The sequence below is a fragment of the Pseudophryne corroboree genome, chromosome 9 (genome assembly GCF_028390025.1).
Source record: "Pseudophryne corroboree isolate aPseCor3 chromosome 9, aPseCor3.hap2, whole genome shotgun sequence".
Classification (NCBI taxonomy): Eukaryota; Metazoa; Chordata; class Amphibia; order Anura; family Myobatrachidae; genus Pseudophryne; species Pseudophryne corroboree.
This window is the reverse complement of record NC_086452.1, coordinates 327,103,155-327,389,904: the sequence shown is the minus strand read 5'-3', so window position 1 is coordinate 327,389,904 and position 286,750 is coordinate 327,103,155. Positions and strand designations below refer to the sequence as shown.

At 46.8% G+C, this 286,750-nt stretch overlaps 3 protein-coding genes across 5 annotated transcripts; 2 read left to right on the top strand and 1 right to left on the bottom strand.

Annotated features, from left to right (window-relative positions):
- Window positions 1-59,303: 59,303 nt before the first annotated feature.
- On the bottom strand, window positions 59,304-147,860 carry NOL12 (nucleolar protein 12). The gene is made up of 7 exons (XM_063940520.1): window positions 147,726-147,860; window positions 140,905-141,027; window positions 133,852-133,957; window positions 133,542-133,590; window positions 78,136-78,278; window positions 64,222-64,310; window positions 59,304-61,095 (listed from the first exon to the last, which is right to left on the bottom strand). Exons 2-7 carry the CDS (start codon window positions 140,973-140,975, stop codon window positions 60,927-60,929), a joined length of 627 nt encoding a protein of 208 aa, XP_063796590.1. The 5' UTR covers window positions 140,976-141,027; window positions 147,726-147,860; the 3' UTR covers window positions 59,304-60,926.
- Window positions 147,835-267,941, top strand: LOC134958135 (arf-GAP with dual PH domain-containing protein 1-like). 3 transcript variants are annotated; one of them, XM_063940516.1, is made up of 12 exons: window positions 147,835-147,909; window positions 156,582-156,889; window positions 158,024-158,154; window positions 180,263-180,354; window positions 181,903-181,985; window positions 184,032-184,144; window positions 184,475-184,621; window positions 185,401-185,484; window positions 225,788-225,850; window positions 247,827-247,898; window positions 263,294-263,513; window positions 267,188-267,941. In XM_063940516.1, the coding sequence occupies exons 2-12, from the start codon at window positions 156,799-156,801 to the stop codon at window positions 267,214-267,216; spliced, it is 1,125 nt and encodes a 374-aa protein (XP_063796586.1). In that variant the 5' UTR covers window positions 147,835-147,909; window positions 156,582-156,798; the 3' UTR covers window positions 267,217-267,941. The 3 variants fall into 3 exon arrangements, with proteins under 3 accessions (XP_063796586.1, XP_063796588.1, XP_063796587.1); XM_063940518.1 differs by lacking the exons at window positions 147,835-147,909; window positions 156,582-156,889 and adding an exon at window positions 156,920-156,999 and having other exon boundaries at window positions 267,188-267,940; XM_063940517.1 differs by lacking the exons at window positions 147,835-147,909; window positions 156,582-156,889 and adding an exon at window positions 156,957-157,046 and having other exon boundaries at window positions 267,188-267,940.
- Window positions 267,942-268,036: 95 nt separating this feature from the next.
- LOC134958137 (urotensin-2 receptor-like) lies at window positions 268,037-271,141 on the top strand. Its single transcript, XM_063940519.1, has one exon. The coding sequence runs from the start codon at window positions 268,044-268,046 to the stop codon at window positions 269,025-269,027; it is 984 nt and encodes a 327-aa protein (XP_063796589.1). The 5' UTR covers window positions 268,037-268,043; the 3' UTR covers window positions 269,028-271,141.
- The last annotated feature ends 15,609 nt before the right edge of the window (window positions 271,142-286,750 follow it).

Below are 286,750 nucleotides of genomic sequence, written 5' to 3'. Positions count from 1 at the left end.
TTAAAAAAAAATTGTTTATGCTAAATACTTCATACATCAAACAACTTTATGATGATTATTTTTCCATTTGCACACCTGATTATGCAGCTTCTCGGGCCCTTCATCTATGTTCCCGAATTTTAATGACCCCTGCATCCTCTCCCTTTTAGCCCCCTCCCTAATCAGGATAGGCATTTTGTGCATTGAATAAAACCTCTACACAGGGTATATATAAATCATTGTCTTTCCTTCATATGTGTGCAAGGATTTCATAGTGTTCATGAAGGTGCTTTTTTAGAGAAACCACTTCATCTCGAACTCACCGTTCAAGCCATCTGGTTGTAACGTTTTTAATTCATAAATCCACCGCATCTCTGCTCTTGCCAGAGATGCGGCGACATCATTTTTTCTCCAGCTGCCCTTCACCTGTTCTATCGCTTTGAAATTAATTATACTGTTAAGAGAACACTTATGTTTCTCCTTACAATGTGCTGACAGACAGTGCTTATCAAATCCTTTTTTAATGTTGTTCATATGCTCTCTCATCCTAATTTTGAAGGCTCTACTCGTTCTTCCCACGTACTGTTTCATACAAACACACTGTATTAAATAGACTACATTATTTGTTTCACATGTCATGAATTGATTTATTTTATAATTTTTGTTGGTTACAGTTGATTTGAAGGTCTCTATTTTACTTCCCTCCGTCCCCTTAATGTTCTTACAGGCTCCACACATCCCGCATCTGAAAAAACCTTTAGATTTGGTTCTTGTCATCATTGTGGGAGCTGGGGCTATTGCACTATTCACTAATAACTTTTTTAGATTTGGGGCTCTCTTATATATTACCTTTGGCTTTCCTGGGAGTATTGGTCTTAAAATATCGTCACTCATCAATATTCCCCAATGCTTTTGAAGCACTCTTTCGATGCATTTATATTCTGAATTATATTTTGTTACAAAGGAAAGGGAAAAATCTTCCCCTCTCTCTTTCTTTCTAGGTTGCAGCAATTCTTCTCTGTCTGTCTCTTCTATACTTTCCAATGTATTTTGCAACATAGTTGCATCGTATCCCTTCTGTACAAATTGATCTTTCATTACTTCAGCTTGCTGTTTGTAAACTGTCCCTTCTGTACAGTTTCGTTTCAAACGCCGGAATTGACTGCCCGGCACCCTTTTCAACCAACTAGGATGGTGGTTGCTATCTTTTCTTATATAAGAATTACTATCAGTTGGTTTATTATAATTCTGGGTGCATATGGTCATATCTATGATATATACTGTTAAATCCAAGAAATTGATATCGGATTCACTTTGTACATATGTCAATACTACCCCATAGTCATTAGCATTTAATTTATCTTGAAACTTGCAAAGCAGGCTTCTCCACCCCTCCAAACAAAGACAATATCATCTATATATCTTTGGTACAGTACGAGACCCGCCCTCAGCTCGCTCCACACATATTGCTCCTCCCACGCATTCATTAATATATTGGCAAAACTGGGGGCGAATCTCGTACCCATCGCCGTCCCAAGGCGCTGTAGGTAGTGCATATCTTTAAAGAAAAAATTATTATTTTTCAAAATGAAATCTATACTTTCCAAAATAAAATCCTTTAAACGGTCATCTGTTTTCTCTTTGATAAGGGAATTTCTTACAGCTTGTATTCCCTTTTCATGCTCTATTATGGAATACAGAGACCCCACATCGGCCGTAACTAAAATATCCCTTGGTTGCCATTCCACTCCTTTTAATTTAATAATTATATCCGTTGTATCTTTAAGATATGCACCTCCCTTACACGCCAGGGGTTGCAAATGGGAATCTATGAGCTGGGAAAGATTAGCAGTTACTGATCCAACTCCTGCCACTATTGGCCGCAAAGGCGGGTCCTCTTTATTTTTATGAATTTTAGGCAATCCATAGATTACTGGCAGAGTTGGATCGTCACTCATTAAGAATTCTTTCTCCTGTTTAGTGATAGCCCCCATCCCATAATATTTGCTAACTAAGACACACAGATCATTTTTAATTCTCTCTATTGGATTCTTCTTAATCGACATATAGGTCTCTTTATCAGACAGCATAAGTTTCACTTTCTCCTCATACTTTTCTGTATCCATCACCACCACCCCGCCCCCCTTATTGGCGGGCTTGATGGTGATGGATTTATTTTCCTGGAGGCTCTTCATAGCCTCTCTTTCCCTCTTAGAGATTGTTAAATTAAAAGGAGTGGAATGGCAACCAGGGGATATTTTAGTTACGGCCGATGTGGGGTCTCTGTATTCCATAAAGATATTACTGTATTCTTTAAAGATATGCACTACCTACAGCGCCTTGGGATGGCGATGGGTACGAGATTCGCCCCCAGTTTTGCCAATATATTCATGGATGCGTGGGATGAGCAATGTGTGTGGAGCAAGCTGGGGGCGGGTCTCGTACTCTACCAAAGATATATAGATGATATTGTCTTTGTTTGGAGGGGTGGAGAAGACCTGCTTTCCAAGTTTCAAGATAAATTAGATGCTAATGACTATGGGGTAGTATTGACATATGTACAAAGTGAATCCGATATCAATTTCTTGGATTTAACAGTATATATCAAAGATCTGACCATATGCACCCAGAATTATAATAAACCAACTGATAGTAATTCTTATATAAGAAAAGATAGCAACCACCATCCTAGTTGGTTGAAAAGGGTGCCGGGTAGTCAATTCCGGCATTTGAAACAAAACTATACAGAAGGGACAGTTTACAAACAGCAAGCTGAAGTAATGAAAGATCAATTTGTACAGAAGGGATACGATGCAACTATGTTGCAAAATACATTGGAAAGTATAGAAGAGACAGACAGAGAAGAATTGCTGCAACCTAGAAAGAAAGAGAGAGGGGAAGATTTTTCCATTTCCTTTATAGCAAAATATAATTCAGAATATAAATGCATCGAAAGAGTGCTTCAAAAGCATTGGGGAATATTGATGAGTGACGATATTTTAAGACCAATACTCCCAGGAAAGCCAAAGGTAATATATAAGAGAGCCCCAAATCTAAAAAAGTTATTAGTGAATAGTGCAATAGCCCCAGCTCCCACAATGATGACAAGAAACAAATCTAAAGGTTTTTTCAGATGCGGGATGTGTGGAGCCTGTAAGGACATTAAGGGGACGGAGGGAAGTAAAATAGAGACCTTCAAATCAACTGTAACCAACAAAAATTATAAAATAAATCAATTCATGACATGTGAAACAAATAATGTAGTCTATTTAATACAGTGTGTTTGTATGAAACAGTACGTGGGAAGAACAAGTAGAGCCTTCAAAATTAGGATGAGAGAGCATATGAACAACATTAAAAAAGGATTTGATAAGCACTGTCTGTCAGCACATTGTAAGGAGAAACATAAGTGTTCTCTTAACAGTATAATTAATTTCAAAGCGATAGAACAGGTGAAGGGCAGCTGGAGAAAAAATGATGTCGCTGCATCTCTGGCAAGAGCAGAGATGCGGTGGATTTATGAATTAAAAACGTTACAACCAGATGGCTTGAACGGTGAGTTCGAGATGAAGTGGTTTCTCTAAAAAAGCACCTTCATGAACACTATGAAATCCTTGCACACATATGAAGGAAAGACAATGATTTATATATACCCTGTGTAGAGGTTTTATTCAATGCACAAAATGCCTATCCTGATTAGGGAGGGGGCTAAAAGGGAGAGGATGCAGGGGTCATTAAAATTCGGGAACATAGATGAAGGGCCCGAGAAGCTGCATAATCAGGTGTGCAAATGGAAAAATAATCATCATAAAGTTGTTTGATGTATGAAGTATTTAGCATAAACAATTTTTTTAAGGTGTGTGTTGTAGAAAGTAGATCTTTGGAGGATTTGTTTTAGTCCGTATATTTTATATTGGAATTCCCTCTGTAAAGGGAATGTCTTTAAAATGCCTAGGAACATGGATGAAATGCCCTGAATCTGTATGATCTTATGTGTAATTAGGCCACCGGATCTCCAGGATACTGCATAAATAGTGACCGGACCGAAATCACTTATGCCTTGAGAAAGACCCGTTTGGAGGGTAGAAACGCGTCGGTGGCTAATGAGTGATTTTGGTCATTGTTTTATGAGAGGAGTGAGCCGGGAGCAGGAGCTGCAGTGATACAAATAATTACAGCGGTTAATACTCTCACGTCAGGACGGAGCTCGGTGGGACGACAAGTAGGGAAGGTAACCCGTGATTGCAAAGAATGCCTGGTAGCTAAAGCCAGACAGAGGGGGAGTACCTACACGGCAAAACGCTGGTGTCCTGGAGGTCCGGTGAGATCTAAAGTTTATAACCGAACTGTAATTGCCTATTACTGCCTGCAAACCGGAGAGATTTTTAGATGTTCTTAATAGTGGATTATAAATAAACTTTTAACTTTCTTTGGATCTGGAGAGACCGGATTGTGCTTTTTTTGGAATTCAAACATAGAATGAATTGTGTTTAAAATTATGAGACTTTCCCTACGGGAGTTTCCTCTGGAGGACAGTGTGGAAATGTAAAATATTGTGTCTGGAAATTAAATATAAAATCAAGAAGTACCAGGCCAGATATAATAGAATCATTTTAATGAATCCGTTTCATGGAAAGTTTCCTGGTGTTATAATGTGGAGCTGATTTTAACGGCGCTGTGAAAATTTTCAAAGGTTGTTTCTGTGTGACATAGAATTGTGTTTGCAGTAATGGCAGAGGAGACTGGGCAGCCACAGTATGCTTTGTGGATACCTCAGAAAAGGTCAGCATGCGGCGTTCATCAATGGAGACCAATGATCGAATCAACGTTACTCCAGACTCCCCCAATGTAGTGAAGGGGTGAGCAGCCATGCTGTCCAAGAACTCAGGGTTTTGGGTTAAGGATATATGTAGAGAATGATATTGACACAACCCTGCATTGTGACGCAAGATATGCCACATTCTCCTCGTAGACCATAAAAGAGGATTCGATTTGGTATGGTCTGAGATTTCCTGATCATGTTGATGAAGAAAACACGTCAAGTCAATGTTTGTCAAAAAGTTCTGTTCCAAAGACGTATTCGTGTAAACAGCTTTTTTGCAGCCAATCCGTCAAATGTCTCAAAAGCGCAGCCTGATTGTAAACTACCACATCAGGGAAGTTAATCCCTCCATTAGATTTAGGCTGGGCGAGTTTGCGTAATGCTATACGGGCACGGCCCCCCTTCCATATAAAAGTTCTGATGAGCCTATTGATCATTTGTGCGTCCATTTTTGTCAGTAAAACAGGGAGTGTTTGTTAGGGGTATAATAGGTGCGGGATAGCCACCATTTTAAGTAAGTTGACCCTACCTAAGTATGACAAAGGCAAACGTTCCCATCCCTTAATATCGTCAGTCAAAGTACGTATGGCTTTGCCCACATTGAGTTTATATAATTCTGAAATGTGCCGTGGCACTATGATGCCTAGGTATGAGATATACCTTGATACCCAGCGTAACGGGAAATGTGTAGTCCAGTGTGGACATGTAGTATTGCCATATAGCAATAGTGCTTTAGATTTGTCCATGTTAATACTAAAACCCGAAATTAGGCCAAATAGTTGAATTTTTTCTAGAATAAGAGGAAGAGAGTGCTCAGGGTCAGATATATAAAGAAGAATATCGTCATCAAAGGCGATAGCTTAATCTCCTGCCTACCCACTCTTATTCCCCGAAAGGCCGACCAGTCCTGCAATGTCCGAAGTAGTGGATCAAGAGCTAGATTAAACAATAATGGTGATAGGGGGCATCCCTGACGGGTGCCCCTTTCCAAAAAGAATCGTTGACCCCTGATCCCATTTATCAAAAGAGAGGCAGATGGTTTGTTATAAATAAAATTTATATATTTAAGAAATCCGGGATCAAATCTCTTTTTACTAGCACTGTAAACAAATATGGCCACAGGACCATGTCAAAAGCCTTATTGGCGTCGAGACTAAGAAGCATGTTTGGATCTGTACATGGAGATTGGGACGCTGCCACTGCAGCTAGTGCCGTGCGAATTGCCTTGACTGCATGTCTACCAGTCACAAAGCCCATTTGTGTCGTGGTAAGAATATCTGGGAGAATAAGCTGAAGTCGTGTCGCCATTATCTTAGCTAATAATTTATAGTCGACATTCAATAAACTAATCGGCCTATAAGAGGAAAGGAGGTTCGTGTCCCTATCAGGTTTAGGTATGAGGGTGATAAATGCTTCATTGAATAAAGGAGAGGGACAGCTTTCTTGAATTGCCTGAAACAGCTCTAATAAAGCCGGTACAATGTGAGACTGTAATAAGCGATAGTATTCTCCTGACATACCATCAGGACCAGGAGATTTACCATGGTGCAGGTTTGAGATGGCAGAGTTGATTTATTCCTCTGTTACTCTACCTGTTAGGACCTCTATTTGATCCGTAGTCAACGGGGGTAGCACATTGTCAGTAAGCAATTGTGCTTGTACCTCGGCGTCCACCGGTGCAGAACTAAACAGGGATTGAAAATAAGTTTGGAACTGCTCTACTATTTCCTGAGATTTGGTGATAGTGTGACCCGATGTGGGATGATGGAGAGTGGTTATAGTATGTCTCTTTTTAGCAGGTCGAGAGATAACCGCCAGTAGCCTACCCGCCTTATTACCCCATCTATAAAATTTATTTTTGGTGTAATCTAAGGAGTGTTTCGCCTGGGTCGCTAAGTAGGTTTCAAGCAGACGTCTTGCCTGATTGTATTCAGTATGAGCGGCATCAGTGGGGGTAGAAGTGTAGATTTGGAAAGCAGTAGACATTGCTTCCTTTAATACAGAGTATTCCGTCTTGGCTTCTTTTTTCTTCCGGGAGACATAACTAATTATATGACCCCTCATTACTGCCTTAGAGGCATTCCAAAAAATTTCGGGCCTATCCCAGTATTCTATGTTGTCATCAACATAATTAGTCCAGTGGTAAGTAAGGTATCATTTAAAATCCTCTGAACTAACCAAATATTGCGGGAATCGCCATATACGATCCGATGGGTACATGTGAGGATGAGCTTAGGCCAGAGTTACAGGGGCGTGGTCAGAAATCAGTATGTCAAGTATATCCACCCCACTGATATCAGAGATTAATTCATCAGCCATAAGGAATTTATCTATACGAGACAGAGTTCCATGGGCCAACGATAGATGGGTGTGTGTTTTATCGCCTGGGTGTAGCAGTCTCCATGGATAGGAAAGATCAAAAGAGTCTTGAACAGCCATAAAGTGTCTACTATGGGGGTCAGTGGTTCTAGGTAGGGTCGGTGACCTATCGACCGTGGGATCAATCACCATATTATAATCTCCTCCCACTATCAAGGGGAAATTCATCCTACTTTGGAGAATATGACCAAGGTCCTGAATAAATATATGTGTATTAATATTCGGGGCATACAGATTGACTAGAGTAAATTTATTGTGGAAGAGCTCGATATCCAATATTATATATCTGCCTTCAGGATCAATGATTTCTTCCAAAACAATTACAGGAAGATTTTTTAGGAAAAGTATGGCTACTCCTCTAGCTTTCGTACGAAAAGGAGCAGATATACAGGGGCCAAGCCAAGGAGCCTTCAATATATTTTCTTCGCCCGTCTGCCAGTGGGTCTCCTGTAAAAAAATCACATCAGGGTGAAAAGGTTTGAGGTGTGTGGCCACACGGCGTCGTTTGACTGGGGAGTTCAAACCATCGACATTCCAGGAAATAAATTGTATGGGCTTTGGAGGCATAATCTCAGATGAGGAAGTATCAGTGGACGGCATGGCTACCCAACCCCAAAGGGGCAAAGAAATACCTGACAGAAAATCAACACTACTAGGTAGCCAAAGGCGGCATCCCCTTCAACCCAAGGCTTGCACTTCAAAGAAAATATTTTAAACATGAACAATACGGCGTCAAATGATACATAACATAACATCACTGTGTGAAACATTGACGATAATCCACGATGACTCATAACTTATTTTTCTAAACTTTTCCAATCAACCATAACTATGGTGGGCACCAACTAGGTCTAGCGGTGCGCACACTGAACACTGTTACAAATATCTATAACACTAATACTAATAAGGAGGGATGCTATACTTGCAGAAAGTAGTAATAAAAACAAATAACAAATAGGAAATCAGCACATCTCCGCCCGAGGTGAGAGTACACAAATTTCCGTGACCCTGACGGAGTCATGACCGGTAAACTAGCTATTTGACGACCTTGGGGGCGACATGTGTGTCAAGAAATGCGTCTTTGCCACCTCTGGGTCTGTATAGAAAACCTGATTCCCATTCTCTAAGACCCGTAGTTTAGCGGGGTACAATAAGGCAAAGCGAATATTCTTATCATGTAAGTAGGAGCAGACCTCAGAGAATTCTTTTCTCTTCTGAGCCACAGCAACTGAAAAATCTTGAAAAATCAAGATTTTATGGCCCTTGACAAGCAATTCCCTGTTTTTACGGTACGCTGCCAGAATTTGATCCTTGGCCCTATAGTCTAGGTATCGGGCAATAACTGTACGAGAGTGATTCCGTGTCCCATCTCGTGGTGCTCCCAACCTATGAGCTCTCTCAATATAGGGAATTTTATAGCAAATGATATGTTCCAGATGAACCAATAATATTTCTAGGTTACAGAAGAAACAGTCCTGATACATTGTGACTTGACATAAGCGCTGTTATTTATACAGAACTGTTCTCTCCGGTTTTTCTTCTTTTTTTCCTCCCAACAGGAAACAGACATACTATCTGCTTAATGCCCATATAATTATAATTATTGAACACTCTGGAGATTATGATGTGACTGATAATTTGTTACTTACTGTAACTGGCATACTTGGCTCTCCCACTATTTCAAATATTATAACCTTTCCAGCTGATACCCTGGGAAATATGTTGTAGGCAAACAGCTCCGTTTGGACTATTACAGTGCCATTGTGGTCATAAGATTATTTTGACCAATTTTTAAATATATTTAATTCTTTCTTTTTTTATTATTATTTTGCTGTGTATTATCTATTTGTTACACAGTTTACAATATTTTCACCCGTGGGTAAACCCGCATATAGAGGTCTGAATTATCTAAATAGAAAACCTCAACCATATAGGAATTAATATACTCACCTTTTTGCTTTTTGAATATTTATATATTTTTTCTTCATCATTTGTTTACAAATTTAAAAAAATACATAAAAATATCCAAAAAATTACATTAAAAACCCTGTTAAAGAAAAGACAAATATTATATCTTACTTGAAAACAAATAAAAGTTATGTTTTAACAATTATTATATTTACAACTATAAGAGTGCCCCCACAAAGAGGTTTACTTCTCTGTTCCCTGATCCCTTTCAAGGAACAACTTGTTTTTGTGATAAATTTAGAACACATGCTGCTGATCTTAAAATAAGGTTGCTATGTTCCAATTGGAATATGCTTATAACATGGATCACTATGAGTTAAAATGAATTATGCAAACAGGAGCCCCCTATGGGGATAAAAAGAAGCAATGCCAACTAGTGACCCACCCTCTGATGAAACCGCCGTTCTTGTGGGTGGAGAAACGCGTTCGTTGACCACACTACAGGTAGACCGCAGGTGGAATGCACAGACCGGAAGCACGAAACCGGAAGTCGTGATACGCGAGCCTAACAAGCGTCCCCTTGTGGTTGGTTCTATATCGGAGGGGCTGAAGGGACCTTGTGACGTATTGAGGGGAGGAGCTACGTCACCAGGGGGAGGAGCTACGGGCGAACAGGGTACCCGAAAAGTACCCTCGCGGGCTCGCTTCGCTCGCCACGCTTCGGGCACGGTGGCTCGCTCCGCTCACCACCTAATTACTAAAGGTAATAGTTGGTGGCGTGGATAGTAGAGGAACTATCCCGCTGGCCTAGCTCCTCCCCCTTGCGTCGTAACTCCTTCCCCTTACGGAAAAGGTCCCTTAGCCCACTTGATTCTAGCATCTACCGTCCCCTTGTCTCCAACAGCCGCTGCAAAGCGAGCATCCCGTGGCTACAGCTAGAATCCTCTATCTCCTGCACCCATTGCTGGGACTTTCAAGCTGCATAGAGAATCTATAGATGGACACACGGGACTGTGTATTTAAATAGGTGCGCTCCTTACAGGCACGCTTTAAATGGAAGGGTGAAGTATAACAACATCAAGTACCACACACTGCTGTGTTTGAGAACTGAACATTTTTCATCCCCATTCATTTTCGCTTGCATGTTCATATTAATTAGTTATAAGCTAAGAGAATTTAACTAACAAGCAACCTGCTAGCCTGCATGTGGAGCTATTAAGACTTATACTGTTCCCTGTTGTGCATGTGTTACATGTTTTTAATGTGGTTAATTAGCCACTTCAACTTGTTTTTTTTTTACATTTTTTTAATAAATTGCTAATTGTGCATTTGTATCAAATCAGCAGCTGACAATTTTTTCTTGAGCGCCTTTATTATATATACTTCAATGGATGGCTATTCCAACCTTTAGCGTATGGGTCAGCCAATTCTCGTTTGATGTGAGGACATCGTTTAGCAGAGAATTGCACTTCCTTGAAATTTTTATCTTATGGGAAATGTTTTAATGGAAGGTTTGAACCTGATTGAATCGCTCTTTTAAAGTACTTGTCTGTGGTGACCTGTTGCACACAGGTAGTTTCATAACTCAGTGTCTGTTCCCGATGCTGCTAGAGTCAAATACAAGTTGGTTTCAATTAAATTGCTTGTTGCACAGTATACACTATAATAGGCACCAAAGTAAACAAGCATCTGCAAAATACTGTATTCATGAGACATAAAAGACCGATAATGGCACAAGCTGCTTCAATGATTTTAAAGGAGAACCACATAAAATATTTTTTTTTAAACGCAGCTATTTGTGTAATATTAGAAACAGATTGCAAACAGTTATAAAACAAGTAGCTGGTGATACTAATATACGTATACAATATGATGGCTGCTACATGTACTGGATAAGACTATCCTGATGAAAAGGACAGTATGTATATATCTAGGTGTGATGCCCGGCACTACCAGTCCTTGTAGGTTAGACACCTGGGTGCCCTCCGCAATGGTGTAGATAATAGGATTTTGGTTACCTACCGGTAAATCCTTTTCTCGTAGTCTGTACAGGATGCTGGGGTCCACATTAGTACCATGGGGTATAGATTGGTCCACCAGGAGCCATTGGCACTTTAAGAGTTTGAGAGTGTGGGCTGGCTCCTCCCTCTATGCCCCTCCTACCAGACTCAGTCTAGAAAATGTGCCCGAGGAGACGGACATCTTCGAGAGAAGGATTATACACAGATAGTGGTGAGATTCATACTAGCTCACACATACAAGGCACGTCAAGCCAACAAAGCTTGAACACTCCGCAACAGCTGAAACATTACTTACCAAGTAACAATGCAGTACTCAACTAAAACGAAGTTGTACTGAACCAAATAACGTGTGAAGAAAAACTAAGCACTGGGCGCGCGCCCAGCATCCTCTACGGACTACGAGAAAAGGATTTACCGGTAGGTAACCAAAATCCTATTTTCTCTTACATCCTAGAGGATGCTGGGGTCCACATTAGTACCATGGGGATGTACCAAAGCTCCCAGAACGGGAGGGAGAGCGCGGAGGCTCCTGCAGAACTAATTGACTGAACTTCAGATCATCAGAGGCCAAAGTATCGAACTTGTAAAACTTTGCAAACGTGTTCGACCTAGACCAAGTTGCGGCTTGGCAAAGTTGCACTGCCGAGACACCACGGGCAGCCACCCAGGAAGACCCCACCTTACGAGTAGAGTGGGCCTTAACAGATTTTGGACACGGCAGTACTGCCAGAATAAGCGTGCTGGATAGTGAACCTAATCTAGCGATAAATAGTCTGTTTAGAAGCAGGACACCCAATTTTCTTGGGATCATATAGGACAAACAGAGAGTCCGACTTTCTGTGACGAGAAGTTCTCTTCACATATATCTTCAGAGCCCTTACAACATCCAAGGACTTTGATGTAATTGAGGAGTCAGTAGCCACTGGCACCACAATAGGTTTGTTTATATGAAATGCCGACACAACCTTTGGAAGAAACTGCTGACGTGTCCGGAGCTCAGCTCTATCTTCATGGAAGATCAAGTAAGGGCTTTTACGGGATAAAGCCCCCAGCTCAGACACGCGTCTAGCAGAAGCCAAGGCCAACAACGTGACTGCCTTCCATGTAAGAAATTTGACCACAACCTCCTGCAGAGGCTCAAACCAATCTGACTGGAGGAACTGCAACATCACGTTAAGGTCCCAAGGTGCCGGAGGTGGTACAAAGGGAGGTTGGATGTGCAGAACTCCCTTCAAAAAGGTCTGAACCTCAGGGAGGGCAGCCAATTGTTTCTGAAAGAAAATGGATAGGGCCGAAATCTGGACCGTCACAGATCCTAACCTGAGACCCATATCCACACCTGCTTGCAGGAAGAGGAGAAAACGTCCGAGTTGAAACTCCACCGGAGGAAACGTATTCTTCCAAATACGATGGTCATTTTTAGACATAACACCTTTCCTAAGCTGTATGAGGGTGGGAATGACCTTCGGAATGCCCTTCCAAGCAAGTATCATGCGCTCCACTTCCATGCCATCAAACGTAGCCGCGGTAAGTCTTCACAGGCGAACGGCCCCTGTTGCAGCAGGTCCTCCCGAAGAGGCCTTGGATCTTCTTGCAGTAGATTCAGAACGTCCGCGTACCAAGCCCTTCTTGGCCAGTCTGGGGCAATGAGGATCATTTGAACCCTTGTTCTCCTTATGAGCTTTAGGATTCTTGGGATGAGTGGGAGTGGTGTAAACACGTACACTGACCGGAACACCCACGGAGACACCAGGGTATCCACTGCCACTGCCTGTGGGTCCCTTGACCTGGAACAATAACGCCAAAGCTTCTTGTTGAGACGAGAGGCCATCATGTCTATTTGGGGTAATCCCCAAAGACGTGTTATTCCTTGAACACCTCCGGATGGAGACCCCACTCCCCTGTATGTAGATCGTGTCTGCTGAGGAAGTCTGCCTACCAGTTTTCTACTCTCGGAATGAAGATGACTGATAGCGCCAACGCGTGCTTCTCTGTCCAGAGGAGTATTCTTGTCATCTCTGACATTGCCGCTCTGCTCTTCGTTCTGCCTTGTCGGTTTATGTAAGTTACTGTTGTTACGTTGTCCGACTGCACTTGAATGGCCCGATTTCTTAGAAGAGGGGCTGCCTGAAGAAGACCGTTGTAGACGGCTCTTAATTCCAGGATGTTGATGGGCTTCCAGGCTTAACCACCGTCCTTGGAAGGTTACTCCTCGAGTGACTGCTCCCCAGCCCCGAAGGCTCGCATCCGTGGTTAGAAGGACCCAGTCCTGAATCCCGAACCTGCGGCCCTCCAGAAGGTGAGGCAATTGGAGCCACCAAAGGAGTGAAATCCTGGCCTTTGGCGACAGACAAATTCTCTGGTGCATGTGGAGATGAGATCCTGACCACTTGTCCAGGAGATCCAGTTGGAAGGTCCGAGCGTGGAACCTCCCATACTGGAGAGCCTCGCAAGAGGCCACCATCCTTCCCAATAGGCAAATGCAGTGATGAACCGACACCCGGGCTGGCTTCAGGACATCCCGGACCATAGCTTGTATCACCAACGCATTTTCCTGCGGAAGAAACACCTTCTGCACTTCCGTATCCAGGATCATTCCCAGAAAGGACAACCTCTGGGTTGCTTCCAAATGGGACTTTGGAAGGTTTAGAATCCAACCATGACTCCTGAGGAGGCGTGTTGCGAGAACAATGGACTGCAGCAGCTTCTCCTTGGACGATGCCTTTATCAGCAGATCGTCCAGATATGGAATGTTCACACCCTGTTTGCGGAGGAGAACCATCATTTCTGCCATCACCTTGGTAAACACCCTTGGTGCTGTGTAGAAGCCGAATGGCAGGGCGTGGAACTGGAAATGACAGTCCAGCAATGCGAAATGGAGATAAGCCTGATGCGGCCGCCAGATCGGAATGTGGAGGTACACATCCTTGCTATCCAGTGATACCAGGAATTCCCCCTCATCCAGACCTGATATCACCGCCCTGAGAGACTCCATCTTGAACTTGAACTCCTTTAGAAAGGGGTTCAATGATTTTAGGTTCAATGATTTTAGGTTCAGAATGGGCCTGACCGAACCATTTGATTTCAGTACCACGGAAAGGTTCGAATAGTAACCTTTGTTCTACATGTGAGGTGGTACTGGCACAATGACCTGTGCCTCCACCAGTTTTTGGACAGCGTATTGTAGTACAGTGCTGTCTGCCAACAGAGTTGGTTAGCCTGATTTGAAAAAATGAGGAGGGAGACTTTGAAATTCCAGCCTCTATCCCTGGGATACAATATCTATCAACCAGGGATCCAGGCCGGACGATACCCAGACCTGACTGAAGTGTCTGAGTCTCGCTCCCACTGGCCCCACCTCCAGGCCGCGCAGTCCACTGTCATGCGGAGGACTTCAGCGTACCCGAAGCAGGCTTTTTTTCCTGGGAATCTGCAGCTGTAGGTTTCTTGCACTTAACTCGACCTCCCCTAAAGAAGGAATTAGACATTCTGGCCTTTCTAGGCTTGTTAGGCCGTATTAAAATATCCAAAGGATTATCCCAATCCAGGCTTTTAAATTCTCTCAACACCTGGGCAGTGTAATGTTGGGCCTGTAAAAATGCTACTGGGTAGTATTGAAGTATGTCAAACCTAGCCACTGCTTCCGAAAAAGTGAGAGGCCTCTTGTCCTTGAAGTGGATTAAGTTCCCTATTGAAGAGACCCCCCCCCCACCCGCCACAAGGTGATGGGTTGAGCCGCCATGCCGCCCCGAAAGTCAGGATTTTTGCAAAAAGGGAGGTGAACGGATAAGTGACCATTAAACCCGCACTTATGTCTTAAAATATGCCAGACCTTCCTCGTGTTCCACAAAAGAAGATTATCTCGAAAAGCAATCAGCATATTCTGGTCCTGGATGTGAAGAAAACTAATTATATTTAAATCTCCCAGTAGTTGAGATTCTAGTGCCGTGTTTACATAAGTATTGGTTCCATGAATCCAATCAATTATATACCGTAGGTGAGCTGCATGACTATAACGCACCACGTCTGGGAAATTAATGCCTCCACGTTCCCTACTCTGGCATAACTTAAGAAAACTAATACGAGGACGTTTACCATGCCAAATAAAGGAGCGGAAGAGACTGTTAATGAGTTTTGCATCTCTTTGAGTAAGAAGCAGAGGGAGAACCTGTAACAAATAGAGCAGCATAGGGAAAGTAACCATTTTGATCAGATTCGCTCTTCCTAGATAGGAAAGAGTTACATTTTTCCAACTGGTCAATTCTGTAGAAATATTGGATATAGCTTTGCTAATGTTGTGTTTGTATAATTGAGAAGGATTTCTAGACAGAGTTATGCCTAAGTAGTTTATAGATGAGGAGGACCATTGGATGGGAACCCGGTTACTCCAATGCGGAATAGACCTACCAGGACCTAAAAGCATTCCCACTGACTTGTCTGCATTGATGACCAGTCCAGAGACCTCGCCATAAGAATTAATGTTATCCAAAAGAAGAGGGACTGTAATACTAGGATTATTAATATATAGCAAGAGATCGTCCGCGAAAGCCGAGATTTTTACCTCACTCGACCCAATACGTACTCCCTTAAATTGTGACCAGTGTTGAAGGATCCGTAAAACAGGGTCCAAGGATAAATTAAAGAGCAGGGGGGAAAGAGGACATCCCTGACGGGTGCCTCTCTGCAAGGCCAGCGTGCTACTTAAACCGTTAACCAAAATTGAGGTAGAGGGAGATTGATAAAAAAAAAAAAATAAGTTTTATAAAATTTTCATCAAAGTCCCTCCGTTCTAAAACAGAAAACATATGTTGCCAGAGCACTGTGTCAAACGCCTTATGAGTGTCTACACTTAGTACCATATTATCTGAGTTGGAAGACTGCATAGAGGAAATGGTCACTGCAATCGCAGATCTTATAGCCCGAACCGAATGCCTACCCGCTACAAAACCGAGTTGATGGTCAGTGAGTAAATTCGGTAATATTTGTTGCAGGCGGTTAGCCATAATTTTAGACAAAATTTTAAAATCAGTATTCAATAATGTAATGGGCCTATAAGAACCCAATAATTGGGGATCCTTATCTGGTTTCGGCAATAAAATAGTATGTGACTCATTAAACGATGGGTACAGTGGAGAATCTCTATATATAGTTTGATAAAGCTCATGCAAAGCTGGAATAATATTGTCATGAAGAATTTTGTAATAGTCTCCGGACAGGCCATCCGGTCCTGGGGCTTTTCGTGGTGGAAGCTTTTTGATAACTTGAGAGATTTCCTCTAAAGTGACCACCCCACTAAGTTGTTCGTTTTGGGCCTGTGATAATTTAGGGAGGCGGGCTTCCTGGAGAACTCTATTTTGTAATTCCGGATCTATTTCCTGATTAGCATAAAGGTTGCTGTAGTATTCATGAAACAGATGCAGAATTTGTTTTGAGTCTGTGACGACAGTACGGTTATGCGGGTTTTTAATAGCCCGAATATGAGTCTTAGTCCTCCAGGGGCGTGACATATTAGCAAGAAGTCTACCCGCCTTGTTTCCTCACCTATAATATTTGTGTTTGGAAATCTCCAATGAATGTTTAGCCTGAGTGAGAAGAAACGATTCCAACAGTTGCCTGGCTTTTCTATATGTGTCTAAATTGCTGTCAATCGGATTTAAAGAATATACGGCAAAACTGGCTGAAACTTCCTCCCTCAAGGCATTATACGTGATTGTGTATTCTCTCTTTTTTCTAGCTACATAACTTATTATGTGTCCCCGCAACACCACCTTTGAGGATTCCCAAAATAGAAGGGGAGAGTCCCAATGCTCAATATTATCGTCTGTAAATTCTGCCCATCGAGCATTAATATAAAGTTTGAAATCTTCAGAATCAATTAGGTGAGAAGGGAATCTCCACAATCTATCTGGAGACGGAGCAGACCCCACAGTAAATGCAACGGAAATCGGGGCATGGTCCGAGACCAGAATGTCATGTAGGTTTGTGTTGGAAAGATTCGTCATTAGAACGTCTGAGATCATAAGGTAATCTATTCTAGAAAAAGACCTATGTACTCCCGAATAAAACGTGAACGATCTATCCGAGGGATTGAGCAATCGCCACGGATCCGACAAGCCTAGAGATGTTGCAAATGTCGGGACAATTCCCCATTGAGAGGAATGTGGATTGGTAGCTGGCGGAGATTTGTCTAAAGTAGGATTTGCAACTGTGTTGAAATCTCCCCCAATTATTAAAGGGAAATTATCCCTCTGGTTAAGGATCTGCAACATATTATTAAAAAAAATGTGTGTATCTACATTCGGAGCGTAAATATTGACTAAAGTATAATTGTAGTTATAAATTTGAATGTCCATTATTATAAATCTTCCCTAAGGATCAGTAAGCTGGTTCAATATATTAAAAGGTAATGATCTGCGTAGCAATATGGCGACACCTCTGGACTTGGTACGATAAGGTGCATCGACACACAGACTTATCCAAGGGGCTCGAAGAGAAGAACCCTCCCCACTCTTCCAATGAGTCTCTTGAAGAAACATTACGTCAGCATTAAATTTACGTAGGTGATTAACAATGCGTTTGTGCTTCACTGGGCTATTAGCACCATTCACATTCCAGGATAAAATGTTTAGTCGGGAAGGGGCATTGGGACTAGTGCACTTTCCAGGCGGCATGACTAACCCACCCCCCCAGGGGCAAACGAGGACATGCAGACATTAGACTGTTTTGAAGAGATCGAGACAATATTTTGTAATGTGAAAAAAAAAAATTAGACTGGAGGGTGTACATCCCAGTTTTGTTACTATGAGAGTGACCGCCACACATCCTGTACAAAAAATTAACAACATAAAGAGACATCCATGCTTCAAATCAACACTTTTTCCAATTATCCTATAGCACTGGGTCCATTTTCTAAGGATCATTTTTTTTTTGCCACTGTTAATATTACCGTAAGGAGTGGAAACAGACTATGCCAGTGTGTTTATGAAAAGGGTGAAGCCAGAAGTCAAAATTACAGAATAACAGAGGACTTACAAGAAGAGGTAAGCGTAGTTTCATAATTGCAAAACAAATAATTCAAGAAATAAAGATTTTTCTTACACTTCCAAGAGCAGTGGTGAAAATTCGCCTCAGGTTGTGTACACTTTTGACAGTGGCCAGTCTCATCCGTATAAAGTGCCTCTGCTGTGAAGGAGTGATATTTGTCCTACTAATAAATTTATCAGACGTCTTGTAATGCAGAACAAAATAGTTACTTCAGAGTGTCGGAGTAATAGTAAAGAAGGAATTCAGGGAAGGGGTACCCAGAACATAAGACATCCCAAGTCTCATACATAGTGGTCCATGGGTCACTGCCAACAGCTGTGATTAAATGGAGTACAGGTATTTCAATTTTGTATGAGCTGGTTTTAAGAAAATAGAGCAAAAGCTCCAGTGTATCGGATGGAAGCAGCATGTGTGTCTGTGCAGTGAATGAAGATACGTAATGATGAAGCTGTAGCTACATGAAAAAGTGAGTTTGGGGTATCCCATTATCCTGTAATTTCTGGAAGGAGTATAAGGCACCACTGGGGTCTAAGACATCTGGTACCTTAGCTATCCTCGCTTCTCACCTTCTAAAAAACACAGCGTTATGGAAGCCTGGCATAACATTAATGTTACCCCAGATCGGAATATATTTCATAGTAAACCATGGGCGGCCTGGGTTCTTATTAATAGCGATCCAGACAAAAAGGGGGGGGGGGGGAGACCAAAAGTAGTTGCTTAGTTGGGCGCACAAATAAAATTCATGTTGATTTTAATTCCTTTAAAACTTAGCTTTGCTTATAAGCTTGTATAGCACCTGAGTGTCTCAAATATATTGAATGGCAAAGTCTCCTGATATAGTGCGATTTTAATCATGCAAGGGACAAATGATAGCAATTCAGGGAATAGTTCTCTGGATGCATGTGATGATATTACAATTAAAATTGTCCCTTGCATGATTAAAATCGCACTATATCAGGAGACTTTGCCATTCAATATATTTGAGACACTCAGGTACTATATAAGCAATTCTATCCCTACACCTTGCCAGAGTAATAGTGGAAGTACCGCCTTTTAAATCTTTTCACATTTATATTCTCTCTTTTCACGTCTATGTTTGTATGTATCAATTTTAACCTCTATGTTTTGCTGTGTAATCCCCATATAAAGGGGGCATTTTAGAAGGTGAAGCAATAAAAGCTAAGTTTTAAAGGAATTAAAATCAACATGAATTTCATTTGTGCGCCCAACTAAGCAACTACTTTTGGTCTCCCCCCCTTTTTGTTTGCAATAAATTGAGTTGCATATGGGCTGCACCCCCACATCATTATCTCTAGTATTAGAGTGAGATACTTCAATGGGGTTCATCTAGTCGACACAATGAATTGACCGTGCGTGTAGTGTGCAGATACATTCCTCCTCTCTCTTTTAATAGCGATCCAGGACTGATAAGTATAACAGAAAATAATATTTGAAACATATTCAGAGGGAGCTTAGATTTTAGTATTTGAAAAGGGTACATGGGGAAAATGAAGAGAAAAGTTAATTTTCCCATGTTGTTATAAAATCTGGGGTTGGGCAACAACCATCCGATATGTAGTGAAATAAGGTAACATGTTGGAAAGCCACTATGTGTGGGAACCAATACCACCAGGAGATTTACCGCAAATTAGTTTCCGGCTTCTACAAGGTTTTTTATATTGCAACAAAACACTATGGGATCTATTCAATTCAAGTCGGATTTTCCGACATGTCGGATAAACGTCAGTTTCCGACAATTTAAGGTCGAATCCAGATTCAACCTATTAAAAAAAGCCGGATTGGCATTTTCGGGAACGGCCAAAACCTGTCGGATTTGCACGCTAATTGAATACTGAAATGTCGGATCCTTTCTGTCAGAAAGGATCCGACATCAGTTGAATACACCCCCAAGCCAGGTACCACTATAAGCATTTACACATCAGATGCTGTCAATTTAAAGGGTGCATCTGCATAATATACATTAGTTTGGGGGCAAAGCACAGATTTGATAACGGTATTTCTGCCAAGTAGTGACAGGGTAGGTGCAGCCAAATCAGAATGAATTTTTCAGTTGAGTAAAGTTTTAAGTATAATTAGCTGTATGTATAGGTTCTGAAAGGAACTGGTAAAACAAATTCCAAAACACTTAAGCTTGTCACGGACAAATCTAAAAGTAGAAGAAATAGAAGTGCAAGAAGCCAGTTGCAGTGCTCCGCGTAGAGTTTCTTGTTCTTAGCTGTCAGGAAGGCACCAGATGTGGGATTCTGCGGCTGTACCTCATCCACATAAAGATTCACAGTGCTGTGTGTTCAGAGATGCTCTACTGCGTACAACTGTTGTAACACATGATTATTTAAGTTACTGTTGAACTCTGCTTGATCCAATCTGCCCATTCCCCCTGACCTCACTCAATAACAAGGATCACTTTTACCCTCATCCTAACCCGCTGCTATATGGCTCACTTCTACCTCACCCTAACCCTCTGCTACGTGCCCACTTCTACCTCAGCTGTGTTACCCCTGTTTCTCTGCCACTCCCCCACAGAATGTAAGCTCTCACGAGCAGGACCCTCTTCCCTCATGTGCTTTTCACTCTCTATTTTGTACTCCATACAATGGCACCTAGCCCTCAGTTTCTGCCACCCTGCTATTTCAGTGTCCTGTCCCCTGATGCAGTAATGTTAATATACAGTACATTGTCTTGTACTGTAAGTAGTTGTTTTCTTGTTTTGCTCATTTGTTTATGTACTTTGTTAGGAGCTGCAGAACCCTTGTGGCGCCATATAAATAATAATAATAATAATAATTGCACCATTCACAAGTTTAGGGAAAGAGTTCAAAGTTTCCAAAAAAGCAGCAATCATGGAATCTGTAGTCTGTCAAGCCCCTCCCCCTGCACTACAGGTCCCAGGAGAGGCTCTTGCATACAATATCAGGTATCTTAATGATATGTATGTTTATCTGTTCTAAATCATTAATGTCTACATTTCTTAATTACAAATGAAAATCTCTAGCCTATGAAGCACCACCATTTGACGTTTCTTATAAATTGACGGAACTTATGAGAATTACGGATGTTTATTAAAAAAGGCACAAACTTATAAAAGTTTCTTAGTGATGGAAGCAAGCCAAACTTTCTGTTAAACTGAATAAAAAGCCATGTAGCACCTTACAAAGTGAATCCTACTATTAATTTTATCTAAGAACTCCTCCCTTTATTAGGGATGTAGTTATGTGACAGGCGGGGTTACAATACCTCCCCCACATCCCGAAACCTCACAAACCAGTCATGCCGCCTAAAAGGGACGATTCCCACTCGTGGGTGTCCACGACACCCATAGAGTGGGAAAAAAACCACTGAGCCCACAAGGGGCTTTGTTGCACTCGCCCCTACCCCGCCGGCATGCTGCGGCCGGCATACCGGCCGCCGGTAAAACATACCTGGTAACCGGTTGTCGAAGTCGAAAAATATTGCAGTACATACATCACGTACAAACTACACACAGATGGCCTCCGTGCGCGTACTTGCTCTGCCGTGCGTGCACATATTCGCAATTTACGTATGGTCGCTCCCGCGGTCCTGCGTATTAGCGCGTGGTATGAGTAATTACGGTAGTGCTTGTAATCGCATGGAAAAGCCATAAAAACACATTACATATTTAATCCAAATAGTGCACAATGTACACATAATCTCCCTGCACCACACCAGCAAGTTACACTAGTTTAAATGGTATCAGAACAAAGGGATTCACCTTTACAGGATAGGAGGGGATAGAACTAGGTTATAAGGTGGTGTTTGGTATCCAGCTGTAGGGTATATTAAGGGCAATATTCCGGTGTTGGTTTGCAGAAGATCGCACTCTCCTGCGAATAGTTATGCGCAGGAGCAGAATATAAATATTAACTGTATTTACTGCACACTTGGTATGCGGCGGGAACCCAGAGGAGACCATCTGCAAGTGCACCTGGAACAGACATCGCCCACCTATTCAAACCGACCTATGACCTCTCTTGTACTGTAAATGACCATCCCTGTGTCCAATGGACAAAGAGATTACAGTTTCCATTGTGTTAGGTTTTGGACTATTGTAGAAAAAGCCAGCTGCATGCCTGGTCCCACACAGACTCTGAAGGTCATCTACCCTGATGACTGTGGACCGGGCTGGGAAGCGCAGGCGAAACCAAAACGTATGTACCATTGACTGTAGCCATTTTTCTATTGTATTGTATTGTTGTTATTGTAACCCCCTTTCAGCAATTATATGTTGGTGTGTCGGAACCCAGCATCTTAAATACAATCTGGTGTCGTGTCTCTTTTTCCTGCTAAGGTTATAAGTGTATTTCAGTCACACGTGTAGCTGCAGAATGCGCACTGCGTGTACTTTGTACGGCCAGCGCGGCATTTGTACGCAAAGTACGTACACGGTACGAGGCTTTGTACGCTAATGGTGTAAAAAGTACGTAGGCTAAGGTTGATCACAAACGTCCGCAGCGGCTCCATTTTAAAGTGTATTTAATGTGTTTCTAAAGTGTTGCTGTTAGTCCTGTATGTAAATCGACATTTACAATTGGGTGCTCATCCGGTTTTCACATGCTCACAGGCTAGCAGGTCATAGCAGATTTAATCTATCAGCAAAGGGTGGAAAGTTATCAACGTAACCTTTTCCTGGTTGGTGGATGTTCTAAAAAAAAACTATTTGTGTGCTGTTAGATTGCGTTTACTCTGTCTGGTCTGCAGAGGTGCTGATAGAACCCGTAGGTAAACAGGAAAAAAGCTATTTAAAAATCTCTGTGTAAATTTTCTTTGGCGCCAAAAGCGTACACAAAGGACACCGATACTTTGCATACCCTCTCACATATTGTTGCAAAACAAAGTTCAAATAAGTCATATTGTGTTTGATTCAGATTGGATTGTTTATCTGTTAAGTAGATTTAAAAGTACATTTAAAAGTTGCTGCATAGCCTTGATATAGTTTTTTATTTTTTTTTAAACTCAGGCCTAAAGTAAGTTCTGGTGCTTGTATAATTTGTGATTTGTTTGTGACAAAGGAGCCGCATGGTTTGTCCTCCATTTTGGCCTAACCACATGGCCTGTCCACCATCTTGTGTAAACCTCATGGATGTGAAAGGGGGAGGAGCAGTGGCCATTTTAGGAAGGTCACTTTTTAAATAGCTGATTTTCAGTGTGCTCAGAACAAACAGTTTCATTTGTCACATTCATAGCACCATTTATGAGTTACCAATTAATTTATTTAACCCAAGCCATAGTCAATTACAAATAGTTTCAATTGAGCCTAGTGAGAGTAAATGGTGAGATAAGTGTTTTTTTTGTTTGTTTTTTTCCTTCTTGTCTGTGCATAATTACTTTACATCAAGTGGGGGGTTGCACACAGATAGAAAAAGGAAAGAGAGGTTTTGGGTTTTTTTTCTCTTTTCTTCCAAGACTTGTAGAGTCTGCTTACTAGGAAGTATAGCCATTGAAATGCAAATTAACCTGTGTAACTACTTTTTTTAGCAGTGAAAAGCAAATATCTTTGATATGAAAATTAGAGGCAGTGAAGAGGTAAGGTGTCTCATAAAAGGCCAGTGAATGATACATATATATAATATTATTATGTGTATATTTCTATCAGTGTATGTTCTGCAAGATAGCTATCCAATCTGAATCATATCATTTAAATTACAGATTATTGCAGTCATTATAGATCTGTGTGAAATCGGATACATTTGTTTGCTATACAGATAAATTTGAAATAAAAGTATTTAAGGAAGTAAGTGTAAAGACACAAACGCAGGTCTGGCCCAGTCATAAAGGGTTACACAGAACAAATTGTGTCTAGTGGGCAATAGTAGTTTTTATAGCTCACGTTTATCAAAGTCGTGTGATTTGTTTTATTTTGGACGCACGTTTTGTACACGTGGCTCGGACAAAGTACAGGACCGCGCACGCAGCGTAAAAGGCACGCACGGTCGCATGTTTACGCAAAGTGCGTAAGAGTGCGGACACTAGGTACAAATTACACAATAGTTTTATTCAATTAAAGGTGGGATAGTAGCCATGCTACAATAGCACATAACTATCCGGTTTCAAAAGCAGATTAGTATAAGATTTTTGTTTAAACTATATTGCCTCCGGGGGAAAAGCTGCCGATCAGAAAGAGTGAAAAATTTTCTGTACAGAAAAGAAAAACAAGGTGTATTTGAGTGAGTGAAAGCGGAGTGAGTGAAGCTGAACCCGGGAATTCGGGATCCCATCGTGGAACACTGGGTTAGTAGAGGCCTGGTGGCGTAGGGTTCTCTACCTTGCGTGATCAGAACTAGGTGGTCTAGGTGATCTGGAGTGGTCTAGGTGTCCCATACAAGTAGGTGATCTAGAGTGGTCTAGGTGTTTCAGGTGGTCTACAGCAATCGTAGGGCATATAGATAACTAGTATCTATAGGCTGTGCGATTGCATCGCATGTCCGTATGTTCTACACAGCACAACATGATACCATTGTGTCATATGCGCTGTGGAAAAGCATACGCAGACTTGATTGTATAGACAAAGGGGTTTTTCTTTGATAACGTCGGGAAATCTCCCTGGTGGGCTTCCACTGGAAAGGGTGAACAATAGTTATCTAATTTCTCTGTTTTTCACCCTACAAAAAATTCCAGTGGAAAGATACCGAAAAGGAATTTTTCGCTGCCTCTCTCAGGAAAATATTCCAACAGAACCTCCACCGAGAGAAATCACGGTGCTGTAAGGTCTTATAGGAGCCCTAAGTTGGGTACATTGCCTTCCGTTATCAACAGCGTATCGTAGTACTGGCCAACGTGGGCGAGAGCGAGTGGAAGGCGCTCGGAGATACTTCCACCGTCTGCTTGCATTGAGTATTTTGGTGTTTGTGGGAATTTCTTTTAGTTATTAAAAAGACCCACAAACATAGGAGCCAGTTGCTCAAGCGAGAGACGTTTATGCAGGGTTCAGGCTGAAGAATTGAGGCCAAAAGGGTCAGCAAGGTTTATCATGTGTGGGAAATATGGTCCACACGCTGAACTTGGGCTCTGCAAATAATAGATAGATACGTTGGTGTATCGGATACAGGGAACGATGCAAATTACAGGGAGGTGGCTGTCTCTGTGCTAATGGATGGGCTCAATAAGACATTAAGGGACAGGGTGCAAACATCTTTGCCAAATTGGAGAGGAGTCACAGTAGTTTGTCTTAGAGAATACGCAATTGAACAGCACAAAAATATTGCTAGGCGCAGAGAACAACAGGAGGGGAAGCTGATGACAATAAGTCTACAGGCTCTGACAGGAAAGCCCCATCAGCCCAAACCCCAGACCCCTGCTGTTTGGAAAAGACCGAGAATATGTTACATTTGTAAAAAGGAAGGACATTTTGCAAGGGACTGTAGGAATAGTAGGACACATAGTCAATATAGACCCCTAGACAGAGAAAACAAGCCACATTATTAAACACATAGACGGGATCAAGGGCCATATAGTAAGGAATCACGAGCCATATAGAAAACACAGATTCGGTTAATGGGAAGAACGGAATAAATGCAACTTTACCCTTGTTGACAAAACTTGCTGGGGTTAAGAGACGGCCTCTAAACTTTTGCTTCTTTCTCTAGCAGAAATGGCCCCTGATTAACTTAACAGGAGTTTTGTTATATATGGTATACATATAGCGTGCTCCCGCCCAGGAAGTACAAAGTATGTTGGATACCCACGAAGACTAATATTGCATTTCACTGTTCTAGATTCATGTCCATCACAGGTAGAGGAAATTATCTCACAGATACCGGGTTCCCTATGAACTTAGGATGGACAGGACACTGGATTGATGGCTGGGATAGTCCCAGTAAAGATACGACACACAGATATTTTTTTAGGGGTATAGACCTAGAAGAAAAGTCATTCCCCATAGTGCCCTATCCAGTTGTCAAATTTTATAAAATCCTCTGTTACTAACCTCTATGTGATTTTTCTTCAAAGTTTCCTCCTCATCTCTTACGTTCACCGACAGGAGGGTACAATACATGGACCCGATTACAGTTCAAATGCCACATGCCTACTCGGTCCATCAGAGTTCTGCCCAAATCCAGTATATCTCACCAGAACAAGGACACCAGTATTAATGCAGTGTGCCTGGTCATGCACAAAGGGTGGAGAATGAGAATACTGGTGAAGGGAGACTGTGTACAGACACCGATATGCATGATGGTGTGACAGCCTGTTGGTGAAGGCTAAACCTGACATTTTCTTTTTTATTTACTATTATTCCTCTCTCTTCTCTCATCCAGAGACGGTTTACTTCACACAACTGATAACACACAACAATTTAAAAAAAAATAAAAAAATAAAAATGTAAAATTTGTGTTCCCTACAGGAAAAGGCGGTCTGGAGGTCAAAGGGGTATGGCCAGGAGTCCTCAGGACTTTGGACAGGTGGACACGGTAAGCTGGTGGCCCCCAGAGCATATCTTCCAAGTCTAGCTCAGGCGGCACACGGTCTGACTCATCTGGGCAAAGAGGGTATGTGCAAGCTTGTAAGAGCCTACTGGTGTGCGCCAGGATTCTCTTCTCATGCAGGTAAGAGAGCAATGACATGTTTTACTTGCTTGAGGAAGAATATTGGTAAGACAATACCAACAGAGCCATCCCATATCCCTGCGACAGACGGACCTTTTCAGGTAATACAAATCGACTTCATACAGTTACCACCCTGTAGGAATTTGAAATATGTTTTAGTATGTATTGATGTATTTTCCAACTGGGTAGAAGCGTTCCCTGCTGCCACAAATACTGCTACGTTCACTGCAAAAAATGTGCAGGAATTTGTGTGTAGATATGGTATCCCTAGAATGATTGAAAGTGATAGGGGTACCCATTTTACAGGTGAAGTCTTTCAGGTCATGTGCAAACTGATGGGAATTAATAGCAAGCTACATATTCCGTACCGGCCACAGGCGAGTGCAAAGGTAGAGAGAGTGAACAGCACTATTAAGAATAAGCTGAGCAAAGTGATGGCTGAAACTGGATTGCTGTGGCCAGAAGCTTTGCCACTAGTGTTGTACAGCATCAGAACCACTCCCAGGTCTCCACTTAACTTATCACCCGTTGAAATTCCTTTTGGTCGACAACCTCATGTAATGATAGACCCCCAGGATGATTTGAAATGCAATAATGAAGTGACTGTGAAATATTTGGTTGGGATGAGCCAGTGGCTGAGAAATCAACAAAGAAATCTAAAGCTGGTGATTCCTGACCTACCGAACAGTAATTGTCTTGACATTGAGCCTGGGGATTATGTGATGATTCAAAATTTCTTACGCTCAGGTTGCCTCATAGACAGGTGGGAAGGACCATATCAAGTCTTGTTAACCAGCACGACAGCATTAAAGGTCGCCGAAAGAGACACTTGGGTCCACTCGTCCCACTGCAAGAAGGTCGCTGACCTGGAGAGGACTCGTGACAAAGAGTAAGGTGAAGAGAACCTCGTATCACCAGAGTGTTTGTTTCGGGAAAGTTGAGAGGCAGGACTGTTGAAAGGCACCTGGACGCGGAGAGCAACAACACGGTTGTCGCACCATTTTCTTTTTTCACCCCCCCCCCCCTGCATTTTCCTTTCTTTTTCTCCGCCTTATTTTCCTTCTTTCCCCTAATGAAATGGATCTATCACAAGAGAATGCGTTTCAGGTTCTACTAGTAATTCTGTTTTTGATCAGGACAATTTGTTTTGGTGAGGGTCCCAGAGAGGTCGAGCAGGGATCTGGAATGGGTTCTGATAGAGAGTACGAATTTGTAGGATCTCAGAAGCAGTACATCACTCGAGTAAAGGCTGGTATCAGTAAGCGCTCTGGTAGTCATGGAGCTCGGAGGCAATGTGTAGGGTTATTGTCTGATGAATATTGTATTTGTAGGAATTGTGAGAATATAGTCGAGGATGGGTGCATCCAGAGATGTCAGTCCAACCTTAATATCGACATGGACCGCCATCCGTTGAGTGATTACCACTCACTAGTGGGTAAGGTCTTAAACCAGACAGAATGCTGGGTGTGCTCACAGGTACCTCAAGGTCAGAGTAAGTCAGGATTAGTACCATACCCTTTAGCAACAGATGAGGTACTCGAATTACGGGGTGGGAGACCGGTGGACAAGAAATTCAATATCTCCAGGCCCCCTAGTTTGAAGCTCCACCAGTATCATGTAGACAGGTCCTTATTGTGTTTTAATATTTCCAATTACCGAAAAGCAGGAAATTGGGAAGTGACGTGGAATAACCAATGACCTTTTCACACAGAGCTGATAAAATACCTATTGACTCTGAACTTGTACACCAGATAGCCAACAGTGGGAGGTATTTTCGGTATAGGTATACCCGTGGAAGCAAGACCATGTGGGTTGGAAAAGTATCGTCAGGGTATTGTGCCCATATCATCCAGCCCGATACTTGTACTGAGCAAATGAGAGAACTAGCGACTGGTTTCTTTACTTGGAAAGTTTGCAATATGGTGATTTTACATTTTGTCCCCTATGTTCACCCAGATGATGCCTATTTCATATGTGGGAGGAAAGCGTACAAGTGGCTTGCCCCGAGCTCTGAGGGATTGTGTTATATTGATAGAGTACTACCGGAGGTCATGACCATAACCCACGATAAAATGAAAGACGTTCACCGCAGTGCTCAGACTCCTTATACTCATACTCACTATGAACACATCATCAAGAGACACCTCATAGATAGGGCAGAGCACGCAGCCTCTCATTTGATCCACGAATCCACCGGGATTCAGTTCCTTCTCGCATTAGACATCACCCGTACTGCCAGAGGAACTAAAAACTATAGGTATATACATGCGCTAGCGAACTTGATAGATAATATCACTGAGATGTATAATGACACCTTCAGGTATACGGGGAGTTACAAGCCTACAAGAAGGAACTGATCCAGCACAGGATGGTCCTTAATTACGTCACAGCCGTGACAGGTGGGTACTGGGTTACTCTGTCAACTCAATATGGTGTGAAGTGCTGTACATATATTACGAACAGCACTGACGACCCCACAGAGATCATCGATCAGAAGATGGAGGAGATCTTGCAGTTGAAGTGGGAGTTCAGGAGGAAGCACAACCTTACCTTAGCGACTGTGGGTAATGAACGGATCGGCTGGGTCTCATGGTTGAACCCACGCAAATGGTTCTCAGGTTTAGGAGAGTGGGCTCAAAATGTCATTATGAGTGTGGGGAAGTTTCTCCTTTGTATCCTGGGAGTCATCATAATTATTGGTTTGATATTTAGGTGTGTTCAAATTCTAAGGCGGCGCAAGCGCAGCACAAATTTGATGAGTCTAAGGAGCGAGGGCGCTGTTATAACAGCAGATTTAATTTATGATCCCTCAATAGAGACAGCGTTATGATAAGGATTGCAAATGAATTTCATGGCCTGTTTCTTTCACCCGTTTTTCTTTGTCTCCCCCTCTGCCCAGATACCTCCAACCGGAAAACAAGAATTTACTCACCGATAATTCTATTTCTCGTAGTCCGTAGTGGATGCTGGGTACTCCATAAGGACCATGGGGAATAGACGGGCTCCGCAGGAGACTGGGCACTCTAAAAGAAAGATTAGGTACTATCTGGTGTGCACTGGCTCCTCCCTCTATGCCCCTCCTCCAGACCTCAGTTAGGGAAACTGTGCCCGGAAGAGCTGACACTACAAGGAAAGGATTTGGAATCCAGGGTAAGACTCATACCAGCCACACCAATCACACCGTACAACTTGTGATAACTATACCCAGTTAACAGTATGAACAACAAATAAGCCTCATTAACAGATGGCTCATAACAAAACCCTTTAGTTAAGCAATAACTATATACACGTATTGCAGAGAGTCCGCACTTGGGACGGGCTCCCAGCATCCACTACGGACTACGAGAAATAGAATTACCGGTGAGTAAATTCTTATTTTCTCTGACGTCCTAGTGGATGCTGGGTACTCCGTAAGGACCATGGGGATTATACCAAAGCTCCCAAACGAGCGGGAGAGTGCGGATGACTCTGCAGCACCGCATGAGCAAACTCAAGGTCCTCCTCAGCCAGGGTATCAAACTTGTAGAATTTTGCAAACGTGTTTGACCCCGACCAGGTAGCAGCTCGGCAAAGTTGTAATGCCGAGACCCCTTGGGCAGCCGCCCAAGAAGAGCCCCCTTCCTCGTGGAATGGGCTTTTACTGATTTAGGATGCGGCAGTCCAGCCGCAGAATGTGCAAGTTGAATCGTGCTACAGATCCAGCGAGCAATAGTCTGCTTAGAAGCAGGAGCACCCAGCTTGTTGGGTGCATGCAGGATAACAGCGAGTCAGTATTTCTGACTCTAGCCGTCCTGGAAACATAGATTTTCAGGGCCCGGACTACATCCAGCAACTTGGAGGCCTCCAAGTCCCGAGTAGCCGCAGGCACCACAATAGGTTGGTTCAAATGAAACGCTGATACCACCTTAGGGAGAAATTGGGGACGAATCCTCAATTCTGCCCTGTCCCTATGGAAGATCAGATAAGGGCTTTCACATGACAAAGCCGCCAATTCTGACACACGCCTAGCCGAAGCCAAGGCCAAATATATATATGACCACTTTCCACGTGAGATACTTCAACTCCACGTTCTGAAGTGGCTCAAAACAATGTGATTTTAGGAAATCCAACACTACGTTGAGATCCCAAGGTGCCACTGGAGGCACAAAAGGGGGCTGAATATGCAGCACTCCCTTAAGAACGTCTGAACTTCAGGCAGCGTCTTTCCTAGCCTTTAACAGCGTAGGAATCACTTCATCTGGAACGCCCTTTTCCGTTAGGATCCGGCGTTCAACCGCCAAGCCTTCAAACGCAGCCGCGGTAAGTCTTGGAACAGACAGGGCCCCTGCAGTAACAGGTCCTGTCTGAGAGACAGAGGCCATGGGTCCTCCGTGATCATGTCTTGTAGTTCTGGGTACCAAGTTCTTCTTGGCCAATCCGGAACTACGAGTATAGTTCTTACTCCTCTTTTACTTACTATCCTCAGTACCTTGGGTATGAGAGGAAGAGGAGGGAACACATCAACCGACTGGTACACCCACGGTGTCACTAGTGCGTCCACAGCTATCGCCTGAGGGTCTCTTGACCTGGCGCAATACTTTTTTAGCTTTTTGTTGAGGCGGGACGCCATCATGTCCACCTGTGGCCGTTCCCAACGGTTCACAATCTGCGTGAAGACTTCTGGATGAAGTCCCCACTCTCCCGGGTGGAGGTCGTGCCTGCTGAGGAAGTCTGCTTCCTAGTTTTCCACACCCGGAATGAACACTGCTGACAGTGTTAGTGTTAGGCGCCGGGGTCCGCTCGTCGGTGCGGCCCGGCGCCTAGCAACCAGGGACGCCGTACGCGTACAGCCGCCGGCTCCCTGGCAACGCTAGACGCCGGGCGCACTGAGCCGCACGGACCCTAGCAACGGGGACGCCACTGGCGGACCGCGTTCCCCGTTGCTGGGTCCAGTTAAAATGATTGTGCACCTGTTTCCTGGCCGTGCAGCAAGGCAGCTGCATGGCATTTATGTAATCAGCCCTGTCAGCAGCTGATTGGAGGACTCCTGTTTATATGCACTCTCAGGGCTTCTCACAGACGCCGGTAATAGCTTCCTGCATGCTGTCCTTGTTTGCTGAGAGTCTGTTTCCAGTCTTGCTGTATCCGGTCGTTCCAGTCTCCAGTAGTCCTGTACTCGGAAGTTGTCATCTTGTTCCTGGAGTCCTGACTGATCACCGTTTAACATCCAGTGGTGTTCGTGAGTCGCGGCTTTGCCGTGTGTTGCGGCTTGGCCGCTTTACCATTTATTATTTGTGTTTTGGAGCATTTTGCGGAGGGTTCCGCTTCCACAGGTCCACTCTGGTATCCGGCGGTGCTGGGTAGGAGTATTGGACAAGTGGATTTTTGGTTGTCCTTTTCCCTGGCGGTTTTTCCGCACATACTTCAGGTCTTTGCTAGTTAGCTTGTTGCCCCTGGCCTGTTGTCAGTCAGAGGTCCTCTTGTTATCATCCTGCCTCGGATTTCCCTTTGTCTCTCATTAAGACCGGGGGGCACCGGAGTTGGGCAGACATAATCCGCCCTTCAAACGTGGCTGCCAAGGGCTCAAGAAACCATAGTCTCGCAAGGGATTTCCGATAGCACGGGTGAGACAATAGAGTTAGGGCGCCAGGGGTTAACTAGTCTTTCCTGCTCCCGTTACCAGCATTCCATTCCAGCGCTCTGGTCATTGTCATAAAATCTCCTCTGGTCAGGAGTGCTGGAATCATAACATTATTACCGGCCACACCAAAACTTAAAATTAAACGGGGTTTAATTTTTTTCTCATTCAGTTTTGTAAGAGTTTATCGGCCTCATGAATCCAACAGGTTTAGGGCCAAATCCTGGTCAGCTCTTAGTCAGCCAGATTCAAGAACTTACTCAGATGGTTCAGGATCTTTCCCTTCGGGTGAAGTCGCAGGAAGATCTTTTGCGAACTTCCCCGAGGGTAGTCCCTGAACCAAAGATGCATTTGCCTGACCGTTTTTCTGGTGATAGGAAAGAGTTTTTTAATTTTAAAGAATCCTGTAAACTTTATTTTCGTTTAAGACCGATCTCCTCGGGTACTGAATCTCAGCGGGTTGGGATTATTATTTCTTTGCTCCAGGGGGATCCTCAGACCTGGGCATTTGGTTTAAAAGCAGAGGATCCGGCCTTGTTGTCAGTAGACGCCTTTTTTGGGTCTTTAGGGCTATTGTATGATGACCCTGATAGAGAGGCATCCGCTGAAGGTCAGTTGCGCGCTCTCAGACACGGTAGGAATCCTGCAGAGGTTTATTGTACGGAGTTTCGCCGTTGGTCGAACGACTGTGGCTGGAATGACCCAGCCCTGCGCAGTCAGTTTCGCCTCGGCTTATCAGAGTCTATAAAAGACAGTCTCCTTCAGTATCCCGCTCCTGAGACTCTCGATAAACTCATGGAGCTTTCTATTAAGATTGATCGTCGTCTCAGAGAGCGGAGGGCTGAAAAAGGAGCACCTGTCAGGTCAACTCCATGTGTATATTCCATTCCTGAGGACGTAGAGGAGCCCATGCAGATGGGTCTCTCCCGGCTGTCTCCTGAAGAAAGAGCCAGAAGGCAAAACTCTGGTCTTTGTTTGTACTGTGGGGGTAAGGGACATTTTGCTCGTAATTGTCCGAACAAGTCGGGAAACGCCTCGACCAGGTGAATTGTGAGGGGGTTCACCTAGGTCTGCAGCTTATCTCCTCAAATAACTCCCTTTTAGTCCCAGCTAAAGTTTCCTTTGGCAGCCTCAGTTCTTCGGTGTCGGCTTTTGTTGACAGTGGAGCTGCAGGAAACTTTATGGATTTAACTTGGGCTAAGGCCTTAGGCATTCCTCAGTTATCTTTGGGTAGGTGTGTCACCATGCATGGCTTAGATGGGAGTCCACTGTCCAATGGGGTTATTTCCCTCTGTACACCCCCTGTACTACTTACGGTAGGAGCTCTTCATTCTGAAAAGATCGAGTTATTCCTTACCCATTGCCCAGCAGTTCCAGTGGTTCTGGGTCACCCTTGGCTGGCCTTTCATAATCCCACCATTGATTGGCGGTCGGGGGAGATTTCACAATGGGGTACCTTCTGTGATAAGGAATGTATTACGTTTCCAGTCAGAATAGCAGCTGCCATTCCTGAACTCATTCCCGTGGAATACCAAGAGTTTGCTGATGTGTTCTCCAAGGGCAATGCAGACATTCTGCCTCCACATCGGCCTTATGATTGTGCTATTGAGCTAATTCCTGGTGCCGCATTGCCAAAGGGAAGGTTATATGCTTTATCCGGGCCAGAAACTGCGGCCATGAATGATTATGTTAAGGAGAGCCTAGGGAAAGGATTTATTAGGCCATCAAAATCTCCTTTAAGTGCAGGCTTCTTCTTTGTGGAGAAAAAGGATGGCTCGCTTAGACCTTGCATTGACTTTAGAGCCCTGAATAAAATCTCAGTAAAAAATACTTATCCTCTGCCGCTGATTTCTGTCCTCTTTGATCAGCTGCGTTCGGCTGTGATTTTTTCTAAAATTGACCTAAGAGGAGCGTATAACCTCATCCGAATCAAGTCTGGAGATGAGTGGAAGACGGCCTTCAGTACTCAGTCGGGTCACTACGAGTACCTGGTGATGCCGTTCGGCTTGTCTAACGCTCCAGCAGTTTTCCAGGACCTCATTAACGATGTGCTCCGTGACTTCCTAGGGAAATTCGTGGTCGTTTACTTAGACGACATCCTGATTTATTCTGACTCAATTGAACAACATGTTACCCAGGTGCGTCAGGTTCTTCAAAAGTTACGTGAGAATCATCTATATGCCAAGCTGGAGAAATGTGAGTTTCATGTCACGGAGGTATCTTTTTTAGGGTACATTATTTCCCCTCGGGGATTTTTCATGGAACCTAAGAAGCTCCAGGCCATCCTTAGTTGGGCGCAACCCACCAATTTAAAAGCAATTCAGCGCTTTTTAGGGTTTGCGAATTATTATAGGAGGTTCATTCATTCTTTTTCCGACCTGGTTGCTCCCATTGTGGCTCTGACAAAGAAAGGAGCGGATCCTACCAACTGGTCGCGTGAAGCTGAGTTGTCCTTTCGGGCCCTGAAACAAGCTTTTGTCTCGGCTCCAGTCCTCAGACATCCCAATCCAGAATTGCCCTTCGTTGTGGAGGTTGATGCCTCGGAGGTTGGAGTGGGGGCTATCCTATCTCAAAAGGATCCGGAGTCTCTGGAACTACATCCTTGTGCCTTTATGTCCAGGAAATTCTCCTCCGCTGAATCCAACTATGACGTTGGTAACCGGGAGTTACTGGCAATAAAATGGGCTTTCGAGGAGTGGAGGCATTGGCTGGAGGGAGCAACACATACTATTTCAGTATTGACTGACCATAAAAACCTGCAATACATCGAATCAGCTAAGCGGCTGAATGCCCGGCAGGCTCGTTGGGCTTTATTCTTTACTCGTTTCAAATTTATTATCACTTTCAGGCCAGGTTCCAAGAATACCAAGGCGGATGCCCTGTCACGCAGTTTTCTTCCGGTTCACAATAACAGTCCTGTTACTCCCATACTTCCATCTTCAGTCATTTGGGCAGGCCTCACACAAGATTTATTTACCCAGTTAAAACAGCTTCAACACCAAGCTCCTGGAAATACTCCTGCTGGTCGTCTTTACGTCCCTGAGTTTTTGAGAGCTACTGTTTTGACTGAGTTCCATGATAACAAAGTTTCCGGGCATCCGGGGATCTCTAAGACTTTGGAGTTAGTCTCCCGCTCAGTATGGTGGCCTGGTCTTTCTAAAGACGTTAAGGAGTTTGTTTTTTCATGTCAGGTTTGTGCACAGCATAAGGTTCCCCGTTCCTTGCCTATCGGGCAACTTATGCCCTTAAATGTACCCCTCAGGCCATGGTCTCATATTTCCATGGTTTTTGTGGTAGACCTTCCCCTTTCAGCCGGATTCCGAGTCATATGGGTGGTAGTGGACCGTTTTAGCAAGATGGCTCATTTCATTGCTCTTCCCCGACTGCCATCTGCCCAAGGATTGGCAGTTTTGTTTCTCCGCCATGTTTTCAGACTTCATGGGTTGCCCACTGATATTGTTTCTGATCGGGGTCCACAATTCATTGCACAATTCTGGAAGTGTTTTTGTGCTTCATTAAAGATGAAATTGTCATTAACATCCGGTTACCACCCCCAATCCAACGGGCAAACCGAGCGAGTTAACCAATCATTGAAACAGTATTTGCGTTTGTACTCAGCCAAACTCCAGAATGATTGGTCCGAGTTTCTTCCATTGGCGGAGTTTGCTTACAATAATTCTTGTCATTCCTCCACTAATGTGTCTCCATTCTTTTCAGTTTTTGGTTTTCACCCCAGAGCTAATTCTTTTTTTCAACATTCCTCAGTTTCCTCGCTAACCTTAACCTCCCATCTCAGAGCCATTTGGAAAAAAGTGCACCTTGCTCTCAGAAAAGCGGCCTTTCAAGAGAAAAAAATTTCTGACAGGCTCCGACGTCCTTGCACTTTTAAGGTGGGAGATAGGGTATGGTTGTCGACTCGTAACATTAGACTTCGACAATCCTCGGCTAGATTGGGACCCAAATTTATTGGACCATTTCATATTATTAAAAAAGTCAACCCAGTTGCTTTCCGGTTACGTTTACCAAGATCTCTCCGGATTGGAAATACGTTTCATTGCTCCCTGTTGAAACCATACGTTTCTTCCAGTAGATTTCCTCGGAAGATCTCTCAGGGAAGATCTCCAGTGGATGTACAGGGACAACAGGAGTTCCTGCTGGAGAAGGTTCTCGATTCCAAATTGTCCCGGGGCAGGCTTTATTTTCTGGTTCACTGGAGAGGCTATGGTCCAGAGGAAAGGTCTTGGGTCCTGGATAAGGATCTTCATGCCCCGAGGCTCAAGAGGGCATTTTTTCGGGAATTTCCTCGGAAGCCTGGCTTTAGGGGGTCCTTGACCCCTCCTCAAGGGGGGGGTACTGTTAGGCGCCGGGGTCCGCTCGTCGGTGCGGCCCGGCGCCTAGCAACCAGGGACGCCGTACGCGTACAGCCGCCGGCTCCCTGGCAACGCTAGACGCCGGGCGCACTGAGCCGCACGGACCCTAGCAACGGGGACGCCACTGGCGGACCGCGTTCCCCGTTGCTGGGTCCAGTTAAAATGATTGTGCACCTGTTTCCTGGCCGTGCAGCAAGGCAGCTGCACGGCATTTATGTAATCAGCCCTGTCAGCAGCTGATTGGAGGACTCCTGTTTATATGCACTCTCAGGGCTTCTCACAGACGCAGGTAATAGCTTCCTGCATGCTGTCCTTGTTTGCTGAGAGTCTGTTTCCAGTCTTGCTGTATCCGGTCATTCCAGTCTCCAGTAGTACTGTACTCGGAAGTTGTCATCTTGTTCCTGGAGTCCTGACTGATCACCGTTTAACATCCAGTGGTGTTCGTGAGTCGCGGCTTTGCCGTGTGTTGCGGCTTGGCCGCTTTACCATTTATTATTTGTGTTTTGGAGCATTTTGCGGAGGGTTCCGCTTCCACAGGTCCACTCTGGTATCCGGCGGTGCTGGGTAGGAGTATTGGACAAGTGGATTTTTGGTTGTCCTTTTCCCTGGCGGTTTTTCCGCACATACTTCAGGTCTTTGCTAGTTAGCTTGTTGCCCCTGGCCTGTTGTCAGTCAGAGGTCCTCTTGTTATCATCCTGCCTCGGATTTCCCTTTGTCTCTCATTAAGACCGGGGGGCACCGGAGTTGGGCAGACATAATCCGCCCTTCAAACGTGGCTGCCAAGGGCTCAAGAAACCATAGTCTCGCAAGGGATTTCCGATAGCACTTGTGAGACAATAGAGTTAGGGCGCCAGGGGCAACTAGTCTTTCCTGCTCCCGTTACCAGCATTCCATTCCAGCGCTCTGGTCATTGTCATAAAATCTCCTCTGGTCAGGAGTGCTGGAATCATAACAGTTAGCACGTGATACTCTGCCCATCGGAGAATCCTTGTGGCTTCTGCCAACGCCATCCTGCTTCTTGTGCCGCCTTGTCGGTTTACATGGGCGACAGCCGTGATGTTGTCTGACTGAATCAGCACCGGCTGGTTTTGAAGCAGGGGTTCTGCTTGCCTTAGGGCATTGTAAATGGCCCTTAGGTCCAGAATATTTATGTGTAGGGAAGTCTCCTGACTCGACCATTGTCCTTGGAAATTTCTTCCCTGAGAGACTGCTCCCCAACCTTGGAGGCTTGCATCCGTGGTCACCAGGACCCAGTCCTGAATGCCGAATCTGCGGCCCTCGAGAAGATGAGCACTCTGCAGCCACCACAGCAGAGACACCCTGGCCCTCGGGGACAGGGCGATCAGCCGATGCATCTGAAGATGCGATCCTCACTTGTCTAACAGGTCCCACTGAAAGTTCCTTGCATGGAACCTGCCGAAGGGAATTGCTTCGTAAGAAGCTACCATCTTTTCCAGGACTCGCGTGCAATGATGCACCGACACCTGTTTTGGTTTCAGGAGGTCTCTGACCAGAGATGATAACTCCTTGGCCTTCTCCTCCGGGAGAAACACCTTCTTCTGTTCTGTGTCCAGAAACATGCCCAATATCAGCAGACGCGTCGTAGGAACCAGCTGCGACTTTGGGATATTCAGAATCCAGCCGTGCTGTTGTAGCACTTCCTGAGATAGTGCTACTCCGATCAACGACTGCTCCTTGGACCTCGCCTTTATAAGGAGATCGTCCAAGTACGGGATAATTATAACTCCCTTCTTTCGAAGGAGTATCATCATTTTGGCCATTACCTTGGAACACACCCTCGGTGCCGTGGACAGACCAAACGGCAACGTCTGGAATTGGTAATGGCAGTTCTGTACCACAACCTTGAGGTACTCCTGGTGAGGTGGGTAAATGGGGACATGTAGGTAAGCATCCATGATGTCCAGTGATACCATGTAATCCCCCTCTTTCAGGCTTGCAATAACCGCCCTGAGCGATTCCATTTTGAACTTGAACTTCCTTATATAAGTGTTCAAGGATTTCAAATTTAGAATGGGTCTCACCGAACCGTCTGGTTTCGGTACCACAACATTGTCGAATAGTAACCCCGTCCCTGTTGAAGGAGGGGAACTTTTATTATCACCTGCTGGAGGTACAGCTTGTGAATTGCCGCCAGTACTACCTCCCTGTCCTGGGGAGTAGCTGGCAAGGCTGATTTGAGGTAACGGCGAGGGGGAGACGCCTCGAATTCCAGCTTGTATCCCTGAGATACCACTTGTAGAACCCAGAGATCCACCTGTGAGCGAACCCACTGGTCGCTGAAGTTCCGGAGACGCGCCCCCACCGCACCTGGCTCCGTCTGTGGAGCCCCAGCGTCATGCGGTGGACTTAGTAGAAGCAGGGGAGGATTTTTGTTCCTGGGAACTGGCTGTCTGGTGCAGCTTTTTCCCTCTCCCCCTGCCTCTGGGCAGAAAGGAAGCACCTTTGATCCGCTTGCCTTTCTGAGGCCGAAAGGACTGTACCTGATAGTACGGTGCTTTCTTAGGTTGTGAGGGAGCCTGAGGTAAAAATGTCGATTTCCCAGCTGTTGCTGTGGATACGAGGTCCGAGAGACCATCCCCAAACAATTCCTCACCCTTATAAGGCAAAACCTCCATGTGCCTTTTAGAATCAGCATCACCTGTCCACTGCCGGGTCCATAAAACCCTCCTGGCAGAAATGGACATTGCATTAATTCTAGATGCCAGCCGGCAAATATCCCTCTGTGCATCCCTCATATATAAGACGACGTCTTTAATATGCTCTATGGTTAGCAAAATAGTATCCCTGTCGAGGGTATCAATATTATCTGACAGGGTATCAGACCACGCTGCAGCAGCACTACACATCCATGCTGAAGCAATTGCAGGTCTCAGTATAGTACCTGAGTGTGTATATACAGACTTCAGGATAGCCTCCTGCTTTCTATCAGCAGGCTCCTTCAAGGCGGCCGTATCCTGAGACGGCAGTGCCACCTTTTTTGACAAGCGTGTGAGCGCCTTATCCACCCTAGGAGATATCTCCCAACGTGACCTATCCTCTGGCGGGAAAGGGTACGCCATCAGTAACTTTTTAGAAATTACCAGTTTCTTATCGGGGGAACCCCACGCTTCTTCACACACCTCATTCAACTCATCTGATGGGGGAAAAAACACTGGCTGCTTTTTCTCCCCAAACATAATACCCTTTTTAGTGGTACCTGGGTTAATGTCAGAAATGTGTAACACATTTTTCATTGCCGTAATCATGCAACGGATGCCCCTTGTGGATTGTGTATATGTCTCATCCTCGTCGACACTGGAGTCAGACTCCGTGTCGACATCTGTGTCTGCCATCTGAGGTAGCGGGCGTTTGTGAGCCCCTGATGGTCTTTGAGACGCCTGGGCAGGTACGGGCTGAGAAGCCGGCTGTCCCACAGCTGTTACGTCATCCAGCCTTTTATTTAAGGAGTTGACACTGTCGGTTAATACCTTCCACATATCCACCCACTCTGGTGTCGGCCCCGCAGGGGGTGACATCACACTTATCGGCACCTGCTCCGCCTCCACATAAGCCTCCTCATCCAACATGTCGACACAGCCGTACCGACACACCGCACACACACAGGGAATGCTCTGACTGAGGACAGGACCCCACAAAGTCCTTTGGGGAGACAGAAAGAGAGTATGCCAGCACACACCACAGCGCTATTTAATCAGGGATTTTCACTAACACAAAGTGATTTTTCCCTATAGCTGCTTTACATATACAGTTTGCGCCTACATTTAGTGCCCCCCCTATCTTTGTTACCCTTTGAGCCTGGAAACTGCAGGGGAGAGCCTGGGGAGCTGTCTTCCAGCGGAGCTGTGAAGAGGAAATGGCGCCAGTGTGCTGAGGGAGATAGCCCCACCCCTTTCTCGGCAGACTTCTCCCGCTCTTATATTTATATTATGGCGGGGGATTTTTGCACATATATAGTTTTTTAGACTATATTATGTGCTGTTTGCCAATGTAAGGTACTCGAATTGCAGCCCAGGGCGCCCCCCCCAGCGCCCTGCACCCATCAGTGACCGGAGTATGTGGTGTGCATAGGGAGCAATGGCGCACAGCTGCAGTGCTGTGCGCTACCTTAATGAAGACCGGAGTCTTCAGCCGCCGATTTTCAGGATGTTCTTCTTGCTTCTGGCTCTGCAAGGGGGACGGCGGCGCGGCTCCGGGACCAGACGACCGAGGCTGGGCCTGTGTTCGATCCCTCTGGAGCTAATGGTGTCCAGTAGCCTAAGAAGCCCAAGCTAGCTGCAAGCAGGTAGGTTCGCTTCTCTCCCCTTAGTCCCTCGTAGCAGTGAGTCTGTTGCCAGCAGATCTCACTGAAAATAAAAAAACCTAACAAATACTTTCTTTACTAGAAGCTCAGGAGAGCCCCTAGTGTGCAACCAGCTCGGGCCGGGCACAGATTCTAACTGAGGTCTGGAGGAGGGGCATAGAGGGAGGAGCCAGTGCACACCAGATAGTACCTAATCTTTCTTTTAGAGTGCCCAGTCTCCTGCGGAGCCCGTCTATTCCCCATGGTCCTTACGGAGTACCCAGCATCCACTAGGACGTCAGAGAAAAGACGTCAGCCCTACCCAAAGTGTTTGTGTGAATGTATTTTTATATGTGTGTCTTATCTTCATCTCTGCAACCTCCAGTTAATGGCACACAGTCGACAGGTGATATCCACATATACTAGCACTCACATATGTCCCCCCTCCATGTATCATCAACTAAATGTGCACCCCATTTGTTGGAACAAGAAGCCGAAAAGAGCTTGGTAGTGTTTGTTGGCCCATTTACAGACCCTTAATACGGGATGAGAAGGATTTAATGCATACTTCGCAATACCTCAAAGCTTATTTAGAACATATACGGCACGATGATACATGCCCCTCAGACATCGATTCATACATACATGCTTTTTACTATCCCACTAGGTCATACATTTCCCACCTACAACTCTTCCCTGATCATCCAAGCTTCTGTATATAATGTATAGATATTTTTCTGTTTATTGATTAGTTAGTGGCAGTTATTGGTGACTGCCAAAGGGTGGACAGCCGAAGTCAAAAAATATTGCAACGCACATCACGTACAAACTACACACAGATGGCCTCCGTGCACGTACTTGCTCTGCCGTGCGTGCACATATCCGCAATTTGTGTATGGACGCTCCCGCGGCCCTGCGTATCAGCGCATGGTATGAGTAATTATGGTACTGTTTGTAATCACATGGAAAAGCCATAAAAACACATTACATATTTAATCCAAAAAGTGCACAATGTACACATAATCTCCCTGCACCACACCAGCAAGTTACACTAATTTAAATGGTATCAGAACAAAGGGATTCACCTTTACAGGATAGGAGGGGATAGAACTAGGTTATAAGGTGGTGTTTGGTATCCAGCTGTAGGGTATATTAAGGGCAATATTCCGGTGTTGGTTTGCAGAAGATTGCACGATCATGCGAATAGTTATGCGCAGGAGCGGAATATAAATATTAACTGTATTTACTGTACACTTAGTATGCGGCGGGAACCCAGAGGAGACCATCTGCAAGTGCACCTGGAACAGACATCGCCCACCTATTCAAACCGACCTATGACCTCTCCTGTACTGTAAATGACCATCCCTGTGTCCAATGGACAAAGAGATTACAGTTTCCATTGTGTTAGGTTTTGGACAATTGTATAAAAAGCCAGCTGCATGCCTGGTCCCACACTGACTCTGAAGGTCATCTACCCTGATGACTGAGGACCGGGCCGGGAAGCGCAGGTGAAACCAAAACGTATGTACTGTAGCCATTTTTCTATTGTATTGTATTGTTGTTATTGTAACCCCCTTTCAGTAATTATATGTTGGTGTGTCGGAACCCAGCATCTTAAATACAATCTGGTGTCGTGTCTCTTTTCCCTGCTAAGGTTATAAGTGTATTTCAGTCACACGTGTAGCTGCAGAGTGCTCACGGCGTGTCTTTGGGTGTGTACGCACTGCGTATACTTTGTACGGCCAGCGCGGCGTTTGTATGCAAAGTACGTACACGGTACGGGGCTTTGTACGCTAATGGTGTAAAAAGTACGTAGGCTAAGGTTGATCACAAACGGCCGCAGCGGCTCCATTTTAAAGTGTATTTAATGTGTTTCTAAAGTGTTGCTTTTAGTCCTGTATGTAAATTGACGTTTACACGGTCTTTAGGTAGACCACTATTGGTCAACATGCATTAGGTCACATGGTCAAGGTTGACACATGAAAAGGTCGACATGACATTTTTTTTTTCACACAAAACACGCATGTCGACCTTTTTCCATGTCAACCTATTTCAGGTGTCGACCGATAGTGGTCAACCTAGTTACTGTCGACCCAACGATCCACATCCCACCCCTTTATTGCACTTACATTAAGTTGTAAATTAGTAAAATATATAATATGGATAGCAGTTGATTTACCAACAGACACAATACAGACGGTAATAATCCTGACAGCCATTGTCCACATGGTCAAAATACAGACATTCATTATACCGACATGTTGAAAATATCAACATAGTATGAATAAGTTGAAATGCCATGTCCAAATGCCAACATGCGTTTTTACGGAATTTTTGCCCCAAAACAGACTTGTACATACTTTACCATCCCAGTGAGGAAATATAATAGTGTGCTGAAGCACGAGGGCGGTACACTTACACGGTGTCCATGTCGACCTACATCGACACTGAAAACTCATGCCAGCATTTCAAATGTCAGTATTCTGACTGTCTGCATTTTGAACATTACAATATGTTGGGGAGTGGGATGGTCAGCGCAACAACCTGTCCTGTCTCCTGTTTCGGGGCAGCTGGTACCAATGAGTTGTCCAAACTCGTCTGGTAAGTGGTCATTACTGGGGGAGAGGTACCTGCGCTCACCTCCTAGTGTTGGTAAGGAAATATGTGACAGATAAGCGTTGTGTTTATCTATGCCTTTTATTGAGACACAGTGCTCAGGAATAAAGAGTATAACGCATTTAAATAGCAAATGATAAAATACGGCGATTGTTATCACACAGGTGATGGATCACAATTAGGATCGAAGTCCAGATGCTGATGACACACACTGTGAAAATAAGATTTTAAACCTACCAGTAAATCTTTTTCTCCTAGTCCGTAGATGATGCTGGGGACTCTGTAAGGACCATGGGGTATAGACGGGCTCCGCAGGGGACATGGGCACTCTAAAGACTTTAGAATAGAATGGGTGTGCACTGGCTCCTCCCTCTATGCCCCTCCTCCAGACCTCAGTTAGAGAAACTGTGCCCAGAGGAGACGGACAGTATGAGGAAAGGATTTTTGTTAATCTAAGGGCAAGATTCATACCAGCCCACACCGTATAACCTGGAATATACGTAACCAGTTAAAAGTATGAACAAAACAGTATCAGGCAACGACTGATCTTAACTGTAACATAACCCTTATGTAAGCAACAACTATATACAAGTCTTGCAGAATTTTGTCCGCACTGGGATGGGCGCCCAGCATCCTCTACGGACTACGAGAAAAAGATTTACCGGTAGGTTTAAAATCTTATTTTCTCTTACGTCCTAGAGGATGCTGGGGACTCCGTAAGGACCATGGGGATTATACCAAAGCTCCAAACCGGGCGGGAGAGTGCTGATGACTCTGCAGCACCGATTGAGCAAACATGAGGTCCTCATCAGCCAGGGTATCACACTTGTAGAATTTTGCAAAAGTGTTTGAACCCGACCAAGTAGCCGCTCGGCAAAGCTGTAAAGCCGAGACGCCTCGGGCAGCCGCCCAAGAAAAGCCCACCTTCCTAGTGGAATGGGCCTTTACCGAATTTGTACCGGCAATCCAGCCGTAGAATGAGCCTGCTGAATCGTGTTACAGATCCAGCGAGCAATAGTCTGCTTAGAAGCAGGAGCGCCAACCTTGTTGGCCTCATACAGGACAAACAGAGCTTCTGTTTTCCTAATCCGAGCCGTCCTGGCTACGTAAATTTTTAAGGCCCTGACTACCTCAAGGGATTTGGAATCCTCCAAGTCTCCCGTAGCCACAGGCACCACAATAGGTTGGTTCATATGAAACGACGACACCACCTTAGGTAAAAATTGAGGACGAGTCCTCAACTCTGCTCTATCCACATGGATAATGAGATAGGGGCTCTTATGAGACAAGGCCGCCAATTCGGACACCCGCCTTGCAGATGCCAAGGCCAACAACATGACCACCCTCCAAGTGAGAAACTTTAACTCAACCGTTTGAAGAGGCTCAAACCAGTGAGATTTTAGGAACTGTAAAACCCCGTTAAGGTCCCATGGTGCCACTGGGGGCACAAAAGAGGGCTGGATGTGTAGCCCTCCCTTTGCAAAAGTCTGGACTTCTGGGAGAGAAGCCAATTCTTTCTGGAAGAATATAGATAGGCTCCATTAAGGTACAGATTTCGGCCCTAACTTTAGGCCCATATCCACTCCTGTCTGTAGAAAGTGGAGAAACCAGCCCAAATGGAAATCTTCTGTAGGAGCATTCTTGGCTTCACACCAAGATACGTACTTCCTCCAGATACGGTGATAATGTTTCGCCGTCTCCTCCTTTCTAGCCTTTATCAGAGTAGGGATGACTTCTTCCGGAATGCCCTTCCCAGCTATGATTCGGTGTTCAACTGCCATGCCGTCAAACGTAACCGCGGTAAGTCTTGGAATACGCAGGGCCCCTTTTGTAACAGGTCCTCTCTGAGAGGAAGAGGCCACGGATCTTCTGTGAGCAGTTCCTGAAGATCTGAATACCAGGCCCTTCGAGGCCAATCTGGCACAATGAGTATTGTCTGCACTCTTTTTCGTCTTATGAGTCTCAATATTTTTGAGATGAGAGGAAGAGGACGGAACACATAGACCGACTGAAACACCCATGGAGTCACCAGGGCGTCCACCGCTACAGCCTGAGGGTCCCTTGACCTGGCACAATACCTCCGAAGCTTCTTGTTGAGGCGTGACGCCATCATGTCTATTTGAGGAAGTCCCCAAAGACTTGTTATTTCTGCAAAAACTTCTTGCTGAAGTCCCCACCTCCTGGATGGAGATCATGTCTGCTGAGGAAGTCTGCTTCCCAGTTGTCCACTCCCAGAATGAAGCAAAAAAAAAAAAAAAAAAAAAAGGATTTTAACCAAGGTTAAAATCAGGCGCAAGGTGGGCTGGTGTTGTAATTGTAGCAGCTGCTATAAAACAGGTCTAATCAATCCTGTAGACACTAGAAACGATGAACAACAAAGTAGCAGCGCTTATACAATTAATAATATAATAATCAGTCAAAAATCATTAAATGTGGTGGAGATTTAAAACAAGTGGAGATGAATGGATTAAAGATGAAAAAGACAATTATTTAATAAAAATACATACAATGTATCAATTGAAAAAAATAAGAATTAAAAAGCAAACAGAATCACCATGAAGCTGCCTTAATCATAATGTCCGTTCCTTAATTTGTGTGGACTATAAGTATAAATGATGGAAAAGGGTAAAATCTGGGCTGATGGCACAGTCCTGATAGCAATATTACCACAGTGGTTGCCGCTGGAGGAAGGGATCCCCTGGATAGAGTCCCTTTATACGGGTGAAATCGTTGGGATCCTGTATCCTCACCAGATTGCGGAGTCCTCAGTGCTGAGTGGCAGGCCAATGTCACCAGTTGGCAAGGTGTTCGCCTGTTTAACTGCAGATTCTTGTAGAAGTCCACTAAAGGTCCGGACGTGGCAAGTGCAGCTTCCAATGCATGGGGGTGATCTGGGTTAAAACACCTGACGCGTTTCGCTGCAGAACCTGCAGCTTTCTCAAAGGTGATCTGGTCAGTGCAAGGGCTTCTGTATTTATACCCTAAAATGGCTGCTAATTGGCCACACCTATTTAATCCATTCAACTCCAACTAGTCAATCTCCTCCACAAAACATATATAAATAATATATAGAATACAATAGAAGTTAGACTCTTTCGTAGTGTACAGTTTTTTTAATATGCTTGAAAAAGACATAAATTTGTTCCATCTATATATATAGTACTTCCGGATCACTGTATATCTTAATGGTCATGTGACTCTCTTAGCTCCGATTTTTTAATCAATTCCGGGTCACACAATGCGGTTGCCTACCAACCATGATGCATAGCCTGACACTCTGCATAATCCCCGAAGTGGCCCCAATCAATCTATTCACTCTGATCCAGTTCAAGGATCAACCTCAATTGTGAATGGTGCCGGCTCTCCTTCACAACAGAGAGCCGATCCAGAGAAAACAGTGGCAGCGCGATTGTGTCCGTGCCGAGTGTGCAAAACCTCGGCACAGGACACATCACTTCCATTTGCGGAGAAAATCCCCGGTCCGTATCCAGGCAACCGCATCAACAGCTGGTCACCTGACCTGCGGACTACGTCATCTGTACAATTCACAACTTAGTGTGCAGAGACCGGGAGGCAGAATACCCCAGGTCTAATCCTTAATGACTAGTTACATAACACGTCAGTTCTATTCTCAGACGTGATACTATTCAGATCTAAAGCTCATACCAGCACCTCCATTTTTAATGGCTGACGTTTATGGCAATAATAACAATGTTAAATATTTCTATATCCTGTTAATGAGTAGATAAGAAAGACAGCCAAGTCGTTGGAACCAACTGTGACTTTGGTAGATTTAGAATCCAGCCATGTTGCTGTAGTACTCTCAGGGAGAGCGACACGCTTTTCTGCAACTGTTCCTTTGATCTCGCTTTTATCAGGAGATCGTCCAAGTACGGGATAATTGTGACTCCTTGCCTGCGCAGGAGCACCATCATTTCCGCCATTACCTTGGTGAATACCCTCAGGGCCGTGGAAAGCCCAAACGGCACGTCTGAAACAGGTAATGACAGTCCTGTACAACGAATCTCAGGTATGCCTGATGAGGAGGATATATGGGTACGTGAAGGTATGCATCTTTTATGTCTAGTGACACCATAAAATCCCCCCCTTCCAGGCTGTAGATAACTGCCCTGAGCGATTCCATCTTGAACTTGAACCTTTTTAAGTACAGGTTCAGGGATTTTAAATTTAGAATGGGTCTGACCGAGCCATCCAGTTTCGTGACAAGAAATAGGGCTGAATAGTACCCTTTTCCCTGATGTATTAGGGGAACCTTGATAATCACTTGCTGTTGACACAGCTTTTGAATTGCAGCTAAAACTATCTCCCTCTCTGGGGGAGAAGCTGGTAAAGCAGATTTGAAGAATCGGCAAAGAGGCACGTCTTCGAATTCCAGCTTGTAGCCTTGGGATACTATTACCATCGCCCAAGGATCCACGTCCGACTGACCCCAGACGTGGCTGAAGAGTCGAAGACGTGCCCCCACCGGTGCGGACTCCTTCAGTGGAGCCCCAGCGTCATGCAGTGGATTTAGTAGAAGCCGGGGAGGACTTCTGTTCCTGGGAACTGGCCTTAGGAGGCATTCTTTTCCCTCTACCCTTGCCTCTGGCGAGGAAGGAAGAGCCCCGACTTCTTCTGGACTTATGCGGCCGAAAGGACTGCATCTGATACTGTGGTGTTTTCTTTTGCTGTGGGGGAACATAAGGCAAAAAAATAATTTTACCCGCGGTAGCTGTGGAAACCAGGTCCGCGAGACCTTCCCCAAATACAACCTCACCCTTGTAAAGGTAAAACTTCCATATGCCCCTTTGAGTCGGCATCACCCGTCCATTGGCGGGTCCACAGTGCTCGCCTAGCCGAGGTCGCCATGACGTAGGACCTTGAACCTAGTAGCCCGACGTCTCTCTGAGCATCTCTCATATATAAGACTGCGTCTTTGATGTGACCTAAGGTCAACAAATTGGTATCCCTCTCAGGGGTATCAATATCAGCTGACAAGGTATCTGTCCAAGTTGCTACCGCGCTACAAACCCAAGCCGATGCTATTGCCGGTCTGAGCAAAGCACCCGTATGTGTATTTGAGACGGTAGCGCCACCTTCTTGGATAAGCGCGTTAAAGTCTTGTCCACCCTGGGCGAGGATTCCCACCGTACCCTGTCCTGTGCAGGGAAAAGATACGCCATAAGAATTCTTTTGGGAATCTGCAGTCCTTTGTCTGGAGTTTCCCAAGCTTTTTCAAATAATGCGTTCAGCTCATGAGATGGGGGAAATGTTACTTCAGGTTTCTTTTCCTTAAACATGTGTACCCTCGTGTCAGGGACAGAGGGGTCATCTGTGATATGCAAAACAGCTTTTATTGCAATAATCATATAATGAATACTTTGGGCCACCCTTGGGTGTAACCTTGCATCATCGTAGTCGACACTGGAGTCAGAATCCGTGTCGGTATCAGTGTCTGCTATTTAGGATAGGGGATGTTTTTGAGACCCTGAAGGGCCCTGTGACAGTTCAAGCCATGGATTGACTCCCTGCTTTTTCCCTGGATTCTGCTTTGTCCAATCTTTTATGTAATAAACTCACATTTGCATTGAAAACATTCCACATGTCCAACCAATCAGGTGTCGGTATTGCCGACGGAGACACCACAATCATCTGCTCCTGAGCCTTCCGCTTCAGACATGCCGACACACACGTACCGACACCCCCACACACTCAGGGATATATCTATATGGAGACAGTTCCCTCAATAAGGCCCTTTGGAGAGACCGAGAGTATGCCAGCACACACCCAGCGCCACCGGACTGGAATAAAATCCCAGTAGTACAGCGCTTTTATTGTAATATATATATATAAATACACTTCACTGCGCCAATTACATGTGCCCCCCGCCTCTTTTATCCCAGCAGGGGAGAGTCCGGGGAGCCAGCTTCTGCAGTGTGCTGTGGAGAAAATGGCGCTGGTTAGTGCTGGAAGGATCAAGCCCCCTCACCGGCGGGCTTCGGTCCCGCTCAATTTATTTATACTGGCGGGGGTTTATTAATATACTGCCTCTGCAGTATCTATTTTATATGCCAGTGTCCCTTGAGGTTAATAATGCTGCCCAGGTCGCCCGCCCTGCACCCGTACAGTGCCTGTTGTGTGTGATCTGTGTGGGAGCATTGGCGTGCAGCGTTACCTCAGTGAAGATCATGAAGTCTTCTGCCGCCTTTGAAGTCTTCTTTCTTCTCATACTCACCCGGCTTCTATCTTCCGGCTCTGTGAGGACGACGGCGGCGCGGCTTCGGGACGAACGGCGAGGGTGAGACCTGCGTTCCGACTCCCTCTGGAGCTAATGGTGTCCAGTAGCCTAAGAAGCAGAGCCTATCATTTAAGTAGGTCTGCTTCTCTCTCCTCAGTCCCACTGTTGCCAGCAGTGCTCCATGAAAATAAAAAACCTAACAAAAGTCTTTTTCAGAGAAACTTAGGAGAGCTCCCCTGCAGTGCATCCAGTCGCCTCTGGGCACAGGATCTAACTGAGGTCTGGAGGAGGGGCATAGAGGGAGGAGCCAGTGCACACCCATTCTATTCTAAAGTCTTTAGAGTGCCCATGTCTCCTGCGGAGCCAGTCTATACCCCATGGTCCTTACGGAGTACCCAGCATCCTCTAGGCCGTAAGAGAAATATAGTAGGAATTTGTAGCTGAAAGTTAGTATGTAAAAGTCATGATCAAATAGGTTCCAAATGCTGGTTCCAGTAAAAGTGGTGCGTTCTTTGTTGCACAATTGTGCTGTGATACAGTAGATGTAAGGATCTCTCTTCTAGAGAGCCGGCGTCCCGACCCTCCAGGTACAGTCCTCACCCCTCCGGTGTACAATGGTGCCGTTTCGGGCACTGGCGTCTGACTCCGAGGTCCCAGCCAATGGTGTTATCTGTTTTGTTGCTGCACCTCTGTATAGTCTGTCCCTCCTTGCTGTCCCGTCTAGGATCCTGTGGAAGCAGGGATCATAGACGGGACAGCAAGGAGTTTGATCCTAATTGTGATCCATCACCTGTGTGCTAACAATCGCTGTATTTTATAATTTGCTATTTGAATGCATTATACTCTTTATGCCTGAGCACTGTGTCTCAATAAAATGCATAGATATACACAACACTTATCTGTCACATATTTCCTTACTAACACTAGGTGAGTGCAGGCACTTCTCCCCCAGTAATCAGTATTTTGAACACGTCGGCATAATGAATGTTGGTATTTTGACCATCCGTCACTGGCTGTCGCCATTATGACCGTCTGTATTGTGTCCGTCGGTAAATCATACTGAACCCATATCTCATATATATTTGTCCAGATCTGTGACTCTATGACTCATTTGCTAACGCTGGGCGTGGCTAGGAGCTCTGAGTCAGAGTCACAGATCTGGATAGGAAAGACCAGGCCTGCAAGTGTGGCGGAACGCTCGAGTACGGCGTACTGTTAGAAATCTAGCCATCTGTACACCATACCCGTGGTCCTCCACTCATACACACCATAGCCACCGTTAGCGGCTGTGTCAGGGAAGGAGAGCGGAGCGCGGTCCCGTACCTTAGTACTGCTCAGTCAGACTTTGGTCTCCAGCCGCAGCGTATATCTTCTCAACTGAGCACCGGTTCGTTAGCCAATCAGAGCTTGCGGACCGGCAGCCAATCAGGAGCCGCGGTCCGCAAGCTTTATACACGCCGCGGCCGGAGATCGCCAGAGTCTGACTGAGCAGCACTGAGGGATGGGCCCGCGCTCCGCTCTCCTGACCACCCATGACCCTGATGCAGCAGCAGCGGGAGGGAGGTGGGGCATACCTGGCACTGGAGGCATATGTATATCTGGCACTGTGGGGGGTATGTATATCTGGCACTGTGGGGCGTATGTATATCTGGCACCATAGACTGTGGAGGGTGTGCGTCACAGCAATGCTGTGGGGAGACTACAACTCCCGGCATGCCTTGCGCGACCCGGAAGGAACATGGTGGTTACTGTTTCTGCTGCTGGTGCAGAGTGAGAGTCTGTAGTGTGCGGGGACAATGAATCTGGTGAGAGGCTTATACCATATACTGTTATGAGGGATAAGTCCCCAGCGCGCACACAGTATGTGATGCTATATAGGGGAAGGTGGTGGTGGTGGTGGTGGTGGGGGGTGTGTGTGTGTGTGGTGTATGTATGTATGTATGTATGTATGTATGTATGTATGTATGTATGTATAGCACTACACCGCTCATCCATTAACAAAGCTCTGAAGACAAAGGTGGCAGACCAACCAGTGGCGCGCCACTTTCTTTCAGCGGGACATACCCTGGCTCAATTGAAACATATCCTGATTGACCATGTTCCATCATCTCTAAGAGGGGGTGACCGGGATGGCAAACTACTCAGATGTGAGAGCAGGTGGCTACACGTTCTTAACACTGTAGCTCCCAATGGGATGAATGAACGACTTAATTGGGATGTATTTTGAGGACACCGAGTAGCTAAGAAGTTTGCACTAATCTCTTAATTTTTTGTTGTTTTCTGTGTGCATTTTATTTTTGTTTGATGTGCCTGCATTTTCCAGTAGGGCTTAATATGATGATCCATTTAGCATGTTGTGTACAGTGGCTCCTAGAAGCAAGTAATATGTTACCTTCTTTTACATTTAGGTTGTTTTGTTTCACATAGGATTATAGTTCCTGGTCATTAGTCCTGTTTTTGTGATATTCTTTGGCAGCCACTGTTTACTTAGCATCAATACTATAAGTGCAATATATCCATGCTTTAACATAGTATTATATATATGATTGAGCACCTTTTTGTATGTTGCTAAAATGTCAGTGTTTGTTTTACAGTTCACCGCTGGGAGGGCCGGGGAGATCAGTCAGCGGTATCCTGCGGGTGGCCCGGCAAGTAGACGCGTTGCCATGGTAACCACAGCGGATGTCGGCTAACGGCACCGGATGTGATGCACCCGTGGCTGCGGCTGGCGGAAGCGCGCGCCAGTCCCGGCTCTCCCACGGCGGGGTGGCTTCTCCCTATTTAGGCGAGTGCTATGTACTGGTTTTTTTTATGTTTATGCCTGCCTTGAAAATGGTGCTCGTCACCAAAACGTTGGCCTTGTGAGGCATTTTTATAATGGATTTGATTAATTAAAAACAGCATTTTCTTCTAAAATCATTACGAGTGCCGCAGTTTCCACGTCTGCTATTACCATTTCACTGAGGGCACCGTGAAACATTCATTACAGCAATGAGTGACTGTTCTTCTCTGCGTGATTATATATATATATATATTAGTTTCAATTAGACTTACTATTACACAAACTATGAAAACTAAATTTTTGGTATCACAAAGACATTCTGTTATCTTATTTATACTTCATTCCGCATGTCCCTGGAGCAGATCATTATTTTTCTATATCTCTCTATGTATGTATGTATGTATGTATGTATGTATGTATGTATGTATGTATGTATTGTAACACTGTAGGGGTGCAAGGTGCCTTTTCCTGGGGAATATGGCAGCACGCAGCAGCTGAGGAACAACACAAGTCCAGTTTCTGGTACAACTGACCCCGGCCAGTTTTATTGAAACAGAAAATAAAACAAACCCCAAAATAAAAATACCTTGCCTGTCCGGCACTAACTAAACATAAGATGTTCCTAACTGTCACTAAACAAAACACAGAGTTCTTCAGTACATACTGTATAGCTTACTTGCATCAGAAAGCGTGTCTCTCACACACAGATCCTGCAGCCTTCCCAGGCAGTCTGCCCATACTAATCAGGTTAGAAGCACTATATCACTCTTACACAGCTGAAACCCTGATTAGCCCTCTGTGAGGCCAAAGACCCGAACTGGGCCCAATGTCTAGAACTCGCCTTATCTCTCTCTCAGAGCCTTTACCCAGCTTTTACAGCAAACTGAAAAGGTTCAGACAAAACAAAAAGCATTTTTCCTAGAAGTTAACATTTTCTAAAACATGTAAGACAAGAACCTGGGACAAATATACCTGCCCTCAAACACTATCCCAGTGTTCTTGTCACATATCCCCCTCCCCTGTTTCGACCTAGAGGCCGGAACACTTGTAGCCCCCAAACAGAAGATGCGAGACAATGCATCTGCGTTGGCCAATTGTGTTCCCGGTCTATGTTCGACAGTAAACTTAAAGTCCTGCAACGCTAGAAACCATCTAGTTACACGAGCATTCTTGCCTCTATTTACATACATCCATTTTAAAGGGGCATGGTCTGTCACTAGTCTGAATTGTCTACCCAAGAGGTAATATCTCAAGGTATCTAGTGCCCACTTAATGGCCAAAGCCTCCTTTTCCACAATGGCATACCTTTTTTCATGCTCATTGAGTTTCCTACTCAAATAAATGATAGGGTGTTCGTCCCCATCTCTGGTTTGGGACAGCACAGCACCTATCCCTACCTCTGAGGCATCTGTCTGTACCACAAATTCTTTTGAAAAATCTGGTGTTATCAACACCGGTTGTGAACACAAAGCCACTTTTAACGCTTGGAACGCCTTTTCTGCATCAGGGTTCCATTTCACCACATTTGACTGCTTCCTTTTGGTAAGGTCTGACAACGGCACCGCTGTGGTCGCAAAATTAGGAATAAACCGTCTATAGTACCCAGTAATTCCCAAAAAAGCCCTTACCTGTTTTTTATTCACTGGACGAGGCCAGTTTTGAATAGCATCAACTTTATTCAATTGGGGCCTAATCAGACCTCTGCCTATGGTGAAGCCCAAGTATTTGACCTCCTCCATTGCGAGGCAGCACTTCTTTGGGTTAGCAGTTAACCCTGCCTCTCTGATTGAGTCCAGTACTGCTTGTACTTTAACCAAATGTGACCCCCAGTCTGTACTGTGAATTACCACATCATCCAAATAGGCAGCTGCATATTTTCTATGGGGCCTCAAAATTTTATCCATCGCCCGTTGAAAGGTTGCTGGAGCCCCATGCAACCCAAAGGGTAACATCTTATACTGGTACAGCCCCTCCGGAACCGAAAAGGCTGTTTTTTCTTTGGCGCCATCAGATAAAAGGTATTTGCCAGTAACCTTTGGTCAGGTCCAATGTGGTGAGAAACCTGGCTGTTCCCAGCCTTTCTACAAGCTCATCCACACGGGGCATGGGGTATGCGTCAAACTTGGACACCTCATTTAACTTACGAAAGTCATTACAGAAGCGTATGCTACCGTCGGGCTTCGGGATGAGCACTATGGGACTGGACCACTCACTGTTAGACTCCTCTATGACTCCAAGTTCTAACATGGTTTTAACTTCCTTAGAAATAGCTTCTCGCTGAGCTTCAGGAATCCTATATGGCTTTAAATGAACCCTGACCCCTGGTTCTGTGACAATGTCATGTTTTATTATGGTCGTTCGGCCAGGCAGCTCTGAAAATACCTCCCTATTTTGGATGAGAAATTCTTTAACCTGATTGTTCTGATCAGCTGATAATGTCTCTGACACCTTCACTGCGGGAAGCAACCGGGGTGAAGACACCGAAGGGCAAGGCTCCGCTGACAGAGACAACCTATCTTTCCAGGGTTTGATTAAGTTAACATGGTAGATCTGTTCGGGTTTTCTCTTTCCCGGCTGGTATACTTTGTAATTAACCTCATTCACTTTTTCCCTAATCTCAAATGGACCCTGCCATTTAGCTAGGAATTTGCTTTCCACAGTGGGTACCAAAACAAGAACTCTATCTCCAGGAGCAAATTCCCGTATCTTGGCACTCCGGTTATAGACCCTCTGTTGAGCACTTTGGGCCTGTTCCATGTGCTCTCTGACAACAGGTACCACGGCTGCAATCCTATCCTGCATTTGTGTTACATGCTCAATAACGCTTCTATAAAGGAGTGGGCTGTCCTTCCCACGTCTCTTTGGCAACATCCAACAGCCCTCTGGGGTGTCTACCATACAACAAATCAAATGGAGAAAACCCCGTAGAGGACTGAGGAACTTCTCTGATGGCCATTAACAAGTAGGGCAACAAACAATCCCAATTTTTCCCATCTCTCTCAACAACCTTTTTTAACATACTTTTTAATGTTTTATTAAACCTTTCCACCAACCCGTCAGTTTGGGGATGGTAGATGGACGTCCTGAGGTGAGTGACCTTAAATAACTTGCACAATTCTTTCATGATCCTTGACATAAATGGAGTACCTTGGTCAGTCAAAATTTCTTTTGGTATTCCCACTCTACTAAATACCTGCACCAGCTCCCTAGCTATCGCCTTGGTTGTGATAGTGCGTAAAGGGACAGCCTCAGGATATCGAGTGGCATAGTCCATAATTACCAGGATATACTGATGGCCCCGAGCAGACTTTAACAAGGGCCCCACGAGATCCATGGCTATTCTGTCAAACGGGACCTCTATAATAGGCATGGGAACTAGTGGGCTCCTGAAATGGGGTCTAGGGGCATGATACTGGCATTCAGGACAGGAAGAACAATATTCAGACACTTCTTTATAAACCCCTGGCCAAAAGAACCTTTGTAAAACTCTTTCAGTGGTTTTTTCTGCCCCTAAATGTCCTGCGGTAACGTGACTATGAACTAAATCTAGTACCGTTCTCCGATAAGGCTGGGGAACTACCAGCTGTTCCACCACATCCTCACCCCTTTTGACAATGTGGTACAAGAGCTCATTACAGATGGCCATGTGGGGATACGTAACCCTGTCACCTGGTACCACAGGTTCCCCATTAACAATCTTAACATTCTCTCTAGCCTTTATTAAGGTAGGATCCTTTAACTGTTCAGACGCAAACAGATCCTTCTTTACCTCCAGGTCAGGCACGCTTTCAGTTCTAACTACTATGTCTCTGTTCCCGGCAAGAGGGTCCTCACTGGACTCCCCATCTGTCACTTCCCCAGCCAAACTAGCAAAAGGCAAAGGGCCAGAAAGTTCCGAAGACCCACGTACATCCATAAAATCACCGGTATTATCAACTGGCTTTTTACTTCTCACATCTGTTGATAACCGTGATTCCCACAGTTTCCAAAAATGAGGAAAATCCCTCCCTATTATGGCCTCATGCACCAAGGTAGGGACCAGTCCCACTTTAACCATTGCTGACCCACAACAAGTTTCTATATTCACCTCAGCAGTGGCATAATGTTGGGTATCCCCATGTATGCAAGTTACCCCAATAGGTATTTGCTGGACCTTTAAGGGGTTCACTAACCCAGCTTTCACGAGGGTAACTAAACTTCCTGAATCTAGCAAGGCCTCTACCCGGTTACCTTCTAAGAACACATCACACATTTGTTTTTCCAGCTCAGGTGAAGGTACCACAGTACAGGCTAACCTAGCAAAGAAAGACATTCTGCGACATTCAAAGGCAGCATCATATTGCATGGGTTCTTGCGTGACTGGGCAATTGGCAATAACATGACCTGGCATACCACACCTAAAACATTTAACCACATGATTATCAACCCATTTGGGCAGCATAGACCGTTCTAGCCCCATTGGCCTGTTTCCAGGGCCAGTGTTTACAGTCTCTCCAGCCTTGCGTTCTCTTAACCGCCCAGCAACGTTTTCCCACGGAACAGTCTTACCAGTCTTTACTGAAGGGCGCTGTCGAGGATCTATGGGTTGCTGGGTGGTCATCAGTAGTTCCTCTGCTGCCAAATACCTCTCTACCATGTCCACTAATTGGTCAGCAGTACCCGGGTTTCCATGGCTCACCCACTTGCGCAGGACCATGGGCAAAGATCTCAAGTAGCGGTCCATGACGACTCTTTCCACCATCTGGGGACCAGTTAATGTCTCTGGCTGCAGCCATTTTTTTGTTAGCTGAATAAGGTCGTGCATCTGGGAGCGCGGAGGCTTCTCCATGGCGTACAGCCAACGGTGCACCCGTTGTGCTCGTACTGACAGCGTGACTCCCAGGCGGGTCAGGATCTCAGTCTTTAGTTTATCATAGTCCCGAGCCTCAGCAGGGCTTAAATCAAAGTAAGCTTTTTGGGGCTCACCTGACAGGAAAGGTGCCAGCAGACTGGCCCACTGTGCTTTCGGCCAGTTCTCACGCTCGGCAGTCCTTTCAAACGTAGTCAGATAGGCCTCCACATCATCAGCCTCTGTCATTTTCTGCAGGAAGTGACTGGCTCGTATAGAACTAGAGCTGGTTGGAGCACTGACGGCCACATCTCCAACCCGAGCTGCAAGTCTCTGCACCACTTCTGCTAAGGCCTCTCTATCCTGACGCTGTTGCCTGTAAAGTTCATCAACAACTGCCTGCTGTTGTCTCTTATTTTCCTCCATTGCCACCTGCTGCTGTCTGTTGGCCTCCTGCTGTAGTCTCCAATTTTCCTCCATTGCCACCTGCTGCTGTCGGTTGGCCTCCTGCTGAGCCGCTGTAGCTTGCAGCAAGGCTTTAAGCAGATCCTCCATGTCAACAGATTTTTCAGGCGGCTTTGCAGCTGCTTTCACCCAGGACATATATCAAACCCTCAGGGGTGAGTCTCAGTAACTTCACACTGGGCTGTATCTGCATAAACCACCGTTTTCTGCAGGCCTCACAAAGCTGCTGCTTTCACTTATGCGCAGAACGGCCTGCTCGCATTCTCCACCAAGTTGTAACACTGTAGGGGTGCAAGGTGCCTTTTCCTGGGGAATATGGCAGCACGCAGCAGCTGAGGAACAACACAAGTCCAGTTTCTGGTACAACTGACCCCGGCCAGTTTTATTGAAACAGAAAATAAAACAAACCCCAAAATAAAAATACCTTGCCTGTCCGGCACTAACTAAACATAAGATGTTCCTAACTGTCACTAAACAAAACACAGAGTTCTTCAGTACATACTGTATAGCTTACTTGCATCAGAAAGCGTGTCTCTCACACACAGATCCTGCAGCCTTCCCAGGCAGTCTGCCCATACTAATCAGGTTAGAAGCACTATATCACTCTTACACAGCTGAAACCCTGATTAGCCCTCTGTGAGGCCAAAGACCCGAACTGGGCCCAATGTCTAGAACTCGCCTTATCTCTCTCTCAGAGCCTTTACCCAGCTTTTACAGCAAACTGAAAAGGTTCAGACAAAACAAAAAGCATTTTTCCTAGAAGTTAACATTTTCTAAAACATGTAAGACAAGAACCTGGGACAAATATACCTGCCCTCAAACACTATCCCAGTGTTCTTGTCACAGTATGTATATATATATATATATATATATATATATATATATATATATATATATATATATATATTAGTGATGAGCGAGGTTTGGTTTTACTCGGTTCTCAAAACGGCATCTTATTGGCTATCCAAAACACGTGACATCCGTGAGCCAATAAGATGCCATTTTGAGAACCGAGTAAAACCGAATCCGCTCATCACTAATAAATATATATATATATATATATATATATATATATATATATATATATATATATATAGGAGAGTGTGTTCAGCTATGAGAACAGGTGGGATGAAACACAGATGCTAGCTTAAGTTCCATAGGAAATGTGTTTAGGGGATGATGCAGACCAGGCATATTACTGGCAGACTTCCCCTGCACTCGGCCAAATGGAATACTCAGCAGCTTGGCAATGGGCCTAATTCAGACCTGATCGTAGCAGCAATTTTTTTAGCAGATGGGCAAAACCATGTGCACTGCAGGTGTGGCAGATATAACGTGCAGAGAAAGTCATATTGCACTCAGAGCACAATTAATTTTATTTCTCTCCTCTAATATATTCAGACAATTTTACTCCACATGATAAGAATTTTATTTTGCCCCTCCCTTAGAGGGACATGTAATAAGCGGTGATAACAGTGGAGAAATGAGCCAGTGGAGAAGATGCCCATAGCAACCAATCAGCATTGACGTAACATTTATAATTTGCATACTTTAAAAGTATGCAGAGCAGCTGATTGGTTGCAGTGGGCAACTTCTCCACTGGCTCACTTCTCCACTTTTATCACTGCTTAGTTCATGTCCGCCTTAGTCTCAATGGTGAATAGGTGAGCAGGCTACACATTCCCACTGTGCATTCCAGTATTACAATCTCCGACAGTGACACAAAATGTTCTTCACCAGTCTTCAAATGAATGCTAGCGACAGCGTTACACATGATGAAACAAGTATCACATTGCAGAACAAATCTATGGTTAGCACAGACACTGTTATAAAGAGTGAATACACATATACATTCTTTATGATCACAGTTCAGTCCTAAACCAGATATCCTCAAAGTGCTCATACCCACATTAGTACTACAAAAACAACATCTCTACTTGTTCTACTACTAAATAATGCATAAATGCAGGATATAAAGTGTATGTCTGCATATGAAACATCGCATCTTCAATCACCAGGCGATAATAAAATAATAAAGTAGCCCGTTTTAAAATAAATGTTTATAAATACAGTAAAAGTGTTTAAATTCTCACAGGTCTGCCCTACCCACGAGTCATGTGACATGGTCAGTGAGCACACACCTATAGAAATGCTTTTCTGTACATACTTGTGAAATGGATAATTAGTAACCTCTCTTACATACAATAGCAACAGATGAAATTAAACACGTCACTCATGGCTCTGTCCCAGTAAAATGACCTTTGTGAGAACTTAAAAAATAAACAAATTATCTATGCATATTAGAAAATTAAATGTACTGAATGCATGTGTCAGATCCAGTCTACCCCAAACTTGCATATAGGATACTTTCCTTTACTTCTACACAAAAACATCATACACTCTTATCTCATGCAGGTAACGCACATTTCCAGTGCTTACATGGTTACTATGAACACAGCCCCCCTCACTCCCCCGCTCTTCCGTTACCTGCATCATGATACTGGAACCACTTGTCTTGTCATACACATATCGTACACAGTACCTGAAGCTTTTTAAACAAGCGGTCACACCCCCTTATTCCTCATTTGTTACAGAGCAGCTCTATGAAAAGAACAGGGAATCCCCACTGGATTTGTAATCCATTTTCATTTACAGTAGATGCTAAATGACCTGAAACAAAGTGATGCTCATGATAGACTGTGATAGGACTCAAACATCAAGAGCAACAAAGAGCAGGAAACCAAATGATCTGTAAAAACAAACGTTATCATGTTCTCATGTTCGCTCTGTTGTAAAATATAATTTAACAAATATCATTTCTGAATTCCCCACAGATTTGTGAACCATTGTTGAATGGTTCTAAATGAACGCAGCATGCTTACTCATTGAATAGTAATAATCCATGGAGACGTGGTTTGGTGTTGGCACATTGTTAGTGTAAAGTCTATAAATGTGGGACACAAGTCTAATAATATCTAGTTTCTGTTCCTCCCAGTTTTGCCAGTTTGTCTCCTGCGCTGGGCTTTGCTTGTGCGCCCAGACGTCTTCATTCCCATTTGCTTTGCACCCTCCTGATTCCGTGATGGGCGCTTGTTCGATTTACGCTGACTTCGAACATGGAGAGACTTTGTGAGACTACAAATCCTGCGGGGACAGATCACTTTATATCAATACCACATCTCCATAGCTAAAATCAAGCACAGCATAGACACTTAATACACACTTATTAAGGTCAGTTTATAAAACGTTAAATACTTTATTACAGATATTCTTACACACATCGTTCCTCAGCTCTTTACAGAAAATATTTAATTCATTCCCATCAGCTTACTTTTGTCAGTAGCTAATTATTATTACATTCTCTTTTTAAGGCGCCACCAGAGGTCCGCAGCTCCGTACATATTCAGCAACATTAGGATAGTACAGGATACGCAGAACATTGCATAACATTACAGTAACCACATAAACAGAACACAGGTAAGAGTTAGCATCACAAATTTCAGTACACAATTCAGCAGGGAAGGAAGGTGAGTGAGGGAGCAAGTGATGGCACGAATAGTAGGAGTAGAGCCACTGGAAGAGATGGATGGCTGTGAGAGGAACTCTGGGCTAAATGGTCAGTAGGTGAAGGCTGTCATTGAAGTGCTAGAGAAGAGGGATGTGGAAACAGGAGGGAGGAGAACACTGCTCCTAGGAGCTTACAATCTAGGGTAGAACAGATGACATGAGAGGTGAGCATGTGGGTGGGGACCTAAGGGCAGGAGGTAGGCAAGGTAGGAGGGTGGGGTGAGTGACCTGGTGACAAGGTCAAGTGCTGGAAGACTATGCTTTGATAAACAGACTGTTCAGACAAGCCACTCAAGCAGTTTAGGGGCGTGAGGGAGAAGATAAATGGGAAGGTAGCTATCGGCTGAGGATGGGTCGAGGTTGGATTTTTTTAAGAATAGGTGAGACAAGAGCAAGTTTCAATGGCTAGGGAAAAATGTCAGTGGAGAGAGAGAAGTTGAAGAGATGAGCAAAGTGAGAGCAGACAGGAGCGGAGAAAGTGAGAAGAGAGGAGGTTCAGGGGGTAAGTGGATGGGAGGAGATGCAAGATGAAGGAGTATACTTCACTGCCTGTGGAAGGAGCACATGGTGGGGTGGCCATGGGAAGCGAATGGTGGTGGTGGTGGGGGAATGCAGTGAGGAGATGGGAGATTTCATGATGAATTGCCTCAATTTTGAAAGTGAAGAGGAAGGCAAAGTCGTAGTGAGGGAGGATGGGAGGGCACGGTGCAAAGGACAGTGCTGAAAGTACCAAAGAGGAAGCGGTGATTAGAGGACAGAGAGGAGATTAGTGGAAGGAGGATTGCTTGGTGAGGGACATGGCAAAACTGAAGGAAGAAAGGATGAACCTGAAGTGGAGGAGGTCTGCCAGAGAGTGAGCTCTCCTTCAGAAGTGCTCGGCGTAATGCAAGCTTTATGCAGGAACCGGGTTCCAAGGAAGCAGCAATGATAGCAAATCCAACTGCACCTGAATGACCCCTACTGTGTATTAGCCTTCATACTAGAGGGTAAATTACCCCCTTCGGTTACCCCCGGCACGTTTTGGAGATTTGGCTTCACTTGCCTCAGACAGGAGAAACCAAATTCCTGATAAGTAACAATTGTTTATGTGATAGCTGCCGCGATGACACATAGGTATGCTTTTCTCATTGAAAAAACAGACTATAAAATTAGATAGACCGAAAATGATCATCAGGCAAAAATTATGTTACGTGCCCATTTTATTCCATGCAAAAAATTAGTGCAGCTAATTTGATACCACCCTTTGAGTTTTCTCACACCCAAAAAAAAAAAAAAAAAAATTGCTTCAACTGAATTGCCTGAAAAAACAAAACATTGGGCAAAAAATTGTGGGTTTTTTTTGTGTAGAATATTTTTTGTTAGAATTGACCCCCCCCCCCCTAGGTGTTATATTTAAATTGTATAGGCATTATCAATATTCAATGTAATCTGTGTGACCCTTAGGACATCCAGTGTTTTTTTTTTCAAACTCCAGAACCAGGTTTTTCTTTTTCGTCTGCCCTAAAACACCAGGTGTTGTATTATAATGTACACACAAGAAACCTGCTTCAATTAACAACTAATCCCGGAGACCGTTTTATGCAGTTAATTAGCAGAACTGGCTGGTAAGTTTATATTCGCTTCCCACCAGGAGCTACCCATACATAAGCGGTAGCATTTCATTACCTCTTTCTATGGGAATAAACATTACCACAATGGAGGAATCATTTTATAATCAGTATAAACAACTGTCCAACTGAAGTGTGACTTTTGGAAACCTACTGTACATGGGTACTGACTAGCATTTACTAGTATTCAGGATCGCTTTAGGAGAGCTGGCATATCACCTAATGTACATGTCCTGGACAAAACAAAACGTAAATACTAATGTGAAGTCACTTAATATGGTGCTGATGCACCACATGCAGCCTGTACAGGAGGATCACAGAAATCCGGTTGATGATGGTGGAAACCACTAACTGCCAATGTTTCAGAAAATTGCATAGAAGCTAGATTATGTTTAGACCTGGTAAATGAGAAGGCTATGCCATATGGATAACATCAGTGTCATGCTCATCAAACCACTGGACAACCACAAGTGCTCTGTGAATGGGCCTTTGTCAAGACACCTCTTCTGTCAGGAAAGAAGTGCTGCCATATGGGAAGAAGGCGATCACCCAGCACCATTGAGTAATGATTAGGATTGACGTTACCTTCTCAGGAAATAAATGCATCCAAACAATGGCAAGAAAACTTACCCTACAAATTAAAAGGCAGCTTGTTAATTGCTTACTTTGATGAGACACAGCTTGCTTTGGCTTACCCTTTGTACCTTGCACTTCAAATGAATACACCTTCTGTATTACTCAATCTTTGAGTATGCGCTTCTGCACATTGCTGCCACTTATTCTCTCCTCTGCTTTCCAAGCGAGATCCCCCTACGCTGCCCATAAACCATTAGCATTAAATCGGTCTGGTTCCCACACGCTCCTACCACAGGTGGCCACACCATCACCACTATTTTAACGTCACTGAGGTCCTGTTGCCAGCCATAATCACAGCATTTACTCTACTCTGTCTGATCTACCCAGGCGTTTCCAGTCTGTTTCCATCAACCACCTGTGTCTCTCACTGAGAAAGACCCGTAGGTAGGTGTACGGTATAATAAGTGTAAAACCATGGCGAGAAGTTCCTAGCTACAGGACCATCAGGTATTTACTGTACCTCTTTGATAGCAATGGATTCCCAGCTTGTTTTGGTAGAGAAACTGTGGATGTAGGCTGTGCCCCTTCCTTCATCTCTCCATCTTCTTCCTGTAGAAATTATTATATATCATACAGCCTCATGTGCATAACATTCCTACCCCACAGGTTCTTTTACACCGTGTATATGCACTTTAAAGAGAAAATATAAATATGATAATCCAAGTTACTGAACGGCAATATTTGGCACAGAAATTGTAATAATAGAACACTCTAAAAATGTATATATTCAGCATATCTGGTAAGATACTTGGTTTGAAAAGATAATGGGCGAAATATACTGAGTCTTGGAGAGCGATAAAGTGGAGGAAGATAAAGCACCAGACAATCCGCTCCCAACTGCCATGTTACAGGCTGTGTTTAAAGAAAATTACAGTTAGGAGCCAATTGGTTTTAACTTTATCTTTGTCTACTTTATCACACTACAAGGCTTAGTACATCTGCCCAATAGCTCTAAAACAAAAACAAAAAAGATAACATTCATATACTGTATAAGTGTGAGATGACGTGTGCTTTGTGACATGGCGCGTTAATCTCCTGGAAGCAGCCATTAGGGGAAGGGTAGACTATGGCCATAAAAGGATATACATGGGCAGCAACAATACTAAGATAGGCTGTGACATTTAAATAATGCTCACTTATCACTGTAGTCTTGCTGTTGCCAGCAGCCTCCCTGTGCCTAACTCTGAGAAAAAAATAAAACTAAAGAAGCTCTAGGAGCTCCCCTAGCTGTGACTGGCTCCTCCGGACACATTTTCTAAACCGAGTCTGGTAGGAGGGGCATAGAGGGAGGAGCCAGCCCACACTCAAAGCTCCTAGTGGACCAGTCTATACCCCATGGTACTAATGTGGACCTCAGCATACTCTAGGACGTAAGAGAAATGTAGCTTGCATTTGAAGGTATTTCCCCTTAATGTATTACAATCAATAATTATTGAACCTTCAGCACTTACTTATGGCAGCAGACTGTCAGACTTTTGGTTGGGTGGATTAAAAGAGTTTGCAACATTCTAACTTTCATAATCAAATTGCCCACTGGAGGGCACTATTTAACAAGCAAACACATTTGTGCTTTTACCAAAGGCAGTCAATAAAATGCTCCAGTTTGCAGTACATACTGATGGGTGGTCTTCTGCTTGCCGAATGTCGGCATACCGACACATTCTCCCTCGTGGGGGTCCATGACCCCCCTGGAGGGAAAATAAATAGCATTGCGCGCGTAGCGCGCCACCGTGCCCGCAAGGGGCTCATTTGCACTCGCCACGCTGTCGGTATGCCGGCAGTCGGGGCTCCCGGCGTCGGTATGCTGGTCGCCGGGAGCCCGGCCGTCGGCATACCATACTACACCCCATACTGATGCCTGTATTGTTTTATCTAACTAGTAGTGTATTGTTGGTCACACGTGCGGATCTGTCGATATTATTTTGAATTTGGATACCCACGTAGGCGGGCCACACTGCGTACAATCAGTGAGGTTGGCATATGACTGCTCACACCCCCTGTTAGTAGCAATTACCAAATGGAATTACAGATTGAGTATCCTTGATCCAAAATCCCAAATTTTTGTGTCCCCTGCTGAGATATAGATATGTGTGTATATATCTATATATATATCTATATATATATCTATATATCTATATATATATATATATATTTATTTTGTGTATATATAAATATATTATATAGATATATAACACATATATATGTGTCATTATCTCAGCAGGGGAACCAAAAATGTGTGATTTTGGATAAGGGATAGTCAACCTGTATATTTTTAACAAGTAACGGTATTGTCCTGTAGCCATATGCGCATAGATAATGCTGTAATTTGCTGATATCTAAGGTCAGATTATCTTGGGACCTATTTGTGAAACTTAAGGAATGTGGGAAGAGGTGCAGAGGTCAGTGTTGGAGTTTGGACTCAAAAAATAAGATTTTACTCACCGGTAAATCTATTTCTCGTAGTCCGTAGTGGATGCTGGGAACTCCGTAAGGACCATGGGGAATAGCGGGCTCCGAAGGAGGCTGGGCACTCTAGAAAGATTTATGACTACCTGGTGTGCACTGGCTCCTCCCACTATGACCCTCCTCCAAGCCTCAGTTAGGACACTGTGCCCGGACGAGCTGACATAATAAGGAAGGATTTTGAATCCTGGGTAAGACTCATACCAGCCACACCAATCACACCGTATAACTCTTGATACTATACCCAGTTAACAGTATGAATATAACTGAGCCTCTCAACTGATGGCTCAACAATAACCCTTTAGTTAGGCAATAACTATATACAAGTATTGCAGACAATCCGCACTTGGGATGGGCGCCCAGCATCCACTACGGACTACGAGAAATAGATTTACCGGTGAGTAAAATCTTATTTTTTCTGACGTCCTAGTGGATGCTGGGAACTCCGTAAGGACCATGGGGATTATACCAAAGCTCCCAAACGGGCGGGAGAGTGCGGGTGACTCTGCAGCACCGAATGAGAGCACTCCAGGTCCTCCTCAGCCAGGGTATCAATTTTGTAGAATTTTGCAAAGTGTTTGCCCCTGACCAAGTAACAGCTCGGCAAAGTTGTAAAGCCGAGACCCCTCGGGCAGCCGCCCAAGATGAGCCCACCTTCCCTGTGGAATGGGCTTTCACTGATTTAAGATGCGGCAGTCCAGCCGCAGAATGCGCCTGCTGAATCGTGTCACAGATCCAGCGAGCGATAGTCTGCTTAGAAGCAGGAGCACCCAGCCTGTTGGGTGCATACAGGATAAATAGCGAGTCAATTTTCCTGACTCTAGCCGTCCTGGAAACATAATTTTTCAAGGCCCTGACTACGTCCAGTAACTTGGAATCCTCCAAGTCCCTAGTAGCCGCAGGCACCACAATAGGTTGGTTCAAGTGAAAAGCTGATACCACCTTAGGGAGAAACTGGGGACGAGTCCTCAATTCTGCCCTATCCATATGGAAAATCAGATAAGGGCTTTTACATGACAAAGCCGCCAATTCTGACACACGCCTAGCCGAAGCCAAGGCCAATAACATGACCACTTTCAACGTGAGATATTTTAGATCCACGGTTTTTAGTGGTTCAAACCAATGTGATTTTAAGAAACTCAACACCACGTTGAGATCCCAAGGTGCCACTGGAGGCACAACCGGGGGCTGAATATGCAGCACTCCTTTTACAATGTCTGAACTTCAGGTACTGAAGCTAATGCTTTCTGGAAGAAAATCGACAGAGCAGAGATCTGTATCTTAATGGAGCCTAATTTTAGGCCCATAGACACTCCTGCTTGTAGGAAATGCAGAAATCGACCTAGTTGAAATTCCTCTGTTGGGGCCTTTTTTGGCCTCACACCAAGCAACATATTTCCGCCATATGCGGTGATAATGTTTTGCAGTTACATCTTTCCTGGCTTGAATCAGCGTAGGAATGACTTCCTCCGGAATGCCCTTTTCCTTTAGGATCCGGCGTTCAACCGCCATGCCATCAAAACGTAGCCGCGGTAAGTCTTGGAACAGACAGGGCCCCTGCTGCAGCAGGTCCTGTCTGAGCGGCAGAGGCCATGGGTCCTCTGATATATTTTCTTGAAGTTCTGGGTACCAGGCTCTTCTTGGCCAATCCGGAACCACGAGTATCGTTCTTACTCCTCGCCTTCTTATTATTCTCAGTACCTTTGGTATGAGAGGCAGAGGGGGGAACACATAAAACGACTGGTACACCCACGGTGTTACCAGAGCGTCCACAGCTATCGCCTGAAGGTCCCTTGACCTGGCGCAATATCTTTTATAGCTTTTTGTTGAGGCGGGACGCCTTCATGTCCACCTGTGGCCTTTCCCAATGGTGTACAATCCTTTGGAAGACTTCTGGATGAAGTCCCCACACTCTCGGGTGGAAGTCGTGTCTGCTGAGAAGATCTGCTTCCCAGTTGTCCACTCCGGGAATAAACACTGCTGACAGTGCTAACACATGATTTTCCGCCCATCGGAGAATCCTTGTGGCTTCTGCCATCGCCATCCTGCTTCTTGTGCCGCCCTGTTGGTTTACATGGGCGACTGCCGTGATGTTGCCTGATTGGATCAGGACCGGCTGGTTTTGAAGCAGAGGCCTTGCCCGACTCAGGGCATTGTAAATGGCCCTCTGTTCCAGAATATTTATGTAGGGAAGTCACCTGACTTGACCAAAGTCCCTGGAAGTTTCTTCCCTGTGTGACTGCCCCCCAGCCTCAAAGGCTGGCATCCATGGTCACTAGGACCTAGTCCTGTATGTCGAACCTGCGGCCCTCTAGAAGATGGGCACTCTGCAGCCACTACAGTAGAGATACCCTGGTCCTTGGAGACAGGGTTATCAGCCTAATGCATCTGAAGATGCGACCCGGACCACTTGTCTAACAGGTCCCCCTGAAAAGTTCTTGCATGGAACCTGCCGAATGGGATTGCTTCGTAGGAAGCTATCATTTTTCCCAGGACTCGCGTGCAATGATGCACCGATAACTGTTTTGGCTTCAGGAGGTCTCTGACTAGAGATGACAGCTCCTTGGCTTTCTCCTCCGGGAGAAACACTTATTTCTGGTCTGTGTCCAGAACCATCCCCAGGAACAGTAGACGTGTCGTAGGAACCAGCTGTGACTCTGGACTGTTTAAAATCCAACCGTGCTGTTGTAGCACTTTCCAAAATAGTGCTACCCCGACTAGCAACTGCTCCTTGGACCTCGCCCTTATAAGGAGATTGTCCAAGTACGGGATAATTAAAACTCCCCTTTTTCGAAGGAGTATCATCATTCTGGCCATTACCTTGGTAACACCCTCGGTGCCATGTACAGTCCAAACGGCAGAGTCTGGACTTGGTAATGGTAATCCTGTACCACAAATCTGAGGTACTCCTGACGAGGATAGTAAATAGGGACATGCAGGTAAGCATCCTTGATGTCCCGGGATACCATGTAATCCCCCTCGTCCAGGCTTGCAATAACCGCCCTGAGCGATTCCATCTTGAACTTGAATTGCATGTGTTCAAGGATTTTAATATAAAGAAGGGTCACACCGAACCATGCGGTTTCGGTACCCCAAACCGTGTGGAATAGTAACCCCGTCCTTGTTGAAGTAGGGGCACCTTAAGTATTACCTGCTGGGAATACAGCTTATTAATTGCCTCTAGCACAGCCTCCCTGCCTGAGGGAGTTGTCGGCAAGGCATATTTGAGGAAACGGCGGGGGGAAGACATCTCGAATTCCAGCTTGTACCCCTGAAATACTACTTGAATGAAACAGGGATCCACCTGTGAGCGAGCCCACTGATCGCTGAAATTTTTGAGACTGCCCCCCACCGTACCTGGCTACACCTGTGGAGCCCCCGCGTCATGCTGTGGACTCAGAGGAAGCGAGAGAAGAATTATGATTCTGGGAACAGGCTGACTGGTGCAGCTTTTTCCCTCTTCCCTTGTCTTTGTACAGAAAGGAAGCGCCTTTGACCCGCTTGCTTTTCTGAAGCCGAAAGGACTGTACCTGATAATACAGTGCTTTCTTAGTCTGTGAGGAAAACTGAGGTAAAAATATTTCTTCCCAGCTGTTGCTGCGGATACGAGGTCCCAGAGACCATCCCCAAATAATTCCTCACCCTTATAAGGCAGAATCTCTATGCGCCTTTTAAGGTCAGCATCACCTGTCCAGTGACAGGTCTCTAATACCCTCCTGACAGAATGGACATTACATTCATTTTGGATGCCAGCCGGCAAAATATCCCTCTGTGCATCCCTCATATATAAGACGACGTCTTTAATATGTTCTCATGTTAGCAAACTAGTATGTTTGACAGGGTCACCGACCACGCTGCAGCAGCACGCTCTGCAGGTTTCAGTCTAGTACCTGAGTGTGTAAATACAGACTTCAGGATAGCCTCCTGCTTTTTATCAACAGGTACCTTCAAAGTGGCCGTTCCTAAAACGGCAGTGCCACCTATTTTGACAACCGTGTGAGCGCCTTATCCACCCTAGGGGATATCTCCCAGCGTAACTTATCCTCTGGCGGGAAAAGGTACGCCATCAGTAACTTTTTAGAAATTACCAGTTTCTTATCAGGGGGAACCCACGCTTTTCACACACTTCATTCATTCATCTGATGGGGGAACAAAACACTGCCTGCTTTTTCTCCCCAAACATAAAAACCCATTTTTAGAGGTTAATGTCAGAAATGTGTAACACATTTTCTTTATTGCCGGGATCAAGTCACGGATGTTCCTAGTGGATTGTGTATATGTCTCAACCTTGTCGACACTGGAGTCAGACTCCGTGTCGACATCTGTGTCTGCCATCTGAATGAGCGGGCGTTTTTGAGCCCCTGATGGCCTTTGAGACGCCTGGGCAGGCACGGACTGAGAAGCCGGCTGTCCCACAGCTGTTACGTCATCCACCCTTTTATGTAAGGAGTTGACACTGTCGGTTAATACCTTTTACCTAACCATCCACTCTGGTGTCGGCCCCACAGGGGGCGACATCACATTTATCGGCATCTGCTCCGTCACTATATAAGCCTCCTCCTCAAACATGTCGACACAGCTGTACCGACACACCGCACACACACAGGGAATGCTCTGACTGAGGACAGGACCCACAAAGCCCTTTGGGGAGACAGAGACAGAGTATGCCAGCACACACCAGAGCGCCACATAATGAGGGGATTAACACTATAACTGAGTGAATTTTCCCCCATAGCTGCTTGTATATACAATATTGCGCCTAAATTTAGTGCCCCCCTCTCTTTTTAACCCTTTGAGCCTGAAAACTACAGGGGAAAGCCTGGGGAGCTTTCTTCCAGCTGCACTGTGAAGAGAAAATGGCGCCAGTGTGTCTGAGGGAGATAGCTCCGCCCCTTTTCCGCGGCCTATTCTCCCGCTTTTTTCTGGATTCTGGCAGGGGTATTTACCACATATATAGCCTCTGGGGCTATATATTGTGGTATTTTTGCCAGCCAAGGTGTCTTTATTGCTGCTCAGGGCGCCCCCCCCATGCGCCCTGCACCCTCAGTGACCGGAGTGTGAAGTGTGTATGAGGAGCAATGGCGCACAGCTGCAGTGCGTTACCTTGGTGAAGACTGATGTCTTCTGCCGCCGTTTTTCCGGACCTCTTCTTGCTTCTGGCTCTGTAAGGGGGACGGCGTCGCGGCTCCGGGACCGAACACCAAGGACTGGGCCTGCGGTCGATCCCTCTGGAGCTAATGGTGTCCAGTAGCCTAAGAAGCCCAATCCGGCTGCAAGCAGGCGAGTTCGCTTCTTCTCCCCTTAGTCCCTCGCTGCAGTGAGCCTGTTGCCAGCAGGTCTCACTGAAAATAAAAAACCTAAATCTATACTTTCTTTCTAAGGGCTCAGGAGAGCCCCTAGTGTGCATCCAACCTCGGCCGGGCACAAGATCTAACTGAGGCTTGGAGGAGGGTCATAGTGGGAGGAGCCAGTGCACACCAGGTAGTCCTAAATCTTTCTAGAGTGCCCAGCCTCCTTCGGAGCCCGCTATTCCCCATGGTCCTTACGGAGTTCCCAGCATCCACTAGGACGTCAGAGAAACAAACATTTTAAACAAAGCAGCAAGTGAATGTCAGTGTCATCATGAACATCGCATTTTAAATTCATGACTCACATTTGAAAACCTACATGTTGATACTTAAACTGACAGCTATAGGCGGATTGGTTGCTTTGGGCAAATTCTCTGCTTTATCTCCAATGTTTGATTCAACTCCCCCTGTAATGTTCTTTCAAAAATATTGTGTAAAAGCACCAATAAGAAAAAATAAGAATTTACTTACCGATAATTCTATTTCTCATAGTCCGTAGTGGATGCTGGGGACTCCGAAAGGACCATGGGGAATAGCGGCTCCGCAGGAGACTGGGCACAAAGTAAAAGCTTTAGGACTAGCTGGTGTGCACTGGCTCCTCCCCCTATGACCCTCCTCCAAGCCTCAGTTAGGATACTGTGCCCGGACGAGCGTACACAATAAGGAAGGATTTTGAATCCCGGGTAAGACTCATTACCAGCCACACCAATCACACCGTACAACTTGTGATCTGAACCCAGTTAACAGCATGATAACAGAAGGAGCCTCTGAAAAGATGGCTCACAACAACAATAACCCGATTTTTGTAACAATAACTATGTACAAGTAATGCAGACAATCCGCACTTGGGATGGGCGCCCAGCATCCACTACGGACTATGAGAAATAGAATTATCGGTAAGTAAATTCTTATTTTCTCTAACGTCCTAGTGGACGCTGGGGACTCCGAAAGGACCATGGGGATTATACCAAAGCTCCCAAACGGGCGGGAGAGTGCGGATGACTCTGCAGCACCGAATGAGAGAACTCCAGGTCCTCCTCAGCCAGGGTATCAAATTTGTAGAATTTAGCAAACGTGTTTGCCCCTGACCAAGTAGCTGCTCGGCAAAGTTGTAAAGCCGAGACCCCTCGGGCAGCCGCCCAAGATGAGCCCACTTTCCGTGTGGAATGGGCTTTTACAGATTTTGGCTGTGGCAGGCCTGCCACAGAATGTGCAAGCTGAATTGTACTGCAAATCCAACGAGCAATCGTCTGCTTAGAAGCAGGAGCACCCAGCTTGTTGGGTGCATACAGGATAAACAGCGAGTCAGATTTTCTGACTCCAGCCGTCCTGGAAACATATATTTTCAGGGCCCTGACTACGTCCAGCAACTTGGAATCCTCCAAGTCCCTAGTAGCCGCAGGCACCACAATAGGTTGGTTTAAGTGAAATGCTGAAAACACCTTAGGGAGAAATTGAGGACGAGTCCTCAATTCCGCCCTGTCCGAATGGAAAATCAGATAAGGGCTTTTACAGGATAAAGCCGCCAATTCTGACACGCGCCTGGCCCAGGCCAGGGCCAACAGCATGACCACTTTCCATGTGAGATATTTTAACTCCACAGATTTAAGTGGTTCAAACCAATGTGACTTTTGGAATCCAAAAAAAAAAAAAAACTACATTGAGATCCCAAGTGCCACTGGAGGCACAAAAGGAGGCTGTATATGCAGTACCCCTTTTACAAACGTCTGAACTTCAGGGACTGAAGCTAGTTCTTTTTGGAAGAAAATTGACAGGGCCGAAATTTGAACCTTAATGGACCCCAATTTCAGGCCCATAGACACTCCTGTTTGCAGGAAATGTAGGAATCGACCCAGTCGAATTTCCACCGTCGGGCCTTACTGGCCTCGCACCACGCAACATATTTTCGCCAATTGCGGTGATAATGTTTTTGCGGTTACATCCTTCCTGGCTTTGATCAGGATAGGGATGACTTCATCCGGAATGCCCTTTTTCCTTCAGGATCCGGCGTTCAACCGCCATGCCGTCAAACGCAGCCGCGGTAAGTCTTGGAACAGACAGGGTCCTTGCTGGAGCAGGTCCCTTCTTAGAGGTAGAGGCCACGGATCCTCCGTGAGCATCTCTTGAAGTTCCGGTTACCAAGTCCTTCTTGGCCAATCCGGAGCCACGAATATAGTGCTTACTCCTCACCATCTTATCAATCTCAGTACCTTGGGTATGAGAGGCAGAGGAGGAAACACATACCCTGACTGGTACACCCACGGTGTTACCAGAGCGTCTACAGCTATTGCCTGAGGGTCCCTGGACCTGGCGCAATACCTGTCGAGTTTTTCCCAACGGTTTATAATCCTGTGGAAGACTTCTGGGTGAAGTCCCCACTCTCCCCGGGTGGAGGTCGTGCTGAGGAAGTCTGCTTCCCAGTTGTCCACTCCCGGAATGAATACTGCTGACAGTGCTATCCCATGATTTTCCGCCCAGCGAAGAATCCTTGCAGCTTCTGTCATTGCCCTTCTGCTTCTTGTGCCACCCTGTCTGTTTACGTGGGTGACTGCCGTGATGTTGTCCGACTGGATCAACACCGGCTGTCCTTGAAGCAAAGGTCTTGCTAACCTTAGAGCATTGTAAATGTCCCTTAGCTTCAGGATATTTATGTGAAGTGATGTCTCCAGGCTTGACCATAAGTCCTGGATATTCCTTCCCTGTGTGACTGCTCCCCAGCCTCGCAGGCTGGCATCCGTGGTTACCAGGACCCAGTCCTGAATGCCGAATCTGCGGCCCTCTAGAAGATGAGCACTCTGCAACCACCACAGGAGGGACACCCTTGTCCTTGGTGACAGGGTTATCCGCTGATGCATCTGAAGATGCGACCCGGACCATTTATCCAGCAGGTCCCACTGGAAAGTTCTTGCGTGGAATCTGCCAAATGGGATTGCTTCGTAGGAAGCCCCCATTTTACCCAGAACCCTTGTGCATTGATGCACTGAGACTTGGCTCGGTTTGAGGAGGTTCCTGACTAGCTCGGATAACTCCCTGGCTTTCTCCTCCGGGAGAAACACCTTTTTCTGGACTATGTCCAGGATCATCCCTAGGAACAGAAGACACGTCGACGGAACCAGCTGCGATTTTGGAATATTGAGAATCCAATCGTGCTGCCGCAACACTATCTGAGATAGTGCTACACCGACCTCCAACTGTTCCCTGGATCTTACCCTTATCAGGGAATCGTCCAAGTAAGGGATAACTAAAATTCCCTTCCTTCGAAGGAACATCATCATTTCGGCCATTACCTTGGTAAAGACCCGGGGTGCCGTGGACCATCCCTACGGCAGCGTCTGAACTGATAGTGACAGTTCTGTACCATAAACCTGAGGTACCCTTGGTGAGAAGGGTAAATTTTGACATGAAGGTAAGCATCCTTGATGTCCCGAGACATCATGTAGTCCCCTTCTTCCAGGTTCGCAATCACTGCTCTGAATGACTCAATCTTGAATTTGAACCTCTGTATGTAAGTGTTCAAAGATTTTAGAATCGGTCTCACCGAGCCGTCTGGCTTCGGTACCACAATAGTGTGGAATAATACCCCGTTCCCTGTTGCAGGAGGGGTACCTTGATTATCACCTGCTGGGAATACAGCTTGTGAATGGCTTCCAAAACTGCCTCCCTGTCCGAGGGAGACGTCGGTAAAGTCGACTTTTGGAAACGGCGAGGGGGAGACGTCTCGAATTCCAATATGTACCCCTGAGATATTACCTGAAGGATCCAGGGGTCTACTTGCGAGTGAGCCCCCACTGCGCACTGAAATTCATTGAGAACGGGCCCCCACCGTGCCTGAGCTTGTAAAGCCCTAGCGTCATACTGAGGGCTTGGCAGAGGCTGGAAAGGGTTTCTGTTCCTGGGAACTGGCTGATCTCTGCAGCCTTTTTCCTCTCCCTCTGTCACGAGCAGAAAAGAGGAACCTTTTGTCCGCTTGCCAACAAAGGACTGCGCCTGATAATACGGCGTCTTATTTTGAGAGGCGACCTGGGGTACAAACGTGGATTTCCCAGCTGTTGCCGTGGCCACCAGGTCTAAAAGACCGACCCCAAATGTCCCCTTTCAAAGGCAATACTTCCAAATGACGTTTGGAATCCGCATCACCTGACCATTTTACTGGTAGAATTGGACAACGCACTTATACTTGATGCCAGTCGGCAATTATTCCGCTGTGCATCATGCATATATAGAAATGCATCTTTTAAATGCTCTATAGGCAATAATATACTATCCTTATCTAGGATATCAATATTTCCAGTCAGGGAATCCGACCATGCCAACCCAGCACTGCACCTCCAGGCTGAGGCGATAGCTGGTCGCAGTATAACACCAGTATGTGTGTAAATACCTTTTTTTGGATACCCTCCTGCTTTCTATCAGCAGGATCCTTAAGGGCGGCCATCTCATGAGAGGGTAGAGCCCTTGTTCTTACAAGCGTGTGAGCGCCTTATCCCCCCTAGGGGGTGTTTCCCAATGCATCCTAACCTCTGGCGGGAAAGGGTATGCAGCCAATACTTTTTAAGAAATTATTAATTGTTATCGGGGGGAAACCCACGCATCATCACACATTTTATTTCTCAGATTCAGGAAAACTACAGGTAGTTTTTCCCTCACCGAACATAATACCCCTTTTTTGGTGGTACTCGTATTATCAGAAATGTATAAAACATTTTCCATTGTCTCAATCATGTAACGTGTGGCCCTACTGGAAATCACGGTTGTCTCTTCACCGTCGACACAGGAGTCAGTATCCGTGTCGGCGTCTGTATCTGCCATCTGCCTGACGGCCTATGAGACGTCTGGACAGGCACAAGCTGAGTAGCCGGCTGTCTCATGTCAACCACTGTTTTTTTATATAGAGCTGACACTGTCACGTAATTTTCAACAGTACATCCACTCAGGTGTCGACCCCCTAGGGGGTGACATCACTGTTACAGACACTCTGCTCCGCCTCCACATCATTTTCCTCCTCATACATGTCGACACACACGTACCGACACCCAGCACACACACAGGGAATGCTCTGATAGAGGACAGGACCCACTTAGCCCTTTGGGGAGACAGAGGGAGAGTTTGCCAGCAAACACCAGAGCGCTATATATGTATAGGGACAACCTTACAATAAGTGTCTATCCCTTATAGCTGCTTATATCTGTTATTTTGCCAAATAAGTGCCCCCCTCTCTTTTTTACCCTGTTTCTGTAGTTGCAGGATGCAGGGGAGATTCTGGGAGCCTTCCTACCAGCTGAGCTGTGTGGGAAAAATGGCGCTGTGTGCTGAGGAGATAGGCCCCGCCCCCTTCACGGCGGGCTCTTCTCCCGCTTTTTACTGGAAAACTGGCAGGGGTTAAATACATCCATATAGCCCAGGAGCTATATGTGATGTATTTTTCGCCAACTAAGGTAAATTCATTGCTTCCCAGGACGCCCCCCCCCCCCCAGCGTCCTGCACCCTCAGTGACCGGAGTGTGAAGTGTGCTGAGAGCAATGGCGCACAGCTGCAGTGCTGTGCGCTACCTTATGAAGACAGGAAAGTCTTCTGCCGCCGATTTATGGACCTCTTCTTGCTTCAGCATCTGTAAGGGGGCCGGCGGCGCGGCTCCGGGACCCATCCATGGCTGGGCCTGTGATCGTCCCTCTGGAGCTAATGTCCAGTAGCCTAAGAAACCCAATCCACTCTGCACGCAGGTGAGTTCGTTTCTCTCCCCTAAGTCCCTCGATGCAGTGAGCCTGTTGCCAGCAGGTCTCACTGAAAATAAAAAACCTATTTAAACTTTTACTCTAAGCAGCTCAGGAGAGCCACCTAGATTGCACCCTCCTCGTTCGGGCACAAAATCTAACTGAGGCTTGGAGGAGGGTCATAGGGGGAGGAGCCAGTGCACACCAGCTAGTCCTAAAGCTTTTACTTTGTGCCCAGTCTCCTGCGGAGCCGCTATTCCCCATGGTCCTTTCGGAGTCCCCAGCATCCACTAGGACGTTAGAGAAAATGATTTACATTTTAGAAGTGCGTCAAGGTGAATGGTTACGGAAAAGTTTGCGGCGGGAAATCATTACATGTTTACGTCACGTGTCAAGCAATACTCGTCAGATCTCCCATCTGGAAGACTCATGAATTTTTGGGGACTTCCACAGAATTCCAGAATAGTTGGGCACTCTCTGTCCCCCTTCCTATTGAAATGGGGCGGACGGGATGGTAGGGGATAGAATTCTACAGTTATCAGTTAACTGCGGTATCTTGGCCTTAGCGTGTGATGCTGTGGTTTGGGCCATTATGTAGTGGGGTCAAATGACGCAATCTGACGGCCCTGCCACAATTGTCACCTCCATCCAATTTACACATATAGGCAAGTTTATCTTATACATTTCTTTCTACGATGAAATTAATGGTTACTTGCGAAACTGAACACAGATTCACTTATCTTTTCTGTCAGCCCACAGGTTATCTCCATGAACATGTTATATAAGAAATAGGTCTTAAAGATAAATGTGGTTGGCAAAATAACGCATGCAATAATGTAGTTCTTATTATACCTGTCTGCTGCCAGGGGGTAGGAGACCCACACCAGACAGGTCCAAGTCACTGATGGTTGTCACAGTTACAGTGTGATTGGGATGGTCATACAGCAGAGACTCTGTTTTAGAGGTCACCAACATCTCCACTTCATCCGCTTCCTCTATAGAAAAGAAAACAAAATGAAAAAAAAAAAAGGTTTCAAAAACAAATAATTTTCCTTATGTCCATTATGCCACACACTGGGGCTGATGCAGTGTTGGTGGCATAATGGTCAATACTGACTCAAGACAGTGCATATCCTCACATATGCAGAGCCATACATATAACAATGTGCGTATACTTCCATGTTGTTAGCACAGGCACCTCATTTACAAGCCATCATCACCACCACTTGCGGCTGCCCAGTATCAGGTGCGAAAGATACACCTCATACCAGGCATATACTCATAAATACAGGCGGTCATGTGCCACATTTCCGTGAATGGGATGCGGTTACGTCACCAGCGCCCTGGGTACCCGAGCTTAGCATACGGATGCCGGGTTCCCGAACACTCACAGTGCCACCAGCCAGAATCCCAGCTAGCAGGGGCTATTCCCACTCTGGGATGTCCATGACAACCATAGATTGGGAATAGAACCTGTGGCGAGCATAGCGAGCCACCAAGCCCACAAGGGGCTTTGTTGCGTCCGCCCCCTGCCGGCATTCTAGCGGCCGGGATCCCAGCATCGGTATGCTGACGCCGGGAACCCATCGCCGGCAACGTATACCACACCTGCGTGAACAGCCTAAGATCGCCTCTTCCCATGACTCCAGCTGTAAACTTTAATACATGTGGATCCACATTTGCGCACGTATGTACTTCCTGTGCTTGTGACTCACTACGCAAACTGGCGCAGTGCTCGCTCTGATTCAGGCCCAATATGTCAGCATAATGTTACTTTATTTCCATATAACAGATTGCAATGGCAAAAAAACAACAACAAAAAATAAGAATTTACTTACCGATAATTCTATTTCTCATAGTCCGTAGAGGATGCTGGGACTCCGTAAGGACCATGGGGAATAGCGGCTCCGCAGGAGACTGGGCACAAAAGTAAAAGCTTGAACTAGCTGGTGTGCACTGGCTCCTCCCCCTATGACCCTCCTCCAAGCCTCAGTTAGGATACTGTGCCCGGACGAGCGTACATAATAAGGAAGGATATTGAATCCCGGGTAAGACTCATACCAGCCACACCAATCACACCGTACAACCTGTGATCTGAACCCAGTTAACAGTATGACAAACGAAGGAGCCTCTGAAAAGATGGCTCACAACAATAATAACCCGAATTTTGTAACAATAACTATATACAAGTATTGCAGACAATCCGCACTTGGGATGGGCGCCCAGCATCCACTACGGACTATGAGAAATAGAATTATCGGTAAGTAAATTCTTATTTTCTCTAACGTCCTAAGTGGATGCTGGGACTCCGTAAGGACCATGGGGATTATACCAAAGCTCCCAAACGGGCGGGAGAGTGCGGATGACTCTGCAGCACCAAATGAGAGAACTCCAGGTCCTCCTCAGCCAGGGTATCAAATTTGTAGAATTTTACAAACGTATTTGCTCCTGACCAAGTAGCTGCTCGGCAAAGTTGTAAAGCCGAGACCCCTCGGGCAGCCGCCCAAGATGAGCCCACCTTCCTTGTGGAATGGGCTTTTACAGATTTTGGCTGTGGCAGGCCTGCCACAGAATGTGCAAGCTGAATTGTACTACAAATCCAACGAGCAATCGTCTGCTTAGAAGCAGGAGCACCCAGCTTGTTGGGTGCATACAGGATAAACAGCGAGTCAGATTTCCTGACTCCAGCCGTCCTGGAAATATATATTTTCAGGGCCCTGACTACGTCCAGTAACTTGGAGTCCTCCAAGTCCCTAGTAGCCGCAGGCACCACAATAGGCTGGTTCACGTGAAACGCTGAAACCACCTTTGGGAGAAATTGAGGACGAGTCCTCAATTCTGCCCTATCCGTGTGAAAAATCAGGTAAGGGCTTTTATAAGATAAAGCCGCCAATTCTGAGACACGCTTGGCTGAAGCCAGGGCTAACAGCATTACCACCTTCCATGTGAGATATTTTAATTCCACAGTGGTGAGTGTTTCAAACCAATGTGATTTTAGGAACCCCAAAACCACATTGAGATCCCAAGGTGCCACCGGGGGCACAAAAGGAGGCTGTATATGCAGTACCCCTTTGACAAACGTCTGGACTTCAGGCACTGAAGCCAGTTCTTTTTGGAAGAAAATCGACAGGGCCGAAATTTGAACCTTAATTGACCCTAATTTTAGGCCCATAGACAGTCCTGTTTGCAGGAAATGTAGGAAGCGACCCAGTTGAAATTCCTCTGTAGGGGCCTCTTTGGCCTCACACCACGCAACATATTTTCGCCAAATGCGGTGATAATGTTTCGCGGTTACATCCTTCCTGGCCTTTATCAGGGTAGGGATGACTTCTTCTGGAATGCCTTTTTCCTTCAGGATCCGGCGTTCAACCGCCATGCCGTCAAACGCAGCCGCGGTAAGTCTTGGAACAGACAAGGTCCCTGCTGGAGCAGGTCCTTTCTTAGAGGTAGAGGCCACGGGTCCTCCGTGAGCATCTCTTGAAGTTCCGGGTACCAAGTCCTTCTTGGCCAATCCGGAACCACGAGTATAGTTCTTACTCCTCTCCTTTTTATGATTCTCAGTACTTTTGGTATGAGTGGCAGAGGAGGGAACACATACACTGACTGGTACACCCATGGTGTTACCAGAGCGTCCACCGCTATTGCCTGAGGGTCCCTTGACCTGGCGCAATATCTGTCTAGTTTTTTGTTGAGACGGGACGCCATCATGTCCACCTTTGGTTTTTCCCAACGGTTTACCATCTCTTGGAAGACTTCTGGATGAAGTCCCCACTCCCCCGGGTGAAGGTCGTGTCTGCTGAGGAAGTCCGCTTCCCAGTTGTCCACTCCCGGAATGAACACTGCTGACAGTGCTATCACATGATTCTCCGCCCAGCGAAGAATCCTTGCAGCTTCTGCCATCGCCCTCCTGCTTCTCGTGCCGCCCTGTCTGTTTACGTGGGCGACTGACGTGATGTTGTCCGATTGGATCAATACCGCCTGACCCTGAAGCAGGGGTTTTGCTTGACTTAGGGCATTGTAAATGGCCCTTAGTTCCAGAATGTTTATATGAAGAGATGTTTCCATGCTTGACCACAAGCCCTGGAAATTTTGTCCCTGTGTGACTGCTCCCCAGCCTCTCAGGCTGGCATCTGTGGTCACCAGGATCCAATCCTGAATGCCGAATCTACGGCCCTCTAGTAGATGAGCACTCTGCAGCCACCACAGAAGAGACACCCTTGTCCTTGGCGACAGGGTTATCCGCTGATGCATCTGAAGATACGATCCGGACCATTTGTCCAGAAGATCCCACTGAAACGTTCTTGCATGGAATCTTCCGAATGGAATCGCTTCGTAAGAAGCCACCATTTTTCCCAGGACCCTCGTGCACTGATGCACTGACACCTGGCCTGGTTTTAGGAGATTCCTGACTAGCTCGGATAACTCCCTGGCCTTCTCCTCTGGGAGAAACACCTTTTTCTGGACTGTGTCCAGAATCATTCCTAGGAACAGGAGACGTGTAGTTGGAATCAGCTGCGATTTTGGAATATTTAGAATCCACCCGTGCTGACGTAACACTAACTGAGATAGTGCTACTCCGACTTCTAACTGTTCCCTGGACCTTGCCCTTATCAGGAGATCGTCCAAGTAAGGGATAATTAAAACGCCTTTTCTTCGAAGAAGAATCATCATTTCGGCCATTACCTTGGTAAAGACCCGAGGTGCCGTGGACAATCCAAACAGCAGCGTCTGAAACTGATAATGACAGTTTTGTACTACAAACCTGAGGTACCCTTGGTGAGAAGGGTAGATTGGGACGTGGAGATAAGCATCTTTGATGTCCAGAGACACCATATAGTCCCCTTCTTCCAGGTTTGCTATCACTGCTTTGAGTGACTCCATCTTGAATTTGAACCTCTTTATGTAAGTGTTCAAGGATTTTAGATTTAAAATTGGTCTCACCGAGCCGTCCGGCTTCGGTACCACAAACAGCGTGGAATAATACCCCTTTCCCTGTTGTAGGAGAGGTACCTTGATTATCACCTGCTGGGAATACAGCTTGTGAATGGCTTCCAAAACTGCCTCCCTGTCGGAGGGAGACTTTGGTAGAGCAGACTTCAGGAACCGGCGAGGGGGAGACGTCTCGAATTCCAGTTTGTACCCCTGTGATACTACCTGCAGAATCCAGGGGTCCACTTGCGAGTGAGCCCACTGCGCGTTGAAATTTTTGAGACGGGCCCCCACCGTGTCCGAGTCCGCTTGTAAAGCCCCAGCGTCATGCTGAAGACTTGGCAGAAGCAGAGGAGGGCTTCTGCTCCTGGGAAGAGGCTGCCTGGTGCAGTCTTTTTCCTCTTCCTCTGCCCCGGGGCAGAAATGAGTGGCCTTTTGCCCGCCTGTACTTATGGGAACGAAAGGACTGAGTTTGAAAAGACGGTGTCTTTTTCTGCTGAGAGGTGACCTGGGGTAAAAAGGTGGACTTTCCGGCCGTTGCCGTGGCCACCAGGTCCGATAGACCGGCCCCAAATAACTCCTCCCCTTTAAACGGCAATACTTCCATATGTCGTTTGGAATCCGCATCCCCTGACCACTGTCGCGTCCATAACGCTCTTCTGGCAGAAATGGACATAGCACTCACTCTTGATGCCAGGGTGCAAATATCCCTCTGTGCATCACGCATATATAGTAATGCATCCTTCAAATGCTCTATAGTTAGTAATAAACTGTCCCTATCCAGGGTATCAATATTTTCAGTCAGGGAATCCGACCACGCAACTCCAGCACTGCACATCCAGGCTGATGCGATTGCTGGTCGCAGTATAACACCAGTATGTGTGTATATACCCTTCAGGATATTTTCCAGCCTTCTATCCGCTGGTTCTTTGAGGGCGGCCGTATCAGGAGACGGTAACGCTACTTGTTTAGATAAACGTGTGAGCGCTTTATCTACTCTAGGGGGTGTTTCCCAACGCGCCCTAACCTCTGGCGGGAAAGGGTATAGTGCCAATAATTTATTAGAAATTAGCACTTTTTTATCGGGGGAAACCCACGCTTTATCACACACCTCATTTAATTCATCTGACTCAGGAAAAGCTACTGGTAGTTTTTTCACTCCCCACATAATACCCTTCTTTGTGGTACTTGTAGTGTCAGAAATGTTCAATGCCTCCTTCATTGCCGTGATCATGTAACGTGTGGCCCTACTGGACATTACGTTCGTCTCCTCACCGTCGACACTGGACTCAATATCCGTGTCTGGGTCTGTGTCGACCCACTGAGGTAACGGGCGTTTTATCGCCCCTGACGGTGTCTGAGACGCCTGGACAGGCACTAATTGATTTGTCGGCTGTCTCATGTCGTCAACAGTTTTTTGTAAAGTGCTGACATTGTCACGTAGTTCTTTAAATACAACCATCCAGTCAGGTGTCGACTCCCTAGGGGGTGACATCACTAATACAGGCAATTGCTCTGCTTCCACATCATTTTCCTCCTCATACATGTCGATACAATCGTACCGACACCCAGCACACACACAGGGAATGCTCTGATAGAGGACAGGACCCCACTAGCCCTTTGGGGAGACAGAGGGAGAGTTTGCCAGCACACACCAGAGCGCTATATATATCTATAGGGATAACCTTATATAAGTGTTACTCCCTTTTATAGCTGCTGTTTATAATTTAGCTGCCAATAGTGCCCCCCCTCTCTCGTTTTTACCCTGATTCTGTAGGGACTGCAGGGGAGAGTCAGGGAGCCGTCCTTCCAGCGGAACTGTGAGGGAAAATGGCGCTTGTGTGCTGAGGAGATAGGCTCCGCCCCTTCACGACGGCCTTATCTCCCGCTTTTTTCTGGAAAACTGGCAGGGGTTAAATACATCCATATAGCCCAGGAGCTATATGTGATGTATTTCTTTTGCCATCCTAAGGTATTTCTGTTTTTATTGCGTCTCAGGGCGCTCCCCCCCAGCGCCCTGCACCCTCAGTGACCGGAGTGTGAAGTGTGCTGAGAGCAATGGCGCACAGCTGCAGTGCTGTGCGCTACCTTAGTTGAAGACAGGAACGTCTTCTGCCGCCGATTTCACCGGACCTCTTCGTTCTTCTGGCTCTGTAAGGGGGCCGGCGGCGCGGCTCCGGGACCCATCCAGGCTGAACCTGTGATCGTCCCTCTGGAGCTAATGTCCAGTAGCCTAAGAAACCCAATCCACTCTGCACGCAGGTGAGTTCGTTTCTTCTCCCCTTAGTCCCACGATGCAGTGAGCCTGTTGCCAGCAGGACTCACTGAAAATAAAAAACCTAAAATAAACTTTTACTCTAAGCAGCTCAGGAGAGCCACCTAGCATGCACCCTTCTCGTTCGGGCACAAAAATCTAACTGAGGCTTGGAGGAGGGTCATAGGGGGAGGAGCCAGTGCACACCAGCTAGTTCAAGCTTTTACTTTTGTGCCCAGTCTCCTGCGGAGCCGCTATTCCCCATGGTCCTTACGGAGTCCCAGCATCCACTTAGGACGTTAGAGAAAAAAACGTGTTTATTTTGTTCTGGCGTGTGGTGTACCTTGTATCACTACACACAACCTTCACATTGGCTTCATGTGCGGAGGGTTTGGGTCTAATACGCCAAGTCTTACACACAATTCTTTGCCATGCCAGTCTAGCCTTAATACATAGAAACATCCTATTTTCATACCATGAGTGTGATAGGAACAACAGTAAATATGGTGAGCCTGGTTACATCACGTGACCCAAGTACACTCTTAGGAATGTGACATTTACACAGTATATACAGGTAATGCTAGATACATTTTGGGTACTAAGGGCAATATTCAATTGTGTTTCTTTGATTATCGCACCCATTCTCCCGTCTAAAGTAAATTAACATTGCAGGGGCAATATTCAATGGTGATTCTTTATCTCACTAATCGCGCCCATAGAGGCCGTGTAAAACGCCAAAACCCGACTAAACTACTGAGTGTGATCGTGAAAAGTGCTTGTTTGGTGACCAAACAGGTAACTTTTCGTGCATTTCAGCTCACCACCCCAATCTGAAATGTAGACGCTGGCAGCCATCACACCCGGATGAAGCTACAATTGGATAGCTCCGTTTGGACGGCATCTAGTGGCTGCCGGCGACACTATTCCCAAACTGATTCAGAACGGTCTGAAAGATATTTCTTTTTTGCATATTCTTCTGCTTAGACTTCATAGAGGAACACGAAACCTTAGACATCAGCAGATGCATATAAAAGAACTACTAGTAACATTCACAAATATATAGTATGTAATAAATGTAAATATGAAATAGAAACTTCAGGAGCTTATCATAAATGAACTTATTTTAGATAAAGATGTGATAGAGGAGTCTCTCCTATGGCACACATCATACCAGTAAACACAATTAAAGGGCACTGCAGCTTCTTTTGGCTACTATTTGCAGAAAGCTTGCAATCAACTGTATAACATTGAACAATGCATTTTCTACTGTATGGGGGGGGGGGGTTTGCACTTTAAAGGGGGCGACAATAATAGGATTTAGGTACTTACCAGGTAAATCCTTTTCTTTGAGTCCATAGGGGGCACTGGAGTACTCTTGGGGATATGGACGGCTTCCGAAAGGAACAGGGCACTGAATATTCAAATTCAGTAACACTCCTCCCCTCCATACTCCCCGAGTACCTCAGTGTTTTTTACTGAGCCGAACAGGAGCGATAGAGAGGTTGACAATGGAGAATTACCTATAACATAACGGACAACCATAAAGTTGACACATAACGTAACTGACAACGAAACAGTTGACACCATAACAGATAGAACTAGAAAATTTGAACCAGTCCGTGAAAATGTGTTACCATAAGATCCCCTGAGCTTACTACAACCCAGGTAAAACTGCTCTGGGTGGGCGTCCAGTGCCCCCTATGGATTCAAAGAAAAGGATTTACCTGGTAAGTACCAAAATCCTATTTTCTTTTTCATCCACTAGGGGTCACTGGAGTACTCTTGGGACGTACCAAAGCTTCCCCCGTGGGCGGGAGAGCTGTTTGGCACCTGTAACACTAGGCGGCCAAAGCTAGATGCTGATGCCGCAAAACGTATCAAACTTGTAAAAGCGCACAAACGTGTGCACTGAAGACCATGTAGCCGCACGGCAAAGCTGCGTCGTAGAAGCTCCACGACCAGCTACCCATGAAGTTCCCACAGAACGTGTGGAATGAGCTGTTACGGATGTATGTGGCTGTAACCTAGCATTAAGGTAAGCCTGACCTATAGTCCGTTTTATCCATCTGGATAAGGTCTGCTTAGAAACTGGCCAACCCATCTTGGCCGCATCATAGAAAACAACGTATCCGTCTTACGACCTGTAGACGTTCGGGATACATAAACGCGTAATGCGCGTACCACATCCAGAGTTCCAGAATGTGCTGTCAACACAGGAACTACTATTGGATGATTGATGTGAAAAGATGACACTACCTTTGGTAAGAAAGCGGGATTCGTTCGAAGTTCCGCTCTGTCATTATGAAACACCAAACATGGTGGCTTGCATGACAAAGAACCCAAATCTGAAACACGCCTTGCCGAAGCTAAGGCTAGAAGAAAAATTGTTTTCCAAGTGAGAAACTTTATATCCACTTGCTGAAAGGGTTCAAAATATGAAGACTGTAAGAAATCTAAAACCAGATTCAAGTTCCATGGCGCTGTAGGTGGAATGAATGGAGGCAGTACTCTGAGGACATCTTGTAGAAAAGTGTGTACCGACGGCAATAGAGCCAATGTCTTTGAAAATAAATTGACAACGCAGATACCTGCACCTTTAGTGTAGATAAACGCAGTCCTCCATCTAACCCCGTCTGTAGAAATAACAAAAGACGGGATAACTTGAAAGATGATGTCGGAAACTCCTTAGCTTCACACCAACCTATATAGGCACTCCAAATTCTGTAATAATGAGCTGCCGTAACCGGCTTCCTAGCTCGTAACATGGTTGGTATAACCGATACTGTAATGCCCTCTTTTCTTAAGAGGGCGGTCTCAACAGCCACCCCGTCAAACGCAGCCGCGCTAAATCGGGGTAAAAGAACGGACCCTGTTGTAACAGGTCTGAACGTAGTAGGAGCGGCCAAGGATCGTATGCGAGTAGTCCGCGGAGATCCGAGAACCAAGCTCTCCGAGACCAATGAGGCATCACTAGTATGACTGTGACGAACTCTCTTTTGATCCGTTTTAGCAACTGAGAGAGCAGCGGAAAACGGTGGAAACAGATACACGAGGCTGTACGGCCCCGCGATTGTGAGAGCATCCACCGCCACTGCCCTTGGATCTCTCGTTCTGGACACATACTGGGGCGTTTGTAATTGTGGCGAGATGCCATCAGGTCCACCTGAGGATAACCCCACCTGTGGACCAACCTTTGAAACACCTCTGGATTTAATGCCCATTCTCCTGGATGAAAATTCCGACGGCTGAGATAATCCGCCTCCCAGTTGTCCACTCCCGGAATGAACACTGCCGACAATATCACCTGGTGGTATTTTGGCCAATTGAGGATTCGAGCTACTTCCCGCATTGCCATGCGGCTTCTCGTTCCTCCTTGTTTGTTGATGTATGCGACTGCCGTCGCGTTGTCTGACTGCACTTGGACAGTCTGAGAGGGAAGCATGTGTAATGCTTGTCGTAGTGCATTGTAAATAGTTACAGGACATTTTTAGACAGCAATTTGTCGTGATCCGCCCAGAGACCCAGTCGCTGACAATTTTGAACTACAGCTCCCCAACCTCTGAGACTCACGTTCGCCGTTAGAATTATTCAATTCCAACCGCCGCCTGCGGTTAAATTGTGTACCTTGAGCCCCAGAGTAGAGACACCCTCGCCGACAACCTCACCCTGTGGGAAATCTGCAGATGCGAGGCCGACCACTATTGTTGAAATGGACGGGAGGGAAAACTTCCGAACTGAAGCGCTTCGAAAGCCACCACCATTCTTCCTAATAGGCGAATACACAAATGTACCGAGAGTGTGCGTGGCTTGAGCACTTATTGTACCAGATGAATAATCTGTACTTTCTGTTGTAGTAGGGAAAATTCTTTGATTTACCGTATCGAGAATCATACCTAGGAATTGAAGTCGTTGAGACGGAATTAGATGCGATTTCTTGAAATTGACACTCCAACCGGGGTGTATGTTTAGCAGCGCAAGTTGGAGGAGCATCTGTTGAGACGGAGCTTTCATGAGCAGATCGTCTAATTACGGAACGATAGTCACTGCCAGGGATCTGAGATGAGCTATCATCACAGACATCACTCTGGTGAATACCCGAGGCGCTGACGAGAGGCCAAACGGTAGAGCCTGTGTGGCGTATTGCAAAACGCAAGAACCTGTAAGTACGCATCCTTGAAATCAAGCGCAATCATGCAATCTTGTAGCTTCAAATCTGCAAATACTGACCGCAGAAATTCCATCTTCAATCTGTAGTAAGTGACTTACTGATTGAGACTGACGGAGCCCTCCGAAATCGGTACCACAAACAGACGGGAATAATAACCGTGACCTTGTTGGTGTACCAGGCTGGAATTAAAAACTGCTGAATCCAGCAGAGACTGAATGGCAATCTGCCAAAACGCCTTCTTGTCGTCCGACAGAGACAGTCCAGTTTTGAAAAAACGCAGTGGCGGAGGACAGCTTTCTTTTAACACTAAATTGCGGATACATCCATCAGTGGATGTCTGGAATCCCGGCAAATGTAACGTCCGAAGGCGCGCTCCCACAATTGGAAATCCAATATGGCCTGGGAGCCCGTCAAGCCACTGGCTTGTTGATGATTTTAGCGCAGCCTTGACAGGACTGAAGTCTAAAGTGAACGCCGGACCAGAGTATTTCCGTCTTGGTACCGGTGGAGGCAATGGCAGGAAACTAGACTCTCCCCCCTCCGCCTTGGCCTGAGAAATGCATTTGTCAATTTTAGGACCAAACAACTTGTGGCCACCGTATTCTTTTGACCTCTGACTCCGCTTGCCAAGAACGCAGCCAGAGAACCTGTCGTGCTGTAACTAGCAACGATGAAAGGCGAGAAGCGAGCCAACAGCCTGCAGCAGAAGCTGTACATAGCTACTCAGCAGCTTCTCAGATTTGATTAACGATAAGTATAACGTGATCGTCATTGTTTCCATACAAAGAGCGCCTTAGTGACCCAAATCTATCTTACGTCTGAAGGGTCTTTATAAGGTCTGACACAGACGAATCCACCAATGGCGGATTCTCCAATGTAGATGTCACTGTGTGGAAACGGGTAAATAGAATTAAATTTGAGAGGTATAGAACCGGTTATTCGGTTATTTTGTGTTTCTACTAACATCTTATTAAGATATCCTAAATAAGAACCCCATTGCTCCTTAGTCTCTGTAAACTTCAGAGACTGACGCACTGGTCATTATCAATGTCTGGGCTGTCAAAAAAACGCACTTCTGACTGCTGGTCTAATGTGCCCTCCTCACCCTTATTTAGCGCCGTGAGGTTTGGCATAGAATTGTCAGACCGCAACATAGCAGAAACGGTTAAAGTATAAGACCAATTAAATTAATACCCTTAGTGAAGTTGGACTTTTGCAACGGCTGAGACTCCTCCGTTAGATTTGGCGGTCTTCTCCGAGACTCGGATCTTGCCGCTCGTGTCGAACGGTGGCCAATTCTAATTGCAACCCAGCCATTACATTTGCGTAGCATAGGAATGAAACCGGGTTCCGGAGTGGAAACCTACAAAACCTATGGAACATGTGGTAGATTCATGTACAGACATTGCAGTAAAACGTCTTTTGTAGTCTTTGCTGGTGCCGTACTCATTACGCAGACAGACCACACAATAAACAAAGACAGACACTTGCACGCTCAGTAAAAGTGTTACTTAAGGTGTGCAATATACATATATATATGGCCGAAATGCCTTCACTTGGCCAGCCTATATAAAACCTGAAGCAAAAATTCCCACTAACACCCCTGCGCCTCCGGTGGAGTAGTGTTGTAGGACAGGAACGTTCTGGAATTATAAACAGGAAGAAACAGGAAGCATGGTTAAAATGGCCCCCATGCCATGCTTACACTGATAATCCCAGATCAGGTTACAATACATGCCTCCTGTGTTAATATAGGCTCAATAGTCTATACAGTGATAATCACAGGTCAGGTTATTAATATAATCTATGAATGTGGCAGCCTGTCATGCAGCATATTATAAGTTTATCCTCCCTTGCAGCAGCGCTGCCTGTGGCTTGTCCCCCCCCCCCCTCCCCCTGTGCTCCGTGTCTCAGCGGGGAGCGGGTGCCGGGAAGCTGACCTTGCAGGGAGGCAGGGAACGTTGTGAGGAGAGCGGCCGAGTGTTCGGCTGGCTGGAGCGGCGTGTAGCGGCTTCCGGCGGCGCTAGAGAGCGCGCTATGCTGCGGCGGTCTCCCTGGCTTTGAAGTGCGTACAGCGCGGACGGAGCGGCTTGGGCGGGCGCTGTATTAGCGGCGGGTGCGGTAATAAAAACGGACCCCACACAGCGGGGCGGCAGCGCGCGCTGACCGCCCCGTCCCCCCCCAGCATACCTTGTCTTGTAGGGAGGGCTGCGACGGGGCTTCTATCTGTAAGCTCCGTCCAGCTGTTCAGTTCAGGGCTGCGACAGGGCTTCTTCCTGTAAGCTCCGTCCAGCTCTCGTTCATGGCTGCGACGGGGCTTCTATCTGTAAGCTCCGTCCAGCTGATCACTCCTTCATGGCTGCGACGGGCTTCTATCTGTAAGCTCCGTCCAGCTGATCACTCCTTCAAGGCTGCGACGGGCTTCTATCTGTAAGCTCCGTCCAGCTGATCACTCCTTCATGGCTGCGACGGGGCTTCTTTCTGTAAGCTCCGTCCAGCTCTTGCAGCATTTAGTGTGCTGCGTGTGGCAGTGAGGGTGCTCTTTGTGAGGACCGACACACCATGCGCTGCTCCGTGCAGCGGCACCATCCCGGACCCATGGTTTTAGAAGAAACTGGGAAGGGATGTGTGCGTAAGTAGTAAAAATTAAAATTAAAATAAAAATATTCACAAAGTGTGGGAGCCCCCCACACCAGCCCTGTTGCTCCGACGAGCACAGAAAAAACACTGAGGTACTCGGGGAGTATGGAGGGGAGGAGTGTTACTGAATTTGAATATTCAGTGCCCTGTTCCTTTCGGAAGCCGTCCATATCCCCAAGAGTACTCCAGTGACCCTTAGTGGATGAAAAAGAAAAAGCTTTACTTGCATAAATATGTAAAATACATACAATTTTCTAGCAGAAAAGGCCTTGAAGCATCGTTGGAAGTTCCTGTGTGCAATGTTGCAAAGCAAGATGTACCACCATTGGGGGTGTGGACTGGCCCTCCCATGTAGCGACACCATCACAACCCCTATAGCAACGGAAGGCAGTCAATTGACCGGTCAGGATACAGACATTGGAATCCCGACACCAGGTGAAATACCGGCAGTCAGAATCCCAACCACCGGCTGGTATTCCCACTCGGGGCTGTGGTCCACGCCACCACCCAAGGGGGAATAGATCCGAAGGTCGCCACCAGGCCCGAAGAGTGGCGAGCACAGCGAGCCTGCGAGGGGACACCCCGTGCTCACCGCCGGGATCGCAAACTGATCCCCAAAGCAATATATCGTCCTGCAAGCTCTCCATTTGGCTCCCAATACTTAGTGGTGCTAACATACAAATGCAGTTCAGCTGTCTGTGACATTAGATTTTGTAAAGTTTTTTTGTTGTAATTTTTGGGGGCTTGAGTACTTTGTGTGCAAAGGTTTTAAAGTCCCAGACCTTTGGTTTAAATAAAACATAGAAGTATATACAAAAATAAAAACAAATAAAAAATACTAAATTCATTGTTTGAACATTTTGGCATAACAAAGATATATTTTAATCGAGAACAAATGCCTCTGCGGACACTTCTCAGCAAACAGATTGCACTGCAGCTAATTTGATTGTCCGTCAGGCTGTCGGACACAGGTATGCCTCTGTCGAGTAACTCCCGTCCCTCTCCTTATTGTTCGCTGTAAAAACAAAATGGTAAAAAAAATAAGAATTTACTCAGCGGTAATTCTATTTCTCGTAGTCCGTAGTAGATGCTGGGTACTCCGTAAGGACCATGGGGAATAGACGGGCTCCGCAGGAGACTGGGCACTCTTAAAAGAAAGATTAGGTACTATCTGGTGTGCACTGGCTCCTCCCTCTATGCCCCTCCTCCAGACCTCAGTTAGGGAAACTGTGGCCGGAAGAGCTGACATTACTAGGAAAGGATTTGGAATCCAGGGTAAGACTCATACCAGCCACACCAATCACACCGTACAACTTGTGATAACTATACCCAGTTAACAGTATGAACAACAACTGAGCCTCATTCAACAGATGGCTCATAACAATAACCCTATAGTTAAGCAATAACTATATACATGTATTGCAGAAAGTCCGCACTTGGGACGGGCTCCCAGCATCCACTACGGACTACGAGAAATAGAATTACCGGTGAGTAAATTCTTATTTTCTCTGACGTCCTAGTGGATGCTGGGTACTCCGTAAGGACCATGGGGATTATACCAAAGCTCCCAAACGGGCGGGAGAGTGCGGATGACTCTGCAGCACCGAATGAGCAAACTCAAGGTCCTCCTCAGCCAGGGTATCAAACTTGTAGAATTTTGCAAAAGTGTTTGATCCCGACCAAGTAGCAGCTCGGCAAAGTTGTAAAGCCGAGACCCCTCGGGCAGCCGCCCAAGAAGAGCCCACCTTCCTCGTGGAATGGGCTTTTACTGATTTAGGATGCGGCAGTCCAGCTGCAGAATGTGCAAGTTGAATCGTGCTACAGATCCAGCGAGCAATAGTCTGCTTTGAAGCAGGAGCACCCAGCTTGTTGGGTGCATGCAGGATAAACAGCGAGTCAGTTTTTCTGACTCTAGCCGTCCTGGAAACATAGATTTTCAGGGCCCGGACTATGTCCAGCAACTTGGAATCCTCCAAGTCCCGAGTAGCCGCAGGCACCACAATAGGTTGGTTCAAATGAAACGCTGATACCACCTTAGGGAGAAATTGGGGACGAGTCCTCAATTCTGCCCTGTCCATATGGAAAATCAGATATGGGCTTTTACAGGACAAAGCCGCCAATTCTGACACACGCCTAGCTGAGGCCAAGGCCAACAGCATGACTACCTTCCACGTGAGATACTTCAACTCCACGGTCTGAAGTGGCTCAAACCAATGTGATTTTAGGAAATCCAACACTACGTTGAGATCCCAAGGTGCCACTGGAGGCACAAAAGGGGGCTGAATATGCAGCACTCCCTTAACAAACGTCTGAACTTCAGGCAGTGAAGCCAGTTCTTTTTGAAAGAAAATAGACAGGGCCGAAATCTGGACTTTAACGGATCCCAATTTTAGGCCCATAGTCACTCCTGACTGTAGGAAGTGCAGAAACCGGCCCAGCTGAAATTCCTCTGTTGGGGCCTTCCTGGCCTCACACCAAGCAACATATTTTCGCCATATACGGTGATAATGTTGTGCTGTCACGTCTTTCCTAGCCTTTATCAGCGTAGGAATCACTTCATCTGAAATGCCCTTTTCCGTTAGGATCTGGCGTTCAACCGCCATGCCGTCAAACGCAGCCGCGGTAAGTCTTGGAACAGACAGGGCCCCTGCTGTAACAGGTCCTGTCTGAGAGGCAGAGGCCATGGTTCCTCTGAGATAATTTCTTGTAGTTCTGGGTACCAAGTTCTTCTTGGCCAATCCGGAACGATGAGTATAGTTCTTACTCCTCTCTTTCTTACTATCCTCAGTACCTTGGGTATGAGAGGAAGAGGAGGGAACACAAACCAACTGGTACACCCACGGTGTCACTAGTGAGTCCACAGCTATCGCCTGAGGGTCTCTTGACCTGGCACAATATTTTTTTAGCTTTTTGTTGAGGCGGGACGCCATCATGTCCACCTGTGGCCGTTCCCAACAGTTTACAATCTGCGTGAAGACTTCTGGATGAAGTCCCCACTCTCCCGGGTGGAGGTCGTGCCTGCTGAGGAAGTCTGCTTCCCAGTTGTCCACTCCCGGAATGAACACCGCTGACAGTGCTAGCACGTGATTCTCCGCCCATCGGAGAATCCTTGTGGCTTCTGCCATCGCCATCCTGCTTCTTGTGCTGCCCTGTCGGTTTACATGGGCGACCGCCGTGATGTTGTCTGACTGAATCAGCACCGGTTGGTCTTGAAGCAGGGGTTTTGCTGGACTTAGGGCATTGTAAATGGCCCTTAGTTCCAGAATATTTAAGTGTAGGGAAGACTCCTGACTCGACCACTGTCCTTGGAAGTTTCTTCCCTGAGTGACAGCCCCCCAACCTCGGAGGCTTGCATCCGTGGTCACCAGGACCCAGTCCTGAATGCCGAATCTGCGGCCCTCGAGAAGATGAGCACTCTGCAGCCACCACAGCAGAGACACCCTGGCCCTCGGGGACAGGGTGATCAGCCGATGCATCTGAAAATGCGATCCGGACCACTTGTCTAACAGATCCCGCTGAAAAATCCTTGCATGGAACCTGCCGAAGGGAATTGCTTCGTAAGAAGCTACCATCTCTCCCAGGACTCGCGTGCAGTGATGCACCGACACCTGTTTTGGTTTCAGGAGGTCTCTGACCAGAGATGACAACTCCTTGGCCTTCTCCTCCGGGAGAAACACCTTCTTCTGTTCTGTGTCCAGAATCATGCCCAAGAACAGCAGACCCGTCGTAGGAATCAGCTGCGACTTTGGGATATTCAGAATCCAGCCGTGCTGTTGTAGCACTTCCCGAGATAGTGCAACTCCGACTAACAACTGCTCCTTGGACCTTGCCTTTATAAGGAGATCGTCCAAGTACGGGATAATTATAACTCCCTTCTTTCGAAGGAGTATCATCATTTCGGCCATTACCTTGGTAAATACCCTCGGTGCCGTGGATAGACCAAACGGCAACGTCTGGAATTGGTAATGGCAGTCCTGTACCACAAACCTGAGGTACTCCTGGTGAGGTGGGTAAATGGGGACATGTAGGTAAGCATCCTTGATGTCCAGTGACACCATGTAATCCCCCTCTTCCAGGCTTGCAATTACCGCCCTGAGCGATTCCATTTTGAACTTGAACTTCCTTATATAAGTGTTCAAGGATTTCAAATTTAGAATGGGTCTCACCGAACCGTCTGGTTTCGGTACCACAAACATTGTGGAATAGTAACCCCGTCCCTGTTGAAGGAGGGGAACTTTGATTATCACCTGCTGAAGGTACAGCTTGTGAATTGCCGCCAGTACTACCTCCCTTTCCTTGGGAGTAGCTGGCAAGGCTGATTTGAGGTAACGGCGAGGGGGAGACGCCTCGAACTCCAGCTTGTATCCCTGAGATACCACTTGTAGAACCCAGAGATCCACCTGTGAGCGAACCCACTGGTCGCTGAAGTTCCGGAGACGGGCCCAACCGCACCTGGCTCCACCTGTGGAGCCCCAGCGTCATGCGGTGGACTTAGTGGAAGCAGTGGAGGATTTTTGTTCCTGGGAACTGGCTGTCTGGTGCAGCTTTTTCCCTCTACCCCTGCCTCTGGGCAGAAAGGACGCGCCTCTGACCCGCTTGCCTTTCTGAGGCCGAAAGGACTGTACTTGATAATACGGTGCTTTCTTAGGCTGTGAGGGAACCTGAGGTAAAAAAGTCGACTTCCCAGTTGTTGCTGTGGATACGAGGTCCGAGAGACCGTCCCCAAACAATTCCTCACCTTTATAAAGGCAAAACTTCCATGTGCCTTTTAGAATCAGCATCACCTGTCCACTGCCGAGTCCATAATACTCTCCTGGCAGAAATAGACATTGCATTAATTCTAGATGCCAGCCGGCAAATGTCCCTCTGTGCATCCCTCATATATAAGACTACGTCTTTAATATGCTCTATGGTTAGCAAAATAGTATCCCTGTCAAGGGAATCAATGTTATCTGACAGGGAATCAGACCATGCTGCTGCAGCACTACACATCCATGCTGAAGCAATAGCAGGTCTCAGTATAGTACCTGAGTGTGTATACACAGACTTCAGGATAGCCTCCTGCTTTCTATCTGCAGGCTCCTTTAAGGCGGCCGTATCCTGAGACGGCAGTGCCACCTTTTTTGATAAGCGTGTGAGCGCCTTGTCCACCCTAGGGGATGTTTCCCAACGCAACCTGTCCGTTGGCGGGAAAGGGTACGCCATTAGTAACCTCTTAGAAATCACTAATTTCTTATCTGGGGAACACCACGCTTCTTCACACAGTTCATTTAACTCATCAGATGGGGGAAAAGTCACTGGCTGCTTTTTCTCCCCAAACATAATACCCTTTTTAGTGGTAACCGGGTTAATGTCAGAAATGTGCAACACATTTTTCATTGCCGTAATCATGCATCGGATGGCCCTTGTGGATTGTACATTTGTCTCATCCTCGTCTACACTGGAGTCAGACTCCGTGTCGACATCTGTGTCTGCCATCTGAGGTAGCGGGCGTTTTTGAGCCCCTGATGGCCCCTGAGATGCCTGGGCATGCGCGGGCTGAGATGCCGGCTGTCCCAAAGCTGTTACGTCATCGAACCTTTTATGCAAGGAGTTGACACTGTCGGTTAATACCTTCCACATATCCATCCACTCTGGTGTCGGCCCCGCAGGGGGCGACATCACACTTATCGGCTCCTGCTCCGCCTCCACGTAAGCGTCCTCATCAAACATGTCGACACAGCCGTACCGACACACCGCACACACACACAGGGAATGCTCCGACTGAGGACAGGACCCCACAAAGTCCTTTGGGGAGACAGAGAGAGAGTATGCCAGCACACACCAAAGCGCTATATAACAGAGGGATTTACAGTAACACAAAGTGAATTTTCCCCCAATAGCTGCTTATATCACCTTTTGCGCCTAAATTTATGTGCCCCCCCTCTCTTTTTTTACCCTTCTCGTAGTGTATACTGCAGGGGAGAGCCTGGGGAGCGTCCTTCCAGCGGAGCTGTGAAGAGAAAATGGCGCTGGCTGTGCTGAGGAAGATAGCCCCACCCCTTCAGCGGCGGGCTTCTCCCGCTTTTTTAATAATATTTATGGCGGGGGATTAGGCACATATACAGTTTATAACTGTATTATGTGCATTTTGCCAAAAAGGTATACATATTGCAGCCCAGGGCGCCCCCCCCCCCCAGCGCCCTGCACCCACCAGTGACCGGAGCGTGTGGTGTGCTGTGGGAGCAATGGCGCACAGCTGCAGTGCTGTGCGCTACCTTATTGAAGACCGGAGTCTTCAGCCGCCGATTTTCTCCTGGTTCTTCCGTCTTATGGCTCTGCAAGGGGGACGGCGACGCGGCTCCGGGAACGGACGATCGAGGTCGGGCCCGGTGTTCGATCCCTCTGGAGCTAATGGTGTCCAGTAGCCTTAGAAGCACAAGCTAGCTGCAAGCAGGTAGGTTTGCTTCTCTCCCCTCAGTCCCTCGTAGCAGTGAGTCTGTTGCCAGCAGATCTCACTGAAAATAAAAAACCTAACAAATACTTTCTTTTCTAGTAAGCTCAGGAGAGCCCACTAGGTGCATCCAGCTCTGGCCGGGCACAGATTCTAACTGGGGTCTGGAGGAGGGGCATAGAGGGAGGAGCCAGTGCACACCAGATATAGTACCTAATCTTTCTTTTAAGAGTGCCCAGTCTCCTGCGGAGCCCGTCTATTCCCCATGGTCCTTACGAAGTACCCAGCATCCCCCCAGCATCCACTAGGACGTCAGAGAAAATAAAACAAACACGTTTTGGGTGGAGAGCGAAAACAAATAAAATCAGGGAGGTGGACCTGTCTGCGGCTCCCACCAGAGGGCCATATATAGTGAGGGCAATAGTCACGTGCCCCTTGGGCTGCAGATTGTGCATGGCTGGTTTAGCAGGTCTATAAAAACTGCAAGTTGGTTTCTGATTCTTGACTGCTAGATAATATATCTTCACTACACAAAGGCAATAGGAAAAGGGTGGTTAAAAGGAAATAGATGCAGCAATTTTGTAACTTCCCCAGTGACTTTTAAGCAAGCAGCATGGATGCAACAGTGTGCATAATATAAATTAAGATCACACTGTTTCTTCACCCTGAATGATCTCAGCTATTCTGAGTATTCCACGATATTTAAACTGCATTTGTTTTTGCATAACCAACTATGACTATTGGAAACTTGCTCCTTGTATCTATTACTTCTTAAGGAAATAAGTGCTACTTAACATTAGTTCTGTGCTAACCATCTTGAATGCATTGTTTTAAGGCTGGCGAAAATCAGTAGTGTGCAGGAGTACACTATAATCTGCTATTTGCTCCCTCACAATGGAACATGGCCAAAAATGGTCAGTCCAACTAGGGGAATAAAATCAGACAGGTTTGATTTCTCCCATCTAGTTGGTCGTCATCATTTCAGTGCAGAGGGAAGTTTTAATCTTGTCCCCCAACAGAACAATTTTAAAAGAAGTAGGCAGACACTGCCCACATACTTCTTCTCCCAGCACTGGCAGACACTGCCCACATACTTCTTCTCCCAGCACTGGCAGACACTGCCCACATACTTCTTCTCCCAGCACTGGCAGACACTGCCCACATACTTCTTCTCCCAGCACTGGCAGACACTGCCCACATACTTCTTCTCCCAGCACTGGCAGACACTGCCCACATACTTCTTCTCCCAGCACTGGCAGACTAGGCTACTGGAGAGAGGCGAATGTGAGACATGCTCTCCTGCCCTGGATTTTTGCTGCTGGTCCCCGCTGCTACTGAAAGCTAATTCCATATTTCCACCGCCAGGCAAAGTCGGATCAGGCTGGTGACTTGACTCTTTCGCTTTTATCCAGCATAGGATTAAACAGGGCTTTCCTGATGCAGTAGCCATATACAGTACCAGTCTCTTTTTTTGGTATTTGGGCTGTACTGCCAAGTACAAAAGGAATAAATGTATACCCTGCTTCTGCCTAAATAATCAGGATTTTGGTACTTACCGATAAATCCCTTACTCTGATTCCACAGGGGTCACTGGAGTGCAGATACAATGGGGATATAGTAGGCAGTAACTGGGAGCTGGCACTTTAAATTTATAACCATGTGACTAGCTCCTCCCCTACTATGTCCCCACTCCAAGCCAGTCTAGTCAAAACTGTGCCCGAGGAGAGCTGGAAAAGACCAACGTAATAGTAGAGGAGGTTCGCTAAGCCAACTAAAACAAGATAATACCCTGGAAACATAGTGATAGGGTAATAGGAACAAAACACGCAGTCACACAGTGACCTGCAACCCGGTAGGGGTAGAAGGAGGAAACAGCGCTGGGTGGGCGTCCAGTGGCCCCTGTGGAATCGGAGAAAGGGATTTATCGGTAAGTACCAAAATCCTGATTTCTCCTTCATCCACTAGGGGCCACTGGAGTGCAGATACAATGGGGACGTCCCAGAGCTCCCAAGACGGGAGGGAGAGCGCTGAGAGTCCTGCAAAACCGCTCTGCCAAACTGAGACACAGAGGCCCCAAAAATGTCAAATCCGTAAAAACGTGACAAATGTACGATGTCCCGACTAAGCAGCATCGCAACATAAAGCATTCACGGCAACCCCGTGGGCGGCTGCCCCCGAAGGTCCCCCAGAGCACATGGAGTGTGTCGAAATGAAAAACGAAGGCTCTCAAGCAACCGCCAAATAAGACTGTCTGATGGTCAGACGTATTCTACGGCCCAACGGCTGCTGGGATCCCAGCCATTTAGGACGGGAGCATCATACAGAACAAAGAAAAAAAAATAAGAATTTACTTACCGATAATTCTATTTCTCATAGTCCGTAGTGGATGCTGGGGACTCCGAAAGGACCATGGGGAATAGCGGCTCCGCAGGAGACTGGGCACAAAGTAAAAGCTTTAGGACTAGCTGGTGTGCACTGGCTCCTCCCCCTATGACCCTCCTCCAAGCCTCAGTTAGGATACTGTGCCCGGACGAGCGTACACAATAAGGAAGGATTTTGAATCCCGGGTAAGACTCATACCAATCACACCGTACAACTTGTGATCTGAACCCAGTTAACAGCCTGATAACAGAAGGAGCCTCTGAAAAGATGGCTCACAACAACAATAACCCGATTTTTGTAACAATAACTATGTACAAGTAATGCAGACAATCCGCACTTGGGATGGGCGCCCAGCATCCACTACGGACTATGAGAAATAGAATTATCGGTAAGTAAATTCTTATTTTCTCTAACGTCCTAGTGGATGCTGGGGACTCCGAAAGGACCATGGGGATTATACCAAAGCTCCCAAACGGGCGGGAGAGTGCGGATGACTCTGCAGCACCGAATGAGAGAACTCCAGGTCCTCCTCAGCCAGGGTATCAAATTTGTAGAATTTAGCAAACGTGTTTGCCCCTGACCAAGTAGCTGCTCGGCAAAGTTGTAAAGCCGAGACCCCTCGGGCAGCCGCCCAAGATGAGCCCACTTTCCGTGTGGAATGGGCTTTTACAGATTTTGGCTGTGGCAGGCCTGCCACAGAATGTGCAAGCTGAATTGTACTACAAATCCAACGAGCAATCGTCTGCTTAGAAGCAGGAGCACCCAGCTTGTTGGGTGCATACAGGATAAACAGCGAGTCAGATTTTCTGACTCCAGCCGTCCTGGAAACATATATTTGCAGGGCCCTGACTACGTCCAGCAACTTGGAATCCTCCAAGTCCCTAGTAGCCGCAGGCACCACAATAGGTTGGTTTAAGTGAAATGCTGAAACCACCTTAGGGAGAAATTGAGGACGAGTCCTCAATTCTGCCCTGTCCGTATGAAAAATTAGGTAAGGGCTTTTATAGGATAAAGCCGCCAATTCTGATACACGCCTGGCTGAAGCCAGAGCTAACAGCATTACCACTTTCCATGTGAGATATTTCAAGTCCACAGTGGTGAGTGGTTCAAACCAATGTGATTTTAGGAATCCCAACACTACATTGAGATTTCAAGGTGCCACTGGAGGCACAAAAGGAGGCTGTATATGCAGTACTCCCTTGACAAACGTCTGAACTTCAGGAAAAGAAGCTAGTTCTTTTTGGAAGAATATCGACAGGGCCGAAATTTGAACCTTAATGGACCCTAATTTGAGGCCCATAGACAGTCCTGTTTGCAGGAAATGCAGGAATCGACCCAGTTGAAATTCCTCCGTAGGGGCCTTCCTGGCCTCGCACCACGCAACATATTTACGCCAAATACGGTGATAATGTTGTACGGTTACATCCTTCCTGGCTTTGATCAGGGTAGGGATGACTTCATCCGGAATGCCTTTTTCCTTCAGGATCCGGCGTTCAACCGCCATGCCGTCAAACGCAGCCGCGGTAAGTCTTGGAACAGACATGGTCCCTGCTGGAGCAGGTCCTGTCTTAGAGGTAGAGGCCACGGGTCTTCCGTGAGCATCTCTTGAATTTCCGGGTACCAAGTCCTTCTTGGCCAATCCGGAGCCACGAGTATAGTCTTTACTCCTCTCCTTCTTATGATTCTCAGTACTTTTGGTATGAGAGGAAGAGGAGGGAACACATACACTGACCGGTACACCCACGGTGTTACCAGAGCGTCCACAGCTATTGCCTGAGGGTCCCTTGACCTGGAGCAATATCTGTCCAGTTTTTTGTTGAGGCGAGACGCCATCATGTCCACCTTTGGTTTTTCCCAACGGTTTACAATCATGTGGAAGACTTCTGGGTGAAGTCCCCACTCCCCCGGGTGAAGATCGTGTCTGCTGAGGAAGTCTGCTTCCCAGTTGTCCACTCCCGGAATGAACACTGCTGACAGTGCTATCACATGATTTTCCGCCCAGCGAAGAATCCTTGCCACTTCCGTCATTGCCCTCCTGCTTCTTGTGCCGCCCTGTCTGTTTACGTGGGCGACTGCCGTGATGTTGTCCGACTGGATCAATACTGGCTGACCCTGAAGCAGAGGCCTTGCCTGACTTAGGGCATTGTAAATGGCCCTTAGTTCCAGGATATTTATGTGAAGTGACGTTTCCATGCTTGACCACAAGCCCTGGAAATTTTTTCCCTGTGTGACTGCTCCCCAGCCTCTCAGGCTGGCATCCGTGGTCACCAGGACCCAATCCTGAATGCCGAATCTGCGGCCCTCTAGGAGATGAGCACTCTGTAACCACCACAGGAGAGACACCCTTGTCCTTGGAGACAGGGTTATCCGCTGATGCATTTGAAGATGCGATCCGGACCATTTGTCTAGCAGATCCAACTGAAAAGTTCTTGCGTGGAATCTGCCGAATGGAATCGCTTCGTAAGAAGCCACCATCTTTCCCAGGACCCTTGTGCACTGATGCACTGACACCTAGCCTGGTCTTAGGAGTTTCCTGACTAGGTCGGATAACTCCCTGGCTTTCTCTTCCGGGAGAAACACCTTTTTCTGTACTGTGTCCAGAATCATCCCTAGGAACAGCAGACGTGTCGTCGGAATCAGCTGCGATTTTGGAATATTTAGAATCCATCCGTGCTGTCGTAGTACTATTTGAGATAGTGCTACTCCGACCTCTAACTGTTCTCTGGACCGTGCCCTTATCAGGAGATCGTCCAAGTAAGGGATAATTAAGACGCCTTTTCTTCGAAGAAGAATCATCATTTCGGCCATTACCTTGGTAAAGACCCGGGGTGCCGTGGACAATCCAAACGGCAGCGTCTGAAACTGATAGCGACAGTTCTGTACCACAAACCTGAGGTACCCTTGGTGAGAAGGGCAAATTGGGACATGGAGGTAAGCATCCTTGATGTCCAGAGACACCATGTAGTCCCCTTCTTCCAGGTTCGCTATCACTGCTCTGAGTGACTCCATCTTGAACTTGAACCTTTTTATGTAAGTGTTCAAGGTTTTCAGATTTAAAATGGGTCTCACCGAGCCGTCCGGCTTCGGTACCACAAACAGCGTGGAGTAATACCCCTTTCCCTGTTGTAGGAGGGGTACCTTGATTATCACTTGCTGGGAATACAGCTTGTGAATGGCTTCCAATACCGCCTCCCTGTCGGGGGTAGACGTTGGTAAAGCAGACTTCAGGAACCGGCGAGGGGGAGACGTCTCGAATTCCAATTTGTACCCCTGAGATACTACCTGCAGGATCCAGGGGTCCACTTGCGAGTGAGCCCACTGCGCGCTGAAATTCTTGAGACGGGCCCCCACCGTGCCTGAGTCCGCTTGTAAGGCCCCAGCGTCATGCTGAGGACTTGGCAGAAGCGGGGGAGGGCTTCTGTTCGTGGGAAGAAGCTGTCTGTTGCAGTCTTTTTCCCCTTCCTCTGCCCCGGGGCAGATATGAGTGGCCTTTTGCCCGCTTGCCCTTATGGGGACGAAAGGACTGAGCCTGAAAAGACGGTATCTTTTTCTGCTGCGAGGTGACTTGGGGTAAAAAGGTGGATTTCCCAGCCGTTGCCGTGGCCACCAGGTCCGATAGACCGCCCCCAAATAACTCCTCCCCTTTATACGGCAATACTTCCATATGCCGTTTGGAATCCGCATCCCCTGACCACTGTCGCGTCCATAATCCTCTTCTGGCAGAAATGGACATCGCACTTACTCTTGATGCCAGAGTGCAAATGTCTCTCTGTGCATCTCGCATATATAGGAATGCATCCTTTAAATGCTCTATAGTCAATAATATATTGTCCCTGTCCAGGGTATCAATATTTTCAGTCAGGGAATCCGACCAAGCCACCCCAGCACTGCACATCCAGGCTGAGGCGATTGCTGGTCGCAGTATAACACCAGTATGTGTGTATATACTTTTAAGGATATTTTCCAGCCTCCTATCTGCTGGCTCCTTAAGGGCGGCCGTTTCTGGAGACGGTAACGCCACTTGTTTTGATAAGCGTGTGAGCGCCTTATCCACCCTAGGGGGTGTTTCCCAACGAGCCCTAACCTCTGGTGGGAAGGGATATAGTGCCAATAATTTTTTAGAAATTAGCAGTTTTTTGTCGGGGGTAACCCACGCTTCATCACACACTTCATTCAATTCATCTGATTCAGGAAAAACTACGGGTAGTTTTTTCACACCCCACATAATACCCCTTTTTGTGGTACTTGCAGTATCAGAGATGTGCAAAACCTCCCTCATTGCCGTGATCATGTAACGTGTGGCCCTACTGGAAAATACGTTTGTTTCTTCACCGTCGACACTGGAGTCAGTGTCTGTGTCTGGGTCCGTGTCGACCCACTGAGGTAACGGGCGTTTAATAGCCCCTGACGGTGTTTGAGACGCCTGGACAGGCACTAACTGAGCTGCCGGCTGTCTCATGTCGTGAACAGTTTTCTGTAACGTACTGTCACGTAATTCCTTAATTACGGCCATCCATTCAGGTGTCGACTCCCTAGGGTGTGACATCACCATTATAGGCAATTGCTCCGCCTCCACATCATTTTCCTCCTCATACATGTCGACACACACGTACCGACACCCAGCACACACACAGGGAATGCTCTGATAGAGGACAGGACCCACTTAGCCCCTTGGGGAGACAGAGGGAGAGTTTGCCAGCACACACCAGAGCGCTATATATGTATAGGGACAACCTTACAATAAGTGTCTATCCCTTATAGCTGCTTATATCTGTTGTTTTGCCAAATAAGTGCCCCCCTCTCTTTTTTACCCTGTTTCTGTAGTTGCAGGATGCAGGGGAGATTCTGGGAGCCTTCCTACCAGCGGAGCTGTGTGGGAAAAATGGCGCTGTGTGCTGAGGAGATAGGCCCCGCCCCCTTCACGGCGGGCTCTTCTCCCGCTTTTTTCTGGAAAACTGGCAGGGGTTAAATACATCCATATAGCCCAGGAGCTATATGTGATGTATTTTTTGCCAAATAAGGTAAATTCATTGCTTCCCAGGGCGCCCCCCCCCCAGCGCCCTGCACCCTCAGTGACCGAAGTGTGCTGAGAGCAATGGCGCACAGCTGCAGTGCTGTGCGCTACCTTATGAAGACAGGAAAGTCTTCTGCCGCCGATTTATGGACCTCTTCTTGCTTCAGCATCTGTAAGGGGGCCGGCGGCGCGGCTCCGGGACCCATCCATGGCTGGGCCTGTGATCGTCCCTCTGGAGCTAATGTCCAGTAGCCCAATCCACTCTGCACGCAGGTGAGTTCGCTTCTTCTCCCCTTAGTCCCTCGATGCAGTGAGCCTGTTGCCAGCAGGTCTCACTGAAAATAAAAAACCTATTTAAACTTTTACTCTAAGCAGCTCAGGAGAGCCACCTAGATTGCACCCTTCTCGTTCGGGCACAAAATCTTAACTGAGGCTTGGAGGAGGGTCATAGGGGGAGGAGCCAGTGCACACCAGCTAGTCCTAAAGCTTTTACTTTGTGCCCAGTCTCCTGCGGAGCCGCTATTCCCCATGGTCCTTTCGGAGTCCCCAGCATCCACTAGGACGTTAGAGAAATCTCTGTTGAATAGCTGAAGACCTCTATACAGGGAGCCCTGACAACATCCAAAGGTCACGAAGCCGGTGAAACCGCAGAGAGAGCCGAAAAAAAAGTGTCCGAGTCATATGAAGAGCAGACATGAAGCTCAGCCGAAACCTTATTCAAAAAAGGGGGTTGCCGGCACAGTACTCCCTGCAAGAAAACCCGAACTTTTGGCCGCCAGGCTAAATACCTGTGGAAGAAAACTGATTGAGCAGAGACCTGAAATTCAGGTCAACCTAGTCGAAGCGCAGCCGAGCAAACCACCCGGAGAAACCAAAGAAGGCGGCTAATTGAAAAACCGAAAGGAAAAACCCTCGTCATCCACACCAGGCCACATAAATTTTCCAAAAGTGGCAGAAGTGAGACGAGATAACCGACTTCCGAAATCGAGGCCCAGTAGGTATAACCAAAACTAGGGAACTCCTTCCTCCTGAGGTCTTGTGAACAGCCACACCGTTAAACGAAACCTGTGCAAGACTGAACAAAGAAAAGGACCCTGTTGAAGTAGACATTCCCGCAGAGGTAGGAGCCAAGGCTCCTCTACTGACAACAGGTGCAGGGTGGACTTCCAAGTCTTGCGCGGCTAAACTGGAGTCACCGGGAAGACTAGCGCGCATTCTCCCTTTATGCGTTGCAGAAAGTGAGGTAGTAACGGAAAAGGAGGAAAGATAGACTAACCAGAAGCTCCAAGGAGCCGCGAGGGCATCCTTGGCTGCTGCCGTCAGAGCTCACGTCTAAGAGTAGTAAAGGGGCAGTTGAAGAGTCAGTCGGAACGCCATGAGGTCGAGCCAAGTTCTCCGCCAACAGCGGACCCGCTGACAAAACTCCGGGGAATGTCCACTCACCCGGGTGCCTGACCTGGCGGCTTGACATGGAACGAAGACTGTTGTCCTCTGCACAGAGGAGGATGGAGGTGACCTCTCTCAGCGCCACACCTGGCCGAATGAGATAGAGTACTGGTCCCGGGGAAGGAAAAATCCTCTGACGGACAGAGTTGAGAACAGTACGAGGAGCATAAATGGGACCTGTGTCGAATCAGAAGATCCTGGATCCTGCGGATATTCTCCAGTTAGGGAACAAACCTCACTCCCTGCCCTTGAATTAGGGCCATCTTGTGACCTTCATGAACACAGTGGGAGCGGAAGAGATACCGAACGGAAAGGTCTGAAAGTGGAAATGAGTATCCTGTACTACGAATCGGAGAAAAGCCAGATGAGGAAGCCCAATGGAAGTAAACAGGCATTCCTGATGACTAAGGATGCATAAACCCCTTTTTGCTCCAAACTAGCAATCACAGACTGAAGGAAATCTAAATTCAGAATAGGTCTGGCCGAGCCATCTGGCTTCGGCACGGGAAAAAACAAAGGCCTGAGAAAAAAACCCAATTCCAATGATGTGCGGAAACAGGAATCAGCACCCTTGCGGATAGAAACATCTGGAATGCCGCCTGCAGTACGACTCTCTTGTCGTTGGAAACCGGCAGACCCGTGGAGAGGGACCACTGAGGCGGTAGAACTCCAAAATCGAGTATGTAACCGCCCGAGATGAGAAACCTAACCTAAGCATACCCAGGCCTCCCAGAAGAACCACAGATATGCGCCCACCCTGGGATCTCCCAGGTGGGAGGGAGGACCTACAATCAGACTGGTCTGAGGATGCTGAACCTTTGCCTCGGCCTCTTACTCGGAGATCCCCTGGTGACGGAGATACCACCTGCCATGGACTCGAAATTTGGAAAGGGCACGGAAAGATCTAAAGGAAAGACTGGTATAGGTCCGTCTTGGAGCTGGAGCAGCCATAGGGGAAATAAAAGTGGCCTTACCCCCAATGGCCTGAGAAATCCAGGCGGGAAGATCCTTCCCCACCATCTGCTGCCCATTAGGATTCAATATCCGCATGTCACTGTCGCAGCCCTAAACGTCGTCGGCTAAAACATTTAAGCGGAAATCCAGGCTCCGAGTATACAACCGTCCTTGGATACCTCAAAAGAACATAAAGTAGAATCGTGACTCTGATCTGCCCAAGGAATCAGTTGATCCTGATGCAAACCATCCGGAAACCCAGAGGACAATTGTTCCACAACTTACCTGCTCCGGACAAGGTAGAACCCCTGCAGGCGCATATTTCTCAGACGGCTCCTTCAGCAAGGTTGCACCAGGAACCGGCAACTTCTTGGACCGACGATATATCGAGGGGTATACAATTGGAGAGGTCTCATATCGTTTCCTGCTGTCTGCGGGGAAAGGATAGGAAAACAAACATTGTTTGATACCTGAAATTGTGCATCCGGATGTCTCCAGGCCCCCTACCGGAGCATCTCCAGCTCATCCGAAACAGGAAAAATCGCTGTCATTTCTTCATTAGCGCCAAACCCCGAGGAACCTGAAGTGTCCAGTTCCGACTCCTTTACCTGCAGCACCAGACGAACTGCTGTAAAAAGCGCCTCGATATCCTGAGACACTGGTTCAGACTCCACCGAAAATCGACGTCATCAGTATTCTGGACATCTATCACCTCCTCCAAGAGAGGCCTCTAATCCGCAGAGTCGTGTAACATGGAGGTTAGCAAGCTCCCTTTAGAAACCTGTAGAGGAGAAATGACGGACGGGGTCTCTGGTTAACAGTGACATTACCTGCATAAGCCGAGCTGTTCAAACAGGGGTGTGCTGCAGCTGCGTTGAGGGCTGAGCAGATGGTTCCACCGCACGAACCTCACACCACAGGGAAATCTCTGACTGTCCTGGGTGTTACGTTTAGTTAAACGAAAAGAGAAAAGGAGAGTTAAAGAAGTGTAACCCTATGTACTCTCTGCACTATAACGTGCAGTGACAGACACGTTTCTCTTCTCTGTCGTCAGATGTCCCCGCTACTAGCGTACTGAGCCACAGCGGCTATTTGTCTGATGCCACTCACATTCCCCAAATTACAAACAGCATTAGTACCAAGGAACAATAAAGGGAAGGCAATACCCGCCCTGTATGTAGAGTACTGCTAAATAAGGAAGAACAGGTGAAATACATGTTTCTCGGAAGATCCGCTGTTTGCCCAAAATGGTGGCCAGCCTGTGATAAAAGCTGGGGAAAATTTGATGTGGCGAGGTGAAGGTATGTGGTAAATGAATCCTGGTCTGTACCTGGATGTCGCTGCTATAATAATACATTGCGGTGGAAGTTGTGAGCTGCAGCCGGCTGTAACCACTAAATATGTTATTATAACAGTAAATACTCAGTGATCCTAAGTGGGCTCTGTGTGTAATTAACAGTACTGGCCCCTTTGGACAATGTGCACTGACTAAAGGGCCTAAGTCAGGTTGAAACCCTGCACCCCCGCCGCTATGGTGCCTGTATTTAATATCAACAGCGCTAGCGCAGTAACAAATTGCCAAGGCAACGCTGTGAAGTTATGTTACCTGTAATCACTGAAAAAACTACACAGCAAGCAGCGGAGGTAGAGGTTTCCCCTGCAGTGGGGAAACGGGCAGAGTGTGCAGAGCTGCCGGGAGATGAGGCCCTCTGTTGGGCGTAAGCTCCGCCCCCCTTATGGCAGCCCATTTAAATCTTAAAAATCTCCAGCTCCATCAGAGCCAGGGGCGCCCCGCATCCCCCGCCGGAAAAGCGAGCCGCGGCCGGGGAGCGGGTGACTGTACTGAACCCGCTGTGCAGAGCGGGACCAGGCTCCGCCCCCCCATCCCCCGCTACAGCGCCATCGGAGCGCCCGCATCCCCCGCCAAGCCGAACCCGCTGTGCAGAGCGGGACCAGGCTCCCCCCCCCCCGTCATGGCGCCTATTTCAAATCTTAAAACCTTTAGCGCCATCAGAGCGGGGAGCACAGCGAGCCACGCCCGGGGAGCGGGCGAAGGTACCGAACCCGCTATGCAGAGCAGGACTAGGCTCCGCCCCCTGAATTTAAACCTGTAGCGCAATCGCAATGGGGGGCGAGCTGGGGGTGTTGAACCAGCTTTACAGAGCGGGAATAAGCTCCGCCCCCTCTATAATGGCGCCAAATTTAAAAAATGTCTAGCGCCTCTTTTTTCTAAATATCAAGTGGCCGACTGGGGTCTTGATATTGTGACCCTAAGTATCTGAATACGGTGACTAGCCATGTGAGCTATAAGAGCACACTGCCTGCAATATGAGCCGTCGTCAGGGGACGGAGTTCAGAGCTGGGAGCGGGGGGAGCATTTGTACTCACCACTGTTGCTGCATAAATGTCTGGAAGTCCATGACTCTGCAGGATGATGGAGTGGCCCCGACACACGCCGCACGCAGCGGTGTCCGGCCACTTATACTCACCGCTGCCTTGCTGCCAGAATCTTCTGCCGACGGAGCGGCCCCGACACGCGCTGTCCGGCCAGTCTCCGGAGAGCTCAGGGTCTCCTTCAGCCGAGGCCCATCCCAAGCCGCACGCAGCTGCGATGGGACCTCGCTGGCAGCTCCCGCGGTGCAGACTGGCAGTGGCAGAGCTGCCAGTCTGTGAGTGTAAGAAAGAAGAAAAATAAATAAAAATTTTCAAGAGAAAGCCCAAGAGTGAACCAGCTCCCTCGGGCACTAAACTAAGACTGGCTTGGAGGGGGGACATAGTAGGGGAGGAGCTAGTCACATGGTTATAAATTTAAAGTGCCAGCTCCCAGTTACTGCCTACTATTATCCCCATTGTATCTGCACTCCAGTGGCCCCTAGTGGATGAAGGAGAAAGAAGATTTATGATAGACTTACCATAGTTAAATCTCTTTCTGCGAGGTACACTGGATTCCACAGGGATCATCATTGGGGGGTGTAGAGTTGGATCTTGATCCGAGGCACCAACAGGCTAAAGCTTTGACTGTTCCCAGGATGAATTGCACCGCCTCTTCTATAGCCCCGCCTCCAGGCACTGGAGCTCCATTTTGTTAACCAGTCCAATACAGTAGCAGGCAAAAGAGACGGTAGATGTTAGCCACATAGAACCACATTCTCACAACAGGAGAAGGGACTAGCGGCTAATGCCATACAAACCCAAAGAAGCTAAGTGCGTCGGGGTGGGCGCCCTGTGGAATCCAGTGTACCTCGCAGAAAAATGTATCTATGGTAAGTCTAACATAAATCTCCTTTTCTGCAGCGGGGTACACTGGGGTTCCACAGGGATAACATCGGGGATGTCCTAAAGCAGTTCCTTATGGGAGGGGACGAACTGTAGCGGGTACAAGAACCCGGCGTCCAAAGGAAGCATCCTGGGAGGCGGACGTATCAAAGGCATAGAACCTGATGAACGCGATCACTGAGGACCACGTAGCCGCCTTGTACAATTGTTCAGCGGATGCGCCACGGCGGGCTGCCCAAGAAGGTCTAACAGACCGGGTAGAATGGGATTTGATAGCAGCAGGAGCTGGGAGACCACCCTGCGCATAGGCTTGTGCAATCACCATTCTTATCCATCTGGCCATGGTCTGTTTAGCGCAGGTCAGCCACGTTTGTGAAAACCAAAAAATACAAAAATAGGATTTTAATACCTACCGGTAAATCCTTTTCTCTTAGTCCGTAGAGGATGCTGGGGACACTTCAAGAACCATGGGGTATAGACGGGATCCGCAGGAGACATGGGCACTTTAAGACTTTAAAAGAGGTGTGAACTGGCTTCTCCCTCTATGCCCCTCCGCCAGACTCCAGTTATAGGAACTGTGCCCAGGAAGACTGACATTTTGAGGAAAAAGGATTTATTTTGATTTAAACTAAAGTGAGATACATACCAGCTCACACCTCAAGCATGCCGTACAACATGGCATTCAACCCAACGCATGCAACGGCATGAATAATGACAACAGGCTGCCTATAAACGCAACACAACACGAGTGTAACCATTACCAATAACTGCAGATACAGTACGCACTGGGATGGGCGCCCAGCATCCTCTACGGACTAAGAGAAAAGGATTTACCGGTAGGTATTAAAATCCTATTTTCTCCTACGTCCTAGAGGATGCTGGGGACACTTCAATAACCATGGGGTTTATACCAAAGCTCAAGAACAGGCGGGAGAGTGCGGATGACTCTGCAGCACCGATTGACCAAACAAGAGGTCTTCCTTAGCCAGGGTATCAAACTTGTAAAACTTTGCAAAAGTGTTTGAACCCGACCAAGCAGCTGCTCGGCAAAGCTGTAATGCCGACACCCCCCGGGCAGCCGCCCAGGATGAGCCCATCTTTCTGGTAGAATGGGCCTTCACCAATTTCGGTAATGGCAATCCAGCCGTAGAATGAGCCTGCCGAATTGTATTACAGATCCAGCGTGCAATAGTCTGCTTGGAAGCAGGAGCCCCAATCTTGTTGGGATCATACAGGACGAACAGAGCCTCCGTTTTCCTAATCGGAGCCGTTCTGGCTACATAAATTTTCAAAGCACTGACTACATCTAGAGACTTCAATTCCTCTAAGGCGTCAGTAGCCACTGGCACCACAATAGGTTGGTTCATGTGAAACGATGACACCACTTTTGGCAGAAATTGCTGACGAGTTCTCAACTCCGCTCTATCTTCATGGAAGATCAAATAGGGGCTCTTGTGAGACACAGCGCCAATTCAGACACCCGCCTTGCAGACGCCAAGGCCAACAGCATGATCACTTTCCAAGTGACGAATTTCAACTCTACCTTACGTAAAGGTTCAAACCAATGTGATTGCAGGAACTGCAACACCACGTTAAGATCCCATGGTGCCACCGGGGGCACAAAGGGAGGTTGGATGTGCAGCACGCCTTTCACCAAAGTCTGAACTTCCGGAAGGGAAGCAAATTATTTTTGAAAGAAAATTGATAAGGCCGAAATTTGTACTTTAATTGAGCCTAATTTTAGGCCCGCATCCACCCCTGCTTGCAGAAAATGGAGAAAACGGCCCAGCTGAAATTCTTCCGTAGGAGCCTCCTTGGATTCACACCAATACACATTTTCTCCAAATACGGTGATAATGTTTCGTCGTTACCTCTTTTCTAGCCTGAAGCAGTGTGGGAATTACTTCACCGGGAATACCCTTTCGGGCTAGGATCTTGCGTTCAACCTCCAAGCCGTCAAACGAAGCCGCAGTAAGTCTTAGTACACGCACGACCCCTGCTGTAACAGATCTTCTCGTAGAGGAAGCGGCCAGGGATCTCCTATGAGCAGTTCCTGAAGATCTGGATACCAGGCCCTCCTTGGCCAGTCTGGAACAATGAGGCTTGCATGAACCCTTGTTCTTCTTATGATCTTTATCACTTTTGGAATGAGTGGAATCGGAGGGAACACATACAAATAAACACCCACGGTGTCACTAGGGCGTCTACCGCCATTGCTTGAGGGTCCCTCGACCTGGAACAATATCTTGGAAGTTTCTTGTTGAGGCGAGACGCCATCTATTTGAGGAATTCCCCAACGACTTGTCACTTCTGCAAAGACCTCTTGATGAAGACCCCACTCTCCTGGATGGAGATCGTGCTTCCCAGTTGTCCACACCTGGAATGAAGACCGCTGACAGAGCGCTTACATGCCTTTCCGCCCAGTGGAGAACTTTTGTGGCTTCTGCCATTGCCGCTCTGCTCTTCGTTCCACCCTGGCGGTTTACGTATGCCACTGCTGTTATGTTGTCCGACTGAATCACGATGGGCAGATCGCAAAGAAGATGTTCTGCTTGTAGAAGGCCGTTGTAAATGGCCCTTAATTCCAGAATGTATGTGTAGACAAGCTTCCTGGCTTGACCATTTTCCCTGGAAATTTTCCCCCTGTGTGACTGCACCCCAGCCTCGGAGACTCGCATCAGTGGTCACCAGGATGCAGTCCTGGATCCCAAAACTGCGTCCCTCTAGGAGGTGAGAGCTGTGCAGCCACCACAGGAGTGAGATTCTGGTCTTGGAAGACAGGATTATCTGTTGGTGCATGTGCAGATGGGATCCGGACCATTTGTACAACAGGTCCCACTGAAACACTCTGGCATGGAATCTGCCAAACTGAATGGCCTCGTAGGCCGCCACTATCTTCCCTAGCAAACGAGTGCATTGATGAATCGACACTCTTGCTGGTTTCAGAATCTGTTTGACCAGGTTCTGAATTTCCAGAGCCTTTTTCACTGGAAGAAAAACTCTCTGTAACTCCGTGTCCAGAATCATACCCAAGAACGACAGCCTTGTCGTCGGAACCAACTGTGATTTTGGCAAGTTTAGGAGCCAACCATGTTGTTGCAGAATTGTCAGGGAGAGCGTCATGCTCTGTAGTAATTGTTCCTTGGACCTCGCTTTTATCAGGAGATCGTCCAAGTACGGGATAATTGTGACTCCTTGCTTGCCCAGGAGAACCATCATTTCCGCCATAACTTTTGTGAAAACCCTCGGAGCCATGGACAGACCAAACGGCAACGTCTGAAATTGGTAATGACAATCCTGAACGGCAAACCTCAGGTAAGCCTGCTGTGGAGGATATATGGGGACGTTTAAGTAGGCATCCTTTATGTCGACCGACACCATAAAATCCCCTTCCTCCAGACTGGAGATCACTACTCGGAGAGATTCCATCTTGAATTTTCTTAGATAGAAATTGAGGGATTTTAAGTTCAGAATTGGTCTGTCCGAGCCGTCTGGCTTCGGGACCACGAACAGGCTCGAGTAAAAGCCTTCTACCTGTTGTGACGGGGATACTGTGACAATGACTTGATTTTGACATAGCTTTTGTATAGCACCGCATAACACCTCCCTGTTCTGAAGAGAAACTGGTAAGGCTAATTTGAAAAATCGTCAAGGGGGCACGTCTTGAAATTCCAGCTTGTACCCTTGGGACACTATTTCTAATACCCATGGGTCCAGGGCCGAACGAACCCAGAAATGACTGTAGAGTCGGAGACGTGCCCCCACTGGCGCGGACTCCCGCAGAGGAGTCCCAGCGCCATGCGGTGGATTTGGTAGAAGCCGGAGAGGACTTCTGCTCTTGGGAACCTGGCACAACCGGTGACCTTTTTCCCTTTCCTCTTCCTCTAGAAGCAAGGAAGGAAGACCCTCGTCCTCTTTTGTATTTATTGGGCCGAAAGGACTGCATCTGATAGTGGTGTGTTTTCTTTTGTTGTGCAGGAACATAAGGTAAAAAGGATGACTTAGCCGCGGTAGCCGTAGATACCAGGTCAGCGAGGCCGTCACCAAACAAGACACCACCTTTAAGGCGGCTATGGAGTCTCTGCCGTATAGTCAGCATCAGCATTCCATTGATGAATCCACAATGCTCTCCTAGCTGAGACTGCCATAGCATTGGCCCTTGATCCCAAAAGGCCAATGTCCCTCGCAACTTCCTTAAGGTAGGCTGCAGCATCCCTGATATGACCCAGTGTCAAAAGAATTCTATCCCTATCCAGGGTATCTAACTCAGATGACAAGTTATCTGCCCACTTTTCAATAGTGCTACTCACCCACGCCGAAGCAACGGCAGGTCTGAGTAGCGTACTCGTAGTGACATAAATGGATTTCAATGTATTTTTCCTGCTTACGATCCGCAGGCTCCTTTAGGGCTGCTGTGTCAGGAGACGGAAGCGCCACCTTTTTGGACAGTCGTGATAGAGCTTTGTCCACAGTGGGGGTTGACTCCCACTTTTCCATATCTGAAACTTCTTGTCAGGATTTTCCCAAACCTTTTCAAAAAGAGCGTTCAGTTCATGAGAGGGAGGGAACGTTACCTCAGGTTTCTTTCCTTTAAACATACAGACCCGTGAATCAGGAACAGTAGGGTCCTCTGTGATATGTAACACGTCTTATCGCCACAATCATGTACTGAATGCTTTTAGCCAGTTTTGGATTTAATCTCGCATCACTATATGGCGCCGAGCAGTGTGCTGGTGAGGAAGAAGCCACGCCGCCGTAATGGCGCGCTTCTGTCCCACTCAGAAATAAATAATCACACTGGCGGGGTAAGGACAGTGCCTAGGCACTAATGTCCGCTTTTGCCAGCCTTACTGTGAGGAATTTATGCTGCCCAGGGTGCCGCGCGCCCCCCCCCCCCCCTCCCGCAGTGCCTTGTTTGTGTGAGAGCATGGCACGCAGCGTTCCGCTCGCTGCACGGTACCTCATAATGCCGTCACCAGAGAAGAAGTCTTCTTTTCTTCTGCTACTCGCCTATCTTCTGACTTCTGGCTCTGTAAGGGGGTGATGGCAGGCTGCGGGAGTGAGCATCTAGGCGTACCCAGCGATCATCACCCTCAGGAGCTAATGGTGTCCTGTCAGCCAGAAGCAGAGCCATTGAACTCACTAGAAGTTGGTCATACTTCTCTCCCCTAAGTCCCACGAAGCAGGGAGACTGTTGCCAGCAGCCTCCCTGAAAATAAAAAAAAATAAGAATTTACTTACCGATAATTCTATTTCTCATAGTCCGTAGTGGATGCTGGGACTCCGTCAGGACCATGGGGAATAGCGGGCTCCGCAGGAGACAGGGCACATCTAAAAAAGCTTTTAGGTCACATGGTGCGTACTGGCTCCTCCCCCTATGACCCTCCTCCAAGCCTCAGTTAGGTACTGTGCCCGGACGAGCGTACACAATAAGGAAGGATCTTGAATCCCGGGTAAGACTCATACCAGCCACACCAATCACACCGTACAACTTGTGATCTGAACCCAGTTAACAGTATGATAACACAAACGAAGTAGCCTCTGAACAGATGGCTCACAACAACAGTAATAACCCGATTTTTGTAACAATAACTATGTACAAGCATTGCAGACAATCAGCACTTGGGATGGGCGCCCAGCATCCACTACGGACTATGAGAAATAGAATTATCGGTAAGTAAATTCTTATTTTCTCTAACGTCCTAGTGGATGCTGGGACTCCGTCAGGACCATGGGGATTATACCAAAGCTCCCAAACGGGCGGGAGAGTGCGGATGACTCTGCAGCACAGAATGAGAGAACTCCAGGTCCTCTTTAGCCAGAGTATCAAATTTGTAAAATTTTACAAACGTGTTCTCCCCTGACCACGTAGCTGCTCGGCAAAGTTGTAATGCCGAGACTCCTCGGGCAGCCGCCCAGGATGAGCCCACTTTCCTTGTGGAATGGGCCTTTACAGATTTAGGCTGTGGCAGGCCTGCCACAGAATGTGCAAGTTGGATTGTACTACATATCCAACGTGCAATCGTCTGTTTAGACGCAGGAGCACCCAACTTGTTGGGTGCATACAATGTAAACAACGAGTCAGATTTTCTGACTCCAGCTGTCCTTGAAATATATATTTTTAATGCTCTGACAACGTCCAGTAACTTGGAGTCCTCCAAGTCGCTAGTAGCCGCAGGCACCACAATAGGCTGGTTCAAGTGAAATGCCGAAACCACCTTAGGGAGAAATTGAGGACGTGTCCTCAATTCTGCCCTGTCCGAATGGAATATCAGATATGGGCTTTTGTATGACAAAGCTGCCAACTCCGAACTCTCCTGGCTGAAGCCAGGGCCAACAGCATGGTTACCTTCCATGTAAGGTATTTTAAATCTACCGATTTTAAAGGCTCAAACCAATGAGATTTGAGAAAATTTAGAACCACGTTCAAATCCCACGGTGCCACTGGAGGCACTATTGGGGGTTGTATATGGACTACACCTTTGACAAAAGTTTGTACTTCAGGCACTGACGCCAATTCCTTCTGGAAGAAAATTGATAAGGCCGAAATTTGAACTTTAATGGACCCCAATTTTAGGCCCATAGATAATCCTGCTTGCAGGAAATGTAAGAATCGACCCAATTGAAATTCTTCCGTTGGAGCCTTCTTGGCCTCACACCACGCAACATATTTTCTCCAAATGCGGTGATAATGTTGTGCGGTCACTTCTTTCCTGGCTTTAATTAAAGTAGGAATAACTTCCTCAGGAATGCCCTTCTCTTTTAGAATCCGGCGTTCAACCGCCATGCCGTCAAACGCAGCCGCGGTAAGTCTTGGAACATACAAGGTCCCTGCTGAAGCAGATCCCTTCTTAGAGGTAGAGGCCACGGATCCTCCGTGAGCATCTCTTGAAGTTCCGGATACCAAGTTCTTCTTGGCCAGTCCGGAGCTACCAGTATTGTTCTTACTCCTCTTTTCCGTATAATTCTCAGTACCTTTGGTATGAGAGGCAGAGGAGGGAACACATACACTGACTGGTACACCCACGGTGTTACCAGAGCGTCCACAGCTATTGCCTGAGGGTCTCTTGACCTGGCGCAATACCTGTCCAATTTTTTGTTGAGGCGAGACGCCATCATGTCCACCTTTGGTTTTTCCCAACGGTTCACAATCATGTGGAAAACTTCTGGATGAAGTCCCCACTCTCCCGGGTGAAGGTCGTGTCTGCTGAGGAAATCTGCTTCCCAGTTGTCCACTCCCGGGATGAACACTGCTGACAGTGCTACGACATGATTCTCCGCCCAGCGCAGAATCCTTGCAGCTTCTGCCATTGCACTCCTGCTTCTCGTGCCGCCTTGTCGGTTTACGTGGGCGACTGCCGTGATGTTGTCGGACTGGATCAACACCGGCTGACCCTGAAGCAGCGATTTTGCCAGGCTTAGAGCATTGTAGATCGCTCTTAGCTCCAGTATATTTATGTGAAGAGACGTCTCCAGGTTTGACCACACGCCCTGGAAGTTTCTTCCCTTTGTGACTGCTCCCCAACCTCGTAGGCTGGCATCCGTAGTCACCAGGACCCAGTCCTGTATGCCGAATCTGCGGCCCACTAACAGATGGGCAGTCTGCAACCACCACAGGAGAGACAACCTTGTTCTCGGTGACAGTGTTATCCGCTGATGCATGTGCAGATGCGATCCGGACCATTTGTCCAGCAGATCCCACTGAAATGTTCGTGCATGGAATCTGCCGAATGGAATCGCTTCGTACGAAGCCACCATCTTTCCCAGGACTCTTGTGCATTGATGTACTGACACAGTTCCTGGTTTTAGGAGGTTCTTGACAAGTTCGGATAACTCCCTTGCTTTCTCTTCCGGGAGAAATACCTTTTTCTGAACCGTGTCCAGAATCATGCCCAGGAACAGCAGATGTGTTGTCGGGGTCAATTGAGATTTTGGAAGATTTAGAATCCACCCGTGTTGCTGAAGCACTACTTGTGTTAGCGCTACACCGACTTCCAGCTGTTCTCTGGACTTTGCCCTTATCAGGAGATCGTCCAAGTAAGGGATAATTAATACGCCTTTTCTTCGTAGAAGAACCATCATTTCGGTCATTACCTTGGTAAAGACCCGAGGGGCCGTGGACAACCCAAACGGCAGCGTTTGAAACTGATAATGACAGTCTTGTATCACGAACCTGAGATACCCTTGGTGTGAGGGGTAAATCGGGACATGTAGATAAGCATCTTTTATGTCCAAGGACACCATGAAGTCTCCTTCTTCCAGATTCGCTATCACTGCTCTGAGTGACTCCATCTTGAACTTGAATTTCTTTATGTACAGGTTCAAGGATTTCAGATTTAGAATAGGCCTTACCGAACCGTCCGGTTTCGGTACCACAAATAGTGTGGAATAATACCCCTTTCCCTGTTGTAGGAGGGGTACCTTGACTATCACCTGCTGAGAATACAGCTTGTGAATGGCTTCCAAAACCGACGTCCTTTCTGAGGGAGACGTTGGTAAAGCAGACTTTAGGAACCGGCGAGGGGGAGACCTTTCGAACTCCAGCATGTAACCCTGAGATACTATCTGCAGGACCCACGGGTCCACTTGTGAGTGAACCCATTGATTGCTGAAAATCTTGAGTCGACCCCCCACCGTTCCTGAGTCCGCTTGTAAAGCCCCAGCGTCATGCTGATGGCTTTGTAGAAGCCGGGGCGGGCTTCTGTTCCTGGGCAGGGGCTGCTTGCTGCCCTTTCTTACCCTTTCCTCTGCCTCGCGGCAGATAAGACTGTCCTTTTGGTCGCTTTTTATAGGAGCGAAAGGACTGCGGCTGAAAAGACGGTGTCTTTTTCTGTTGGGAGGGGGTCTGAGGTAAAAAAGTGGATTTGCCGGCAGTTGCCGTGGCCACCAGGTCCGAAAGACCGACCCCAAACAATTCCTCTCCTTTATATGGCAATACTTCCATATGCCTCTTGGAATCCGCATCACCTGACCACTGTCGCGTCCATAAACTTCTTCTGGCAGATATGGACATCGCGCTTACTCTTGATGCTAGAGTACAAACATCCCTCTGAGCATCTCGCATATAAAGGAAAGCATCCTTTAATTGCTCTAGAGTCAATAAAATACTGTCCCTATCCAGGGTATCAATATTTTCAGTCAGAGAATCCAACCACACTACCCCAGCACTGCACATCCAGGCTGAGGCTATTGCCGGTCGCAGTATAACACCAGTATGTGTGTATATACTCTTCAGTGTAGTTTCCAGCCTCCTATCTGCTGGATCCTTGAGGGCGGCCGTATCAGGAGACGGCAACGCCACTTGCTTTGATAAACGTGTGAGCGCCTTATCCACCCTAGGGGGTGTTTCCCAGCGCGCCCTAACCTCTGGTGGGAAAGGGTATAATGCCAATAACTTCTTGGAAATTAGCAGTTTTCTATCGGGGTTAACCCACGCTTCATCACACACGTCATTCAATTCCTCTGATTCTGGAAAAAATACAGGTAGTTTTTTCACCCCCCACATAATACCCCTTTTTGAGGTACCAGCAGTATCAGAGATCTGCAAAGCCTCCTTCATTGCCGTGATCATATAACGTGTGGCCCTATTGGAAAATACGTTTGTTTCTTCACCGTCGACACTAGATTCATCTGTGTCGGTACCCGTGTCGACTGACTGAGGTAAAGGACGTTTTACAGCCCCTGACGGTGTCTGAGACGCCTGAACCGGTACTAACTGGTTTGCCGGGCGTCTTATTTCGTCAACTGACTTTTGTAATGTGCTGACATTATCACGTAATTCCATAACTAAAGCCATCCATTCCGGTGTCGACTCCCTAGGGGGTGACATTACCATCATCGGCAATTGCTCTGCCTCCACACCAACATCGTCCTCATACATGTCGACACACACGTACCGACACACAGCAGCCACACAGGGAATGCTCTAATCGAAGACAGGACCCCCTAGCCCTTTGGGGAGACAGAGGGAGAGTTTGCCAGCACACACCAAAAGCGCTATAAATGTATATAAACAACCCTAGAAGGTGTTGTTTACTATATATGCGCTCTTAATATATAAATATCGCCAATTTATGCCCCCCTTCTCTTTGTTACCCTGTTTCTGTAGTGCAGTGCAGGGGAGAGACCTGGGAGCCTTCCTCACCAGCGGAGCTGAGCAGGAAAATGGCGCTGAGTGCTGAGGAGAATAAGCTCCGCCCCTTTTTCGGCGGGCTTTTCCCCGGTTTTTAAGAAACTGGCCTGGGTTAAAATACATACATATAGCCTTAATGGCTATATGTGATGTATTTATTTTGCCACTAAAGGTAATTATATTGCTGCCCAGGGCGCCCCCAGCAGCGCCCTGCACCCTCCGTGACTGAGTCAGTGAGCCGTGTGACAACAATGGCGCACAGCTGCCGTGCTGTGCGCTACCTTCAAGAAGACTGAGGAGTCTTCTGCCGCCTGCTTTCCGGACCTCCGTTCTGCCGTCTCTTCAGCGTCTGTAAGGGGGATCGGCGGCGCGGCTCCGGGACGAACCCCAGGCTGACCTGTGTTCCGACTCCCTCTGGAGCTAAGTGTCCAGTAGCCTAAGACTCCAATCCATCCTGCACGCAGGTGAGTTGGAAATCTCTCCCCTAAGTCCCTCGATGCAGTGATCCTGTTGCCAGCAGGAATCACTGAGATTGAAACCTAAAAAAAAACTTTTCTAAACAGCTCTTTAGGAGAGCCACCTAGATTGCACCCTCTCGGACGGGCACAAAAACCTAACTGAGGCTTGGAGGAGGGTCATAGGGGGAGGAGCCAGTACGCACCATGTGACCTAAAAGCTTTTTTAGATGTGCCCTGTCTCCTGCGGAGCCCGCTATTCCCCATGGTCCTGACGGAGTCCCAGCATCCACTAGGACGTTAGAGAAATAAGATTTTAAACCTACCGGTAAATCTTTTTCTCCTAGTCCGTAGAGGATGCTGGGGACTCCGTAAGGGCCATGGGGTATAGACGGGCTCCGCACGAGACATGGGCACCTATAAAGAACTTATAGTATGGGTGTGCACTGGCTCCTCCCTCTATGCCCCTCCTGCAGACCTCAGTTAGAGAACTGTGCCCAGAGGAGATGGACAACACGAGGAAAGGATTTTGTCAATCTAAGGGCAAGATTCATACCAGCCCACACCAATCATACCATATAACCTGGAATACCCAAAACCAGTTAACAGTATGAACAAAATAACAGCATCGGTCCAAGACCGATTCCAACTGTAACATAACCCTTATGTAACCAATAACTATATACAAGTCTTGCAGATTTTCCGCACTGGGACGGGCGCCCAGCATCCTCTACGGACTAGGAGAAAAAGATTTACCGGTAGGTTTAAAATCTTATTTTCTCTTACGTCTTAGAGGATGCTGGGGACTGCGTAAGGACCATGGGGTTTATACTAAAGCTCGCAATCGGGCGGGAGAGTGCGGATGACTCTGTAGCACCGACTGAGCAAATGCTAGGTCCTCATCAGCCAGGGTATCAAACTTGCAGAATTTAGCAAAAGTGTTTGAACCCGACCAAGTCACCGCTCGGCAAAGCTGTAATGCCGAGACGCCTCGGGCAGCCGCCCAAGAAGAGCCCACCTTCCTAGTGGAATGGGCCTTTACTGAATGTGGTAACGGCAATCCAGCCGTAACATAAGCCTGCTGAATCGTTTTACAGATCCAGCGAGCAATAGTCTGCTTTGAAGCAGGCGCGCCAATCTTGTTGGCTGCATACAGGACAAACAGAGCCTCCGTTTTCCTAATTCTAGCCGTCCTGGCTACATAAATCTTTAAGGCCCTGACTACATCCAGGGACATGAAATCCTCCAAGTCACTCGTAGCCACAGGCACCACGATAGGTTGGTTCATATGAAATGAAGACACCACCTTAGGTAAAAATTGAGGACGAGTCCTCAATTCTGCTCTATCCACATGAAAAATCAAGTAGGGGCTCTTGTGAGACAATGCCGCCAATTCAGACACCCGCCTTGCCGAAGCTAAGGCCAACCGTTTTAAGGGGTTCAAACCAGTGTGACTTAAGGAACTGTAACACCACGTTCAGGTCCCATGGCGCCACTAGGGCCACAAAAGGAGGCTGGATGTGTAGCACTCCCTTCACAAAAGTCTGGACTTCTGGAAGAGAAGCCAATTCCTTCTGAAAGAATATCGATAAGGCCGAAATGTGTACCTTAACAGAGCCTAACTTCAGGCCCATATCCACTCCTGTCTGTAGAAAGTGGAGAAAACGGCCCAGGTGGAAATCTTCCTTAGGAGCATTCTTGGCTTCACACCAAGATACATACTTCCTCCAGATACGGTGATAATGTTTCGCCGTCACCTCCTTCCTAGCCTTTATTAGAGTAGGTATGACCTCCTCCGGAATACCCTTCTCAGCTAGGATCCGGCGTTCAACCGCCATGCCGTCAAACGTAACCGCGGTAAGTCTTGGAACGTGCAGGGTCCCTGCTGTAACAGGTCCTCCCTTAGTGGAAGAGGCCAAGGATCTTCTGCGAGCATCTCCTGAAGTTCTGAGTACCAGGCCCTTCGAGGCCAGTCTGGAACAATGAGTATTGTCTGTACTCTTTTCAGTCTTATGATCCTCAACACCTTTGTGATGAGAGGCAGAGGAGGAAACACTGACTGACTGGAACACCCATGGCGTTACCAGAGCGTCTACTGCTATTGCCTGAGGGTCCCGGGACCTGGCACAGTACCTCCGAAGCTTCTTGTTGAGGCGTGACGCCATCATGTCTATTTGAGGAACTCCCCAGAAACCCGTTCTCTGCAAAGACTTCTTGATGAAGTCCTCACTCTCCTGGATGGAGATCGTGTCTGCTGAGGAAGTCTGCTTCCCAGTTGTCCACTCCCGGAATGAAGACAGCTGACAGAACGCTTACGTGATTTTCCGCCTAGCGAAGAATCCTGGTGGCTTCCGCCATCGCGACTCTGCTCCTTGTCCCGCCTTGGCGGTTCACATGAGCCACGGCTGTGACATTGTCTGATTGAATCAGAACCGGTAGGTTGCGAAGAAAACCCTCCGCTTGTCGAAGGCCGTTGTATATGGCCCTTAATTCCAGCACGTTGATGTGCAGACAGGACTCCTGGCTTGACCATAGTCCTTGAAAGTTTCTTCCTTGGGTGACTGCTCCCCATTCTCGGAGGCTCGCGTCCGTGGTCACCAGAACCCAGTCCTGAATGCCGAACCTGCGACCCTCTAGAAGGTGAGCACTTTGCAGCCACCATAGGAGAGACACCCTGGCACTGGGGGACAGTGTTATTTTCTGATGTATTTGTAGATGGGACCCAGACCACTTGTCCAGAAGGTCCCATTGAAACGTCCTCGCATGGAACCTGCCGAAGGGAACGGCCTCGTAGGCTGCCACCATTTTCCCCAGAACTCGAGTGCATTGATGAACTGACACTCTTTTTGGCTTTAGCAGGTCTCTGACCATGTTCTGGAGGTCCTGGGCTTTTTCCAACGGGAGAAAAACCTTCTTTCGTTCCGTGTCTAGTATCATGCCTAGGAACGATAGTCGAGTTATTGGAACCAACTGTGACTTTGGCAGATTGAGAAACCAACCGTGTTGCTGGAGCACTCTCAGAGAGAGAGACACGTTCTTCAGTAATTGATCTTTTGATCTCGCCTTTATCAGGATATCGTCCAAGTATGGGAAAATTGTGACTCCTTGCCTGCGCAGGATCACCATCATCTCCGCCATTATCTTGGTGAAAATCCTCGGGGCCGTTGAAAGCCCAAACGGCAACGTCTGAAACTGGAAATGAGAATCCTGTACCACGAATCTCAGGTACTCCTGATGAGCGGGATATATGGGGACATGAAGGTAAGCATCCTTTATGTCCAGTGACACCATAAAATCCCCCCCTTCCAGGCTGGCTATTACAGCTCGGAGTGATTCCATCTTGAATTTGAAACGTTTCAAGTAGATTTAGGGATTTTAGATTTAAAATGGGCCTGACCGAACCATCCGGCTTCGGGACCACAAAGAGGGTCGAATAGTACCCTTTTCCCTGTTGGCTCAGGGGAACCCCGATAATCACTTGCTGTTGACACAGTGTTTGAATTGCAGCTAACACTACTTCCCGCTCTGGGGTAGAAGCTGGTAAGGCCGACTTGAAAAATAGGTGTGGGGGCACCTCTTCGAATTCCAGTTTGTAGCCTTGGGAAACAATCTCCATCGCCCAAGGATCTACGTCTGACCGAACCCAGACCTGGCTGAAGAGTCGAAGGCGTGCCCCCACCGGTGCGGACTCCCGCAGGGGAGCCCCAGCGTCATGCAGTGGATTTTGTAGAAGCCGGGGAGGACTTCTGTTCCTGGGAACCCGCCGCGGCAGGTGTTCTTTTCCCTCTACCCTTACCTCTGGCAAGGAAGGAGGAGCCCCGACCTCTTCTGGGCTTTTGTGACCCAAAGGACTGCATCTGATACTGTGGAGTTTTCTTTTGCTGTTGGGGAACAAAAGGTAAAAAGGTAGCTTTACCTGCGGTAGCTGTAGAAACCAGGTCCGCGAGCCCATCCCCAAACACCACATCACCCATATAGGGTAAAACCTCGAAAAGCTTTTTTGAATCCACATCACCCGTCCATTGGCGGGTCCATAAGGATCGTCTCGCTGAAATAGCCATGGCATTGGCTCTGGAACCCAACAATCCAATGTCTCTTTGAGCGTCTCTCATATATAAGACTGCGTCTTTAATATGTGCTAAAATTAGCAAAATAGTATCCCTATCAAGGTCAGCTGACAGGGTATCTGTCCAAGCTGCAACTGCACTACATACCCATGCCGACGCAATCGCCGGTCTAAGTAAAGTACCAGTATGTGTATAAATAGACTTTAATGTAGTAACTGCCTGCGGTCCGCAGGGTCCTTGAGGGCCGCTGTATCTGGAGACGGCAGCGCCACCTTCTTGGACATGCGTGTTAGAGCCTTGTCCACTATGGGCGAGGATACCCAACGTGCCCTGTCCTGTGTAGGGAAAGGGTACGCCATAAGAACCCTTTTGGGAATCTGCAGACTCTTATCTGGAGATTCCCAAGCTTTTTCAAATAACTCATTAAGTTCATGAGATGGAGGAAAGTTTACCACAGGTTTCTTTTCCGTATACATGCGCACCCTCGTGTCGGGAACAGAGGGGTCGTCTGCGATATGCAAAACATTTTTTATTGCAATAATCATATACTGAATAGTTTTTGCCACCCTAGGGTGTAATCTAGCATCATCATAGTCGACACTGGAATCAGAGTCCGTGTCGTTATCTGTGTCCACAATTTGTGACAAGGGACGCTTTTGAGACCCCGACGGGCCCTGTGAGTCGGTCCAATCCGTGGATTGACCCCCTGATGTCTCCCTGGATTCTGCTTTGTCTAGCCTCTTATGCAATGACGCTAAACTTGCATTTAACATATGCCACATATCCATCCATTCCTGAGTCGGCACTACCGACAGGGACACACCACTCATCTCCTCCCCCTCCTCCTTTGATAAGCCTTCCGCTTCAGACATGCCGACACGCACGTACCGACACCCCCACACACACAGGGATATAACTATACGGGGACAATTCTCCAACCAGGCCCTTTGGAGAGACAGAGAGAGTATGCCAGCACACACCCAGCGTCCAACTGACACTGGAAAATCCAGATCTCGCTTTTATATATAATGCCAATGCTATTGCCACTCACTGCGCTTGAAATGTGCCCCCCTCCTCTGTTTTTTTCAGCCCTCTGATGCGTTCAGCATGGGAGAGTCCGGGGAGCCAGCGTTCTCTGCAGCTTCTGTGGAGAAAATGGCGCTGGTTAGTGCCGAGGGATCAAGCTCCGTCCCCTCCAGCGGCGGGCTTCGGTACCGCTTCAATTTCATAAAAATGGCGGGGGATCGTCTATTTTCTACCTCCGCAGCCTAATATATATATTTGTGCCAAAAATGAGGTTTATTGCTGCCCAGGGCGCGCCCCCCCCCCCCCCCGCGCCCTGCATCCATCTGTGCCTGTGTGTGTTGTGTGGGAGCAATGGCGCGCAGAGATCTGAAGTCTTCTGCCGCCTTGAAGTCTTCTCTTCTTCTCATACTCACCTGGCTTCTATCTTCCGGCTCTGCGAGGAGGACGGCGGCGCGGCTCCGGGACGAACCCCGGGGTGAGACCTGTGTTCCGACTCCCTCTGGAGCTAATGGTGTCCAGTAGCCTAAGAAGCAGATCCTATCATTTAAGTAGGTCTGCTTCTCTCTCCTCAGTCCCACGATGCAGGGAGTCTGTTGCCAGCAGTTCTCCCTGAAAATAAAAAAACCTAACAAAATTCTTTTACACAGAAAACTCAGGAGGGCTCCCTGTAATGCACCCTATCTCCTCTGGGCACAAGATCTAACTGAGATCTGGAGGAGGGGCATAGAGGGAGGAGCCAGTGCACACCCATACTAAAAGTTCTTTATAGGTGCCCATGTCTCCTGCGGAGCCCGTCTATACCCCATGGCCCTTACGGAGTCCCCAGCATCCTCTAGGACGTAAGAGAAAATAAGATTTTACTCACCGGTAAATCTATTTCTCGTAGTCCGTAGTGGATGCTGGGGACTCCGTAAGGACCATGGGGAATAGACGGGCTCCGCAGGAGACTGGGCACACTAAAAGAAAGATTTGGTGCTACCCTGGTGTGCACTGGCTCCTCCCTCTATGCCCCTCCTCCAGACCTCAGTTAGGATACTGTGCCCGGAAGAGCTGACACAATAAGGAAGGATTTTGAATCCCGGGTAAGACTCATACCAGCCACACCAATCACACCGTATAACTTGTGATATTAAACCCAGTTAACAGTATGAAATACAACTGAGCCTCTCAACAGATGGCTCAACAATAACCCTTTAGTTAGGCAATAACTATATACAAGTATTGCAGACAATCCGCACTTGGGATGGGCGCCCAGCATCCACTACGGACTACGAGAAATAGATTTACCGGTGAGTAAAATCTTATTTTCTCTGACGTCCTAGTGGATGCTGGGGACTCCGTAAGGACCATGGGGATTATACCAAAGCTCCCAAACGGGCGGGAGAGTGCGGATGACTCTGCAGCACCGAATGAGAGAACTCAAGGTCCTCCTCAGCCAGGGTATCAAATTTGTAGAATTTAGCAAACGTGTTTGCCCCTGACCAAGTTGCAGCTCGGCAAAGTTGTAAAGCCGAGACCCCTCGGGCAGCCGCCCAAGATGAGCCCACCTTCCTCGTGGAATGGGCTTTCACCGATTTAGGATGCGGCAATCCAGCCGCAGAATGCGCCAGCTGAATTGTGCTACAAATCCAGCGAGCAATAGTCTGCTTAGAAGCAGGAGCACCTATTTTGTTGGGTGCATACAGGATAAAAAGCGAGTCAGTTTTCCTGACTCCAGCCGTCCTGGAAACATAAATTTTCAAGGCCCTGACTACGTCTAGTAACTTGGAATCCTCCAAGTCCCTAGTAGCCGCAGGCACCACAATAGGTTGGTTCAAGTGAAAAGCTGATACCACCTTAGGGAGAAACTGGGGATGAGTAATTCTGCCCTATCCATATGAAAAATCAGATAAGGGCTTTTACATGACAAAGCCGCCAATTCTGACACACGCCTGGCCGAAGCCAAGGCCAATAACATGACCACTTTCCACGTGAGATATTTGAGATCCACGGTTTTAAGTGGTTCAAACCAATGTGATTTTAGGAAACTCAAGACCACATTGAGATCCCAAGGTGCCACAGGAGGCACAAAAGGGGGCTGAATATGAAGCACTCCCTTTACAAAAGTCTGAACATTAGGTAGTGAAGCCAGTTCGAAGAAAATCGACAGAGCCGAAATCTGGACCTTAATGGAACCCAATTTTAGGCCCATAGTCACTCCCGACTGTAGGAAGTGCAGAAAACGACCCAGCTGAAATTCCTCTGTAGGGGCCTTCCTGGCCTCACACCACGCAACATATTTTCGCCATATGCGGTGATAATGGTTTGCGGTTACTTCTTTCCTAGCTTTTATCAGCGTAGGAATGACTTCCTCCGGAATGCCCTTTTCCTTCAGGATCCGGTGTTCAACCGCCATGCCGTCAAACGCAGCCGCGGTAAGTCTTGGAACAGACAGGGCCCCTGCTGCAGCAGGTCCTGTCTGAGCGGTAGAGGCCATGGGTCCTCTGACATCATTTCTTGAAGTTCCGGATACCACGCTCTTCTCGGCCAATCCGGAACAATGAGTATAGTTCTTACTCCTCTTCTCCTTATTATCCTCAGCACCTTTGGTATGAGAGGAAGAGGAGGGAACACATAAACCGATCGGTACACCCACGGTGTTACCAGAGCGTCCACAGCTATCGCCTGCGGGTCTCTCGACCTGGCGCAATATTTTTCTAGCTTTTTGTTTAGGCGGGACGCCATCATGTCCACTTGTGGTTTTTCCCACTGGTTTACAATCATTTGAAAGACTTCTGGATGAAGTCCCCACTCTCCCGGGTGGAGATCGTGCCTGCTGAGGAAGTCTGCTTCCCAGTTGTCCACTCCCGGAATGAACACTGCTGACAGTGCTAGTACGTGATTTTCCACCCATCGGAGAATCCTTGTGGCTTCTGCCATGGCCACCCTTCTTCTCGTGCCGCCCTGTCGGTTTACATGGGCGACTGCCGTGATGTTGTTTGATTGGATCAGAACCGGCTGGTTTTGAAGCAGGGGCCTTGCCTGACTTAGGGCATTGTAAATGGCCCTCAGTTCCAGAACGTTTATGTGGAGAGACGACTCCTGACTTGACCACAGACCCTGGAAATTTCTTCCCTGTGTGACTGCGCCCCAGCCCCGAAGGCTGGCATCCGTGGTCACCAGGACCCAGTCCTGTATGCCGAATCTGCGGCCCACTAGAAGATGAGCACTCTGTAGCCACCACAGTAGAGACACCCTGGTCCTTGGAGACAGGGTTATTAGTTGATGCATCTGAAGATGCGATCCCGACCACTTGTCCAAGAGGTCCCACTGGAAGGTCCTTGCATGGAACCTGCCGAATGGAATTGCTTCGTACGAAGCCACCATTTTCCCCAGGACTCGTGTGCAGTGATGCACCGATACTCGTTTTGGTTTTAGGAGGTCTCTGACTAGAGATGACAACTTCTTGGCTTTCTCCTGCGGGAGAAACACTTTTTTCTGTTCTGTGTCCAGAACCATCCCCAGGAACAGTAGACGTGTCGTAGGGACCAGCTGTGACTTTGGAATGTTTAGAATCCAGACATGCTGTTGTAGCACTTCCCGAGATAGTGCTACTCCGACCAGTAACTGCTCCCTGGACCTCGCCTTTATTAGGAGATCGTCCAAGAACGGTATAATTAAAATACCCTTTTTTCGAAGGAGTATCATCATTTCTGCCATTACCTTGGTAAACACCCTCGGTGCCGTGGACAGTTCAAACGGTAGAGTCTGGAATTGGTAATGGCAATCCTGTACCACAAATCTGAGGTACTCCTGGTGAGGAAGGTAAATTGGGACATGCAGGTAAGCATCCTTGATGTCCAGGGATACCATGTAATCCCCCTCGTCCAGGCTTGCAATAACCGCCCTGAGCGATTCCATCTTGAACTTGAATCTTTTTATGTAAGTGTTCAAGGATTTCAAATTTAAAATGGGTCTCACCGAACTGTCCGGTTTCGGTACCACAAACAGTGTGGAATAGTAACCCCGTCCTTGTTGAAGTAGGGGTACTTTGACTATCACCTGCTGGGAATACAGCTTGTGAATTGCCTCTAGTACAGCCTCCCTGCCCGAGGGAGTTGTCGGCAAGGCCGATTTGAGGAAACGGCGGGGGGGAGGCGCCTCGAATTCCAGCTTGTACCCCTGAGATACTACTTGAAGGATCCAGGGATCCACCCGTGAGCGAACCCACTGATCGCTGAAATTTTTGAGGCGGCCCCCCACCGTACCTGGCTCCGCCTGTGGAGCCCCACCGTCATGCGGCGGACTTGGAAGAAGCGGGGGAGGACTTTGGTTCCTGGGAACCTGCTGCGTGGTGCAGCTTTTTTCCTCTTCCTCTGCCTCTAGACAGAAAGGACCCGCCTTTTCCCCGCCTGTTTTTCTGGGGTCGAAAGGACTGTACCTGATAGTACGGCGCTTTCTTAGGCTGTGAGGGGACATGGGGTAAAAACGCTGACTTCCCAGCTGTTGCTGTGGAAACAAGGTCTGAGAGACCATCCCCGAATAACTCCTCACCCTTATAAGGCAAAACTTCCATGTGCCTTTTAGAATCTGCATCCTCTGTCCACTGCCGAGTCCATAAGCCTCTCCTAGCAGAAATGGACAATGCACTTATTCTAGATGCCAGCCGGCAGATCTCCCTCTGTGCATCTTTCATGTACAAGACTGAGTCTTTTATATGCTCTACGGTTAGCAATATAGTGTCCCTGTCCAGGGTGTCAATATTTTCTGACAGGGAATCTGACCAAGCAGCAGCAGCACTGCACATCCATGCTGAAGCAATAGCTGGTCTCAGTATAACACCAGTGTGTGTATATATAGACTTTAGGATAGCCTCCTGCTTTCTATCAGCAGGTTCCTTTAGGGCGGCCGTATCCGGAGACGGTAGGTGCCACCTTTTTAGACAAACGTGTGAGCGCTTTATCCACCCTAGGGGGAGTTTCCCAACGTGACCTATCCTCTGGCGAGAAAGGGAACGCCATTAGTAATTTTTTTGAAATCACCAATTTCTTATCAGGGAAAGCCCACGCTTCTTCACACACTTCATTCAATTCTTCAGATGGGGGAAAAACTATTGGAAGTTTTTTCTCCCCAAACATAATACCCTTTTTTGAGGTACCTGGGTTTATATCAGAAAGGTGTAAAACCTCTTTCATTGCCTCAATCATGCCACGAATGGCCCTAGTGGACATTAAATTTGACTCATCGTCGTCGACACTGGCATCAGTATCCGTGTCGACATCTGTGTCTGCCATCTGAGGTAGCGGGCGTTTTAGAGCCCCGATGGTCTTTGAATTGCCTGGGCAGGAAAGAGCTGAGAAGCCGGCTGTCCCGCATTTGGCATGTCGTCAAATTTTTTATGTAAGGAGTCGACACTTGCACGTAATTCCTTCCATAAGTCCATCCACTCAGGTGTCTGCCCCGCAGAGGGTGACATCACATTTATAGGCATCTGCTCCGCCTCCACATAAGTCTCCTCATCAAACATGTCGACACAGCCGTACCGACACACCGCACACACACACACACACACAGGGAATGCTCTTAAAGGAGACAGGACCCCACAAAAGCCCTTTGGGGAGACAGAGAGAGAGTATGCCAGCACACACCAGAGCGCTATATAATGCAGGGACTAACTGAATGATGTCCTCTATAGCTGCTATAATATTTACTGCGCCTCAAATCTGTGCCCCCCCTCTCTTTTTTACCCTTTGCTGTAGTGTAGACTGCAGGGGAGAGTCAGGGAGCTTCCTTCCAGCGGAACTGTGAGGGAGAAATGGCGCCAGTGTGCTGAGGGAGAAGCCCCGCCCCCTTTTCGGCGGACTTTCTCCCGCTTTTTCTGTATTCTGGCAGGGGTATTTACCACATATATAGCCTCTGGGGCTATATATTGTGGTTATTTTGCCAGCCAAGGTGATATTATTGCTGCTCAGGGCGCCCCCCCCCCCCAGCGCCCTGCACCCTCAGTGACCGGAGTGTGAAGTGTGTATGAGGAGCAATGGCGCACAGCTGCAGTGCTGTGCGCTACCTTGGTGAAGACTGAAGTCTTCTGCCGCCGATTTTCCGGACCATCTTCTTGCTTCTGGCTCTGTAAAGGGGACGGCGGCGCGGCTCCGGGAACGAACACCAAGGACGGGTCCTGCGGTCGATCCCTCTGGAGCTAATGGTGTCCAGTAGCCTAAGAAGCCCAAGCTAGCTGCAAGCAGGTAGGTTCGCTTCTTCTCCCCTTAGTCCCTCGTTGCAGTGAGCCTGTTGCCAGCAGGTCTCACTGTAAAATAAAAAACCTAATATATACTTTCTTTCTAGGAGCTCAGGAGAGCCCCTAGTGTGCATCCAGCTCGGCCGGGCACAGAAATCTAACTGAGGTCTGGAGGAGGGGCATAGAGGGAGGAGCCAGTGCACACCAGGTAGTACCAAATTTTCTTTTAGTGTGCCCAGTCTCCTGCGGAGCCCGTCTATTCCCCATGGTCCTTACGGAGTCCCCAGCATCCACTAGGACGTCAGAGAAACTAACAAGTCTTTTCAGAGAATCTCAGTAGAGCTCCCCCGCAGTGCATCCAGACTCACTGGGCACAATTCTAAAAACTGGAGTCTGGAAGAGGGGCATAGAGGGAGGAGCCAGTTCATACCCTTTGAAAGTCTTAAAGTGCCCATGTCTCCTGCGGATCCCATGTATACCCCATGGTTCTAATGGTGACCCCAGCATCCTCTAGGACGTATGAGAAATAAGGCCAATAGTAATTCAGGAGGTTGGCCGGATGCATTACACACCTGTCACAAATTATCTTCACCTGCCCAACTCCCTCCTGTTACAGTTTTCCATTTCTGCATCTCCCCTGCTAGAGACACATTGTCAGGCCAAGGTGAGAGGGGGGCCTATCATTAGCATGCAAGTGCCTGCTGGACTGACCAGGCTGAAGCACCTGCCACCTCTTATTATAGCATGACAGCATCAGTTCAGAACTTTACTAATGGAGTCCAGTATTATTATAAAGAACAACTGGCTGGCTACAATTCACAATTATATCAAACTCAATCTAGAAAGATAGGAGACCACTCCTTACCTAAAGCTTCTTCTCTCTCTTTCAGCATCTTCATGTATTCTTTATGTCTCTGCAGGGCAAGGAAAGTATCTTGTTGACAGCTGAACCACAGAAAACATGTCTGAGCAAATTACTCTTTCATGGATAGCATGGATTTGTTGATTTACAGTGGCTTAATCTAAAAAAGTACCGAAGTCCTCTCCCATTTGTGAGTTTTTGCATTAAAATACGATGCTCCTATCAAATAGTTAGGTGTACATGTCCACAATATACTGAAGCCCTGCTTATCAAACAAATTGTAGAGGTTGACTTTTTGTTAATACACAGTTACCTCTTCTCTCATCTTTTTCTGCTCTATCTTAATCCTGCGTTTGATCTCCTCCACGGCAGCTTTTCTCCTCTGTAATTTGCGCTTATGAAAACCAGTCAAGTATTCCCTACAAACAGATAGATAAGACTTATAAATGGATCCACAGATCATCACACATGGTATGGTTTACTGACATAGGTGCAGATATGCAGTAACCCATAGCAACAGTTTACATTCATTCACTGGCTTGCACCAGACCGATCAAAGCTAGACTGACTGTTACAGCATGTTTGCACTTATGCTACCCCTTCATAGAGATTATCTGTTGTGCGTTCAGGGAAACATTGGGAATGTGATCGTATACAAGAGATAAGCAACAAATGGGTGCATAGATTTTGTAGTTTAAATGAACACTACCCATAAAACGCAAGTGGATTGTACCTAAAAGAATTATTAATTACAGTCACAAACATATATACAGAAGTTTCATGAGTTTACCAGAAGGATAACGGGTTATGCTTTTTCCCACATATACAGCAAGCAAATGTAAATTATAGACCCTGAAGACAACTTTTTGCAGAAACCGGCTAAGCATGTGCAAAATCTTGGAGGTAGGAGCTAGAGAAGGTAATCGGTAGGCAGGAGAGAGTGTGTGCATTAGCAAAGTAAAAGGAGTGTAAAGGGAGATACAGTCAGATGTAAATGGGAGAGGAGTGGGTTAAGGTTTTGTGAAAGAGTGTGAGAAGCTTGAACTGTTTTCTGAATGGAATTGGGAGCCAGTGAAGAGTTTGTAAGAGAGAGGAGGTGGACGTATTACATTTGGTGAGGAAGAGGAGCCGGACAGCAGCACTTAGGATAGAGTGGAATGGAGAGAGGCATTTGTCAGGAATGCCAGATAGGCGAAGATTACAGTAGTCCAGTCTGGAGACGACCAGTGAGTAGATAAGTGTCATAGTAGCATCCAGGGTAAGAAAGGGTCTGATCTTGGACATCTGTGGTTTGAAGGAGAAGGAGGGGTCATGGATTACTCCAAGACAGCACACTTGGGGGCTATAGAAGATAGCAGTGCCGTCAATAGATAATGAAATTGTGGGAAGTGAGGTTATGTGGGAGAGTGGGAAGATGATCAGCTCATCTTAGACATGTTGGGCGGGATGTAATGAAGTCAGAGTTCAGTGGCTGTGTGGGATGTCGGCCAACCTCGGATGTTTTATTTAAAGGTGCAATCATTTACAAGGCTAAACTCCCACAGTTTTCTGCCACCGTGATACTTATTTGAGCGTCATCTGCTGATGTAGCCAAGTTTATTTACCCTGTACTTGTCCTATATTGTCTTCAACTGTAAGTCAAAGTTTTCCTGTTTTGATTATTTGTTTATGTACTCTGTAATTGGGTGCTGCGGATCCCTTGTGGCGCCATATAAATAAAGGATGATAATATTAAAAAGTGTGAATTAACTCACCTAAAGAGGATGTATACTGAGAGAAAAGGAGAGGAGCAAGAACAGAATCTTGGGGACACCTACAGTTAGTGGAAGTGGGAGGGAGGTGAAGTCATGAGAGGAGACAGAAGGAACAATCAGAGAGGTAAGAGGGTAGTTAAGCAGTGAGTTGGAGAAATGAAAGGCAGTAAGTTGGTTGTAGACAATACGCTCAAGGAGTTTGGAGGCAAAAGGGAGGTGACAGATGGGTCTGTAGTTGGAGAGAGTGTTTGGATCAAGGGTAGGTTTTTTTAAGAATAGGGGAGAAGATTGCATGCTTGAAGGCAGAGGGGACAGTGCCTGATGAGAGGGAGAGACTGACAAGGTGGGCAAGATGAGAACAGGCAGAAGTAGAGGGGTAGTGGACTAGGCGGGAGGGGATAGAGTCAAGTGGGGAGGTGGGGGAGGAACGGATGAGGGCCATGACTTACTCATCAGATACATGGGAGAAAAATGTCAAGAGTTAGTAAGAGGGATGGGGAGGGGTAGTTAGGGAAAGGAGATGGCTGGTTGCTGATGGTCTGGTGGGATGTGATGTCCTGACGTATGGAGTCCATTTTGTATGTGAATTAAGAGGCCAAGTCATGAGCAGAGAGTGCGGAGGGGAGATGAGGTGGGGGTGGGCAGAGGAGGGAGTTGACAGCGGCAAAGAGGCGCCAAGGGTTCGAAGACTGAGAGGACATGAGATCCTTGAAGTATGACTGTTTAGCGAGGCAAAGACTAGCACTTAAAGGATGAGAGCATAAATTTGAAATGGTGGAAGTCTGCCTAGCGTAATTTCCACCACTGTCGCCCACCGGTACGTGAGGATTTTTGCAGATATCTGGTGAGTTTGGAATGCCCGGGTTGAGGTGTTCATCTGTGTGGGGGAATAGTTACATAGTTGTTGAGGTTAAAAAAAGACAAATGTCCATTGAGATAAACATGTATTATACATTTTATATTAATTAAGTGCTGTATCCTTGGATATTTCTTTCAGCTAGGAATTTATCTAATCCATTTTTAAACTTATTGATTGAATCCACCATTATTACCTTCTCTGGCAAAGAATTCCAAATCCTTACTGCTCTTACTGTGAAGAACCCTTTTCTCCATTGTGTATGAATTTTTTTTTTCTTCTAACTTCAGGGGGTGTCCTATGTTGCATTTTTTTGATAACAAATCGTTTGATAAATCCTTGTATTGTCCCTTTATGTATTTATAAATATTAATAATGTCCCCACTTAATCGCCTCTTTTCCAGTATAAACAAATCGACCCTTTTAAGTCTTTCCTCATAATTCAGTGCCTCTAATCCCTTAACCAGTTTGGTGGCTCACCTCTGAACCCTTTCGAGTACCAAGATATGTTTTTTTATAGTGAGGTGCCCAGAACTGTACACAATATTCCAGGTGTGGTCAAATCAAAGATTTATACAGTGGCAGGATTACACTCATCCCTTGTCTCCATTCTCCGTTTTAGGCATGCGGTAACACCTTTTTTGCTTTAGTTGCTGCATTTTGACATTGCGTACTGCTAAGTTATCGATGAACACCCCCAAATCTTTTCCAACTACCATTATCCCCACATTTTCCCCATTTAGTTTATATGCTGCCCGATTGTTCTTAGTCCCAAAGTGCATAACTTTACATTTGTCTATACTGAACCTCATTCTCCATTTATCCGTCCAGATCTCAAGTCTAGATAAGTCAGTCATTCTGTAGAGACTCAACATCTGTGTCTTAATTAATTACCCTACATAGTTTAGTATAGTCTGCGAAAATTGTCACTGTGGTTTCTAGGCCCACTCCTAGGTCACTAATGAATATGTTAGCAGCAAAGGCCCGAGTACTGAACCCTGCGGTATTCCACTGAGCACTGAGGCCCATTCAGTGAACATCCCATTTATCCCCACTCGCTGTTCCCTGTTGTACAACCAATTACTCACCCAAGTACAAATAGTGTTTCCTACCCCAAGCTCTCTTAGTTTGAAAATTAGTCTCTTAGTAGGACTTTGTCAAAGGCCTTAGCGAAGTCCAAAAAGACCACATCCACTGCTTTACCCTGATCAACATTATCGCTCACTTTCTCGTAGAAGCTTATTAAGTTAGTTTGACATGACCCGTCCTTCACAAATCCATCCTGATTCTTAGTAATAACCTTAGAGGTATCCAAGTACTCTAGTATGCTATCCCTTAATATACCTTCCAATATTTTCCCCACTATAGATGTCAAACTTATCGGTCTATAGTTGCCGGGATGAGTTTTAATACCCTTTTAAAATATTGGGACTACCTCTGCTATACGCCAGTCCTTCGGTATCATTCTGATGCAATTGACTCGCTGAAGATCAAATATAGGGGTCTAGATATCTCTGCGTTAGGTTCCATAAGAACCTTGGGGTGAAGTCCATCCGGCCCAGGAGATTTATTTGTCTTAATTTTACTTTTTCTCTCCTGGACTACTTCCTCGTTTAACCATTTACTTAGCAACGGGTCATTATTATAGTTTATGTTGTGTGCTCTACTCTCGTCAACCTGTCTGCTTTTTCCCTATCATCATTAATCAATACATCCGACTCGCCCTTTAATGTCCCAATATTCTCCTTTTTTAAACTTTTAGCGTTTATATACTTAAAAAACTTTTTGGGGTTTGTTTTACTCTCCCTTACGATTTGTTTTTTTGTTTTCTATTTTAGTTGCCGACTTCTTTTTTTGCACTTTTTTTTTACTTTCCTTGTAGAACTGGAATAATTCCGCCTTCCCGTCAGACTTAAATGCTTTGAAAGCACGCCTCTTTTTATCCATTTGTTCCTTTACCTTCTTATTAAGCCAAATCGGTTTGAATTTACTACTCCTGTTTTTGCTGACCTTAGGAATAAACAAATCAGTGTACTTATTGAGCGCAGTTATAAAAATCCCACATTTCAGCCGTATTCTTACCATGAAATACAATTTCCCAATTTATGTCCTTCATTGCTTGTTTCAGCAAATTGAAATTAGCTTTTTGAAAGTTAAAAGTCTTAGTTAGACCCTTATAGTGTTTTTGGAAACGGATATCGAATGTGATCATATTAGGATCGCTATTTCCCAAGGTCTCCCCTACTTTAGTATTTGATATTATTTCCTCATGATTAGTTAGTACTAGGTCCAGTATAGTCCTATGCCTAGTCGGTTCCTAGATTACCTGGGACAAGTAATGATCTTTAAGCATGTTTAAGGACCTGTTACCCCTAGCTGTATTTACTGTTTCGGTGTTTCAATTTATGTCCGGGTAATTACAGTCCCCAACGATAATGACGTCCCCCATTCCTGCAGCTTTTTTGATTATCTGCAATACTTGTAATTCGTCAGACACACTAATATCTTGTGGTTTATAGCACATCCCTATTAAGAGCTATTTTGTATCTTTACCCCCATTCGAAATCTCAACCCATAATGACTCCACGTTATCTCGTCCCCTTGTAAAATTACCACTTTTAAAAACGGTTTTACGAATGGCTTAACATAAAGACAAACACCCCCTCCCTTTTTATTAGTCCTCTCTCTCCTGAAGAGGGTGAACCCCTCCATGTTTGCTGTCCAGTCGTGAGAATCGTCCCACCATGTCTCTGTAATGCCTATTATATCATATTGGTCATTACGAGCAATTGTTTCTAATTCCCCCATTTTATTTGTTAGGCATCTTGCAATCATACATTTAAATTTAGTAGTTCCCTGATCCACAAGTTTTGTTGTAGATAACATTTCCTTAGGAGCTTGAGTTTCCCTCAAATTACCATCGCTGACTATTTTTCTCCTTCCCCCTTCTCCACCCCCGATACGTCATACATCCCTCTTTTCTTCGCTCTCTAGATATCCCACTAGTTCTTACTAATCCCTTCCCGGAGGCAACTAGTTTAAAATCTCCTCTAACCTTCTAACCGTCCCCAGCACTGCTGCCCCTCCTCATTCAGGTGCAATCCATCATGACAAAAAAGATGGCGCCTGACTAAGAAGTCTGCCCAGTGTTCCAAAGACACAAACACCTCTTTCCAACACCAGTCTCTAAGCCACATATTTACCTCCCTAATCTCCCTCTGCCTTCCTGGACTAGCGCGTGGCACAGGTTATATTTCAGAGAATATTATCTTAGATGTCCTGGCCTTTAGTTTCTGGCCTAGGTCCCTATAATCTTTCTTAAGGACATCCCACCTACCACTAACTTTGTAATTGGTGCCAATGTGCACCAAGACCGCCGGGTCTTTCCCAGCCCCTTTAAACAATCTTTTTACCGGTCCGCGATATGCCGTAACCGAGCACCCGGGAGACAACAGACTGTACGAAGGTCACGGTCCCAGTAGCAGATTGTCCTGTCTGTCTTCCTGATGACAGAATCCCCTGCCACCACAATCTGACTAGGTACCTCGCTTTCTCTTACTCCCTTTGTCCTGGAATAAGAGAAAGCAAGGTACCTAGTCAGATTGTGGTGGCAGGGGATTCTATCATTAGGAATGTGTGGGTGAATAGTTGTTGGCGACAGTCAAGAGCAAAAGTAAGGAAAGCATTGTATAGGGATGTGGCTTGCTTAGAGCATGAGAGAGAATAGGAGAGAGAAGCGAGTCGAAAAGGGAGGACAGGGAAGTGGGCTTGATAACCTCAACGCTTAGTGATGGTAGCCTTAGGACATGGGTCTTCAATCTGCAGCCTCCAGCATGACCTGCCTCAGTTTTAGCATGTCTTAATGGCAAGTACAATGTGATACGGATGGAGGGGAGGTGACAAGGAAAGGAGAGAGCAGGGCCGAGTGGTAGGTCCATGGTGGGGCAGAGGTGACTAAGTGGAGTAACAGGAGAGGAAGGGAAGCAGAGGGGTGGATGGGAAACAGGGGAGAGAGTAAGAGATGTAGGAGACTAGAAGGGAAGGACAGAGATGGGAGGAGGGGGCAAAATAAAGGATTAGGTAGACAAGGAGTGATGTGAAGGGTTGATGAAAATCTGGAGATAGCATGAATGACTTAAATGGTTGGGAAAAGAAAAAAAAAACACCAAACATTCTATTGAACGGACAATATATTGCTTGCTGATCAGTGAGTGTGTACACACGATAGGTCTATGAACTATGCCGTTCACATACATATCGCGTTGGCCCTGCAGCACAGCCGATGGCAGACATGGCAGCCAGTGCATGTGGCTGTGTTTACGGGTGACCTGCCAACTGCCCATATACTGGCTACAGGAACGGATATCACATCTTGATGGGCAAATTCAAATGCCTGCCTAGTTGTGACATCAGCGCAGACAAAACGAGCAGCCAATCGGTAAGTGTATATACTTACCTGAAACGGCTGCTTGGACAACACATGGATCTGCCAGGTGTATACGCAGCCTAAAATTTACTCCAAACTAAATACGCCTGCAATTTGGTACATATATGCAATTATGGAAATGCGTATTTTTACAAATACTTTAAATGAGGCCGTTTACAAACTACAGACTGGTATTTATAATACTTCTGTGTAGTTTTATGCTAGCAAGTCATGTAATAATAGTACAGCATGTAAACATATACAGTATAGATTATCACTCAGGTGAATGATTAAGCACTGCTTAACTACATGCTGGGATTTAGCACTTACGTTCTCTTTTCCTCATCAAATACCAGCTCTCTCCGTATAGCGTGTACTTTCTTCTGTTTCCTTTTCCCCATTTTCCCAGAGGCTGAGAAAAACTACCTCCGTCTGCACTTCCTGAAAGAGTTTCTAGAAAAAGCCACAGATTCTGTTTATCTCTGCGTTTTTTTTTTGTTTTTTTTTAAGTTGGCTCAAAGTAATAACATTTTACTCCAAATGGCACCAATTAACAAACCACTGAATGGAGGAGTTACTGGAATTGGGTAAAAACCACAACAGTGCAGACCCCAGAATGCTGGACTAGACCGGCTCCCTGCAGCAACCTGTGACACTGTGGAGCTTGAAGTGTGCCAACCCACATCTGGGAAGGGTGGGAGAGGTGACTGCAGTCAGAGACAGGGAAGGAGAGATTACAGCGTCCCTATATGGTCCAGAAATGGTGTATAGAAATAAATAAATATGGAACGGTCCGGACCACATGGGGAGGCTGTAGTCTCTCCCTCCTCATCTCCCTGGTGACAGCTGTCACATACACACACCCCCCCAGATGGGGAAGCAAACTACAAGCTCCATAGTGGTGGCGGTCACTGTAGGGAGCCGGTCTAGCGTTCCAGGGTCCAGATGATTCTGATTTTCACCCAGTCCCAGAGATATTGTACAGACATGATTAGGGATGGGAGAGAGATGGGTGGTATCAAACCTTCTAAAGAGATAAAAGTTGCCTATGGCAATCAATTAGCGTCTGTCAATTATTATTATTACATTTTATTTATAAAGGTGCCACAAGTGTTTCACAGCGCCGTACAAAGGACAGTACAGAGAGACAAAACTTAGCATTACAGTAAATAAACAAAAATAAGATTTTACTCACCGGTAAATCTATTTCTCGTAGTCCGTAGTGGATGCTGGGGACTCCGTAAGGACCATGGGGAATAGATGGGCTCCGCAGGAGACTGGGCACTCTAAGAAAGATTTAGTACTACTGGTGTGCACTGGCTCCTCCCTTTATGCCCCTCCTCCAGACCTCAGTTAAGGAAACTGTGCCCGGAAGAGCTGACATTACAAGGAAAGGATTTTGGAATCCAGGGTTAGACTCATATCAGCCACACCAATCACACCGTACAACTTGTGATAACATACCCAGTTAACAGTATGAACAACAATCGAGCATCACGCAACAGATGCCACATAACATAACCCTTTATTAAGCAATAACTATATACACGTATTGCAGAAAATCCGCACCTGGGACGGGCGCCCAGCATCCACTACAGACTACGAGAAATAGATTTACCGGTGAGTAAAATCTTATTTTCTCTAACGTCCTAGTGGATGCTGGGGACTCCGTAAGGACCATGGGGATTATACCAAAGCTCCCAAACGGGCGGGAGAGTGCGGATGACTCTGCAGCACCGAATGGGCAAACACAAGGTCCTCCTCAGCCAGGGTATCAAACTTGTAGAACTTTGCAAAGGTGTTTGAACCTGACCAAGTAGCTGCTCGGCAAAGCTGTAATGCCGAGACCCCTCGGGCAGCCGCCCAAGAAGAGCCCACTTTCCTTGTGGAATGGGCTTTTACTGATTTTGGATGCGGCAATCCCGCCGCAGAATGAGCCTGCTGAATCGTGTTACAGATCCAGCGAGCAATGGTTTGCTTTGAAGCAGGAGCACCCAGCTTGTTGGATGCATACAGGATAAACAGCGAGTCAGTTTTCCTGACTCCAGCCGCTCTGCTCACATAAATCTTCAAAGCCCTGACTACATCAAGCAACTTGGAATCCTCCAAGTCACGAGTAGCCGCAGGCACCACAATAGGTTGGTTCGAATGAAAAGAGGACACCACCTTCGGCAGAAATTGTGGACGAGTCCGTAATTCTGCCCTGTCCATATGAAAAACCAGATAGGGGCTTTTACATGACAAAGCCGCCAATTCTGACACACGCCTAGCCGAAGCTAAGGCCAATAGCATTACCACTTTCCACGTGAGATACTTTAGCTCCACAGTTTTAAGTGGCTCAAACCAGTGGGATTTCAGGAAACCCAACACCACGTTGAGATCCCAAGGTGCCACTGGTGGCACAAAAGGGGGCTGAATATGAAGCACTCCCTTAACAAAAGTCTGAACCTCAGGAAGAGAAGCCAGTTCTTTCTGAAAGAAAATGGATAGGGCTGAAATCTGGACCTTTATGGACCCCAATTTCAACCTGACTGTAGGAAGTGCAGGAACCGGCCCAGCTGGAATTCCTCTGTTGGGGCCTTCCTGGCCTCACACCAAGCAACATATTTCCGCCATATACGGTGATAATGTTTAGCTGTCTTTCCTAGCCTTTATCAGCATAGGAATAACTTCATCCGGAATGCCTTTTTCCGCTAGGATCCGGGGTTCAACCGCCATGCCGTCAAACGCAGCCGCGGTAAGTCTTGGAACAGACAGGGCCCCTGTTGTAACAGGTCCTGTCTCAGAGGCAGAGGCCATGGGTCCTCTGTGAGCATTTCTTGCAGTTCCGGGTACCAAGTCCTTCTTGGCCAATCTGGAACAATGAGTATTGTTCTCACTCCTCTTTTTCTTACGATTCTCAGTACCTTGGGTATGAGAGGAAGAGGAGGAAATACATAGACCGACTGGAACACCCACGGTGTCACTAATGTGTCCACAGCTATCGCCTGAGGGTCTCTTGACCTGGCGCAATACCTTTTTAGCTCTTTGTTGAGGCAGGATGCCATGATGTCCACCTGTGGCAGTTCCCATCGATCTGTAATCTGCGTGAAGACTTCTTGATGAAGTCCCCACTCTCCCGGGTAGAGGTCGTGTCTGCTGAGGAAGTCTGCTTCCCAGTTGTCCACTCCCGGAATGAACACTGCTGACAGTGCTTGCACATGATTCTCCGCCCAACGAAGAATCCTGGTGGCCTCCGCCATCGCCACCCTGCTTCTTGTGCCGCCCTGGCGGTTTACGTGAGCCACTGCAGTGATGTTGTCTGACTGAATCAGCACCGGTTGGTTGCGAAGCAGAGGCTCCGCTTGACTCAAGGCATTGTATATGGCCCTTAGTTCCAGGATATTGATGTGCAGACAAGCCTACTGACTTGACCACAACCCTTGGAAATTTCTTCCCTGAGTGACTGCCCCCCACCCTCGGAGGCTTGCATCCCTGGTCACCAGGACCCAGTCCTGTATGCCGAACCTGCGGCCCTTGAGAAGGTGGGCACTCTGCAGCCACCACAGAAGAGACACCCTGGTCCTGGCTTATAGGGTGATCAGCCGTTGCATCTGAAGATGCGATCCGGACCACTTGTCCAACAGATCCCACTGAAAGATCCTCGCATGGAACCTGCCGAAGGGAATGGCCTCGTATGATGCCACCATCTTTCCCAGGACTCGCGTGCAGTGATGCACCGACACCTGTTTTGGTTTTAAGAGGTTTCTGACGAGAGTCACAAGCTCCTGAGCCTTCTCCGCCGGGAGAAACACCCTTTTCTGTTATGTGTCCAGAATCATGCCCAGAAAGGGCAGGAATCAGCTGCGACTTTGGGATATTCAGAATCCAGCCGTGCTGTTGCAACACTACTTGAGTGTGCTACGCTGACCAGCAACTGCTCTCTGGACCTCGCCTTTATGAAGAGATCGTCCAAGTATGGGATAATTGTGACTCCTTTCTTCCGAAGGAGCACCATCATTTCCGCCATTGCCTTGGTAAATATTCTCGGTGCCGTGGACAGGCCAAACGGCAACGTCTGGAATTGGTAATGACAGTCCTGTACCACAAACCTGAGGTACTCCTGATGAGGTGGATAAATGGGGACATGCAAGTAAGCGTCCTTGATGTCCAGAGACACCATAAAATCCCCCTCTTCCAGGCTTGCAATGACAGCTCTGAGCGATTCCATTTTGAACTTGAACTTCTTCAGATAAATGTTCAGGTTTTAAATTCAAAATGGGTCTGACCGAACCGTCCGGTTTCGGCACTACAAACATTGTGGAATAGTAACCCCTTCCCTGTTGAAGGAGGGGAACCTTTACCACCACCTGCTGGAGATATAACTTGTGAATTGCCGCTAACACTACCTCCCTTTCCATGGGGGAAGCTGGCAGGGACGATTTTAGGTAACGGTGAGGGGGCATCACTTCGAATTCCAGCTTGTATCCCTGAGACACAATCTGTAAAGCCCAGGGATCCACCTGTGAGCGAACCCCCTGGTGGCTGAAATTTCGGAGACGCACGCGCCCCCACCGCTCCCGGCTCCACCTGTGGAGCCCCAGCGTCATGCGGTGGATTTAGTAGAAGCCGGGGAGGACTTTTGTTCCTGGGAACTAGCTGTATGGTGCAGCTTCTTTCCTCTTCCCCTGCCTCTGGCAAGAAAGGATGCACCTCTGACTTTCTTGCTTTTTTGTGATCGAAAGGACTGCATTTGGTAATACGGTGCTTTCTTAGGTTGTGAGGGAATATATGGCAAAAAATTTGACTTCCCAGCCGTAGCTGTGGAAACTAGGTCCGAGAGACCGTCCCCTAATAATTCCTCACCCTTATAAGGTAAAACCTCCATGTGCTTTTTTGAATCTGCATCATCTGTCCACTGCCGAGTCCACAGGACCCTTCTGGCAGAAATTGACATTGCATTAATTCTTGAGCCCAGTAGGCAAATGTCCCTCTGGGCATCCCTCATATATAGGACAGCGTCTTTTATATGCCCCAGGGTCAGTACAATAGTATCCTTGTCCAAGGTATCCAGTTCCTCAGACAGAGTATCTGTCCATGCTGCTACAGCACTACACATCCAGGCCGACGCAATTGCCGGCCTTAGTATGGTACCAGAATGTGTATAAACAGACTTTAGAATACCTTCCTGCTTCCTATCTGCAGGATCCTTTAGGGAGGCCGTATCCTGTGACGGTAGGGCCACCTTCTTAGATAAGCGCGTCAGAGCCTTGTCTACCCTAGGGGAGGATTCCCAGCGCAACCTGTCCGTTGGCGGGAAAGGGTACGCCATAAGTAACCTTTTGGGAATCAGCACTTTCTTATCAGGACAATCCCATGCTTTTTCACATAACTCATTTAATTCATGTGAAGGGGGAAAAGTCACCTCTTGCTTTTTCTCCCCAAACATATAAACCCTCTTGTCAGGGACAGGGTTTACCTCAGATATGTGCAATACATCCTTCATTGCTATAATCATGTAGCGGATGGCTTTAGTCATATTAGGCTGCAATTTTGCATCATCACCATCGACGCTGGAATCAGAATCCGTGTCGATATCTGTGTCAACAATATTGGATAGTGGGCGCTTCTGAGACCCTGACGGCCTCTGCGCTGTAGGATCAGGCATGGGTTGAGACCCCGACTGTCCCAAGGCTTCAGCTTTATCCAACCTTTTATGCAAGGAGTTTACATTATCATTTAACACCTTCCACATATCCATCCAATCAGGTGTCGGCGGAGACACCTCATCCATCTGCACCTGCTCTGCCTCCACATAGCCCTCCTCGTCAAACATGTCGACACACGCGTACCGACACCACACACACAGGGGATGCTCTATATGAGGACAGGACCCCCACCAGGTCTTTTGGAGAGACAGAGAGAGAGAGTATGCCAGCACACCCCCCAGCGCTATATCACCCAGGAATTACACTTAACTTAGTGTTTACCCAGTAGCTGCTGTATATATGATAAATGCGCCTAAATTTATGTGCCCCCCCCCCCCTCCTCTCTTTTTACCCTCTTTCTACCTTGAGACTGCAGGGGAGAGCCTGGGGAGCTTCCTCTCAGCGGAGCTGTGGAGAGAAAATGGCGCTGGTGAGTGCTGAGGAAGAAGCCCCGCCCCCTCAGCGGCAGGCTTCTGTCCCGCTTTCTGTGTAAAAATAATGGCGGGGGCTCATACATATATACAGTGCCCAGCTGTATATATGTTACTTTTGCCAAGAGGTATCATAATTGCTGCCCAGGGTGCCCCCCCGCCCGCCCTACAGTGACCGGAGTGTGTGGGTTAGTGTGGGCGCAATGGCGCACAGCTGCAGTGCTGTGCGCTATCTCATGTGAAGACAGGAGTCTTCTGCCGCCGATTTTGACGTCTTCTTGCTTCATCCCGCCGGCTTCTGTCTTCTGGCTCTGCGAGGGGGACGGCGGCGCGGCTCCGGGAACGGACGACCAAGGTTAAGATCCTGTGTTCGAACCCTCTGGAGCTAATGGTGTCCAGTAGCCTAAGAAGCGCAACCTAGCTGCAGTTAGTAGGTTTGCTTCTCTCCCCTCAGTCCCACGTAGCAGAGAGTCTGTTGCCAGCAGAAGCTCTCTGAAACTAAAAAAAACCTAACTAAAATACTTTCTTATTAGCAAGCTCAGGAGAGCTCACTAAAATGCACCCAGCTCCATCCGGGCACAGGTTCTAACTGAGGTCTGGAGGAGGGGCATAGAGGGAGGAGCCAGTGCACACCAGTAGTACTCAATCTTTCTTAGAGTGCCCAGTCTCCTGCGGAGCCCGTCTATTCCCCATGGTCCTTACGGAGTCCCCAGCATCCACTAGGACGTTAGAGAAAATAGAGTACAGGTAACAATTAATAGACTGTGCTACATAAATTTTAGCTAGAAGCTCTTTAGAATGCTTCCCCATGAAGAAGCGTCTGTGTAGTGACGCCACCTACACGCACACACAGCGTAAGCAACATGCTTATCCTGAAATGCTGCGGAACTACATGTCCCACAATGAATGTCTGGACAGTCCGGGCACGATAGTACTTGTAGTTTGCTTGCCACACCGATATAAAAAAAAAAAAACTATCATGCTAGGCTTAGGCAAGACCAAAGCAACACAAGCAACAGCAAGCGGCACTCACATGTATGTCCGATCGCTAGACGGAACGCAACACACAGTCACACGTGCGCCAACACCTAGTTTTCAGTTCCTTGTCTCGCTGTGATGACGTCACGTCATAGCGCCGAGTCTGTGATAGACACTTAACCGGCCCGCTGCGCCCACGTGCATACATATACAAGTAACTTGAGTACCGCACTGCACAGGTCAGTGGCAGGATTAGCAGTTACATACCAATGACTAATTGTTATTTCCAGTTCCAAGTGCGTAAGATCTACCACGTTGGTACACCCACTCAAGCGCTAACAAGCGGCCATCTTTCTACACCCATGAGTCTTATCAGCTTTGCTTGGTGCCTGATAGCTAAGGATAGCTAAGCGAGTACCTGATTTAAAGGGACAGTGCAATGGCCCGAAGATGAAGACAGTGGGGGTCATTCCAAGTTGATCGCTCGCTAGCAGTTTTTAGCAGCCGTGCAAACGCATAGTCGCCGCCCACTGGGGAGTGAACGCCTGTGCAGCAGAGCGATTGCAAACACATTTTGTGCAAAACAAGACCAGCCCTGTAGTTACTTATCCTGTGCGATGATTGCTGCGACGAGTGACATGGTAATGACGTCAAGATACCCGCCCAGCAAACGCCTGGCCACGCCTGCGTTTTTCCAAACACTCCCAGAAAACGGTTGGTTGACACCTATAAACGCTCTCTTTCTGTCAATCTCCTTGCGTTCGGCTGTGCGATTTGAATCGTCGCTAGAACCAGTGCAAAACCACAATGGACTTCGTACCCGTACGGCGCGCGTGCGCATTGCGGTGCATACGCATGCGCAGATTAGCCGTTTTTTTCACTGATCGCTACGCAGCGAACAACGGCAGCTAGTGATCAACTCGGAATGACCCCCAGTGTCCAGTGCCTCGCTCTCAATAATTGTCTGGATCATGATGATCACCTGTTAATAACTGTTATTAGTCTGTATTTTCATATCATTTTCCCCATGTCAGGAGGTAAATAAGTACGTGTGATTTTACCTGTCATTTTTATTATGCTTGTAGAAATGCATTATTTGGAATGATACGCTTGCTCGACTGTACAATTTCCGTAGGAAATTATTTTACTTATTGACAACTATGCTTTGTACTTTTGTGTTGAAAATTACCAAAAATTCAGCATTTAGATTTGCTGAAGTCTAATAGTTTTAACAATTGAAGTGGCAAATATTATTAACAAAAAATGTTCAGAAATTGTTTTGGGTTTTTTTAGGGGAGGAGGGTTATATTGAATGAAGTAAAGAATATCTATTTTAAACATATCCAACACAATTTTATTTAAACACATTTTTTATAAATTTTGTTTACATCTTTTATAATGTACATTAAAAAAAAACATTTGTGACCAATTATCCATTGATAATCAGACTATCGCAGGTTTACCTTTTGGCTGGTGATATATATACAGGGACACAGCTGTTCATTTCATTACAATTCCCGGCAGCTGCTCCTCTCTGCAGCCACCGGTGGTCATGTGCCACTGGGCTGGCCGATCACTGCACCCTGCAGTGATCTGCAGACAGCGGGAGAGGAGGCATGGGTGAAAGGGCATGCGGTGCCTTAATCTTGCAGCTGCTGGATGATCATCTTCCAGCAGCTGCCCAGAGATCGTCTCTGACTAGTCACATCAGATGCGACCATGTTAAGCCTAGCCTGTCATGGTTACATTTGATGCGACTACGCCAGGCAAGTGGTTTACAAGATTTGGATTTAACTAAATTACATTGGCTCTGGCACTCACTGTTATTCTACTACATAGATTCAGCCAATGTTTCAATGTATTGAAACCTTTTCATCAGGGTTATCAATCTATCTATAGACATTAGAATTTTGGACCCATCATTTGTTGTGTTGCTAACTATTGTGGCCGCCATTGCATGGTTTTGTTTTTTCTTCTTTTCTCCTGTGCAGTTGCCTGGAACACTGTCTGAGTTTGTTTCCTGTGCAGTTGCCTACATAATTACAGTCAGTAACAGGAGAAATTAACTGCAGGGAGAGGTAGAGATCCCGGTGGGAAACTGCAGGCAGGGTGACGGTAACGCTGGGGGCGCCTCTATAGATCTTGTAGTAGGCGACAGCAGGACCGGAGGTGGTCTGTGATAGGTAGCAAGTGTATCTGTGAGCATTATTTATTCTGAAGGCACCCAAGAGCAGAGCTGTTGAGGAGAGGGACCCAAATGCTGAATCGACATTCGCATTTCCTTGAGAGCCCGATGTTTGTGGGACAGAGATGGTGCAAACAGGGAACTGAACCGAAGCCTGAAGGACAGTCCAGGGAGCTAGATGATCTGAAGGTCATTGTCCAAGAGGTTTCTCCGGTACCATCAAAGAAGTCAGCACCTCCAGTGGAGACGCTAGTGACCATAGCACCAGCAGAGATGGCACTACCAGCACTGACTTCAGCACCAGCTAAAAAGCCAATGCCCCCAACTTCACAGGAGAGGCCAGTGCCCTAACAGCAGCAGAGAGGCCAGTCTCTGCAACATCATTGAGGAGACTAGTACCAATGGAGTTGACCGCGACCCCAGCACAAACGGAGAATCCAGCACTTCCAACACAATTGGAGAAGCCAGACCCACCACAAGTGAGACTGCAAAGGTAGCTTTAGATAGATTAGAAATTGAGGGGAAAAAATAAATTATCAGATCAAGAGATATACGGTAGTTAGAAACATAGAAATTGACGGCAGATAAGAACCACTTGGCTCATCAAGTCTGCCCCTTTTTTACCTTTTGGTAACCTCACCTTTGGTACCTAGCTAAACTAGAGAGATTGGAAGGTAAAAGAAAAAAACAAATAAGGCAGATAATGTTCTCTGCTAATAATTCCCCTCTTTCTCTCTCACGATGACGCAATGCAAGGCGAATTTCACCATCAACCCTCAGACACACAGTTCATTCATGAAGTGGGCAGAATGCAGAAGACTAGACCACTATTTCGAGAATATGGGAAAGCTCTTCGAAAGTTGGTAAATATTGATTACAACAATGATTTTCTGTTGCCACTTGAGCTTCAAAGTCATGGATTAAGCAACAAGTAGAAGAAAGAATAATGATAATAAAAGAAAAATGAACAGCCAGAAATCAAAAAGAATGAGAACTAGCAGCCAAGAAAATCACAGCAGAACAAGTATTCTGTGACAGTCCCAATAGTACGTGTTATAAAATACAGCTCATCACAGCAAAGGATACTCTTAGCTTACTGTTATTAGGTCAAGGATGAAGGGCCTGAGTCAGAGATGAACAAGAAAAAGAAAGAGTGACCTGGCGCCTATTGGTTAGCCAGATACCTGCTTCTCTTCGACGGGTATACTCAAACCGTAAGGAAAAATAATAATTACCTAAAAGTGAGAAAAGAGCTGGTATGTGGCAACAAAAGTTTTCATTCAGAGATGTATGCAATGTCGATTTTGTGTGCATTGAAGTCACTGCACAAAGAGCCACTGCACATAGAATTTAACGGCAGATAAGAACCACTTTGCCCACTAAACAGTAGTACACGCCCACTTACGCTAGGCTTAATTTTTTGTCAGGAGACAAATAACCAACCAGTATATTTTGGGATTGTGGAGTACCCAGAGTGAACCCACGCAAGCATAGGTAGAATATACAACCCACACAGGGCCAGGGTGGGAATCAAACCCATGACCTCAGTGCTGTGACGCAGTAATGTTAACCATTACACCATCCGTACTGCCCTAAACGTGCCTAGTAGTCCCACTATGCATGTGCTGTGATGGTCTTGCAACATTGGTCGCAGAGAGGATTTATTTGCAAATTGATTGACAATCGGAACCTTTAAGGGAGGTAACGGAGGGAGTGGTAACTCAAATGAAGGCGCGTTGCAACTGTTTTTTTGGGCATGTGTCAGCCTGTGACTAATCCCGTATGCAATAAAAAGGGCTCCAGCTCTCTGGTTAATGTATGTAATTCTTAGTTACTGCAAGTATTATCTGTTTTAATATTTCTACAGGACACGTTTGTGTAATTTATGTCTCTTCATAACTGTACTATTATGACATTGTACACTGTTTGATTCTGAAGCAGTATGAACAAAGAAGCAATCAATAAAAAAATATGGGCTCCAGCATCTTACTTCCAGCGTTACTCAGATGTTTATCGTTCGTTCAGTGGTTATGTTTTTGTATGCAAGTGGCGGATGAGAAGCTCCGGTTATATAGCTTCTCTATACAACTGACGGCAGCGACATTAGTGTATGTTCACGCAGTCACTGCATACAAATTCACATTGGCCCTCATTCCGAGTTGTTCGCTCGGTATTTTTCATCGCATCGCAGTGAAAATCCGCTTAGTACGCATGCGCAATGTTCGCACTGCGACTGCGCCAAGTAACTTTACTATGATGAAAGTATTTTTACTCACGGCTTTTTCTTCGCTCCGGCGATCGTAATGTGATTGACAGGAAATGGGTGTTACTGGGCGGAAACACGGCGTTTCAGGGGCGTGTGGCTGAAAACGCTACCGTTTCCGGAAAAAACGCAGGAGTGGCCGGGGAAACGGTGGGAGTGCCTGGGCGAACGCTGGGTGTGTTTGTGACGTCAACCAGGAACGACAAGCACTGAAATGATCGCACAGGCAGAGTAAGTCTGGAGCTACTCTGAAACTGCTAAGTAGTTAGTAATCGCAATATTGCGAATACATCGGTCGCAATTTTAAGAAGCTAAGATTCACTCCCAGTAGGTGGCGGCTTAGCATGTGTAACTCTGCTAAAATCGCCTTGCGACCGATCAACTCGGAATGAGGGCCATTATGAGTGCATTTACGTACATCTCTGAATCAAGCCTGAAGTGTTAAACTATTGAATTATCCAAGCTAATCCCTGAAGGTAAAAACCACACCTATAGCCAGCATTTAGTTATATTGCTATAAATTAGCTTGATTTAATTTTCCTCCAACACTGTACAATTGGATATTTATCATCTTGGCAGTATGCCACAATAGCCAACCTCTCTGAAAGATGTTATTAGGCGCAAATTAGGTTACTAACAGAAGCCCATGTTCTAGAGTCTAGGCAAGAAGGCACAGAAATGTTGTTCTTCATAAAAACATTAGACAATTGCAGAAAAGACACTAATTGAAAATATATGAGGGGACCTGCCAGGCTGCAAATAATGGCGGGAGGGGGGGTGTTCCTCACTTACCTGTCAGCTTCTCTTTTTCTCTTCTTTTGGCTTCTCAATGACCACATCATAGATGTCACATGACCGGTGTCAGGAATCAGCGTTAAGCGGTATGTCACTTACCAGCGCGCTGGTGCGCGGGCCAGCGAAGGTCACAGTTCCAGCCTGAGGGTGTGTGTGTGGCCTGTCTGCGGTGCACAGAACCATCTACCACTTTGCACCCCTGAATTCCATCTGGCATGAACCCCGCTGTGATCCCGCCATCTGCACTGCATGGGCACCGCCATGACACTGGCGGTCAGCTGATCCGGTATTACCCAATCCTGTGCTGGGTAGCACACACATGATTCGCTCATCCAGTGGCTGCTGACCAGGGGGTATATAGGAAGAGTCCCGGCTAAGTATCCTTGCCTTGAACAATGTCGCATCCTATGCACAGCGTTTCCTGGCTCCAGTCTTCAGAGACTCTCCTGTGTCAGTGCTTCGTGGAACTACAGGCATCAGCTATCCAGTTTCGTTGCATTCTGCTCCAGCATTCACTAGCAGTCAGAGACTCTCTCCATGTGCTGCATTACCACTCTCACCTGCTCGTTAGCTGCCTGCAGCAATATTATGCTATTTCACCTGCACTGGGAATCCTGCTCTATGCGTCAGCTGTCTCCTGCTAAGCCAAAGCTGGTTCCATTGCTGTAAGATATATAGTTCTGCTCTAACTCACCATCGGTTCCCAAGCCGATCATTGATTGCTCCAGGTCATCATCGGTTTCCAGGCCGATTATTGGTGGCTCCAGTTTACCATCGGTTCCTAGACTGATAGCTGTTAAATCCCTGTTCATCATCGGTTTCCAGACCGAACATTCTTCAAGAGACTTTTCTATTAACCAGATACTCTATCAGCTCCCACGCTGATTTATATGCACATACCACCATTGTTCCAGTTGCCTATATTTTGTGTGTGTATCTTCAATAAATATCATTTGCGCACATGCGCAGGAGTCTACTCCAGCCTTCTTGCTTTCTCCATCGCACCACCACTGACCCATTAGTGCCCCTCCAGGAACAGACACAAACACAGACCTGACAACCGGTTGACATAGATATACTATTGCTGTCTGTGAATCTGTCTAGAACTGGCTGCCCTCCAAAACCAAATATCTGGGTGAGAACAGCTGTAGTAAAGGTGTGTACACACGGTGAGATAAATCTTTAAGATTTTGACTATATAGTCAAAATCTTATGGAAGGTGCTAGGCAGCTTGAGATACCGATTCGATCCCGGGCCCTCATTCCGAGTTGTTCGCTCGCTAGCTGCTTTTAGCAGCATTGCACACGCTAAGCCGCCGCCTACTGGGAGTGAATCTTAGCTTAGCAGAATTGCGAACGAAAGATTCGCAATATTGCGAAAAGATTTCTCTGTGCAGTTTCTGAGTAGCTCGAGACTTACTCTTCCAGTGCGATCAGTTCAGTGCTTGTCGTTCCTGGTTTGACGTCACAAACACACCCAGCGTTCGCCCAGACACTCCCCCGTTTCTTCAGCCACTCCCGCGTTTTTCCCAGAAACGGCAGCGTTTTTTCACACACTCCCATAAAACGGCCAGTTTCCGCCCAGAAACACCCACTTCCTGTCAATCACACTCCGATCACCAGAACGAAGAAAAAACCTTGTAATGCCGTGAGTAAAATACCAATCTTCATAGCAAATTTACTTGGCGCAGTCGCAGTGCGAACATTGCGCATGCGCAATTAGAGGAAAATCGCTGCAATGCGAAAAAAATTACAGAGCGAACAACTCGGAATGAGGGCCCCGATGCGTGCTCCCGTGGGGTCGGTATCGCAAGTCTAGATAGACTGTGCAGGCAAGTCAATCTTGACTAGTGTACTACCTAGTACAAGGTATAGTCAAAATTGGCACTTAGTCAAAATTGTACATAGACAAAATCGAAGTACAGATAGTCAAAATCTGGGCTCTGGGGAAGTTCAAGGGAAATCACATAGTCAAAATCGGGCATAGCAAGGATCTCACGGTGTGTGCACACCTTTAGAGAGACCAACAAGAGATCAATAGTAACTAAAGGAGTTACAGTTTACCATGACAGAGATGGGAGTAGCTGTTTCATAGGAGAACATTAACATTCATCCTTCATAAATTTGTGCTGAATGGGAAGGTGGCAAAAAGCCCAGACATGACCATGTGGGAGATGATTCTAAGATCTGATGAGGCCAAAACTGAACTCCTTGGACACAATGCGAAATCCTATGCTTGGTGCAAACCTAACACTGCACACAATCATGAAAATGCCATCCCTATAGTGAAGCATGGTGGTGGCCGCATCAGGTTACTGAGATTCTTCTCTGCGGCAGGGACTGGGAAGCTTTTAAAAATAGCCTGGGAATTGGATGGGGCAAAGTACAGAGAAATTCTGGAGGAAAGCCTGCTGCAATCTACAAGAGAGCATGAATTTCAATGTAGATTTATATTCCAACATGACAATCACTCAATGCAGACAGCAAAAGCCACACTGTAGTGGCTTACTAAGAAAAAGGTTAATGTCTTGAAGTGGCCTAGTTAATCCAACTGAGTGTCTGTTAAAACAAACAATTGCTGTCCACCAACATTCACCATCCACCTTGTGGAGCTTGAGCAATTGGCTCGTATTTCAGTGACTAGATTTACAAAACTAATAACACTTTGGTTTTGGGAAGATTTACCTATATGCTATGTGACCGTAGGGCATGGGTCTTCAACCTGCGGTCCTCCAGCTGCTGTGGAACTGCACATCCGAGCATGCCCTGCCACAGTTTTGCTATTAAGGCATGCTAAAACTGAGCAGGGCATGTTGGGATGTGTAGTTCCACAACAGCTGGAGGGCCACAGGTTGAAGACCCATGCCTTAGGGCAGTGGTTCTCAACTGCGGTCCTCAAGTACCCCCAATATGTTTTCCAGGTCTCCTCACAGGATTGCGAGTGAAATAATTTGCTCCACCTGTGGGTCTTTTAAAATGTGTCAGTGAGTAATGAATACACCTGTGCACCTGCTAGGTGACCTGGAAAACATGAACTGTTGGGGGTACTTCAGGACCAAGGTTGAGAACCACTACCTTAGGGTGTAAGAACTTTTCAATCAAGGTCACATGCCTAACCGTGAAGTCTTCAATGGAGCTTTCTATAGTTCGCCCCGCTGCCGGCATTCTGGCGGCCAGGAACCCCGGCGTCGGTATTCTGACCGCCAGGATTTCATTCCCAACCTGTTTGAACTAGGCAGGTTTGAATGGATGATGACAATAAAACTTGTGTCTCTCTGCTGAAATGGAGTTAGATGGCACAAGCAGCGTCCCATTAAAAATATAAGATGACACCGGAACCACAAAAATGTCTTGTTTGCATTGTTTTTGTACAGTAGTCATCCTGCTCATGCGTAGAGGAACTGGAATCCTCAGTCTGCAGCCATTATATGGTTAAGAAGCTCCTCAATAACTTGTATCCTTTCTGTTTACTATATGTTGCATGTCAGTGTTGGTGATCATAAATACAGGACAAAATTTATTTTCAAGTATCGCAGTACACTTTCAAATGCATGAGTGTGTAGTGTGTGCAAGTCCTGGCTAATACACTGTGTTCTCTTTCAAGAGAGTTTTGTGAGAATGAAATGTTGAAAAACAGGTTTACTGATTTAAATCTCCCTCCCCTTTTAGGAGTTTGCATAAACACAGAGCACTGCCATGTCAGACATTACTAATCACCTTGCTCTGCGGATCACAGTTATACGTGGTTGAGGCACCCTATGTGTACCTTACCCAGACAGTGCTTGGATATCATATCTAGTAAAGGAAACCCTGCACGTCACCCACTGTCACTGTCTGCACAATTTTGAAGTTGCAAAATTGATTTAATTTTATACCTGAAACTAGAATGTCCGGAGAACAGGACTGGAACAAGAAATCCATCATTGTTTTGGCAAGAAAAGACGGAAACACACAATGTGCAGACTGTGGAGTGCCAGGTGAGAGAAAAGAAAAGGAAGGACAGGGAGGTAGGATTGGGCAGGGAAGCAGAAGAAATCAGGAGGGCGATGAAAGAAAGAGAGGGAAAAAGCACAGAGCGGAGGAGAAGGTGATTATCAGCATGTTGAACATCTCATCCATTACTGAGATTTATAGGTAAATAAAGGAAATGGATACAAATTTCTGGCAGAGTTTCACAAGTGAAAACTTTATGCAGAAAAAATGCTTTAGAACGAGGAAAGGTTTACCAACTGATTTGGTTTTTGCCTGGGAAATGGGTGGGGTTTCAATTAAGCTATTATAAATCTCCAAGATTTGTGTACATGGAATTTCCTTTATCTGCCAGTTAATTCTTAAATGATGGGAATGTATCACAGTTGAAAGGAAATGCAATATTTTACATTTGCTCTTTTTGCAAAGTAAGGGGGTAATTATCAATGATTGATAAGGTGGAGGGAGTTATAGCACTTTCCAATCAGCATTTAACTGTCATCTTTCAAACACAGCCTGTAACATGGCTGCTAGGAGCTGATTGATTAGTGCTATACAGTATCTCTCCACGCTTTGATAAATACCCCTCTAAATAACAGAATGCTATCTCACAAAATCAGGATTCAGTGGGGGGAATTCAAATGTTTGAAAAGTGGGTTGGGTGTCTGTGTTTTCCTGTCTATTAGTTAGACACCCATCTGACTTTTCAAACAATTGAATCTCCCCCATTGTTTTGTATGAATACGGTTTAATACAATGTTTTTTTGTCGTTCACTAAATTTATATGTTTTTGTAGGTGCAATGCAACTTGTGTCAGTGTAACATAGGCCTTGGCTGTAGTTCCTCCTCCTTGTTGCAACAGCTTTCATTACTGCATATGTAAATTGCTGGGATTTGAAGTTATTAGAAACTTCTCCAATGTTGCTCAATAACCTGCACAGTCAGCCTGTAGTCGTTAGCTGAAGCTGAAATCATTCCCAATGGTGCCATCAATGCAGGCAATCCATGAGATAGGAGTGCTGGACATTTGCTTACTGAGGGGATAAGGTGGTCAAATATAGTAGATGTGATTTATACTGTAAATGGAATATGCAGCAGAAAAACCCTTATTTACTATAATCCTTTTTTTTTTTTTCCTGAAGACCCTCAATGGGCTTCCTGCACACTGGGTGTCTTCTTGTGTGTGAATTGTTGTGGCATACACCGGAAAATCTCTGACATCAGTAAGGTAAAGTCACTGAGTATGGCCAAATGGGAAGAGGACCAAATTCAGGTATTGTCCACATTTTGTTCTAAAGTTTAGAACAGCATATATAATATAAATGCTTAGACCGGTTCCCCAACCACATGTTATGATTTATATTTTGGATATAATATACTCACCAAGCTCTGCCCCCTGTTATGGGCCATACACACTGGCAGATAATACTGAAAGATATGAATGATCTCGTTCATTAATGAACGAGATACTGTTCATATCTTTCAGTGTGGAGGCACCAGCGATGAACGATGCGCGGCTCCGCGCTCGTTCATCGCTGGTGCCCTGTTGTTTATGCATGCAGGCCAATATGGACGAGATCGTCCATATTTGCCTGCACTGCTATGGAGCCGGGTGACGTGGGGGAGTGAAGAAACTTCACTCCCCCCATCACTGCCCCCCCGCCGCCTGGTCACCCGTCGGCCGTATCTGCCGTCGGGCAGCTTGGCGGGGGATCGCGCTCTGTGTAGGGCCCATTAGTTTAATGGAACTTCAGATTGAGGTGGACATATATCAAGCCTTCTTAAGAGTGGACAAATAGAAAAGTTGCCTATAACATCCAATAAGCTTCTACCTTTTATTTTTATAGAATGTACTTAATAAATGCTAGCTAGAATTTGATTAGTTGCTATCAACAACTTCTCCAGTCTTTAGAAGGCTTGATACATTACCCCCCTAAGAGGTCAGTCCAATTCTCTGTGAAGGGTGCGAGGGGCCATTGCCACGGCACCCAAACTTGTACCTCTCGTGGAACCTTTTAGTGCCCGATTTACAGATATTTGCTCGCAGGCCTGTGGATCTGTGAACAAAAATCTGAAAGTTGCCGGTACCGTAAGTAGCGCCACACTTACTGGTTTCCACAAAACCATTTCGGGAAACAGGATTGACCCCTAAGTCTTGGTTGTATTTCCACATAATCAATTGCCATTTTTTACAAATGCACCACAGAGATGTGCCTTGAATTTCGCAAAACCAGAATGTTTTATAAAAATGCAGAAATCTTAGCATTTTATGGGGAGGAGTTGCTGCTGCTGCTTGATGACTATGGAATAGGTGCTGCACATACTGTAGCTTCTCAGAGCAGTAATGTTTCATCAGCACCTCTAAAAACATTTTACCGGCAGCCGGAATAACGGCACCCGCCCTTAATTCCCACTTGGTTGGTGGGTCCACTCTGCCGGTACTCCAGCAGACTGGATGCCGCTGTTGGGATACTGACAGCCGGCATCCCACCAGCTGGTATTACATACTGAAACCCTTCTAATTGAATTGGTATTGGTGCAGACAGGAGGGAATGTATAGCTATTAACCCTTTGGATTTTCCTGGGATCCCTCCAGGGAGCAAATATATTTATATTTTTTGTCTGTGCAGTGTAAATACTGTCTGCTTTTGCATATAGCCCACAAATGTTAGCTTTATTTTTACACTGCAATTCAGATTTCATTTTGAACACAACTCATCAAATTCTAAATTTCCTATTCACCTGCCCCACCTGCAATGCAGCATGCTTTTGCTTAGTTGCTTGCTTTTTTGCTTTACTTACAAACATGAATAAGGCTCTTTGCCTGTTAAATAAAAATTAGTAGTATTTTGCATATTGAAACAAAAACAACAATTTATTGGTCTTGATTCAGACTACTTACCTACTTACAGCTCTCACACTGTATATAATCTAGAAACCAGCGGTGTAGCCACAACTTTGTGGGCCCCATAGCAACATTTTGAAGGGACCCCTGTTCTAGAGATACACCTATCCGCAGCAGTTGTTAATTTTATGCCCTGTAATAGTGCCCTAGTTCATTTTCTGAACCATATTAGTGCCTTAGTTAATGTTATGCCCCATAGTAGCGCTCTAGTTCGTATTATGTCACATTGTAGGGCTCCAGTACACATTATGCAACACAGTATCCCCAATTCACATTATGACATACAGTGTACCCTTTTCATATTATGCCACATTACAGTGTCCCCACTTCATATTATGCCACACTATAGTGCCTCCACTTCATATTGTGCCACATTACAGTGCCCCAGTTCATATTACGTATCATTATATCGTCCTCCAGTTCATTTTATACCACATTACAATGAGAAATTTCAGGTGCAACCTAGATATATTGCAGGCCCCATGGCAAAAGTTTGTAAGGGCACCTATGTATTAACTAATGGTAAAAAATGTATATCACACATGTAACTGTGACAGGGACGGTGGGCCCCTCTCAGCTCTGGGCCCCATAGCAGCTGCACTCCCTGCATCCATGGTAGCTACGCCTATGTGTCACGATCCGGGTATCTGGACGCCATTACTTACCCTTCAGATGCCTCCTAAGGCTGGCTCAGCGTTCCAGGACCGGATCCCACTGTTCCTGAGTTTCCACATGCAGAATGTCAGAGTGGTGATTTCATCAGCCGCGGCCTCCGCTGTGCCCGCGTGGTTAAATGTGCGCTTGTCAGTCTGGCGTCTCCTGTCTCCTGTAGCCGGAGTCGCCATTGCTGATTCAATTCTCACATGGATTACAAACCAAACTTCCCTCCAAGTGTCTGCATGGGCGCAGCCATCTTGGATTTTGTCATCTGATTATTTCCACCAATCTGCTGTCTGTATTGTTGATTTGCATAATTGCCTAGCCAACCCCTTCCTTGCTGCAGGTATAAGTATGCTGTGCCTGAGCAAGGAAGGCGTCAGTGCTTTGGTTGTCTAACCTAGTTCCAGTTTGTCTCTCTCCTGTGGTTGTCTTCCTGGTTCCAGCTCCTGTCTCCAGACTTCTGCTATAGAGACCCGCACCAGCATTCCATCTGCGGTGTAGCCTGACTCTCCGATCCATTCTGGACTCACCTGTTTCCAGTTACAACAATCACCTGCTTCCAGCCCAGCTTCCAGCAGTGTACAGCTTCTCTTAAAGGGCCGGTGTCCTTTCTGCAGTTTACCACTCTCCACCGGTATTATTATTTCACCGCTCTCAAACTCCAAACTTCATTATCAATCACCTGCTTCCAGCCCAGCTTCCAGCAGTGTACAGCTTCTCTTAAAGGGCCGGTGTCCTTTCTGCAGTTTACCACTCTCCACCGGTATTATTATTTCACCGCTCTCAAACTCCAAACTTCATTATTATTTCATCGCTCTCAAGTTCGTTTATTATTTAACTGGTTCCAGCCAGTATCCACTCCGTACCAACAACAGTCTGGTTCCAGCCAGTATCCACAGCAGCCGTTTTATCTTCTGCAGCCCAGCCTTTCCTGGAACACCAGCTGGTACGATCCTGGGTTCTCTCCATTGCTACAGTCAGGCCTGGTAAGGACTTTCCAACTAGAAGATTATAAGAACTGTCTCACACTACCAGTGCCTGTGGCCCTTGCCACCCTGTAGTACCCAGGAATTGTATTTATCCTCTGTTGACTTTTATGTTTCCTTTACTGCTGCTGTGTTACGGAGTTTGTCTTAATAAACATCATTGACTTTTATCCTGGTTGTCGTGGTCACGCCTTCGGGCAGTTATTCTACATGTTACTTACATGTCTAGGGGTCTGATACAACCTCCCAGGTTCCGTTACATCTCAGCCCCTACAACTGAGGCTGCCTCCCGTCAGCTCAGGCCCTCAGTTGTGACAGTAAGCACTGACCTAATGAATCCAGCCGGAGACCAGGATCAAGCGACCAGGCCGATGCAAGAACTGGCAGCCCGACTTGAACATCAGGAGGCTGCACAGGGCCACATCATCCGCTGTCTCCAGGATCTCTCTACACGGCTGGATGGGATTCAAACGACCCTCCGTGGACCTGGCACGTCCGGTGCGTCCACTACAGTGACACCAGCTGTAACCCCACCCACCTTACCCATTTCCAGTCCACATCTTCATCTTCCAACGCCAGCAAAATTTGATGGATCTCCAAGGTTCTGCAGGGGATTTCTCAATCAATGTGAAATCCACTTTGAGCTTCTACCTGGCAATTTCTTCAGTGACCGTACCAAAATTGCCTATATCATCTCCCTTCTCAGTGGCTCAGCCCTTGACTGGGCATCACCTTTATGGGAGAAGTCTGATCCCCTGCTATCCTCCTATACTGACTTTGTAGCTACATTCAGGCGCATCTTCGACGAGCCAGGCCGGATAACATCTGCTTCATCTGAGATTCTCCGTTTACGCCAGGGAACACGTACTGTGGGACAGTATCTTATACAGTTTAAAATCCTGGCATCCGAACTGGCATGGAACGACGAGGCCCTGTATGCTGCATTCTGGCATGGCTTATCAGAACGCATCAAGGATGAGTTAGCTACCAGAGACTTGCCCTCTAAGTTGGATGAGCTAATTTCTCTTTGCACGAAGGTTGATCTACGTTTCAGAGAGAGAGCAACCGAGCGAGGAAGATCATCTACTCCTAAATCTTCTGCTCCTCCTCCTCGTCAACCATCTCCATCCAAGGATGAGCCTATGCAAATTAGTCGTTCCCGTCTATCTCCCGCTGAGCGCCGAAGACGTCTCTCTGAGTCTCTCTGTCTCTACTGTGCAGCTCCGTCGCACACTATCAATGCCTGTCCCAAACGTCCGGGAAACTCCAGATCCTAGCTCGCCAAGGAGAGGGCCGGCTAGGAGTAATGATCTCCTCTCCATCTCCTCATGACTGTAACCTCCCAGTGTCGCTCCAAATTGCTCAACGTTACAGGAACGTCATTGCCCTCCTTGATTCCGGAGCAGCTGGGAATTTCATAACCGAAGCTTATGTTAAACGGTGGTCCCTACCCACCGAGAGACTGTCCTCGTCCATCTCTTTGACTGCCGTGGATGGCAGCAAGATTTTTGACGCAGTCATTTCCTTAAGGACTCTTCCAGTTCGTCTGAGAGTGGGAGTTCTTCATTCTGAGTATATTTCTTTTTTAGTGATTCCAAGAGCCACACATCCAGTGGTTTTAGGCCTTCCATGGCTCCGTCTCCACAACCCATCAATTGACTGGACGACTACGCAAATACTGGCATGGGGTCCCTCCTGTGCTGAGACTTGTTTAGCCAAAGTTCTTCCTGTTTGTTCTTCCTTCCCCAGGTCATCTGATGTTCCGCCTCCTCCATATCAAGACTTCACGGACGTGTTCAGTAAAGCCTCTGCTGATATCCTTCCTCCTCATAGAGAATGGGACTGCCCAATCGACCTCATTCCAGGGAAGGTTCCACCGCGAGGTCGAACTTATCCGTTGTCTCTGCCTGAGACACACTCCATGGAAGAGTACATCAAAGAGAACCTGGCGAAGGGTTTCATCCGACCATCTTCTTCTCCAGCCGGCGCAGGCTTCTTCTTCATTAAGAAGAAAGACGGTGGTCTGCGTCCGTGCATCGACTACAGAGGTCTGAACGACATTACCGTCAAGAACCGATACCCTTTACCCCTGATTACCGAGCTCTTTGATAGAGTTAGTGGTGCAACTATTTTCACAAAGCTGGACTTGAGGGGTGCCTACAATCTCATCCGAATCCGTGAGGGTGACGAGTGGAAGACCGCCTTTAACACCCGTGACGGACATTATGAGTACCTCGTCATGCCCTTCGGATTGAGCAACGCTCCAGCAGTCTTCCAGCACTTCGTGAATGAGATTTTCAGGGACATCTTGTACCGCCATGTCGTGGTTTATCTAGACGACATCCTCATCTTTGCTAATAATCTCGAAGATCATCGTTTCTGGGTAAAAGAGGTTCTTTCCCGTCTCCGTGTCAATCACCTCTATTGTAAATTGGAGAAGTGTGTGTTTGAAGTTAAAACCATTCCGTTTCTAGGTTACATTGTGTCCGGTTCCGGACTAGAGATGGATCCTGAGAAACTCCAAGCAATCCAGAATTGGCCTATACCCTTAAGCCTCAAAGGGGTCCAGAGGTTCTTAGGGTTCGCCAATTATTATAGAAAATTTATACGAGACTTTTCCACCATTGTGGCGCCTATCACTGCATTAACCAAGGAAGGTGCTAATCCGTCCAAGTGGTCCGAGGAAGCTACACAGGCCTTTCACCTTCTGAAGCAACGGTTCATCTCTGCACCAGTTCTGAAACAGCCCGACACCGACTCTCCTTTTATCTTAGAGGTAGATGCCTCCTCCGTTGGAGTAGGAGCAGTGGTATCCCAGAGGGCCAAAGATGGACATCTACATCCTTGCAGTTTCTTCTCCCGGAAGTTCTCCCCAGCTGAGCGCAACTATGCCATTGGCGATCAGGAGTTGCTAGCCATCAAGCTCGCTCTGGAGGAGTGGAGATACCTGTTGGAGGGAGCTTCCCACTCAATCACCATACTTACCGACCACAAAAATCTTTTATATCTCAAAGGCGCACAATGTCTGAATCCTCGTCAGGCCAGATGGGCACTTTTCTTCTCTAGGTTTGACTTTAAACTCCAGTTCTGTCCGGGTTCTCAGAATCGTAAGGCCGATGCCCTTTCCCGCTCATGGGAGCAAGAAAATGAGTCCGAGTCTGCAGACAAGCATCCTATTATTAATCCGTTGGCATTCTCCACGGTAGGGATGGACTCTACGCCTCCACCAGGGAAAAGTTTTGTTAAGCCAGTTCTAAGGAAGAAGCTCATGCATTGGGCCCATGCTTCCCGTTTTGCTGGACATACAGGCATTCAAAAAACCCTTGAATTTATTTCTAGGTCCTACTGGTGGCCAACTCTGAAGAAGGACGTTATGGAATTTATTGCCTCCTGCCCAAAGTGTGCCCAACACAAAGTCTCCCGCCAGTCACCTGCGGGGCAACTGGTTCCATTATCTGTTCCCCGTCGACCTTGGACCCATTTGTCGATGGACTTTGTTTCCGATCTACCTATCTGCAACAAGTTTAATACCATCTGGGTGGTAGTTGACCGGTTCACCAAGATGGCACATTTCATCCCTCTCACCGGTCTTCCGTCAGCTTCCAAGTTGGCTCAAGTGTTTATACAAGAGATCTTCCGACTTCACGGTCTTCCTGAAGAGATCATCTCGGATCGTGGAGTACAATTTGTAGCCAAATTTTGGCGAAGTTTGTGTCAAGCCCTCCAAGTCAAGTTAAAGTTTTCCACGGCTTACCATCCTCAGACCAATGGTCAAACCGAGAGGGTGAATCAGGACTTGGAGGCCTTCCTCCGTATATATGTGTCTTCCTCTCAAGATGACTGGGTTCAACTCCTTCCTTGGGCCGAGTTCAGCCACAACAATCAATACCATTCCTCATCTTCTTCTACACCATTCTTCATTAATTATGGATTCCACCCTAAAGTCCCAGAATTCCAACCGCTTCCCGCAACTTCTGTTCCAGCAGTGGATGTCACCTTGCGTCAGTTTTCAAATAACTGGAGGAACGTCCGCGCAGCCCTGCTTAAAGCCTCATTCAGGTATAAGAAGTTTGCCGATAGGAAGCGTAGAGCGGTTCCTGCTCTCAAGGTGGGTGATCGTGTGTGGCTGTCCACGAAGAATTTGAGGTTGAGAGTTCCCAGCATGAAATTTGCACCTCGCTACATCGGACCCTTCAAGATTGAACAAGTCATCAATCCTGTTGCCTACAGGTTACAGTTACCATCCTTCTTGAAAATACCCAGGACATTTCATGTTTCTTTGTTGAAACCGCTGATCCTGAATCGGTTTCATTCCGCACTTCCTCCAGCTCCCAAAGTTCAGACTCAACGGGGAGTCGAGTACGAGGTGGCCAAGATTTTGGACTCACGTTTCCGTTACGGTCAGTTACAATACCTCATTGACTGGAAGGGCTATGGTCCTGAAGAACGCTCTTGGACCAATGCCTCAGACGTCCATGCTCCTGCCTTGGTCCGAAATTTCCACGCAAAGTTTCCTTTAAAGCCTAAGAAGTGTCCTGGGGCCACTCCTAAAGGGGGGGGGTGCTGTCACGATCCGGGTATCTGGACGCCATTACTTACCCTTCAGATGCCTCCTAAGGCTGGCTCAGCGTTCCAGGACCGGATCCCGCTGTTCCTGAGTTTCCACATGCAGAATGTCAGAGTGGTGATTTCATCAGCCGCGGCCTCCGCTGTGCCCGCGTGGTTAAATGTGCGCTTGTCAGTCTGGCGTCTCCTGTCTCCTGTGGCCGGCGTCGCCATTACTGTTTCAATTCTCACATGGATTACAAACCAAACTTCCCTCCAAGTGTCTGCATGGGCGCAGCCATCTTGGATTTTGTCATCTGATTATTTCCACCAATCTGCTGTCTGTATTGTTGATTTGCATAATTGCCTAGCCAACCCCTTCCTTGCTGCAGGTATAAGTATGCTGTGCCTGAGCAAGGAAGGCGTCAGTGCTTTGGTTGTCTAACCTAGTTCCAGTTTGTCTCTCTCCTGTGGTTGTCTTCCAGGTTCCAGCTCCTGTCTCCAGACTTCTGCTATAGAGACCCGCACCAGCATTCCATCTGCGGTGTAGCCTGACTCTCCGATCCATTCTGGACTCACCTGTTTCCAGTTACAACAATCACCTGCTTCCAGCCCAGCTTCCAGCAGTGTACAGCTTCTCTTAAAGGGCCGGTGTCCTTTCTGCAGTTTACCACTCTCCACCGGTATTATTATTTCACCGCTCTCAAACTCCAAACTTCATTATTATTTCATCGCTCTCAAGTTCGTTTATTATTTAACTGGTTCCAGCCAGTATCCACTCCGTACCAACAACAGTCTGGTTCCAGCCAGTATCCACAGCAGCCGTTTTATCTTCAGCAGCCCAGCCTTTCCTGGAACACCAGCTGGTACGATCCTGGGTTCTCTCCATTGCTACAGTCAGGCCTGGTAAGGACTTTCCAACTAGAAGATTATAAGAACTGTCTCACACTACCAGTGCCTGTGGCCCTTGCCACCCTGTAGTACCCAGGAATTGTATTTATCCTCTGTTGACTTTTATGTTTCCTTTACTGCTGCTGTGTTACGGAGTTTGTCTTAATAAACATCATTGACTTTTATCCTGGTTGTCGTGGTCACGCCTTCGGGCAGTTATTCTACATGTTACTTACATGTCTAGGGGTCTGATACAACCTCCCAGGTTCCGTTACATCTCAGCCCCTACAACTGAGGCTGCCTCCCGTCAGCTCAGGCCCTCAGTTGTGACACTATGTAAATAATACATGTAACTGTGACAGGGAAGGTGGCCCCTCTCAGCTCTAGGCCCCATAGCAGCTGCTCTCCCTGCACCTATGGTAGCTACGCCCTTGCTAGAAGCTTAAAGGGATATGGTACAGGATATTTTGGCAAATCATTTCTTAATAACAAAAGCCTATTCCAAACACAATAATGCAACAACTATCACAAAACTGATACAAATTTATAAAACACAGGTATTATGTTATTACAGTAGCTGTGACACCAAAATGAGATGCCCCACTTACACCTTAGGAAGTCCTGAATGTAATTAGAAGTCGCCCACCAGGAAACCCTGTGGCGCACATAGGTTTTGAATTCTGTAAACCTTTACAGGTTACCACTATTTATTTAAAAAAAAAACATTTTATTGGAGAACTGCACAGAAAAAAAAAAATAGAATCCAAATAAAAAAGTTACAGACAGTAAAAACAGGTAGAGAAGACACATGATATTGCGACAAATGGATAAAGAAAATTAAGGGAGAACACAGGAATTACTTAGCAAAAGGATACATCAGCAATGAATGTACTTCCATTAATCAGGTAATCAGTAAAAAGGACAAAAGAATGTATAAGTAGACAATGTTGCTAAAAAGGAGGGTGACCAGCTGTGATTACTTCGAGATTATACCATGAGGCCAGGGACACTGCAGACCGTAATGTGTCACGGAGAGTAGGGGACAAGGATCTGACATGGGGCAACCATACATTAAAGAATTTTTCTGCTTTGAGTTCCTTATTGAGAGACATTTCTACCCAGTCCATGTGAAATAAGTAGGAAACTCGAGGTAGTAGTAAAGACAGTATCAGGGTATCAGAAGAGATCCATTGGGACAGTATGGTTTTTGTCGTAGCTGCTGCAAATTTAGCCAACAGCAATCGTTGTCCCAAATGTGGTCTGGTCTGTACTGGAGTAGTGTATATATCCCACAGAGCCCATTCCGGAGTGGGGGTGAAAAGAATACCATAGACTTCCGGTGGGCGGGGCACCAAGCGTGGCCGCTTTTTACATGAGCTCCAGACCTTGCTCGATTTAATTGTTTTAAAATCTGGTTCTATACTTTAAGTTTTCCTTCTAGCTGTGCGTTACAGCTACACTAGACGCTAGCAAAGTCTTTGATCCTACCCTTAGGTCTGGAGTCACCTTTTCTACCCCGGAGTCAAGCCTACGAAGTGTACGGCGTGTATGACCGCCCTCGACCATCTTTGGGCGCGAATGCTGGGATTGACGGATGACCTCTCCCGCTGTGACTGCTCTACTTCTAGCTGTGGGCTGGTGCGCTGATTGTGTGCTGCACCCCTGTGTGTCTCCCGGAGCTAGACCTTACTTATCAAACAGCCTTCCTCCGCTGCTGGTGTCTGGCTTGCCTCCTCACTGAACTCCGGCTCTCCTGCAGCTGATAACCTGAGGTACTCTCAGTGAATGATCTTTCTCCCTCTACACCTGGTATACATACCGCGGCTGCTGTGTCAGGAAACGCTGCTCTCAACGTGGGAGACCCATTATTGAGCATCTGCATCTGATGCTTATTGTTCCTGTGAAGCTCCAGATTGCCTTGCTCTGCGGATTGGCAGTGATCTGGAACACCATCCCTGCAGTGTTGCCGTGCATCTTGTATTCAGAAGGCTGTTCCCGATTGGCTGCAGCTCCAGGGCAGCTGAGATCCTCTGTTACTTTGGATAACTGTGCTAGTGCATCCAGACTAGTGACTGCTACTCCTGACTGGAACTGTACAGTTGTCACAGAAGTCTCCTATTCGGAATCACTGAAGTTTACTCCCATCTAGTCGCTTCAAAGTCCTTGGACACTGACTCTGCTGGTTCTCATTTCACATAAACTCCAGTTTGTGCTTCCGAACATCTCTGAGGCAGGAAAAGTGTCCATATTAACTGATACAATAGCCTGCTGGAGGGTTTTTCTTTTGACGTTTTTTGTACTAGTTAATGGATATTATATTAGGTTTTTTTTCCACATATATATGGGGCACATCGTTGTTGCTTCTGCTGTGTAACACCCACATTTAAGTACCAAGCTGACTTCAACAGGTATAATTTTGCACTATAATTATTTACTGGGCTATGTGAATTTTACATCGTTTTATTAGCCATACTTCAGTTTGTATGTTGTAATACTGCCACCTGGTGGTACACTTGAGTATAACGCCTCCTTTTACAGTGTAATTATTTCATACACTCGATACCTGTAATTTTTTTTCCAGGATTATTTCAACTTTATATCTGTGTTCATGTAATAGTGTTAGGCAACCCCTGAGTTTTATAACCTTGCTTTACAATTAAGATTTCCCAGGTTTTTCTTCTTTAAGCAAGATACACTGTTTCTGGTATCATGTCTGCTTATGGAATTTCTCAATTGGAGGAGTGCTCCTCTTCACCCCCCATCCTTCCTGTTTTGCCAGCTGGAGAGGTTATGCCTTTGGGTCTCAATGTTACAGGTTATGCTACTCATTTGGCAATGGAATTATTGAAAATTCTAACACCCTATCTAGATGAAAAATGTAATAGCTTATTGGCTCTATTTGACACTGACCCGATCCCTTTGCATTCCCACGCCCCTTTTCCTGGTACTCTAACCAATATCCAGAGTGACTCTGAAAGTAATGAGCCAGTTCCAGTTAGTCCTAACGCTAAATCTGTTGATTTGATGCCCATGCCTCTTCCTGAGGATGTTGGCATCAATTTTGACTTGGCAGCTTCTCAACATGTTGCTTCTCTTACTTTAGAGGGGCACCCTGCTACTCTCCTCTTTGCCACCCAGGATTTACTTTGTGAGCCTGGGGTCTCATTAATGCACATGGACAGCAGACTTGCCCTCAGTTATACTGACACTTTTACGTTTAATATTCCAGATGAGCAGCTGTGCTTACTTAATGGAATAAAACGTACTCATATGCGACAAATGCTCTTTTGGCAATTAGGATTACCCCCCACTGAGTTTATACCATCTCTGTATCAAGGCCGCCGTGGTGCTGTTACTTGAATGACTGTTAACTGTCCCTGCCCTATGGTATTCCTTATATTGGATCTTTCACCAATATGTACTAATCTGACATAGCAATTGATAATTAATATTCTACTTGTAATTCACATGTTTCTTGATTATTTGTCTCCCTATTTTTTTTATTTATTTATTTATTTTAATGACCCTATACTTTCCAACTGTTTGCACTTAGTCCCGCCTTTATGTTGCCTATTACATTTTTTGTAGGTACATGTGTATTTATACTTATATATTTGGGCAGGAAGTTGCTTCTTAGTACGAATTCACACAGCTTGATTCTAAAATATTTTCAGCTATCTGCGCTCAAATAACTCCCTGTAGTCTGTTCTTACTTACTATCTTGTTTAGGAAGCCTTATGGATATCAATACTTGCCTGATGTGTCATACATATACGTCTCTTCCCCCTTTTTTTTTTTTGTTAATTCAATTTATTTTTTGTACTCTCTCCTGTTGCTGTAACGTTTCTTATAATTTGTATTATTTCTTTGTTTAAACACTGATTTTATTAATTTTTTCATGATGCTTTTGGTGACTGCTTTATAATGGTCACCTCAGTAGTCATTGTTCAACTTATGTGAACCTGACTTTGTTTCTCATACATTACCATTGTGTCTGAGTACTGTTCATTTCGCGGCATAAATGCTACGTAAATACTTTGTTTAGTAGTTTATTATTCACCTTTTTATATTATTTATACGGTATATGCTCTCAAGCTATTTGGTATATTGCAACAGAATGCTGCCGAAATGCTTACCTCCTGATTGCGTTATCAAAATTGCTAGTTGAGCTAAGTGACTAATATTGTCTTGAATTAATTTCTGTTCATTAAAATATACCATAATGTTTAGTGTAAGGTTTCCCTGGAAATAAACTGCTGACCAGCAGTTGCTTCCTATTTCTTTTGGTTTGGGAAAATTTGAAAAAGCAGTGGTGAAGCTGAGGCATTCAGTGCAGATATTCTCTGCTGTAATATGCAGATTTACCAAGTGGTTTTCATTATTGTGTCCAGAACTGTTTTCTTTGTGTCAGCTAAGGTTCTTTTTGAATGGAATGTAACAACATAGTCATATTGTATCAAAGTGCTCACTTCAGAATGTTACATATGTTGTATCTACTATTTGTCATGTCTGTTACTGATTGCTCTGTGCTTCAATAAAAAAAAAAAAAAAGAATACCATAGACATCCTTTAAATACTGACACACTGTGAACCAAAATTTATGAACCTCAGCACAGCTCCACATGCAATTAAATAGATCAGCATCAGAAGCAGTGCATTTAAAGCATCGTGAATCTGAAGAGGCATCAATTAGCATCCATAATTTTGGGGTAGAATATGCTCTGTGCAGGAGTTTGTATTGCATTTCCACATATGAAGAGGATACTAATATCTTGTTAAGGTGAGCGAACGCAGTAAGAAGTGAGTTAAGGGAAACAGTAGGCAAATCTATGGGCCATTTGGCCATACCTGTTTGTAAGGTGTCTAAATTAAGCTTTTGTTTGATGTAGAGATACAATAATGATGTGGCGCAAACCCTATCTCCTGAAGTTCTGACCAAGGAATCAATATCATTATGAGAAGAGCTCATATAGGTGACATGAGGTAGTGGAAGAAAGATGGTGTTATGTGATGAGAGGCCCAAACGAGAGCGAGAAAGTCGCCAGGCCGTGCAGGTAGTGGTCAGTAGTAAGTTGTTGGATATAGTGGAGGGGAAGTTAGAGGGTTTCATGTGTAAGAGGCTAGCTAAAGCTACATTAGGACAAAAGGTCTGTTCCAACTCAGGGATTGCATAATTATTTGTGGCACTAATCCAATCCACCGCATATCTGTAGTTCGCTGCTAGGGAGTAGCTCCAAATACAGGGTAAATTTATACCCCCAGAAGTGATAGGTTAACATGGTTTAAATAATGAAAACCTGTTTGTTTTGCCGGCCCAGATAAAAATGCTAGTTGCCCGGTTCAGTATCTTCAAATCTGAATCCTTCAACAACAAGGGAAGCATTTGAAGGAAGTACAACAAATGTGGGAAGGAAATCATCTTGATAAGGTGGCACCTACCAATGTATGATAATGGTAAATGACGCCAAGATTGAAAGTCTGACAATATACTTGATATCACCCTAGGGAACTTAAGCCTATACAGGTCTGTTGGGTTCACTGGGATGCCAAGATATTGTAATGAGGGCCCAAACAAAAGTGAAACCAAATGACCAATCTTTGGAAGCACCGGTATGTATGGCTAATGCTTTAGTCTTTGATTTATTTATGAGAAGTCCCGAGATGCTCTCAAAGTTATTTAAAAGACTCAAAAAAACAGGAAACGCCTCCTGGGGATTGGAAAAATATAATAATAAGTCATCCGCATAAGCAGAGACTTTTAGGGGTATATTCAATAACTGTCGGAAGCTGCCGTCTTGTCGGAAAGACGGCAGCTTCCGACAGTTTTAGGTCGGAAGGGGTTCCGACCTATTCATTATGGCCCCATTTATTGCGACAAGTCGGGAAACCCGACTTGACGGAATGCTGTCGGAATGCACTCTGATTGCGGCTTCAGCCGCCGATCAGCGTGCATTGTCGGAAGCGGGGCCAAACCCGACAGCTTTTAGCCCCGTTTCTGACAATCTCAATCCGACTTTAAAAAAAGTCGGATTGAGATAACTGAACTGAGACCAGGAGACGGGGGAGCAGCGGGGAGAGCAGGGACCCAGTGGCAGCGTCCACCCGGCTCCAGCAAGCGACGTCCCGCTTGCTGGAGCCGGGTGGACGCTGCCGTGAGCCTCCGCTGCTGCAGCCGCTGCTCCCCCGTCTCCTCCTCTCCTCTCCCGTCCGCTATGCTCTCTCTCCCCCCCGGTGCCATAGACATCTCCCCCCTGCTCCCCCCCCTCCCCGGCGCTGCTGACCGCTTCTCCCTCAGCTCCGGCGCCGCTGACCGCTCCCCCACCCCCACCCCTGGCGCCGCTGACAGCTCACTCTGGCGCTGCTGTCAGCGGCTGCAGGTCAGGGAACGGCCAAGTCCGACAGTCGGATTTGGCCGCTCTTTTGAATAGGGGTTGTCGGGTCCATTCCGACAACTGCATGTCGGAATGGACCCGACTTCTATTGAATATACCCCTTAGAGTGTTAGAGCCCAGCACAATGCCTCGCCATGGGGTATATAAGTAAAAGCGTCGGATCAAGGGATTCAAGGCAAAATTAAAAAGGAGAGGGGAAAGAGAACAGCCCTGTCGAGTACCACGGAATAGGGAAAAACTAGCCGTATTTAAGCCTTGATAGTAAGGAATGCCTTAGGGGAGTCATACAGACTTCGAAAAAAAGAAATAAATCCAGTGCCAAAATTATACAAATGAAATACCCTAAGTAAATGTGTCCAGGATACCCAATCAAACCCTTTGTCAGCGTGACAACTAACTAGTAAAGTTTTGCCTGATGGATTGGATAAGGAATGAGTTAAAGCAGCCACAACTTGTCGGATGACTTGCCTTTTACAAAGCCCATCTGGGAAGGATGCAACAATTTTGGAAGTAGAGCCTGCAGATGTTGCACTACAATGGTGGTTAGCAATTTAAGATCTTGGTTCAATAATGAAATAGGCCGATACGACTGGACTAGTGTGGATCTTTGCCTGGTTTAGGTAGCACGATGATTCATGCCTGATTAAAATCAGGTGGGGGGTCCTTGCCAGACAATATGGAGTTAAACAAAGATAAAAGATATGGCAATAAATGCGGGGACAGCAATTTATAGTATTCAGCTCCTAGGCCATCCGGACCCGGGGCTTTACCGTTGGCCAATTTACCCATGGCAGAGCGCAATTCTAATTCAGAAATGGGTTCAACTACTGTCTCACTTTCTGCAACCGTTAACAGCGGAGCGTCAGCTCGCCGTATAAATTCCATACCTATAGAAGGATTGTCAGGGGAAGCAGTGTACAAGTTTGTATAATATTCTAAAAATGATGCAGCTATTGTAGATGTAGAGGTCAGTTGGTCACTGTCAGAGTTAAGTTTACAGATAGTCAGAGGGGGGCGTTGACTGTGAACTACCGAGGCCAGCAGTTTTCCGGCTTTATTACCCCATCGGAAATAACAATTCTTTTGATAGTCAAGAGAATATTTTGCCTTTTTAGTGCAAACTGCATGATACATAGCCTTGGTGTCAGTGTAAAATTGTTGAGTGTCTGGAGTGTTATTATGTAGCATAGCAGAGTAGGAGGTAGATACAGTTGAGCACTATTTCTAACAGCAATCACATAGTTAACCATAAACACAAGCATGACCCAGGTTATGGCTTTGATGCCATTAATGCAATACCTAATGGCCCGATTCAGAGATATACGCTAATGGCGCTGCAGCTGCGAATGTGCAAATGCCAGAGCCACCTGGATTTGTACCGAGATACCAACCAACAGCTTTACAAGTCCCAGCAGCTGCGTACATTGGTCACAGATCAGTCAATATTGAACTTCTATTATATTTGTACAAAGACTTAATTTCATCTTTCTTGTGTCCGCCTTGCCAGTAATACAGCACAGGCAAATAAATATATTTTGTGAGACAACTGTTTAGGAATTTTAAGGAGACTCAAAATAATGAGGACAAAGAGGCATATCTTGTCAGAAGAAAGGAGGCTAAGAAGGTAATCAGACGTGCAAAGGCACCAGCTGAAGAGAAATGTTCCAGTTAGTAGGTAAAGGGGACAAACCTTTTCTTTAAGTATATAAGTGAAAGGAGAAAATCAAATAGAGGAATAAAAAGGCTTAAGACAAAGGGCGAGATGTAATGCTGTCTGAGTTTGCCCGACGTGCGGATTGCCGGCTAAACTCAGACTTTTTTAAAGGGACAACCATATACAAGGCATAACTATCCGTTGTAAATGGTTGCCCTTTAAAAAAAATCTTAGAGTTCAGCCGACAACCTGCCCGTCAGGCGAACTTGGACGGCATTACTACCGGCCCAGAGAGTGAAGGGTAGATGTATGACCTGGGGTAATATGGGGGATGTGGTGGGGGGAGGTGAGGGAGAATGGTATCATGTATTTCAGTGGACGTGTGTGCACGCTGCTATTATCCGCACTGCTATCTTTAAGATAGGGTGCCGATGTTCCGGTTGCCTGGAAATCCCCCTCCTCTTAGCCAGCTGCTCAAATTATGACCATGATAGCAATAGTTTACAATGTGATTTTTACAGCTGCTGCCATAACTTACAGTTTAAGGGACATCGGGGCGGATATATTAACCTGGAGAAGGCATAAGGAAGTGATAAACCAGTGATACGTGCATGGTGATAAATGCACCAGCCAATCAGCTCCTAACTGTTAATTTACATATTGGAGCTGATTGGCTGGTTCGTTTATCATCTTGCACATATCACTGGTTTATCACTTTATTATGCCTTCTCCAGGTTAATACTGTACATCTGTCCCAAAGTGTAGCTGCTGCAGTTGCCCAGTGTAGCAACTTCTACCAAGTTTGCTTTGTGCAGAGATCTGAGTACTCAGTCAGTGCTCTGGATCAGAAAATAGCTTCCAGGAAGAAGAGACAGGTGCCTTACCATGAGGTTGCAGAATGTGTGCTTAGAGAGTGCAGTTCTGTCTCCTATGGTTATATTATGTTTATTTATTATGGAAAGTTTAACCTCTTCCTGGCCACTATGTTTATATTAGTTGAATATGTTTCATACAGTCTATACCAGGAATTCCTAACCATGGTTCTCAAGGCACAATTACATTCCAGGTTTCATGGATAGCCATACTTGAGCACAGGTGACTTAATTAGTACCTGAGTTATTTTGATTTAACCATCTGTGCCCAAGCATGGATATCACTAAAACCGACACTGTTAGTGTGCCTTGAGGATTAGGGGGCAGATGTATTAACTTGGAGAAGGCATAAGGAAGTGATAAACCAGTGATATGTGCAAGGTGATAAAGGCACAGCCAATCAGCTCCAATATGTAAATTAACAGTTCGGATCTGATTGGCTGCTGCCTTTATCACCTTGCACATATCACTGGTTTATCACTTCCTTATGCCTTCTCCAGGTTAATACATCTGCCCCCTAGGTTCTTCCATCGCTTTCCGCAACTCCTGCACTTGCTCCACTGTTCAGCAGAGGGGTTCACTACGATCTGCCGGCGGCCGGTCTCCCGGCGACCAGCATTCCGGCGCCGGGAGGCCGGCCGCCGGCTTACCGACAGTGTGGCGAGCGCAAATGAGCCCCTTGCGGGCTCGCTGCGCTCGCCATGCTACGGGCAGGAGCAGGAGATTGTTATTTTAATTTGGAAACCTCCCTCCAGAAATCCTGCACTTGCCCCTGACAGGAAGAAATTCCAGTGGACTGGAAAAGAGCAAATGTAGTCCCACTGCTCAAAATTGGACGTAAGAAAGAAGGAAAACAACTATCAACCAGTAAGCCTTACATCAGGAGTTGATGGAACCACTATTAAAAGAAAGAGTTGTGCAATATCTCAAATACAGAAATTTTCAGGATCCCAAACAGCATGGATTTACTGGAGGGAGGTCGTGCCAAACAAATCTTATTCTTTTTTGACTACTTGGTGGCTAAAGTAATAGATCAAAGGAGGGGGGAGGACATAGATGTAGTTTGTATGTAAACTGACAGTTAGGAGCTGACTGGCTGGTGCGTTATCACCTTGCACTTATCACTGCTTTATCCCTTCTCTAGGATTATTACATCTGTCCCTGGGTTTAAAAAATGACAGAAGCTGACTGGCTGGGACTTTATCTACATCCACTTTATCACTTCACTAGGCTTAATAAATCTGCCCCAGAGTGTTGTAGTAAATGGAGTGTATTCACAGGAGGGAAAGGTTACCAGTGGACTACCCCAAGGATCTGTACTTGGGCCAATGATTTTTAATATCTTTGTTGGTGACATTGCAAATAGTATTGAAGGGAAAATATGCCTTTTTGCAGATTACACAAAAGTATGCAACAATCTAGACACACCAGGAGAGGTAAAACAAATGATTGAGGATCTACAGTAGGTAGACTAGAGGAATGGGCAAGAACATGGCAACTACAGTTTAATGTAAAAAATGCAAAATCATGCACTTGGGTCTCAAAGGCTAAATATAGTATCAAGGGCATTATAATGGAAAATACAGAGGAGAAAAGGGATTTAGGAGTCATCATTTGTGATCTCTTAACAGCAGATAAGCAATGTAACAAAGCAATGAGGAAGGTAAGTCAGATGCTTGGTTGCATAGGGAGAGGAATCAGTAGCAGTAAGGGTGTGTACACACGGTGAGATACTTGCTATGCCCGATTTTCACTTGCGATTTCCCTTGAACTCCCCGGAGCCCAGCACCACCGATTTAGACTAACTTTTCTTGAGATATGGACTATGTGTGCTTACGATTTTGGCTTATGTGAGATTTTGGCTTATGTGAGATGTCATTGACATGTGAGATGAACTACATAGTACACCGATCTAGCAAGGATTGACTTGCCTGCACAGTCTATCTTTTCTTGCGATGCCGACCTGGCAGGGCCGCACATCGGGATCGCAAGGTGACTTTCACCTTGCGATCTGCACTAACTTTTCTTACGTTTTTGACTATATAGTCAAAATCGAAAGAAAATATCTCACCGTGTGTACATACCCTAAGAAAGAAAGAAGTAATAATGCCACTGTGTAGGTCATTGGTATGGCTTCATCTAGAATATAAATACATTAGAGACTGTAAAAGATGGGTAACTAAAATGGGGCACGGCCTACACCACAAAACTTACCTTGAAAGACTAAAAGATCTTAATATATATAGTTTGGAACAGAGATGGGAAACGTAGGACATGATAGAAACTTTGTGCCAAGGGTTTTAATAAAGAGGGAGACGTTCTTCAAAGGATGAAAAGTATTAGAACTCGAGAAAATCCACTGAAACTGGAGGGAAGTAGGTTCAGGGGAAATTTGAGGAAACCACTTCACAGAAAGGGTAGTGGATAGGCATAAGAATATCATTACACGTACCTAAGGAACAAATAGGGTTGAAATTGGCAAAAGGATAAATGAAAAAAGGGGAGACTAGATGGGTCCAGAGGTTTTTATTTGCCGTCAAATTCTATGTTTCTATCTCATAAGGGGCGGGATGTACTAAGCCCCGGCCGGCAGGACAGCGCCGCGGCGGGGTACGCCAGCTTTAGCTGGCGTACGTCCATAGAAGCCTATGGGCTTCTCCCCGCGGCGCTGTGTGAGGGATCTGATCGGATCCCTCCCAGCATGCCCTGCGGCCGCCCCCGTCACCCCGCGCATGCGCAGACTGACTCCTGGGGCCGAATCCCGGAAGTCAGGCTGCCGCTGCGCATCGCGGAGGACAGCTCTTATCGGAAGAGCTGTCCTCCGCAATGCTGATCGCATATGTTAGTACATATGCAATCAGCATCGTGGCGCAGGGCGGCGATGTACATTAGTACATCCCGCCCAAGATAGGGTCATGAATGTTCGCAACCATGGTCACTGCCCTTGCCTGTCTCATATTGCTGACCATGCTAACAATGTTGAAGACACTGACAGAGAGAGAAGAATAGAGAGAATGGCCCTAGGGATGTGCCCATTGCAATTGAATTTGGACAAAACCTTCTTTATGTAAAATCAATGAAAGTGGTGCAAGCAATTTGTACATGAAATCATTTCCATGTGTGTTTTACTTAGTAATTAAGTAACCTTTCTGAAATAGTCTTGTTAAGTCAGGAGTCTGAAAAGGAGAAATTATGTTGGGGCATGGATAGGGTATGTACAGTTAATAAGGTGTAAAAACACAACAAAAAGCATAAAAGCAGAGCGGAGGTTATCCGTGAATTGCGTCGCAGTAACAGCAGCGTGTCATTACAAATTGTGTTTTCATTTTGTGCTTTATTTGTGTTCACTTTTCTAGCCTGTTATTTTTAATCTGATACTGTGATATGTATTATCATCATTCTAGGACAATAGAATATTTGTATTCATTGCTTATTTGGAGTTTTGTGCCCGCATTGTCTTATAAAGTCCAATTTTATTGGATAGGTATTCTGTGATTTACAGCTCATTATTGAGCAATAGGAATGCTACCATCCTTCTATTCTACGTTGGCATTTGCAGTCAGGTGCAGTCTATTAGTATTTGTGAATCTGAATTACACCATTGGCTCCTTACATACCTAAGTCAGTGCCGAATAACAGCTTTATCCATTCTTCATAGTAGTGTGCAAATGACACGTATATCGAATGCTGCCTGCCATAATGATCTCCTACAAGGGGCAATGCTGTGTAGCTTATACAGCATATAGTTTATGGGGCAGATTTATTAAGCCTGGATAAGTGAAGGTGATATAGCACCTGCCAATCATTTTCTAACTGTCAAGTTTCAGGCTGGGTTTGAAAAATGACAGTTAGGAGCTGTCTGGCTGGTGTGTTATCACCTTCCACTTTATTATTATTACCAGTTATTTATATAGCACACACATATTCCATAGCGCTTTACAGAGAATATTTGGCCTTTCACATCAGTCCCTGCGCCATATTCCCTACCACATGTACACCCATTCACGCTAGGGTTAATTTTCGTTAACCTACCAGTATATTTTTGGACTGTGGGAGGAAATCGGAGTAGCCGGAGGAAACCCACGCAAGTACGGGGAGAATATACAAACTCCACACCGTTAGGGCCATGGTGGGAATTGAACCCATGACCTCAGTGCTGTGAGGCAGTAATGCTAACCATTACACCATCTGTACTGTCCTAATCACTTAATTTGTCACTTCGCCAGGCTTAATAAATCTGCCCCTATGTTCAGTATGTGTAAGACCTAGCATGCCACCTATTACCTGTAGAGCAGTCATTTGCGTGTGGCAGGCATTTTAGTAAATTTATGTAATTATCTATCAGATAAAAAAAAATTGCTTCCAGGTATATCAGAACTGTTACAAAGTTAAGACTTATCTAATAAAAAAATGCATATATTTATTAGCTTTGCTTCCTTTTTATTTTCCCTGAATAACCCCTTCTTGCTCTCTTAGTTTCTTGACAGACACGGGAATGACTTGGCTAAAGCAATATTCGAGGCTCATGTTCCTGTGTATTACTACAAACCCACACACAAGGATTGTCAGTAAGAAAAACAGCCAAGATATCTGTACATTTTAAGTAATTATACAATGGTCTACCAATCTTGTGTGCCCTGTATTATGCACAATGTATGCATCCTTCTGCAATATAAAGGGTCGTACACACGAGGGCTTTCTTTCACTTGTGGTCTGTTTGGCCTGAGCTTAGTTCACCACATGACACTGCCAGGGCCAGATTGAGCTTGACCGGGCCCAGGTAATGCAGGGTGTGTGTCCTAATAACGGAGAGGTGACCCCGCCCCCTTAAAATACAGGAATAAACTATTGTCTTGCGACCTGCACCACAGAGGGGCATAGTGGGACCCTCAGCTAGAGGCAGATCTGGGAGGGGTTTCCACAATCAGTGCGATCACTATACCCCCTGCAGGCAGAGGAGATGGCTGCACTCATCTCTTCTCCCCAGCACACAGCAGCACATGCTAAACTGGGTAGAGAGGCTGTTGCCAGCTGATAACGGGTCAGAAGACGCGGAAGGTGGTGGGCAGACCGGACCCCTCCAACAAGCCCGGGCACTGAGCACTGCATATAAAGATCATTGCACCAAATAATGAATATGCTGACACTGATGTATCATATCCTGTTTTCTTCTGTCTATGTCTGTCCACTATTCGCTCAGCACGCTTGTTGGTGCTGCTGCTATATATTCCTGGGTTTCGATTATCTCAATTTGCAATACCAGTTGTGCTGTAATCACCAATCACCCTTAAGATATCACAGGCTCAGGGGCATATCTCATGTTCACAAACTCTTAGGGTACTATTTATTGGGGAGGTTTTTATCATAAAATGATGCAGAAACTACAGTTTCTGCATAATTTATGTATCAACGCTATTTACTAACAGCCTAATGCAGGAGATTTCACAGAAATGAATAAATAGGCCCCTTAAGCTGGCCATACACTGAACAATAAACCTTTATAACTGGCCGATGCAGGACAGTACTGAACAAATATTATTCAGTGTATGTACATGAATAATAACCTTTCAAGACTTGAAAATGACTGCAACCAGCAGAGAAAAGGTGGGGATAATTTCATTGGATTATCAAACATGTTTGATCCTCCCAACAATCTCCCTCATGATTCCATGTTGCAATGTGAAGATAGAGCCCTTTCATCATGCAGTGTATGGAGACATGACAATTATTGTTGCATCGCTCAGACCCAGGGACGTGTGGTGTTTGGTCAGCTCTTATCATTATTGTTTAGTCTATGACTAGTCTGTGACCAGCCTTATATTAGGGCAGATGTATTCACCTGGACACGACATAAGGAAGTGATAAACTAGTGATATGTGCAAGGTGATACACGCACCAGCCAATCAGCTCCAATATGTAAATGAACAGTTAGGAGCTGATTGGCTGGTGCATTATCACCTTGCATTTATCACTGGTTTATCACTTCCTTATGCCTTCTCCAGGTTAATACATCTGCCCCATTGTTCTCTGTCCTGAGCTACCCTTTCCCTATTATTTTTTATTTTGCATGGCTGACTCTTTGCCTTAACTTTCCTTATCCTTGTTGTTCTTTACAGTGTGCTGCGAGAGCAGTGGATCCTGGCAAAATATGAGCGCAAACAATTTGTGAAAAGAGAAGGTTCAGATGGCCTTCCAAGTGGTAAGGATGAATACGGTTGTCAACAGACTTGGTGCTTAACAGGTTTCTAAGAGCATAGGTGATTTTTTTTTATATGAAAGTTACCATATGCCTTTATATACATCTATAAAAACCTGGATTTGCATTGTGCTTTGGGAATTTCTGTAACTATGTTTGCCCCTGCCCCTGTCACCCCAACTCATCCAGACAATGACTGTTGCTTAAAAAGAATCTATATTCTTGTCCGCCTGAACACGTCCAATTTTTTAAAGCGGCAACATTTACAAGGCAAAACCAACGTGTAAATGTTTTTTGCTTTAAAAAAAACGTACGTGTTCGGCCAGAATCTCGGAGCTACGGCCGTCTCGTACTTCATTACATTCGGCCCCATGTAACACTTCTTCTAAATGGGCAATGGGGAGAGAAGGTGGAGATGCACATAGGTACTTGCCAAGTACTCTGTCATCCCTCTTGTTTAACTTGTCTTTAACAGATTTATACCATTCATTGTGTAAGGGCTTGATTCTGAGTTGCATGCAGACGCAGCCACCTTTTTATCTTCATGCTGCAGCCATGGGCGATTTCATTAATACTGAGATGCCCTCTTGCAGCATCTCTATGAGTCTTTAGACGCCACCATCGGATGCACCATCAAAACCTGAACCAGCTCTATGACAGGTGCAGTTTCTCCAGCTGACCATGGACTCCTCCGTGAGCAGTTGTGCATTTTTGGATGCAGCTACTTAGAGTGACACACACATGACACATCCACATCTCTTTAGCCATCTCCCCCGTTACCTACTAGGAAGACCCACTGAATTCCACAGACGTGAATCAGATTCTGTTCTGCATCTCTTTCTAACTATCGCTGAGCATTCTACTCAGATTCAGGCCCCATGTTTGACTTCTGCCTAAAGTCTGAATATTCGCCATGGCTGATCTGGTAGACTATCTGCACCTCATACCATGGCTGTAGGAGATCTCTCTTAGCAATCAGCACAGCAGTGAGAAGAACACATTCTTCAGGTGTGGATACAACCAGGAATTTAGATGTTGACTATAAAATGATTCCATGTTTTCAGGAGGCTATATTGTACAAGGAGTCATGGAAAAAATTCCCCTTTCTGTAGGAACAAGATCTCACATTTACAGAAGCTTCCAATCCAAATCATGTTATAAAATGAAGAATTTAAAAAGTGACCCCCCCCATTCTTTGTTAGAGGTGGGAACCTCCCTCAACAGCAGCATTTTGCAATGTCTTTTATCATTGTGTTAGGATGCGGTCAAGATCCCGACACCGGGATCCCGACCGGCACAATCCCGACATATTCTCCCCTTGTGGGTGTCCACGACACCCATAGAGGGAGAATAAATTAGTGTACCGAGCGTGGCGAGCGCAGCGAGCCCGCAAAGGGCTGCGTTGCGCTCGCCCCCCTGTCGGGATTGTGCCGGTCGGGATCCCGGTGTCGGTATATAACTATGGGTGTACAGAGCCCTGTACACCCATAGTTACGGCCCTGGACATACTACTTGCTAGACGTGACAGTACAATTTGTTTTTACTTTGGTAATATAAGTTACTGCCTTTGTTAGCTTTATTTACATTAACTTTAGATAACAAATATAGGGGGTTATTCAGAGTTGTTAGCAAACCAAAAAAGTTAGCAGTTGGGCAAAACCATGTTGCACTGTAGTTGGAGCAAATGTAACATGTGCAGAGAGATTTAGTGTGTTCTTGTTCCTGTCCTATACTAGCTGCAAAATATATGATTCCTAACAGGTGTATCTGCACCTACTTGCTGCTGTAAACCCTGCCTGTGTAAGAACACCCCATCATACCCCATAAGTGTATAGTACATACAGTACCTTCCACACTACATACTTGCATTTGTGTGCGCTTGTTTTTGGAGCATGTACAGGGCAGATAGATGCGCTACACTAACTGGCAAACGTTCACCTCTGCATAAGCTCCATGATTTGTATTTGGACTAAATTAGATAGGGGGATACAAGGGGGATTCAGTCTACATAGTTTCCTCTAGATGTCAACAGAATGTGTTTCCTTGCAGGAGTAAAGGAGGGAATATTGTTCAAGCGAGGAAGAGATAATGCTCAGTATTGCTTGAGAAAGTTCGTCCTGACAGAGATGGATGGCACCTTGAAATACTTCATAAAGCCGGATGTGAGCGTCTTAAGGAAACATTAGGATGTTTAATATGAGGGTGACATTTATAAATGATAATTTTGTTTAATTTAAAGATACCGAATTGCTCAGGATACTGTAGGTTCAAACCTACTTGTAATAATTGTATTGAAAGCTCTATTTTTCTAAAGCTGGGCAGAATGACATTGCAGTATAGGTGTACTTGTTTTATTATGGTAGCCGTTGGCCTTACGAATGACAAAAATAGGTGTGTATGCACAGTATAGCAGTAGCATTGATGTGGAGATTACCCTTACGTGCCACAATTTGTGTTTGTCTACCTGACTCCTGCCACCCCGTTGTTTTTAGGCTAAGGAACCAAAGGCTGTAATCAAAATTGACAGTATTAACGCCACCTTCCAGCCTGAGAAGATGAAACATGAACACGGCTTACAGATCACGTATATCAAGGACAACAAGACCAGGAATATATTTGTATACCACAATGATGGGCAGGTGAATTAAGGGTGTCATGCTGAACCATGTAGATTTGGTTTAGATAAGAATATATTAAGAAATTAGGATTTTTTTATCACCTGGCTGCTTTACACCAGGCCTGTGAGTGGGGAACGTGATATTACTGTATAGATAGATTGTACTAAGGGTAAACAATATATACTAATTACTGAATGATGGGTTATCAGGATATTAATGCACAGAATCGGCATTTACTCTGTATAAAGAGTTCAGTGAAGGTAATACTACATAGAATATATATGCATGGAATGTGTTTGTATAAGGAGTGTAATGCAGAGATTATATATTGTATAAGGTAAATAAGTGTAAGTGGAGTGGGCATAGAGTGCCAGACGAGGGAGTATATATACAATTAGGTGCGCTAATATTTGCTTGGAAAAAAACAGGCATTTAATGCAATTTTTTCCTGATGAACATTTTTGGGCTAACCAATTACAGCCAATTTTTTTCCGTGCGAAAAATCAGTGCAGCTAATTGGACACCCCCCTAACATGCTCGGACCTATGTGTTTTTGTGGCAGCTATCTCCAAAAAATTTAGTACAAATTGGGGATTTGCTTTCACTTGCTTGAGGCAGCCAAAACCATATACCTGATAAACATCAGTATCGGGGCTAATAGGATGGCCCCGGGTGAGTCAAATAGCCACAGTACCGTGGCTAATTGGATACAACCCTTAAGTGTGTTGTGCTGAGCACCGTGCAGGCAGGGCAACGTAAGTGTAAACACATGCAACAGCAATCCTCTTTCTGCTTCACAGGAAATTGTCAGCTGGTATAACGCCATCCGAGCTGCTCAGTTCCACTACATGAAAGCTGCCTATCTAACAGCAAGTGACAAAGAGGTAAATGGGTGAAGGAAAGATGGTGAAATGTGTGGAAGGCTGAAATATATTGAGCCTCTATTTTAACTGCCGTAACTGTTTGAAAATGTAATTGTTGCTATGAGTACCGGTTTCTAAGTAAACTTGTCTTTTTTGATTTATATATATATATATATATATATATATATATATATATGTTCAATAGGGATAAAGTCTCTGCGCCTTCAGTGCTCTGGTGTGGAAAATTCCTTCAATGTACAGCTAATAATATATATGCGTACCAGAGATATGATCAAGATGTGCCTGTTGTGGTATCTTTATATGGTCGTCTTCCCTTGTCCTCTTACTCCATGTACGGACACCCTCAACGAGGGGTTTAGGTACAGTTATATAGGCAGAAAGGGAAGATATGTGTCAGCAAAAATGCTCTTAGTATTATAAAGTGACCAGTGACTTGTTAGTGCCAATAAAAAAATATATATATTTATAACAAAGTGCTATGTGCCTATAGTGTCTCAAAAACCACTATATTAAAAATGTGATTTCTAATATAAATAATCAGAATCACACCCGAGTGATAAAGTTTAAAAATAAGAAAAGGAAGGTAATGACTCACTCCTTTTTAGAATGCTGCTCCTATAAGGTACTCCTTGACAATGTATAGTACCTTTGAAAAAAAAGGGTTTTTTTCCATTCAAGGAAAAAAACAGAAAGAAAAGGGAACTAATAGTGTGATATAGTTTTTCACAATTTTAATCACACACATATACATAAAAATGGAATCGTACAATTTCAGGGTTCCCCTGAGGAAGTCCCATAAAAGCTGATAAAGGGACGAAACGCGTTGGACCAGCTTCCACTACCTCTCCAACGGCATTTACAACAGATAAGCTTGTTATAACTTTTTAAATTGTACGATTCCATTTTTATGTATATGTGTGTGATTAAAATTGTGAAAAACTATATCACAATAAAAAAAATATAACTCTCTCTGCACATGTTATATCTGCCCCCCCTGCAGTGCACATGGATTTGCCCAACTGCTAACAAATTTGCTGCTGCGATCAACTCTGAATTACCCCCAGAGAGCATTGTTTTAAGAGCCATTCTCAATGTGATTCTAAAGTGCCTAACTGGGTGGTGAAGAAATTAATAAGTTATTTTTTGTCTTATGATGAAGATTGCGTGCCCTTACACTGGATTTTGTGTCTATTTCTGTATTATTGGGTCAGACTATAAGGCAGCACCTTGAAGAAATTATTATTGAATAGAGTATGCAGTGTTTACAAGTAAAAAACACTGCTCAAAAAAAATAAAGGGAACACTTAAACAACACAATGTAACTCCAAGTCAATCACACTTCTGTGAAATCAAACTGTCCACTTAGGAAGCGACACTGATTGACAATCAATTTCACATGCTGTTGTGCAAATGGAATAGACAACAGGTGGAAATTATAGGCAATTAGCAAGACACCCCCAATAAAGGAGTTGTTCTGCAGGTGGTGACCACAGACCACTTCTCAGCTCCTATGCTTTCTGGCTGATGTTTTAGTCACTTTTGAAAGCTGGCAGTGCTTTCACTCTAGTGGTAGCATGAGACGGAGTCTACAACCCACACAAGTGGCTCAGGTAGTGCAGCTCATCCAGGATGGCACATAAATGCGAGCTGTGGCAAGAAGGTTTTCTGTGTCTGTCAGCGTAGTGTCCAGAGCATGGAGGCGCTACCAGGAGACAGGCCAGTACATCAGGAGACGTGGAGGAGGCCGTAGGAGGGCAACAACCCAGCAGCAGGACCGCTACCTCCGCCTTTGTGCAAGGAGGAACAGGGGGAGCACTGCCAGAGCCCTGCAAAATGACCTCCAGCAAGTCACAAATGTGCATGTGTCTACTCAAACGATCAGAAACAGACTCCATGAGGGTGGTATGAGAGCCCGACGTCCACAGGTGGGGGTTGTGCTTACAGCCCAACACCGTGCAGGATGTTTGGCATTTGCCAGAGAACACCAGGATTGTCAAATTCGCCACTGGCGCCCTGTGCTTTTCACAGATGAAAGCAGGTTCTCACTGAGCACATGTGACAGACGTGACAGAGTCTGGAGACGCCAAGGAGAACGTTCTGCTGCCTGCAACATCCTCCAGCATGACCGATTTGGCAGTGGGTCAGTAATGGTGTGGGGTGGCATTTCTTTGGGGGGCCGCACAGCCCTCCATGTGCTCACCAGAGGTAGCCTGACTGCCATTAGGTACTGAGATGAAATCCTCAGACCCCTTGTGAGACCATATGCTGGGGCGGTTGGCCCTGTGTTCCTCCTAATGCAAGACAATGCTAGACCTCATGTGGCTGGAGTGTGTCAGCAGTTCCTGCAAGACGAAGGCATTGATGCTATGGACTGGCCCGCTCGTTCCCCAGACCTGAATCCAAATGAGCACACCTGGGACATGATGTCTCGCTCCATCCACCAATGCCACGTTGCACCACAGACTGTCCAGGAGTTGGCGGATGCTTTAGTCCAGGTCTGGGAGGAAATCCCTCAGGAGACCATCCGCCACCTCATCAGGAGCATGCCCAGGCGTTGTAGGGAGGTCATACAGGCACGTGGAGGCCACACACACTACTGAGCCTCATTTTGACTTGTTTTAAGGACATTACATCAAAGTTGGATATGCCTGTAGTGTGTTTTTCCACTTTAATTTTGAGTGTGACTCCAAATCTAGACCTCCATGGGTTAATAAATTTGATTTCTCTAACGTCCTAGTGGATGCTGGGGACTCCGTCAGGACCATGGGGATTAGCGGCTCCGCAGGAGACAGGGCACAAAAATAAAGCTTTAGGATCAGGTGGTGTGCACTGGCTCCTCCCCCTATGACCCTCCTCCAAGCCTCAGTTAGGTTTTTGTGCCCGTCCGAGCAGGGTGCAATCTAGGTGGCTCTCCTAAAGAGCTGCTTAGAAAAAGTTTTTAGGTTTTTTATTTTCAGTGAGTCCTGCTGGCAACAGGCTCACTGCATCGAGGGACTTAGGGGAGAGAAGTCAACTCACCTGCGTGCAGGATGGATTGGCTTCTTAGGCTACTGGACACCATTAGCTCCAGAGGGATCGAACACAGGCCCAGCCATGGAGTCCGGTCCCGGAGCCGCGCCGCCGACCCCCCTTGCAGATGCCGAAGATGGAAGAGGTCCAGAAGCAGGCGGCAGAAGACTTTTCAGTCTTCCTGAGGTAGCGCACAGCACTGCAGCTGTGCGCCATTGTTGTCAGCACACTTCACACAGCGGTCACGGAGGGTGCAGGGTGCTGGGGGGGCGCCCTGGGCAGCAATGTATAATACCTTTTTATGGCTAAAAAATACATCACATATAGCCCTTGAGGCTATATGGATGTATTTAACCCCTGCCAGATCTCACAAACTCCGGAGAAGAGCCCGCCGAAATAGGGGGCGGGGCTTATTCTCCTCAGCACACAGCGCCATTTTCCTGCTCAGCTCCGCTGTGAGGAAGGCTCCCAGGACTCTCCCCTGCACTGCACTACAGAAACAGGGTAAAACAGAGAGGGGGGGCACTTTTTTTGGCGATATTACTATATTTAAGCTGCTATAAGGATACAACACTTATATAGGGTTGTTCCCATATATATTATAGCGCTTGGGTGTGTGCTGGCAAACTCTCCCTCTGTCTCCCCAAAGGGCTAGTGGGGTCCTGTCTTCAATAGAGCATTCCCTGTGTGTCTGCTGTGTGTCGGTACGTGTGTGTCGACATGTATGAGGACGATGTTGGTGTGGAGGCAGAGCAATTGCCGGTAATGGTGATGTCACCCCCCAGGGAGTCGACACCGGAATGGATGGCTTTGTTTATGGAATTACGTGATAATGTCAGCACATTACAAAAATCAGTTGACGACATGAGACGGCCGGAAAACCAGTTAGTACCTGCCCAGGCGTCTCAGACACCGTCAGGGGCTGTAAAACGCCCTTTACCTCAGTCGGTCGACACAGACCCAGACACGGACACTGAATCTAGTGTCGACGGTGAAGAAACAAACGTATTTTCCAGTAGGGCCACACGTTATATGATCACGGCAATGAAGGAGGCTTTGCATATCTCTGATACTACAAGTACCACAAAAAGGGGTATTATGTGGGGGGTGAAAAAACTACCTGTAGTTTTTCCTGAATCAGAGGAATTGAATGATGTATGTGATGAAGCGTGGGTTAACCCAGATAGAAAAGTGCTAATTTCAAAAAAGTTATTGGCATTATACCCTTTCCCGCCAGAGGTTAGGGCGCGCTGGGAAACACCCCCTAAGGTGGATAAGGCGCTCACACGCTTATCAAAACAAGTGGCGTTACCGTCTCCTGATACGGCCGCCCTCAAGGATCCAGCTGATAGGAGGCTGGAAACTACCCTAAAAAGTATATACACACATACTGGTGTTATACTGCGACCAGCCATAGCCTCAGCCTGGATGTGCAGTGCTGGGGTGGTCTGGTCGGATTCCCTGACTGAAAATATTGATACCCTGGATAGGGACAGTATTTTACAGACTTTAGAGCAATTAAAGGATGCTTTTCTTTATATGCGAGATGCTCAGAGGGATATTTGCACTCTGGCATCGAGAGTAAGTGCGATGTCCATATCTGCCAGAAGAAGTTTATGGACACGACAGTGGTCAGGTGATGCGGATTCCAAACGGCATATGGAAGTATTGCCGTATAAAGGGGAGGAATTATTTGGCGTCGGTCTATCGGATTTGGTGGCCACGGCAACTGCCGGGAAATCCACCTTTTTACCTCAGACCCCCTCCCAACAGAAAAAGACACCGTCTTTTCAGCCGCAGTCCTTTCGGTCCTATAAGAAGCGGGCAAAAGGACAGTCATATCTGCCCCGAGGCAGAGGAAAGGGTAAGAGAGGGCAGCAAGCAGCTCCTTCCCAGGAACAGAAGCCCTCCGCGGGTTCTGCAAAGCCCTCAGCATGACGCTGGGGCTTTACAAGCGGACTCAGGAACGGTGGGGGGTCGACTCAAGAATTTCAGCGCGCAGTGGGCTTGCTCACAGGTGGACCCCTGGATCCTGCAGGTAGTATCTCAGGGTTACAGGTTGGAATTCGAGAGGTCTCCCCCTCGCCGGTTCCTAAAGTCTGCTTTGCCAACGTCTCCCTCAGACAGGGCGACGGTATTGGAAGCCATTCACAAGCTGTTTTCTCAGCAGGTGATAGTCAAGGTACCCCTCCTACAACAGGAAAAGGGGTATTACTCCACGCTATTTGTGGTACCGAAGCCGGACGGCTCGGTAAGACCTATTCTAAATCTGAAATCTTTGAACCTGTACATACAAAAATTCAAGTTCAAGATGGAATCACTCAGAGCAGTGATAGCGAATCTGGAAGAAGGGGACTTTATGGTGTCCCTGGACATAAAAGATGCTTACCTGCATGTCCCAATTTGCCCTTCACATCAAGGGTACCTCAGGTTCGTGGTGCAAAACTGTCATTATCAGTTTCAGACGCTGCCGTTTGGATTGTCCACGGCACCTCGGGTCTTTACCAAGGTAATGGCCGAAATGATGATTCTTCTGCGAAGAAGAGGCGTATTAATTATCCCTTACTTGGACGATCTCCTGATAAGGGCAAGGTCCAGAGAACAGCTGGAGGACGGAGTAGCACTAACCCAAGTAGTGCTACAACAACACGGGTGGATTCTGAATTTTCCAAAATCTCAGTTGACCCCGACAACACGTCTGCTGTTCCTGGGAATGATTCTGGACACGGTTCAGAAAAAGGTGTTTCTTCCGGAGGAGAAAGCCAAGGAGTTATCCGAACTTGTCAGGAACCTCCTAAAACCAGGAAAAGTGTCTGTGCATCAATGCACAAGAGTCCTGGGAAAGATGGTGGCTTCTTACGAAGCAATCCCATTCGGCAGATTCCACGCACAAACTTTTCAGTGGGATCTGCTGGACAAATGGTCCGGATCGCATCTGCAGATGCATCAGCGGATAACCTTATCGCCACGGACAAGGGTGTCTCTTCTGTGGTGGTTGCAGAGTGCTCATCTGTTAGAAGGCCGCAGATTCGGCATACAGGACTGGGTCCTGGTGACCACGGATGCCAGTCTGAGAGGCTGGGGAGCGGTCACACAGGGAAGAAACTTCCAGGGAGTATGGTCAAGCCTGGAGATGTCTCTTCACATAAATATACTGGAGCTAAGAGCGATTTACAATGCTCTAAGCCTGGCAAAACCCCTGCTTCAGGGTCAGCCGGTGTTGATCCAGTCGGACAACATCACGGCAGTCGCCCACGTAAACAGACAGGGCGGCACAAGAAGCAGGAGAGCAATGGCAGAAGCTGCAAGGATTCTTCGCTGGGCGGAAGATCATGTGATAGCACTGTCAGCAGTGTTCATTCCGGGAGTGGACAACTGGGAAGCAGACTTCCTCAGCAGACACGATCTACACCCGGGAGAGTGGGGACTTCATCCAGAAGTCTTCCACATGATTGTGAACCGTTGGGAAAAACCAAAGGTGGATATGATGGCGTCTCGTCTCAACAAAAAACTGGACAGGTATTGCGCCAGGTCAAGAGACCCTCAGGCAATAGCTGTGGACGCTCTGGTAACACCGTGGGTGTTCCAGTCAGTGTATGTGTTTCCTCCTCTGCCTCTCATACCCAAAGTACTGAGAATTATACGGCAAAGGGGAGTAAGAACGATACTCGTGGCTCCGGATTGGCCAAGAAGAACTTGGTACCCGGAACTTCAGGAGATGCTCACGGAAAATCCGTGGCCTCTACCTCTAAGACGGGACCTGATTCAGCAGGGACCGTGTCTATTCCAAGACTTACCGCGGCTGCGTTTGACGGCGTGGCGGTTGAACGCCGAATTCTAAGGGAAAAAGGCATTCCAGAAGAGGTCATTCCTACACTGGTTAAAGCCAGGAAGGAGGTGACTGCACAACATTATCACCGCATTTGGAGAAAATATGTTGCGTGGTGTGAGGCCAGGAAGGCCCCCACGGAGGAATTTCAATTGGGTCGATTCCTACATTTCCTGCAAACAGGATTGTCTATGGGCCTCAAATTGGGGTCCATTAAGGTTCAAATTTCGGCCCTGTCGATTTTCTTCCAGAAAGAATTGGCTTCAGTTCCTGAAGTCCAGACTTTTGTAAAAGGAGTACTACATATACAGCCCCCGGTTGTGCCCCCAGTGGCTCCGTGGGACCTTAATGTAGTTTTGGATTTTCTCAAATCCCATTGGTTTGAGCCACTCAAATCGGCGGATTTGAAATATCTTACATGGAAAGTAACCATGCTACTGGCCCTGGCTTCAGCCAGGAGAGTGTCAGAATTGGCGGCTTTATCGTATAAAAGCCCATATCTGATTTTCCATTCGGACAGGGCAGAACTGCGGACGCGTCCTCATTTTCTGCCTAAGGTGGTGTCAGCGTTTCACCTGAACCAGCCTATTGTGGTGCCTGCGGCTACTAGCGATTTGGAGGATTCCAAGTTGCTGGACGTTGTCAGGGCATTGAAAATATATATTTCAAGGACGGCTGGAGTCAGAAAATCTGACTCGCTGTTTATACTGTATGCACCCAACAAGCTGGGTGCTCCTGCTTCTAAGCAGACGATTGCTCGTTGGATTTGTAGCACAATTCAACTTGCACATTCTGTGGCAGGCCTGCCACAGCCTAAATCTGTCAAGGCCCATTCCACAAGGAAGGTGGGCTCATCCTGGGCGGCTGCCCGAGGGGTCTCGGCATTACAACTCTGCCGAGCAGCTACGTGGTCGGGGGAGAACACGTTTGTAAAATTCTACAAATTTGATACCCTGGCTAAAGAGGACCTGGAGTTCTCTCATTCGGTGCTGCAGAGTCATCCGCACTCTCCCGCCCGTTTGGGAGCTTTGGTATAATCCCCATGGTCCTGACGGAGTCCCCAGCATCCACTAGGACGTTAGAGAAAATAAGATTTTACTTACCGATAAATCTATTTCTCGTAGTCCGTAGTGGATGCTGGGCGCCCATCCCAAGTGCGGATTGTCTGCAATACTTGTACATAGTTATTGTTACAAAAAAATCGGGTTGTTCTTGTTGTGAGCCGTCTGTTCAGAGGCTCCTACGTTGTCATACTGTTAACTGGGTTCAGATCACAAGTTGTACGGTGTGATTGGTGTGGCTGGTATGAGTCTTACCCGGGATTCAAAATCCTTCCTTATTGTGTACGCTCGTCCGGGCACAGTATCCTAACTGAGGCTTGGAGGAGGGTCATAGGGGGAGGAGCCAGTGCACACCACCTGATCCTAAAGCTTTATTTTTGTGCCCTGTCTCCTGCGGAGCCGCTAATCCCCATGGTCCTGACGGAGTCCCCAGCATCCACTACGGACTACGAGAAATAGATTTATCGGTAAGTAAAATCTTGTTTTCCATTGATAATTTTTGTGTGATTTTGTTGTCAGCACATTCAACTATGTAAAGAACAAAGTATTTAATAAGAATATTTCATTCATTCAGATCTAGGATGTGTTGTTTAAGTGTTCCCTTTTAGTTTTTGAGCAGTGTATATATCTATATATAGCAACAGTTATAGGTTATATCACGATATAGTCAGAGTTATGTTACATTACATATACTGAAATAAAATCCCCCAAATCACATTATGCCACACAGTGCCCAAAATTCACATGCCACACAAGTGCCCAAAATTCACGTTACACCAATGTAGTAATATTCCATGTGCATGTTACGCCACACAGTAGTAGTACCTCAGAAAGATGTTACAACACACAGTAGTAGTACTCGATGTACATGTTACGCCACAGTAAAGTAGTGCCCCCATATACAAGTTACACCACCCAGTAGAGTACCCCCATATACACGTTACGCCACACAGTAACAGTACCCCATGCACACGTTACGCCACACAGTAGTAGTACCTTATATATACGTTATGACACACAGTAGTAGTGCCCATTATACAGATGTCACACCATAGTAGTGTCCATTATACACATGCCACAGTAGTAGTAGTAGTAGTAGTAGTAGTACATGTACAAGTTACACCACACAGTAGTAGTACCTTATATATATGTTATGACACACAGTAGTAGTGCCCATTATACAGATGTCACACCATAGTAGTGTCCATTATACACATGCCACAGTAGTAGTAGTAGTAGTAGTAGTAGTACATGTACAAGTTACACCACACAGTAGTAGTACCTTATATATATGTTATGACACACAGTAGTAGTGCCCATTATACAGATGTCACACCATAGTAGTGTCCATTATACACATGCCACAGTAGTAGTAGTAGTAGTAGTAGTAGTAGTAGTAGTAGTACATGTACAAGTTACACCACACAGTAGTAGTACCGCAGTCACTCAGTCAGTCAAATCATTAATTTCATCTTATTATAGCACTGTCTGCACTGTAGTGCAGACCTTACTTACAGCTCAGCTGCACACAGTGCTCTCCAAGGCCAGGCTCCGAGTCAGTAGACAATCTTCTGTAAATAGTGTGTACTGTGCAGAAAGTAAACTTTGCAGGTAGGCAGGCAGCTGGCAGAGACTGAACTCAGTCACTGCAGAGCAGGGCCGTCTTAACAGTAGTGTGGGCCCCTGGGCACAGCAACGCACTGGGGCCCCTACCCATCCTCCAGAAGTAGGGGTGGGGGGTGCTATCAGTGGCAGCGGGCGGTAGGGGGTGATCTATCTTCCGCTAAGCATGTAGAACCTGGAGCAGTAATTTCTGCTAATTACTCCTTTACTGCACAGATGAGGCGGGAGGGAGAACACTAAACTGTAGAATGGGGCATTGTGCTGGATGAAGTGGCCCTGGTACATGACTTTCAGGGTGGTAGGGGGTGTTTAATACGTAGAGGAGGAGTGGATGGTGTGCGGCTTAATATTTATCATTTTCTGGTGGGAGGGCAGCTTGCTTGACTGCAGATATCTCAAGTTCCTGGTAATAGATTTCTTAGCTTTTAATAGGATAAAAAACTATAGTGACCCACCTTTCAGGAGGTGCTGGGGACTTGTAGATCAGAGTTCAGGAACTAGAGCAGTCCTCCAATGAAAATATAAAACTGCATACCAGGCGTGTGGAGCTGGAGCAGGGACCAGCTGCTTGAAGGCGGATATCTCTGGTTCTGGGCATAGTAGGGCCAAGTTGCCATTGTCCACTGAAAGGGGAGAGTCCCAGCATTTGGAGTATACCCTCGGAAAAACTCTATGCCAGACAGAACCTAAGATATCTGGCTTGGAAGAACAACTAACAGGCTTGGATGGGGACCACTGCTTTGAAGTCGGATATCTCTGGTTTCCTAGGGCCGATTTTCAAAAATCTGGTACCCCTGGAAAGAGGGGACCCTCAGCTATTAGCCTAGGGCCCTTATACTCATGGGGCCCTTGGGCAAGAGCCCATTGAGCCCATACGAAAAGACGGCCCTGCTGCAGAGTGCATGTTTGGAGTGCATGTCACACCACTGCCATCGAGCCCTGCTCTGGTGCTAGCTTCGCTCACTATGCAGAGATCGACACTATGCAGATTCCCGAAACCCCGTCCTACCCAGTGACGTTAGCGCTGGTTACTTACCACCCCTCCCTGCTCCTATTGGCCGGGCGGTGGCGGCTACCCCGCCTCCTTATGAAACCCCTTACTCCTATTGGCCTGGTGGAGTCTACCAAGACCCACGGGCATTCCCCCGTTGATGGCCAAAGCATTGAGTGGTGGAGCACTACAGAGATGGAGTAGACTATGTAGTTACGTAAACAAACACCAAGCAGGATGACACTCCGCTGGGAAGTACACTGCCCTGGCCAGTGGTACCCCCACTGCCAGGGCACAAGCCCCACTTGCCCCGCCCTTGTTACGCCTCTGATTTCCATACATTTTACCAACAAGTTTTTTTATATATATATATATATATATACAAACAGAGAACCCAGCACTCACCAAAGTAAACTCACTTATCCTCAACAATTCAATAAATAAATGATGGGGGTTTAGTTGGTAGTCAGGTTTTAAGACTCTGTGATAGTGTAGGACCTGTATGAAGGTGGGGTACCTTGAATCGGTATACAGGCTTCCGTGCATTGGCCAATCCACCAACTAAACCCCCATCATTTATTTATTGAATTGTTGAGGATAAGTGAGTTTACTTTGGTGAGTGCTGGGTTCTCTGTTTGTATTTATTAGAGCGATGTGGTCATGGGCTACATGCACCCCGCCCTGTGAGTGGTAAGTACAGCTGTGTACCCCGCTTCTGTGGTGGAGAGTGCAGTGTTACATGCACCCCACCCTGTGAGTGGTAAGTGCATAGCTGTGCCCCGCTTCTGGTGCGGTGAGTGCTGTGGTTTTTACTCTGTGTGTGTATATATATATATATATATATATATATATATATACACATATGGACAAAAACGGCGGCACTCGGCAAGGACTTCGTCAGCAAATGAATGAGACAGTCAGACCGTCTGAGCTTGTTAACGTTTCAGTATTTAAACTTTCGTCAGACGAAAGTTTAAATACTGAAACGTTAACAAGCTCAGACGGTCTGACTGTCTCATTCTTTTGCTGACGAAGTCCTTGCCGAGTGCCGCCGTTTTTGTCCATATGTGTATATGCTATACCAGCTGGAGGGCACCGGAGGCATTATTTATTAAGGTGGAGTGCCGGTAACTGCCTATGATATATATATATATATATATATATATACATATATAATAGGACAAAGGCTCGGCACTCCCAGAAGCAGAAATAACTCGGTCCGGTGCCCTCAAACCTGCATGGCAGCAGTATATAAGCAATCCTTGAAAGCGGCACTCAGGACACAATCACAGCAACAACGATGTGGATATCAACGTTTCAAACCTTTAATGGTTTGTCGTCAGGATACATGATTATGTTTATATATAATATAGCAAAAGCAGCCTACCCGACGGCCGTTTCAACCGAAACCTAATTGGTTTAATGGTTTTCCTTAGGAGCTACATATATATATATATATATATATATATCAAATTGTAATTTTAGTGTTCACGCTAGCCTGTTTTAACAGCCCTGCCCAATTTTGAAGTGGCAAAATGCATCCTGCCCTAATCACGGCACCACGCTAAAATGGCCTGCCCGGTGCCGTCCACTGCAGCCCACGGGTGTGAAAATTTCTGTTTTAGATTGCTGCCAGTTGAATATGTGCGCATGGATTTACATTGAGGGGAGAGCTTGGGGGAAGCCCAGCACCCATCTCCAATCCTCCCTGACTGGTCACGCTCCCATTTCCGAAGCCCTCCTGCAACTCAGCGCCCTGCCCTGCCCCCAATCTGCCGGAAATGCTACTTCTAGATGTAATGGGGGACTTGAATAAGAAAGAAAAAGAAAAGAAGAGCCCCAGGACTTATTATTATTGAAAAAAATCCCCAGGCCTTGCTTGTTTATTGGAAAAAATCCCCAGGCCTTGTTTATTTATTCGGGGGAAAAAGCCCCAGGCCCTGTTTATTTATTGGAAAAATGAGCCCCAGGCCTTGCTTATTTATTGGAAAGAAAAGCCCCAGACCTTGTTTATTTATTGGAAAAATCCCCAGGCCTTATTTATTGGAAAAAAAAAATCCCCAGGCCTTTGATTATTTATTGCCAAAAAAAACAGTCCTTGTGTATTTATTGGAAGAAAAAGCCCCAGGTCTTCTTTATTTATTGGGAAAAAAAGCCCTAGGCCTTGCTTATTTATAAAAAAAAAATCCCAGACAACAATAACAGTTTTACAAATATTACAAATATGTCAGACTTGTTTTTCACGGCACCCCTAGACCAAAAGTGTCTTATTCAGAAAAAAATGAAATTAAGTAAAATGTGTTTATATGTCATCCTCAGGTCAGTTATGTGGTGAGGGGCAGTATTCGTTGCCGTTTGTACACATATTTTATGATTGGAAGCCACAAGCACTGGTTTAACTATTACATTGACCATAAATAATTTGTATTGATCCTTGATCACCAACCCAAGTCATCCCTTCGAGTATCCCGAGGTACCCCAGGGAGCCACGGCACACAGTTTGGGAACCACTGCTGTAAGCAGTTCTTATAGCAATTAATGAGGTTATGTATTTATTTAAGATTTCTATCATGCTTTAAGATTTATTTTTATTTTTTTGGGGGGGGGGATGAGCGCCATTTTTCATTTTGCGCTGGAGGCCTAAAACCCTAAACTCTGATGGAAATTTATTATTTTATAATTATTTTAATACATTTTACACAATTGAGGGGCATACATATATTTTGTATGTATCACCTTTATACAGAGGCAGTAAAAATGTGTGAGTGTGCCCTTTTCAGAATGGCATATCACCAGCAGTATGATGAGCTTGGCAACGTATACTAGAACTTTACAACTAATCGGAGTTACACATTTTGGGTATATTTACTAAAGGTGGATTTTGTGTTTTCCACTGATTTTTGGTTGATCATTGGTTGAATTTGCATATTGGAGATTTACTAAAGTTAAATCAGCCAAAGAGCGAACATTAGGGAAAACATTGATGATTTAAAGGGCCCTTTTTTACAAATTGGAGAGTTACTAACAAACAATATGTAAAATCGACAAATAATTATAAAAAAAAAAATCGACACAACAATAGGCTCGTAAATGATAGGCGATTTTCAGTTCTCACATTCTAAATCACATTGGCCCTCATTCCGAGTTGATCGCTCTCTAGCTGCTTTTAGCAGCAGTGCAAACGCTAAGCCGCCGCCCTCTGGGAGTGTATCTTAGCTTAGCAGAAGTGCAACTGAAAGGATCGCAGAACAGTGCTAAAAAAATTTCAAGCAGTTTCAGAGTAGCTGCAGACCTACTCCTACCTTGCGATCACTTCAGTCTGTTTAGTTCCTGTTTTGACGTCACAAACACGCCCTGCGTTCGGCCAGCCACTCCCCCGTTTCCCCAGGCACGCCTGCGTTTTTATCTAATACGCCTGCATTTTTTAGAACACTCCCGGAAAATGGTCAGTTACCACCCAGAAACGCCCCATTCCTGTCAAGCATTCACCGATCAGCAGAGCGACTGAAAAGAGTCGCTCGACCTTGTGTGAAACTGCATAGTTTTGTGTGAAAGTACGTCGCGCGCGCAGTGTGGCCCATACGCATGCGCAGAAACGCAGATTTTTAGCCTGATCGCTGCGCTGCGAACAACGGCAGCTAGCGATCAACTCGGAATGACCCCCATAGTGTAATAGCGATGCCGCTTGCAAAGCTTACCTTCACACAGAGTGATTGACTTTCAGGCATTTGTGGGCATTGAACGCGGTATCCGTTCAGATGGTCGACAGTGTTAAGGTCGACACTAATTAGGTCGACCACTAATGGCCGACATTGACATGGTCGCCATATACACATGGTCGACACATGAAAAATTGTCGACACATGAAACGGTCGACATGGCTTTTTTTCGAGGAAAACCCTATTTTTAGTTTTTTCATACTTTACCATCCATGTGGGCCACGATTGGGAATGGTAACCTGTGCCGAGCGCAGCGGTAGCGGAGCGAGACACGGACGCGGTACACCAATTGGGGTTCCTGGTCATGTTACGGAAAAAATGACCCAAAAAACAGTCCAAAAATCCATGTAGACCTTTTCATGTGTTAACCATTTTCATGTGTCGACCATTTGTCCATGTCGATCATTAGTGGTCGACCTAATGAGTGTCGACCATTCATACCGGAACCATTGAACGCAGGCCTGTCACGGCTGTGTTTGCGCATCTCTGTTCAGGCTGCCATGCTGCTTGGCCATTTATTTACTCGAGCTGACTATTATCGAAGTATATGAGTGTGCGCTGCGAATGTATACTCGTCTCTGCACTTTTTTTGAATAATTTTCAACATCCTCAGCATACACAATCACAGCTGCATCCCCATATTGTCCGTCAATTAATCAAACTGCTCAGGGGTCACTGTGCAGGTGCCATCAGAGAGGTACACAAACCAGAATTAGAGGAACCACAGCAGTTTCTTGCATGTGGTGTGTGTGCTTTGTCCAACAGAAAATCTGCAGGAAGTGGTAGTCAATTTATGTTGATTTTGACCAATGTTTGATTGATTTTTATGTCTATTTGCAGAGTGGAACTGACTGTACATAAAAAAAAAAATCGACCAACATCGACATCTATTTAAAAATCAACCAAAAATCTTTTTTTTTTTAAATGGAATTTTATCCCTGAAACGCCCGTCAATGTTGGTAAATTTTAGAATGATTTCTCTAGCATCCATAAGGGATATTGGGGAGACTTAGTACGTTGGGGTATAGACGGGGTCCAAAGGAGCCGGTGCACTTTAAATTTCTTCTCTGGGTGTGCTGGCTCCTCCCCTCTATGCCCCTTCCCACAGGCAGTTTAGATTAAAAAGTGCCCTCAGGAGAGGATGCACATCTCTGCAGCTCCAGAGAGTTTTCTTCAGTTTATTTAAAATCTTTGTTATTTTCGGTATGCTGTTTGGGCAACAGCATACCTGCACCGTGGGAGTTAGGGGGGGCGGTCACCGCTTCCCCGCTGCAGGACCACCGTCCTGAGAGGTTGTTTGTTCAGCGAGGCACTGCGCCTTAGCTGTCACAATTGCAGCATGCCGCACACCCCTAACATTGCCTGAAGGTGACGACTGTAGTGAGTACAAGCCGGGGGCCCTGCTAGGGGCTCCCCCGGTTAATGGTGCCGCTAAACGCGGGAGCGGCATACGGGACCCTCCTGGGGGGGGACCCGCTAGAGCCACCCGTGTAAACTGGCTAGCGGTGACTTAAACTAGCACTTGTGTGATATTTTTAAGCAAACTAGAAGACATTGCCAGTTTAAAAATCTCTGTAGCTCCGGCACCATTGGGGGCGGGTTTGGGCAGGGCTCCCTCAGAGCGGGACCAGCGGCATTTTTGCGCCTTCCTCTGCTTAATGCAGCAGCAGCAAGCACACACAGCTCCTCCTGACTCACAAGACACACTGGAAAACTGGTACAGGGTGTAGCAAAAGGGGAGAGCCGCTATTGTACTCAATCTGTGTCCTATACAGGACAGAAATCATTAGTGTTTCACTGTGATATAGTTCGCTGACAGCCTCACTGGGGCTGTATAGCTGGTGTGTGCTGGTCTTCTCTCTCTGTGTGTCTCCTCTCACATACAGTAAGGGCAGGCTTGCTAAGCATTACTCTCTGTATGTATGTGTATGTCATTGTGATTACTGTAAACATAGGTAAACACAAACTATGCAGTGTATGCCACACCAGATTCTCTCCCTCATCATCTGATTCTGTTTCATGTGAACAATGCAGCCAATCTTCACAGCTCAGTGAAGGGGCTGGGGGAGAGAGACCAGAGCCATCCTGGTTAGGGGCTCTTAAGACTATGATGTCTGATATGTCATCACAACTCACTGCTAATGTTCAGAAAATAGGATTTTAATACCTACCTTTTCCCCTACGTCCTAGAGGATGCTGGGGACACTTCAAGAACCATGGGGTATAGACGGGATCCGCAGGAGACATGGGCACTTTAAGACTTTAAAAGGGGTGTGAACTGGCTCCTCCCTCTATGCCCCTCCTCAAGACTCCAGCTATAGGAACTGTGCCCAGGGAGACGGACATTTAGAGGAAAAAGGATTTATTTTGATTTAAACTAAGGTGAGATACATACCAGCTCACACCTCAAGCATGCCGTACAACATGGCATTCAACCCAACGCATGCAACGGCATGAATAATGACAGCAACAGGCTGCCAATAAACGCAACACAACACGTGTGTAACCATAACCAATGACTGCAGATACAGTACGCACTGGGATGGGCGCCCAGCATCCTCTACGGACTAAGAGAAAAGGATTTACCGGTAGGTATTAAAATCCTATTTTCTCCTACGTCCTAGAGGATGCTGGGGACACTTTGGGGTTTATACCAAAGCTCAAGAACGGGCGGGAGAGTGCGGATGACTCTGCCGCACCGATTGACCAAACAAGAGGTCTTCCTTAGCCAGGGTATCAAACTTGTAAAACTTTGCAAAAGTGTTTGAACCCGACCAAGTAGCTGCTCGGCAAAGCTGTAATGCCGACACCCCCCGGGCAGCCATAGAATGGGCCTTCACCAATTTCGGTAACGGCAATCCAGCCGTAGAATGAGCCTGCCGAATCGTATTACAGATCCAGCGTGCAATAGTCTGCTTGGAAGCAGGAGCCCCAATCTTGTTGGGATCATACAGGACAAACAGAGCCTCCGTTTTCCTAATCTGAGCCGTTCTGGCTACATAAATTTTCAAAGCTCTGACCACATCTAGAGACTTCGATTCCTCTAAGGCGTCAGTAGCCACTGGCACCACAATAGGTTGGTTCATGTGAAACGATGACACCACTTTTGGCAGAAATTGCTGACGAGTTCTCAACTCCGCTCTATCTTCATGGAAGATCAAATAGGGGCTCTTGTGAGACAAAGCCACCAATTCAGACACCCGCCTTGCAGAGGCCAAGGCCAACAGCATGATCACTTTCCAAGTGACGAATTTCAACTCTACCTTACGTAAAGGTTCAAACCAATGAGATTGCAGGAACTGCAACACCACGTTAAGATCCCATGGTGCCACCGGGGGCACAAAGGGAGGTTGGATGTGCAGCACGCCTTTCACGAAAGTCTGAACATCCGGAAGGGAAGCCAATTCTTTTTGAAAGAAAATTGATAAGGCCGAAATTTGTACTTTAATTGAGCCTAATTTTAGGCCCGCATCCACCCCTGCTTGCAGAAAATGGAGAAAACGACCCAGCTGAAATTCTTCTGTAGGAGCCTCCTTGGATTCACACCAAGACACATATTTTCTCCAAATACGGTGATAATGTTTCGCCGTTACCTCTTTTCTAGCCTGAAGCAGTGTGGGAATTACTTCACCGGGAATACCTTTTCAGGCTAGGATCCTGCATTCAACCTCCAAGCCGTCAAACAAGCCGCGGTAAGTCTTGGTACACGCACGGCCCCTGCTGCAACAGATCCTCTCGTAGAGGAAGAGGCCAGGGATCTCCTATAAGCAATTCCTGAAGATCTGGATACCAGGCCCTTCTTAGCCAGTCTGGAACAATGAGGATTGCATGAACCCTTGTTTTTCTTATGATCTTTATCACTTTTGGAATGAGTGGAATCGGAGGGAACACATATACCGACTGAAACACCCACGTTGTCACTAGGGCGTCCACAGCTATTGCTTGAGGGTCCCTCGATCTGGAACAATATCTCAGAAGTTTCTTGTTGAGGCGAGACGCCATCATGTCTATTTGAGGAATTCCCCAACGACTTGTCACTTTTGCAAAGACCTCTTGATGAAGACCCCACTCTCCTGGATGGAGATCGTGTCTGCTGAGGAAGTCTGCTTCCCAGTTGTCCACACCTGGAATGAAGACTGCTGACAGAGCGCTTACATGCCTTTCCGTCCAGCAGAGAACTTTTGTGGCTTTTGCCATTGCCGCTCTGCTCTTCGTTCCGCCCTGGCGGTTTACGTACGCCACTGCTGTTATGTTGTCCGACTGAATCAAGACGGGCAGATCGCGAAGAAGATGTTCCGCTTGTAGAAGGCCGTTGTAAATGGCCCTTAATTGCAGAATGTTTATGTGTAGACAAGCTTCCTGGCTTGCCCATTTTCCCTGGAAATTTTCCCCCTGTGTGACTGTACCCCAGCCTCGGAGACTTGCATCCGTGGTCACCAGGATCCAGTCCTGGATCCCGAATCTGCGCCCCTCTAGGAGGTGAGAGCTGTGCAGACACCACAGGAGTGAGATTCTGGTCTTGGAAGACAGGATTATCTGTCGGTGCATGTGCAGATGGGATCCGGACCATTTGTCCAACAGGTGCCACTGAAACACTCTGGCATGGAATCTGCCAAGCTGAATGGCCTCGTAGGCCGCCACCATCTTCCCCAGCAACCGAGTGCAGTGATGAATCGACACTCTTGCTGGCTTCAGAATCTGTTTGACCAGGTTCTGAATTTCCAGAGCCTTTTCCACTGGAAGAAAAACTCTCTGTAATTCCGTGTCCAGAATCATACTCAAGAACGACAGCCTTGTCGTCGGAACCAACTGTGATTTTGGCAAGTTTAGGAGCCAACCATGTTGTTGCAGAATTGTCAGGGAGAGCGTCATGCTCTGCAGTAATTGTTCCTTGGACCTCGCTTTTATCAGGAGATCGTCCAAGTACGGGATAATTGTGACTCCTTGCTTGCGCAGGAGAACCATCATTTCCGCCATAACTTTGGTGAAAACCCTCGGAGCCGTGGACAGACCAAACGGCAACGTCTGAAATTGGTAATGACAATCCTGAACGGCAAACCTCAGGTAAGCCTGATGTGGAGGATATATGGGGACGTGTAAGTAGGCATCCTTTATGTCGACCGACACCATAAAATCCCCTTCCTCCAGACTGGAGATCACTGCTCGGAGAGTCTCCATCTTGAATTTGAATTTTCTTAGATAGAAATTGAGGGATTTTAAGTTCAGAATTGGTCAGACCGAGCCGTCCGGCTTCGGGACCACGAACAGGCTCAAATAAAAGCCTTCTCCCTGTTGTGACAGGGGTACCGTGACAATGACTTGATTTTGACATAGCTTTTGTTTAACACCGCATACCACCTCCCTGTCCGGAAGAGAAACTGGTACGGCTGATTTGAAAAATCGTCGAGGGGGCACATCTTGAAATTCCAGCTTGTACCCTTGGGACACTATTTCTAATACCCATGGGTCTAGGGCCGAACAAACCCAGAAATGACTGAAGAGTCGGAGACGTGCCCCCACTGGTGCGGACTCCTGCAGAGGAGTCCCAGCGTCATGCGGTGGATTTGGTAGAAGCCCGAGAGGACTTCTGCTCTTGGGAACCTGCCACAGCCGGTGACCTTTTTCCCTTTCCTCTTCCTCTAGAAGAAAGGAAGGAAGACCCTCGTCCTCTTTTGTATTTATTGGGCCGAAAGGACTGCATCTGATCGTGGTGTGTTTTCTTTTGTTGTGCAGGAACATAAGGTAAAAAGGATGACTTACCCACGGTAGCCGCAGATACCAGGTCAGCGAGGCCGTCACCAAACAAGACACCACCTTTATAAGGCAGAGACTCCATAGCCTTCTTAGAGTCAGCATCAGCATTCCATTGATGAATCCACAATGCTCTCCTAGCTGAGACTGCCATAGCATTGGCCCTTGATCCCAAAAGGCCAATGTCCCTCGCAGCTTCCTTAAGGTAGGCTGCAGCATCCTTGATATGACCCAGTGTCAAAAGAATGCTATCCCTATCCAGGGTATCTAACTCAGATGACAAGTTATCTGCCCACTTTTCAATAGCGCTACTCACCCACGCCGAAGCAACGGCAGGTTTGAGTAGCATACCCGTAGTGACATAAATGGATTTCAATGTATTTTCTTGCTTACGATCCGCAGGTTCCTTTAGGGCTGCAGTGTCAGGAGACGGAAGCGCCACCTTTTTGGACAGTCATGATAGAGCTTTGTCCACAGTGGGGGGTGACTCCCACTTTTCCCTATCCCCAGAGGGGAACGGATATGTCACCGGAATTCTCTTGGGAATCTGAAACTTCTTGTCAGGATTTTCCCAAACCTTTTCAAATAGAGCATTCAGTTCATGAGAGGGAGGGAACGTTACCTCAGGTTTCTTTCCTTTAAACATACAGACCCTTGTATCAGGAACAGCAGGGTCCTCCGTGATATGTAACACGTCTTTTATCGCCACAATTATGTACTGAATGCTTTTAGCCAGTTTTGGATTTAATCTGGCATCACTATAGTCGACACTGGAGTCAGAGTCCGTGTCGGTATCTGTATCTGCTATCTGGGTAAAAGAACGCTTTTGTGACCCCGAGGGGGTCTGAACTTGTGACAACACATCCTCCACGGATTTCTTCCATGCCTGGCTCTGAGACTCAGACTTATCCAATCTCTTATTTAATAGAGCCACATTCGCATTCAAAGCACTCAAAACATTTACCCAATCAGGCGTTGGCGGTGCCGACAGGGTCACTCCCACAGTCATTTCTTTCCCTAATCCAGTTTCCTCCTGGGAAGAGCACTCAGCCTCAGACATGCCGACACACGTGTACCGACACCACAAACACACTGGGCATATAGGGGACAGACCCACAGTAAAGCCTATCAGAGAAACACAGAGTGTGCCAGCTCACAACCCAGCGCCTATCCCGGTTCTGAAACTTTTTATATAATGCCTCAGACCTGTTAGCGCTTTTATATCATTAATCCAGCACCAAATTAACTGCCCCCCCTCCCCCTGTTTTGCACCCTGTTACTTGATACAACAGTGTTGAGGAAGGATCAGCGTCTCTGCAGCTCTGTGAAGAGAAAATGGCGCTGATGACAGCTGTGAGGGCTAAGCCACGCCCCCTTAATGGTGTGCTTCAGCCCTGCTATTTTTTAAATTATTTATACTGCCGGGGGTCCGGATTTAGTGCCTAGGCACTTAAATACCACATAGCCAGTCTCAAAATGAGGATTTTATGCTGCCCAGGGCGCCCATCCCCCCCGCGCCCTGCACCCTGTAGTGCCGTGGGGGGGGGGGGGAGCATGGCGCGCAACGCGGCCGCTGTGCGTTACCTCAAAGCCGTCACTGAAGTCTTCTGATCTTCTTCTACTCACCCGCCTTCTGACTTCTGGCTCTGTAAGGGGGGTGACGGCGGGCTCCGGGAACGAGCATCTAGACGTACCTAGCGTTCAGACCCTCAGGAGCTAATGGTGTCCTGTAGCCTAAGAAGCCGAGTCTTGAAACTCACAGAAGTAGGTCTGCTTCTCTCCCCTCAGTCCCACGATGCAGGGAGCCTGTTGCCAGCAGGTCTCCCTGAAAATAATAAACCTAACAAAAGTCTTTTTTTCAGAGAAACTCAGGAGAGCTCCTCAGTGTGCATCCAGTCTCACTGGGCACAGATTCTGAACTGGAGTCTGGAGGAGGGGCATAGAGGGAGGAGCCAGTTCACACCCCTTTTAAATTCTTAAAGTGCCCATGTCTCCTGCGGATCCCGTCTATACCCCATGGTTCTTGAAGTGTCCCCAGCATCCTCTAGGACGTAGGAGAAAACTCAGCTACTACAACAGGCTGTTGCAGACTTAGCTGCTAGGGCAGATGTTACACAGTCCCCCCTCTCTAACTCAGGGCCACAAAAGCGTGGTTTACCTGCTCTACTCTCTGATTCAGATGAGGAAATACAGGAGGATGGGGATGACTTGGCTCCCGTTAGTGGGGTTTCCGCTTCTGCTCAGGGTATTGAACCCCTCATTCTGGCTATACAGGATGTATTAAAGCTCCCTCTAGAGGACGCTGCATCACAGCAGTCATTTTTCTTTACACTAAACAAGCCTAATGTCACTTTCCCTGAGTCTGTAGAGTTAGATAACCTATTTAGATTAGCCTGGAAAAATCCAGACAAAAAATACCAAGTGTCAAAAAGATTTTGCACACTTTCCCATTTGCTCCTGAAGGTAGGAAATTCTGGGAAGAGCCCCCAGGAGTTGACGTCTCCGTCTCTCGATTGTCAAAAAAAGCGGTGCTGCCTTCCCTGGGATCCTTTACCATAAAGGACCCTCGGGGCAGAAAGATAGAGACTACACTAAAGTCTGTCTACACAGCAGCAGGTGTATCGCAAAGGCCGGATATAGCGGGTTGCTGGATGACCCATGCCATTCATACGTGGGCTACTCGGATTCATGAGGGCCTCTTCGGGGATACGCCTCTGGTCACTACGGTGACTCTCCTGAAGCACATTCAGGACACTGCATGCGTCCTGTGTGACTCGCTCAAGGAAATGGGCAATGTTAATGCTAGGACATATGCCATGGCAGTGTTGGTGCACAGGGCCTTGTGGTTGCATCAGTGGATAGCGGACACAGAATCCAAGCACAGTGTGGAATCCCTCCCCTTTTTTGGGGAATGGCTCTTTGGGGTTGAATTGGATACATAGATTTCCAAAGTCACTGCAGGGAAATCTACGTTTTCTCCCCTCTGGGGCCCCGCCGGCTAGGCGTTCCTACCCGGGGGCGTCTGTTCAGTCCTTTCGGTCTAACAGTATTTGATCTAGGGCCAGGGGTGCCTCCATTTCGACTAGAGGCACCAGAGGTAAGACAAAAAGACCTGCATGTACCGGTTCTCAGGAACAGAGCACCAGTTCTGCTTCCACTAAGTCCTCAGCATTACTGTGCCCACCCACCCCAAGGGGATCTCGAGGTGGGAGCTCGACTGCGTCACTTCAGCCGAATCTGGGAGGTTTCCTGCCAGGATACCTGGGTCAGGGACCTTATTTCTCAGGACTACAAGCTGGAGTTCGACGGTGCTCCTCCCCAACGCTTTTTCAAATCGAGCTTACCAGCTTTGGAGGTTACGCAAGTTCCGTTGCAACAGGCCATTGTTCCAGTACCAATACCACAACGAGGCAGGTGTTATTACTCCAACCTGTTTGTGGTACCGAAGCCGGACGGTTCGGTAAGGCCCATTTTGAATCTAAATTCCTTGAACCCTTACCTAAAGGTTTTCAAGTTCAAAATGGAATCCTTGAGAGCAGTGATTGCGGACCTGGCAGAACAGGAATTCATGGTTTCCTTGGATATCAAGGACGCTACCTTCATATTCCTATTTGGCCACCTCATCAGGCTTATCTGAGGTTTGCCTTGCTGGGCTACCAGTTCCAAGCACTGCCCTTTGGCCTGTCCACAGCTCCGAGGGTATTCACAAAGGTAATGGCGGAGATGATGTTCCAGCTCCGGGTCCAGGGGGTCAATGTTGTCCCTTAACTGGACAATTTTCTGATAAAAGCAAGGTCCAGGGAGCTTTTATTGCTCCATATCGACCACACTATCCAACTTCTGTCACACCATGGGTGGATTCTCAATTTACAGAAGTCCCACCTGGAGCCAACTCAGCGGCTCCTGTTCCTAGGGATATTACGGGATACTGTGGTCCAGAAGGTGTTCCTCCCGGGGGACAAAGCGAGAACACTTCAGGAGATGGTCCGCATGTTGCTCCGACCTGCTTGAGTATCCATCCATCTCTGCATAAGATTGTTGGGGAAGATGGTCGCCTCATATGAGGTGATCCAATATGGGAGGTTCCATGCCAGAACATTTCAATTGGATCTCCTGAGCAAGTAGTTCGGATCACATCTACAGATGCACTGGATGATATGGCTGTCACCTCAGGCCAGGATTTTCCTCATGTGGTGGCAGCAGTCCCCCAATCTCCTGGAAGGCCGGAGTTTTGGGATTTAGGATTGGATCATCCTCACAACCGATGCGAGTCTGAGAGGATGGGGAGCTGTCACCCAAGGGGCGCAGTTCCAGGGCAGGTGGTCAGCCCACGAAGCCCTCCTTCCGATCAACATTCTGGAACTTCGGGCGATCTTGTTAGGATCTCCTGCTCTGTGCTGCCACGTCGCCATGGCAACCGGGAGGCAAATGTTATCGAAGTAACCTGAGCGCAGCTGATACTCCGGTCCGGGTTTTTACTGTGTAGTGGTTACAGGCTCTGTGCACGGCAGGGAATCCGGCGCTGGTTTTGTGCTCACAGTCTGTGAGGTCTGAGTGGGGCGTGGACAGCACCTGCTATATAAACCATCCTCTCAGGCTAGGCAAATGCTGCTGAATCTTTGTTTGTTAGTCAGTTCCAGAGAGTTAGCTAGTACTGTGTGACTTTGTATTTACTTGTTGCTTACTGCGAATAGGCCTTGGGATTCGGTACTTCATTCTGCCAATCCGGACCTAGCAGTAAGACTGGAGTCAGTTGTTTGACCTGCTGGGGTTCTTTTGCTATTCTGTGAACCCAGCAGGTTTGTGGCTGTACTCTCAGACCTGCTTGCTTAATCCTCCCTCACTGTGCAGGGCGTCCAGGTGTCAGTTTAGTGGCAGTAAGCTGAACCTGTGCCCTGCAAGTGGGGGTTAGGATTGTGGATACTCTCCTTGTGTCTATATTTCTATCTCTGACCAAGGAGTTTATTCCCACACCCGTTGGTAACCCTTTGGGGTTTTCTCTGTTGCTCTTAGCAACATCATTTCAGGTGCTCCACATGTTAAATCACTACACATCACTTCATTGTCCGCTCTATTCCATCTGAGCATTCCTGACACTAGGGAGAAACCCAATTCCTGAGCCTTTGGGCTTCTCCGTTCACTTTGTGTTTATTAGTTATTCCATCACCTCCTGTGTATGTTATGTTATACTGTCTGTGAGTTCGTTTGCTTCGCTTCCCTCTCTGTTCATACACCGGTATACTCCTGTTAGCACTGGTGTGCGTAACATATTCAGCAGCCTTACTCCTGTTAAAATTTTGTGGGAATATGGAGCATACCCCTCAAAATACTTTGCAACAGGTGGTCGATCAGGTGCAGGTCCTGACTCGACAATTTAATGAGATGTCCATTAAAATGAACACCCCGCAGGACGCTAGCGGAGCTCCCGCAGCAGCAGCGGCAAGTTCAGGGGTTAAGGAGCCGAAAGTAAATCTCCCGGATTGTTTTTCTGGAGATCGCTCGCAGTTCTTTTGTTTCAAGGAGAGCTGTAAGCTATATTTCAGGCTTAGGCCCCAGTCTTCTGGTTCGGAGATTCAGCGGGTGGGCATGGTGATTTCCTTGCTACAAGGAGACCCACAGGTCTGGGCATATGGGTTACAGCCTGACTGTCCGTCGCTTAAAAGTGTTGATGCTTTTTTTACGGCACTGGGCATTTTGCATGATGACCCTGACAAGATGGCTTCAGCCGAGGCTCAGATTACGGTTCTTAAGCAAGGGCGACGGCCAGCTGAGGTTTATAGTACGGAGTTTCGGAGGTTGGCTCATGATACCCAGTGGAATGACCCAGCCCTGAGAAACCAGTACCGAAGGGGCCTTTCTGACCAGATAAAGGACCAAGGAGAGCGTAGGCTTGAAAGGGAGACCGCAGTTTCCTTTTTTCCCAAGGGTACCTCAGACTCTGAGGAATATTCCGAGGAGCCTATGCAGATTGGGGTTACCCGCCTCTCCTCGCGTGAGATAACGCGGAGGAGACAGCAGGGTTTGTGTTTGTACTGTGGGAATAAAGGTCATGTTGTAGTATCATGCCCAGAAAAACCGGAAAACTTCAGGGCCTGAGGGTGATGGGAAATATCCTGTCAGGCCAGAAGTCAGAATTTCCTAAAAAGACTTTTCTCATTCCGGTGACTTTGGAGATCCTCGGTCAAACTGTCAAGACTGAGGCCTTTGTTGACAGTGGGGCCGATGGGGTTTTCATGGACCGTCAATTCGCCCTGGAACACTCAGTACCTTTGGCATCAGAGATTGAGATCTGTGGGTTAAACGGGGAACCATTGTCCCAGGGTAAAATTACCTCCTGCACCAGCCAAATTGCTTTGTTTATTGGAGCCACACACTCTGAAAAATTGTCTTTTTATGTGACTGTCTGTTCTTTTGCCCCATTGGTTTTGGGGTTACCCTGGTTAAGGGCCCATAACCCTCAATTTGACTGGGTCTCTGGGGAGATTCTTAGTTGGGGTAGTGATTGTTTCAGGAGTTGCTTGAGCCTTCCAGTCAGGCTCTCGCAGCTAAATTTGCCGGGATTGCCAGGATGTTATGCAGATTTTGCGGATGTGTTCTCCAAAAAAGTTGCGGAGGTACTACCTCCCCATCGCCCCTATGACTGTGCCATTGATTTGTTGCCGGATGCTAAGCTTCCCAAGAGCAGGTTGTACTCCCTGTCACGTCCTGAGACTCAGGCTATGGCAGAGTACATTCAGGAGAACTTGGCTAAGGGATTTATCAGACCCTCACAGTCCCCAGTTGGGTCGGGGTTCTTTTTCGTGGGTAAAAAGGACGGTTCGTTGCGACCCTGCATCGACTTCAGGGAATTGAACCGTATCACGATTAAAAACTCGTACCCACTGCCTCTCATTTCGGTTTTGTTTGACCAGCTTCGTACTGCCACCATTTTTTCTAAGATTGACCTACGCGGTGCTTACAATCTAATCCGAATAAGAGAGGGGGATGAATGGAAGACTGCCTTTAATACCCACTCAGGGCATTATGAATATTTGGTGATGCCTTTAGGGCTCTCTAATGCGCCGGCAGTCTTCCAGGAATTCATGAACGATGTGCTCAGGGAATATTTGGATAGATTCTTAGTTGTTTATCTAGATGACATCCTAATCTTCTCTCATTCCCTGGAGGAACATCGGAAGCATGTACGCTTAGTCCTCCAGAAACTCAGAGACCTCCAGCTTGGGGCGAAGCTGGAGAAGTGCGAGTTTGAAGTCCAGCAAATCGCATTTCTAGGGTATATTATCTCCTCAGAAGGTTTCCAAATGGAGGGTTCTAAGGTACAGGCAGTCCTGGATTGGGTGCAGCCCACTAGTTTGAAGGCGCTTCAGCGTTTTCTGGGCTTTGCAAATTTTTATAGACGGTTTATCGCTGGATTTTCGTCTATAGTGGCCCCCTTGGTGGCACTCACTAAGAAAGGGGCAGATGTTGCTCACTGGTCTTGTGAGGCCAAAGCGGCCTTTGCCCGTCTCAAAAGGGCATTTGTCTCGGCCAAGGTGCTGCGACACCCAGATCCAGAGCGTCCTTTTGTGGTAGAAGTGGATGCCTCTGAGATAGGTATTGGGGCAGTGCTCTCTCAGATGGGGGTGTCTGATAATCGCCTTCATCCCTGTGCTTACTTTTCCCGTAAATTTTCGTCTGCCGAGATGAATTATGATGTGGGTAACCGGGAATTGTTGGCTATAAAGGATGCACTCGGGGAGTGGAGACACTGGCTTGAGGGGGCTAAGTTTGTGGTCTCAATTCTCACCGACCATAAGAATCTGGCATATTTAGAGTCAGCGAAGCGGCTCAATGCCAGGCAGGCACGATGGGCTTTGTTTTTTGCTCGCTTTAATTTTTTGATAACATATCGCCCTGGGTCAAAAAACATCAAGGCTGATGCGCTCTCGCGGAGTTTTGCTCCAGTTCAAGAGACCACCGAGGAGCCATTGCCCATTGTGTCCCCATCATGTATTAAAGTGGGCATTACCCAGGACCTCTTGTCATTAGTCCTTAGAGCACAGGAGCAGGCTCCTCCAGACCTTCCGGTAGGTCTCTTGTTTGTGCCTCCTAGGTTAAGACAGCGAGTGTTCCTGAAATTCCATGCCAAGAGGTCGGCAGGGCATCCGGGTATTGCCAGAACTCGGGAGTTGCTGTCTAGGGCGGTGTGGTGGCCCTCGGTGGCTAGGGATGTGGATCAGTGGGTTCGGGCATGTGACGTTTGTGCCCGAAATAAAACTCCTAGAGGGGTTCCTGTCGGCCCATTACATCCACTCTCTATTCCGTCTAAGCCATGGACCCACATTTCCATGGATTTTGTGGTGGACTTGCCCAAATCCTCGGGGATGACAGCCATTTGGGTTGTCGTTGACAGGTTTTCGAAGATGGCGCATTTCGTTCCACTGGTTGGGTTGCCATCGGCCAGACGCCTGTCTGAGTTATTTATGCAGCATGTTGTGCGCCTCCACGGGTTGCCACTTGATGTGGTCTCTGACCGTGGATCCCAGTTTGTGGCCAAATTCTGGAGGGCATTTTGTTCTGATCTCCAGATTTCTGTGAGCTTGTCGTCAGGCTACCATCCAGTCTAATGGGCAGACTGAGAGGGTGAACCAGTCCTTGGAGCAGTTCCTCAGGTGTTATGTCTCCAAGTGTCATACTGACTGGGTTGCTCATCTGTCCATGGCGGAGTTTGCCTATAACAACGCGGCTCACTCTGCTACAGGGATCTCTCCCTTCCTTTGTGTGTATGGGCATCATCCTAAGGCCAATTCTTTTGACCCCCTGGATTCCACGTCTGGTGGTTCCTCTGTTGTTTCGGTCCTTAGGGGTATTTGGAGGAAAGTGAAGAAAGCCCTTGTGTCTGTGTCATTAGTGATCAAAAGGGTTTTTGATAAGCGGAGAAGACCCTGCAGCTTCAAATTAGGATACTTCGTCTGGTTGTCCACCAAGAATTTGAAGTTGAGACAGCCATCTCATAAGTTTGGCCCCCGGTTCATCGGCCCTTATAAGATCACCAGGGTTATCAATCCGGTGGCATTTCAGTTAGATCTGCCCCGTTCATTGGGTATCAATAAAACATTTCATTGTTCCCTTTTAAAACTGGCGGTTAATAATCCTTCTTCCAGTGGAAGACCTTCTCCTCTTCTGATACGGGGTCAGAGGGAGTTTGTGGTTGAAAGGGTTCTTGACTCCAAGATGGTTCGGGGTCGGCTGTCATTTTTGGTGCACTGGAAGGGGTATGGCCCGGAGGAGCGGTCGTGGGTGCGCAGTTGTGATCTTCATGCCCCCAGACTGATACGCTCTTTCTTCTCCCAGTTCCCCGATAAACCCGGTGGTAGGGGTTCTTTGACCCCTCGTTAGAGGGGGGGTACTGTTAGGATCTCCTGCTCTGTGCTGCCACGTCGCCATGGCAACCGGGAGGCAAGTGTTAGCGAAGTAACCTGAGCGCAGCTGATACTCCGGTCCGGGTTTTTACTGTGTAGTGGTTACAGGCTCTGTGCACGGCAGGGAATCCGGCGCTGGTTTTGTGCTCACAGTCTGTGAGGTCTGAGTGGGGCGTGGACAGCACCTGCTATATAAACCATCCTCTCAGGCTAGGCAAATGCTGCTGAATCTTTGTTTGTTAGTCAGTTCCAGAGAGTTAGCTAGTACTGTGTGACTTTGTATTTACTTGTTGCTTACTGCGAATAGGCCTTGGGATTCGGTACTTCATTCTGCCAATCCGGACCTAGCAGTAAGACTGGAGTCAGTTGTTTGACCTGCTGGGGTTCTTTTGCTATTCTGTGAACCCAGCAGGTTTGCGGCTGTACTCTCAGACCTGCTTGCTTAATCCTCCCTCACTGTGTAGGTGTCAGTTTAGTGGCAGTAAGCTGAACCTGTGCCCTGCAAGTGGGGGTAGGATTGTGGATACTCTCCTTGTGTCTATATTTCTATCTCTGACCAAGGAGTTTATTCCCACACCCGTTGGTAACCCTTTGGGGTTTTCTCTGTTGCTCTTAGCAACATCATTTCAGGTGCTCCACATGTTAAATCACTACACATCGCTTCATTGTCCGCTCTATTCCATCTGAGCATTCCTGACACTAGGGAGACACCCAATTCCTGAGCCTTTGGGCTTCTCCGTTCACTTTGTGTTTATTAGTTATTCCATCACCTCCTGTGTATGTTATGTTATACTGTCTGTGAGTTCGTTTGCTTCGCTTCCCTCTCTGTTCATATACCGGTATACTCCTGTTAGCACTGGTGTGCGTAACAGATCTACAATGCTCTGCTTCAGGCCTCTCCTCTGCTCAAGGATCACGCGATCCAAGTACAGTCGGACAAAACCACAGCAGTGGCGTACATCAGTCGGCAAGGAGGGACAAAAAGCAGAGCCTGCATTCGAGAGGCGTCAAAGATACTCCTCTGGGTGGAAAGAAATGCAAGTGCAATGTCAGCAATCTTCATTCCGGGAGTGGACAACTGGGAAGCGGACTTCCTGAGTCGTCACGATCTCCACCCGGGGGAGTGGGGGCTCCACCATCAGGTGTTTCAGCAGATCATCGACCGGTGGGGCTGCCCACAAATAGACAAGATGGATTCTCGTCTCAACAAGAAACTTCACTGGTATTGCTCATGAACCAGGGACCCTCACGTGAGGGGAGTAGATGCACTTACGTCGCCTTGGCCTTACCGGCTGGTCTGCTGTTTCCTCCGATTCCGTTGCTCCCAAGGGTGCTCAATCGAATGAGGAATCAAAGAGTTCAGGCAATTCTGATTGCCCCAGATTGGCCTCAGAGGGCGTGGTACGTGGATCTTCTGGACATGTCCATCGAACACCCTTGGTCTCTACCACTAAGAAGAGATCTTCAACAAGGACCGTTCGTCTACCCGGACTTCGTTTGACGGCATGGAGGTTGAGCGGAACATCCTAGCTCACAAGGGCCTTTCCAAAAAGGTTATTGCTACCATGGTTCAGGCCAGGAAACCTGTGACGTCAAAACACTATTATCATATCTGGAGAAGATATGTCTCCTGCTTCGAGGAACGCACGTATCCACCTGCACAGTTCCACTTGAGACATTTCTTACGTTTCCTGCAGGATGGTGTGGATAAGGGCTTATGTCTGGGTTCCGTTAAGGTCCAGATTTCAGCTCTCTCCATTTTTTTTGTCCAAAAGAAATTGGCACTGTTGCCAGAAGTTCAGACCTTCTTGCAAGGGGTACTCCACATCCAACCTCGTTTTGTGCCGCCTACGGCACCCTGGGATTTGAATGTGGTGTTGGAATTTCTACAGTCATCCTGGTTTGAACCTCTGATGACGGTAGAAGAGAAGTACCTCACGTGGAAGACGGTGATGTTACTGGCCCTGGCTTCTGCTAGACGTGTCTCAGAATTGGGGGCCTTATCGTGTAAAAGTCCCTACTTGGTTTTTAACGAGGACTGAGCGGAGCTCAGGATTAGGCAGCAGTTTCTGCCGAAGGTTGTCTCTGTGTTCCACTTGAATCAACCTATTGTGGTTCCATCAAGTTCTGCCACTTCTGCTCCTCCGGAGGCAGTGGCTGCTGTGCGAGCCTTGAAGATCTATGTCAAGCGAATGGCTCGGATCAGAAAGACGGATTCCTTGTTCGTGCTCTATGATACTCAGAAAAAGGGTTGTCCTGCTTCGATGCAGTCCGTTGTTCGTTTGCTTAGACTTACTATCCAACAGGCCTATGTGTCGGCAGCCTTACCTGTTCCTCAGTCTCTGAAGGCCCACCCAGGAAGATCGTGGGCTCTTCCTGGGTGGCTGTCCGTGGAGTCTCCACCTTGCAACTATGCCTAGCTGCTATCTGGTTGGGGAAGAGCACTTTTTTTTTTTTTTTTTTAAATTGTTTATTTTAATTTTTAGGTTATGAATATCATCACAGCTCCCCACCACACGTGGGGTGAGCTGTTCTCATGTAACAAATACAACCAAAAACAGAGATATAACCTTAGAACAAAGATCATGCGGTTCCCAGCTTGCGACAGGAAAGAAAGGAGGTAAATAAGAAGAATAAGATAACATATGAGTCATTAATCATACATTTGTTAAAACGAGAAACAGTTATGGATTATACCTCTGGGTGAGAGAAATAGAAAAAAAAAACACGCACAAAGAAAAAAAAGAGAAAAAAGAGACCCTACTGTCGGGTGGGAACCGGAGATTACATACTTAACTATGGCATTAGAAAGACGAAGTCTAAGGAGAGAAAGAGAGAGCATGAGGAGAGAGAAGGGGGAACGGGACAAGACGGGACGGGAATAGGATAGGGGGGGGGGAAGACCCAGGTTTGGGGGCGCCGCTAGTGCGCCTCCTCGATCCGCTGACCTCGTATAGGGCGTTAGTATATAGAGGGAAAGTGCTACCTGAGGGACACGAAGAGGTCACATTTAAGGGCAAGCTTGTAACTACTCGTTAGGATAGGAGATCACCGAACTCAGAGCAGGAGAGCCATCGAGCTCCCGGGGGATCGTAATCCACTTGCGGGAGCCTGTGAGTCGAACCATAGTTCCCAACTCAGGAGAAACTGGAAAGATCTATTATGGAGGTATGCAGTGATTTTTTCCATGCTTGCGAGATACCATACTTTGTTGATGACTTGCTTAATAGGGGGGGGCTCCCTCTGTTTCCATTGAAGGGCAATTGAGCATCTAGCTGCGTTTAGGATCTGTGTCAGTATTTTACCGGAGTTTGGGGGAGCGTTAGTAATGGGGAGGCCTAGCAGGAAGGACCAAGGGGTTTTTTGTACTTGAGTCTGGAGTACTGCACTTAGCAGGTGTGCGACTGCATCCCAGAATATTGTGATTTTAGGGCACGTCCACCAAATATGGAGGAAAGAGCCATGTTCCCCGCATTCTCTCCAGCACATGGGTGATGAGGATGGAAACATTTTATGAAGTCTTGAGGGGACAAGATACCACCTGTATAAGATTTTATATGCGTTTTCCTTTACCAGGGTTGAGATAGAGGACTTCGCGACCGCAGTGAAGATGTCCGACCAATCATAGTCATCCGGCACCGGTCCTAGATCCCGTTCCCACTGGAGTACGAAGGCCGGGGGCGTCTTCTGATCCCGAGTCTGGAGAAGGGAATACAGCAGAGAGATGATTCCTCGCTCGAGTGGTTTGTGATAACAGTAGGACTCCAGCGTGGTGAGAGGTTGGAACGGGGACGAGTTTGATAAAGAAGTGACAAAATGTCTCAGCTGGAAATAGGTGAAAGGGTTCGCCTCCGGGAAGTCGAATTTCGTCATGATGTCCGATAGAGGAGCGCAGGTTCCATCGGAGAGCATGTCCAGAGCAAAGCGGATGTTCCGTTCCACCCATGGACCCGATCGGGTCAGTGACTGACCCGGTGCGAAGGAAGGGTTGTCCCATAAGGGGGTAAGCGCCGAGGGAGATGACAGTAAGTGAAAGCGACGCGTGCAATAGTCCCAGATCTGACAGGTGAAGTCTAGCACCGGGTGCAGTTGTAGGTGGGGAGATCTAGTTCTAAGAGGGGATAGGAGTAGGGATGACAAAGATGGGATGTGGCTAAGTGCCGTCTCCAGCTGAAGCCAGCGTAAAGTCTGTGTAGGGGCGAACCAGGTTACCGCCTGGCTGAGATGGGAGGCCAAATAATATAGACGGATGTCTGGGAAACCTCTACCTCCTTCCTGCACTGGTTTGCTCAGAGTTGAGAAGCCTATTCTAGGCACCTTGTTTCTCCACACAAATCGGAGCAACCATGAGTGGACTTGTGCTAACACAGATTCCGGAACCTTCACTGGTAGTATCTGAAACAAATAAAGTAAGCGGGGGACAATGTTCATTTTCAGAGCTACAATGCGACCCAGCCATGAGATAATTAGTGATTGCCATTTATGGAGGTCGGCTTTAAGGTTTTTGAGCAGTGGCGAAAAGTTTTCCTTATATAAGTCTCCGTAGCGGCGTGTAATAAAGATCCCCAGATACCGAATTTTAGAAGCGCACCAGGTGAATTTAAAGTTGCTTTGCATGTGGGATAATCGGGGAGGGGGGATGTGGAAAGGGAGGGCCTCCGTTTTGGACCAGTTAACTTTGTACCCCGAGACATGGCCATATTCAAGGAGGAGGTCAAAAAGGTTCGGCAAAGAAGTGTGTGGTGAGGAAAGCGATAGGAGGACATCGTCTGCAAACAAAGAGATTTTGTAAGTAGAGCCCCCCACCGTCAGCCCCCCGATGTCGGGCGAGGCTCGAATGCGGGCTGCTAATGGCTCTATAACTAAGGCAAAGATCAGAGGCGAGAGTGGGCAGCCCTGTCTGGTGCCGTTGGAGATAACTAGGGGGTCCGACTGCACTCCATTCACAGATACTCTGGCGGAAGGGCTAGAGTACAAGGCCTGGATTCCTGTGAGAAATTCCCCATGAAAGCCGAAATGGGCAAGAGTTTCGAATAGAAAGGGCCAACCTATCCTGTCAAACGCCTTCTCCGCGTCCAGAGAAAGCAAAAGAGCAGGAGTGTGCGTAAGGTTGATGTAGTGAGCAAGACTAACAACACGTCTTGTGTTGTCTCGGGCTTGGCGGCCGGGGATAAATCCCACCTGATCATTATGGACAAGGTGTGGTAATACACTATTCAATCGGAGGGCTAAAATTTTTGCGTAGATCTTGATATCCGAGTTAAGTAGCGAGATAGGTCTATAGTTAGCGCAATTAGAAGCGTCTTTACCGTCCTTGGAAATAACTATAATTTTAGCCTCCAGAGCCGATTTGGAGAAAGAAGCTCCCTGTAAAACAGCGTTGAAGAGGGATGAGAGGTGGGGTGCAAGTTGGGGAAGAAAAGTCTTGTAATAGGCGGCCGTAAAGCCGTCTGGGCCCGGCGCCTTGGTAAGTTTTAGGGCTTTAACCACGGTGGCTATTTCTTCGTCGGAGATCTTTGAGTTTAATCCTGCAGCGTCCAATGGGCTCAAACAAGGCAGTCGGCATTGGGATAGGAAGGCACGGATGGCCTCATGAAAGTCCGGGTTCGATTGAGTGGGCCCATGGGCATTGTACAGCTTTTCGTAGAAGCGAGAGAAAGCTTCAGTAATACATTTAGGATCAGCTGTTTTCTTGCCAGAGGAGGACTGGATAGATAGGACATTGTTCCTAGCAAGTTTAGCCCGAAGTCTAGAAGCTGGTAGTCGGTCAGCTTTATCCCCTTTTTCGTAAAAGGACTGATTAAGCCATTTCAGGCTAGTCTCTACCTTCGCCGTCAGGAGCATGTTTAGTTCTCCCCTGGCCGCGGACAGGGACGAGAGATCTGCTTCGGACCCTGTTTTTTTGTGTTTTTGTGAGAGGGACGTCACTAAGTCCGAGAGCTCCCGTATGCGTTTGGATCTGGTCCTCTTGTTATAAGATGAGGCACTAATCAGGCGTCCGCGTATTACTGCTTTGTGGGCGTCCCATAATAACATAGGGGAAATAGATGGGGATGTATTCGTTTTAAAGTAGTGTAAGATTTCGGCAGCTATGTGAGCTTTTGTTTGAGGGTTCAGAAGGAGTCTGTCATTCAGCCTCCAAACGGGGTGTCGAACGGGAGGGTGCGGGCCAGGGACGTCCGCAGAAACCGGGCCGTGGTCTGACCATGTGCTAGGGTGGATGGAGGCGTCAAGGATACATTGGGCTGGCTCCGCACTTAGGAATATCATGTCCAGTCTTGTGTAAACATCGAAAATGGGGGAATAATATGTGTAATCCCTAGCATTTGACTCCTTCACTCTCCAGGTGTCGAAGAGGAGGTGCTGTGACAGCAGGTGGTTTAGAGCGGCTGCGTTGCGCGAGTGAGAGGAGCGCATGGATCTGGGCAGAGGTTTTGATCTGTCCAGGTCGCTATCCAGAGTTATATTAAAGTCCCCCCCCAACACCACGCTGCCGTTTCTGTGCAAGGCTAAGAGGCTATTTAGGGAGCGGAAGAAAGGGGCCTGAAGCTGGTTTGGAGCATATACGTTCAAGAACGTATAGGGGGATCCGTTTAGCAACCCTACTAATAGCAAGTATCTGCCTTCAGGGTCCCTCAGTATTTCAGAGGGGGTAAAATCTAGGTGGCTGGCAAAGAGTATAGAGACCCCCTTCTTCTTGCGCATGGGGTCGCAAGCATGGAAAGATTGTGGGAAAGATTTTGATCTAAGTTCGGGATGCGACTTACCCGAGAAGTGGGTCTCCTGTAGGAATACGATGTCACCCCTAAGTTGTTTAAGGGACTGGAATAAAAAAGAGCGTTTACGTGGGCTGTTTAATCCCTTCGTGTTTAGGGTAATTATTCTAAGAACCATGATGTTGAGGTGGAGCACAATTCCTGTGGAAGCGCATCAGCGGGACCCCTGGGGAGAGAGGGGAAAGGAAAGGGGAGGAAATCAGAGAAAGAGGGGGAGAGAGAGTAAGAGAACAGAAGGAGCACAGGCAAAGATTAGTACCAGTATCTTGATAACAGAGAAATTCCATTCTCACTAGTCGGACCCAAGGAAGAAGGAGACCCGCAGGTCTAGTTCGTCCGACGTCGACCTCGGAGGTCGAGTGGGGGGTGGATGAACCCGGCCGATCGGAGCGGAGACCGGGTCCCGTGTGTGAACAAACTCAATTTAAATGTATGTATTGCGGCTTATAGGCCAAAGGAGCTAACAGGGAAGGGAGGAGAGAGGGGGAGGGGGGAGTGGAAGGGGGTGAGCCGCATATTGCGGTTGGTAGGTAGAAGGATCCAACAGGGGGGGGGGAGAAAAGCAAGTTCGAGGAAACTGAAGGTACACATGGTATGTCTATTACGAAGCAACAGTAGTAGCATTGGGATCGGTTTAGATTAGGAAAAGAAGGTTCGGCCCAGTCGGGTCACCCGGGACAGGAGCCCGCGCGGCCAGGCGCGCGGGTCCCTGTCCCAAGGGCCCGGGAAGGCCCACCCAAAACACATTCACCAAGGCAACAAGCGGTCAACAGCAATTGTCTAGAGGGCTCCGCGCCATCGAATGGGGGGTGAGTGGAGGGGGTGGGGGGGGAAGGGAGGAAAGGGAGCACAAAGGAACCAAGGGTAAACACGGCATGGCAATCACAAGGCAACAATAGCAACACTAAGAGTAGTATAAAGTAATAAGAGAGAGGCCGCGGCCCAGTCGGGCCGCCGAGGACAGAAGCCCCCGCGGCCAGCCGCGGGGAGCCCCTGCCCTAGGGGCCCGAGAAGGCCCGCCCGCCAGACATGCAGCAGGGCAATAAACAGTAAATAATTGTTATATAGAGGGTTTTGCACCCCATGCGAGTCTCAGCAAAGCACAACGAGATCCCCCGTGGTACGCTGAGAGCCCGTTCGGGTATCACGGTCCTGTAAGGCCTTTAACATATGTCGGCTCATGTATCCAAAGAGGCACGTGTTGCCGGTCCAACTGTGTTCCATTCTGGGGATGGGGCCGTGAGGGGAGGGGAGGTGTTGACTGGTAGAGGTCGTTGAGATGCGGCCGGGGGGCCGGAGATGTTCAGTTGACGGAGCAGTTGTAGGGCTTCGTCAGGAGATCTGGCGGAGAGGAATTTACCATCCGCCCTGACCTGGAGGGCAAAGGGAAAGCCCCATCTATATCTGATGTTGTTGTCTCTCAGGGCTTTGGTTATGTCCTTTAGTTCCCGCCTCCTATTCAGCGTAACCGGTGACAGGTCCTGGAAGATTGAAAGATCTGAGCCTTCGAAAGAGGTAACCGGAGACCTCCGGGCTTTGGCGAAAACTTGATCTTTGACCGCAAAGTAGTGAAACCGTAGGATCACATCTCTCGGTGTTTTAGCATCCTGGGATCTAGGACGCAGGGCTCTGTGAGCTCTATCTAGGAGTAACATGTCGTCTGGAACAGAGGGGGCGAGAGTGCGGAAGAGGCGGAACAGGTAATCCATGAGGTGGGTTTGCTCCACCGTTTCGGGAACGTTACGGATTCGAAGATTGTTCCGACGGCCTCTGTTGTCTAAATCTTCTTGTTTATCTGCCAACAGCATAACATCGGTACGCATTTGGGTCATCTCCTGTTCCGATTCTTGTTGGAAGGCGATGAGCTCTTCTTGTTTTCTTTCGATGGCGTCAACTCTGGAGCCCAGGTTGTCCACATCGTTTTTCAGGCCCGATATAGCCTCCTGTACCTCCGCGCGGATTGATTTTTTAATGTTGCGCATTTCGGACAGGAGAAGGGCGACGTCTGCTTTTGTGGCGGGTGTAGAGGAAGAGTCATCATCCGAGTCCCGGTCAGAGGAGGGTGGAGGTGAGGCAGTTTTCCGGGTGGAGGATGGGGTAGAATTCTTGAAGTAGCCCACCAAGTTATGGGCGTTCGTCTTTTTCCCCCCTTTAGGCATCGTGGTGGTGAGGGGTGAGAAAAATTGGTAGTCAACACCTGGGCAGGTATGGGGGAGCTCCTAGGGCATTAGGATCGCACACGGGACCTGGAGCGCTGCATGACAAGATCACATGGTAAGCGGTTCACAGGAGGATGGCCCGCAGAGCCCGATCGAGTGCGCTGAGGTGGAAAGGTACACCCTTGAACTCCCAGTTAGTTTAGGATCTCCCAGGGTCACTGTTGGGGTCGTCCAATGGGCCGCATCCGTTGTCTATGTGGGCGTAGGAGATGGCGCCCTGAGGGTGCCCCTGGTGGTATCAGTGCCCGCAAGCCCACAATTATATGTCGGCTAACAGTGGTGAATGATTAGGAGGGGGAGAGCTCATGCCAGGTAGTGTGTCTCCCTAGGTGCTGTGCGTTGAGGTGCCCCGTCGGCCGTATGTATGAGGCAGTGCAGCCAGATGGGGGAACAGCGCCTATGAGGTGTGCTTGGACCCTATGGACCTGTTCTGTGGGAGCTCAGACCTGACGTAGTACAGCGAATCTGGGGAGGGTAGGTGAAGGGATATGCAGTTGCCCAGACTCCGGACCGCGAGCACTCCCATCCCCCGCTGCAATGCAGGGTTATGCTGTACTTTTATATTCCCTGGCCCAGGAGTGGGATACTAAGCGAGAGCAACCTCGGCTAATATGGCCGCCGTGTCTCCCGCCGACCCGTCTGGCAGGCCGGGGATGTGAGCAGGGCCAGGATAAAGCCCCTACGAGGGCCGGTATTGTGATGACCCGTGGTAGGAGAAAAAATGTTTGTTTTGTGTGTCGGGGCAGCGGGGAGAGATAGCCGCGGTGAGACGCTGGGAAGCACCAGCGTATGACTCACCCGCCGCGTGAGACCGCCGCCGTCAGCCGCTCAGAGCTCCGTCTTCCGACCTCACTTGCAGAGATCCCCAGATAGCTCCGGCTCGGGGGGTAACTCCCTTCACTCGCCTGTAGTCCTCGGGGTATGGTGAGTTTGTCTCCCGGGTTTCGCCGTCCGCAGGTCGCAGGTCTGCGCTCTGTAAGGGGGGGGAATCCGTACTCCAGTCCCCGGCTTCTGATGGAGGGGAAGGCCGCAACCCGCGGGAACCCTTAAAAGGGCTCCCCGGCTCCGCGACCGAAGCCCCTCGCCCTGGGTGACAAAGGGCACAGGTATCCTTGTCTGTGCGCCCGTGGGGTACAGTAAATCACTGGTAACAGCCGGTATATGTGTGGGGCTGCAGGAGCTCACATGAAACGCTTCCTCACAGCACATCAGCCAGGCCACGCCCCCCGGGGAAGAGCACTTTTGTGAAGTTCTACTAGTTTGATACCCTGGCCAAAGAGGATAACCAGTTTGGGCAGGCGGTGCTGCAGAAGTCTCTGCACGTTCCTGCCGTTCTGGAAGCTTTGGGACTACCCCATCGTACTAAGTCTCCCCAATATCCCTTATGGATGCTAGAGAAAATAGGATTATAATTACCTACCGGTAAATCCTTTTCTCGTAGTCCACAAGAGATATTGGGCGCCCGCCTCAGTGCGTTGACTTTTCTGCATTTTCTCTTTTATGTGGTTACCTGTTCAGCTGTTGCTGTTATTGTTACCAGCCGCTGCTGGTTATTGTATGTTAGTGGTGTGCTGGTATATAAATCTCACCACTCATTGTTATTATGTTCCTTCTCTCATATATGTCCTTTCTCCTTCGGGCACTGTTTTACCTATAACTGCCTGTGGGAGGGGGCATAGAGGGGAGGAGCCAGCACACCCAGTGAAGAAATGTAAAGTGCTCCGGTTCCTTTGGACCCTGTCTATACCCCATCGTACTAAGTCTCCCCAACATCCCTTATGGACTACGAGAAAAGGATTTACCGGTAGGTAATTAAAATCCTATTTTCAGATCTATTTTTAGTAAATATACCCTATTATGTCTTTGTAATTGCCACAGACGGCTCTCATTTAATAAATATATTTTTGTTTTTATCTATTACTAGATTGTATCTCATCTGCCTAGGAATTTCCTGAAGGAAGGCTATATGGAAAAGTCTGGACCAAAGGTAGGTGAAAAATAGTTGGAGGGACAATTGTCTTGCTGCAATTATAAACTTAGTTAAAGGTTAACTCAGTGCTGTCTACAGGTGGTTCCCATAACAGTGATTTCCAGATACTGGGCTATTACAGACACTAGCAGCAGGTCACAGCTATTAAATAATAGGTACGGGGCTTAAGGGATAGGCGGTACTGTGGGATGAGACTTTAAAAGTTGAGTTAGCCTTTAAGAGATCACTAAACATAAAAGTAGTTGGCTTTTAGTAAAGAGCTTCGAATACTATTAATAGTTACAGGTACTTATCATGGAAATGATTTAAAAGACCTACAATGGCACTGTAGTCGTAGAGACCCACTTAGAGGCCAATCACCAGAGATGAGTGGCTAGATGTTAAAGAGGGTCGTGTTCATTCAGGATGACATGATTAGCGTCATAGTACATAATGAAAAAGTGTTCTGATAAAGCCAGTTTCACATATATTATGGCCTATAAGGGCATGTAGAGAAGTTTTATTGCATATAAGGGGCATCTGGAGTGGTCTGATGGCAAATAAGGGCACATGGAGGGATCTGATGGCATATATCGGACACCTGGAGGGATCTGATGGTATATAAGGGGCAGCCATTGAAAAAGCCCCACGTGGAGGTGAAACGTGTCTGGCGAGTGGGAGAGGTAGCCAGCACAACTACCCTCCCTGACAGCTCCAGATACGTTCTACATATTTCTTTAAAGGTATTTTCACTTTTTCTTTTATACTGCTAACTGCTCCCCCAAGTTTGTCTGCAATGCTATATTAGCAACAGGCAACCAGTGGGGTTTCAGCAGAGCACCTTGTACCTTACTACAGTCTATGCTAACCAGGACACAGGCCAGTACAATTTGGGGACGCTCACCCTGAGTCCAATGTACATTATACAAACTCAGGGCAGTAGCACTCCAGTATAAGCCTAAATTCTATTTATCTATAATCACATTTGGAACATAGGATCTGCTCACATGCCATCACTGCACAGTAAATGCTTGCAGCAGCGATCAATGCCCATAGGACACTCTATTCTAACTTATAAACCATACTGATCACATTAATCTCTATTTAACTTTAAGACTATCTCAGCCCTCTAATTGTCTCGGAAATACTATATATCTGATAAATTCTTATTTAACTTGTGTATCAGTGGCACTGGCTGTATGAATATTATTGACATGTTTAACTTTCCGCAAATCTGAGAGAAGAGGTGTTGTCTGGGTTTAAAAGTGTACAAGAAACCTACCACCTGTTTGACCCGTTGTAATATTAAATCTATGAAGGAAATACTGATACATTAGTAAAAGCAAAGAAAAGGGCGCTCCATAGTGCATGAATCCGTTTTTAAATTTTTTATTAAACCAGCGTTCCATACACAAATGTCAGAAAAACATACCGATGCAGGCGGTATCAATCGCCGTACATATAGCGGTTAACAATTGATAAAACAGGGCTTCACTGCATCTCACCACCTTGCAGTAGCTCGCCACCTTGTAAAAGTCCTTGCACTAGGCCAAGCCCCTACACGTTTCGTCATCAAGGACTTCGTCAGAGGGCTGGCCTAGCTTAGCTCAGTCTCTCCTTTTGTACTCCACTGATCAAATCACGGAGCACAGCTGACATTATTCAAAATATTTAACATATTAACATCTGACACATTTTACTGACTAATTAAGACACAAATGATACATAACACCTCATAGATACATAATCAGTTAGTTAAAAGAACATATTTAAAAAACATATTTAAAAAAAACGAAAACTTTTACCCAGTTTCTTATATTTATTTATATAAAGAGGTTTCAAGAAAAAGGATACCCCCCAGAATTTGATAGAAGCAGCATTACAGAAAGCAAGATCAATGGATAGAAAAGTACTTATCCAATATAAAGAGAATACCATTGTTCCTCAAACATAAAGGAAACAATTCACATGTCCATTTGTAACTCAGTATAATGTTCAGGGTACGAATATTCGGAAACTCCTCAATAAACACTGGCACGTGTTAAAAATGGACCCTTTACTTAAAGATACCATCACAGAGAATCCTGAGGTTGTTTTTAGAAGAGCCAAGACTCTGAAAAATCTTCTGGCTCCTAGTGAACTGCCTCTGCTTTCTCTGCCGTCTGAATCTGATAATAAAAGTTTTGTTTCTCTGACGTCCTAGTGGATGCTGGGAACTCCGTAAGGACCATTGGGAATAGACGGGCTCCGCAGGAGACTGGGCACTCTAAAAGAAAGATTAGGTACTATCTGGTGTGCACTGGCTCCTCCCTCTATGCCCCTCCTCCAGACCTCAGTTAGAATCTGTGCCCGGCCAGAGCTGGATGCACTTAGTGGGCTCTCCTGAGTTCACTATAAAGAAAGTATTTGTTAGGTTTTTTATTTTCAGTGAGATCTGCTGGCAACAGACTCACTGCTACGTGGGACTGAGGGGAGAGAAGCAAACCTACCTGCGTGCAGCTAGCTTGTGCTTCTTAGGCTACTGGACACCATTAGCTCCAGAGGGTTCAAACACAGGGCCTGACCTCGATCGTCCGTTCCCGGAGCCGCGCCGCCGTCCCCCTTGCAGAGCCAGAAGACAGAAGAAGGAGATAAAATCGGCGGCAGAAGACTCCGGTCTTCATTAAGGTAGCGCACAGCACTGCAGCTGTGCGCCATTGCTCCCACTGCACACCACACACTCCAATCACTGTAGGGTGCAGGGCGCTGGGGGGCGCCCTGGGCAGCAATAAGTATACCTTTTGGCAATATATACACATAATACAGTCTGGAAAACTGTATATGTGTAAAACCCCCGCCATTTTTAGTCAGAAACAGGACAGAAGCCCGCCGCTGAGGGGGCCGGGCCTTCTTCCTCAGCACACCAGTGCCATTTTCTCTTCATAGCTCCGCTGGAAGGAAGCTCCCCAGGCTCTCCCCGGCAGTATCCTGGTACACAAAGGGTGAAAAGAGAGGGGGGGGGCACATAAATTTAGGCGCAAAATTTGTATATACAGCAGCTACTGGGTAAACACTGAGTTGTAGTGTAATCCCTGGGTTATATAGCGCTGGGGTGTGTGCTGGCATACTCTCTCTCTGTCTCTCCAAAGGGCCTTGTGGGGGAACTGTCCTCAAATAGAGCATCTCCTGTGTGTGTGGTGTGTCGGTACGCGTGTGTCGACATGTCTGAGGTAAAAGGCTCCTCTAAGGAGGTGATAGAGCGGATATGTGTGTGAGAGGGTGTCTCCGTCGACAACGCCGACACCTGTTTGGATATGTATAAGTGCTAAGGTGAATTTATTGCACAAAAGGTTAGGGAACAGACAGGAAATCTACCCATGTCTGTCCCTATGTCACAGAGACCTTCAGAGTCTCTCAATGCTCACTATCCATAATAACAAACACTGGTATCGACATGGAGTTTAACTCCACTGTCGACTACGATAATGCAAAGTTACAGCCAAGATGGCTATAAGGTATTCAATATATGATTATTGAAATAATAGATGATTTGCATATCACTGATGACTCATCTGTCCCTGACACGAGAGTACACATGTTTAAGGGGAAGAATGCTGAGGTAAATTTCCCTCCTCTCATGAGGAAAAAGAGCGGGAATCTCCAGACAAGAGACGGCAGCTTCCCACAAGAGAATTCTCAGGCTGTATCCTTTTCCCCACTAGGGCCAGGATATGTTGAGAATCTTCCCCTGGGGTGTCCTGTTTGCACAGACGGTAGCACTTGCTATTCTCAGGGATCCTGCAGATAGCGTGCACATTCTAGTATACTACCCAGACCGGCGATTGTGTCGGCATGGGTTTATAGCGCTGTGGCAGCGTGGACAGGTACCTTATCAGCAGAGATGAGACCCTAGTATGCAATATAAATATATTAAAGATGCTGTCTTAAGTGATAGATATATAGTTATAAAGCATGCCCAAAGAGACATGAGTATACTGGGTCCTAGAGTCAAAGCTATGTCGATCTCTGCTTGACGTGTCCTGTAGAATATGCATTGGACAGATGATGCCGACTTAAGAGGCATATGGAAGGCTGAGGATTGTGTGGAGAAGGGTTCTCGGGCCTGGTCTCCACAGCTATAGCTGGTAATTCTGCTAGTTTGCCTTATATTCCTGCACAGCCTAAGAAAGCACGACATTATTAAATGCAGCCTTTCGTATAAAGAAACAAGAAAGTCTGAGGGGCGTCCTTTCTTGTCAGAGCCGGGCAGCTAGTTCCCAGGAACAGAAGTCCTCCCCGGCCCCTACAAAAATCCACCAATGTCGCTGGGGCTCCACAGGCGGAGCTAGGCCCGGTGGGGACACGCCTTCGTAAGTTCAGCCACAAGTGGGTTCACTCCCTGTTCGATCCCTGGGCAATAGATATTGTGTCTCAGGGATACAAGCTGGACTGTGAGAAGATGCCCCCTCACCGACGGCCCTGCGGGCTTCCACCCAAGAGAGGGAGCCAGTGTTATCTGCAATTCACAAATTGTATCTTTAACAGGTGGTGGTCAAGGGTCCCCTCCTTCAACAAGAGGGTGTTATTATTAGACCATGTTGTAATCCTGAAACCAGACGGTTCGGTCAGACCCATATTGAATTAAAAATCCCTGAACATATACCTGAGAAGGTTCAAGTTCAAGATGGAATCGCTAAGAGCGGTCAGTGCAAGCCTAAAAAGGGGGAGACTTTATTGTGAATCGGGACATAAGGGATGCATACCTTCAGGTCCCCATTTATCCACCTCATTAGGCGTACCTCAGAATTGCGGTACGGGATTGTCATTACCAATTTCAGATGTTGCCGTTTGGTCTCTCCACGGCCCCGAGAATATTCACCATGGTAATGGCGGATATGATTGTGCTCCTGCGGAAGCAAGGTGTCACTATTATCACGTACTTGGACGATCTCCTCATAAAAGCGAGATCAAGAGAGCAGTTGCTGAACAGCGTATCACTTTCTCTGGAAGTGTAACGGCAACACGGCTGGATTCTATATATTCCAAAGTCGCAGTTGTTTCCTACAGCTCATCTGCCTCTCCTAGGCACGATCCTAGACACAGACCAGAAAAGGGTTATCTCCCGATAGAGAGAGCTCAGGAGCTCATGACACTGGTCAGGAATCTATTAAAACCAAAACAGGTGTCAGTGCATCACTGCACTCGAGTCCTTGGAAGGATGGTGGCATCATACGAGGCCATCCCCTTAGGCAGGTTCCATGCGAGGACCTTCCAATGGGACTTACTGGACAAGTGGTCCGGATCACCTCTTCAGATGCATCGGTTAATCACCCTATCCCCCAGGGCCAGGGTGTCTCTCCTGTGGTGGATGCAGAGTGCTCACCTTCTCGAGGGCCGCAGATTCGGCATTCAGGACTGGATCCTGGTGACCACGGATGCAAGCCTCCGAGGGTGGGGGGCAGTTACACAGGGAAGAAATTTCCAAGGTCAAGTCAACTGACTCACTTTCACATCAATATCCCGGAACTAAGGGCCATATACAACGCCCTAAGTCAAGCGGAGATCCTGCTTCGCGACCAACCGGTTCTGATCCAGTCAGACCGCAGGGGTTCATGTAAACCGCCAAGGTGGCACAAGGAGCAGGGTGGCGAGGGTAGAAGCCACCAGAATTCTTCGCTGGGCGGAGAATCAAGTAAGCGCACTGTCAGCAGTGTTCGTTCCGGGAGTGGACATCTGGGAAGCAGACTTCCTCAGCAGGCACGACCTCCACCCGGGAAAGTGGGGACTTCATCAGGAAGTCTTCACGCAGTTTGCACATTGATGGGAACTGCCTAAGGTGGACTAGATGGCGTCCCACCTCAAAAAAAAGCTAAAAAAGGTTTTACGCCGGGTCAAGGGACCCTCAGGTGATAGCTGTGGTCGCACTAGTAACACCGTGGGTGTTCCAGACGGTCTCTGTATTCCTTCCTCTCATACCCAAGGGCTGAGAATTGTAATAAAAGGAGGAGTGAAAACAATATTCTTTGCTCCGAATTGGCCAAGAAGGACTCGGTACCCGGAGCTGCAGGAAATGCTCTCAGAGGACTCAGGGCTTCTGCCTCTCAGACAGGACATGTTGCAACAGGGGTCCTGTCTGTTCCAAGATTTACCGCGGCTGCATTTGACGGCATGGCGGTTGAACGCCGGATCCTAGCGGAAAAGGGCATTCCGGATGCAGTTATTCCTACGCTGATAAAGGCTAGGAAAGACGTGACAGCAAGACTTTTTCACTGTATATGGCGAAAATAGGTTGCTTGGTGTGAGGCCGGGAAGGCCCTACAGAGGAATTCCAGGGGGTCGATTCCTGCACTTCCTACAGTCAGGAGTGACTATGGGCCTAAAATTAGGATCCATAAAGGTCAAGATTTCGGCCCTATACATTTTCTCTAAAAATGAACTGGCTTCACTGCCTGAAGTTCAGACGTTGTTCCGGGGGTGCTGCATATTCAGCCTCCTTTTGTGCCACCGGTGGCACCTTGGGATCTTAACGTTGTGTTGGATTTCCTGAAATCCCACTGGTTTGAGCCACTTAAGACCATGGAGCTAAAATATCTCACGTGGAAAGTCGTCATGCTATTGGCCTTAGCTTCGGCTAGGCGTGTGTCAGTATTGGCGGTTTTGTCATGTAAAAATCCTTATCTGATCTTCCATATGGACAGGGCAGAATTGAGGACTCGTCCCCAATTTCTTCCTAGGGTGGTATCATCGTTTAATTTGAACCAGCCTATTGTGGTGCCTGCGGCTACTAGGGACTTGGAGGATTCCAAGTTGCTGGACGTAGTCCGGGCTTTGAAAATTTATGTTTCCAGAAAGGCGGGAGTCAGAAAGTCTGACTCGCTGTTTATTCTGTATGCAGCCAACAAGGTTGGCGCTCCTGCTTCGAAGCAGACTATTGTTCGCTGGATCTATAGCACGATTCAGCTGGTTCACTCTGCGGCTGGATTGCCGCATCCAAAATGGTGAAAGCCCATTCCACAAGGAAGGTGGGCTCTTCTTTGGCGGCTGCCCGAGGGGTCTCGGCTTTACAGCTTTGCCGAGCTGCTACTTGGTCGGGGTCAAGCAAGTTTGCGAAGTTCTACAAGTTTGATACCCTGGCTGAGGAGGACCTTGAGTTTGCTCATGCGGTGCTGCAGAGTCATCCGCACTCTCCCGCCCGTTTGGGAGCTTTGGTATAATCCCCATGGTCCTTACGGAGTTCCCAGCATCCACTAGGACGTCAGAGAAAATAAGAATTTACTCACCGGTAATTCTATTTCTCGTAGTCCGTAGTGGATGCTGGGCGCTCGTCCCAAGTGCGGACTCTCTGCAATACATGTATATAGTTATTGCTTAACTAAAGGGTTATTGTTATGAGCCATCTGTTACTGAGGCTCAGTTGTTGTTCATACTGTTAACTGGGTATGGTTATCACAAGTTGTACGGTGTGGCTGGTATGAGTCTTACCCTGGATTCCAAATCCTTTCCTTGTTGTGTCAGCTCTTCCGGGCACAGTTTCCTTAACTGAGGTCTAGAGGAGGGGCATAGAGGGAGGAGCCAGTGCACACCAGATAGTACCTAATCTTTCTTTTAGAGTGCCCAGTCTACTGCGGGGCCCGTCTATTCCCCATGGTCCTTACGGAGTTCCCAGCATCCACTACGGACTACAAGAAATAGAATTACCGGTGAGTAAATTCTTATTTTTTTTAAAAGTCAGGGTTTTTTTGCCTGCGGGGGTTGCAAAATGTGTGCACATGGCCTTGCAGGGAAAAAATATTAAAATAAATAAACTAATCACAGTGTACCCCGGCATTTTAAAACATGCCAGGATGGAAATCCAAATTTAATGAGGTTTGTTGGATTAGAAAATGTAACTATCGTGGAGGTGATAGATTCAAATTTCTGGCTAAACGTGAGACATATTGGTTTCTTACGCTTGATACCTTATATCCCACTGGGTTAAACGAGGGATTTGAGATTACCCCGTTTATTAATTAGTTTGTAGTGTTCCTTTAATAACCGCATTGTCAGTGATCCCAGAGAAACTGAGTAAAAGTTTTAGTTGTTTTTTTAAATATGTCCTTTTAAATAACTGATTATGTATCTATGAGGTGTTATGTATCATTTGTGTCTTAATTAGTCAGTAAAATGTGTCAGATGTTAATATGTTAAATATCGCTGTATTTTGAATAATGTCAGCTGTGCTCCGTGATTTGATCAGTGGAGTACAAAAGGAGAGACTGAGCTACGCTAGGCCAGCCCTCTGACGAAGTCCTTGATGACAAAACGCATAGGGGTGTGGCCTAGCACGAGGACTTTTACAAGGTGGCGAGCTACAGCAAGGTGGTGAGATGCAGTGAAGCCCTGTTTTTATCAATTTTTTATTTTTTTTTATAAATCTGTTTTATTGAGATTTTACAGTTTAACAGAATAACAAGATATCAGGTGCAAAAGGTACAACAGGCACGAAAGGCAGGTGATATCCGAATGAAATGAGCAGTAGTAATAACAAGCGGTAAAACTGCATACAGTGTGGAGGCATCCAAAACAGACCCGAAGTCAAGAAACGGAGGCAAACGAAAGGTCATAATTTAAGACTCCGAGGGTGAAGCCTTTCATAGTTGCCTTGAAAGACAGATATTACATTTCAGTACGAAAACAAACCTGTTATATCAACTAAACCTGGGAGGGGGGGGGGGAGGGGGGGCACACATAAGGGATAAGAAGGGGAAGGGAGGAGTGGGATATTGATAGTTCAGGTATTCAACTATGATGGTGGAGACTAGTGAGAGTTGTCGGATTAGGTACCATTCAGTCGTCTCGAATACCGTGGATATGTGAGCTTGTGTGGAAAGTGGGAGTGTGTCAATATATTTTTCCCATCTAGCATAGAATTTAACAACACCAGTTTCTATATTTACCAATGCAGATCTACGGTCAAAATACAATATTTGTAACATTTTCCTGTGTACTTCCAATGGGTGGTATTCATGTGACCGCCGGTCAGCTGACCGACAGTCACATGACCTCCTCCACCAGCCCGACGGGTCACTGTCCCGATGGTCGGCATGCCGACCAACAGGGACTATTTCCACTCGTGGGTGTCCACGACACCCATAGAGTGGGAATAGAATCCGTGGCGACCGCAGGTCGCCACCGAGCCCGCAAGGGGCTTGCTGCACTCGCCCCTCCCCGCCGGGATCCCGGCGTCGGTATGCTGCCGGGATCCCGGCGTCGGTAAGCTGACCGGCGGTCAGGAGAGCGCCGGTCAGCCGTACTACACCCCTTCCAATAGTGAGGGCTTAGATTTGGAGACCCAGTGGGTGAGAATGATCTTTTTCGATACTGTGACCAGTATGGTCAGCAACGGTATGCACCTATTACCATGAGTATCCAAGTCCCATTGAGAGAAATTCGCACATAAAGAAGCCAAAGGGTCAGGAGTGACACAGGTGTGGAGTAGGGGTGTAGTACGGCTGACCGGCGGTAGAGTGTTGATAAAGGAGAGCACTTTACTCCAGAACTTCCTAATGTGGCCACATTCCCAGAAGTTGTGGTAGAAAGTTGCCGAGTGGTAGCGGCATTTAGGGCTTTCCCCTGATATCAGGGGGTTGTAGCGAGCATGGTGGATTTGAGGGACATAGGCCCTTTGTAGGGTCCGGAGGTGCACTTCCTGTAAGCTGTTTTATCAATTGTTAAACGCTATACGTACGGTGGTTGATACCGCCTGCTTCGGTACGTTTTTCTGACATTTGTGTGTGGAATGCTGGTTTAATAAAAAATGTAAAAACAGATTCATGCACTATGGAGTGCCCTTTTCTTTGCTTTTAGATTTTAAAACCATCTGTGGATTTTGGTGTTTAAAGGAGCTGCTGACTTTATGAATTGAAGTGCAAGGAGACATTACGGATTTCCCTGTGCCAGAGGGAACAGTCTGCCTTTACTCGTAATGCTGGGACTTGTAGTTCCACGGAGTAATTTGTAAGACGGACTGATTTTTGCGCATAAAACTTGTTTTTTATATTACTGATACATATGCATTTATACCTATGTTCTACTTTTTAGAAAACCTTACCATATGGTCATTGTAGATCAAATATGCATCTCTCAAATTATTTTTCTGATTATTATACGATTACGCTACAATTATCACCAGGCGATGCATATTTAGACCAGTGAGTTTTTGGTATAATATGCTTTACACTTATCTAAAAAATACTTTTCCTTTACAGTGTGTTTACTGTATAATGCTTACTGCCTATTTCTCTTACGTCCTAGGGGATACTGGGAATCCATTTAGTACCATGGTGTATAGACGGATCCACTTGGAGCCATGGGCACTATAGAAGTTTGATAATGTGTGCTGGCGCCTCCCTCTATGCCCCTCCCACCAGACTTAGTTTAGAAAATGTGCCCGAAGGAGCAGGTCACATCTCTGGAAGCTCCTGAAGAGTTTTCTGCATTTATTTTTAAAGTTTGCTATTTTCAGGCAGGACTGGATGGCACCAGCCTGCCTGCTTCGTGGGACATAGGGGGGAGAACGGCCCAACCCCACTAAGGGTTAGTGGTCCCATTCCCCGCTGACAGGACACTAGCTCCTGACGGAACTATTTGCACGCCGCCACCCCTAACAGAGCCAGAAGAAAGAAGAGGGGTGAGTACTTAGCCAGCGTCCCGGTTAGCGGGTCACCGGCCATTATGGCGGCATAAGGGTACGGAGACGCACGGCTTCTACACGGGGCAGAATGAGTCTCCAGACTGGCAGTACAGACTTAAAAGGGGGCTTACTCCATTTTATGCACACAGACACATAAAGCCAGTGTAAAGAGTGGGAAGACCGCGCGCCATTGATGGGGCGGGGCTTCATTATGAGCAGATCCAGCAGCTCACAGGTGCCATTTTACCCTACTGCAGCTACATAGACGCTGACTACAGGGACGCGCAACTCCTCCAGAGAACCTCCAAATTACCTCAGCGGTACCAGGGGGTCATAGCAGGGGGGAGCGTTTTACTAGTGTACTAAATCCATAATCTAGGCACTTAGTCTGCGACCCGGCTAAGCTTGGCTTTGGCGATAAGGGCGCCATGTGCTGGTTTTATCCTCTCTCTTTCTGTGTCTCTCGGGTAGAGCTCTTTGTCGGTTAATTGTGCTTTTAACCTTTTCCTGTGTGTTTGCCGTCACTGCTGCAGTATGTCAGGCAAAGAGTGTGTTTCATGTAAGGCACAGTGTTCCTCTTCTCCAGGGGGTTCACTAGTGTGTACTCAGTGTAATATCCCTTCTCAGGCTAGTGGGGCGGTTAGACACCTTACCTCAAGAGGAAATTCTGTTACTCCTGCAGCACATACAAGACTCTGCGAACTTTATGGTGGAAGCCATTAAAGAGATAGCATTACTTAATGCACGCACTACAGCTATGACAGTGTCGGCATGCAGGGGATTATGGCTACATCAGTGGACTGCTGACGCGGACTCCAATAAGGTGTGGAAGGCCTGCCTTTCACAGGTGAGGCCTTATTTTGCGATGAACTCGACAAGTTGATCTCACGAGCTACTGCGGGTAAGTCCACTTATCTACCTTCTGCAGCTCCGTCAGCCAGGAAGGCCTACTCAGGACCCAATTTACAGTCCTTTCGGACTGTCAAATTTAGGGGCAAGGCAAGAGATTCTTCTACCGCCGCCAGAGGTGCTAGAGGTAAACCACGTAAACCAGCAACTGCTGGTTCTCAGGAACAGAGCTCAGTCTCTGCCTCCTCAAAACTCTCTGCACGATGATGAACCGCGATGTCTGGGAGACAGGCAGGTGGGAGGCCAGCTATAATTCTTCTGACAGACCTGGACAAGATCTTGCCAGGATCCCTGGGTCATAGACCTTATATCCCAGGGCTACAGGCTGGAGTTCCAGGATCTCCCACTTGACAGATTCTTCAAATCAGGCTTACCAGTATCATAAGAAGCAAGAGTAACCTTACAAGAAGCCATTCATAAACTGTTACAGACCCAGGTCATTGCTCCAGTTCCACCTCATCTACGAAACAAGGGAAACTATTCCAGCTTGTTTGTAGTTCCGAAACCGGACGGTTCGGTAAGACCGATTCTGAATCTCAAATCATTGAACCCATACTTACGAGTGTTCAAGTTCAAGATGGAGTCTCTGACAGCAGTGATCTCAGGTCTGGAAGAGGGGGCATTCCTAGCGTCTCTGGATGTCAAGGATGCGTACCTTCACATTCCGATCTGGCCGCCTCATCAGGCATATCTACGGTTTGCACTGCAGGATTGTCACTACCAGTTTAAAGCCCTGTGATTTGGTCTCTCCACGGCACCGAGGGTGTTCACCAAAGGGATGGCAGAGATGATGATGTTACTCCATAGACAGGGAGTAAACGTAATTCCTTACCTGCATGATCTTTCTGATAAAGGCTGCGTCCAGGGAGCAGTTGTTGGAGAACATTGGTCTCACGACCAGATTACTCCTGGATCATGGGTGGATTCTGAACCTACCAAAATCTCACCTAGAACTAACGCAGAGGCTTCATTTCCCAGGAATGATACTGGATAAAGAGTCTCAGAGAGTGTTCCTTCCCTTGGAAAAGGCAATGGTGATCCAGTTGATGGTTTGGGCTGTCTTGAAGCCAACCCGAATCTCCGTACATCTGTGCATCCGCCTTCTGGGGAAAATGGTGGCTTTGTACGAAGCAATTCAGTATGGAAGGTTTCATTCGAGGGCCTTCCAGCTGGATCTGTTGGACAAATGGTCCGGATCGCATCATCACATGCAGCAGCGGATTCGTCTGTCACCAAAAGCCAGGATCTCCCTCTTGTGGTGGCTACAAACTTCTCACCTAGTGTAGGGTCGAAGGTTCGGGATTCAGAATTGGATTCTGCTAACCACAAACGCAAGCCTCAGAGGCTGGGGGGCAGTCACCCAGGGGGTGCGGTTTCAAGGTAGATGGCAAGTCAGGAAATCATTCTTTCAATAAACATCCTGGAACTCAGGGCTATCTACAATGCCCTTCTGCAGGCCTCATCTCTTCTTCACAATCAGGCCATTCAAGTTAAGTCGGACAATGTGACAGCGGTGTCTTACATCAACCGACAGGGCGGAACGAAAAGCAGGGCCGCAATGTCAGAGGAAGCAGACTTCCTCAGCAGACACGACCTGCACCCAGGGGAATGGGGCCCCCACCCGGAGGTGTTCCAGTGGCTGACATGTTGGTGGGGTTATCCACAAATCGACATGATAGCCTCTCGACTCAAGAAGAAGCTCAAGTGGTATTGACCCAGGTCGAGGGACCCACAAGCTGTAGTGGTCGACGCCCTGACAACGTCGTGGATCTGTTGTAATTAAAACATTGCGCTGTGAAATGCTCAGTTGTTGTTTAAAAAACAAATATACAAAGTAAAAAATGTGTGTGTGTATGTATGTATGTGTGTATATATATATATATATATATATATATATAGATTTGTTTAGAACCGTCACTCCTTTGCTGCCAAAAGTGGATGTTCGGTGCCTTCAGTGGAAATAATAGATAATGCACATGGAGACTGCGGCACTCAATTTTCTGAAGTTGAAGAGTTTTTACTGAAGCATAATTTCAAAAGTTACAAGATGCCTTTACAAGGCCGACGTTTCGGTGCTGCAAGCACCGTCTTCAAGGCAGGCATGGATGGTATTACAGGTACAAGAAACTAGCAAGACAAACAAACATAGATTTCTTACCTAAATAGGCCCACAGACATCACGCCGCTGGAGAGCCGGGACCGGACTCCGCTTCCGCCTGCCGCAGCTGCGTCTGCGTCACTTCCGGTGACGTCAGTCGACTACCTCCTACGTTACCATGGAGACGCGTCCCGTAGTCATGGTGACACGTCTAACTCTCTGGCCGCCTCTATGGAGCCGCTGACTGATCTCCCCGGCCCTCCAAGCGGCGATCTGCTGAACAAACACAAGGGGACACATTAGTAATTGCTCTGCTGGGCATAATAGCACATAAGAGGGTATGCAATAGAATATGCAGACATGGATACACACATAATGCACCAGATGGTGCACTAGACATTAAAGATATTGTTTGTATAAAGAATGAAGGAAGAAGATAAGAAAGACAAAGTAGGAAAGCAACACACTGAAGTGGCCAAGGTGGATTAGGCCTCACACTGCTGTAAAGTAAAGCACATATACTAGAGCGCATATAGTGATTGATGAATTAATGTCCACCAAAGATGTTCCAGTTCAGACGTTCATTCATGCCGTTAGGGGATACTGTATTGAGAACATGTATCCACTTGCTTTCGCATCTTAGAAGCTGGCCGTCTCGGTCACCCCCACGTAATGAACTGGGGACGTGATCTATCAAAATGTGCTTAAACTGTGCCAGTGTGTGTCCCTCAGAGAGAAAATGGCGAGCCACTGGTTGGTCGGCTACCTTGGATTTCAAAGCCTTATTTATGGATGAACGGTGTAGGGCCATTCGTTCCCGGACGGTACGGCTGGTTTTGCCCACATAATACATTTGGCAGGGGCATATAATGATGTACACGACATGCGTGGATTGACAAGATAGTGTATGTTTAATCTTGAAACGCCGGTCCTCATGCGGGTGTTTGAAGGAGTTGCCAGTGATCATATGAGTGCAGGTAGTACATCTAGGGCACTTGTAGCACCCTGCTGGTTTAGTCATAAAGTGTGCTTGCGCTGGAGTTTGCTTAAAGCCCGTGATGTCCGTGTGGACCACCAAGTCCCTGATGTTTTTGCCCCTAGTGAAACAAGGCATGGGACGTTTATGCCTAAAGCATGTTGTTTCTTTATCTGTCGCAACTATGGGCCACAAGGCCCGACTCGCCCTTTGGACCACTGGGCTAGAGGTGGTGAAGGCCATTCTCCACGGGATTACTGCTTTAGTAGTGCGAACACTGGGGCATAATAGTTCGTTGCGGTTCATAGCTAACACCTCCTCTTTTTGTTGTTTCAAAAGGTTTAGACTATAGCCCCTGGTTATGAATTTGTCAACCACGCCATCAATGCCTTTAGCGGCGGTAGCTGGATCATCCGCAATTCTTGCTACCCTCATCATTTGAGACTTAGGCAAACCCCGTTTGAGGGGTTTGGGATGATGGCTTGATGCCAGCAGTAGGGTATTCCTGTCAGTTGGCTTGGAGTATACCTCTGTGTGTAACGAGCCTGATTGAAGTGTTACCAATACATCCAGGTAATGAATGGATGAGCAGCTGTGTTGGTAAGTAACCTTGATGGTAGAGTCACGGTGGTTGATATCCTCAATCATCTGGTGTAGCAGGTCCTCGCTCCCTGTCCAAATAATGAACAGGTCGTCGATGTAGCGCATGTAGACCAAAATGTGTTGTTTGTATTCCTCTCTATTGAAGAACATCTGTGACTCCTCTTGAAACATGAAGATGTTTGCGTAGCTGGGTGCCACGTGACTTCCCATGGCACAGCCGGATAGTTGTCTAAAGAAACGTCCGTTGTATATAAAATAGTTGCGGGTTAAGGTTAGTTCCAACAGCTGCATGAACAGGTCGATGTCCAGGTCGACAATTTGTTGTGATTGGTAAAAAGACTTGATAGCGGCAAGGCCCTGAGTGTGTGGAATGGATGTATATAAGCTGTTAATATCCAAAGTACACAAAATGCTGGTATCAGGAATGTCCTTGATGGCTGAAAGGCGTTGTAGGAACGCAGTAGTGTCCTTGATGAGTGTTGGTTGACTGGTAACATGGGGCTGTAGAATGCAGTCTAAGTACATAGAAATGGGGTGATATAATGAATTGCGTGCCGAGATAATGGGGCGACCAGGGGGATGTGTGGGGTTTTTATGAATTTTTGGGACCGTGTACAGTATGGGACTTCTTGGGAAGGGTTGTTGAAGAGCTTTGAAAAGCCTGGGCTCCAAGATGCCCTGCTGTTGTGCTGCTTTTAGTATGTCCTGCAATTCCATTTGGTATTGTATCGACGATTACATGACTGAGATCGACAGGCAACTTGCTGATGGGGAGGTATATCAATCGCTCCCAGGCGATCCCACGATACAATACCAAATGGAATTGCAGGACATACTAAAAGCAGCACAACAGCAGGGCATCTTGGAGCCCAGGCTTTTCAAAGCTCTTCAACAACCCTTCCCAAGAAGTCCCATACTGTACACGGTCCCAAAAATTCATAAAAACCCCACACATCCCCCTGGTCGCCCCATTATCTCGGCACGCAATTCATTATATCACCCCATTTCTATGTACTTAGACTGCATTCTACAGCCCCATGTTACCAGTCAACCAACACTCATCAAGGACACTACTGCGTTCCTACAACGCCTTTCAGCCATCAAGGACATTCCTGATACCAGCATTTTGTGTACTTTGGATATTAACAGCTTATATACATCCATTCCACACACTCAGGGCCTTGCCGCTATCAAGTCTTTTTACCAATCACAACAAATTGTCGACCTGGACATCGACCTGTTCATGCAGCTGTTGGAACTAACCTTAACCCGCAACTATTTTATATACAACGGACGTTTCTTTAGACAACTATCCGGCTGTGCCATGGGAAGTCACGTGGCACCCAGCTACGCAAACATCTTCATGTTTCAAGAGGAGTCACAGATGTTCTTCAATAGAGAGGAATACAAACAACACATTTTGGTCTACATGCGCTACATCGACGACCTGTTTATTATTTGGACAGGGAGCGAGGACCTGCTACACCAGATGATTGAGGATATCAACCACCGTGACTCTACCATCAAGGTTACTTACCAACACAGCTGCTCATCCATTCATTACCTGGATGTATTGGTAACACTTCAATCAGGCTCGTTACACACAGAGGTATACTCCAAGCCAACTGACAGGAATACCCTACTGCTGGCATCAAGCCATCATCCCAAACCCCTCAAACGGGGTTTGCCTAAGTCTCAAATGATGAGGGTAGCAAGAATTGCGGATGATCCAGCTACCGCCGCTAAAGGCATTGATGGCGTGGTTGACAAATTCATAACCAGGGGCTATAGTCTAAACCTTTTGAAACAACAAAAAGAGGAGGTGTTAGCTATGAACCGCAACGAACTATTATGCCCCAGTGTTCGCACTACTAAAGCAGTAATCCCGTGGAGAATGGCCTTCACCACCTCTAGCCCAGTGGTCCAAAGGGCGAGTCGGGCCTTGTGGCCCATAGTTGCGACAGATAAAGAAACAACATGCTTTAGGCATAAACGTCCCATGCCTTGTTTCACTAGGGGCAAAAACATCAGGGACTTGGTGGTCCACACGGACATCACGGGCTTTAAGCAAACTCCAGCGCAAGCACACTTTATGACTAAACCAGCAGGGTGCTACAAGTGCCCTAGATGTACTACCTGCACTCATATGATCACTGGCAACTCCTTCAAACACCCGCATGAGGACCGGCGTTTCAAGATTAAACATACACTATCTTGTCAATCCACGCATGTCGTGTACATCATTATATGCCCCTGCCAAATGTATTATGTGGGCAAAACCAGCCGTACCGTCCGGGAACGAATGGCCCTACACCGTTCATCCATAAATAAGGCTTTGAAATCCAAGGTAGCCGACCAACCAGTGGCTCGCCATTTTCTCTCTGAGGGACACACACTGGCACAGTTTAAGCACATTTTGATAGATCACGTCCCCAGTTCATTACGTGGGGGTGACCGAGACGGCCAGCTTCTAAGATGCGAAAGCAAGTGGATACATGTTCTCAATACAGTATCCCCTAACGGCATGAATGAACGTCTGAACTGGAACATCTTTGGTGGACATTAATTCATCAATCACTATATGCGCTCTAGTATATGTGCTTTACTTTACAGCAGTGTGAGGCCTAATCCACCTTGGCCACTTCAGTGTGTTGCTTTCCTACTTTGTCTTTCTTATCTTCTTCCTTCATTCTTTATACAAACAATATCTTTAATGTCTAGTGCACCATCTGGTGCATTATGTGTGTATCCATGTCTGCATATTCTATTGCATACCCTCTTATGTGCTATTATGCCCAGCAGAGCAATTACTAATGTGTCCCCTTGTGTTTGTTCAGCAGATCGCCGCTTGGAGGGCCGGGGAGATCAGTCAGCGGCTCCATAGAGGCGGCCAGAGAGTTAGACGCGTCACCATGACTACGGGACGCGTCTCCATGGTAACGTAGGAGGTAGTCGACTGACGTCACCGGAAGTGACGCAGACGCAGCTGCGGCAGGCGGAAGCGGAGTCCGGTCCCGGCTCTCCAGCGGCGTGATGTCTGTGGGCCTATTTAGGTAAGAAATCTATGTTTGTTTGTCTTGCTAGTTTCTTGTACCTGTAATACCATCCATGCCTGCCTTGAAGACGGTGCTTGCAGCACCGAAACGTCGGCCTTGTAAAGGCATCTTGTAACTTTTGAAATTATGCTTCAGTAAAAACTCTTCAACTTCAGAAAATTGAGTGCCGCAGTCTCCATGTGCATTATATATATATATATATATATATATATATATAAAAAGAAACTGTATATAGTGGCTATGTATATATCAGTGATGAGGTCGGAAGACTTCCGTAGATATCACATAAAATACATTTATTTCATAACACATATTAAAACCAAAAACCTAAAATACTATTCATATACATATAATTCATATATCAAGGAGGGGACTGTCCCTAGTAACACACAAATGAATAAATGTAGCTTTTACATTTTTTCTATAAATGTATGTGCAACAATTATTGTGAATGAGTTGCGGAGGTCCTTAATAGGCAATGTGTAACAACTGTAGCAAAAAGTCTCTTGCACTGGGTCCACACAGGACAAAGTTACTTTGTATGCCGGCGTACCGGCTACAATGTAGAGGCAGTTCAAAGAAATAATGAAAGCGGTGCTGTATAGTTACCACTGTTATCTCCTACAGTCCGTCCCTTTTCACCCGGTGGTGAGGCCGTCACCGCCCCCGGTGATGTGCGCCGGGATGGGATATCCAAAGAGGTGGAATGCATGCTCTCATGTAGAATGTGCTCACTGTGAGGGCTACGTTTGCTAACAGCCAATGACAGCGGTGATGAATAGCCTGCGGCTGCAAGAGCACAACACCTCGCTCGGATAGATGCGGCAGCGGGATTGCAGTTGGCAGGCTATTCATCACCGCTGTCATTTGGCTGTTAGCAAACATAGCCCTCACGGTGAGCACATTCTACATGAGAGCCTGCATAAAGGACATGTAGAGCATTATGTAATATATAGAGCACATGGAGTAGTCTGATGGCACGTAAGGTGCACCTACAGGTGTCTGATGGCATATAAGAGCATGTGAGGATTTTGAGCACATATTTACTTATTTATTAACAGTTTCTTATATAGCGCAGCATATTCCGTTGCGCTTTACAATTAGAACCACAGTAATAGAACAAAACTGGGTAAAAACAGACAGACGCAGAGGTAGGAAGGCCCTGCTCGCAAGCTTGCAATCTATAGGATAATCGATATGTGGAGGAGTCTGAAGCTCCTCCCACCTGTGATGATGCAATCATTGTGTCATTTGTTGGATAAATGTGATTTGTTGTGGACCTGGTCTTCAGCTCTTTATTAGAGATGCTGCGTGCCTCCAGTGTATTTAGTAAAGTTGGCATTAGTTCCATTGTGGGTAGCATACTTGCCTACCTGACCCTCTCCATGAGGGAGAAAATGCTCTGTTCCTGGACTTTCCTGGTAATGTATGATTGCCATCACCTGTGGTGAAACGCCTTTCTTATCAATTACCTAGCTCACCACAGGTGATGGCAATCATACATTACCAGGAAAGTCCAGGAACAGAGCATTTTCTCCCTCATGGAGAGGGTCAGGTAGGCAGGTATGGTGGGCAGCAGGCTCTAACCTCCATGGTGTACTGAAGGACTATGTAATTCCATGGATCCCACCAGGTATATCCCCGCCTCCCCACCTGGCCAGTCCAGCTCTGCTTATTTACAAATGTCAATGTATTTGTTTGCTACAAGCAAAAGCATTTTCTCTGCATAAAACAAATGTATTTGCATCTCTTGAATTGCTACATTGGTTCTCAGAGCAGTTTTCTCATTCTTTGCCCTTTTTTGATTTGCTCCTAACTCTGAACAGCCTGAAAGAAGAGAAATACTTAATATTTATGGGTTCATGTGTTCAAATCTACAGTCATGTGTTCTACCAAGGATCCCTTGGTACAGCTGATCACATAATGTGCTACTGTAGCATCCTTGGAATCGAATAAATCTATTGCTCACCTTGCAACCACAGTAATTGAAAAATGTGGGCAGCCTTTTCTCTCCCAACCTTGGCCAGAACTATTTCCTGGGAAGCCCAGAATATTATGCATGTTGTACCCTGATGAAAGGGCTCTGCACAGCCCTGAATGTAGGTAGAATGATTGGACAGGACAGATATACTGTATATGCACATTATGAACAGACTGCTTGGGGAGGGTTATCTGTGTGACATTACTGGAGATTCCTCTGCAGTGACCATGAACGTAAAAGATTAACACCAGGGCCCTTATTCCGAGTTGATCGCTTGCTAGCTATTTTTTGCAGAGCAGCGATCAGATAGTTGCCGCCGACGGGGGAGTGTATTTTCGCTTTGCAAGTGTGCGATCGCATGTGCAGCCGAGCGGGACCAAAAAGTTTTGTGCAGTTTCTGAGTAGGTCTGAACTTACTCAGCCCTTGCGATCACTTCAGCCTGTCCGGTCCCGGTACAGTAGTAGTATTGTATCTGTCCTGTACTGCATTGTATTGCATTGTCCTGTACCAAGTCTTGCTGCAGCTACAGGATTTGGGACGACCACAGTGAGGTCAGTCAGTATGTCTGCAATCAGATTGATGTTAAAGCATCATGGGCCTAATTCAGATGTGGTTGGTCATGTTGCGCATGCTGCAAAGTACAATGTTCGGTACTTTGGGGGTCATTTGGACCCGATCGCAGCATGCTTTCGTTCGCACAGCTGCGACCGGGTCACTACTGCGCACCCGCGGAAGCCATAATGCGCACGCGCGTCGTTGCTTGCCGGGCAATGACGCTGACAGTGGAAAAAGCGATTGCAGCGGCGATCACAAGAAGATTGACTGCAGAAAGGCGTTCCGGGGCGTCAACTGACCGTTGGAGACCGTTTTTCGGGGAGTGGTAAAGAAAACGCAGGCGTGTCAGGCGAACGGAGGGCGGATGTCTGACGTCAAAGCCGAGCCCATCATCGCTGGTTCCGTCGCACAGGGTAAGTATGTCCAGGGCAGGTCTTGTTTTGCAGGAAACTTTTTTAGCATAGCAGGGCTACACAAGCGGTCGCGGCCCTGCTATGCTAAAGTACACTCCCCCATAGGCGGAGATTAGTTTATCGCACCTTCGGCAAAAAGTTGCTTGGTGCGATCAACTCGGAATGAGGGCCTTTGTGCATGTGCCGGACCTGTACTGCGTGCGCGCATTTTGGGTCTGCGACATCAGATGCCGGGTGGCAGTAGACTGTCAGTTATTGAAAGTTTGCTGCCATTTGGGGGTGGGAAGGGGTGGCGACGTCCTCTGTTTTGCAAAATGGAGGCATGTCACCACAGTTGTGGGTAATGACGAGGACAGGATCAACATGGGAAGACAGCGATTTCCTGGCTCTTTATCTGTGGTGGCCGGCTTGTGCGGTCCATCTGTCATGCAGCTGGCCAGAGGTGTCACAGATGATCCAGTGCTGCGTCCTTGGACACAGCTCGGTTCAGTACTGCATGCAGGATGCATGACACCTCCTGCGGCATTACCATATTAGTGCTATTGCTGCTGCTTCCATGTAAGCAGCAGCGATAGCTACTCCAACCACATCTGAACCAGGCCCCATGTTTGGAGTTGTAAAGCCAGCACTGTTAATATGCTTTCAATCACATTATTAGCATGTCTTGTTCAACCTAACACTGTCCCCATTCTCATAGTTGAAATCACATACCAAACCCAAATAATTTCTACCTATTATTTCTATTTCATAGCCAACTGATGCACTCAAGAAGAGATGGTTCAGTCTTGACCACCGGAGACTAATGTACTTCAAAGACCCCTTGGTGAGTTTGAAGAACCTCTGATTTATATTTATTTCACATTAAATGCAGCAGTGAGCAGCTATAATGATATTACAGAGGATAATAAAGAAATAAAATACATTACAAACTTCTCTGACACCAAAGTGTGATGGTCGAGCTTACTAATGTGTCCATTTACACCTATCCTCAAATGGTGCCAAATAGCCCTGTTTAGCGTGCTATGGACTCAGGGCCAGATGTATTAACCTGGAGAAGGCATAAGTAAGTGATAAACCAGTGATAAGTGCAAGGTGATAAACGCACCAGCCAATCAGCTCCTGACTGTTAATTTACATATTGGAGCTGATTGGCCGGTGCGTTTTATCACCTTGCACTATCACTGGTTTATCACTTCATTTATGCCTTCTCCAGGAATAATACATCTGCCCCTCAGTGACTTAGCTGCGCCAAAACACTAATCCTAAGTACCTAGTATAAGACAAGAGAACTAATGGCCTGGTTCATGTTTGTAAGCAAAGCAAAAAAGCAAGCAACTGGTCAAAACCATGCTGCACTGCAGGTGGGGCAGATATAACATGTGCAGAGAGAGTTAGATTCGGTAGAGGTGTTTTCAGACTGAAATCTAAATTACAGTGTATAAATAAAGCTAACATTTGTGGGCTACATGCAAAAGCAGTTAGTATTTACCTTGCACAGAAAAAATATAACGCACCCAAATCTAAATCTCTCTGCACATATTACATCTGCCCTACATGCAGTGCAGCATGGTTTTGCCCAGTTGCTCGCTTCTCCGCCCGGACTCCCTCCTTTGTACCTGCCAGCACAAGAGTCTGAGCACTAGGAATCAAACACTGTATTGTACATGCGCAGATATTCTCTGAGACTTCCTTAGTGCGCATAAGTAAAACACGTTGGGAAATGGCTGCCGCTCCATTTTCTCTGTGATTTGTGGGGAGTTGCTGCAGCTGATGGGGGACTCCAGGGGTGAGTATTGAAAAATGGGTGCAGGGTGTGCAGTGCGGACCGCCATGGCCCATCTGCATAGCTCACACTACATCCATTATAGAGACACCACTGAATCAGGCCCTTAGGGCAGTTCTTAAAGTGGTCCTAGAGAGGTGGTGGAACTCACCCCCTCTCCCCCTGGCGGCCATGCAATAAAGGTATTGCGCGCGCCCCAAAAAGGGGCGTGGTCTCAAAAAGAAAGGGGCGTGATCACACAATAGTAATAATGCCCACAGTAGTAACCCCCCGTAATACACAATGTCCACAGCAGTAGCGCCCCTTTTACAATGCCCACAGTAGTAGTGCTCCTTATGCAATGTCCACTGTACTGGTAGTGCCCCTTATATAGAGCCCATAGTAGTGGTGCCCCTTATGCAATGCCCCCAGTAGTAGTGCCCCTTAGGTCCCCAGGAGTGATGCCCCTTTTGAAGTGCCCCTTTACAATGCCCTCATTAGTAATGCCCTTAATGGTAATTCCCCTGTGTAGTATTGCCCCCAGTAGTAATGTCGCCTCTAGTAATGTCCCCAGTCGTTTAGCCCCAGTAGTTATGCCCCCCGTGCTAATGCCCATGCAGTTATGACCCCAGTAGTTTACCCCCGCCTCAGTTTAGCCTCCCAGTGGTAATGCACCCAGTAGTTTAGCACCTGTAGTTTAGTCCTCATGTAGTTTGCCCAATTTACTTTAGCCCCCAGTGGTAATGCCCCCTGTAGTTTAGCCCCTACAGTTATGCCCCCAGTAGTTTAGCCCCCCAGTTGTAATGCCCCCAGTAGTGATGCCCCCAGTAGTTTAGCCCCTGTAGTTGAGCCCCAAGTAGTAATGCCCCCAAATTAGTAATGACCCCAATTAGTAATGCCCCTGTAATTTAGCCCCCAAGTAGTTATTCCCCTGTAGTTATGCTCTCAGTAGAAATGCTCCTGTAGTTATGCCCCCAGTAGTAATGCGCCCCTGTAGTTATGCCCCCAGTAGTAATGCACCCCCTGCAGTTTGCCCCTTTGTAGTTTGCCCCTTTGTAGTTTGCCCCCAGTAGCTTGCCCCCTTGTAGTTAGCCCCCAGTAGTTAGCCCCTGTAGTTTAGCCCCATGTAGCTTGTCCCTAGTAGTTTGCCCCCAGTAGTTTTGCCCCAAGTAGTTTAGCCTCCAGTAGTGTAGCCCCCTTGTAGTTTAACCCCCAGTAGTAATGCCCCATGTAGTTTTGCCCCCCTGTAGTTTAGCCCTCAAGTAGTAATGCCCCTAGTAGTTTAGCCCCTGTAGTTATGCCCACAGTAGTTATGCTCCTGTAGTTATGCCCTCAGTAGTAATGCGCCCCTGTAGTTATGCCCCCAGTAGTAATGCGCCCCTTGTAGTTTGCCCCCTTGTAGTTAGCCCCATGTAGCTTGCCCCTGTAGTTTAGCCCCAAGTAGTTTAGCCCCCCAGTAGTGTAGCCCCCTTGTAGTTTAGCCCCCTGTAGTTTGCCCCCCCCCCGTAGTTTGCCCTCCTGTAGTTTGCCACCCTGTAGTTTGCCGCCCTGTAGTTTAGCCCTCAAGTAGTAATGCCCCCAGTAGTTTAGCCCCGAAGTAGTAATGCCCCCAGTAGTCTAGCCCCAGTAGTTTGCCCCAAGTAGTAATGCCCCCAAATTAGTAATGCCCCCAAGTAGTAATGCCCCCAGTAGTTATGCCCCTGTAGTTGTGCCCCCAGTAGTAATGCTCCTGTAGTTATGCCCCCAGTAGTAATGCGCCCCTGTAGTTATGCCCCCAGTAGTAATGCGCTCCTGCAGTTTGCCCCCTTGTAGTTTGCCCCAGTAGCTTGCCCCCTTGTAGTTAGCCCCCAGTAGTTAGTCCCTGTAGTTTAGCCCCATGTAGCTTGCCCCCAGTAGTTTAGCCCCCAGTAGTGTAGCCCCCTTGTAGTTTAGCCCCCAGTAGTAATGCCCCCCTGTAGTTTGCCCCCAAATAGTAATGCCCCCAGTAGCTTGCCCCCTTGTAGTTAGCCCCCAGTAGTTAGCCCCTGTAGTTTAGCCCCATGTTGCTTGCCCCAAGTAGTGTAGCCTCCAGTAGTGTAGCCCCCAGTAGTTAGCCCCTGTAGTTTAGCCCCATGTAGCTTGCCCCCAGTAGTTTAGACCCAAGTAGTGTAGCCCCCTTGTAGTTTAGTCCCCCAGTAGTAATGCCCCCCTGTAGTTTGCCCCCAAGTAGGAATGCCCCCAGTAGCTTGCCCCCTTGTAGTTAGCCCCCCAGTAGTTAGCCCCTGTAGTTTAGCCCTATGTAGCTTGCCCCAGTAGCTTTCCCCAAGTAGTGTAGCCCCCAGTAGTGTAGCCCCCAGTAGTGTAACCCCCAGTAGTAATGCTCCCCTGTAGTTTGCTCCCCTGTAGTTTGCTCCCCTGTAGTTTGCCCCCCTGTAGTTTAGCCCCCAAGTAGTAATGCCCCCAGTAGTTATGCCCCCAGTAGTTTGCCCCCAAGTAGTAATGCCCCACTGTAGTTATGCCCCAGTAGTAATGCGCCCCTGTAGTTTGCCCCCCGTAGTTATGCCCCCCAGTAGCTTGCCCCTTGTAGTTATGCCCCCAGTAGTAATGCGCCCCTGTAGTTACGCCCTCAGTAGTAATGTGCCCCTGTAGCTTGCCCCCAAGTAGTAATGCCCCCAGTAGCTTGCCCCCTTGTAGTTAGCCCCCCAGTAGTTAGCCCCTGTAGTTTAGCCCTATGTAGCTTGCCCCAGTAGCTTGCCCCAAGTAGTGTAGCCCCCAGTAGTGTAGCCCCCAGTAGTGTAACCCCCTTGTAGTGTAGCCCCCAGTAGTAATGCTCCCCTGTAGTTTGCTCCCCTGTAGTTTGCTCCCCTGTAGTTTGCTCCCCTGTAGTTTGCCCCCCTGTAGTTTAGCCCCCAAGTAGTAATGCCCCCAGTAGTTTGCCCCCAAGTAGTAATGCCCCACTGTAGTTATGCCCCAGTAGTAATGCCCCCCGTAGTTATGCCCCCCAGTAGCTTGCCCCTTGTAGTTATGCCCCCAGTAGTAATGCACCCCTGTAGTTATGCCCTCAGTAGTAATGTGCCCCTGTAGTTTGCCTCCTTGTAGTTTGCCCCCCTGTAGTTTGCCCCCAGTAGACGCGCCGCTAATACACTCACTCATACATATGTTTAAAAAAAAAAAAAAAACACCATACTTACCAAGCCCTGCTCCCGCATCCGACCGCTGTGATCCTCCTGGCGTCCGCTCCTCAGCACTATGAGAGAGACATCATGACGTCTCTACCATAGCGCGCACTGACAGAGCCGGAAGCCGGAGCTTCCGCTGTGCAGAAGGAGCAGGGCGCCCGCTGGTAACACAATCTCAGCGAACGCCCAGCATCTCCCTGCGGCGCTGGGCACACATCAGGTTAGGTGAGCCTCAGGAGGCGGAGCTGCATTCCATCTCCAAGTGGAACTGACGGAACGCAGTTCCACCCGTTCCGGCTCACTTTAACCCCTGCATAAGAGGGTCTATTGACTACGCCTTAAACGGAGATAAAGAGGACGATATAAATGACCAGCCAATCAGCTCCTAACTGCCATGTCACAGGCTGGGTTTGAAAAATGACAGTTAGGAGCTGGTTGGCTGGTACTTTAGCTGTGTCCACTTTATCTCCGTCCAAGGCTTAGTAAATAGACCCGACACACGACTGAGAAAAAAATAGCACAATGTAGGAGAAAGTAACAAAATGTAAGAAAAAGCACACAATGGCCAAAATGTACTAAGAATTCGAGTTTCGGTCAGCGGTTGACCAAAAGTAACCTCACCGCTGACCGCAAAGTTCCCACCATTGGCTACAATGGAGCGCAAAGGCGCTACTTTGTATCTGTGCCGTGTGCTGCCTCACAGACACTACAGGAGCACACAGCCAATCAGGAGAGTGCCACGACGTGGTGCTCCCTGATTGCCTGAAGGGACCCTCTTTGACAGGAGTCAGGGGGGGTCCTGGCAGTCGGAGAAAGGGGTCCCATGTGTAAACATGGGACCCCTTTCAGTGCGTGGTCGGGTTTCCGTTTTTTTGTTTTGCCAAGTACGTGGATTATACTTTGGACACAATCTACACTGGATTATGTGAGTATAATTTTTTTCACAGGTCCCCCAAGGATTCTACATGGAGAAGAGGACCGAGCCTCGTGGGAACATAGGTAAGTATGTATGTATGGAGGTGTGCATGTATGTAATAAACTTATACTTTCATGGTGTGTGTGTCCTGTATTTTTTGGGGTATTTTTTTAGTAGTAGTACTACAGGTACCAGCGGGCCAGGTTTTCAACCGCATGCTGGTACTTGTGGTTCTCCAAGTACCAGCTTGCGGGGGAGGCTTGCTGGGACTTGTAGTACTGCTACTAAAAACAATATTCACATTTTTTACACATGGCTATCAGCCCCCCATCCGCCGCCCTTGGATGGGGGGGACAGCCTCGGGCTTCACCCATGGCCCTTGGGTGGCTGGAAGGGGGGACCCCTTGATTTAAGGGGTACCCACTCCTCCAGGGTACCCCGGCCAGGGGTGACTAGTTGGGTATGTAATGCCAGGGCCGCAGGGACCAGTATAAAAGTGTCCCCCGGCTGTGGCATTATGTACCTGGCTAGTGGAGCCCGGTGCTGGTTTAAAAAATACGGGGGACCCCTACGCTTTTTGTCCCCCGTATTTTTGGAACCAGGACCAGGCGCAGAGCCCGGTGCTGGTTGATAAAATATGGGGGAACCCCTGTCATTTTTTTCCCCATATTTTGACAACCAGGACCGGCTCAAAGAGCCCGAGGCTGGTTGTGCTTAGGAGGGGGGACCCCACGCAATTTTTTTCTGATTTTTAACGACTTTAAACACCTTTTAAAGGAACACAATGAAGCCCTGCACGGATCTCACAGATCCGGCCGGGATTACTTGTGTTTTGTCAGGCAGTGTTTTACTCATCACTCCCGTAAAACACTGCCTAACATTACGAATCACATCGACATCGGAAAAAACGAATTGGGAAAAGTCGGCAGCTTAGTGAATGATCGTATCAGGATTCAAAAAGTTGCAGTAAAATGTACCCGATACCATTCGAGTTCAAACACCCTTCAAAACGGCAAAAACACGAATCTTTGTAAATATACCCCAATGTAGGGTAAAAATGCAAATACAGATCTGCTACGAGTGACCTGGTCCGTGCATTGTTATGCTTTATCTGTGACTTTATACTAATTCCTACATAACAGAAATACTAATCCTAGTTACCTAGTACATTGTATTCGAACTTAGATGCAAAATTGAGAAAAAAAAGTAGCTAAATTGTGGAAAAAGCACAGCACAGGAATCAGGCATCTTGCACCATGTGGTGCAACAGGGTTAGGTGTATGAGGACACATCTGTGAGAAGGGGTCCTTTCATTTTATGCTGTGTTTTTTCCCCTGTTCCTTAGTTCATTGAATTTTATCTCATTATTGGTGTTTTTGCCACACCTAATTTCCTATTAACACGTTTTCTAATAACTAATACAGTTTAATAAATAGAGAATTCAGGATACAAAGTATTAATGTGACACCATCACATTTGCTCGATCAGCGGAGCCGGATTAACGGTGGGGCGGAAGGGGCGGTCATCCCGGGGGCCCCCACACACTGTCCTCACAACTGCAAAAAAACATCGGAGTAGAAGTACAGCATTTACCTGTCTCCTCTCCGTCCTCCTCGGCAGCTGAGACGTTCCATTACAGCTGCAGCTGCCGAGGGGCTTCACTCACTGCAGTGTGAAGTCTAGTGAGATTTCACATTATCTCGCGAGACTTCACACTGCTGTGAGTGAAGCTCCTCGGCGGCCGCAGCAGTAAAGGAACAGCTCAGCTGCCGAAGAGGACGGAGAGGAGACAGGTAAATGCTGTACTCCTACTCCCATGTTTTTTTTTGCAGTTGTGAGGACTGTGTGTGGGGGCCCCACAAATTTGTTGCCCAGGGGCCCCCACAGACCTTAATCCGGCCCTGTCTATCAGACATAACAGAAAACTTCATTAAATAAAGAGCTGCTTTAATAATGAGGACATAGGGTTTTTCCTATCACTTCATAGAATAGCTGGATTTATCAGGCAAATGTACCATGTTAAGGCCCAATGCATCACAAATCACAAAAATTGGCAGATTCTGAGATTTTTCCCCAGATGTAAAGATTCCCCAATCCACCAATCTGCTGATTGTTACCATACACTAGCAATCTACAGCCCCAATTGATCTGTGAAATCAACCATGTTGGACAACCTGATTGAACAATCCCAATCACTTTTTGGTTGGTATTTGCGATCTGTGAACCCCATACATTGCAGATTTTTTGATACAATCATCTGCAAAACACCAAATTGTCCCAATTGCTTGGTCATGTATGGGGGACTTAAGATGAGGTCAGGCTGGGGAACCCATCAATGTAATCCATGTCTTGAATGCTTTTCTTTTTCCCACTGGGAAAGTTATGATGAAAACTTCTTACTTTTAAGGTTGCCTAGTGCCCCTCAAGCTCAGTGGTTTAATTAGCAACTACCCATTTTAAACATATTGGGGACAATTGTTTGAGCGCACCTGATCAGCTGCCACTTTAGATGGGGCAATATTTAATTGCTTGTATCGGTGCTGGGCATCCATTGCTTTTCAGACGTTGCACCTAAATAGACCTATGGTATATGTGCCCGATCTGAGAAACAATTAAATTGCTGTGTGGGTTGCATGGCGCCCACAAAACAGTTGAATTCCCCCCATTGTGTCGGGACCACTTAAGAGGTAATTTTTAAAATAAGGGTGTTAAGTGATAGGGGGCAGAGAACTGGGCCATATCTGTTACCCCTGCCTATCTGTAATGGCAGTCAATCAAGAGTGGCATGTCCTGAGATGGACATGTGCCTTTGGAGCCCCCCTGCCCTCACCGCTGTAATAAAGGGGACAGATTATAGTTTAGTATGTATGTATGTATATCTATATATATCTATATATCTATATACACACACACAGTCAGGTCCATAAATATTGGGACATCGACACAATTCTCATATTTTGGTCTCTATACACCACCACAATGGATTTGAAATGAAACAAACAAGATGTGCTTTAGCTGCAGTCTATCCGCTTTAATTTGAGGGTACTTACATCCAAATCATGTGAACGGTGTAGGAATTACAATGGTTTCTATATGTGCCTCCCACTTTTTAAGGGACCAAAAGTAATGGGACAAACTAAACAATCCTAAATCAAACTTTAACTTTTTAGTACTTTGTTGCAAATCCTTTGCAGTCAATTACAGCCTGAAGTCTGGAACGCATAGACATCACCAGACGCTGGGTTTCATCCCTGGTGTTGCTCTGCCAGGCCTCTACTGCAAATATCTTCAGTTCCTGCTTGTTCATGCGGCATTTTCACTTCAGTTTTGTCGTCATCAAGTGAAATGCATGCTCAATCGGATTCAGGTCAGGTGATTGACTTGGCCATTGCATAACATTCCACTTATTTGCCTTAAAAAAACTCTTTGGTTGCTTTTGCAGTATGCTTCGGGTCATTGTCGATCTGCACTGTGAAGCGCCGTCCAATGAGTTCTGAAGCATTTGACTGATAATATTGCCCGAAACAATTCAGAGTTCATTCTGCTGCTTTTGTCAGCAGTCACATTATCAATAAATACAAGGGAACCAGTTCCATTGGCAGCCATACATGCCCACGCCATGACACTACCACCATGCTTCACTGATGAGATGGTATGTTTTGGATCATGAGCAGTTCCTTTCCTTCTCCATACTCTTCTCTTCCCGTCACTCTGGTACAAGTTGATCTTTGTCTCATCTGTCCATAGGATGTTGTTCCAGAACTGTAAAGGCTTTTTTAGATGTTGTTTGGCAAAGTCTAATCTGGTCTTCCTGTTTTTGTGGCTCACCAATGGTTTACATCTTGTGGTGAACCCTCTATATTCACTCTTGTGAAGTCTTCTCTTGATTGTTCAATTTGACACATATACACCTACCTCCTGGAGAGTGTTCTTGATCTGGGCAACTGTGATCCACCACTGTTTTCTCTAATGTCCTAGTGGATGCTGGGGACTCCGTAAGGACCATGGGGATAGACGGGCTCCGCAGGAGACATGGGCACTTTAAGAAAGAATTTAGGTTCTGGTGTGCTCTGGCTCCTCCCTCTATGCCCCTCCTCCAGACCTCAGTTTGATACTGTGCCCAGACGAGCTGGGTGCTTTTCAGTGAGCTCTCCTGAGTTTGCTGAGTGAAAGTATTTTGTTAGGTTTTTTATTTCAGGGAGCTCTGCTGGCAACAGACTCCCTGCATCGTGGGACAGAGGGGAGAGAAGCAGCCCTACTCTCTGAAGCTAGGTCCTGCTTCTTAGGCTACTGGACACCATTAGCTCCAGAGGCATCGTACGCAGGATCTCACCCTCGCCGTCCGATCCCAGAGCCGCGCCACCGTCCCCCTCGCAGAGCCGGAAGACAGAAGCCGGGTGAGTATGAGAAGCAAGAAGACTTCAAATCGGCGGCAGAAGACTCCGTTCTTCACTGAGGTAACACACAGCACTGCAGCTGTGCGCCATTGCTCCCACACACCTCACATACTCCGGTCACTGTAAGGGTGCAGGGCGCAGGGGGGGGGGGGGGGCGCCCTGGGCAGCATTTGGACCTCTTTTTGGCAAAAGTAAACATATATACAGTTGGGCACTGTATATATGTATGAGCCCCCGCCAAGGAAATGCATATTTAAGCGGGACAGAAGCCCGCTGTCGAGGGGGCGGGGCTTCTTCCTCAGCACTCACCAGCGCCATTTTTTCTCCACAGCTCCGCTGAGAGGAAGTTCCCCAGGCTCTCCCCTGCAGATACACCGTAGTTAGAGTGTAAAAAGCGAGGGGGGGCACATAATTAGGCGCAAATATCAATATAAACAGCAGCTACTGGGTTAACATTAAGTTACTGTGTTATTCCTGGGTTTATAGCGCTGGGGTGTGTGCTGGCATACTCTCTCTCTGTCTCTCCAAAGGGCCTTGTGGGGGAACTGTCTTCAAAAAGGGCATTCCCTGTGTGTGTGGTGTGTCGGTACGCTTGTGTCGACATGTTTGACGAGGAAGGCTATGTGGAAGCAGAGCGGGAGCAAATGAATGTGGTGTCTCCGCCGACGGCGCCGACACCTGATTGGATGGATATGTGGAAGGTTTTAAATGATAATGTTAATTCCTTGCATAAAAGGTTAGAAAAAGCTGAAGCATCAGGACAGTCAGGGTCTCAACCCGTGCCTGATCCTATGTCGCAGAGGCCGTGAGGGTCTCAGAAGCGCCCACTATCCCAAATTGTTGACACAGATACCGACATGGATTCTGACTCCAGTGTCGATTACGATGATGCAAAGTTACAGCCTAAATTGGCTAAATCCATCCGTTATATGATTATAGCAATTAAGGATGTGTTGCACATCAGAGGAAACCCCAGTCCCTGACAAGAGGGTGCATATGTATGGGGAAAAGAAGCCGGAGGTAACCTTTCCCCCCTCACACGAACTAAATGAGTTATGTGAAAAGGCTTGGGAATCTCCAGATAAAAAACTGCAGATCTCCAAAAGGATTCTTATGGCGTATCCTTTCCCGCCAACGGACAGGTTGCGCTGGGAATCCTCCCCTAAGGTGGACAAAGCTTTAACACGCTTATCCAAGAAGGTAGCCCTGCCGTCACAGGATACGGCTGCCCTCAGAGATGCTGCGGATCACAAACAGGAGGTTACCCTGAAGTCCATTTATACACATTCGGGTACCTTGCTGAGGCCGGCGATCGCGTCGGCCTGGGTGTGTAGTGCTGTAGCAGCATGGACGGATACCTTATCTGAGAAATATGATACCTTAGACAAGGATACTATATTGTTGACCTTGGGGCATATTAAAGACGCTGTCCTATATATGAGAGATGCTCAAAGAGACATTAGTCTGCTGGGTTCTAGAATAAATGCTATGTCAATTTCTGCCAGAAGGGTCCTGTGGACTCGGCAATGGACAGGTGATGCCGACTCAAAAAGGCATATGGAGGTTTTACCTTACAAGGGTGAGGAATTATTTGGGGAGGGTCTCTCAGACCTGGTCTCCACAGCTACTGCTGGAAAGTCAAATTTTTTGCCATATGTTTCCTCACAGCCTAAGAGAGCACCGTATTATCAAATGCAGTCCTTTCGATCACAGAAAAACAAGAAAGTCCGAGGTGCGTCCTTTCTTGCCAGAGACAGGGGCAGAGGAAAGAAGCTGCACAACACAGCTAGTTCCCAGGAACAGAAGTCCTCCCCGGCTTCCACAAAATCCACCGCATGATGCTGGGGCTCCACAGGCGGAGCTAGGCCCGGTGGGGGCACGTCTTCGAAATTTCAGCCACAAGTGGGTTCACTCCCAGTTGGATCCCTGGGCAATAGATATTGTGTCTCAGGGATACAAGCTGGAATTCGCAGAGATGCCCCCTCACCGATACCTCAAATCGGCCCTGCCAGCTTCCCCCCACGAGAGGGAAATAGTGTTAACTGCAATTCACAAATTGTATCTTCAACAGGTGGTGGTCAAGGTTCCCCCTCCTTCAACAAGGAAGGGGCTATTATTCGACCATGTTTGTAGTCCTGAAACCGGACGGTTCGGTCAGACCCATATTGAATTTAAATTCCCTGAACATGTACCTGAAAAGGTTCAAGTTCAAGATGGAATCGCTGAGAGTGGTCATCGCAAGCCTGGAAGGGGGGGATTTTATGGTGTCTCTGGACATAAAGGATGCATACCTTCATGTCCCCATTTATCCACCTCATCAGGCGTACCTCAGATTTGTGGTACAGGATTGTCATTACCAATTTCAGACGTTGCCGTTTGGTCTCTCCAGGGCTCCGAGAATATTTACCAAGGTAATGGCGGAAATGATGGTGCTCCTGCGGAAGCAAGGGGTCACAATTATCCCATACTTGGACGATCTCCTCATAAAAGCGAGATCAAGAGAACAGTTGCTGATCAGCGTAGCACTTTCTCTGGAAGTGTTACGGCAACACTGCTGGATTCTAAATATTCCAAAGTCGCAGTTGGTTCCTACGACTCGTCTGCCTTTCCTAGGCATGATTCTAGACACAGACCAGAAAAGGGTTTATCTCCCGATAGAGAAAGCTCAGGAACTCATGACACTGGTCAGGAACCTATTAAAACCAAAACAGGTGTCAGTGCATCACTGCACTCGAGTCCTGGGAAAGATGGTGGCATCATACGAAGCCATTCCCTTCGGCAGGTTCCATGCGAGGACCTCTCAATGGGAATTACTGGACAAGTGGTCCGGATCACATCTTCATATGCATCTGTTAATCACCCTATCCCCCAGGGCCAGGGTGTCTCTCCTGTGGTGGCTGCAGAGTGCTCACCTTCTTGAGGGCCGCAGATTCGGCATTCAGGACTGGGTCCTGGTGACCACAGATGCAAGCCTCCGAGGGTGGGGAGCAGTCACACAGGGAAGAAATTTCCAAGGTCTGTGGTCAAGTCAGGAGACTTGCCTTCACATCAACATCCTGGAACTAAGGGCCATATACAACGCCCTACGTCAAGCGGAGACCCTGCTTCGCGACCAACCGGTTCTGATTCAGTCAGACAACATCACCGCAGTGGCTCATGTAAACCGACAAGGCGGCACAAGGAGCAGGGTGGCGATGGCGGAAGCCACCAGAAATCTTCGCTGGGCGGAAAATCACGTAAGCGCACTGTCAGCAGTGTTCATCCCGGGAGTGGACAACTGGGAAGCAGACTTCCTCAGCAGACACAACCTCCACCCGGGAGAGTGGGGACTTCATCAGGAAGTCTTCGCACAGATTGCAAGTCGGTGGGAACTGCCACAGGTGGACATGATGGCATCCCGCCTCAACAAAAAACGACAGAGGTATTGCGCCAGGTCAAGAGACCCTTAGGCGATAGCTGTAGACGCCCTGGTGACACCGTGGGTGTTCCAGTCGGTCTATGTATTTCCTCCTCTTCCTCTCATACCCAAGGTGCTGAGAATAATAAGAAAAAGAGGAGTGAGAACAATACTCATTGTTCCAGATTGGCCACGAAGGACTTGGTATCCAGATCTGCAAGAAATGCTCACCGAGGACCCGTGGCCTCTTCCTCTAAGACAGGACTTGTTGCAACAGGGGCCCTGTCTGTTCCAAGACTTACCACGGCTGCGTTTGACGGCATGGCGGTTGAACGCCGGATCCTAGCAGAGAAAGGCATTCCGGATGAGGTCATTCCTACTCTAATAAAGGCTAGGAAGGACGTGACAGCTCAACATTATCACCGTATATGGCAAAAATATGTTGCTTGGTGTGAGGCCAGGAATGCCCCTACGGAGGAATTCCAGCTGGGCCGTTTCCTTCACTTCCTACAGTCAGGAGTGAATTTGAGCCTAAAATTGGGTTCCATTAAGGTCCAGATTTTGTCCCTATCCATTTGCTTTCAAAAAGAGTTGACTTCTCTACCTGAAGTTCAGACGTTTGTAAAGGGAGTGCTGCATATCCAGCCCCCTTTTGTGCCTCCAGTGGCACCGTGGGATCTTAACGTGGTGTTGGGTTTCCTGAAATCCCACTGGTTTGAACCACTCAAAACGGTGGAGTTGAAACATCTCACGTGGAAGGTGGTCATGCTATTAGCCTTGGCTTCGGCTAGGCGTGTGTCAGAGTTGGCGGCTTTGTCACATAAAAGCCCCTATCTGGTTTTCCATGCAGATAGAGCAGAATTGCGGATCCGTCCACAATTTCTGCCGAAAGTGGTTTCATCCTTTCATATAAACAAACCTATTGTGGTGCCTGTGGCTACTACTGACTTGGAGGATTCCGAGTTACTTGATGTGGTCAGGGCTTTGAAGGTTTATGTAGCCAGAACGGCTAGGGTCAGGAAAACAGAATCTTTGTTTATCCTGTATGCTTCCAACAAGCTTGGTGCTCCTGCTTCAAAGCAAACTATTGCTCGCTGGATCTGTAACACGATTCAGCAGGCTCATTCTGCGTCTGGATTGCCGCTGCCTAAATCAGTTAAGGCCCATTCCACGAGGAAGGTGGGCTCTTCTTGGGCGGCTGCCCGAGGGGTCTCGGCATTACAGCTTTGCCGAGCGGCTACTTGGTCAGGTTCAAACACTTTTGCAAAGTTTTACAAGTTTGATACCCTGGCTGAGGAGGACCTTGTGTTTGCTCAATCAGTGCTGCAGAGTCATCCGCACTCTCCCGCCCGTTTGGGAGCTTTGGTATAATCCCCATGGTCCTTACAGAGTCCCCAGCATCCACTAGGACGTTAGAGAAAATAAGATTTTACTTACCGGTAAATCTATTTCTCGTAGTCCGTAGTGGATGCTGGGCGCCCGTCCCAAGTGCGGAATTCTGTTGCAATACTTGTATAGAGTTATTGCTTCAATAAGGGTTATGTTATGGTTGCATCAGGGTTGACCTGATGCTCTGTTGTTGTTCATACTGTTAACTGGGTAAGTTTATCACAAGTTATACGGTGTGATTGGTGTGACTGGTATGAATCTTGCCCTGGATTACCAAAATCCTTTCCTTGTACTGTCAGCTCCTCTGGGCACAGTTTCTCTAACTGAGGTCTGGAGGAGGGGCATAGAGGGAGGAGCCAGAGCACACCAGAACCTGAATTCTTTCTTAAAGTGCCCATATCTCCTGTGGAGCCCGTCTATCCCCATGGTCCTTACGGAGTCCCCAGCATCCACTACGGACTACGAGAAATAGATTTACCGGTAAGTAAAATCTTATTTTTTCCGTGGTCTTCTGGGTCTTTTGGTGTTGCTGAGCTCTCCGGAGCATTCTTTCTTTTTAAGAATGTTCCAAAAAGTTGATTTGGCCACACATAATGTTTTTGCTATCTCTCTGATGGGTTTGTTTAGATTTTTCAGCCTAATGATGGCGTGCTTCACTGATAGTGGCAGCTCTTTGGAACTCATATTGAGAGCCAACATCAATTGATTCCAAATGCAAATGTCACACCTGGAATCTACTCCAGACCATTTACATGCTTAATTGATGATGAAATAACGAGGGAATAGCCCACTCCTGTCCATGAAATAGCTTTTGAGTCGATTGTTCTATTACTTTTGGTCACTTAAAAAGTGGGAGGCACATATAGAAACCGTTGTAATTCCTACATTGTTCACCTGATTTGATGTAAATACCCTCAAATTAAAGCGGAAACTCTGCAGTTAAAGCACATCTTGTTTGTTTTATTTCAAATCCATTGTGGTGGTGTATAGAGCCCAAAATATGAGAATTGTGTTGCTGTCCCAATATTTATGGTCCTGACTGTATATATATACATGTAAAAATGTCTTATGTCCAATAAAGAATCAAAATGACCATGTGTAGAAAACCTCTCTTTGGCGTGTACAGCGTTTGTTTCTGTATCATGTATGACCATTGTAAGGGTGCAGGAAATTAAATAACAATATGTTCCTGTTCTCAGGATGCTTTTGCAAAAGGAGAGGTGTTTTTGGGCAGCAGTGAGAATGGGTACCAGGTAAAGTCACAGACGGTCACAAGCAGCTTATGGCACTACGGTATATCTTTTACTACCCCTGAGCGTACTTATCTATTTACATGTGAGAGTGAGACTGAACGGGAAAGCTGGCTCAAAGTTTTCAAGAAGGTGATCAGCCTGCCCATGACTATGCGAGAATCCACAGGTAAAATTACTTCTCCCTACTCTGCTTCTTTTCTCTTCTCTGTAAATGTGGTGAATCGGTTTTAAAAGTATTTGCACTCCATTTATATACAGTAGTTTTTAGAAAGTCAGTAGCAATGCTGTATTAATGAAAATGAAGATCCATTTTCCTGTCAAAGAAAAGGGAATATTTTTTCTAAGCAGTTAAACAAACTGAGGTAAAGAAATTGAGGTTGAAAGAAAGGATTGTACAGAGAAGGGGGAGAGGTTGGAGGACGGAGCAGGGATCAGTCTGTTGCCCAGTTCTTAGACAAACGCTAGTGCGAGGAAACACATCAGTGGGAGATCCCAGCGACACCGCCTTGTTACAGTGTACTGAACTGTAATAAAGGCATCTGACTTATGAATCAAAATGACAGCAAGTGAAGGCAGTCAGTACATACTGTAAGTGACTTCTACAGATCTTGGTAAGTAAAATGAGCAGAACATGCCAGAGGGTTAATTACTTTTAGCCCCAATGTCCTGATAGTGTTAAAAAAAGGCAATAGTGTATATATTGTATTGATGTTTTTTACATCTCTTGTACCCACCTGTTCTTTATACCCTAAATCAGTGTTTGCCAAACTGTTTTGAATCACGGCGCCCTAGGGTATCAGAATTTTTTTCACGGCACCCCTAGGCCAAAAGTTTTTTATTGAGAGATTTAGAATAAATATTAAATAAAGTAAATTGTCTTTATATGTTATCCTTAGGTTCAATTGTGTGGTGTGGGACAGGAATTGCTTCTGTTTGTCCACATATTTTATGATAAGCAGCCACCAGCGCTGGTTTTGTCTATTATATTGATCATAAATCATTTAAATTGGTCCTGGATCACCAATCCAAGGCACTCCGGCAAGTGTCCCGAGGCACCCCAGGGAGCCACGGCACAGTTTGTGAACCTCTGCCCTAAATGTTACTTTTGTTTCAATATCCCTCACTCCCCTTCCTCTCCAGCAGGGACTAGTCTCTACTACACTGCTTCTCCTTCATTTACTCCTTTTATGTATTTTAAGATGAACTGTTGTTATATTTACACTTCTATGCTTTCAGCATGATGGTGTGTACACACGGTGAGATATTTCTTTGCGATTTTGACTATATAATTAAAATCGCAAAGAAAGTGTGTGCAGATCGCAAGGTGAAAGTCACCTTGTGATCTCGATGCGATACTGATGCGCGGTCGGTTTCGCATGCCTAGATAGACTGTGCAGGCAAGTCAATTTTGACTGTCTCGTAGAAAAGATTGTAAAAATTGACAGCCAAAATCGGACAAAGCCAGTATCACAACCACAGTCATTATATGCTTGCGATACCGACCTAGTCCCTATCGCATAGTGAGAATGCACCTTTACTTTATTATCTTCTGTTTAGTGTTTTGTCTTTATGAAACCACTAACTCCCGATGCTGAATACTGCTGCAGCCTGATCACTGAACCTCAGAATCTAGTTATAGATACAAAATGTGTTGAATGTAGTAGAAAAAAATTGCATTGTAAAGACAAAATAGAGTGAACAAAATAATAGTAATTTGAATAGTATTAGAACATATGCTAAATAGCTTTTAATACATCTACAGATGTGTCCTATCGTTTTTATGTCATGTGGCGCAGTATGTCTGGCACACTTCCTGTGCCGAGCACTTCTTCCTCACTGTTGGTACTTCTCTTTTTCATCTTAGTTATCGTGTACTAGATACTCTAGGATCAGCCTTTTTTTGTTGTTGTTGCAAGGGAGTTAGTGTAAAGTCGCAGCTACAGCATAATGATGCATGTCACCTGTCTTTTACACCAGATTATCTTGCCTTATTGCACTAGATTGTGTACTTTTTCCTTGAGGTGTCTACTTTTTACTCCATTGTTCTACTTTTTCCTTAAATTTTTTGCCTTCGTTAGCTTATAGTGTACTAGGCACTTAGGATTAGTGTTTTGGCTCAGCTAAGGCGCAATGTCCATGGCACGCTAGTTGGGACTATTTGGTGCGATTTGAGGATAGGTGTATGCGGACCCATCTGTAACTGATATGCCAAGTAAATACAATAGAAGTATAATTTGTGTTAGGGATTTGGTGATATAACATATTTACAGGGAGATTCAATTATCCACAAAGTTCTGTCAGATTTGCATGGTAATATAAACATGGGTTATCCAGGCAGGTGGTTGTTGCTTACACAATAGAGATATGGGTGAAAAACAAGCAAGGGATTCCTCCCATAATTACACACAATGGGCCAGATTCATGTTTCTATGGAATCTCAGTGCCGCGAGGAAGAGGAAGAGGAACAGTGCAGCAGGAAGTGTCTGTAGGAGATAGACGCCTCATGTTGGCATTAGCAAGGATCCGAGTGCTGTGTCTGTGATTCGCAATGGTTACAGGCACTGGTCAGCCTGTGTAAGCTTAAGCTTATTCAGGCTGGCCGTGGGATCCGGACACCGTGGTCCAGGAAATGTGTGTCTTATGACGCAGACCCTGGACCTGTCACACCTTCAAAACTGGATGACATTCCCCACCCATTTTGAAGAACGGTGCTGAGTGCCGCCCCCCAAACACCACAGCATACTGTGGCTGACGGGTGGCACTTGGTATACTGGCTGTCGGGATCTCGGCGCTCAGCATACCGGCGCCGGAATCCTGACAACTAATCTCCCTCTTGGGGTGTCCATGACACCCCTGGAGGGAGAATAAATAGCCCGCAAGGGGCTCTTTTGCGCTCGCACTGCTGCCAGTATTCCGGTGGTCGAGATCCTGGCGCCGGTATGCTGGGGGCGGCGGGATCCCAAGCGCCAGCAATTCATACTAAAACCCGTGGCTGACAAGGGACTGTGAGCGACATCGCAAGTCAAGTTCTGCAAATGCGCAGACCCCCAAACATTGTATTTGTATGCAAACCATGGGGTTTGCATACAAATATTAATCAGGCCGAATGTGCGCAGCCACACTGGAAACTCACGTTTAATTGTCCAACTTTTTCATAGTTTCCATACAGTATAGAAATATTTTTTCTAATTCACTACTGTCAAGTTTGCAAAAAATGTATATCACTATTCACTAAGAACAAAACTATTAAAATAGTGATTTTTAGTACAGCAGCCAGGCATTACAAAACTTTGAATGGCTAACTGTTGGAGTTTTTTAATGTAGTATTATCATTATTACTATAAGTATAATTTAGCAGTATTACAACTATTGGAGAGCAAAGGAAAAAAAAGTTGTAACTTTGCACGTGGACAATACAAGGGGTGCAAATACATTATGATTTTGGCATGCAGGGTAAATACTGGCTGCTTTTGCATGTATCCCACAAATACTGGATAGGTTTATTTTTACACTGTAATTTAGATTTAATACACCTCCCTCCCATCTCTAATCTCTCTGCACATTTTACATCTTGCCCTAATTTTTGCACTGCACATTTTACATCTTGCCCTAATTTTTGCACTTTAATCACAACTTAGAATCAGCCCCATTTGTAATATATTAATTACTGTAGGTTTTGATAAACTCTCATATGGGCTAAATTTGCCAATAGATCGCTAAAGAGATTACTTTATTCTGATGTTATTCTGGAGATCTTCATTTTAAATATTGGCCTCATAGAATAGCAACTTTCCTGGAGTGTAATGGATTGTCACTAATTGAAATTTTCTTTTCTTCTAGTTGAAGCTCAGTTTAAACAGCGCTCCTAACACATTCCTTCTGCTGACATTATCAGGGAATACCTTCACCTTTAAATTTCCCAGTGACATCAACCAAGACATTCAGCTATTGGACTGCTTTTATAGCCTATTATTTCAATGTATGATGCAGTTTATGACCAAATTGTCTTGAACAGCAATGCACTGCTCAATTCTGTACCAGAGAACTGTGGTCTCCTACTAAACCACTTCAACAAATTGTAAAAGATGCCATTGGATTTGGATTAAACATAATGTTGTGTTAGTCTTTTGCAAATTACATAATATATTTTTCTTTATGAATATCATCAATATCTTTGGACTACTGTACAGGTGGGACAGACATACTGTACATACAGCTAGAGTGAGGGAGATGATGGTACAAAGGTAACTAGTAGACCACATAGGTGCGATCTCTGTGCACCTCTTGTGAAATGAGGTTTTATGACCTACCTGCCTGAGGAATAAACGTGGAATGAAGAAGTAGAGACCAAGAAAAATACTGTGTTTTGGTGGGAAGGACAACTCCTAAGGAAGCTGGTGCTGTATAGAACCTGGTTAAAGACTTTTCTATTTTCTGGTTGCGTTAGCTTTTTATTTGCATTAATTAGCATCATTTAAACCATCACTGTCCTTGAAACATTAATGACATGTATCCTACATATGGAATGACTGCTACATTTGAGATGTTTCTTAACCTTTATGAATAAACCCAGAAGATCCAGTGAGAGGAGCTGAGACAACTATTTGTTGATTGAATTGCTCACAGTCTAGTGGTCTCACTTGTCATGATTTAAACCTATTGTTTGTGGTCAGGTGGAGATCACATTGACAGAATCATGGATGGTTATGACATAGCTAACATGTCTATGGAGTCCATTGAAGAAGGTTCCATTGAAGAAGAGGTTTTAGTAACATCCACCTTGAGTGCAGTGCTTGCTGTCATGTTTCTCCTGGGGGTGTCTGGAAACATCTATGTTTTGGTCATAACCGTGTTGTCTGGCAGACCAGTTGGCTCGATGTGTGTCCATGTGGTGAACCTTGCTTTGGCAGATCTGCTGTACCTCTCAACCATTCCTTTTGTAGTGAGCACATACTTGGCCCGGGACTGGTACTTTGGAGATGTAGGCTGCAGAATTCTTTTGAGCATGGATTTGTTCACCATGCATGCCAGCATCTACACGCTAACTGTAATGAGCTTGGAGCGATACAAAGTAATAGTAAGACCCTTAAAGTCCCGCATTTCTCACTGCCATCGAAAGTTAACCAGTCTGACAATATGGTTCACATCGTTTCTCCTCACCTTGCCTATGATGTGCATGATACGGTTACAGGATAGCCGGTATGGATCCGGCAAGAAAATATGTTTTCCCACTTGGACACCAGAGTCTTTTAGGCAGTACTTGACTGTCCTTTTCTGTACCAGTGTTCTGGCTCCTGGAGTGATCCTGTTATATCTCTATAGCTGTCTTGCTAGGGCATACTGGATGTCTGGACAAGAGGTCCGACGATCAAGCCGGAAGTTAAATCAGTGTGTTGGGTTGCGTATATTCACAATCATCGTTGTATATTGGGCTTGTTTTGTACCTTTCTGGGCATGGCAACTAGCTAGATCTTATCAACATGAACATTTAGTGATGGCCCCATCTGCCCAGATTTATCTGAATTATGGAGTTACCTGCTTAACCTATGCCAACAGCTGTGTGAATCCACTTCTGTACACATTGCTGACTAGTAACTATCGGGAATATTTAGCTAGACAGATGCGTGAGTCCAGGCTGGAAGTGCAAAAAGGGGTGAACGATGAGACCCTGGCAAAGTAGTCTATATTGTAGAAATATGAAACTGGATTTAAAGTTCTGAATTAAAGTCACTCTATGTAAAATATGAATCGGAAGCACAGGTACAGGACTTAAAATCTGCTTCAGTTTCATATCATAGAGTACTTATAGGCTGTATGGATAGAAGTGCCTCTAGCACTCACTTATGGCTTTTCTAATAATTAGTACATAACATAACACTTGTATGGTAAAAAGTAAAAAGATATAATTTATTGATATAAAGACATTAATTAATTTCTTCATAATATCTCAGTAAAGTCATTAGAATTACTCTACCCCACCTGTAAACCAGTCAGATTTGCGCACTTGTTTCCATATTAGTCGTTCCAAATTTGATGGATGTGTTTCACCTACACAAGGCCATCCTGATGAAGCACTCTGTAGGTGAAACAGTGAAGTGAGGAGGACACTAATACTTTATAGTACAAGCGTTCTGAACGTTTGCCAGCAAACACCTCTTATTCCGATTCTGCCATACCTTTGGATGATTATCCTATATCGGATCTAATAAGGTGGGGAGTAAACATTACCTTAAAATCTTTCACTAAGAGCTTTGGATTTAATACCAATTTCGGGACTTTGTATCCCTCCTATTGGACTTTGGAAAATCCATCAAATTTGGGACGCCTAATATGGAGACATATGCGCAAATTTTGTTGATTCACGTTTTTTCCTTTTACCATGCAAGTGTTTTCTTTATTAGAATGACCATAAGTGAGCACTAGAGGCACATCTATCCATACAGCTTTCATATAAACCGGATGTGGGTCCCTGTTTTTCCTCATTGGCAGCTACTTCAAAGATCAGTGCGTGGGGTACCATCTATCTTTCTACTAGCAGTACTTCTAGGCTGGCCTGGTAAGAAAGCTTACATTTTATGTGGGTGTGACCCACTCAAAGTATATTGAACAGATTAGAGATGAGTATTACATGTAAAGTTGTAGGGCGCACATTTAGCATTCTACCCAGCGTAGCTCTATTAAGATGTACAGATAAGAGTCAGCTAAGTCATGTAGTACAGTAACAGGTAGACTACAGTAGCACACATCTTGTGTAAGGGGATTGGGCAACTCCACTTCCATTGATGTGTGTACAATAAAAGCTTGTGATGGAGAAAACAGGATTTGAAAGGAATTTCGCAAATATTTCCAAAATACGTATCTGTAAAAGAGCAGCTTGTTTCTGTCCAGCACTGACGGAGTCTGGGAATCAGTATTTCACAGTGGGGTGGTAAATGCAAGATGTGTGTCAGGGGAGTGTTCATGTGACTATATAATTAACTCTGTATTCTGCAGCTCACATAAGGATGTAATAAAGTAATCCAACTATAGATAGTAGAAAAACTAATCGTGTATTTACATTTTCTTCAGGATTAGCAAATTACTAACCTTCCAAGAGGGATTTAAAATGTTATTTACACATGAGCAAGAAAATAAAAAATTACTGAGGGGAGTATTATCAAATATTTACATTTCAGTCATTCTCACTGGAGTTCTCAGTTTCATATGTGACCATGGGGGGTATTCAATTAGCTTCGATTATTTCGGAGCTATTGAATTCACTCCCCTGCCTAATTGCGTGCCATTTTTAATGCATTTTCACCAATGTCTTTTCAACTTTTTTTTTTTTTTGCAAAAAGGCATTGGCGAAAAAAACAAACTAAAAATCAGTGAAAATGGCCCCATTTTCACTGGTGCAGGTGCAAAAGCAAGTGGATTAGCCAATCAAGGGGGTTTGCAGTTAGGTAAAAAATTTTCGCCTAGGAGAAAGAACTAGACTTTTCGCTATTTTTAGGATGAATGGAGATTCGCCTTATTCAATAGCAGGGCCGTTGTTTCGCCTAGGCAAAAAATTCAGGAGCGAAAAACATGTGGATCGGCGAATCCACATGTTTTCTTAACTGCGCCAGCAAATACATGGGTTGTTTTTGCTGATATTGAGGCATTTTATGCCAATGCCTTTTCTCTCAAAATAAAAAAGGTGAAAAGGCATTGGCGATATTGGAACAAGAGGATATCATATTTTACACATTTTATATAAAAAATGTTTTGTTTTTTGTTATGCAGATTTTGCTTTTAGGTAAATGCAAAATAAATAAAGGATTAGTAATATGCCTTATACACATTGGTATTTTTTACATGCGTGTTACTAGCATTTCTAATAATAATAATTCACATGTAGGGCCTAATTTAGATTTGTACATAATCCTGATGGTTTATGTACAAATTCGATGTTTAGGGGTCTGCACTTGTTCTGTGCATGTACAGAACGCGTCTTGCAATATCGCTTGCAGACCCCAGTTGACATTTTGGGGGCCTGTTGCCCCCATTATGTAAGCATGCCGCCTCCATGGTCTACTACTTCATCGGAAAGTCTTTCTGGACCCGCTTCAGGTTATAAGACTGACAGCAAACATCGCAAATTTTGTCCAATGGTCGCAATGGTGATCCGAAGCTGCTTCATCAGATGCAGCACTCAGATCTCGCATGTGCATTATTTATTTATTTATTTTATTTATTAGCAGTTTCTTATATAGCGCAGCATATTCCGTTGCGCTTTACAATTGGAACAACAGTTATAGAACAAAACAGGGCAAAGACAGACATAGCGGTAGGAAGGCCCTGCTCGCAAGCTTACAATCTATAGGGAAATAGGTATTGATACACAAGGATAGATGCAACCTGTTACATAATGGTTCCCCAGATTGCTAGGTTCTTAGTGGGTTGTATGATATGATCACCCAGCAATGTTGGAAGACAAAATGTGAGGTTATGGGGACTGTGCAGAGGGAATGTACCTGGATAGGGAAGCATTGAAGGTTATGTGTGTGGGTCTGGAATTTGGTAGGCTTGTCTGAAGAGATGAGTTTTCAGGGAACGTTTAAAGGTTTGGAGACTAGTGGAGAGTCTTATTGTGCGTGGGAGGGCATTCTACAGAGTGGGTAAAGCCCGGGTAAAGTCCTGTAATTTTGAGTGGGAACAGGTAATACATCTGGATGAGAGACGCCTATCTTGTGCAGAGCGGAGGGGTCTGGTAGGGAGATTTTTTGAGATGAGTGAGGAGATGTATGATGGTGCAGTTTGGGTAATAGCCTTGTATGTAAGTAAAAGTATTTTATATTTGAAACGGTAGAATACCGGTAACCAATGGAGGGACTGACAGAGCGGATCAGCAGACGAAGAACGTCTGGCGAGGAAGATTAGCCTCGCAGCTGCATTTAAAATGGATTGAAGTGGTGAGAGCCTATGTTTGGGAAGACCAGTAAGGAGACTATTACAATAATCAATGCGGGAGATGATGAGTGCATGGATCAGAGTTTTTGCAGTGTCTTGTGTAAGATAAGGGCGTATTTTGGATATGTTTTTAAGGTGCATGTAACATGATTTAGAGACAGATTGAATGTGTGGAACAAACGACAGTTCAGAGTCAAGGATGACACCTAGGCAGCGAGCTTGTGGGGTAGGGTGGATAATTGCATTGTCAACAGTTATGGCAATATCAGGTTGGTAACTACCCTTAGCTGGTGGGATAATAATTAATTCTGTTTTGGAAATGTTGAGTTTGAGATGGCGAGATGACATCCAAGATGAAATGGCAGACAGGCATCCAGTGACACGAGCCAATACAGATGGTGATAAATCTGGGGAGGATAGGTAGATTTGAGTATCATCAGCGTACAAATGATACTGAAATCCGAAGGAGCTGATTAGTTTACCAAGAGAGGAGGTATAGATTGAGAAAAGCAGAGGACCTAAGACTGAGCCTTGCGGTACTCCAACTGATAGAGGTAGAGAAGAGGAGGTAGAATCAGAGAAGCGAACACTGAAAGATCGATTAGATAGGTATCTTGAGAACCAAGTAAGGGCTGTGTCCTGAAGACCTAGGGACTCTAGTGTTTGTATGAGAAGAGAGTGGTCAACAGTGTCAAAAGCAGCAGAGAGATCTAGAAGAATAAGTAGTGTGTAATGGCCTTTTGATCTAGCAGTGACCAGATCATTCAATACTTTGGTCAGTGCCGTCTCCGTGGAGTGTTGGGCACGAAAGCCTGACTGAAGTGGGTCCAGTAAGTTGTGGGAAAGTGTGTAAGGCGAGTGTAGGCAAGTCTCTCAAGTAGCTTGGAGGGACTGGGTAGCTGAGAAATGGGATGGTAGTTAGAGAGTGTGTTTGGGCCAGAGTTGTGTTTTTTCAGAATGGGAGTAATCACTGCATGTTTAAACAGAGATGGAAAGATGCCAGTAGAGAGAGAGAGATTACACATTTTAGTTAAGGTTGGGATAAGCACAGGAGACAAACTTTTGCTGACCTGTGAGGGTATAGGATCAAGAGGAGATGTAGTGGAGTAGGAGGATGAAAAGAGTGTTGATACTTCATCTTCACTTGTGGGATCAAATGAAGAGAAAGTGCCAGAGGGTTCAGATAGGGATTTGAGCAGGTCACTGACTGAGTTAGAGCATACCATTTCATCTCGGATTTTATCAATCTTATCCTTGAAGTAGGAAGCAAGTTCTTGTGCACTGATAGTAGCTAGTGAGGGAGGGTAAAGAAGTGATTTAAATGTATTAAAAAGTCGTTTGGGGTTGGTGGCATGATAAGAGATGAGAGATTGGAAATATGTTTGTTTGGCAGTGTCCAGGGCCTGACGATAGGAGTGGTAGGTAGTCTTATATGTGAGAAAGTCACTTGGATTCTGAGATTTCCGCCACTGACATTCTACCTTACGTGACAGTTTTTGTAGGTGTCTTGTTGATTTAGAGTGCCATGGTTGGCATCTAAGCCTACGTGGAGTGTGATGGGTAGCTGGAGCAACTTCATCAAGGGCACTCTCTAGGGTCTGGTGCAGGTGGGATACAGCAGTGTCAGGTGTGGTGAATGTAGAGATTGGTGAGAGACGTTGTTGCAGAGAAGTGGAAAGTTGTTGAAAATTTATATTGTTAGTATTTCTGCGTGTTAGAGGAGGCTTGCTTGGTTTTAGTGTCCTAGAATTTAAAGTAATAGAAGAGATTGTGAAGGTGATCAGGTTGTGATCAGAGAGAGGGAAAGGAGTGTTAATGAGTTGGGAAACTGAGCAGAGCCTGGTGAACACAAGATCAAGGCAGTGGCCCTCCTGGTGAGTAGAGGAGTCGGACCATTGGGTTAGGCCAAAAGAGGAGGTTAGAGAGAGGAGTTTGGATGCATGAACAGATTGTGGACTGTCAAGAGCTATATTGAAATCGCCCATAATGATGGTGGAGATGTCAGAGGATAAGAAGTGTGGGAGCCAGGCAGAAAAATCTTCTAGAAATTGTTGTTTAGGTTGCCCAGGAGGGCGATAGATAGCTGCAACACGCAGAGAGAAGGGGGTGAAAATCCTGATAGAGTGAACTTCAAATGATGTGAATGCGAGTGATGGAACCTGAGGTAGAACAGTGTATGTGAAAAACTGTGACAGTAAGATTCCAACCCCACCACCTTTACTATTATTAGGCCTAGATGTGTGTGTGAAGTGGAAACCACCGTGTGACAGTGCTGCAGGGGAGGCCGTGTCTGATTGTGTGAGCCATGGCCCTCATTCCGAGTTGTTCGCTCTGTATTTTTCATCGCATCGCAATGAAAATCCGCTTAGTACGCATGCGCAATGTTCGCACTGCGACTGCGCCAAGTAACTTTGCTATGTAGAAAGTAATTTTACTCACGGCTTTTTCATCGCTCCGGCGATCGTAATGTGATTGACAGGAAATGGGTGTTACTGGGCGGAAACACGGCGTTTCAGGGGCGTGTGGCTGAAAACGCTACCGTTTCCGGAAAAAACGCAGGAGTGGCCGGAGAAACGGTGGGAGTGCCTGGGCGAACGCTGGGTGTGTTTGTGACGTCAACCAGGAACGACAAGCACTGAACTGATCGCACAGGCAGAGTAAGTCTGAAGCTACTCCAAAACTGCTACGAGGTTTGTGATCGCAATATTGCGATTACTTCGGTCGCACTTTTAAGAAGCTAAGATACACTCCCAGTAGGCGGCGGCATAGCGTGTGTAACTCTGCTACATTCGCATTGCGACCGATCAACTCGGAATGAGGGCCCATGTTTCTGTTATAGCCAGCAGATTAAAGTTGTGAGATATGAAGAGGTCATGGATGGATGTTAATTTGTTGCAAACAGAGCGTGCATTCAATAAGGCACATTTTAGTGACTTGGAGGGGGATGGGAGACACGTGATATTTATGAGGTTAGAAGGATTTCTATGTTGTTTTGAGACAGCTGAGTGTGAGAGGGAAAGGTGGTTGGGGCCTGGATTTGGTGATTTGTCACCAGCTAATAAAAGCAGAAGAGTGAGATAAATATTGGTGGATGTTTGCGAGTGTTTATTCTGGTGGCCAATTGTGGTTGTCAAAGTACTTGCAGAGAAGTAAGTATAAAGCTCATGAGTGGTTAGAAGAGGGGAGTGGAGAATAGAAGCTGTAATGTGCACAGAGGGGTGAGTTTCAGGGTGAGTGTAAAATGTGTGAAATTTGGTGAGAATTCCATGAATAGAAATGTGCATGAAGGAGGCATCTATTTCCTACAGATACCTCCTCCTGCATATCCGATTTATTTGCATTAATTTGCACAGGCGCAGAAAAGTCGCTGTACCGTTCCTTACAAATCTAAATTAGGTCCATAGGGCCTGAGTCATGTTTGCAAATATAGCTTAAAACCACTTAACTGGCATGGTCAGATCTCATGCAACTGCGTCGCCCCACTGTGTCCCCCAGTTTTTGATGAGGAGATCCGTTCTGCAGATGTGCATAGTACAACATTTAAAAATTGTAAAAAAAATATTTTTAAACTATTTTAAATAAAAAATATTCAAAAAAACAATGTTATGAACGATTTTGAAGGGAAAATTTGTCAGTTAAGTGGTTAAAAAGCAAGTAATTTGGGGGGGGGTGGCCTGGACGCAGACGGGAGCGGCAACAACTTTCTGGAGCTCCGTGCTGCGGGGTGTTTGGAGAAGATTGCCCCCTGCTCCTGCCCAGGCTGTCTCGCCACGATAACATCTGGCCGCTGCCAAGCTGTCCTGTTCGGAGTCGGGCGTGCCCAGGACCTGTTGCTGCGGGACCGCACTCTGCCGCCTACCTTGGACGCCGGACTGCGGCCTGGAGTTGGAGGGCCGTGTGCGCACTTCTCCGGAACGCCGCTCGCCTGCCCGCTGGAGGTAGCTGGCCTTTTCTGGCGGGGGTGGTGTCGGTGACAGCAGCCTTCCTAGTCTGGGAGGATACATGACGCTGCGGCACTGAAGTCTAATCAGAGTCCGCTGGGAGTCCTGTGCTGCGCTGCTGGGCGCCATCTTATATGCTTACACTGCACTGCTGTGATAATTCTCTCTCAACCCACACTGCTCTTTGGATCCACCTAGCACTCAGTAACCCAACAATTTCTACATCCCAATCCCCATTAACACATTCACCCTCATACAGATGCACACACACACCTCACACCCCCATACACACACCTCACACCCCCTACACACCCCCATACACACACCTCTCTCACACACACACACACACACACACACCTCACACCCCCATACACACACACCTCACACCCCCATACACACACCTCACACCCCATACACACCTCACACCCCAAACACACACCTCACACCCCTATACACACACCTCACACCCCAAATACACACCTCACACCCCCATACACACACATACCTCCCAACTTTGTCCTGGCTGGAAGAGGGACACACGCGCGCTCCCGAAAAGGGAGCGTGGTCTATGAAAAGGGGGCGTGGCTTCGCGGGAGGACCCGCGATCGCGAGCCATGCCCCAGTTTTCATCACTGAGGGGGCATGCCCAGCGCTCTGTGAGCCGCTGGCATGCCCCCTCTCCCTCTGACTCAGCTTCTATTCACCGCTGCTCTGAGCCTACCAACTGCCCCCCACCGCGGGACACTGCGGCCCACGGGTGGGACAGCGGGTCAGTCCCCAAAAAACGGGACTGTCCCGCGAAAATCGGGACATTTGGGAGGTATGCACACACCTCACACCCCCATACACACACCTAACACACACATCATAAATCGATTCTGCTCATCATGGAGCTATTATAGAAGTTACCAGGCACCGTGCAGCAATATCAGCAGCAGCTCCATCCTCGTGTCGTACAGTCTGGGGGCGGAGCTTGTTTGTGTCAGGCTCAGTCAGGACCCGAGTGAAGGAGAGAGTGGACTCTGGAGGAGAGGGTAGGGGCAGCCAGTGCACTGCCTGCATGGCACTGTGGCTGATGACAGGTGAGAGTGCCGGGGCTTGAGGAGGCGGGGCCTGGGAGGATAGCTACTGGCAGTCTGTGTGACAGGAAACAGTTGTATCCTGTCAGGGCTGTCAGTCTCCTCCTGTGGGCCTATTTTCAATGGGGGGCCTGGAGCTGCAGCTCCACCCGCCCCATTGTTAATTCGGCCCTACTCGTGGGTGTCCATGACACCCATAGAGTGGGAATAGAACCCATGGCGACCACACATTATAAGCGCATGTATGTATACCTTGGGCAGTTTTCTATGTGTTTCCAGTGAGAAGATGGCTATATCTTTTTTTATTTATGACGTGAGATGATCACATTTTAAGTGCAGATATGTATACCTGGGACTGTTTTCTATGGAGGTAATTCTGAGTTGATCGCAGCTGGAAATTTTTTAGCAGTTGGGCAAAACCATGGGCACTGCAGGGGAGGCAGATATAACATGTGTAGAGAGAGATAGATTTGGGTGTGGTGAGTTAAATCTGCAATCTAAATTGCAGTGTAAAAATAAAGCAGCCAGTATTTACCCTGCACAGAAACAAAATTTCTCTATCGTCCTAGTGGATGCTGGGGTTCCTGAAAGGACCATGGGGAATAGCGGCTCCGCAGGAGACAGGGCACAAAAAGTAAAGCTTTTCCAGATCAGGTGGTGTGCACTGGCTCCTCCCCCCATGACCCTCCTCCAGACTCCAGTTAGATTTTTGTGCCCGGCCGAGAAGGGTGCAATCTAGGTGGCTCTCCTAAAGAGCTGCTTAGAAAAAGTTTAGCTTAGGTTTTTTATTTTACAGTGAGTCCTGCTGGCAACAGGATCACTGCAACGAGGGACTGAGGGGAGAAGAAGTGAACTCACCTGCGTGCAGGATGGATTGGCTTCTTGGCTACTGGACATCAGCTCCAGAGGGACGATCACAGGTACAGCCTGGATGGTCACCGGAGCCGCGCCGCCGGCCCCCTTGCAGATGCTGAAGTCAGAAGAGGTCCAGAATCGGCGGCTGAAGACTCCTGCAGTCTTCTAAAGGTAGCGCACAGCACTGCAGCTGTGCGCCATTTTCCTCTCAGCACACTTCACACGCAGTCACTGAGGGTGCAGGGCGCTGGGGGGGGGCGCCCTGGGAGGCAAATGTAACCTATATAAAGGCTAAAAATACCTCACATATAGCCCCCAGAGGCTATATGGAGATATTTAACCCCTGCCTGGATTCACTAAATAGCGGGAGACGAGCCCGCCGGAAAAGGGGCGGGGCCTATCTCCTCAGCACACGGCGCCATTTCCTCTCACAGCTCCGCTGGTCAGGACGGCTCCCAGGTCTCTCCCCTGCACTGCACTACAGAAACAGGGTAAAACAGAGAGGGGGGGCAAATTTATGGCGATATTTTGATATATATAAAGCAGCTATAAGGGAGCACTTATTATAAGGCTATCCCTGTTATATATAGCGCTTTTGGTGTGTGCTGGCAAACTCTCCCTCTGTCTCCCCAAAGGGCTAGTGGGTCCTGTCTTCGTTAGGAGCATTCCCTGTGTGTCTGCTGTGTGTCGGTACGTGTGTGTCGACATGTATGAGGACGATATTGGTGTGGAGGCGGAGCAATTGCCAAATATGAGGATGTCACCCCCTAGGGAGTCGACACCAGAATGGATGCCTTTATTTATGGAACTACGGGATAGTGTCAACACGCTAAAGCAGTCGTTTGACGACATGAGACGGCCGGACAATCAATTAGTGCCTGTCCAGGCGACTCAAACACCGTCAGGGGCTGTGAAACGCCCTTTGCCTCAGTCGGTCGACACAGACCCAGACACAGGCACTGATTCCAGTGGCGACGGTGACGAATCAACCGTATTTTCCAGTAGGGCCACACGTTATATGATTTTGGCAATGAAGGAGGCGTTACATTTAGCTGATACTACAGGTACCACTAAACAGGGTATTATGTGGGGTGTGAAAAAACTACCTATAGTTTTTCCTGAATCAGAAGAATTAAATGACGTGTGTAATGAAGCGTGGGTTGCCCCTGATAAAAAGCTGATAATTTCAAAGAAATTATTGGCATTATACCCTTTCCCGCCAGAGGTTAGGGAGCGCTGGGAAACACCTCCTAGGGTGGACAAGGCGCTAACACGCTTATCTAAACAAGTGGCGTTACCCTCTCCTGAGACGGCCGCACTTAAAGATCCATCAGATAGGAGGATGGAAAATATCCAAAAAAGTATATACACACATGCAGGTGTTATACTACGACCAGCTATAGCGACTGCCTGGATGTGCAGTGCTGGGGTAGTTTGGTCAGAGTCCCTGATTGAAAATATTGATACCCTGGACAGGGACAATATTTTACTGTCGTTAGAACAAATAAAGGATGCATTTCTTTATATGCGTGATGCACAGAGGGATATCTGCACACTGGCATCACGGGTAAGTGCTATGTCCATTTCGGCCAGAAGAGCTTTATGGACGCGACAGTGGACAGGCGATGCGGATTCAAAACGACATATGGAAGTTTTGCCGTATAAAGGGGAGGAGTTATTTGGAGTCGGTCTATCAGATTTGGTGGCCACGGCTACAGCCGGGAAATCCACCTTTCTACCTCAAGTCACTCCCCAACAGAAAAAGGCACCGACTTTTCAACCGCAGCCCTTTCGTTCCTTTAAAAATAAGAGAGCAAAGGGCTATTCATATCTGCCACGAGGCAGAGGTCGAGGGAAGAGACAGCAACAGGCAGCTCCTTCCCAGGAACAGAAGCCTTCCCCGGCTTCTACAAAAGCCTCAGCATGACGCTGGGGCTTCTCAAGCGGACTCGGGGACGGTGGGTGGTCGTCTCAAAAATTACAGCGCGCAGTGGGCTCACTCGCAGGTAGATCCCTGGATCCTGCAGATAATATCTCAGGGGTACAGGTTGGAATTAGAGACAGATCCACCTCGCCGTTTCCTGAAGTCTGCTTTACCAACGTCCCCCTCCGAAAGGGAGACGGTTTTGGAAGCCATTCACAAGCTGTACTCTCAGCAGGTGATAGTCAAGGTACCTCTTCTACAACAAGGGAAGGGGTATTATTCCACTCTTTTTGTGGTACCGAAGCCGGATGGCTCGGTAAGGCCTATTCTAAATCTGAAGTCCTTGAACCTGTACATAAAGAAGTTCAAGTTCAAGATGGAGTCACTCAGAGCAGTGATAGCGAACCTGGAAGAGGGGGACTTTATGGTATCCTTGGACATCAAGGATGCGTATCTCCACGTTCCAATTTACCCCTCACACCAGGGGTACCTCAGGTTCGTTGTACAAAACTGTCACTATCAGTTTCAGACGCTGCCGTTCGGATTGTCCACGGCACCTCGGATCTTTACAAAGGTAATGGCCGAGATGATGATTCTTCTTCGAAGAAAAGGCATATTAATTATCCCATACTTGGACGATCTCCTAATAAGGGCAAGGTCCAGAGAACAGCTAGAGATGGGATTAGCACTGTCGCAAGAAGTGCTAAAACAGCACGGGTGGATTCTGAATATTCCAAAATCCCAGTTAATGCCGACAACTCGTCTGCTGTTCCTAGGGATGATTCTGGACACGGTTCAGAAAAAGGTTTTTCTCCCGGAGGAAAAAGCCAAGGAGTTATCCGAGCTTGTCAGGAACCTCCTAAAACCAGGAAAGGTGTCTGTACATCAATGCACAAGAGTCCTGGGAAAAATGGTGGCTTCTTACGAAGCAATTCCATTCGGCAGATTCCACGCAAGAATTTTCCAAAGGGATCTGTTGGACAAATGGTCAGGGTCGCATCTTCAGATGCACCTGCGGATAACCCTGTCTCCAAGGACAAGGGTGTCTCTTCTGTGGTGGTTGCAGAGTGCTCATCTATTGGAGGGCCGCAGATTCGGCATACAGGATTGGATCCTGGTGACCACGGACGCCAGCCTGAGAGGCTGGGGAGCAGTCACACAAGGAAGAAACTTCCAGGGAGTATGGACGAGCCTGGAAACGTCTCTTCACATAAACATTCTGGAACTAAGAGCAATATACAATGCTCTAAGCCAGGCAGAACCTCTGCTTCAGGGAAAACCGGTGTTGATCCAGTCGGACAACATCACGGCAGTCGCCCATGTGAACAGACAGGGCGGCACAAGAAGCAGGAGTGCAATGGCAGAAGCTGCAAGGATTCTTCGCTGGGCAGAGAATCATGTGATAGCACTGTCAGCAGTGTTCATCCCGGGAGTGGACAACTGGGAAGCAGACTTCCTCAGCAGACACGATCTTCACCCGGGAGAGTGGGGACTTCATCCAGAAGTCTTCCACTTGCTGGTAACCCGTTGGGAAAGACCAATGGTGGACATGATGGCGTCTCGCCTCAACAAAAAACTGGACAGGTATTGCGCCAGGTCAAGAGATCCGCAGGCAATAGCTGTGGACGCGCTGGTAACGCCTTGGGTGTACCAGTCGGTGTATGTGTTTCCTCCTCTGCCTCTCATACCAAAAGTATTGAGAATTATACGGCAAAGAGGCGTAAGGACGATACTAGTGGTTCCGGATTGGCCAAGAAGGACTTGGTACCCGGAACTTCAAGAGATGATCACGGAAGATCCGTGGCCTCTACCTCTAAGGAGGGACTTGCTTCAGCAGGGTCCCTGTCTGTTTCAAGACTTACTGCGGCTGCGTTTGACGGCATGGCGGTTGAACGCCGGATCCTAAAGGGAAAAGGCATGCCGGAAGAAGTCATTCCTACTTTGATTAAAGCAAGGAAGGAAGTAACCGTGCAACATTATCACCGAATTTGGCGAAAATATGTTGCGTGGTGCGAAGATCGGAGTGCTCCGACGGAGGAATTTCAACTGGGTCGATTCCTACATTTCCTGCAATCAGGATTGTCTATGGGTCTCAAATTGGGATCTATTAAGGTTCAAATTTCGGCCCTGTCGATTTTCTTTCAAAAAGAATTGGCTTCAGTCCCTGAAGTCCAGACCTTTGTTAAGGGAGTGCTACATATACAGCCTCCTGTGGTGCCTCCAGTGGCACCGTGGGATCTCAATGTGGTTTTGGACTTTCTAAAATCTCATTGGTTTGAACCACTAAAGAAGGTGGATTTGAAATATCTCACATGGAAAGTGACCATGCTTCTAGCCCTGGCTTCGGCCAGGAGAGTGTCAGAACTGGCAGCTTTATCTTACAAAAGCCCATATCTGATTTTCCATTCGGACAGGGCAGAACTGCGGACTCGTCCGCATTTTCTCCCTAAGGTGGTGTCAGCATTTCATCTGAACCAGCCTATTGTAGTGCCTGCGGCTACAAGTGACTTGGAGGACTCCAAGTTACTGGACGTTGTCAGAGCATTAAAAATATATATTGCAAGGACAGCTGGAGTCAGAAAATCTGACTCGTTGTTTATATTGTATGCACCCAACAAGATGGGTGCTCCTGCGTCTAAGCAGACGATTGCTCGTTGGATCTGTAGCACAATCCAACTTGCACATTCTGTGGCAGGCCTGCCACAGCCTAAATCTGTAAAGGCCCACTCCACAAGGAAGGTGGGCTCATCTTGGGCGGCTGCCCGAGGGGTCTCGGCATTACAACTTTGCCGAGCAGCTACGTGGTCAGGGGAGAACACGTTTGTAAAATTTTACAAATTTGATACTCTGGCTAAGGAGGACCTGGAGTTCTCTCATTCGGTGCTGCAGAGTCATCCGCACTCTCCCGCCCGTTTGGGAGCTTTGGTATAATCCCCATGGTCCTTTCAGGAACCCCAGCATCCACTAGGACGATAGAGAAAATAAGATTTTACTTACCGATAAATCTATTTCTCGGAGTCCGTAGTGGATGCTGGGCGCCCATCCCAAGTGCGGATTATCTGCAATAATTGTACATAGTTATTGTTAACTAATTCGGGTTATTGTTGAAGGAAGCCATCTTTCAGAGGCTCCGCTGTTATCATACTGTTAACTGGGTTTAGATCACAAGTTGTACGGTGTGATTGGTGTGGCTGGTATGAGTCTTACCCGGGATTCAAAATCCTCCCTTATTGTGTACGCTCGTCCGGGCACAGTACCTAACTGGAGTCTGGAGGAGGGTCATGGGGGGAGGAGCCAGTGCACACCACCTGATCTGGAAAAGCTTTACTTTTTGTGCCCTGTCTCCTGCGGAGCCGCTATTCCCCATGGTCCTTTCAGGAACCCCAGCATCCACTACGGACTCCGAGAAATAGATTTATCGGTAAGTAAAATCTTATTTTCTCTGACGTCCTAGTGGATGCTGGGAACTCCGTAAGGACCATGGGGAATAGCGGCTCCGCAGGAGACTGGGCACAAAAGTAAAGCTTTAGGACTACCTGGTGTGCACTGGCTCCTCCCCCTATGACCCTCCTCCAAGCCTCAGTTAGATTTTTGTGCCCGGCCGAGAAGGGTGCACACTAGGGGCTCTCCTGAGCTTCTTAGTGAAAGTTTAGTTTTAGGTTTTTTATTTTCAGTGAGACCTGCTGGCAACAGGCTCACTGCATCGAGGGACTAAGGGGAGAAGAAGCGAACTCACCTGCGTGCAGAGTGGATTGGGCTTCTTAGGCTACTGGACACCATTAGCTCCAGAGGGACCGAACACAGGCCCAGCCTCGGAGCTCGGTCCCAGAGCCGCGCCGCCGGCCCCCTTACAGAGCCAGAAGCAAGAAGAGGTCCGGAAAAATCGGCGGCAGAAGACATCAGTCTTCAACAAGGTAGCGCACAGCACTGCAGCTGTGCGCCATTGTTACTCAGGCACACTTCACACTTCGGTCACTGAGGGTGCAGGGCGCTAGGGGGGGGCGCCCTGAGCAGCAATGTAAACACCTTGGCTGGCGAAAATACATCACATATAGCCCCCAGGGCTATATGGATGAATTTTAACCCCTGCCAGATTCCACAGAAAAACGGGAGAAAAGGCCGCCGAGAAGGGGGCGGAGCCTATCTCCTCAGCACACTGGCGCCATTTTCTCTCACAGCTCCGTTGGAGGGAAGCTCCCTGGCTCTCCCCTGCAGTTACTACACTACAGAAAGGGGTTAAAAAAGAGAGGGGGGCACTAATTAGGCGCAGTATAACAATACAGCAGCTATAAGGGGAAAAACACTTATATAAGGTTATCCCTGTATTTATATATAGCGCTCTGGTGTGTGCTGTCATACTCTCCCTCTGTCTCCCCAAAGGGCTAGTGGGGTCCTGTCCTCTATCAGAGCATTCCCTGTGTGTGTGCTGTGTGTCGGTACGTTGTGTCGACATGTATGAGGAGGAAAATGAGGTGGAGGCGGAGCAATTGCCTGTAACAGAGATGTCACCCCCTAGGGAGTCGACATCTGAGTGGATGAGCTTATGGAAGGAATTATGTGAGTCAGCTCTTTACAAAAGATTGATGACATGAGACAGCCGGCGACTCAGCCTGTGCCTGTCCAGGTGTCTCAAAAGCCATCAGGGGCTCTAAAACGCCCGTTACCGCAGATGGCAGATACAGACGCCGACACGGATACTGACTCCAGTGTCGACGATTAAGAGACGAATGTGACTTCCAGTAGGGCCACACGTTACATGATTGAGGCTATGGAAAATGTTTTTACACATTTCTGATACCAGTACCACTAAAAAGGGTATTATGTTGGGTGAGAAAAAACTGCCTGTAGTTTTTCCTGCATCTGAGGAATTAAATGAAGTGTGTGATGATGCGTGGGTTTCCCCCGATAAAAACTGTTAATTCCTAAAAAGTTATTAGCATCATACCCCTTCCCGCCAGAGGATAGGGCACGTTGGGAAACACCCCCTAGGGTGAATAAAACGCTCACACGCTTGTCTAAACAGGTGGCACTACCGTCCCCGGATACGGCCGCCCTTAAGGAACCTGCTGACAGAAAGCAGTAAAATATCCTAAAATGTATATACACTCACACGGGTGTGATACTGCGACCAGCAATCGCCTCAGCCTGGATGTGCAGTGCAGGGGTGGCTTGGTCGGATTCCCTGACTGACAATATTGATACCCTAGATAGGGACAGTATATTACTGACTATAGAGCATTTAAAAGATGCATTTCTATATATGCGTGATGCACAGAGGGATATTTGCAGACTGGCATCAAGAGTAAGTGCGCTGTCCATTTCTGCCAGAAGAGGGTTATGGACAAGACAGTGGTCAGGTGATGCTGATTCCAAAAGGCATATGGAAGTATCGCCTTTTAAAAGGGAGGAGTTATTTGGGGTAGGTCTAACAGACCTGGTGGCCACGGCAACGGCTGGAAAATCCACATTTTTACCCCAGGTAGCCTCTCAACATAAGAAGACGCCGTATTATCAGGCGCAGTCCTTTGGGCCCCATAAGGGCAAGCGGGCAAAAGGCTCCTCATTTCTGCCCCATGGCAGAGGGAGAGGAAAAAGGCTGCAGCAAACAGCCAGTTCCCAGGAACAGAAGCCCTCTCCCGTTTTCTGCCAAGTCCTCAGCATGACGCTGGGGCTTTACAAGCGGACTCAGGCACGGTGGGGACCCGTCTCAAAAATTTCAGCGTGCAGTGGGCTCACTCACAGGGGACCCCTGGATCCTTCAGGTGGTATCTCAGGGGTACAAATTGGAATTCGAGACATCTCCCCTTCGCCGTTTTCCTAAAGTCTGCTTTACCGACGTCTCCCTCCGACAGGGAGGCGGTATGGGAAGCCATTCACAAGCTGTATTCCCAGCAGGTGATAATCAAGGTACCCCTCCTACAACAGGGAAAGGGGTATTATTCCACGCTGTTTGTGGTACCGAAGCCGGACGGCTCGGTGAGACCTAATTTAAATCTGAAATCCTTGAACACTTACATACAAAGGTTCAAATTCAAGATGGAGTCACTCAGAGCGGTGATGGCAAACCTGGAAGAAGGGGATTATATGGTGTCTCTGGACATCAAGGATGCTTATCTCCATGTCCCAATTTACCCTTCTCACCAAGGGTACCTCAGGTTTGTGGTACAGAACTGTCACTATCAGTTTCAGACGCTGCCGTTTGGTTTGTCCACGGCACCCCGGGTCTTTACCAAAGTAATGGCCGAAATGATGATACTCCTTCGTAGGAAGGGAGTTTTAATTATCCCTTACTTGGACGATCTCCGGATAAGGGCAAGATCCAGGGAACGGTTGGTAGTCGGGGTAGCACTATCTCAAGTAGTGTTGCGGCAGCACGGTTGGATTCTTAATATTCCAAAATCGCAGCTGATCCCGACGACACGTTTTCTATTCCTAAGGATGATCCTGGACACAGTCCAGAAAAAGGTGTTTCTCCAGGAGGAGAAAGCCAGGGAGTTATCCGAACTAGTCAGAAACCTCCTAAAACCAGGCCAAGTGTCAGTGCAGCAGTGCACAAGGGTCCTGGGAAAAATGGTGGCTTCCTACGAAGCAATTCCATTCGGCAGATTCCACGCAAGAACTTTCCAGTGGGACCTGCTGGAAAAGTGGTCCGGATCGCATCTTCAGATGCATC

What these genes read in the sequence shown, in the direction of transcription:
- NOL12 (XM_063940520.1), bottom strand. Translation starts at nt 140,975, where the DNA reads ATGGGGAAAAGGAAACAGAAGAAAGTACACGCTATACGGAGAGAGCTG. An exon ending in TTTGATGAGGAAAAGAGAAC is followed by an intron (nt 133,958 to 140,904) that starts GTAAGTGCTAAA and finishes ATCTGTTTGTAG; the next exon opens with GGAATACTTGACTGGTTTTC. An exon ending in TACCCCCTGGCAGCAGACAG is followed by an intron (nt 64,311 to 78,135) that starts GTATAATAAGAA and finishes TAATTTCTACAG; the next exon opens with GAAGAAGATGGAGAGATGAA.
- LOC134958135 (XM_063940516.1), top strand. Translation starts at nt 156,799, where the DNA reads ATGTCCGGAGAACAGGACTGGAACAAGAAATCCATCATTGTTTTGGCA. An exon ending in AATACTTCATAAAGCCGGAT is followed by an intron (nt 184,145 to 184,474) that starts GTGAGCGTCTTA and finishes CGTTGTTTTTAG; the next exon opens with GCTAAGGAACCAAAGGCTGT. An exon ending in TGTACTTCAAAGACCCCTTG is followed by an intron (nt 247,899 to 263,293) that starts GTGAGTTTGAAG and finishes TCCTGTTCTCAG; the next exon opens with GATGCTTTTGCAAAAGGAGA.
- LOC134958137 (XM_063940519.1), top strand. Translation starts at nt 268,044, where the DNA reads ATGGATGGTTATGACATAGCTAACATGTCTATGGAGTCCATTGAAGAA.